The sequence below is a fragment of the Momordica charantia genome, assembly GCF_013281855.1.
Source record: "Momordica charantia cultivar OHB3-1 chromosome 11 unlocalized genomic scaffold, Mcharantia_2.0 BLBB01000011.1, whole genome shotgun sequence".
Lineage (NCBI taxonomy): Eukaryota > Viridiplantae > Streptophyta > Magnoliopsida > Cucurbitales > Cucurbitaceae > Momordica > Momordica charantia.
In genome coordinates, this window is record NW_028275159.1 from 4,135,607 (window position 1) to 4,413,281 (window position 277,675).

The following is a 277,675-nucleotide window of genomic DNA, read 5'->3' on the forward strand; positions in this document are numbered from 1 at the left end:
GAAACTTATAGCATAAGTCTAAAGATACAATGAAGAAGCTTGACCATCTCCTGCCTTAGCTGACAAATACATTAGATGGTTGTGTGTGCCTTCGCAAAGGTTGAGCCAACATTTCAATGTCTGAACTTGGTAAAGGACGAGCCGATGATCATGATGTCGCGTCTTATTGCTCTTAACCGTTTTTTCGACAACACACTGCGAACTCTATAACAACTTGTAGGGTTGCAAGTTGGAGTCGCGAACTAATGCCTATAAATAGAGAGATTCGCTCCATATTTTAGGAACATGATACTATTCCTCTCTGAGTAATAGATTGGACTTAGACTCACTTGATCGTCGAATCATCTTCCTCTCAGCACAAGTTTTAAGCTTTTGTCAGCCTCTTTAGTATGAGCCTTGCGAGACGATCCATTTTTGCAATCAAACACACTGATTTGGTGTTCTGCCACGTACGTTTTGAAACTTAAGCTAGTACCGAGCCGAGCTTAGTAAGATTGCGTAGAGAATGCGTCTTTTGTAAGGAGGGGACTCCACCTTCTATAAGGAAGCCTGGGGAACATTGACCTCGCTTTGTACCAGTCGGAATCGAGAAATCGTCTTTCGACAGTATTAACAAATTCGAGTTGAGTCTCGAACACGTGTTTAGAGAGCCACATCCTATGCGTATTATCCCTCCTCAACCAAAAAAAAAGTTATTTATTATAAGAAGAGAGGGAATAAAAACAAGAGAGCTAGCATCCAATATTCTAAAATCCACTAACCAATTATCCAAGTTTCAACACAAACTTCAAAAGGTGCATCTTTTCCTCTAATTACGAAAATTTTTAAACATAACAATGTTTTTGCTTCATTGTGCATTCCAATACTCTTATGTAACCTAACATAATATATTTCTCACCGAACTCGTTAAATTACAAAAGTAATCTCGTGTCTAATACATCTCTAAAATTAAAATTAAAAGTTCAAAAATATATTAGACAAATTTTTAAACTTCAACATTGAAAGTTTAATGAATGGGTAAATATTTTTAAAATTTGTAGAAGTTGTTAGACATTCCAATGATCAAATTTATAAATTAACCAAAAGTAAAATATTACGGGGATTTGGTAGTTTTTATTTAAACCTTCCTGCTTGAATAATTTGTGTTTTGCAAGGCATTTATGGGTAAATAATTAATAATTTAGGGCGGGGGCTAAAATCGGCCTAGTCAATAGAGGTACGCACGTGACTAGCACGTGCTTTTGGGGGGGGGGCGAAATGAAGTCGGCCGTCGTTCCCAACACGACCACATGAATCCCATACACATGTTTGGCCCCAAAATTAGTGTTTTTTTTTTTTGGGCATTTGTAAAAGATATTTGGCTCCAAATATATTGGAATATAGAAGACTGATAACTACTAATTATGCTATGAATTTCATATACACAAAATTTTGAGTTAGTAGGTGGTATTTGAACCCTTCATTTTCTAGTTTAATATTTAAGGTTGTAACAAATAACTACTGAATAGCACATGTTGTAGCGATAACTACTAAATTATGCTATGATGAAATTTTTAAAATGTTTTAATGATGTATACGAACTTGCTAGTTCATACTTTAATTTAAATGTTGATATAACATAATGATAAAATTGTCGAGTGATATTTTGATATGGTGTAGTAGAACAATCATATAAAACAATTAAGATGTCAACATAAGCATAGTTTAGCAATAATTTATACATTATCCTTTTATTGATATTGAATATTCAAACTCCCATATCTCCAATTTATTATATTAAAAAAATAATACAATAACAAAAATGGATAAAAAAATTTTAATAGAACATACGTGCAATATACATTTTACACTGATTTTTCTAGCCCTCGCGCCTTCCCTTGTTGTCGAAAGTTCAAACTCTGTATGCTCAATTTGGTGTACTAAAAAAAATTTCATCAACTTTATATTATCCACCCTCATCTCATCTCTGGGGTATTAAAAGAAAAATCAAAATAAACATTAAAAAGATTATATTTTTCTTTTTAAATTCAAATAAGGGAGTAGATATGTCCAATACCTATTTGATTCAGGAAAAAGGTTAAAATACACAGCAGAACAGAGAATGGAGTGGAAAATTGTTACCATCTGATTCTTGCCTTGGAGTGAACAAAAATGGTGAGGAATTGGAAAGCCTTTTTCCCATAAGACTGTCCCGAGGGAACTTTACAAAGCTCAATATAGAAATCTTGAAAGAGTCCAATGGCAATGGGCTTGGAATCTCAGTAGACAGGCATTCACTTTGGGCATTGAAAGTGAACTTGGAGGTTTCTTCCAAACTATTCTTCTGTCGGCTACATGATCTATTTGTACTTGTGAAGATCTTCACACTGCCTTTTTTGAAATCTGCGATACATCAAAATCAACATTCCATATTTGAAACAGCATTTAATAGACATTTGACGTCGACGTTCGTCTTCGCAAAACAAATGTCGGTACAAATGTTGTTTATGAGAAGTAAGAGAAGTATGATTTGACAATAAAAGCTCTAGAGAAACTGAGATGATTAACATTTTAGACCAAAATGTCACATTCGCATCATATCTCTCTAACATTTTCGTAAATTTAGCTATGAACCTAAGAAATATGTGACAAGGAACAATTGCAAGGCTTTGCTTATGTAGTTCTTTGGGCGGGGATTTTCTCTACCCACGGTTGTTTGCTTCTTTTTTGGGTTTAGTACACTTCTCGTTTCTTAAAAAAAGAAAAAATGGAAATTTATGAACAGATACAAATGTGTGAGAGTGAAGGTAAGGTAAGGAAATGTTACTTTGAATTTGCTTTTGCCAAATAAGACATCCTTGTGAGTTCCATGAAGTACCCAAAAGAAATATGCTGCAAGGAGAAATTTCCATATAATTGAGTCAGTAAAATGTTGTATAACATTTGGGCACAAGACGAAATTCACTATTCAATGAACCAAAGAAATCAGTCAAAAAAAGCAAGCCTCATTTCATAGTGTTTATCCGCCTGGAAAGTGATTCTTAAGATTAGAACTAAATATACAATTCAACTGAGCAAGTTCAGTGCTAATGACCTAAAAATGGTCAAATTTCTCGAAATCCAGCAAAACTTAGAAGTAAACAGAAAAAGGCTGGTATGTTACATGTTCCAAACTATGGTCACTCCTAGTAATGAGTTCAACGGTTCTTTTTTCACTTTGTTGTTGCCCTAACACTCATAGAGGAATGGTAAGTGGAATCTCTTTGCTTCCTATAAGAAGTATAAACATCATCATATTGACTATTCCCATTTGGATTGAGTGTTGCTCCAAGTCTTAACCTTCCCGATTTACACTCCCGTCAGCGTAAGCACCAGTCTCTGGATCAACCAGAAGGTTGGGAGGAGGAACTCAAGCTCCACCCTTGCATACTGGCGGTTCTCTCTCATGCTCATAATTGTAAATTTGAGTAAATTTGGTATCAGAACTCATGGGTCCTTACGAGGGATTAACCTCTCCAATCTCTTTAAAGAACTTAGACTCTCTCTCAAGAACTTCTGAGGGAGATATATTGGATGGAGGAATTATAGTTGGAATATCCAGAGGGCTCATGGGAGAGTATGGGACCCCACTTCCAATATGCATCTTCCTCACCATTCCAGGAATAATACCAGGAGGGAACAAAGGATATGGTGGCAAATTTTCACCCACAGCAGCAAGCTGTGGTGGCGTTAATGAACAGAAATTGGCAAAGGCATGGAGTTTACAAAAGCAGGCAGCAGCGGGTATTGTATTTGGTAAAAATTGCTGTGGTGTAATGGATCTTGACAGTGCTTGGCCCAGGGTGATAGGCTTATCGAGGTGTTCTGGATCGGGAAAACTTGGAACGGCACTTTAGCCTGTCAGGTTGCCACTGGTGCACGGTATGGCTATTTGAATGTTGTGTCAATCCTGCACGCCAAAAAGAAGTTTAACAAAGATCATTTCCCATTTTACTAGAAAATATCATTTCTCAGCATAATAACCTGCAATGAGAACAGAAGCGAATGCATAAAAAGCTGTAAAACAGGAGAGAGTGGCCTAGCAGGAGCCGAATCTATTGAAGCGGGCAGCTCTTTTGGAAGCCCTGGCAAAGTCCTAGCTGGTACCCCATTAATTATTTCATCCTCAAGTGCACCAATAGTATCCTGATCATAGATCTCCTTGAACGCCCAGAACTGTACCAAACTTTTGTAATTTCAACTGACTTTCCTCCTTCATTTGAGGGGTTGTGAACCTAAAACTGGTCTAAGTGCTAGAGCTTCATTGTCGTGGTCAATTATGTCGATTCTTTGCATCATGCTGCAAAATTTGGAAGACAGATTAATGGGGGAAAATTTTCATATATCTCACATAATTATATTGTGGTACTGCTATCAGATTAGTTAGTCGACACAATTCATATTGAGTAGAACTTCTATCAGAACAAACAAAAAAAACTCGACAACTAAATGTGAGCAGGAAACGAAGTTCCCTGAAGATTATCAATGCATTTCACAATCCTGAACTCTGCAGCATGCTAGTTGCATTAAACCGAGCAATCATAAATTTGAAAAAACAGTAATAGAAGCAGTCATACGATGGTGTGTACCTCTAAAAAAATGTCACTGAAAAAGTATATTATATGAAGTTGCTTCTCAGAATCATCTATGCAAAATATCATGGGAGCAAAAGAAGACCGAGGCATGAACCAAGTTTTAACACCACTAATTGATTCTTAATTAGCACCTGTGGGATTACTAAGGACATTGTTTAACTCCGTAGCAACATCAGAAGGAAGAGGTCCAGAAAGCCCTTTAAAAGATTTCGAAGATTGATTATAATCCGACCGATCAGGCACACCAAAAGCTTGTTGATGGTGAAGCAAAAGGAGTTTGATGCATTCTCTCGGTCATAAAAATCTCAGCAACAAATCGGAAGTTCTTCCATACCGGTAAAATTAAAAATTGTCAAGTGCTATAACATACAGACACTCACCAGCGTAGTCTTTCAGACCTGAATCCGAGCTGCTTCACACACTTTCTCGGTGCTACCTTCCTTGACTCTCTTCCTTCTCGCAATTCCACCGCCGCTCCGGCGAGCTCGGCCATCGCTTGCTGCTGAGATTTACGCGTCCGAAATTTACGTCCATTCTAATTTGAACAACTCGAATTAAAAAATAAAAAAATCATTCCAGATTACAATGGTAAAAGTATTTTTTTTTTCGAACTATTATGCCTTTTCTCATTTTTTTTATTTATTGTTACTCTTTTTTTCGATTTTCTTTCTCTTCTTCTATTTTTCTTATTCAATAACTGTAAAATTATAATAATTCCTCTTCCATTTTCCCTTCCCTCCCCCATTTATTCTCTTCTATTTCCAAAATTCTTTTTATATCGTCGCTCTTGTTGGGTCATATAACTAAATTGAAAACTTTCTTTTAGGTGGTTTGTATCATTTTCCGAACCTGCGGTAAACGCATTTGTAATATTTTCTCTTTATTTTTTTTTTCCTATTTTGATATTTAATTAAACTTCACATATTTACTGATAAAACCTCGATGTTTTATTTATAGCATTGTTTCTTGTAAGTCTATATTTTATTGCCAATAGCATAGTTAAAAAAAATATATAAATCTATACATTTTAATTACAAATGGTAAATATGCTAAATTTATGAAACTTTTTATGTCGAGAAAATACATAGATATAAAATAAGGTTTTATATTGAATTCAATGTCTTAAATTGGATACACCCTACCCACATATTTATAATAGGATCACGACAATTAAATAAAGTAATATATAAATCAAATAAATTTAGATACATAGATCAATGAATTTAAAACCTATATCAAAGTCATAATTGGATACCAACACTACCAATACTAAAATAATTCAAAACATATCAAATCATATCACCTTCATATCCTAAATCATATCACCCTCGTATTAAAAGATAAGCGTCTTATTTTGATAATAATAATTTATAACTATCAAATCACAACTTAAATATCAACAATTGTCAGTATCATACCACAATGAATTTTGATAAAAGAGTCACAACCTTTTTGTTTCAATATAAATGCAGTTTCAAAAGATGTTTTATATTATACTTGGATAATGCTATTTTTGTAAAATTTAAAATTTTATTACAATAATTAGAAATATATTTTACGCTATTTATATAAATGCTTACAAAATACATTACGAAGACTTTTAAGTATAAATGTCTTTTAGTTTTTCACCTTTATTTTATCATACTAATCTACTTTTGCAGGTAAGTTATTAATTTTTGTTCTTTATAAAATAATACAGACCGCTTGGTTGGCTAGATTATGTTTGTTGTTTTCAGAGTCACTTAATAAGTTAATATTAATATATATCTGTAGAGTTTGGTAGATTTGTTTTTAAAAACTGGTTTCATATTATGCGATCATTTTTAGTGTTTTCATATTTAGAATTTGAAATTTTAAGATACATAATTACATTAAAAATATAAATATATTATTTCAGGTTAAAAACTTTTATTGTGTTGGTTAAAAATAAAACATGCAAAATATAATATATTATAAAATTAATAAAAAATATAAATAAATAATTTTATTATTTTAGATTAAACTAAATATTTGATTGATAGCTACTAATTTACAAATATATTGACATATTAAACTCAATTATCAAAAAGGGTACCAAACATATTTCTAAAAACACTAAAATCAAATAATATAAATTGGATAACTTATTTTCAAATTTTTATTTTCTAATCACAAACTAAACGCAGCTTAAATTATTTATAATAGTTCAATTAGCGCGGGGTATCAAATATCTAAGCAGTTGCATTATTAGCATAAACTTGAAAAAAAAAAAATCAAACTTGCAATTTTCAAATTTTAATATATTATGTGTACATGTTCAAAAATTATGAAACATATTTTTTATACTCATTTGAATGTTCGAATGATATCAACCAAGTCCATGGACTAAGACATCTTATTTGAGATTTTTGACCGAGTAATTTCTCGCTATTTTCTATTTTGTATGCTGACGTTTGCAGGCCCAAAAATGTATTAAATGAACTATATCGGGGAGCCTCGAGCGCAATCGGATGGGTTCATTGTGAAAATTAGTAAAATAAAAAATCTGCAGAGAAAATAAAAGAAAAAAGAAAAAAAAAATGACATAGCCCTAACGTTGTGGCGCGAGAGTGGCTTTGCTTAATCTCAAAACCTCTCAACCAAAACCTATGTCTCTCTTTTTACTTCAAAGTGAAAGTTCGGTCGGAGAAGAAGCTCGGAAGTGAAGATGCTCGTCAATTGATATTGTTGAGGCAATGAGCCAGCTTCAGAGGAGCTTGTTCTTGGCAACTACTTCCAGTAACGCCATATCTTCATCTCTACTTTCAACAACTCCGTCTTGTCCATCCTCGCGGTTTGGTCCTTTCATGGCTAAGGTTCTCATGTTCTTTCAATTACTCGCTGCAGTTTTGTCTGTTCTTTTTATTTTTTGCATTTATTCTCTTGCGTTTCTGTTTAGAGGATTGGCTGGCAGCAAGAAAATTGTAAAAACTTATCGGTAATGATCAATGAAATCTTCCTTAGGAAACGATGCTCGAGGAGTGGAATTTCCATACATGCTTGAGTGTTGTGGTGTTTGACATTTTGGTTACTTCCGCTAAATTGTTATTTTTCTCAATGTTTTGGAATGGCCTATTGAATTCATGTTTCTATTGCGTTAATGTGTTTTCTTCCAATCTGTCTTTGTAGTTTCGCCTGTTGCTTTTGCATTCCTGTTTAGAGATTTGTCTCGCAGCAAATATCAGAGAGGAGCTAACTTAAGTTATGATGATAAATAAAATCTTCGCGAGGAAAAACGATCATAGAATTGCAAGTTCACATATGCTCGATGATCTTTTTTTTTTTTTTTTTGACGCCATGCGGACTTCTGGTAGTTTACATTTTCGGTTACTTGCGCTCACTTGTTCCTTATCCAAATTTGTTTTGGAGTGGCCTAGTGAATTATATTTTTGTGGCGGTAATAATGTGTTTTCTACCGATCTCTCTTTGCAGTTTCGTCATGTTTTTTCTTTTTTACTTTTTCTTTTTTTCTTTGGAGTTTATAACATTCACTCTCATACACTCCTGTCTTGCAGTAAAATATTAGAAGTGAACTGTATTAACATTTATAAAAAGTAACTGGTAATGACTAATGATCAATAATGTCTCCCTTGGAAAAACGCATGAAGTGTTGCAAGTCCATGTATGCTTGAATTTTTGTCAACAACAAGCAAACTTTTGGCATTTGACGATTTTGATTACTTCTGATTCTTTGTTATTTGTCTAAATATTTTGGAGTGACCCAGTGAATTTTATATTTTTATTGTGGTGATAATGTGTTATTTTACTTGGTGTTTGTGTTGCAGTTGCAGAGCAGGACTCTTCAAAATTATACTAGCAAATGCATACCTGTTTTACCTTTTACTACTTGTAATTACGCTAGAGGTTCTCAGGTTACTTTTAGAAAAGGCGGAGCAACATTTTCTATCAAGACTGAACGTGCAAAGGCTGGGCAATATCTTTCATGTGATGGGCCAAATTGTGCTTTTACTCTATATTCCCGCTTAACATTGGGATTTCCTCATTCTGTTGCATTTTCAAATGCTTCTAACCAACGGCTGTTAGATGGCAGTTTTTCATCCAAACTTCTTAATTATAGAGCTTTTGGGAAAAAGTTATTTTCTCATTCAACGGAAGCACGGAATGAGAGCGACAATAAAAATGTTCCATATGTTACTAATGGAATAAGCTCATTACCATTTAAAGGATTGAATAAAAAATGGAAGGGTGCAAAGCCAGTTGCTACATCCAGGACAAAGAGAACTAGTGCTTCAGGCACCTCAGGCTCCACTAGTGTTGATGAAACAAATTCGAGTGAACAGTTGGTTGGGGTTATGAAAGAGGCAGATGTAGTTTCATCTAATTCTTCTTCATCCATTGGCAAATCATCTAAGGGTTTGAAAGAAAAGAAGTCTCGAAGCAATAAGAAGAAGGAAGCCATCTCTTCAACCAATGCTGCAGATGTTGGAGTCGTAAGCAAGGATGGTCCATCGAAGAGCTTAGATAGTAGCACCAATGACCAGAATCTTGTACAAGATCCAAAGGTTAGCAAGTAGTAATTGATGAATGTTCTCAATCCCCTTTTCCCCTCCCGTTGCATTATTTTAACTAACAGTGCAGTTTTTCAGAAAAAGTCATCTGGGGATACTTCCAAAGGTTCTCCTTCAACAAAACAACAATCCACTAAGAAAAGCGGTAACTCTACCAGAAAAGGAGAAGCTCAAAAAGATACTAATAAGTTGCCACATAAGCAAAACTTTGTGGTGGATGGAAAGGGAAAACCTCAGGGACAAATGACTCTGAAGCAGCTATATCCCCCAATGGGAAAGTCTGTTATGGTGGTGGAATCTGTTACAAAGGCAAAGGTTATTCAGAATTATCTTGGAGATATGTTCGAGGTGATACCTAGCCATGGCCATGTTAGAGACTTGGCGGCAAGGTCAGGATCTGTAAGACCCGATGATGACTTCAGTATGGTGTGGGAGGTTCCATCTGCTGCCTGGACTCATCTCAAGAGCATAAAAGTTTCCTTAAATGGGTATGCACCTGGATTTTGTTGTTAGCTTGGCCTGCACTGCATGCAACCGTATTTTTGGTCAGCTTAATAATGATAGTTAAGTTTTATTTGCTTCTTGTATATGGTTGAAATTGTCATCCATCTCTATGACTTATTTTGTGATGTTTAATGTGCCTTCTTTTCTTTTACCTCCAATTCCTTCGGGTTTAATTTTTATTTTCTCTTGATTTGTATTTATTCATCAGAGCAGAGAACCTTATTCTTGCATCTGATCCTGATCGTGAAGGCGAGGCTATTTCTTGGCATATAATTGAGATGTTGCAGCAGCAGGATGCTCTACACGAAGGTATTAGCATAGCAAGGGTTGTTTTTCATGAAATAACTGAGGCTTCTATCAAGAGTGCTCTGCAATCTCCTAGAGGAATTGATGTAAACTTGGTTCAGGCTTACCTTGCACGGCGTGCCTTAGATTATTTGATTGGATTTAATATTTCACCATTATTATGGAGGAAATTACCAGGTTGCCAATCAGCTGGGCGAGTTCAATCTGCTGCGCTGGCCCTAATATGTGACAGAGAAATGGAAATTGATGAATTCCAGCCACAAGAGTATTGGACTGTCGACATTGATTTGAACCAAAAAGATCCCCGTTCTTCAGTGGAAGAATTTCCAATCCCTGCACATTTGACCCATTTTGACTCTAAGAAGTTAAATCAGTTTTCAATTAGCTCCAACACAGAGGCAACGAATATAGAAACAGCCCTGAAATCAGTAACTTTTCAAGTACTCAGCACTAAAAAGAATAAAGTGCGTAGAAACCCTCCTATGCCATATATAACATCAACGCTTCAGCAAGATGCAGCTAATAAATATAATTTTCCTGCAACTTATACAATGAAGGTACATGGTAATTTTGATTCCCCTCATCATGCAGTTCCCCATAACATAAGATAATTACTTTTCTTCAAACATTTTATTCTGATTTATATCTAAAGCCCATTCTTGCTCAGTAAACACTGCCTATTAGATTTAACACTTCCTATGGGGTTCGGTCTTTAAGATCTTTTGTAATTATCAGTTAGGTCTCATTCTTTTGGATTGGAGCCCGTTTCTTTAGGGGTTCCCTTTTGTGGGGATGTTTTTGTACGCCCTCCGTTTTTTGTATCTATTTTTCATTTTCTATCAAATAAAAAGAAAACACTGCCTATTATGGCAGGTTAAATTTCCATTTTATTTTACCTTTTCCCACTACAATTTTATATCATAAAAAATAGTTTGACCTTAAATCACGTTCTGAATCATTGACTGGTAGATTCCTTTTGCTTTCAATTTTTTTGTGCGAATTTGTGTGTAGAAGGTTAGGATCTACTCAAATGCAGTATGAATATAAGTGGTTTCATATGTGATTTAAGACTTTGAGCCCCAGTTTTCTTTTCTTTCCTTTATTGCTTGCAACTTAGAACGTTAGGGGTGTAGTTTTTTGTATGCTCCTACAACTTATATAACTTTCTATGCAGCTTGCACAGAAACTTTATGAGGGAATTCAGTTGGCTGATGGCAAGGCAGCTGGCTTAATAACTTATCCAAGAACAGATGGGCTACATGTAAAACCTTTTTTGCCTTGAACTACACCTCCCTGCTATCTCTGTTACTCTATCTTGTTAACAGTAGTCTGTTTTGGCCTATTAGTTGCTCTGGCTCATAGTTGTGTCAGGCTTCCCTAGAACGTTCTTAAGGATGATGTTCTGCATCAACTTTTTTGTCCCTATTCTTTTATTTTCGAAAATTATTGGTGCATCTTGTGTAACCTTTGTAACTTGAACCATTTTCTATTTCAGATATCTGATGAAGCTGTTAAGGACATTCGCTCCTTGATTATACAGAGGTGAAAGTTCAAAATTCCACTTTGACGACTTTTTGGGATGCTTGGGCTCCCCAATGCCTAAAAAGTCTTGTCTTTAATCCCTCTTTCGTGAAACTCACTAAGCACTTTCTTGTGACAAGCTTTTAAGGCAAATGATTTACTTAAAGCTGTAGTAGCCCTTCACTTAGGAAAATGTTTTTGTTTCAATTTTTCTAGGTGCAACCTTTTTTACTTCACCCTAAAAGGGTTTTAGTGCTTCAATTTTCTTATTCTTCAAAAACTTGCTGTTTGCAGATATGGGCAGAATTTTGTATCAGAAAGTGCACGCAAATATTTTAAGAAGGTCAAGAATGCTCAAGAGGCTCATGAAGCAATCAGACCCACTGATGTGCAACAATTACCATGTAAAAACACAATTTTCTGAGCCTGGTTAAATGATGCTTGATTAGTGAATATATTTGAGTTGTTTTCTCCTAGTAATCCACTCCAACTTAGTTCACTTCTAAGATTATTTCTTCCAGCCTTTCCATTTCAGTGAAAAACTTTATAACCAATTTTTGTTCTTATTTCTTTGTATTCACTTCCAGCAATGCTAGTAGGGACACTTGATGAAGATTCACACAAACTATACTCTCTTATTTGGCTCCGAACTATGGCATGCCAAATGGAACCTTCAATCACTGAACAGGTCAGAATGCATGTTCCACTTTTTTAATTCTATTATCTTATTCAACATTTCTCTTTGTCAATTTCAAATGATAAATTTTATCACAGGAACATGAGGACTGTTTAGTAAAACTAATATTCTTTATTCCAATTGGTTTGTATTTTTTTTTTTTTTGGATAAGAGGTTCTTAGTTTTTCTTATAAAGAAGATACTAACATGGGCGCCTTTTAAAAAAGAATATATATATGACAAACAAGTTATCTACTGGTTCTGAAAGCTATGATACAGAAGAGGCAAATGAGCTGATAAAAAGTATCAAACCATATCCCAAGTGAAAGGGCTAGCAAAAATATGAGGCATTTTTAACAAGTGCAAAAATGTCTGGTAGAGATACTGAGGTCAAGAGTTACCCTGACCTAAAACTGACGTTATTGTGGCTTAGAGTGGGATCAAGACAGGTTCTATAACTTTTCAAATAACAACGAAAAATATATTTCATCATATCAATGAAATATTTACTGTATCTTATCAAAAAGAAAATATGAATGAAAAGTTCTTTTTTTTTTTGTTAAAAAAAGCATTAATTTCTGGGTGTCTTTTCCAGGTGAATATGACTACAAAATTTCTTTTTCTAAAGGAATTCCAATAACTAGATCCGCATTTCTTTCCTTCTCTTTTATTTTTAAATTGAAGTTACCTTCAATTTCAGTTGTGAATTTACCAAAATTCTTTGTTGTGTTACCAGATTCAAATCGACAGTGGACTTGCAAATGAGTCCATCATTTTCCGATCTACATGCTCAAGAGTTCAATTTCGTGGATTCCAAGAAGTTTTTGAGGTATGATAGTGTCATGCTAAGTGTTCTTTTGGAGAGAGGTTGACTATTTTGTTTACTTGCACATAAAGAATGCTTCGAATTTTTCTCATTGATTTCTGTTTTGAGTTCTAACTGTCTAAACCTTGTGTTGTAGCTTCCCTTGGAGTTTGCTTTCTAAATATTTTTAAAATTATTTACCAACTATTCATGCCAATTGATCCTACTTTTTGTAAGTTCCAAGGGGCTTTTGCTCTGGGAGGACATCTTTTCTGTCCTCATGTTTGCTCATCATTTCTCCTTAAATACATGTTTCTTACCTTAATATTTGACCTTTATGGGGTCGGGTAGTTTTGAAATGTAAAGATCTAATGTTCTTTTTCTTTTGCTACTCGGGCTTGGAACTACGTAGCTTTTCTCTCCTAGACTTTGCTCTTTGTTTACCTAAGAAAGTGGATGATTTCATTGCTGAAAGCTTTGGTGGCTCCGCGCTCAAAGGAAAAGCCTATATCCTTTAGAATTGTGCTGCAAGGGCTCTTCTTTGGCTTCTTTGGAAGGAAAGGAACAATAGACTTTTTGAGAACAAAGAGACCCATTTTGAGTCTTTTTGTGTGAATATTAAGCATACAGCTTCTTGGTGGGCATCTACCCACAAGAAAATTTTTTGTAACTACGGTTTCTTTTCGATCCTTCAGAGTTGGAATTCAGTGATTGCATAGTTCTCTAGGGGAGGGTTCCCTCTACCCTCTGCCTCTTGTCTCTGTCTTTTTGTCGGCTCTCATTGATTTTGAATACAATCTTTTTGTTTCTTATAAAAAAAATGTAAAGATCTAATAATTTGTCAGGACCCAGAAGCTGATGCTGTCAGACAAAAAGACCATGAAGAGAATGGGCGTGAGGAACTGTTTAGAATTCTTAATGCATTACAGGTAAAAGGTTTTATATTATTGATTTTGGTTGGCTATTTGGTTATTTGTTAATATCTACAACAGCAACCTATTTTTATTTCGTTGAAAAAATTTATGTTGTAAGGCTTATGTATGTATCTTTTGCTGAAACATAAAAGTTCTTTGCATTAGATTCTTTTCCTACTGCTGGTTGGCATGTAATTTCCATAAAAATTGAGTAAAGTTTCTTCTTATTTAATCCCTCTCATTTTTTTCATTCTCACAATTTGTCCTTGAATATCATTTTTCCATGGTGACTGTAGTAGTACAGATGGTGCGGATATTTATTTTTATTAACCAGTTAGTTTTAGCCAGGGGATCAATTGTCTCTGTCTGCAGTTGAACTCAAGCAACATTTTACCCAGCCCCCACCTCGCTATTCTGAGGGAACATTGGTGAGTCTAAACTGCTGCTAGCTATTAGACCCAAATTTTTGAGCCTATAAATAGCTGAACACTTGGAAAATATTATTAGTGTCACCATTTCTCATTGAGATTCAAGAGCTTACACATTTTCTTAAAAAAATCTATCCTTCATGGAAAAAATATTGGTTTCTGTAAAATGCAGGAGAATAGTGTATAGTCCATGTTTCATTTTCAATCTGTCATTTTCTTATAATGGCTCTATAACATTTCTTTATCTAAATGCGTGCATTTTTCTCATGCTTACATATACTTCATTTTCCTTGTCCTAAAACTATAATATTTGACTGAAGATGAGTTCAAGAGCCTTAAATTATTCATAACTGGCCCAAATATTAGTATAGAGACAACCTGGGAGCAGCAAATTCCCTTTTTCCAGTCTGTTTACTAAATGAAACCTATGTATAGAAAATTTTTGCGCCTCATCAATATATGGAAATTTAATTTGGAAAGAGATTAGTTGGGTGATGTAACACAAAAAATTAAGTACTTTTAATTGTTCTTAAATACGTAGATTTTTTCTCTTCTGCTCTACCAGATATATGAGAGAATTTGTGGGCTATTTGGTAGGTTATAACCTGATTAGACTTAATATCTATTGGGTCCCTCAAGTCATGTGCATATGCGCCCCATAATGTAAAGTGAAAGGGACATTTTTGCGTCAGTCTTTTCTAGTTTTTTTTGGAAGTTCTCTTATTTCACTGGAACCGGATACTGCAGGTTAAGAGGATGGAGGAGCTAGGGATTGGGAGACCTTCCACATATGCAACCACATTAAAAGTTTTACAGGTTACTTGTGATCATTGCAGAGGATGAATTCGAAATTTGTGTCTTTATTTATTGTTCTGTAGTATGAAGCTTCATAAATATGATGGACGATTGCATCCTATCATGTTGAGTAATAGCTCAAAACTTGAAGTGTTGTGAATGTCATAATCGGGTTCTGAGTAGATAACCAGTTTCGTGCTGTTAAATATCTTTTGTTACTTCTATGGGGATCATATAATATAATTTTTGCTAATGTATCTTTAAGACTGAATGTATACTCTTTTCCAGTCTTGTACAAAAAAAAGGACTTGTTTCCACGTTGAAGTGAATGTAAAGCTGTATTAAGATTAACTTGTTTTGGCTTTGAACTATGTGTTGGGTTCATGATTTTAGCTATATTTGAAAGACATTCAAACATACAGCCTCTAGATCCTCATAGCCCCTACCTTCCTATTGAATAAAACTAGTCTAGAACTGCAGGTAGGATCAGGATTTTTCATCTAAATGCCTAAACTTTTCGCAATTATTCCTAAAAACTTGGCACTACAAACCAATCCATAACACATGTTCAATTTCCCAAACAAAGGACTTGGTAGTTGGTACATTGGTTGTCTTGACACTCTAGCGGGTCACTTTTTTGAAAAGGGAAAAAAGATTCTTTGGATGAGGGAAAAAAGATTCTTTGGGTGATTTTGGTTTGAGGGTTGTTTTGGTCCATTTGAATGGAAAGGGATCATAGGATCTTCCATGTCAAGGAACTCCCCTTTGAACGAGTTTTCGAGTCACTAACTTTCATGGTTGTCTCATGGTATAAATGTACCACTTTTTCATAACTATAGCATCTCCACATCGTTATCCAATTGGAGAGCTTTTTTGTAACACCCTAGAATGGGTTGTTTTGCACCTTTTGTACTTAATTTCATATCATTTCTCAAATATATTTTTTTTTTTTTACCTTGCATGATAAACCTTATATGCACTCATTCTAGAAGTGGAATTGGAATGAAATTTTTCTTTTTCCATCTCTCCCTCTCTTTTTTTTAAACACTAAGCATGATACTTGTAATGTACGACACGAATTGATTCTGACATACCTTTTGAAGTTATTTATCATTTTGTCTACACTTACAAAATGATATCATTTACTTGCATTTAATTATTTGATTTATTTTACTATCAGGACAGAAACTATGTGTCAGTGAAAAGTCGTGTTCTACATCCAGAGTTTCGTGGGCGTATGGTATGCTTGTAACTTTTAATCACCTTGAATTTTCCATTCTCCAAAAGTTCAAAATTTTATTTCTTGTCTTACAAATTTCTTGCAATTTGCTTACAATGTGATATTCTGACCATCTTATTTTCCTTTGTTTTGTGGGCTTATGCTGTGCTTGTAACTCTTTTTTTTTTTTTTTTTTTTCCTGTTATCAATTTCTTTCTTTATGTTTATCATTGTATGATGTATCTTTCTCTTTAATTTTAAGGTATACCTTGTATCTATTTCTTTCTTTATAATTTATTTTATCAATAAAAAGTATGTTTCCTTAAAAAAGAAATGGTGTGTGTGTATATTATGAGAAATTGAGTTGTCATTGAAAAAAATGAAAGAATATGACAAGGACATATAGAAAACCACCCAGCAAAAGGAGAAAAAGGAAATATAGATCTATCTCTAGACTCCAATTAATTTTCAAATTATTTCTTTAAAGTTAAGCAAAATCCACTTAATCTCTTTATAGTTTTTTTTTTTTTTTGAGGAAATCTATTTATAGTTTAGTACAAAAATTTATAGTACTTTTATTCCTTTATACAAAGTTTTTGTTGTGTATATATCTGTTCTTGAAATACTAATAAACATCAAAATACTTGTATCTATATTTGTAAATTCAAATCATTGATTTAAACATATACATGGGTATTTTCTTCATTAATACTATTATTCAATCTCTCTTTCTGAGTCTTCCTCTCAAGTATGTTATTTTTATTGGTTCCCCTAGTTATAGTGTTATTTATTTAGATTATGTCCCTATACTGTAATGTGTCATTTTATCTCAAACTGATTTTGTAATGTGCAAATTTCAATGAGCCTATTTTAATTCTTACTCTTCTCTTTTATTATTGTGATTTAAGGTGTCGGCATTTCTTTGTCACCATTTTTCTGAGGTCACAGATTATAGTTTTACTGCTGACATGGAAACTGAGGTGAGTTGAATTGTTATTGAAGGCTTTTTATCTACTACAACCACATACGGAATCATGATCACACACATTCTGCGTTGTGCATAAAATGTAGTAGTTTGCCGTTTGTATATTGGTATCCTTGACATGTTTACAAAGGTAACCCAATATTCAAGTAACGGAATATCTCATTACCATTATGGGAAATCTAAAAAATTAACAAATATACTATTATAAGTTTTAGAACGATATGCTAAATAAACCACCCCTTTCTCCTGTTCTTTTGGTAATAGTGATTTTTTACATGATCGTACTCTCTTGCTTCAGCTTGATAACGTCTCTGCTGGTTTAACTGAATGGAAAGGCCTCCTAAGAGATTATTGGACTCGATTCAGCTCATATTGTGAACTTGCTAACAGTGTTCATATTCATCAGGTAAAAAGTGTTTTTTGTATAAGAGGTGGTACCGTACCATAGGGTTCAAAAGGCCCCCACCAAAAAAAAAAGTAATAATAATAAGAAGAAAACAGTTGTTATACATTGGCTGTCTAATATTTCAGGTGGAAAAGATGTTGGAGAAGAAATTTGGGGATTTCTTATTTTCTTTTCTTCCTGATAATTGCAGAACATGTCCAAGGTATGCGTTTTGGCTATTTTTCATCCATTTGATCACCAAGTTTTTATGTCTTTGAAAACAACACATTAGTTACATTCAAACGTCACATGAATGTAATGAAAATTGTCCATTTTGTTGAAGTAAAAAGTTTCTCTTCATTCAGCTCATGTAACTTACGAATGGGAAACCAGGAAGTTTTTAAAACAGGAGAAATACATTACTTCATTCCACTGTAAAGAATTGGAACGTAAGACCTTGATGCACATATAAAGCAAAATATTTTGCTTGCTTTCTTCATAGGAATCAATGTCTTGTATTGAAAAATATAAAAGCAAGCTAAACAGCCACTCAAATCATCAGAGAATTTCGGGCTACCAGAGTATTGAACTTTTCTTGAGAATCGTTTGGTCAATGTGGGCTGATTATAATTCGAGATGATTGCCACTTGCCAGACATTGAACAACAGAAAGTCTCGAACAAGTTCAACTGAAGTTAGCATATCATAACCTAAATTAACATCTATTCTTCTATGATTTTTTTATTTATTAGAGCTTTTTTTTTAGAAAAAAGAATGGAAACATAACTTTTCATGGGCGAAGTGATAAGTTTACTGGGAAAATAGTTCAACAAAGGAAGGAAGGAGATAAGGAAGAAAAAAAAAACCCTACCCAAACGCTTTCCCATTACACCCCCCAACTGTATTGTAAAATCATGATGAACAGAACTTACTTTTTAAGAATATTTTTGAGATCCTAGCTATTGGAGGGCCTTTTTAACCAAACTTCGTTGAGGGGTTGGCTTCCCTCTCCATTTCTTAGGTGTATTTCTTTGATCTAGTGAAATCTCTGTTTCCTACAAAAATGGGAAGAAAACAGTTTAGCTAAGAATGCAAAAAGTGTTTTTGGAGAGATAAAAAATGAAACAAAGCAATTGTGAGTGGACTAAACTACTTTTTTAGAAAACAGAAAATTATAATTATAATCATTATAAAATAGGGACTTAGTTAAATGTCAAATTCTGCCACTTGGAGAGCTTTCATGAAACTCTATTTCTCTGTAAGTTTAATAGGATTCTCTTGTAAAGCATTCTGCTAACTTCTAGTTATTTTGCTTTCAGTTGTCTGGAGGGCACTCTGATTTTCAAAGTTAGTCGGTTTGGTGCGGGCTATTTCATAGGTTGTGATCAACACCCAAAATGCAAGTGAGTATGAAACAGAATAACGTAGTTGTAACTTCCCTCTACCATTCAGGCATCAAGTTGAAAATTAGTTCCTTGCCCCTGTCCTTCAACCAAGTCATGTATTTATTCTCAACAAACGGAATAGTACTTAACTTTCTTGTTTCGGTCAGGTACATTGCAAAAACATTATATGGTGAGGATGAAGAAGTTACTCCTCAAAATAACAACAGTGTAGAGGAGCCAAAATTGCTCGGTCTTCATCCAGTTTCCAATGAAAAGGTTGCCTCTACTGCTTAAAGTTTTATAAGCATATGAAGCTGACTCCTTTACGACAATTTTGTTGCATTTTATATGATTTTGTTAATGATAATAAATAATGTTTCCTTTCAGATTCTTTTGAAGAGTGGTCCATATGGGTTTTACGTACAACTTGGTGAGGACAGGAAAGGGTACTTGCCCAAAAGAGCCTCTGTATCTCAGGTACGGTTTTATTTTCTCTTGACGCAGATATATAAAAGACTTTACACTGATATATGTAAAACATGCAATCTGATGTACTCGTGTTTGATCATGGTTTAACTTCATGCAATTTTTATTGACTTGAGGAAATTTATTTTAAAATTCATTTTTTTCTCCGTTAATTATCTTTGTTTTAAAATAGAAACTGAATTTACCATTTCTTTTAAAAATTTTAATTTTAAAGACCTCTGTTGTTATATCCACGAATGTATCATAATCTTACCTTTTCTAATCTTTTTACTTATATGTTTAAGTTTTTAGATTTAGACACGTCAGATACAGAATGAAATTCTATCAAATATGTCTAGAATGAAGAATTGTGGTTTAAGGAGGACAAAAAGTCAGAGAAAAACAATTTATACAAGATTATTGTATTCCTATAGAATCCCTAAGGCATAGCTGACATACCTCTAAAGATATTTCTACACAAGAATTCGTTGCTATTGCATTGGCCTAGTTCCTTCAAATTCATATGAGAATCACAAAAAAAGGGCTATTTTATCTTTCCCGCCTGTTTTAATGGCAGAGTTTATCAATTCTTGGAAGCAGTGATTTTGTCAACATCATAAAAGTCTCTGCCGTTAACTCTTTGAATTCCTATGAATTTTGATTTATGTGTGGCCCTTTGCTTTTTAGATAAAGCACGTGGACTCTATTACTCTCGAGGATGCCCTTGAACTATTACGCTACCCGATTACTTTGGTATATTCACTTTCTTTGGAAGATGGTTTCTGTTATATATTTTTATTCGATAAACTTTTCATTTTTGTTTAAATATTATCTTCTTGACAGGGAAACCATCCAAAGGATGGTCAACCAGTGATAATAAAGATAGCAAAAGCTGGATTCTCAGTTAGACATCGGCGCACGATAGCTACTATTCCGAAGGTCTTTTTTCTTTTCCTTCCCATTTTCTACTTTGTTATCGATCTGCTTGGCCATTTTTGCTTGCAAATAACTATGTTTCCTCTTAATAACAAAATAATGGTCAACTGGAAAATGAGGATTTCACGATGTGGGTCGGGTTAGGTTGATGCCTGATGGTATGTTGAACCCGACTTGGGTTGAGTCACTGGGCCTTTATTTATATACGGGGGAGAGAGATTTGAGTTGTAGAGAGGGACCGATGAGGGGGAGATTTTTTCTTTTATTTTTTGAGTATAAAAGATGTGAGGAGGAATAATTGAACCTTTGAACCCTAGGGAAAGAGCAAGATGCCTTGACCGTTGAGCTATGCTCAACATGAGAGAGAGATTAAAGCAAGGTTTTCGATGCCTATGTCTCAATTTTATAGAAATGTTGATGGAAATATCGATAAAATATCAATATTGGTGGATATTTCCAAAAGAATTATATTAAAAGAAAATCCGTACAAAATATTTAAATTAACAAATAACCATCTCACAAGTTTTTGTATTTTGTCGCTTTTTTTATGTCAATGTCAATGTCGAACTCATGGACATAAAAATACCGACATGTCAATAGAAATTTAATATCCTAGATTAGAGACTAGCGATTAGATGAGATTGACATTCTTTGAGAAAGGCGATAATATATGGAATAACGTGGAAATTGAACGTTGTTACTGTTCTAACAACCAGAGGCTTGCTGTTTATTACACGCCAAAATAATAATTCCAATTATTTGAAAAGTTGTATTATTGTGACAGAATTTGAAGCCGAATGGTATAACCTTAGAGAAAGCGTTGGAGCTTCTATCAAGTAATGATGTTAGAAGGTGCGGGCGGCCTAAAAGCAAGCCTAAGGTGGAGGAACCAAGCTGTTGAGGCCTAAGGTTTGGCTTATTATTTCTTCATTTTTGTTACCAATATTAATTATTAGGAAGGATTTTTATACAAATCATAACTTTATTGTAAATTAATTTATTAGCTTTTCTTTAGGTTTGTTTTCCCCCATTTTATTTATTTTATATTTGGTCTGTATCCTATTCATGTAAGAAGATCCATTCGACCATACATCAACTTGATCCTTGTTAAGTTATTAATAATCTTTCAATGATTATATAGAAAAGTGAGGATAATCTAGCATTTTTCAACCTCATCAACTTAAAATTTTTTATCAAAGAACAGAGAAAATGTGAACAAATGGATTTACAAACACCACTAGCCCCTATGATACATAATCAAATGAGTTACAAAAGAATGGCAAAAATAAAATAAAAAAAAATAAAGAAGAGAATTTGTACATCACTGAAGCAAAAGATGAACAAATAAATATCGTCAATTTTCTGCCCTTCAGCACAGCCAACATCCTACAAATCAATGGCGATCATCGTCTGAGGATAAGCTGAGGCAAAACTTTTACATTCCTCTTCTGAAAAAGTGATTCATTATTATTCTCCTAACCATTACATATTCTTGTTTGAATCAAATAAGATCTTCTTGGGCTACCAAATACTTTTTTTGAATCAAACATGCCAGTCGAGATGAATAATTTACGTGCTCAAACAACTCTTGTTTCTCAGAATTTTTCCATCGATCAAGTAACAGAATGATTTTTCGAGCTATAGAATGATTGATGGGACGAAGTCATTGACCCCTGCAATAAAACGATCGATGTGTTAAAAATAGTTATTATCCAATACGTGCTCAGGATTAAAGAGTAGAAATGGTTTCTTTTGACTGATTAGAACCTAAAATTTTGGTCATTTTTGAACTTACCAACTGTAGAGAAACTTGGCTGTGGCTACGGGAGGGACTTGTGTCTCCTCCCATCAGTGTTGGATGCATTGTGTCTTCTGCAATGGTTCTCAACCTGTTAAGCTCTGGCAGGATGGCCTTCCCGAGATCGGGCCTATCTTTACGTCTTAACTCAGCACACTTGAGTGACATCTTGGCGAAAGACAGAGCTTCTTCGACAGGCCAATCGGAGACGGTTGGATCGAGAATACTCGCGAACGTCCCCTTCTCAATAGCTCTTTCGACATGGTGAGTCAAACCCATTGGGGGCCTGGAAGTTATCAGTTGGAGAAACATGATACCTAGGGAGTATATGTCAGATTTCACACCGAGCATACCCGTCTGTTGATACTCGGGGTCGATGTAGCAAAATGTTCCAGCAGTTGATGTCATTCGATATTGCGTTACGTTATCGGCAACTGATGGAGGTACAAGCCTGGCCAAGCCAACATCACTGATCTTGCTCACGAAGTTACGGTCAAGCAAGATGTTGGCGGGTTTGAGATCGCGGTGCACAAGAGGCTCTGGCTTTGTCTGGTGTAGGAACAACAATGCCGTTCCAATTTCAGCTGCAATTTTAAACCTCAGCTGCCATGAAAGAGGAGGCGTGTTTCCTCGTCGCGCAAGTCGGTCCTCTAAGCTACCATTCGCCATGAACTCATACACCAAGCAGCCATACTCAGGGCAAGCTCCAAGGAGGAGAACCATGTTCGGATGCCGAATGCAGCTAAGAACTTCTACCTGTGATTGTTCAATGGTTTTCTTTAAGTTAGAACAAATTAATTCATTAATTGAAGGCTTCTCTTCTCTTCTTTAAACTGCTCGATCGCTTACCTCTTGTTTAAACTGTGACCGTCCTTGAGTTGCATCAGGACGTAGAACCTTAATCGCAACAGGAGTATGATCGAGATCACACTTATATACAGGCCCATAACCTCCTTCTCCGATCTTGCGGGATTCGGAAAAGAACTCCGTTGCCGCTTCGATCTCCTCGATCGTATACTTTCTATACCTGATATCATTTTGTGACAATGCATCAACTGCCTTTTTCTTCTCTTCAGCTTCTTTTAGTGCTCTCATTTCAGCCTTCATTCTCTTCTGTGCTTCCAATTCCGCAATCCTCCTAGCTGCTTCAGCAGCTTCGATGGCTGCTTTCGACTTCGCCTTCTCCTGTTCTGCTAGTGCCAATGCAGCTTCCCCGGCTAATCTCGCCTCTTCTAATCTCCGCTCTTCTTCTAATTTCCAGCGCTGTAGCTCAACTGCCTGCATTGGAAAGGAAACCATATTATATATTGTGCTGCAGCCATCGAAGACAATCAACATACCACGTTAACCAATCGATTAGTTACCTTTTGTTTTGCTGTAAGCGCTTCCTTGCAGGCTGTACTGTACATTTCCATGGTCTGCTTCAGTTCAAGCTTCAGCCGCCGCATCTCGGCCTCAACATCTTCCTGCATCATTAGAAAAAGAGATACAATACTGAATGGAGAGTTCACTACAAAACAATTACAAAAGTGACTAAAAAACTTACCATAGCCTGTGATGAGATTGAGAGTCTGTCACTATCTTGCGAGATGGAAGAGAACTCGGAGGGACAGCTCATATCGAGCGACATCCGTCCCATATGCAGCGACTCGAAGCTGTGAGTCAAGTCAAGATCTGTACTGCTCGACATCCGTGGGGTAACTCTCCCTACATCTTGATTGTCATAAAGTGAAGGAAATATGCGATCAATACTCGGCCTTCCCGAGCTAACAAACGATATATCCGAATCATGCATCGACAAGTCTCCATACGATGCCTTGTAATTGTATCCTTTCCTGGTGAATGGCGACCTGCTTCCATTCCAACAACATTTTGCTCATCAATCTAGCCAAGTTTACCAAACTAACAAACAGAAACATGTACAAGAAGAACAATGCTTCCAACAACATTTTTTGCTCATCAATCTACCCTAGCCTACCAAACTAAAGAGAACAACACCACTATTTTCTGCTTCTTCAACAATATTTTTGTTCCTCTTTTGGGTAAACTAGCAGTTTCGCAACAACAAACTGAAACTTGTACAACATCATAATCCATATCTGAAGAATTACGTAAAGTTAAAGAGGGAATACTGACTTCATGAAATCGAGCTCGTCCTGCGGTGGTTTAGAGGGAAAATCAAGGCCAACGGGTGGCTTTTCGATGGAAACTGGAGAGAAAATTGAAGATCAGAGAAACAGAGAAATTTGGTTTGAAATAGAAATAGAAATAGAAATAGAAATTACCTCTTGCAGCAGTTCCAGTTGCAGAATGGAATTCGGTTGCATCAGATTTGGCGCTGCATTGTTGCGCTAATTGACCTCTGAGAGGACTTATCGTCGGAGCAGGCCGAGACGCCGAACGCATGGATTGGATTTTCCCTTTAGAAATGACGAACACATTGCAAAAATCTGGTGCCCCTTTTACTACATTCCCTGGAACATCAGTTGCCTTGAACCTGCCCCCCCCCATTAATTCAAATCATTCCAAATTAATAAAATTTTGATTTAAATACTATTATTCATTTCCGTTGTAGTTCAAATCAATCCATCATTTCATTTCCTAATCCTAATCAATATAGGACTTTATTTGCACTCTCCTTGCAAACCCAACAATTATGATGGAAATAAATGAGATGAAAATGAATTAAAATAAATCAAAATAGACGCCTTTTTAAAATACATGAATGGAAATATACTTTTTGAAAATACGTAGGTTAAAATTAATAAAAATTGGAACTTTTCGAACTCAACTCAACCGTGGATTGGATTGGATAGATTTTCTTTTGAATTTGTTGACCTTAAAGAAATGCATATGGATATGAATAAAGAGAGAGGGAGAACATGCCTTAGGAAGCCAGTTTTTGCTGAAGCACCAACAACAATATTCTCTATGGTTGTATTAGCCACATATTCGATTAAGGCCTTGGCTACATCTACATCTTCCAACACAATATCTTTGCATTGTATCTAACAAAAAACACACACATAATTTAATTTATATCAAAACCAAAAATTTGGAGGGAAAAAAAAAACTTACATCCTTTCGGGTACAAAAGCAACGAAAAGGGAGGAATAGTTCTTTGATGTTAGCATCAGCGTCAGATTTATAATTCGGCTCTGCACCCAAAAAGTAAAAAATAAAAGAAATTATTTAAGTAAAAAAATATATTCATATCCATGTCATATCAAAGGTAGAAGATGATCAAATAATGTTTTCTTTCCCTAAATAGAAACTCATAACTTGTTGTTTTAAATGAAAACTAGATAACAATTTCAGAATGTTGATATCTTTTAAAAGATTAGAAACAAGAAACGAATGAGAACTAGAAATAAAAACTCAAATTTTATTGTTTTAGATAAGTACTCAATAACAGTTTCAGAACCAAAAATACTTAGCTCCTCAACAATGAGAAGGAACATTGTCTCTTTACATTTAATAAAAGTTTATGTTTTTGTCTTGTTGGCTCCAAGAACCCTATTATCTTTTAAAAGATTAGAAACCAGAAACAGAAAACATGAATGTCACCAAATTGCTTTAGATTGAATTCCGACCTCGGGTTCATTTAATAATAAAAAAATAAATTTGGAGAGAGAGAGAGGGGTACTTTGGGAAGAGTTAGAAGAGGATCTTGGTTTGACATGGATGAGGAAAAGAGTCTGTCCTTTTTGAAGCAAATGATCAATTGCCCATTTGAGAGCGCCTTGGCTTCCTTTGTCTTTGTCAATTGCCACTGCCACCAATCCATTCACATTCAATTTCTCCTTTCTTTCTAGGCTCGATTTTGGTAACCACATTCTTCTTCTTCTTCTTCTTTTTCTTTTCTTTTCTTTTCTTTTCTCACCTTCCAAACAGAACCCAACCAAAGAACCCAAATTTTGATTTTGAGTTCTCTGTTTTTCTTTCTTTTTGTTTTTCAGGTGCGAAAGAAGAAATGGAAAAAAGGTACTGTTTTTATTATTATCTTTTTTTTTTCTTTTTTTTTTTTTGGTTTCTGTGTCCAAAACCAGACGTTGAATCACGGCCTTGTCACTTTCTCTCTCATCGTCTCGTCGTCCATTTTGCAGCTTCATATTTATGGTTAATTTCGCTTATTTGATTTTTTCAAACTGTAACTGATTCTCCTCGTATTTCGATCTTTGACTATTTTTGACACTTTTTCTTGTTAGGGATAGAGAGAGAGAGAACAAAAAATGCCCATAAAAATAAATAAATAAAATAAAATAAAGTAAAGGATAAAAGATTCCTTAGAAGCTTCGTTGGGTCTCCATTCTCTTCTCCTCTGAATTTTTGGTCTTCGCTACCATCTGCACCATCCAAACCCAAGTCCCCTTGTATGTTTGTTTGTTTTTTTAGATAAAAGTTAAAATCTTTTTGTTTTTTTTTTGGATAGAACTTTGTAACTTTTAATCACGTGGCATTTTTTGACCTTCAAAATTCTACTTGGAAAAATATAAGTATAAATTTTAATTTGACTTAGATTGTGTTACTTCCCAAAAAAAAAGTCTATGTTTGACTTTCAAATAATCTATTTTATCATTTCGATATGGTACCTAATATTCGCTTCATTCAATATCCGCAATTTTTACCATATAGGAACATCCGTTAAAATTTCTTCCCATCGTTTTCTAAGTAGGTTTTTAAGTACATTTTCACATTAAGGTTAATATGCATATCTTAAAAAATGTACTGTCAATTAATTAATGACAAAACAAAGATTACCATCAATATAGATGTATTTTCTACAAATAGAGACCTCTAAAGTTTATCACAAATCATAATAAAATAAATACTAAAAAATAAAATCTTAAAATTTACATTTCAAAAGTCCAAGTACCCAAAAGAAAACAAATTCAGAAATCAGACGCAAGTATTTAAACATTTTATTTAAAAAAAGAAAAAAAAAAGTACATCTCATTTATTCTTTATCCGAAGATCGCAATTCCATTTCGCTGCCATAAGAGGAATAGAACTCATCATCGGTAGAATTTTCAATGTCCTTCAACTCCTCAATCTTCTCCGCCGCCTCCGTCAGCCGCCACCGCTTCTCCTCCGCCGCTTCGCTGCAGGCCATTCCGATCCACAGCAGCCGCACCATTTCCCCGTCTTCGCTCTTCGTCCCCTTCATCATCTCCCCGTCGAACACCTCCGCCGTCCACTCCTCCTTCACCGCCGACTTCACCCACGCCGCCAGGTCCCCGCCCCGCCCCTGCCGGAGATAGTTCGCCGGTAACTTCCCGGTCAGCAGCTCCAGGATCAGAATCCCCAGGCTCCACACGTCGGTCTTCCGGGAGACGCTACCGTGCCGGATGTACTCCGGCGACTTGTACGCCGCCATGAATTGCTGGGCTTGCTCCTTGCACACCAGAGGATCGAGGCCGTAGTCCGTTAATAGCGGCTCGAAATTGGAGGTTAGAAGGACGTTTGAGGATTTGAGATGGCCGTGGGGTAGGGCCTGGCCCGGTAGCTCCATGTGAAGATGGGCCAGGCCTCGGGCCACTCCTTTGATGATCCGTAGCCTAGTGGGCCAGTCCAGCCCAATGTTTCCAGGAGTGCGCTGGGCTGGAATATTTCAAAGAGGCCCTCTTAGTTAGAAAAAGAAAAATGATAAATTACAGAAAATACTCCTAAATTTTGACATTTATGAATTCCGTCATTTTTAAAGTTTCAATACTAGACCTGAACTTTCATAAATGTCTAAAAAAAATCCTCAAAGTAAACATCCTTAATATTTTGAATGAAAATTTGAAGCGGTCAAATCTAGAACAAGAAAACTAATGAAAGCTGACATGAAATGGTCAATTGGTTCTACTACAAATTTGACCTTGAATGTGATCAAAAAAATCCTCAAAGTAAACATCCTTAATATTTTGAATGAAAATTTGAAGCGGTCAAATCTAGAACAAGAAAACTAATGAAAGCTGACATGAAATGGTCAATTGGTTCTACTACAAATTTGACCTTGAACGTGATCAATTGTGGACCCATCATTATTTTTAATATAGCTTTCAGCACGTTGTTGGTATAAGTAGTGACATCAATTCTTTTAAACATTCTTAACTATATTTCTATAATCTCATGATCCCTCTCGAATGTGGTATCAATTACCTCTCCTCTCTATTCAGACGTCTCCCCTAAATTATCAATTACAATAATCAAACAATTCATATAATTTGATAACTCCTAATTCCCAATAATAAAAAATTAGCCAATATTTAATACTTAAAAAAAAAAAAGTAAAGATAGATATAAAAAAGGAATTTGAATATTAGATGGGTGGAAGTTGAGAATCATACCATGACCATGAAGATGATCAGCCAAGTTACCGTTCCCCATGAACTCAGAAATCAGAAGCTTATCTTCATTCCTATAATAGAAAGCCACCGGCGGAAGCAAATTGGGATGCGATATTCTGCCCAGCCTTCCCATGTGCTCGTGAAACTCTTCGAACCCAACGCATTTCATGGGCCGGAGCCTCTTCACAACCACTGGGGGCCCATTTGAAAGCAGGGCCTTATAAGACGACCCAAAGCTCCCGCCGCCCAGAACTTCGGCTGGGGCCTTCAGCAGCTCCTCCAAGTCAAATATGGGCCTGTCGGTCCTCACGAACTGAAGCTTTGCATTTTCTTCTGTTTTCTCAGGATATTGGGCCTTTACAAAGCCCAATTTATCGTGGGCTTTTGAATCTTCGGCCTGCTCTTCCGCCAATAATGATAGAGCTCTGCGGCGGCGGTAGCGGTGGTAAATGACGATGATCGCTAAGACGGCGATTCCGACGGTGACGCCGGCGAGGATGTACCACTTCTTTGGGGACTTGCATCGGCTTAGAGGTTGTCCACATAAATCTTTATTCCCTGTGAGAGAAATTAAAATTTTATTTTAGGTTCTAAAATTTTAAAATTCAATATAAAATCAATTATATTTATTCATGGAAATGCATTATACATGTATTAATTAATTAAAAGAACAATACACATGTGTTACTGTTATTTATTTTGGTTCTTAATGTAAAATTTAGATTCTTGAATGTTCAAATTTTTTAAACTATTATGAAATAGGCATAAAAATAAAGAATTTAAACAACTTTTTGAAAGTATTTCTAAACTTAGAATTAAATTTTAACGAGGTCACATGAATTAAATTTTAATGAGGTCACATTACTATATATTATCTTTTTCTTAGTAAATGATTTTAAAAAAGGCAACACAACTTTCCCCCAAAAAAAAACAGAACATGGATGTTGTTGTGGACATAATAGGTCGGTAATAACAATGCAAAAACTAAACTTCAAAAAGAAAAAAAAAACTTTAATTATAACCTTATAACTTAACAGATATTTTAATTAAAAGATTAAGAAGCAAACATATCATTTCTCTTAAAAATTTTAAATTACAAAATATCACAACAGTGTTTAAACAATCTTTAAATTAAAGTTGATATGATTAAATTCTTTTTACCCAAAATTTAATCAAATCTCTATTTTCTTGCACAAAATTATAATTATGTCACCCCATGAGACAACTAAAATGAGAGTCAAACAAGATAACTTAAGAGATAAATATATTTAAAGGATGATTATTTTTCACAATAAAACAATTATACTACCGAAGTGCTCTTTGTAGGTAAGTTGATGAAGAAAAAAAGGGACAAAAGTTTTATATACATAATCTTTAATCCTATAAACTTAAGGATCAAATTAAAGGAAAAACTTTGAAGTCTTAATTTATCTTTTAGTATAAGAAAATCTTAATTTTTCTCTTTTAACACAAGTTACGTTTACAAATTGATTTTTCCCAAGAGAATTATTTGATTATATGTTAATATTGAATGAAAATATTATGCTCAAGGGGATATTACCATATAGCTTTTACCTGCAAATGCGTTGGAGTCGATATTGGCCAAGCCAGAAGGAATTGAACCCTCCAATTGGTTATTGGACAAATCGAACAACAACCAATCCCTTGGAATAAAATCTGGGATTTGGCCTTCAAATTTATTCCCTTCAAGGCTCAGCTCCACCAGCGCTGGCAAACTCGAAAGAGAACCAGGAATCCGCCCCTTAAACTCATTCTCCTCTAAACGCACCGTTTTTAACGATCTCATGTTTTGGAAAGCATCATCAGATATCGCCCCAGAGAACTTGTTGTATGCAAGATACAAAGCTTTTAACGGGCCCAGTTTCTTCACCGGAGGCATTGGACCATGAAAGCTATTGTTCATGAAGCCCAAGCTCCTCAGAGACGACAAGTTCGCAAGCGTGTCTATGTCGATGACACCGGACAAACTCATGTTCTCTAGCCGTATCCCGAACAGAGCTCCATTCTTGCAGGTCAAGCCAGTCCAGTATTTGCCTCTCGTACTTGCATCGTCGCTGCAGATGTCGATCGACGCGTCCCAGTTGTCCAACGCTGTGTTGTTCGACAGAGAGCTCTTGAACTTGATGAGGATTTCGGCCTCGGGGCTGGTACTAGAGCAAGTGTTGCAGCACACTACAAATAAGATCAGAAAAAACAGGTCTGCTTTACGAGCCATTCGCTTTCCAAAGCGTATTTGGAAGGGGAAATGGAGGAAGATGAAGATGGAGAAGTACTATAGAGAAGTTTCTTGTTCTGATGAGCTGTTAAAAGGCTGGTCCTTTTATGTTATATTTGCTTAGTTTCTTCCCCCTATCTCCCTCCCTCTAAGGGGGCATAGCATAGTTTATTGTTTCTTGTTATTGATGAATGAATTCATTGGTCTTAATAAAGACAAAAATGAAACATCAGAATGTGATAAATAAAAAATAAGAACAATAAGAGAGATAGAAGACAGAAAAAGGATCCATTAATAAACACTCGATTCGATTTCTGTAACCTGGAAAATGTCAGCAACGTTTTGCTGTTGCTCGCACGGCGAACTTGACATTCTGTCTGTAGGAAGAGAAATGGGAAAGATTCAAAGCTGTAAGACGAGCTAAACATGAGTTTATCTAACATGGCCTTTTAACAAAAAAATTTACACAGAGTTGAGGAGACCATTGGAGAACAGCTCTTACTTGGCGGGTTAATGAACAAAATGAGAATCACTCGCGGTCTTCAAACAGGCCATGGAGATCATTGATGGCATTGAGAATATCTCCAAGACATCTGATAAGCGTGTTCCCCTGGCGCCTCACCGAATCAATTCGGTGGTTGGTGTTCTTTTCATCCGAAGTTGCATATTCTGCATTCTCAGACACGATTGCTTGAATTTGTTCTACATTTTCGAGCAATTTCTTTGTCATCATTTGCTCTTCTTCCAGTTCAAGGCTATCTATCTGTTTTTCTCCATTGCTTTTGATGAAACATTCACGTGGCTCTGCTTCTGGAGAGTTTAATGGAGGCTTTTCTTCATCTTCTTCTTCACATTCTAGGGATTTTTCAAGAGCTTGGCTTCTCTTGGAAATTGAACGACGCCGTTGCCTTTTGGGGCCTAACATGACAAACCAGAAATTAAGTAATATGAAGACAGAAATGCAATTGATGCAGTATGATATTTTTGTCAACCGGCCTTTCTGGTTTAAAAAAATTCGCAACTAAACCTTATGAAATGCAGTTAGAAATATCTTTCATCTCCATGAGCAAATTAGGATATCCGACGAAGTTCAAATTTAGCAGAATACTAAGTTCAAACTGCACCTGACAGAATAGGATTATAAGGGGAAAAAAACCAAACAATCTAGATCCTAAAATGGCTACAATATGGACCACAACTTCTATATCTCCGAAGCCACCTCAATCTCAGATATGGGAAGCCCAAATCAAACGAAATGTTGAAAGAACACCCTCACTCAATCCTAAGCATTAAATTGGAGAATAGGAGTGGTGAAGCATTACGATAAAGACGTGTGATATAGAAATGATTTCGAGATACAATCGTTTATATTCTTTAAATGTTTGAAGCATGTGCAGTATCTGAGATTCTGAAGTAGTTAAAATACTTTTTCCTTCCAATGTTTTGCTTTTATGTGCTGTTTAATACAGTCATCTACACAATTGCCAGATAACAAGGTTCCTCCAAAGCCAAAACCTCCATAACTTTGGGGAGCTCATAAAAAGTTAAACAAAAATGGTATTTATCATAGAAATCATCATCTGGCTCAAGATTTAATACCAAGAACAAGAAATACAGGGATTTCAAGCAGGTTATATTTGTGTACAGCATTAAGAACATGAAGAAAACAATAAACCTTTTGAAAATTTCCTCTGAACAAACTATTTTGTTTCATAACCAAGCTATCGGGGCTGTCCTTGCACTATCCTTATGGCCCTTCTAAACTTATAAAGTGAAGTGAAAAATGATTATTATCAATTGTATTAAAATAAAGTGTGGAGTAAGCAAATTCACATAAAAACTTGGTACTATAGATATGGAATCCATAAGCGTTTCAGGAAATAAAGTGTCATACCAGGTTCTGAAATTTCGTCAAGCATCTCGACCCCAGCCTCGGGATCGCTATCCGGCTCCGTATCCGACTGATTTGCTCTCATCGTAGCGACATTGTCGATTGCTTTAAACAGCTCCTTGTCAAAGTTCTCAGGAAGTCCCAATTCTTTTCTCCTTCCACTCTCCAAAGACCAGTACGAATCATCATCCGGCATCTCTAACTCCCATTGCTTGATAACATCATGTTCAATCAGCAAACAGTCCCACTTCCTTCGGCACTGATTCGAAGTCCTTGCCACATCCAAAGACGTGCAGTTCTCTGCAACAATCTTCCATTTCTGATAGCTAGATAAAGCTTTTAAACAATCCGCCTCCACAGCCGCAATCACATTAACGAGAACGAGGCACTCCGCGGCGGTCCAATCCGGTGCTATCTGAGACCGCGTCCGACGAGAACCAGAAACGCCCGCTCCACGGTTGCCGTCCTCCTGCTTCATTTCTCACTTAAAACGCTCTTCGTTTCGGATTTCTTCTCTTTTCTATTTCAATCCAAAGGCGTTGTCTACGATGCAACATTGACGATGAAAATCAAACGCCATTCCATAGTAGAAACCACAAATTACGAGTTGAAACAGTATCGATTTCGCTAACAATAAATAGAAAATCAAACAATAACAGTGCGATTAAACGCTTGTAATCTCGATTTTTTTCGTCTATCCGAGGAATTTACAAGTGAACAGAACAGAAAACAGTGTAAATAATCGAGAATTGCAAAATAAATAAGGGAGATATTGCAGCGCGGAAGCTTTTTCAGTTGAGAGAGAGTCGTGAACTTTACCAATTTCAGATGAACTGAGGCCATAGCCATCTGCATTGCCCATTCGCTCCGATTCCCAATCTTCGCGGTGGAAATAGAACAGCCCTGAGGGATTCTAACGCGCACTTTCCCACTACACGAACCAGATTTTAAATTTTAAATTCTTTTATGTTTATTTCTCAACTTTATTTAAAAATAAATTTTAAATGTCAAATTACGTTTGTAGCCTCTACATTTGCAACTCACATTTCATTTCGTCTCCCGATTGTGGTGCGAGAGATTGAATTATGGTAGTTTAAGATAGTAATATAGTATCTTATTCACTTACCTATGATGAATGAGTTTTTAATTTGTTGTTGATATATGAGCTTATTCTATTTTAGTCCTTTTTAAAAATATATATATTTTCTCTCTAAATTTTTATGCTTTGTTTGATTTCGAAAGATTTCAAAATCAAAACGGATTTCAAATGAATTGCGCTTTTTGATGTCCTATGATTTTGAATGAAGATTTCACATACAAAAGTTTTCGAATCGAAATGGTTATATACCTATTCAACATTGTCATATTTTAATCTCAAATTAATAAATTTAGATTAAAAGTTCAAATCACTAAAAATTTTATTTTCTTTTCATTTCCAGCTAACATTCAAACCAATAAATTTAATTTAATCAATTTCAAAACATTATCATTCCAAAAAAGATAAAGAATTTCAAATCATTTATTGAACTTTATTGACTCTAAATAGAAAGTTAGAGCGAGCCTCTATTTCTTTTCCACCTAATGGAAGTTAACCTCAAGGCTCCAACTAAGGGTAAGAACTATTTTAAAGATTTACTAAAAGTATAATAATTAAAATATAACAAGTCTGCACCAAAATAGTATTTTAACACAAGCTTCTTATTATTGACTTTATTTTTTGTTAAATTTTATTCATGTCATCAATGAATAATAGTAGATAAATTCAATCTCGCAAGTTATTCATATAATTTAAGTGAGAGTTTTTAGTACAACAAATTGGAGGTATTGGAGTTTGAATCTCCCACTTCAAAATGATGAGTATATGTCAATTATCACTGAGTTATGTTTCATGTCGAGGATATTTAAATAGCTTAATGAACTTAATGATGTGAAATTCTTTAGCGTGACAAGTATTTCTTTTATGAAAAAAAATATTAATCAAAACTAACTTTTAAGTCAATATTTTGGCAGAAAACAAAGATAAATATGGAATGTTATTTAGAGTATAACAGTTCAACTCATTAAATTGATGTAATTTACTTTGAAGTACAACTACATATAATTAAATTTTTTGTTATTCTTTTATCAATACCAAGAATATTTTGTAATCTCAATCAAACCTACAAACAGACGTGAAAACTCTAAGTACTCAAAAAAAAAAAGTGAAAACTCTAAAAGAAAAGAGGCAGTGACTAATTAATTTCAACCCAAAAAATACATAGATTAAAAACATAGTGTAACTTTAACTTTACGATATTTGAAAGATTTCATTTGAACCATGATATAAGACTGGTATAAATATTTGTTAACTATTACATAACTCAAATTATAAAATATTAACACCTCTTTACATAAATGACAGACCCAAACTTTTCATATCTAAAACAAATGTAATTGTACTAAAAAAATACAAAAGAAATGTAAATGCATGATATCCACAATCATACTTGCAAATTTATTTACATCTTAATATCTCTTTATAGAATAAGTAGATTAATTTTAATCACTTAATTACATTAAGTTGGCCCATTCCTCTCTTTTTCTTTTATGATATTTATATATTTTTTATCTTCAATGTTCAATATATACAATATTTTTTTTTTCAATTATTCTGAAGGTTTTTTTTTTAACTTGTTTCTTCTTCTATCACCATTAAAAAATGTCTCAATTCGATATTTTTATTAATTTTCACTAGAGTAGTGTATACGCTATTAAACATAGGTAGACGTTAATTAACAATAAAACAGATTATGTAATTAGTTCACTAATTTCTAATTAATATTTTAATAAATACAAATTTAATCCATAACTTATTAAATCTGGAGAGATTAGAATAAAAATTTTATAGACCAAATTAAAATTGAGAATAAATTTTATAGACTATACTATATTTTGAGATTAAATTAATATTATTTGTTGATGTAAGAATCTGGACGAGGTACCACGCTAACAAACGAGTCGAAGTGAGTTTACAGATGAGATGTGCAGGTAGCCTGCACAATCTTGCATCGATGTGATAATTGGTCACGTATACTCCAAAACTTAAATTATAACTTGTTTTGAGCTGGTGTTATGTCGAGTTTAGTGAGGTTGTGTACATACCTTCAGTGAGGTAGAACACTCCATCTTTTATAACGGAGCTTTGGAAACTAAAGTCGTGTCACTCTAATCCTTTAGGGGGCGTTTGGCCCACGGGTTTGGAATCAGTGGCGTGAGTTTGTAAAGTTGGAGATTTGATGTTGGGGTGTTGTGTAGCCTGGGTTTGGGTAGTGTGTTTGGGGTGCAGGATTGGGTAGCATGTGTTTCGGGTGCAGGGTTTGGTAACCTGAGTTTTAGCAGATTTTTTTATTTATTTTTGTTTTGACAAAAAGTTAAGTACGTGATATAATCTAATTAAATTTATAAACAATTTTTTAAAAGACAATTAATATATTTATATTGAAATTTACATTTCTCAACCTACGTAATTTTCAACCATAATTTGAATTTCTGCATTCTGGACCAATGTGGGATTAGACTCAATTGACTCTCTTCTCTCTCCCTCAACATTTTCATTATTATTTTTTTAATTTCTCGATATTACTTTTTACATTATTTGTGTTGTTTTAAAAATAATAATTTTAACAAATTCTTTCAAATTTTTATATTCTTTTTTCAAATTAATATATTAGATATTCAAATATTTTAACTCATATATTTATACTAAAATTATTTCTCGTAGAAAAATATTAAAATTATTTCTATCATGTAGTAAAATTATAGAATTATTCAATTTTTTTAATAATTTAAAAAATATCAACATTACTAAAATTTACAAATTTTGAGATTGAAATGGTTGAATTTTAATCTAATTAAGCTACCATTAAAATTTTATTTATTAACTAAACCATTTCTATAAGTTTTCGTGATTTCCACAAATGTTCTCAAAATTTTTGCCAACATCAATATGTACTTGGTAAAATTGGAAGTTCAAACTCTCAATTGCAAATTAAAACAATTTTATATTTCAAATCTTGGATTAAATACGTTTTATTATAACTTAATTAATAACATAATTAAGCACGATTAAACTCTCAATTGCAAATTAAAACAATTTTCACCAATTTTCACATGTCTCTAGGGTTATTTATAAAATTTTTATTGACATTGATATTTAAATATAAATATTACTTATCTGTTTAGATGTGATGATTAAAAATTGTCAATTATAACCTAATTATACAATTAAACTCTCATTTACTAATTTATATTAATTTCCATAATTTACAAATTTCTTTTTGAAATATCTATCGATATTTTCATTTATGAACCTTTTTAATCTTGGTAAGACATTTAAAAAGAAAAAAATAATAAAAACAGAAAAAATATTAAGAAAAAGAAAGAAATGGTATTTTTATAAAATAAAAAAATTAAAAAAAAAGGGAAAAGAAAAAAAACGGTGCAACCCATGGGGTTACTATTCAACCCCATGGGGTTGAAGAGAGAAAGCCCATGGGCCAAACAAGGGGTTGCCTTAGGATGCCAAACCCATCCTAAGCCAACCCTTTGGGCCAAACAGCCCATTAGTGTCTGCAGATTTTCCATAGCGCCATCTGTTTCTCTAAAGTAGAGCCAGAAAAATTTTCAGCTAAAGTATCTCATTCACATCAGAGTGAGTTGGGCTACCTTTCAAGTCGGTCACTAGTCCTAAGCGAGTGGTCCACGTAATATGCTATAAGGTACTTATAGCACCATGGAGATACAAAGGGACATCCTCTTTGGACGGCGACCAAAAAAAAAAAAAAAAAGCATTATTTGAGAGTGGTCGCGACTTGCGAGGTATATTCCCTTCCACGGGATGCATCATCATCAAGTAAGAGTTTTCTTTTTGTACTCAAAGGGGGGCAAAAAGAAGTAAAAGTTTTTTTTCTCTCTTTTACCATTACGAGACAAATAAATTTTAGGTATTAGGTATTATAGAGATTTGAATATAATTATATTTTTCTTTACGAAATTGGCTTTTATTACCTCATAAATACGAAAGACCCTTAATAGAGGTGGAGATGTTTCATTTTTTTTTCTTTTTTTAGATAAGGTGAAGATGTTCTATTCAACCATTAAATTGTGCTTATTGCGTAATTTGACAATGATATTAGATTAAACCAAAATGTAAGAGAAATAAGAAAGTACAGGGTAAGGTTCACAATGTCGATGTCGATGAAAATGTTGAGGTACCAATTTTACGGACATGTCGATGTGAACGGATATTTCGAAAAAAATAATGGAAATTTTTTGAATTAGCAGATAAAACTTGAATGTTAGCTTAATTATACTATGTAAGAATATGATCATTTTACTCGACGTCGATGGAAATATCCAAAAATATTTTTTTTAATGTACATTGATGGAAATTATTTGGATATGTAAAGTAAAGTTTAATGGTAATCTTTTGACTATTTCTTTAGAATCTTTTATAATAGGATTCATTTGAAAATATACTATTTTATACAAACTCATTTTATTTTTATTAAAATTACAGCATGTAAAAATATAATATTATAAAAATAGTTCTATACAATATGTAACATATATGTTAATAAATTAATTAATTTGTAATAATTTACATCGTGGACAAAACACACCCAAAGCAAGCAACCGTCATTTTTGTATGTCTATTTAAGCTGGAATCAGAATATATTGATTTGCACCCTAATTAATGGACGGATATGATTGGATCCACTTGGATCGTTAAAAATATTGGATAAATGCCACGTCATCTAAGAATTTATCCATTCCAATTCACTTTTCGGAGAATATTAAACCTATACCACATACTGATACGGCCGAGAGGCGATGGAGATAGGCCAAAGCGGAGAGACCAATGACGGTGATTCCCCAAAATCGCGTCAAATAACTATCCAGATTCAATGAACATTTTTAATAACAAATATTACGACATTCAAGTCAGTTGAAATTTTGAATTTCTAAATCGATTCGAGATAGAATTGAATATTTGAGTGAGTGAAGCGATGATATATTTATAGTAGTAGGTAAAATCTTTCTGTTACGATCAATAAACTGTCAAAAAGTTGTTGAACTGTTCTCACCTGTATAAAGAAGCTGTTGGATTCTTAGCTCATATGAGATGAGCTAATGATCATTTACTTTGTGTGAGGTTCCAAGGAGGCATGATACCGAGCTTTATAGGTTGACATTGTAAGGTCACTCACGACTAGCTATTCTCGATTCACGTGAGATTTTGTGATTGTTCTTCCCAACACTTATTTTCGAAATGTCTATTTTGATTCTTATACTTTTAATTTTAGTTCTTATTCTTTCCAAAAGTTCGTTTTATTCTTTATATTTTTTAAATGACCTTTTTAGTGCCCTCACAACACTTATTTTTGAAATGTCTATTTTGATCAAAATTTTAACATGACAGTTCACTCAATATATTTATACTTTGTATTAAAAGATTTTTGTTGTATATGAAACTTGTGTTTAAATTTTATAAATAGAACTCGAATTAGTTATATATATATATATATATATATAGCTGTTGCTTGTGTGATTTGCATAGTGTTACATGATTTGAGTAGGCATTATTATAGTCAAAGTTAAGTTAAATTCAAGTGGCAAGCACGTTATAGCAATTAGTTTTATACGGTCTAAGTGAAATTTGTAATTTGACATCTCCTTGGAAATAAAATTTAATTTTTAATTTTTAAAAAATCTGTTTAATTTTTAATGGCACTATATATATATATATATTTTAAAATAGTTAGTTTTATACTGTCTATGTTAAATTTGTAATTTGACATCTCTTTGGAAATAGTTTTTTATTTTTTACTTTTTAAAAAATTGTTTAATTTTTCATCACACTATAATTTTTTTTAATATAGTTTATATAATAGAATATAGTAATACTACATAAACACAAATAAAGTAAAATGGTACCACATGAGCAAATACAAAATTTTTACTCCACAAATATATGACTCATATAAATCAATGATGATTCCTTCTTTCCTCTTCAGCAGCAAGGACAACAAAACAGTGAGAGAGAATTTTTGTGGAGATAAAGATTCAGTGATCAGTCCACCAAAAATGACCACTAGGCATTTGGGAGTTATTGCTAATTTATTGAGAGATCGAAAATTAATTTATTTAAAATAGATCTTATTTTTTTGTTCGGAGCTAAAATTTGAGGGGAGATAAGTAATTAAAAATATAATAAGAATATTACATTTGTCATCTTATTAGAATCGAGACTAATAACAATCGAAGGAATTAAAAACATAGTACAAAAAATTTACGTAATATATAACACTGGTTTTGAAATTTTTGAAAAATAACATAATTTATAAATTTATACAATCACATTAAACCAATCAAAAGTCACTTTTGTGATATTTTTTAAAAGAATGGAAAGTAACGATATTTTTATAAATACAATGACACAATATAATTTTCTATGATTTTTTTTATTTAAATTACTTGCGATTCTTGAATTTTTAATTCAAAACTTTCGACATCATAGAAGAAGCAAATATTTGGATTCATAATCCATACCTTTACCTTATTGCTCGTATCGTGATCCATTTTCTCCAATTTGATTCCAGCCAAGTACCAATTTTTATATTTTAAATATATTGTATTTTTGGAGGATAGCTAAATTAAACACCACTTGGAAATTAAAAAAAAAAATTAAAAAGACAAATTCCAACGAGTCATGCGTAAAACGGATAAATTATACACTCTAATACATCGTGCCATCATGGTACGGACTACGGGCTGCTTACGTGGCACACAAGTGGTCTCGAATCCGCGGGCGAGGCTTCTTCAGTTCCTTCATCTTCGTATGGTACTATAAATAATCCCACTGGTCATCCATTTTCTCTCTCTCGATAACCATTGCCTGGAAGGGAAAGGAGAGAGAGAGAGAGAGAGAGAGAGAGAGAGAGAGAGAGAGAGAGAGAGAGAGAGGGAGAAGAGAGAGAGACTCTAGAGGGAGGAAGAACAGAGCCACTCTGAAAACTCGATTCCGAAGCTAAACCCTAGAATCGTGTAGCTTGCAGTCCTCCCCATTTCTCTCCTACATTTTCTTTTTCCTCAGTGATTCGCATTGTCATTAGATCGGAGGAAAAAGAAATCTCGCAATCTTCCTCTTTCTCTCTCATTTTCCGGGAAAAGTTTTCGGATCTTCGCGTAAGAACTGAATCATCTGCCTCTCTTTACACCATGTTTTTCTTACTTTAATTTTGATTTTCTTTTTTGGTTAATGACTCGTTTTATCATGTCGTGTACTGTCTGATCGGGGAATTTGTGCAGTTCTTTTCGTGTTTGGAATTTCTCGACTAATCTGCGATGCAATGCGGGGTTTATTTATAGCACTCTAGTGTTTTATATTCTCTGCTTGAATTCGCTGTTCATGTTTTTATTTTGCTGTTTTAAGTTTCTGAATTAGAACGAGTGCGTAATTGGACTGATCATAGACCAGTGATCGGCGATTTCAGAAATGTTGTCCTGTAAATTGTTCTCTAATCGATGGAAACATTATAGTAATTGTTATTTTCGTCTAGCTCTTTAAGTCTGCATTTTGATTTCTGATTGGGGAAAATATATAAGCATTTCAACGCTTTCTACTGACGGGGCTCTGAGAAGAGAGGATTGGGTCCACCCCATGTAATAGCGAAGTCAATCATTTAGATTGATCTTTTATTTGTTTCATGGGTGAAACTTTTGTTGCATTTCATTAGATTTTTTTGGCTCGGAATTTGGCAAATGATGGCTGAACGCTGAAGGTGAGGCAAATAATACTATGACGAAGTCCTTGATTGGTTCTGACCAAAACTAAAAAAACTGAGTTTAAAATGTGAATGCTGCTTTGTAGTATTATGTGGTGGAGAAAAGAACAAAAAGGTGTTGCAGGTGGGGGATGGGGGATGGATATGATAACTAGCACTTTTTATATATTGTTTTTTCACTCATTCAGCTTTTGCACTATATAAATATCTTAATATTTGGAAACTATACGATTGAATCTTTTAAAAAAATCGTTGGACAAACCATTGATCTTAATGATTTTTTCCCCTTCTCCAGGAAGCAGCTCAATAATCATGGTGTTTTGGGTATTTGGGTATGGTTCACTGGTGTGGAACCCAGGATTTGAATTTGATGAGAAAATTATAGGCTATATCAAGGATTATAAACGTGTATTCGACCTTGGTAAGTTTAGTATTTCCAGCAAAAATTATTGTAGATGTTATTTACAATAGTCAATTGTAGACGTCCATGTTAATTTGTTTGCTCATAACAATCTCATATTTGGACCAGCATGCATAGATCATAGAGGTACACCGGAAAATCCTGCTAGAACTCTCACGTTAGAACACGAAGACGGAGCTATTTGTGTAAGATCACTGATCTAAATAAGTTTGATATTTTCTGAGTGGATAGGAGGTCATATTGAGCTTGATGATTCTCATTTCTCTACTTCATTTTCCTCTTCATGCATTTCATTTTTATTCCAAAACTGAATCTCGAACTTCTTGTCAGTGGGGAGCAGCTTACTGTGTGCGGGGAAGTCTTGAAAGGGAAAGAGTAGCAATGGAAGTAAGTAAATGTCTTTTCAAATTTATTTTATTGAAATTTAAATGTTCAAGTAATATGATTTTGTGACTGCATTTTTCTTTTTCTTTATTCCCAAATCAGTTGAAAATTAATAACCATTTGTTCAATCTTTTTTGTCAATTGCAGTATTTGGAGCATAGAGAATGTGAATATGATCAAAAGACACTAGTTAATTTCTACAAGGTGAGATTATGAATTGGTCTTAGTGTCCTTTTCAATTATTACTCCTACATTTTCAAGAAGCTGATTCTATATATTGGCTTTACTCAGGAAGAGAACTGTCTTGAGCCTGCCCTCACAGGAGTAATTGTGTAAGTGCCAGCATTTGCTTTACTCGTTTCTTATCTAAAGTATAAGCAAAAGGATAACGAAAGAGAATTATAGTTTTAATGTCTATCTGCGCTTTGTTAAAAATTTCTGACCCATTCGCATACGGTATGCAGTTTCACATCCACTCCTGACAAAGAACTTAACAAATACTACCTTGGTCCCGCCCCATTAGACGATATGGCTAGGTAAGAAGTTATCTGTCATTTTAAACACTATTTTTTCTTTGTACAATTACTAGTTCTTCCTGATCTTTGGTTCACTTGTAACAGACAAATCGCAACTGCCGTTGGACCTTGTGGAAACAACAGAGATTATATTTTCATGTTAGAGAAGGCACTGTTTGACATAGGTGAGCTTCCCACACTCCCAAATGGGAACAAATTCAGATTGCTGGTTTCTTTCTAGCAACATTCCTTTGGTTTTGTTCACCACCATTTTTTTTAGGCAGATGAACGTTGAACATTGAACATTTTTTTATAGGTCATGAGGAGGAAATGGTGATCGAGCTTGCTAATGAGGTGAGGAAAGTCTGCGAGATTCTCGAAAACGAAATCTCGAGGGAGAACAAACTGCTCGGAGCAGCACCCCACATTGCACTCAAGTCGCATATCCCAGCCTTAGAACTGCAACCCCTTCCTGAAGCCATAGCCACAGATTCCTAACTTCGATATCTCATCGCAAAGGAAACGAAGCAAACCAGAGACTTCCAAAGATGGCTAACGACAGTTACTACCACGCTTAGATCTGTTAGTACTCGACCTTACTACTAGGACTTAGCTTTACAAATCGTTAGCACTCTCGGTTATTTACAATAGTAGTAGTTCTGTTCGTTTTGCAATCATGAACTTTGGACATTATAATCCTGTTCTAATGTTTATTTGGATGAACCATAATTTGCTGCGAAAATGTGGTTAAGGAGAAGAATGACTACCGTCGCTTGTTTCAGTATGATATATTCTCGTAGTTGTGTTTTTTCAAGAATCATCGATCCATTTTTTGGAACAAAATAATAAAATTCCTTTGAAAATTCACGAATTTATGTCCACTAGTTTTAAGGTAACTAGTAAAATCAATCTTTATTTGTCGTTCAATCATGGAAGCCGGTTTTTTTTTTTGGAGCCATCATGGAAACTGTTAACAGTTCTGAAAACAGAAATAGAAAATTATCTGGAAATTGGCTTTTTAAAATAAAATGAAAATGAAAATAGATCCTATTAAGAAAAGAAATCTGAGTTTATATAACTTTATAAACTAGAGATTTATATAACTTTTTTTTTAGTACAGAGATTTATATAACTTAGAGTCTAGTAGATTATGTTTGGTTTCTAAATTTCAAATACATAGGTCTGTTCAACAATGTTTTTCGTTTTTTTTCATTACTAATTTTTTAGAAATATAAGCGTTTGGTAATTGTTCTAATCAAGTTTTTTTTTTGTTTTTGTTTATAATTCTTTTCTAAAACAAAGATTTAAGCATTATTAGCATTATTGATCACTCTACTTATAGAATGCATAATAAATATAATATAAAAAATTTGAAAACTTTAATTTCTATATAAAAATTTTACTTTTTTAATTTAAATTTAAGAGAATAAAAGCAAAAAATCACCAAACTGAATTTTATTTTTCTTCATTGAAACATAACCCAGAGAAGGAAAAAAAAAACAAGAATGGTCTAATATAAACCTAATTTGTGAAATAATACAAAAAAAAAAAAAAGAAAAAGCGAAATCGTGAGTTCCAATCTTCGAATTGCAATGTACTCAAAACATAATATAATAATAATAAGATAATAAAATAATAAAAAAATGAAAAAATAAGGGCCAGCTGGTTTGAAATATCACTTAAATAATTTGTTTCGGTTCGTTACTTCTAGTTTAATAAATGCCTTTCGTTTTGCTGGTTTGAGACTCATCCCCCGGAGAAGGGATTTCAGCGGGAAAATGAATTCGGCGTCTCTGGCTGCTTGTCCGCAGCAGAATCTCCATAGAGTCTTCGTCTACGGTACTCTCTTAGCTGATGAAGTCATTCATATACTCTTGAAGCGTATTCCGAAATCCTCCGCTGCTGTCCTCAATCACTAGTTCGTTCTTTCATCTTCTACGCTCTTCGCTATTTGATTTGCAAATCGTTGCTCTTATTTTCTTCTTCTTTTGATGAAATTCGAAGTAAAATTTGCATCCACGATACGCTACTTTGTGCTGCTTTATTGAAGGAGGATTTGATTCACTCTATCAATCTTATGATTTACTCGGACTTTTGCTGTTTCTTTGTTTAATTCGTACTTACAGAAGTTTGTCGGTGTTGATCTTCTATTAAGTATTGTTAACGAACTGTTATAATTCTTGTAATTTTCTATGTTTTGTTTCTTAGTTAATATTAGCATTATGATAAGAAAGGAACAGACAAGAAATATTCTACTCTTAGCTCGTTGATTTGCAAATCGTTGCTGTTATTTTCTTGTATTTTCATAAATTCGAAGTAAGATTAGCGTCGATCGTATGTTAACTCGTGCTGGTTCCTCAAAGGAGGATTCAATTCACTCTATCAATCTTATGATTTACTAGGATTTATGCTGCTTATTTGTTTAATTCATATTTAAAGAAGTTAATGGATGTTGATCTTCTATTAACTAACTGTTATGCTCCTTACATTTCCTTGGTTTTGTTTCTTAGTTAATTTTAGCACAAAACTTGCATCGATGATAATTGTGTAAAGGAGAATTTGGTTCACTGCATTGATCTTATGATTTACTTGGATCTATGTTGTTTCTTTGTTTAATTATTCTCTGTGGAAGTTTACGGATGATGATCTCCTAACATTTATTAGCAAACTGTTATTGCATAAGATCTATTTGCTTGTTCTAGTATTCAAGGTTTTGATTCGTAGTTAATACTATTAGCACTATGATAAGGAAGGATTACATTAAAAATATTCTTCGTTTGCTAGCTTTTATTCATGAATTTACGATTTAACTCTGTGTATCTGGTTGAGAATTTGCAGTCAAAGATTAAGCATTAAAGGACGAGTTTATCCAGCGATCATACCTGTTGATAGCAAGAAAGTATCTGGCAAGGTCTGTAATACCATCCTGTGTTGAATTTAGCCGTGGTCAACTAGTCGAGTGAACTGCAATTTTTTTATACATGTCCGTTTTACCGTTTTCCGATGGAACTATCCTGTACTCTTACCAACTATCTCCTACATTGCAGATTCTTTTTGATATCACGGACACTGAAATGCATATTTTAGACACATTTGAAGATGTTGAATACAAGAGGAGCACAGTTGAGGTCTCGTTAATGGTAAGTATTTAACTCATTCAGTCATTAGTGTTCGACTATGTTTGACGATCAAGTACTTCGTACTAGGCCTATTCATTGAAACGGAAAAACATAGATCCTTTTCAATCAAGTGCACACTAGTATAAAATACAACCTTCTGGTATCCTTTTTCAACTTGCAATACATGTATAAATATCGTTAGTTCTTCATTACTACTATCCTTCAGTAGTTGCATGGAAATGAAACGCTTAATGAACATTGAGATCACATTGCAGTTCTACTGCACTTGCAATATTCTTGTGAAGAGATTGTATAACTTCATAACTTATGCTGTTGAAGATAGTTATAAGCAAACATTGCCTTTTATTTTCTCTACGATTGTGCTTTCAGAAAATGGTTTGAGGCCATTGATGACTTTTTTGCAGGACAGTTTTGAGAAATTATTAGTGTATGCCTATGTTTGGTGCAACGAAAAAGATCCAGACTTATACGGAGATTGGGATTTCGAGGTAGAAACGTAATAATTTGTTGCTCTACTCGTGCATCTGACTCTATAAAATAACATAATTGTGCACCACACCACGGAGTAACTTTTTGTTTTTGACCTCTCATTTTACAACACATTCTATCCTTCGTTTTTGTTTTTGCTCTTCTTAATATTCATAGTTTTCGTTCGGTGTAACATAATTGGATCAAGTCTCGCTCTCTCTCTCTCTCTCTCTTTTTTTTTTCACGTTTTTGTTTCCCTGTCTCCAATTCTATCCGTGAAATTAGGATAGCTGCTCAAATTTAGTTTCGACTCACTTTCCTGTTTGCATCATGAATCCAATCCATAGATGGAGACTTTTTAAAGTTTGATTTTAATTTCCCTAATATGTTTCTGGTTAGTTCTACTTCTCTCCACTAAGCATACGCTTCCAAGAATAAACAGATTTCTGATAAGATTATGAGGAGAAAAAATGTAGATGAGTCTTGTTTTTCTCATCTAGCATTGCTGCTGTGTGAAAATCTTGTCAGAGGTGATTTTGCATTTTTTATTTGATCGGAAATTGGAAGTATACGAAAACGCAATATTTGTAATGCTATTCTTCGTTTGACCATCGTTTTCTATATGAACAATTTTCTTTATTGCAAATCGCTAGGAGTGGAAGCGAGTTCATCTGGATGCTTACATCGAGATGGTCAATGACTTTATGGAAGAGTTTGAGCCGCAGCCCGCATCGGAACAATGAGTGGCCGCTGATGGAGGTGGATAGCTCTTCGACGAACAACCCTCCACTCTTCAGGTAGTACAACTTCCACGCATTTTCCCGTTCATATAATCCTTCTATTTGCTCAGTCGAAATTAATTTTTACTTTTTTTATTCTAAAATAAAAAAAAAATCCTTCCATATGCTAGGAGAAATTTGGATTATTTAAAACTTTTTAAATGGCCTGGGTGGAAAAGATACTCTGCCAGAAGTGGATTTTTATGCAAGATTCAAGAATAAGAAAATAAATACCTGAAAGTATTTGGATGACACAGAATATTGAAAATATGGGGATCAAACGAATTTGTTGAATTGAAACAGTATAAAAATACAGAGGTCAAAATAAGGTCTGAATCTTAAAATAAAAATTATTTGTTCCAATGGAACCCACTGCAGCAGGGAGAAAATTTGTTAGAACATGCCTTACTAGGTTAAAGTTTCATACACGATTTTAGTTTTTGTTTTATTCTAAAATATTTTGGAATGAATCTGACTTTTAAAATAATAAAAGTAGTTTTAGTTAATCAAACACTTTTAACTTTTTATAGTATTTTATATGTTTATATAGTTATCTTAAAAATTTTAGTGTGATAAAACACACCAGTTTCAAACTATGTCTTCATTTTCATTTGAATTCCGAAGTAACTTCGTTTCCTGGCAAAACAATTTATTAATTGTACACGTTTCTATTTTGGTTAATTTATTTTCAAAATGTAAAGAGTGATAATTTTGATTCCTTAATTTTTATTTTTATCTCATCTATTTTTACCCTAATTTTAGTTATGACTCTTCACTCCCTAAATTCTTTGAAACATAGACGTAAATTTGTATTAAAGTCAAATGATTCATATTGTGTATAAAATGTGTTGAAATTTATAAAATAGAGGTTAAATTGATCGGTCCAAAATAAATGTTTTGAAATTACATAGATCATAATAAACCAAATTTAAAAGTTCAAAGACGAAAATAATATTTAAACGAAAATTTAAAAAACTAAAAAAAAGTTACAATTCTATTCTGTAACACGTTAGATCGTCTCTAGTCTAAATAAGACAGCCTAATTCTTTTGGAGAAGCTAGAGAGGATATAGATATCAGAGACTTGGGGGAACTAGAAAATTAATTAGATTCATTAGAGCTATAGTATTCTTAGCGCATTTCATCCAAAAGTTTAGCACAAGGAATAGAGAAAAAAAGACAATTTATTAACAATGATAATAAAATCAAACATAAAGCATGACTTTTTGACTGTGCCAATGCGACAATTTTGGACATAATTAGGAACAGATCAATTTAATGTGGAGGCATCCGTCTTCTAATTCTCAAATGCCCAAACCTTCCAGCGCCAGGAGAAGAACCTTCGAAAATAAACGGCAAGTAACCCGTTGCAGCTTTGTACCTCTGCTGAATCTGGGACCGACCAAAACCCATATGGTAAGATTACGATTCATCAAAAAACTGTATCATGTGATAACTTACTCGTACCCTCAAACTAAAATCTCGTTCGATAACTATTTTGTTTTTAATTTTCTATTTTTAAAAATTAGGTGTGTCCACTCATAATTGCCTTAATATGTTTTTACTTTTCTTAAAAGTACATTTGCATTAGCTAAGATTTTGAAAACCGTACTTTTTAAAGCTTTTCCAAAATTTGGCTAAGATTTTGAAAACATTTTTAAATAGTAGATAGCAAAACAAAGAAAAACTTGTTATCAAAATAGAGGCTAAATAATCTAGCTCTAAACACCACTCCTCTTTTGGTCCCTACATTTTTTTTTCATTGCAGTCATATCATTCTTTTCAAAATATATATTTTTTTTCTTTTTCATTTTTTATTTACAAAATCATCAATCATCATTTAAATATAACGCTTTAAAATGAAGCAGTCTGCTTGGAAATCACGTTAAAACAATTTTTTTTAAATTTGTTTGATTAGAAAAATTTTTGGAACAGTTTTAAGAACAAAACAATGTACGACAGTTTTAGATATTTTTCTTGTTAAATTTACTGATTATACAATCATCAAATACTTTTATGATGTTCTATATTTTAAGATTTCAAATTAATTGACAATGAAAACAAGAAAAAAAAAATCTGTCAAAACAATTTTTTAAAATTAAAAGATAATAGTGAACAATTTTAAAAGTTTTTTGGTACAGCTTGATTAAAAATTTAAAATGCCATATATTTTAAAATTATTACAGGAAAAAAATGGAAACACAAGAGCAGACATTTCTCTAAACGGTTTATAAAATCATAAATAATAGCAAATAGTATAGAAGATTAAAAGACGGTTTATAAAATAATAGAAGATTATAGTAGTTTACTAAAATTGAAGTAAAAAATATTTAAAATATGTATTAAATTAATTAAAACTTCAAAATGGTGGGAATGAAATTTTTTCGAGGGAGAATAATTACGTGCAACAAAAATCTCACATAAAACCCTCGCACCACAATCACTTTCAATTAAATTAGCTCGTTTGTAGAAACTTTTATATGAAATTTTATTCGGTTTTATTTACTTCTTTACAAATATTGTAGCTGTAATAATTTTCAAAATAAATACTTAAAAAACTTCTTTAAAATAATAATACCCATTCAAAATTTACATTTTTTAAGAATTTAGCTTCTTAGAATTTGGTGTTTTGAGAATTTTAGATGTGAATTGATTACCTTTTTAACTTTATTTGATGAAGTAGTCTTTTTTAAAGACTATTCTTACCCAATTTTATTTTAGTTTTGTACTTTTTAAAAACTCTTTTGAAATCATATCCAAATATAAAAATAAAAACAGGTTTTTGACAATCAATTTTCAAATTTTGGTTATGAAATAAACATACATTTATAAAAACAGAAAATTGAAAATGTAGCCATTTTCTATCTTTAAGTATTGTATTTTAAAAATGCGTCTGATAATCCATTCAATTTTTTCGTTTTTAAATTTGAAAAACACGTTTAAATTGTTCGTGACTTTCAAAAATCTAAAACAACAAATTATGTTTTTATTATTTATTTATGTTTTGTTTTGTGTTTTTTTATCTCAACACTATGTAGCCCCATCTACCCGACACTCCATCTCTCTTTCTACCAACTTATCCAGTTTTCCATGATAATGTGCGGGAACTATATAAAATAAAATAATATTTGGTTTGAGTAATTAAAAAAAATCATAATACTATAATTATTATATAGTAGACCAAAAAAATCATTATTATACAAATTTTTATTTCCTTCTTTTCGGAAAGTAGAAAATAGAAAACTCAAATGTTTTTTTTTTAAATAAACGCTATCAAACACATATTAGGTGCCATTTGATTAATAACTTTATTTTTAATTTTCTGTTCTTAAAAATTTTTTGTACAATTTCGTGAGTAAGTATTTGACCTCTCTTGAAAACATATTTAGATTCTTAACCAAGTTACAAAAAGTAATATTTCTAAATTTAATTTTTTAAAACAAAAAAACAAAATGATTATCAAATAGAGTTTTAATCGCCTGTTTCTAAAAAGCAGTCTGGTTTTTTTTTTAAGTATAAATAATAATTAAAAAGAAATGTTAGAAAGTTTGGTGGGTTACCTCAATGATCTGCTGGCTGCTGCGTAAGGTGTTTTTGCCAATAACACCAACAGTTCCGCCACAGCCCCCACCAGTAATCTTTGCTCCATATAAGGTCCCATCCTCAGTTCTAGACGACTTTGAGTGCTGGGCTTCCTGCACCAACTGCACAAGCCTATCTGTCCCATCTGCCCCCAGTCCACACGCACTGTAACTGTAATGGCACTGCATCCATTATCATCATAATAACACCATCAATTTTGTTTTTGTTTTGGCTAAGAAAATGATAAAAGATTACGAAAGAGCTCTCCAATTAGCTACTACAAGGTCATTAAGACTATATGTTCTTCATGTAAAACAAAATCTCTTTTGCAAGAAGTGTTTTCAAAATTCACTTTTGATTATTTAACCAAATGTTATAAAAAAAATGTGAAAAGAAATCAGAGTAAGCTTGTAAAGAATTCCAGCAATTAGTAGTTATTTTAAACAAACAAACAAATAAACCTGATATAACAACTCTCCAAGAGATGTAAGTTGCTCATCAGAAGCTGCGGAAGTAAGCAGTGCTTTGAAGGCCTGTACAAAGAGAGGTTAAGTAATTATTTCTCGACGAGTTAATATATCGCAACTAGTGTGCTACAATGATTTTATAATTCCAAACCTTGACACGGAAGTTCTCATATACAGGGTGTCTTGCAGAAGCTCTAACTTCATAAATACGCTTCTCATCGATCACTGTAACTGGATCGTGGTGATCAACAAATTTCTCCACAAAACTCTCCCCAGTAATGGATTCAGGAAGCACCTTAGCATAAACAGCTTCATACCTAAAATATCAGTTAGAAAACACAGCATAAAGGTTAAATATGATTCATCATATTTGATTCAGTGAGTACCAATTTAATTTTCTTTTATCAGTTACAAGGACAAGGGAAGAGGTTATGAGGGGCCATCTACTAACCTGTGAGGTGGTAGGTTACACAAGTAATCCAATGAAGATTCGGCTTGAAGTAACTCAACGCCATCGTCCTCCGAGTCATCATTGTTTACACCATTAGCGACTGAAGATGAGACTGGTAACATAGAAGATGCTGTAGACTTGATGATCTCTCTACCCATAAATGCTCCTATCCTTACAGAACCATAGTCTGCACCGCCAACACTGCCCAAGAAACAATGTAGGATTAAGAGTCTAGCTTCAGGTAAGTCTTATTGGGGTTTATATAGATGAAGCTCCTGTTGATGATAAATTTAAGATTTTGCCACTGCTCGAAATCAATTCGTTTACTTTAACTAGTTTTTCGAACTTTCAATAGGAATAGTTTAACTTTGACATTTTAGGATGTGAGGAGCATTTAGGTGAAGAATGATCTACTAACAATGGACATGAATATTCTTGCCTAATATGTAAGGTTTTTACAAAGGTCTTAAGCTTTCCCTAGCGCATTGCGTGCACTTTAACTTCAATAATTCAACATTAGAAGTCTAAAACACAGATGAGATAAGATAGTTATGAACCGACACCAATGGCTTTGATTTGATTCTATGTAGAAACACTGTAAAATTAGCAACTTGACAATTTTGTTCCTTTCCTGTGAAAAAGAGTTATGAAACGAAAGAATCCAAATCGAAGCCCTTTCTGAAAAGGGCAAAAAACAGTGATTATGCAAACCACTTATGGTCCAAGTTCTAATAACTAAAGCAAACAACGAACGACATCCCCTGTTGAACAGAAAAGGCAAAGTTAGAACGATACCTGTGACGTATTCCTGAATCAAGGCCCCAAAAACGAATATGGCTTGGTATTTCAACAAGTCCGAGAACCTCAGCTGGCTGAAAAATAACAAGAAAACTTTTGTGATTCTAACTGAAGAGGATAACTGCGTCATAGTAAGCAGGCCTAAAATGATTATATGTACCTGGCACACCATTGCTAGTAGTTTGTTGGCTTCTCCACATGCTGAAGTCATCTGGTCCATAACGCCACATGGAGCTCCCACAATGCAGTTCTCCACCTAGTACAATAATTTTAGAGGTTAGGTAAAAAGTTGCTCTGAAGGCTTTGGTAAAGATAGGTCATTGGGTTCAAACCTTTTGGCATAGTAGAGCTACATCTCTTGGACTGATGCTCAATCCTGCAAGACATCAATGACGTTCATTCAATTGACTTCTCTGATCAGAGAAGCTCAATAACTTGAGTTATACAGGAATTCAATCAAAATTTGTTACATAGATGCGAAATAAAATTGTGAAGCAACTTCATCAATAAGTTCCAGCATAAACCAATAGTAAGGCCATGCCTAAAGTGCACAGGGCTCATTTAAGTCACATGAGAGAGAGTTCAAGAATTAGAAGTCAATTCGATCTCCACTCCACCATTACGTAAGAAACTAGATTGGACATTAAGTGATTTTACTTGCAGCTAATGATTAATCTGACACAAAAGCGCATCCACCCTTCTGCAAAATGATCTCACACCTAAGTCTAATCCAAAAGCAGATCGTAACTTTAAACCTAAGAAGCACAGACATTTAAGTTTGGGTAACGGGTCGTGGACACTCCAACACTTGGACAGTCGGACACCTGTTAGCTAGCTCAATAGATGTATGTCACATACTAGTGGTACAAAATGAATATGAATTCAACACTTGTTAGACATATATTGAACACTTGTTAAGCATAAGAAATAGACATATATTATATAGGACAAAGTAGTCAATTTTGAGAGAAAATACATCAAACTCATTTTTTAAGCATAAAAATACATAAACTTATGGACTTTAAGTTTCCTTCCTCACATAAAAATGATATATACTTTTAAAAAATGCTATATTTTAATAAACTTATCCTTGTTGTGTTTGTGTCCTAGATTTTCATAAAATGATTTCACTGGTCTTGTGTCTTGTGTCTGTATTTGTACTTCTTAGCTTTAAACTCATGACATTACATTTCCTAAAAGCCAAGCACTAAATTAAAATTTTAAAAATAAACATACAATTTTTTTTTAAAAAAAAAGGTGACGTTTTTCTTGATTACATTTACGTTAATTAGCATCTTTGCCATGGGATGCAGATAAGCCTTAGTTAAATTACCATGAGCTGCAGCTACAGCAGATAATGTGGCAACTTCCACGGAGGCAGATGAAGATACACCTTTTCCTTCCGGCACTGCTGAGGAAACCTGTTGTGTATGCAATGTGAAGGGTTTGTATGCGGAAATTATAGATCAACAAGATATTACACTTTCACATTTTCACATGCTCAATATGAAAGGTAGCCAAATTTGAAAAGCAATTACTAATTCCATTTAAGCTTGGAAAAAATAGCACATGCATATCTTCCATGACACAACATAATCTCACATTGTATCTTGTTGGGCAGACATAACCCTAAGAATCATATTAGTATTAATGAAATGTATTATCTAAGCGCAGGCTCATCACCCTAAGAATCATAGAAGCTGTATGTGTATTGGCATATTGCTGGATGAACCAAATAATAAAGATCCACACACACACACCAAAAAAAAAAAATAATGATCATGAGGTCCTTTTGGGGGATTTTATGTACATAAGATTCCTGAAAGGAAAATTAGTTCAATAGACCATCACTTGGTGATCTTAATGATAGCTTGCCTCTACAACATGCAACGTTATGACCGTCAAACAGAGTTCAGGATAAGACATGTTGATAAGAGTCCGCACATGGTTAAAGACTTGGACAATCAGATCGTTTTAACTAGGTACTTTCATGTAATGATGATTGCTAGCATTTGAAGACTTGGGACCTATATATTTGCACTTAATAACTTGCTGGAAACATAATAGGGCGAAAGATATACCAGCAAACTGATACTGTCTTCAAATCGTACACCCAACTCTGTCATTAAAACCAAAATTGTCCCAGCAACATACGCTGCCCACTTTTGTGCTGGATCTTTGGCAAAGTATTTTCTTGCATTCTCATACGAAATTGGATTCCCTCCATCCATGAAATCAGATAGATTCATATCAAAGGTTGGGGCACGATTGCTCAATTCAGAACCATATGATACCTGATTTTGAAAACATACAAAGAGGAAACCTCAAACAATCAGCATTTCGTTCAGAAATATTTTTAAGCACTCAAGTCCTTTTACTCACCAACGGGACTACCAAGAAAGTAAACTCAATCATTCTATTGGACACTTCTATAAAAGTGCAATCACTATATGACTCGTAAAGAAAAGAAAATAACCAACTTTCTCATCGTAGGGAAATTGATAAACGTATAAAATAGTGCAAATACATTGATAAGCAAGGAAAAAGAAGAAAGTTTCTTTGAAGTGTGCTTTGCAAAGAGAGGCCTCCCAGAAGATGATACATACTATTTGAAGAACAGGTCCTTGTACTCCGGAATCCTGTCGAGCTTGTGCATGCTTCCAAAGCTTATGTTTACTAGGATGGTTTCTTTGCACCGCAACGTGACAGGCTTCTCTTATAGGCATCTGGAGAGGGGCAAAGGGAGAGCAAAAATGCCAAAAAGGACGGAAAAACATGTCATTGACAATAAGGTACAAAAGCAACTTCAGAAAAGATAAAGGAAAGACGCACAACAGTATTGAGTCCTCTGTTGGAGCCAGAAACTTTTGAATTCGATACAAGTAAAGAAAAAGTAAATTGGAATGTGAAAAAGAAAAACATGTTACAATGACACTCATCATCTCCGCAGCCCATGAAGGAACAACCATACTTGTGTAGAGACCACTTATTAGATGAGAACATAAGATTAAAGAATTACTCTGTAAAGTTGCGTTTCCCTAAGTGCTCATAGATATTTAGTATAGCATAAATGCACGAGGAAGGATGACAAACTTTTAGTCACTGAACACAACTTTTCTTCTCTAGCAACAAAAACTACTTGAAACCTTAACTTCCCGTGTAGAAAAATGAGATAGACATACAACACTAAGATGATGTGTAAATGTGTGCTCGAATTGCATGGGATTGGAAGAGAAACACTAGCAGGGATCATCCAGAAATTTGAGTGAACATTTGACGAAAAAGGAATGCTGATAAAAATAAAACAAAGTTAAATATTGTATGAAAATGAAAAAAAATAGAAATAGTAAAGTCCAAAAAAGATCTATTCTATACTAGTTATGTCAGGAAGGGAGCTCGCAACTTTGATAAAGAATCAATTTAGCATCCTACTCAACTGCTAACCCAAAATTCTGCATATTATTCAAAGGACTACAAGATAAAAGATTGATGGTACCTGCAAGACAAGGCTTCCAGAGTAATCTGCGATGCCTCCCATGACATCCAACCTTCCAGGTGCTCTTGCTACAAAAATCTCTTCCTGTAATGTACAACCACCCCCCCACGCCCCCAACAAAGAAAAGGAAGTGTTATTTTTGGCAATCCTAAGTATTAAATCATTGCCTTCACAGGCTATTTCTATTAAAGCTATTATATCCATATATTGAACCACATTCCTGAATCCTGAATAAGAATAAGATGAAAATGCAGCAAAACGTCCAGTAGAGAAGAACCAACTAAATTAATACCCATTTTGACAATCAGCAGCTTATTATACAATGTTGAGCTTACCTAAAGACAATGTATTTAAATAAGACCTTCTCCAAATCCATTAACACGTATATAATTATTGACTGTGATGGTTGAGAACCATGAAAAAGAAGGGAGATGAAGTTATAAGAATATTTTAGTTCTTGTGGACAACCTTCCAATTAAAGAGTCCAGCAGCAGCCTTCTGTTCTCGCCGTATCTCAATGTTTCCACTGTCATTCAAGGTATCTAATTCTACCAAGCTCTTTAAGAAATTCACTGTGTCGGGAAAACCATGAACATCTCCATGAAGCACCTCAAAATCATCAATAGAACTAAAAGAACAAACGGAGAGACATCAAATTATATATATAAACATTGTTCTTCAAAGTTATAAAAACTCTTTAAATATAACAAGATTCTCACTAGTCTATTTGTGAGCTTCTGTCATCCGCTTGCAAAATTGGTGATCCTTTTGAAAGGCCAAGTTCATTCTCAGCATTCGCATACCAGTCTGGAATGAAAAGGTCTCTACCACGAACCCTTTGGAGTTGATATCCAAGAACTATGGCGTCTTGCAATCTTCTCGCCCCACTTAACTACATTTTCAAAAAGCTATAATGAATTTTCTAATTTGATTAAAAACAAAGCCCAAAACAGATTGTAACTATGTGGAACCACAAATGCTAAACTTCAATAACTAAATTGGATGATAAAACTCACGTTGAAGTTGGTGTCTTGGTGATGCCAAATAAACGAAAATGCTTAATTCTGTTATAACAAAAGGATAGGCTAGCAAATCCAAAAACTAACAATGAACAACGTCATTTTGAGGCTTTGAGCCATATGGCACAGTGAGATGAAAAGGGTATTGACCTTGTCCGAAGTATATTTTTTCCCGCTAGCTGTCTCTTGCAAAATATGGGCTGCAACCTACAGATTGTTAAAAAATAAGAACTGTTAAACAGTAAAGACATAAGAGGTGCAAAGGCGAAACACCAATTTCAATAATAATAATGGAATCTCAAAGATCACTTTGAGAACCAAAAAACTCATATAGTAGGGAAATTGATAGGACAAAGACAGTACGGGTTCCAATTTTAAAATGACATTCAAAGTAGTAAATTGTAAAACTAGATTAAGTCCAGCATAGCTCTGATATTATAAGCTTTCAGAATTATATATATAGCGGCATATTAGCTGCCTCAGTCAAGGATCTTCAGGATTCTCATAAGAGCATTTTTGGGATATTCCTTTTGGAAGAAATTTTTTTAATGAGAGTTTCAACTGTGGCTCAACCTTATGAATCTCATCTACACCTCCACTCCTAAAAATATAGAGGCCGATGGCTCTGAAACTGTGGATTTGTTAGGAGGTGGCTCGTTTGTCTCACCAATTCATTAAATATTTCTAATGTGATAGTGGCAGAATACAAGACCTCAAGAACCTTAACATCGCCATGTCCTACAGTAGAAATCCAAGGTATCCTCATATTTAAGTAACACCAAAATGGGAATAAGTTAAGTGCACATTAACACTAGTTGAGGAAAACTGATCCGAAGTCAACGAACCTATTAAAAGTAAGATAATGCATATGATAAATTGAGTGATCATATCGAGAAACTTTCTAATTCTCTAGCATGTGACATCGTGTCTCTCAAACCATACAGAGTTAAGTAAAATGATTGTGTCTGTGACCATTAAAAGAAATCATAGAACTCAATAGTGCCAGCAGTGTACCTCACCACCATTGATGCCTCCCTCATAGCAAGGTTTCAAACTAATAGCACGTTCAAGATAAGGCTTCCAATGACCAGTTAGTAAATCCCTCCTTATCATCTCAACTCCACTTTGATAATACTGTTAAAGAAACGGTGACCAATAAGAATATTAACCAAATGTAGAGAAAGAGAGAAAACTACTAGAGAAAATCATTGAAGACAAACTAAATAATAGCACCTCAAGCATATTCCTTAAAAATGGTTCTTCATTAAAATAATCTCTCCGTACAAAGGCAAAGGGTAATTTGTATGCCAATGCTTCACTAACGGTCCCATAACCAATTTTTCCTGAAAAAAATTGGAACATTTGTGAATGTGTTTCTATTTATCTGATCAAACTCAGCCACTTACAAAATTATATTTTACACACCAAGCATGCAGTCAGAAGCAGCTATCAGATCTGGTGTATATGCATCTTTTGCGAGCTTAATGAAATTTGGCGGAACCTCTTCACTATCTGAAGCACCACAAACCTGAACCACCAGGAAAAAAAAGAAAAAAAAAGGTTCAGGTCACAGTATAATAGCAACTTATGCTTGCCTTGAACAATAAATGCTATTAAGATACCAGGCACAGCCAACCAGGGGGTAGACAATCCTCTTTCAACTTCCAGCCTGCAGGCTGACAAAAGGACAATGGCACAGACGTAAATTTTAAGTGAGAATATATACTAGTACAAAAATTTATTTAAAATCAGGAAACCAAAGAGAAATACAGTTTTAAAAGTACAACTTGGTGAAATTAAAAACTCAAGTACATGTGCCTCCGAAAAAAAAAAAGAAGAGGAACTCAAGTATCAGTAGGCTAGTTCAAGTATCCAAGCAATTCACAGTGTGGCTGATGTCTGAAGCATCCACATTCCAAGGGGCAAACAAATGAAAGGATCAAACTTTTGACATGGAGAGTTCAATAAATATTTCACAGGCCATACAACAAACAGAACCATTCAATTAAACCTACCTGGCCACCAAAATTGAGGATAACTAACTTGACATCATCTCCAATCCCCAGCTCCTTCCTCACCTAGAATAAGGACTCAAGTAAGAGAACCACACATGAAATAAAAATGATCAAGTGAAGGAACTCAGTAGAATGCAACACCTCTTTGCGGGTTCTGTGCAGCCTCCTGACAACTAGAGGGATATCAACAACATCACGGAAAGCAGGCACTGCAAAAGCAAGATGCATTCGGGCAAGGGAATGAAAATATTGGGACAGAAAGAAGAAAAAATAATGAATACAAAACTAAATATCATAAATTACAAAAATTAGTAACAGGAAGGAAAAAAAACAACTGTCTTGAACATATACTTGGGCTGTATCCTGGGAGGCGGATCAGGAACTGGCAATGTGAATAATCTTCTGCAATCTACATTAAACCGGCATAACAGGTCAAATGTCTATGCCAAGAACAATAAGAGTTGTAGCATCATAAACAAAGTTCCAGTAATAAAAAGAAACGAAAGATAGACTTCATTAAGACTTTCAAATTTCATATTCAAATTTTCTTCGGAATAACATGCAAAAAGTCTCTTCAATACAAAATTGTCTGATAAGCGACGATAATAACAATCACCGTGATGGTGAAAGAAATTAAATGCCAATAATTTCTAGGTGTCATTAAAATTAGTTTCTATAAAAATATAACCCTCCCAATCCCACCAAGGAAAGAAGATGAACCATTTAAAGATACTCAAATTTCAAATATAAAAAATTCACCTGCCAGACTATTGAACGGTGGTGATGCCCAGCATCCATTATATAGTCCGCATAGATGAAATCCCAACTGCAAAAATTAAGTTAATGACTGCTGGCCTTAAAATATTTTGTCTAATAACAGGAAGACATTGTGGCAAATAAGTAGTGATACCATAAGTGGGGAGTAAAAACACTATGTCAATGAGTTACCTGAAGTTGGTAACACAAACAGAGCGAATCCCAGCATCAGCTGCAGCACGGCAAGCAACTGGTACAACATCAGAAACCTGTTCACGTTTAGTAGAAGCAAAACTATCAAGATTTTGAAAATATGATTTAAAAGAAATTATTCTCATTGTGAGTCAATAAATCCACATTCATGAAAGTTGTCTTGTAAATTATTACACTATTTTGCTCCAGAGCCAGAATATTTTCCGCCTCATGATATTTTCACATAATAAAATAGTCAAAGTGGCATTGATTTGAGCATGCATATAATAAGAGGTATTTACCACTAAATCAGCTTTGATAGACTTAAGCCACTCTGCTTCTGTTTTCAAAATGGTATCCCGAGGCACCACAGCAGTCTCGTGATACTAACATTACCAAAGGAGTAGATTTAGTAATCAATAAGAAAAGAAAAGAAAAGAAAAAACCAGTGACCTGATAAGAACAAGGTAGTAGTGATACGCTGGCAAATTAATACAAAAGGATGATAACAGCATGGTATATTTTGTAAAATCTGTATTTCATATTTCGAAGAATCATGATAGTTATACAGTTCAGTGCAGATACAAGGAATAAATTGGAAAGAAATTTAAAAAAAGAATGATGACAGTAACTCTAACTCCTCACCTTCTCTAAGGATGCCAAGCGATCCACTGTCAACGCATCTGCCTGGACAGCCCCACAGTCCAACAACACCTAAAATTGATTCAAGAAAATATAAATCTAACAGATACCTACAGGTTTATTTGCAACTAACTATACCACAATATTCTACGTGAATGCAATTGGAATTCAACTGAAACCTCATTTGGAAAAGGGAAAAGAAACTAAAAGATCAGGCACTTAGTTTTAAATTCTATGAGTTCATGGAAACATATTATATTATATAAAATTATCAATTTTCAGTTCAAATATAAAAGCTATATCTAAATTTTAATCATATATTAATTGATCAAGTACATTACAAATGTTGACCGTCAGTTCATTAGCAGATTACAAAAAAAGGAAGAAATGTATTGACAAAAATATTTAAAATGTCTTTTAAAAAATTGCCAAAGAAAATGAATATGAAAAAATATTACCAAAATAATTAATAAATTTAATAAGATTAACTGGTGCTGTTGCGACAGCATAAATACAGTCACATATTTCTGGATGCCCTTGACATGGAAATGAATCAGGATTATGGTAATCCAAGATTATCATATCCATCCAATCTTTTTTAGAGCATGAGGTGCGCAAAAGCTCTCTTCAGTGCGAGACCAAAAAAAATAAATAAATAAATAAAATGTGAACCTCGATGATAGGAGGTGCACGATGTACAAAAAAATGATACATTAATCAACAATGTTATTATGAACTGCAAACGGTACACATAGAAAATAAGAGAGACACAATATCTAGTGATTTTTGCATCATATCCACAAGCAAAATACCTTCCGAGAAGCATTAAAACTAAAAGTTTAAATCAAACGAATAGGCTTGATGAATAGCTTAGCAGGCGAGCATTAGCAGCCAGGCATGAGAATCAATAAAATTACCTTCCGAATGAATAGACTAGAGGACTGAATTGCGGAAGTAAAAACAAACTCAGGAGCGGCAGAGACCACGTGTACCTCGTGGCCAGCAAGGATTAGGTGCCGAGCAACCTTTCGGCATAAAACAATGTATCACTTCTCAGGAAGAAGAAGAAGAATATCAACAATGTAGTTAAGCGATGCATACAAAAATTTACACAACGAAAATCAGAAGAAATTTCAGTAAGATTTTGATGAAGTTCTTCTCCAGGAGACTGTCAGCAGGATAAGCAACATTACAGAAAATTCAGATCAAAATAAATCAGCACTTCAAGCGGGAGGAGAAAGCGTGATCAAGCACGGAGGAAATCTCTCGACATTCCACAACTAATAAAACTTGACGCGAGGACTGACCTTACGGAATTTCTAAACGACAAATCCGAGAACAGAAGAATTCAAGCTCATAAAAGAGCGAAATCCAAACTGCACTGCATCATCGAGCGAGAAAAACAAATTCAATCTAAACCGAAGAAAATTCAGTAAGATTTTCATGAAGTTTTTCTCCAGAAGACTGTCAATAAGTAACATTACAAGACATGAAGATCAAAATAACAGAACGAAATCCAACTCCATTCCTCTCGCCATTCCAAAACTAATTAAATTTGACGCGAGGACTCATCTTACAGAATTTCTAAACAAACAAAAAGAAAAATCCGAGAACAGACAAATTCAAGCTCAAAACAGAACGAAATCCAACTGCATTCCATTATCCAGCGAGAAAAACACATTCAATAAACCGAAATGAAATCAACACTCCATGGTAATGGAGGATCTGACCTCGATAACGCGAGTGGCGTGGCCGAAGCCATGGCCGGTGATGTAGTAAGCAAAGACCAAACGATTCCTCGCGGCTGAAACTGCCTCCGTCTCCGGTTGAATCCCCATTCTCTTCTCAGGCTCTGCGTAGTCGCGACTCTTGATCGACTTCAATTGATGAACTTCAAATTTCGCTCTCTTTGATTTCTGAAACTATTATACACTACAGAATTGGAGTTGAAACAAATAAGGATAAGAGCATTGGGCGTTCGCTCCTTCGAATAGGTCAGGAGAGGGCGTTACGCCTCATCATTTAGCGTTTATCCAGTCCCGCAATTCCCGCCAAAAAAAAGAAAGAAAATATACGAATCATCTCTCCCTCTCGAGTGAACTCTGAAGATCCAACCGATTCCTCTTACAAGAAGTCCCCCGGTTACGTTTATTCCACCAAAAATAAATGGAAAATAAAATAAATGTTTAAATAGTCTCAGTTTATTTTCGTTCTCTTACTCTCCATTTCCATTTTAATTCTGGTATTTTTAACTTTTATTAACAACCTCGTTACAAAGTCATAAGTTCGAATCTCTCCGACGTACTAACTGTATCTCAATGAAAAAGAAAAAAAATTATTATTTTAATCTAACTTCCATATTCGTCCACTTTAAAAAATTTAACTATTATAGTCTAAAACTTTAACCCATGATTATGGATAATGAAAATTCTTTAAAACAGATTTATTATTAAGAAATTTAGTGAGTGAAGTATCTCGTTAAAATTTTGATTGAAATAGATGTGAGAGAAAATAAAACTTAAAAATTAAAATTGTCATATTTTTAAAGTACAAGCTCCAAAACAAACGTTTCAAAAATACAATGACTAAAAATAAATAAAAGGTAGAAAATATAGAGATCAGAATAGATATTTTGAAAGTTAAACGCATGTGAAGTAAAATTATTTTTTTATTTTTTAATACAATAAATTCGAAGCATGAGATTTTAAACTCCAATTTTAAGGAAATGAGTAGATATACGAAAAGAATATTAAAACCTAAAAAAAAAAAAAGTGAGCCTCTCATCATTTAGGCCCCATTTTTAGTTTCGAAAATCAGGTTCGTTTCATAAAAAAATTTTAACATATTCTTTCACCTCCAACAAAAACACATTCTAATTAGTACTAAAATGTCAATAATAAAACAAAGTTTTTTAGAAACTTTTTTTTTATTTTAAAAAGTAACTTATAAATTTGATTTTCAAAATTAAAAATAAAATAGTTATTAAAGGGACATAATTTTTTTGGATGATTGAGAGTACAATTGTAAAAGTGGTTGGAATATCTGCCGTTCATATATCTATCCGTATTATTCAATTGTCCAAAAGTGGGATGTTGACGTTATCTATTGTACGAAAGAATAGCATTAATTCTTTAATTTAGTCCCCTCAAATGTTATTTTCTATTTTGCCTTTTTAAGAAAAATGTATTATCTTTTTTCCTTGAAATTTGAAAAGTTATTTTAAAATGTGTTTTAAATGATCTCACAGGACAACCATTGCAAGGTTTTTAAAATCATTTCGGATTATTCTAACTTTATCTTTATTATTTTCGTATATACATAATATGGAGCATATCACTTAATCTTATGTATATCAATTATATAACTAATATATAAATATGAAATGTATTAATCATGCTGAATATATTAATGATATAATTTATGTTAGATATGACATTGATAAATATCCGTCTAGTTAAAAATTTTAATTTAAGTAATATTAGAGGTTTTTTTTATTAATACATCAAGTGATCGATGTAATTTTCAAAAATAAAATGATTATCAAACAAAGTCTTAATTTTTTAAAATATCCTTTAATTTCCTTCTCTGCCGATGAGATTATATTTATGCAAAATTTTCCCAAGTAAATTTTTCACTCGGCCACTTAGAAACATGACCGGTAAATTCTTGTAAAATCGACTGTAGGCCCATCCCAATAGGTAAACACGCGTACTTCAATTTTTATTTTTTTCTTAATACAACTTATGAGGGTAGAGTTTCGAACTCACTACCTTAACCAGTTGAGCTACATCAAATTGAAAATGTGCATAGGTCAATTTCCATTATATATATTATTTTTTAGTAAATTTCCATTATTTAAACATTATATGCCCAAATATATGATCTGTAGTGACAACATTGACAACATGAAAATGGTGGTAGTCTGTATTAGGGAATCTAAGAAACTCATGACATAGTTTGAGTTTTATGGTGTGTTTGGGAGTCGCCAAAATTACTTTTGTCATTGTCAAAATCACTTCTCTCAATAATATTTGACAAATTAAAATTTTGATTTTAACAAAAATTTAAAATCTCTTTAAATTAATTTTTAAGGTATCAAAAAATCAATTATACTTAAATTTATTTTTTTTAAATCATTCATTCTACCACGCGACGATGATCATATGGAGTTTTCTACACAATTTCATTGTAACTTTCTTTGTTGGTTCTTTTGATTCTTCATTCATAAAAATGGGGTGGGTCATACTAAAATGGTGGTTCCAATCAACTAGGATTTGTAATCACTGCCATGTAATCATATGATTTCTTTGAGAACTGAAATAGGAGCGGAAATTTGAATATGAGAACTACTTACAAACAAAATGAGAAAGAACAAGACTGGCCCCATATTATCATTTAAGATAATTTTCCTTGCATCATATATAGAATGATGTACTGGTCAGATATGGAGCCAATAAAAAACAAAAATTTATGTTAGATTCGGAGTTAAATATACTACTATATTTAATTTATGACGGAACTCCATCCTACCATATTCGATATGAATACTTAAACTAACATAAAATTTGTGGTGGTTAGTAGAATACGATTCTATCTCCTGGAGACTTAATTTGATCGTCATAGATTTATATATACATTATTTTACGAACTTTTGTTACAGCATCTGTGACATCATTGGATTTAAGTGAGAACAACCCAACAAAAACACAACAAAGGACTTAACTAATCGACTCTACTACGGACAATCGCATCATCAATTTGAAAAACTCTCCAAGTTCATAGTTATCATTAAGAACGTGAATTTCAAAACTGGCAAGAAAAACAAATATATTAAGATCTTTAATACATCAGAAATTAAATTACGTGAATTACGTGATCACGTAATGTAAAGGGAGAAAAGAGCAAAACCAGTTAGTTGTGTCATTTCACTAAATATCACTTCAGAATATAAATTATTATCCTAACACAAACTACGGTCAATTAAATCACCTAAAAATAGGAATCCTATGAAATGTAATCCAATCAAATCGGAATCCAATGCCTGAGTCATATTACAGACAAGAATTGAATCCACCAAAATAGAAATATAGATGAATTTTTAGGGGAAAATGAAAAAACAAACCAAAACTTACACAAGTAGAGCCACAGAAGGGGAAAACCGAGAAAATTCGGAAATACTAAAAGAACACGCGAGGTTTCTGAAAATTCAGACATAGACATTTGAAACAGATTGTGGACGCTGTCTACTGATACAAGAAAAATCCAGTTAAGTTTTCAGGTTAAATGTTGGTTCATTCATCTTTGACCTAATATCAACCAAAAATTCTAACCAACATCTTATCTAAAAATGAGATTCGACAACAAAAATTGTGAACCCAAAAGAGGTACCATTTGGAAAGGATAAGTTAAAAAGATGGATGAACTATTAATAAAAAGTTAATGGGGTTATTAAATATTCATTGAGGTGAAAAAATGATTTTAAGAGAAATAACAGATGAGGAAACTAAAATTACAGTAATCAGAAATAAAGGAGTCGCAGTTATCAAAAATCAATCATAATCTAGCTAGAACAAAAGCTTAGAAATGCTGGAGAATGTGTACCAGTTTCCTGGATTTAAGTGGAAGAAGCTGAAAGATATATGGAAGAGAAATAATTGTAGGCATCTTCCAATTGTTTCCTTTTCGTTTTGCACGCAATTGCCGCTATTTATTGGGCTCCATTGCCGAATTTTGGCCCAATTTCTCTCCTCTTTCGTTTCCGTTAAATTGAAGCATCAATTTGGTAAAATTCAAATTTGAAGGTAAAAGTTGAACATTGAAAAATAATTGTAACGTATAATGTGATAAAAAAAAAGTTATATACTCTAAATATATATGTACAATAATTAATTTATTTTCAGATATTTTGATCACAGGGGACCAATTTCCCTCCTTTTCTACATAGACCTTGCTCGCCAACTGAATTAACGAACTTTCCGTAACTATACCGTAACGGCATCCTCCCCAACAGTCTATGAAACTCCGTTATGCACCGTCCCCTTCTCTTCCTATGCTGCCCTTTCCTATTACTCAGCCCCACCTCAGTCAATCCCAGCCGTTCGTGGCCATCATCATTCCGTGGATCCCCCCAATCCCTGATCCTCTGCGCCGCAACCAGTATAGGCCCGGCGTTCGACATGTCGGCCACCACGAAATTCATCAAGATATCCTCGCAATTACGCGCCCGATCGACAACTCTCCTCATGTCGGCCATCGCCTCTCCGCCGCCGCAGCTGTACTCGAACAGATACTCTGTTTTCAGGATCATGAGCTTGGTGAGCACGATCGAGTACTTGTCTGGATGAACGGTGTAGATCCATTCCCTCTTCGAGAGGTCTATATCGTGCGACCGGACGAAGAAGCCGACAAGTCGTTCGGGGTTTCTCCCCCAAATTCTGAACGCGAATTCGAGCGATTTCGTGTCGATTTCGACATCGTCGTCGCAGATCAAAACGGCGCCGGTTTCGATGGACCTGCGGGGGAGAAATCGAGCGTTGAGACTGTTTGAAGATTGGCGAATTAGGGAAATTGGTCCGGCGGTGAGGTTTCGAGCCAATTGAGTCAGGGTTTCTCTTGGGGTTGAGGGATTTCCCCAAAGAACGAGCACGGCGCGTACGAATGGGGATGCGGCGTACGTGGAGGCTATTGATTGGAGGAGGGGGATGCGGGACTCGTAATAGCCGTTGATGAGGACCGTGATTTGATCGGATCTTAAATTCCGTCGGTCCGGCCGGAATTCGGCGGCGCACCGGTCGGCGGTTGAGGACACGGCGGCGGAAAAAGAGAGAAGGAAGAAGAAGATCGTCGGTGACTTGAATTTCATCTCCAGTTTCTTACTTCTGCTTCACATGGGAGCGAGATGCAGAAATATGAAAAATATCATAAAATATTGTTCCAAAAATATTATCACATTCGCACTTCAGTTTTTTTTCTTTTTTTTAAATACCTTTTCCCTTTTTCTTCTTCTCTTTTTTTTTCAGTTAGCTTTTTTCACTAAACGACATCGTGAGGAGCTGAGCTGATGTGTGAATTTGCTGTTTTATGGTTCATTAAGAAAATGGGAAGAACGTGAACAGCAACAGTGGGAACAGAGAAATTTAATTAGAACATATCTTGGTATGTGAACTTAACTTATTATAATTTATAGGATTATAATGACACTTTTTTAGTTTGGCTTGTAATTTACGTCCGCAATATATAACTCTTTTTATAATTACATTTGACATATTAAAATTGAATTCAATAAAAAGAATTTGTTTGTCGCTAATATCAATTTTCTTCTAACCCAATCGTAATTCTCAAAATTATCTTTTGAAATGAATATAATATGCTTATAATTTTTTATTATAGTTTGTATTATGCTTATTTTTCTTTTTAATATTACACAAAGGAGTAAGAATATTCAAATTTATATATAACTCAGGAAAAAAAATATATAATTTAAATTGTTCAACATTATTGAATATTTAGAGATATTGACCATGTGATACACCTCATTGTTGAAAGCTTAGGAAGATGGAACAATGAGGTAGAGTTTGAGGGGAAAAAATTCTTTAGTTGAGTTAGGGTGTGCGGATAGTTAATCAGAGGTTCTTATAGTTCAATTTTGACACTTAGCTACAAATTTTGTAGAAAACCGACAATGTAAAAATGACATAGATGGAAGTTGTGATCGAAGGAATTGAAAACTTAAATATCTGTGGAAAATTATAATTTTTATCAACTTAAAAGTAAACGGAAGATTTTTCGATCTTCCCCACATGGTGCAAAGTTATCAAAGTTGGCTACATTCAAGAATTTTCTAGTAGCCTAAAGCCACGTTTTCTTCGAGTTGAAAAGTACATGTAATGCTAGATTCAATTTCACAAATTAAACTCTAAAAAAACCAATGTTATTAATTTAGTTTGACATAAAAAATAAACCAATGTAATGCAAAAGAGACATGGTTTTTCTCGCTATGGACAGTCCAAGTTGGTCAAAATGCCATAACCGAAGTTAAAAGAGAATGCATGTGAAGTGATTATTTTATTTATTTATTTATTATTATTTTTTGACAGTGCCAAGTGATTAATTAAAAATTATGCACTTTAAATCTCTACTTACGCTAACCAACTGTTTCTGATTACTGATTACTTACAGCTGAAGCTCTTATAAATGGCTGTGCTGATTAGAAGTTCAAAATGCATTGGACTTTGTACGTGATTTCCATTTTTAACGATGAATGCAAAATTTTCTATTCGGGCATCGAAACGGAAACCAATTCCCTTTGACCGTTGACTATTGGAAAAATTATTTTTTGTTTTATTATATTAAGATTTAAAATTTTTAATTTAGAAAATATACCGGTGGCACTTAGATTTGTTAAAATAAAATTCAAATTAATAATATTTTAAGTAAAGATTAACAGAAAATCTTATTTGATTTTTCTTTTAAGTCAGATGCATTGTTTTTTTTTAATAAACTCTGGGAAAAAGAGATTTAATATTTTTTATTCATTATGGGAATTCAAATTTTCGATCCATGAAGCTACCTATCCTATTTATATTGAGCTATGACCAAAGTAAAAAAAAAAAAAAAAAGTAAAAAAAGTCATATCCTCTATAAATTTATCTATCAAGAATTAATAACACAGATTTTTAGAGAGTTTTTTGAGTATTACAATTCAAACATTAAATATATAAAAATCACTGTTTTTTTTTCAAGAGAGGTATATTTAGTTTGAAGGAACCTTTTTAAAAATATAAAATGAAGCATTTTTTAGCGTATCTCTATCTATTTTCAATTAAGGGTGTGTTGGAGTGATTTTAGAAAAAGAAATAAGAATAATAGATTTTAATTCCAAAATCTCCAAGTGATTTTTAATTTCGTATTTATTTTCTAGTGCATTTGGAAAAATAAAATATCGTTGGTGTATTCTTGAAAATTTTTATTTTTATTTTTCAAAATTTAGGCAATTTTTAAAAAACTACAAATTAAGTCAATTGTCTTAAAAAAAACGTCCATTATTATTTACAACTCTATCTTGACAAATCTTATTTGAACATACAACTCAACTCCTAATTAGCTCAAACTTTCTTCCTTATTTTGGTTCAAGATATTAAATTTACATATATTCTGTCAATCTCAATATTTATACATTGACTTGTTACCATCTATTTCCCTCTTTTGTATCATTGACAGACACAATAATATTAATTTGAATAAAAAAAGGAAGAAAAATAAGATTATCTTATTTTTAATATGCTTTTTGTTAGAGATCAATAAAGCTAATTGAGTGCACCTCTATTAAGAATAATAATTTATACATGGATAGGTAAAATACACAATATCAACAATTAACAACGTAAATCAAAACAAATCTCTATACAAACACTTGCACGAAAATTCAGGTTTAGAGATCAAAATATCAAAAATAATAATAACAACAAGGAAAAAAGAAAGATCAGACATTATTAATTTATACAACCAAATCACTTCCAAATCAGAAATTAATATGCTAAACATGAAATCCCCAATTTTTTTCAACCAAAAAGAAGTAAATCGGAGAAAGATAGAGCAGAGCAGATCCAAAGTTGAAAACTAAAAGCTACAAATTCCCAAAAATTATTCATATATTTCCTCTTTCTTCATACATTTGCTGATTTGATTTGCCTCATCCAAAAAAAAAAAAACAAAGGAGGAATTCAAGTAGAGAAAAAGAAAGAGATTTCTTTTCTTTTCTTTTCTTTTTTTTTTTTCCCTAAATTCTATCTATCATCTGCACATTGGGCTCTGCGGGCGGTGCGACGGCGTAAGCTGCAGGCTTTCCAACGAACAATAGCTCAAAAAATCGTCTCCGCCAAACAAATCGCCATTCTTCTTCTCCACAACTTTCAGAACATTCTCGAAAATCGAAACCTCACACGGCAGCCTCAATACGCCCGTCTGCTGAAATCCGAACTCCTCCTCCGCCTCCCGCAGCAGAATCTCAAACGCCGGATGCCCTAAATACTGAGTCGGAATCACGAATCGCTTCTGCTCCTCGCCGACGCTCACCGCCAAATAGCCTTTCGGCACGGCGGCGCCGGATCCCTCCCGCCCGGCGGAGACCGTTCGTTTCAGAAACTTCATGCTCTTCCCGGCGGAGGCGGAGGCCGGAGCCGTGCCGGAGATTTTGCTTGCCGATTTCGAGGAGTTTGCCATTTTTCGCCATTTCTTGATGATCTGTTGAAGCCTAACGATTTCTCTGATTTTGTTGGACTTTTTTGAATCCATGGCGATCTTTTTTTTTCCCTCTGGAGAGAAAGTGAGATGAAAGATGAAGAGGTTTTTGGTTCTGTTCTGGACGCGCTGGCTTTATAGCCAATTTGGGATTCGGATTTGAAAAAACGTTAAATTTTTAATTAATTGAGTAATTTTTCCGTGTTTTCTGTTAAGATTACCATAATCGTCTATAATTATATTTCAAATATTAATGATAATTCATTATGTCCATTATTATCCCAAAACTTTTATCTTATAACTTTTTTTTTTCTGTTTTTGTTTTGGAAACTTTTATATATCTTTATTCTAGTTTCATTCTTATATATGGTTTTTTTTCTAAAACAATGTTATCTTCTACTTTTTAAATTTTGTCCAACATCTAATCCGATCTAGTTACATCTTATCTGATGCCAAAATTTGAAAACAAATAATCTAAAATTTTGATTACATATAATAAATTTTATATATTATTTAGCCACATAATCAATAGATATATTGTATTGCTTTATTATCTGACCCTAATATTTCATTTATTTTAGACTAATGGAGTATTTGCTGAGTATGTAAAATTCTTTATATATTGTTAACCCACCAACATAAGCATAATTAGACTAGTTAAGAAATTAATAACATATTTAATAAATTAGAAATCTCACCTCACCTTACAAGCATTAGCATATAGGTTAGTAGATAATAGTCTCGCCTCATACTTATAATGTAATCTCAAAATAATGAATCCGAACTTCATAATGACTACCTACCCGAACACTCATAGATATTTCATATTTATATAATTTCATAATTTATGTCATTTTAAAAATTTTAAAACTAATATTTTATATAAAAATACATTTTGTGCTATTTTTTAATTCTCTCTATAAAAGTATATTATTTTTAGTACAACAAGTATAGGAATAATTCCGACCTGTAGAAAAATAACAAGATGAGTTGAACTATGTTGTTTTTTTATATATATATATATATATATATATATATATTTAAATTTTAGGTAGTACATATTAGTATAGTTAAAGAAAGAAAGAAAAAGTTGATAAGGTTTATTATTGTTTGGGGTGCGTAACCCAAGGCTTAAAAAATTGGACTGAAATGTGGCGCTTTTGACAGTTATGGCATTAATCTCTCTCTCGGCTCCTATTTTCGGTAAAGATAACCCATGTGGGGTTAGCAATTAGCATATTTAAATAATTAATATCTTATTAATAACGACCCGAAAGTCGAAGCTCATCGGCCGTTGCTTAAGGGCCAGCGGCCATTTTATATTGACCGTACACCTGTAACGTTTTATTATATTAATCTCAAATCAATCCTAATTTATTATGTATATGAAATTTTATAATTTTTATTTTACATAAGTCAATTTCCATCTTATACAGACAAAATAAATAAACAAACAATTTATTGTTCACATTTTTTTTCGTTATTCTATAATATAATATATCTAGTTGTTGGCACTGCATCTATATTTTTATGTTATTAAAAATAGTAAATATAAATATAAATATGCCTTTTAATTACTTAATGATGTGTTAATCAACTTCTTATATGTTGGAGTATAAAATAGAGACAGACAAAACAAATAAAAAAAAAAGGAAAACACTTCTTAACGGTATATTTTCAGAAATAAAAATATAAATATAAATAAAATTGTTGTTAACTCAAGTTTAATTGTTGAAGCAACAATAAACTTCTAACAAACATGAAGAGTTCAAATGCCACTAGTTTTTCTTACATATCAAATGTCCAAATTTCCATCTCGATTATCACTGAAATTTTCTCCAATATTTGAATAGTAATTTAAGAAAAATCAACTTTTATCCATATGCCGATCTTATATTCAATAAATACATAAGTTCATGGAAAGAAAAAAGAGAACGAAAATCGTGGAAAGGAAATTTGAAATTTTCAAATGAAGAAACATAAAATAATATCCATGGGTTGCTTACGTGAAAGTTTTAAAGTATGATTTATAGATCAATATTTTAAAACGTTTTTAATTTTAGGAATCATTAAGAAGTTTTTATTTTGGTCTATCGTACTTTTAACTTTGTTTCATTCTAGTTTATGTACTTTCCATATGTTCGTTTGGTCCATATTTTCAATCCTTTTATACAAATTCTAAACATAGTATAAACTACTTAATATAAAGTCATGGTTACATTTTTAATAAATAAATAAAGTGTAGCGTCATATTGAAATTGCGATAGAAAAATTGAAATTAAAAATAAAATTAAGGAGCAAAATGGTAATTTTATTAAAGTACAAAACCAAAACAAATATTTTAAAAGTATAGTAATTAAAATAATGTTTAAAGTTCAAAAGCCAAACTAACGTTTTAAAAATACATGAAACAAAATAAATTAGAGCAAAAAAGACTTTAACTGAAAGTTAAATTAATTAAAAAGGTAAAAAGTAAATGGAAAAGAGAAACTTTAAAATATAATTTTCACCTTTGTAAATAATAAAGGACTTAAAGGAAATAAGTTCAAATCATGTGACCACCTACCTAGGATTTAATATCCTACGAGATACCTTGTCAACCAAATGTAGTAGGATCAGACGGTTGATCCGTGATTAGTCGAGGTGTATGCAAGCTGGTCGGGACACACGAATTCAGAAAAAAAAATTATATATAATTTTCACAAAGATTCTATTTCTAAGCAAGGGCGTAGTGGTTTCCGAAACAGAGAGTCAAAGGCAAAGGAGCCTCGTACCGTTCGATTGTACTATCATTATTCTAATATTTTAACTGCCCTAACTCCTTTGGCTCTGATTTCTATGGAACCCCATGTGAAATCCTCTCTTTTTTTTTGTTCTCCTAATAAATTTAATTTGCTTTATTGATTTACAATTTCCAATGCCTCCGTCTCAAATCTCCCCCGTTCACAGTGTATATTAAAATAACGTGTAATTTATTAATGTTGAATTTGTAAAGATAAACAAATTGTGTAAATAAAGAGCGGGTACTTTTGTAGTACTATAATATATATTTTTTCCTTAATTTAAAACACGTACTTTATAGAGTAAAATGTATACTATTTTCATTCATTGCTTATCGTGTTAGTGTTATATTAAAATAATATGTAATTTATCAATATTAAGAAATTATTTATAAAGGTAAACAATTCGTGTAAATAAAGAGTAGGTATTTTTATAGTACTGTAACTTTTTTTTTTTTGGATTTTTTAGATTTGAAAGTTGTCAAAAATAATATCATTGCTCAATATTAATGTTTTAATATGATTTTGATGCATGAATTTTTAAAATGTATATAAGTATATAAACTTTTGTGAAATAACTATTTTATCTTTGAATCATTTTTTTTTTTGTTAATTATGGATATTGTGGTTTGAATATGTGTATTAATGTTTTGGTATGAGTTTAAATTGGAGTCACCTTGGTTAAGATGAGGCATGAATTGGATGAGTGAATCTATATGGTAGAATAATAGTAATTAGCATTAAAATTGTTGTTTTTTTAATTTATAGGCTGAAATATATAATTTGAAAAATTCAGGAAATAAAAATAGTTATTTTTAAGAGTATATACTTGGAGAGACATTTTGAAAGTTAAATGAAATTCAAATCTAGATATTTGCCCTCACAAGTTTTTCTCTCTTATTTTCAAAATTTATATTTTCAAATTCCAACTATTCATTTAAATTTTAAAAATATGAATTTTAATCATTTTTTTATCACTATTGTTTTTTTAATTCGTAAATTAAAGTATGATAGTTTAAAATTCCAGGGACTTAAAAATAGTTATTTTTTTTAAAAGTTAGTTATAAGATTTAGATATGGAAAGTTTAGTGATAAAAATGAAATTTAAATCTATCAATAAATATGATATTTGCCCCATGAGTTTTTATCTCTTACATTTAAATTTTATTTTGAATTTCAAAAGTCATCTAAATTTTACAACTTGTATTTTTAGTTTTTTTTAACTGTTTTAAAATTTTTAAGTTTAGTTTACACTAAACAAAAATTTGTTCTAAATCATTGAAAATGTGGTGTAACTTTATTTATAAACAATCTCTAATATTTAATTCATTTTAACCGTATCAACTAAAATGTGGAGTTTAAAGTTTAGAGTATTAAAAGTGAAGTTGTAAAAAGTGGGTTTAAGAGTTAAAACTAAAATCTATAATTTAAAACTTTATAGATCAATATATAAAAATTATTAAAAATAAACATAACCGTGTATTTAAAAAAAATATATATCGAAATTATTTCAATATTTTGCACTTGACTAAATTATCATTTTACCAATGTGGTATATATTTAGTGTTATGTAAATTGTAATTATTGTTTTTTTTTACTTCGTAAATTGTATTTTTAAAGTTTATAAATGGAACTGTTGTTGTTGAACGGTGCCTATGCCATCTTTAAAGTACACTTGATCAAAATACAAAATATTCATAGTATAATAATTTAATTTTAAATTTTTGTAGCCCCACCTAATTTTAAAGAACTTTTTTCTTTTTTTTTTTTCTAACGCATTTGGAGATGAGAGATCCAAATTCACTGTCTTTTGGCCGGTTGGAGATAGGTGTCTTAATATGTTAATATGTTAGGTTGACAATTTTAAAGAACAATTATATGATGTCAACTAAAGTTTAATATTTGTTTACGTTTCAAATATTGACGAAAAGTTTTAGAAATCAAAATCATCGACATTATTATAGAAGGAGCCATGAGACATGTTGGATTAATGGAGTGGACTCATACAACAATTAAAATTAAAATAATATTTAGAATAAAAATGACAAAATACAGGAAATAAAATAGTAATTTTAGTATATGTACTCTCAAAACATTTATTTGAATCATTGTACTTTAAAAAAGTGACCAATATTTGATCATATTTTCAAAATTTTATATCCATAGAAATTTTTGATACAATTTATGGCTACAATTCAATAAATTTAGAAAATGAAGTATCGTATTAAAATTATAATCGAACAAAATGAGAAAACAATAGAGGGAGACAAAATGAACAAAATTGAAATATAAAATTAACCAAGTCTAAAATAGAAGACAAAAATAAAATAGTGTTTAAACTAAATTTTAATTATTAACTTCGTCACAAGTTTGAATGTACACATTTAAATGGTAACAAGCTTTTTTGAAATCACAATATGCTGACATGAATCATGAATTTATTGGTTGCGGATGAATATTATAAAGAGAAAAAACGGGCAGCTTTGACTTTGACCTAAAGAATAAGGGGCAGCAACGTGATCCGCACCTCACTGAAGGAATCAAGAGACCCATTAATGCGATTCCATCCCAATTAATTTATACCCTCAAACACCTAAAATCATTACACCACTCATTGCCCATCATCAATCCACATTCTTTTTGTATATTAAGCAACCTAATTATATACTTAACAAAGTAAATTCAAGAGATTATTTAAAATAAAAAAAAAGTAAATTCAAGAGTTGGAATTTTGGTACGTCTATAAAAAATTTTTTTAGGCTTAAAAAAAAATCGTAAAACTTAATATGCATTTCCAACTAAGAGGTTGTGAATTCGATTTCCTGCCTCTAGATGTTATACTAAAAAAAAAAGAAAAAAGAGAAGAGCGCCTTCAACAAAGTAAAGAACTCAAAGTAAAATATATCAGCGGAAGATCAAATTAAAGTAGATCTTGAGCGACTGACTTGATTTTTTACTAACGAATTTGCAACGATGTTCAACATAAACAAGTTGAAAATGTCAAGAATATATTTGTGATCGAGTTGTTTTCAGCATTTAAAGTGTCAATTGTGCCACTGAAGAAGCGAACTGCAAGAAGATATCCAGATTCAACTGCAATCTTGAAATAGTTGAGGGACTATAATCTATTTATTTTACTTGATTGATTGACATATCTTTTTTCTTGTTTTTCTAAATCAAATTTAATAAAATTTACTTGATTTAAAAATTTTATCAAGGATATTGCTCCCTGATCCTACTTAAACAGATCAATTTTGCTTGAATTAGATTAGAATGACCTAAGGACACACGTGCATTCATCGTTTATTGGCTGAAGGTGAATAATCTCAAGATGAGACGAGTCTTCCACCATGCTTAGACATGTATCGATATGGGCTCTCTTGTATTATTAAGCTCGATATGCTCATGCTACCTTGTTTTGTTGGACAAGTTAAATTATGCCTACCTAATTATCCTACATTAATTGTCAAGCAAGATATTCAATTAGTCTATTTTTTGCTAATATGAGTAAAAGCTCAACGATAATTAGTACTTAGTCTTGAGATCAGAGGCTCTATATTCTAATTTGTTGTATAAAAAGAATAAATAAATTTAAAAAAAATAGTCTATTTTGTGAAAATTTTCATTACCAATATATAAAAGGTACTCCTTCCATTGATATTCATCCATTAATATTCAACAATGTAACTGGTAAATATATGTATTTTTGGTGTGATCCATTATTTCGTTTATATCTTAGTTGAAGGATAACCTACTATTAGTACCAGAAGATTTTCCAATTTTTCACTCTCGCCTTATAGATTTGTGCCACGTGGGTCTATTTCTTAAATAGAAAAAAAACTAATATATTATGAAATGATACAATTTCTTAAAGATCATTGACCTTTTACTAATTTCTTCCCTTTAATATTTATTTAAATAAAGAAGTCTCTTATTTAGTGACCGAATTAAACATTAGAATACCACGCATGTGTCATCATCATCAGTCGGTATCAAGTGAGGAGGAGAGAGACACGACCGGCAGTGGACGGTGATAAAATTAATGGGTGGAATAAGTAATTCTTTGAAAAACATAATTACGTTTAATTTATATATGTCTGATTAAAAAGTTGTGAGTTTGCTTCCCACCTCTATATATTAAATATATATATTTATTAATTAAAAGGAACTGTAATTTGTTTTCTCAATCATAAATGTCATATTTTAACTTAGTTTATATATGAAATATAGTTCAAATTGGTTGAGGAGGTTCGAATTCCCAAGATTGATAATTATGTACTGAAAAAACATAGTTCATACATATATCATCAATCAAAATGTTAGAAGTTTGAATTTCGACTCTCGTATGTTATATCAAAGTACAATTTATATACTCACAGCACTAAATTAATTTTGAACTATTGTCCCTATTGTAGCTATTTTAGATTGGTGTCTAAATCTTCAAATGTCAGATTCTGCCTAATCCGAACCCCACAATTACATTGTTTTATTTTATTTTTTGACATAACTCCCTTACAAATTGTTAGAGCTTACCATAAAATTTTCATTATCATTACTTATCTAATAGAAACCTAAGTTTTATATTAAATATGACTTGAGACACTGGTCAATATAGATAGAAATGAAAAGAAAATGCCAAAACGAACATAGCTCAGCGGTAATTAATATATAGCACCAATATAATTACGGGTTCATAACTAAAATAGAATACTTTAAAAATTTATAAATCAAAATAATTTGACATCTAATATTAAAAAACTTGAATATTAGCTCAACGGGTAAAAACATAAGTTATGAAATTAAATTTTTACTTTGCGAGGAACCAAAAATTAATGTTAAAAATGTAACATTAAGAGAATGGTGCATTAAAATTTAAATAATATTAGTGAATACTCACTTGATAAATATTGCAATTTGTTTGTGAATGCTCAGTTCTAGAAGTATTCATTGACAGTGATGCCAAAACAAAGTTTTTTCTCCAAGAAATCTTATTTAAAAAAAGCGGTCGTCAGTCACGTGCTTCTAGTTAAGATGATGCTGAGCACGTGATTCGTTGTTACTCTGGCTCCCCTGCAAAGAAGATGCCTAGGGTCTAATACAAGGAAACCCTAATTTTCTAACTCTTCCACTCTCCATCTTTTTGCTTAATTTAGAAGCGAAATTCCCAAAATATCTGTTAGTTTTGATATATTTAGTAAAATTTCCACCACTATATTTGTGATATATTAATATGATTTTTAGTACAATATATATGGGGTATATATACGAGGATTTGAACTTTCGAAAAAAAAATAGATGTTATTTAATACGGAACAATATTGAGATCCGCAAGAATCTGGTATCTTTTCAAATATAATTTTGAAAATTTTAAAAACTAAACGGAGTAGTTATGAAAAATTTTCATTTTATATTTTTGAAATTCAACCGAAATATCAAAAAATTGTTTAGAAGCAAAAATAAACAGAAAAAAAAAAAGATATTAGACTAGTTTTCATAAGTTTAATTTTTTAAAATATAAAATAAAAGCAAAATTGTCATTTTGGCATCTTTGTTTTAACATACCAATTCATTACTTTTATAAGAGGGGCTCAAATTATGTGTTCAAAATCAAATATCAATTAAAAAAAACATCTTAAATTTTAGTTCATGATCTTCAATGTATTTGGAGATTCATGAATGGGGTTAGATTCATTCTTCTCAACCCTTTGTTCTTTGTTCTACATTTATTTTATTTTATATATAACCAGTTATTGGATTCAGCAAATAAAAATGAACTAATGTGAAAAGAATGTATATAGTCCATACAGTCTTAAATGTTTTTTCTAAACATTTTTACTTTTTGTTTAATTTTTAGGCCAATGTACTGTTTTAATCTTCTAGCTTTGATTTATTTTAGTACCTAAATTTTTAAAATGTTTATTTTGGTACATGTATTGGTTCACTTTAGTCTTTGTAATTTTAAAATGTCTGTTTGAGCCCATATACTTTTAAAAGGTCACTATTTTGTTTTTAATATCATTTTTCCGATCACAATTTCAACACGACAACAATATATTTCTTAAAATATTATAATAATTTTATATTAAAGAGATTATGTGTATAATTTATAAATAAAAAAAATAGTCAGTTTTTAAAAATACAGGGCCCAAAATGAATACTTTGAAAGTACATGGACTAAAATAAAAAAAAATTAACCAAGGTTAAAACTACAGAGTCCAAATATTTTAAAAGTATAGAGACCGAAATGAACTAAAATTAGAAGTACCGAGACCAAAATAGTATTCTAACCTAATTTTTAAATTGTGCTTATTCTTTAACGTACATCTTCGTAATTTACTTTTAAAACATTTAAAGTGATTTTCAAGTAGGACAGAGATTTCAATTATACCTACCAACAAAATATAACCGTTTGGAAAATAAAAATGTGGTTAAAAAAAAAATCCCCTTTTTATTTGTTTCTTTAGCACAGAATATGGTAATTCGAACTTTGGGTTGGAGATAAATTCTTTTTATTAAAATTTGGCTAGATCGGTTAATAAATAAATTTTTAATTTCTAAAAATAATAATTAGAAAAACAAATCGTTGATCAATGTTATGATATATTTTTCTCTGTCATTTGAGTCAATAACTAGCCAATACATTATCATAATGATAAAAATAATAAAAAAAGTATGTTGATTATAATGAAGTATTAATTTTTAACTCATTTAGCCAACGTTATTGTTTTTAGTTTCATACTTCAAAAGACAAGCTAACTTTAAACATAAGATTTATTTCAACAACTTTTTTTTTTCATTTTAAAATTGAACTAATATTGAAAGAATATTTACGTACCAATAAATTATTAATAAACTGCTTTATTTTTATAACAGATAACTTAATTGATGATTAGCAAACCAACCAGTGGTTAGTAGTTGTGAAATAAATATTAATTGACATAATATTGAAATAAATAAGTTATATTTTCTCCTCAAAATAAATACATAAATAAATAAATAAATTATATCTCATTCTTATACCAACTAATAATTTAAGGTCAATTTATAGGATATGATTTTATCAATTAAGTTAGCTCGAGTTTTTTTTTTATTATTAATTTTTAAGAATAATGTTGGCTCCATTTGATTAACAAAAACATGGCTGTCACTAAATTAATAAGGGATAGTTATTAATAATTGATTGTACCAAAGAAAAAGTTATTGATAATTGATTTATATAAACTATCATGATTATATTCAGTTTTTTTTAATATATAAAAATTCATTTTCTTTCTAAAAATTTGTTATTCAATAAATCGGATTATCCCAAATTATAATGGAATCTCGTAATGGGTGGAAAGAATTATTGAATTTTTATAATACTATATTTTTATAGTATTTTTTTAGTAATTTTTGCAATATTTAAAATTACGATTATTATGCCAAAACCATAATAATTCTGTGGTAATTGACATTTATATATAACCAAGTTGTGAGTTCGATCTCCCACTCCACATATTGTACTGAAAACAATTCTTTTATATTCATTTATTTTTGTTATATATAAAAGAATTAAGTACAAAAATAGTTTCAAACATGTCAAACATACCTGAAACGATCAAATAAAGAACAACCAATTAGATACTTTACCGCCTTAAAATATAGAATATTAAATACTAATCAAACCTACAATTAATTAAACTTGGGTATTTTCTATTAAGAATATCATTTAGTAGTTTATTTAAAATATCTAACAATAAACACTAATGTCGCCTTAATATCAGCGGGCTTAATTCTAGACAAAATTATGTATATTTTTTTTTACTTTTAAACATCAATTTAACTGGGATCCCAAAATGCCAAACCGAGAGTATAGCTATTAAAGCATATATCTCTAATCAAAAGGTTATGAGTTGAAATCCCCTCCTTACGTACTCAAAAAGAAAAAAAATAAATAATAATTGGGATCTCAAAATATGCTGTAGTTTTTTTTTAATACAAAAAAAGCCGTTAATATTTCTGCTCAAAAGGAGAATTTTCTGGTATTGTGGACCTTTCCAAAGATCGGCATCGTGCAAGGCCCATAAAAGGCCCAATAGTATCAAATGGAAGCCCACGGCTGCCGAGCCTGAGTTTAGGAAGATCGGGCCCTCAACGGCAATGAATGAATTTTTGTTATAATTAATTTTGATTCAGAAATATTTTGTAAAAGTTTCTTAATTCCAAAAAGTTTGACATCAGACCATTTGTTCTCCTAATAAACTTACGTTTATTTGTAGTTTCTATAGGTTTAAATAGGCTCCAAGAATTTTCAAAGCGTCTGTGTGGTCTCTATTATAAATTTTTATTCATTTTAGTTCTTCTATTTGAAATGTACAGTGTATTTGATAATGACGATAGAATAGATGATTTTGAAAAAAAAATTAAATATAATTGATTTTCCAAAGTCACAATCTAAATGATACCTTAAAAATCAATTAAAAATGATTGCCAAACGTAATTAATGGGAATGAAAGTGATTTTGGCAAACACAAAATTGATTTTGGTCATCCAAAATCACTCGCAAACACACTATTAGTCTCTATAATTTAAAAAGTGATTATTTTGGTGATTTCACTTTTAGTTTTATCTTATTTATTCCCTCCAAAATCTTAGTCATACTTCATTTGCTAAATTTTACTGAGATGTGGCCATAATTTTTTTTATTAAAGTAATTGGGGATAAATGTGTAAAACTATGTAAATAGAAACTAAAATAGTCGATTTTTAAAAGTACAATAACCAAAACGAACCTTTTGAAAGTCCGAATACTAGAATAAACAAATCATCAAAGTCAAAGACCAAAATAGACATTTTAAAAGTGTAAAAATCAAAATAATTAAAGTACATAGACTAAAATAGTATTTAAATCTTTTACCTATCACTCATTTGAAGGATTTTTTTAAAGTTAAAATATGCTATAGTTTTTCAAACATTTTATTTAATCAAGTCTCTAATTAAATAAGATTAACTATTAAAAAATAAAAACTTCTCAAAAGAACTTTTACATCACTCCTTTTTCTCCTCCCTTCACAAACCTAAATTAAATTATAAATTATAAACTACAAAATAATTCCACAAGGAAGATAAAGAAAATGAACTTCAGACGTATTATGTGCACATGGTTTGGTTTTCTCCACATGCCCCACTTCTGTTTGTCTATCTATAATCATTAAACACTTTGCCTCAAAGGGCCTTTTTATTTATTTATTTTTAACTTTTTTTTTTCTTGGGCAAATTAATGAAGATCGTCAAGATTTTTGTTGGTCACTTTGAGATTAATTAAAATTAATAAAATTTGACTTGAATATAGTTAATTGATTAATACATGTATCGATTAAAAAAATCAAAAGTTCTAATCTACCCTACACGTGTAGTTGAATTAAAAAAAAAATTAAGAATTAAAAACCAACCAAAAATATTTCGATTTGCTGAGCTTCTTTATCACAAAAAGGTTTTTAGTAATACGGTACTATGAAATTTAGAGTTGAAATTCTGTCACTAACTTTTATACATATTCCACATATATTGCTCACCTATCATATTTAATCATGTTAGTTGTTTTTAAAATAAAGATAATTTTTTTAATTAATTACTTTTTCTTTTTAATTCAACAACACGTCCAACCTCTTGATAAATAATATATATTAACTAGTTACCTATGCTCAAGTTTAGAATAAATTAACCTCTAAATTTCAATAAATGGTGTAATTGTACCATCAATTATTTAATTTCCTAATTTTCTTAAAAGAGATGTACCCAAGTATAGACATTACTATAATTCTGCGTATACTATGTTTTTAGTACTACTACTTTTTGGTGGGTTGGACTTGAACATCTAAGACTCGTTCGATAATATTTATGTTTCTTGTTTCTGTCTCTTCATTTTTAATAAAGAAAAATGAATTGCATGACCCCACCATCCATGCATTCAACTTTCTATTTATGTTTTGGAATAAATGGAAAACGAGAACAAAAACAATTTCTAAAATTTCTATACAATTTTGAGAATGTTCCAAAAATTGAGAAACAAAAAACATAATTACTGGCAAAATACTTAAGTTTCTTAATAGAATTGTAAATGAGAAACAAGAAACGGAAACATTTTCAAACATGTCAATTTTTTTAGTACAAGTGGGAGCGAGACATTAAAACTTATGATTTAATCAAGTACAGATGTCAATAACTGTTGAAATCAAACCATTTTTATTTGCAGAAATTTGATAATTTTTTTTTACAAATATTTTCTTTATGGTCGAATTAAACATAGGTAAAATGATCAGAAATTGGAACTCGGATTTAAACTTTAAAGAGATAAGTCGCATTCGGTAGAGGCAATAATATTGGCCTTATGTGGAAATCACAAACCATCAACTGTCGGCCACACAATGCCCCAAATTCTACAACTTCCCCTCTACTCACCACATCTTATATTCGTTTTCTGTCACATTTAAATGCCAAATTTTCCCGGACACTTTCATTTTTTTCTTCCCTAAAAAAGTTATGTTTTTTGATTTATTTTTATTTCTTTTTCAGATGTTTTGGAAATCTTAAACAGAATAATGAATTATAAATATGAATTTTTAAATTAAGTTGTTTATGGTTTTCTCTGAGAAATTACATTTAAATTATACGAGAGAATTTGATTTATTGTTTATTGTTTCCGACATAAATAAAAGAATTTTAAAATTTTTTTTACTTATAAGATAGATAATAGATATTTTTTTTAAGTGGGGATTTTATAATATTATTAATTTGACTAAAATTAGTCACCCAAATTTTTTTTTTCATTTTTCAACGAAAAAGAGTGAAACAAGAACAATTAATATGTTTTTAGTTGAATGATCGCTCAAAAAATTTTATAATGATAAACTAAGTCGGGACTTGTAAAAATCAGAGTCGCACTCCCACGCACAAGTTAGTAGAGACCCAAACTAATTTTTGTCTCAAATATGCAACCAAATTTGAGCATACGTGAAGATAGAATTACCTCTAGTATTTATAGGTGTAGAACAGTTAGAACGGTTGATGAACCACGACACACGTTTCACAAAGGATGGCGTGAATACAGTGTTAGTGGAAAGTGGGGAGTTGAGAAACGATTCTTCTTAGTTCGATTGATTGGTCTTTCTCCTTCACTAATAGCCAATCCATGCCAAAAGCGAGCATAACTCAGCGGTAATTGGAGTAGACTTCCAACCACAAGGTTGTGAGTTCGAATCCCCTCCCGACATGTTATACTGAAAAAAGACACTTGTGTTTCGACCTATATGTTTGAATTACTCACAATATCTTTTATGACACATGGCATGTCATTATTCCTCCTCCAACATAACAAAAATATTTTTATACTTTTGCTAAGAAAAATTTAAAATAAAAAGAATGAGAGAAGACTAAACAAGAAATAGAAAAAAATCCCAAACTAACCTTAATCTTTTTAGTTTACAAATTTTTGTTATAAATTTAATAATGTTCGTAGAAAGTAAATTGATGATTTTTTTTTTTGAAACAAAAAGTAGATTCATGATTAAAAATTAGTTTTAATTTTATATTAAAAAATTAAATCAAAATTGTTAATAATCAAGTCCATAATATATAGTTTAATTCCAAGCTAATCATCTCTCTTTTGAAGACCCCTTCCCATTTGCTTCTTTAAGATGAAACTTTTGGCATTTCTTTTTTTTTTTTTCAATTTTCTTCAACCAATTAATGCATCAACAACCCACCATTATTTTATACTTAGTGTGGCCATGAAAATGACCATCAAATATAGTCTAAATTAAAATACCATTTAATTTAAAATAAATGAAGGCGACTCTAATATCTTCTAATTCATAATTATCATCACTATCTCACTTTATGTATCCATAAATGTTGATTTTGTTTATCTTTTAAAATTAGCTTATGAGGCATTTTTTGGTAGAGAGTTTCAAATTTTGATTTTTTAACTTATAAACTTTCTGTCCAAAAAAAAAAGAAAAAAGAAAAAAACCTTAGGATTGGGAAAACAATACTTTGGGGAAATTTATGTTCATAGTATAATGACTAGAGGACGTGTCTGTCAACAAGAACGAGAAAAGCTTTCTCACTATTGCATCTCTCAAAATTTCTCGTTAGGGTGAGAACTACCCAAAAAAAATTATGGGGTGGGTTCACTACCGGAAAAAAATTTCCCTTTTACAAATTTGAACAAGCTCTAGTTAAAAGGTTAAATTCTATTTTTGTTGATCATCAAACTTCAAACTTCTACGTTTAACTTAATATTTTTTAGGCTTATACTTTAAAATACCCTAATTTGGATTAGGATCAATTTAATATAAAAACCTTCGTCATGAAGCAACATTTTGCATAAAAAAACGTTTCTTAATTAGTTTTATTTTTGTTTTTGAAAAGTATCATACAATAATTGAGTTAGGAGATTCCTCTTGCAATTTATTATAATTATTTTTTTTGGAAAAGGATTCTTCTTGCATTTAATAATCAGAATAAAAAAATAAATGTATAAGTTTCTTTATACTTACGCTCTACTTTGTAATTAAATTATTGTTACGAAAAGAGGTTCCAAGATTAAAAGAGAATACTTTCACAGATTCCATTCCATGATATATTTTTTAAAAAAATAATAAACTAATAACAGACAATAAAACTGATGAAAAAGGAAAAAATAATCATTAAAGTCGGACCAACTGATTAAGTTTTTAAATGCCCTAAAAAATTAGAAATTTAAATTTCGCCTTTCGAAAATTAGAAGTTTTAATTCCATCCCGTTGAGGGGAAAAAAAATCATTAAAGCTGGAATGATGGGAATTATAGTGATGAACTGAGTAAGAAGCAGAGTATGAGTTATTTTATTTGGTGCTACGTGGACGAGGAAACATACCAGTGAGAGTCTGACAAGGCAGCACGAGAGAGGATTGATTATAGGAGAATATTCTTTAAGAAAATCTCGGAATCCACAAAAACAAGTCACGGTCGGAGATCAATCACGAACGAAAAAATTTCACGATTCACCATCTGAATTCTTCAAGTGGTGAAGAATTTTGAGACCAAGAACTCTAAGTTCTTTCTCTATGTTTCTTTTGATTTTAGGAATCTCTTACTCTCCATGTTTTCGGAAGAAAACTCCACACACCGTATTATTCACACACACGGTGAAGAGGGAGTTGAGAGATATTAGGGCAACTGCTCCCTCATTTTCAAATTCAAAATGAATTTGAATTTCTGGATTTTAATTAAATCCTACCATTCATTAGTAGATAATTAATAGACATTTGGTTGTCAAAATAATGATTAGACCATGTTGGGAGGCAAGTTCGCAGGCCATGTGGACCGAACTCAGTGGTCAAGATTTACAATGAGCTCCTAGATCGATATAGTGGAATTTACTCCCCTAAAGACAAACCGTATCTGAGCTCATTGGAAGCAAGCTCGGATGTCATAGGGTACCATTAACAATAAAGAGTAGTTTAGTACTTACCCGGAAAACAATTGATAAGATGAGTAATGCCCACTTATCCCCTATAAATACACCTTCACTCTACTTAGTGAAGTATGCAATTTTGTCTGTCAATTGTCCAGTTCGAACTAGAACTAACTTGAGCTTCGGAGTGCTCTTCTTGTTTTCGCACCTCCAACTCGCTTTGCGATATAGTTCGCTAGAGAGGAGCTCTCGTCAATCTTTAACATTTGGCAGAAATCAACATCAACAAATAGTGTCACGAGCACAAAACCCAAGGTAATTATGGCTAAAAAAAGGGGAAAAAAAAGGCTCTTCTAGTTGGTATTTGACTTGGTATTAAAAAATAACTCAATGTCAAATATTACCATCTCTAACTCTGACAATTCCAACATAATAAAACACTTATTATTATTTCAAAGATCAATAGTTGAGGAAGCATAAAATATAAATAAATTGCATTTAATTTAAATTGAGGAAGCATAATAAATAATGATAATTTAATTTTTTGGATTCAATCTTTAGTTTGAATAGATATTTAATATCAATATGACCTTAGATCAATTAGTTAAAATATATGTCATGGATGAAAAGGACTTCTCACCCCATTGAATTAAAAGGAAAAAATACCAACTAATTAGTTTTAAAACTTTCAAAATAAAAGAGTAGAAACAAACTGAATAATTTTAATGAATTCTTTTTCCTGTCCTGTCAACTTCATTGTTCACATATGATTTATTTTTCTTTTAATATATAACCCAAACATGTTATACTTTAAAATTTATTGAAAAAAAATTACAGTACAAGAATGAAAGATGCCTCTCTGGACAATCTTTTAAATTAAAAAAGATAGTCAAAGTCTTCAAATGTAAACAAAAAAAAAAACGATCTCAGTGTCTTATTTCACTGAACTATGTTCCTATCCGAAAAAATAAGACCCAAATAATTTTGTTAATTGTTGAATTATATATACAATATTTAGGATAAATAAGACAATATTTAATTAAATTTATGTGCATGGATTTTGCACAAAATTAAAGAGCAGGAACCAATGAATTAGGCTCTGTAGTGGATCTCCTTTTTTCAACCGGGATAAGAATTTTGCTTCATTAATTGGTGCCAATTTGCTTTTATTCATTTCTTATTATTGGGTTGCTGTCAAGGTGGACACATATATATCAACTGAATAAATAAATAAATAAATAAACAAATATGGTATTAATTTTTTTAAATAGGATAAATTGGGACGGGAAGATTTGAACCTCTGACTTCAAGAGAAATAATAGATGTCAATTATGATTGAGTTATGTTCATATTGGTCGGCGTTGATTATTAAACCTTTGAATCTCCTTCGATTATTTACGTGATTTTGTCTTTTTATGGTATTTAACATTTTTTTTTCTTTTGAGGTACTTGAGTCTACCCAGGATTGATTTCCTATCCGTTTTTTTTTCTGCCTTTTTTTATAGAGATTGTGTAAACTTTTGTTAGAGTTGAGTGTATTGTAGCGAGAATCTGTAACTGGTTAAATCGTAAGTTATTTATTTTCTCTTATAAACAATAAAAATATGTTTGTATCTCTGCAAAGAGTATGTTTCCCTCCTCTACTTGTTTTACTAAAAACAAATAAATAAATAAAACTTTCAGAAAAGTATTTATCAAACAAAATTTAACCTAACAACTTCTAAATAGCTAGCTCTTAATATATAGTTTTCCAAAAGGAAAAAAAAAACAATTAACCGACAATTAACCATACGTACTCAAAGACTTGAAGTATAAGGATTTGAATATGAGGCGATCAAATTAAACCTCTCAATCAAGCAAATCTAATGAAAACCACTTAGCTTGTTGAGCTAGGAACAATTTTCGTAGGCGAAGAAATAGATGTAGTTTAGATGGATTATTGAGTGTGTGGTCCATGACAAATAGCAAAGAGAAGGCGATAGAAGATGAAAGATACAATAACAGAAGAATGAAGTTCTCACACCCCTAACTGATTGGAAACTCCCGTCGTTTAAAGTGAATTTGTGATGAGTTGATTTGTAATCTTTACTTTCTAATATATATATTACAATTTATTTTAATTCGTTTCGGAAAGTCATGATTGAATCCAAAACAACAAGTCATGCATTACATACGACATACTTAAATCACAACTAACTAACTACACATGAAAAAAATAAAACAAACAAATATATTGCTATACGTTTTCCTAACAATTCCCCAATATAATGTTTTTTGCACGACTCATCAAAGAAGATATTGTAACTACTTAACACTTACGTCTATACTTCAAAAATTTAGGCCATACTTTTTTGGCTATTGAGAGAGAGGCAAAATTAAATTAGTTTCACGTTCCCCAACAAACTTTGAGAATCTAATAATTTGGTGTTTATTCTTTGATTATATTTTGATTATTATTTGTTTAATTTTGAGGTATAAATATCTTTCCATTGTTTGCTCACCCAATTTCACCGCATGATATTGCATGTGATCATCCTCTTAAATTGATGATAGTAACTTTAACCCTCTTTTGTTTTAATTAATTAGGCCAAACAATTGCTCATATAGCGAATTTGTATTGAACGAATGAAAGACAAAGTTTGTTTTATCAAAGATCGTGATATAACAGTGCGCTCTCCATGAAGCTGATCATAAAGAATTAGTATATTATGATTTACTTGAATCCAATCATTGAATTCCTCCAAAGTTATCTCTATTATTTTAGAGTCGTGGTCATAAATTCAACCTGACATATATCATTAACTTAAATTTTCAAGTTTCAAACATTGGTTACTGAAGAAGTTATAATTAGATTAGTAATAACCAAGCAACATCTTGGCCTAGTACTTAATAAAATGGTAATTAATATTAGTCACCATATTCTTTTCCTTAATCAAAAACTTCAATAAATAATTAAAACATAAGCTTTGATTCCAATATTTTTTTTTTTACCAGAACTCAATATATCTTGCTCAATACTTATCTCCTAAACCATAAATCCTGGATCAAATCAACATCCCAAGTTTCTTTCATTAGTTACCAATTTTTTTTAAAACTATTTCTCACCCTCGTTAGGCAAATAATTAAATTGTACAGGAGCCCGCCAATGAGTAACAATGACGTGTCTCTTAAAAGTTGATTTGAACATTTTTTTTTCTTTTATATATATGTCATGATATGCATGGTTCGTTCAAATCCTCCTACTCCCACTAGAACGCACGATTAATTCATCGCACTAAACAACATTATATATATATAATAATTTCAAAATATGTATTATAAGCCAATGTAGCTAGAGAGAATTAAAAGTAGCATAAAGGACAAAAGAAAACCCCCACAAAGGCGTGAAATTTGGTGATAAAGGAGGAGATGGGGAGAAAAAGAAGTGCTTGCTCTTTCTGTGGTGTAACTTTGATTTGTGATTTAGTGATATGACGAAGTTTCAGCACACAAACATATATATATAATTTTTTAACCATTGATGACTCATTGGTCTAAAATGGTCGAAGTAAATCAAAAGAATTTAAAGAAAATGGATTCAAATCTCATAATGACAACCAAAATATAGTAGAGTGGTGTCAAGCGGTTGTCTCATGAGATTAGTCGTATAAGCTGGCCCGAACACATATAAAAAAGAGATGTATGCTTTAAAATAAAAAAAAAAGGAAATTGAAAAAGGGGTTTTGATTGCTTGACCAAGTGAACCACGTCTTCAATTAAGTCCAAATGCATTCATTGCCTTCTCTCAATTTATAATTTCTATATATAGGCATGGGCAGCAAGAGAGAGAGAAACACCAAAGTTTGATATATGTAGAGAGAGAGAATTAGAAAATATCGTTGAGAGTTATTATTATTATTATTATTATTATGGAATGGAGGAGGTGTTATTTGGACATAATTTTGGTTCCTTTGGCGTTCTTGATAAGCATTGGGTATCATGCATGGCTTTGGCGCAGAGTTCGGACTCAGCCCTTCACCACTCTCATTGGCATTAATACTAATGCCAGACGTTTTTGGATCTCTACCATTTTACAGGTCTGTTTCCTCTCTCTGATCACCTCTACTTTAAATTTTTGGATCTCCTAATTACCATTAAACATCTCTTAGTTTTATCTAATTTTTATATGACAAAATAAAGCATTGGATTTATGTTATTAATTTTTCAACTGCTAGAATCATTCTTCTTATTAACCTACTTCATCACTAATAATCTTTAGGTTTATATGTTTGAATCATTTTTAGATAGCTATCAGAATTTTTGAATGTGAATTTGCCTATAGCTCGATGACTATGCTCAAATTCTCACCTCCACGACCCTGAAAAAAGGAGGTGCTTTTGGGCCGACTCTCATTTTCCCTAATTGATACTAATATGTGAAAATTTAATCTTGAAAAAATAAATTAAAAAAATGATGTATTTTTATTTATTTGGATTGTGTGGTGTGGGACAGGACAATGAGAAGAAGAACATCCTGGCCGTCCAATCGCTGAGGAACACGATAATGGGATGCACCCTAATGGCCACAACCTCGATTCTGCTGTGCACGGGGCTAGCGGCAGTGCTGAGCAGCACGTACAGCATAAAGAAGCCTCTAAACGACGCCGTATACGGGGCCCACGGGGATTTCATGGTGGCCCTTAAATACGTGACCCTACTAACGCTGTTCCTCTTCTCCTTCTTCTGCCACTCCCTCTCCATCCGATTCATAAACCAGGTCAACATTCTGATCAACATTCCGCCCGGCGCCGCCGCCGTCACCTCCGACTACATCTCCGATCTCCTCGACAAAGGCTTCATCCTCAACACCGTCGGCAACCGCCTCTTCTACGCCGCCCTTCCGATGCTCCTCTGGATCTTCGGCCCCGTCCTCGTCTTCGTTTGCTCCCTCTCAATGCTTCCCGTCCTCTATAATCTCGACGTCGTCTGCTGCTCCGACGCCGCCGCCGCCGGAAAACGCCCCAATCGAGAAATCAATAATGTCTAATTAGGGTTTCCAAAACAATTTATCCCTCTCCCTCTCCCTGTTATCTGATATATATCTGTGTGTAAATTAAATTGATCGATGCACTTGATTTTGGGGCTGTTTCCATTCGAACGAACAAACTTTTGACTGCGAATAATAACTGAAAATTTCAAATGCAATTCTCTCTCGTATTTCACCTTCAATCTCTTCTAAGAATTAATTTCACTTTCTAGTTTGCGTCAATTTGACTTCTCACGTCAGAAATATTTTTCTTTGACCATTCGATATTTTATATATTTATATTTTATATTTCTCTATCTTTAATTGTCAGATATTTAATGATGGTAAAGAACAAAATTTTCCGGAGTCAAGTATTTTCGGTCAATTTTAAGGACATAATTTGCAAAAAAAATAACGGGCAGTTTTGGAAAATATATATATAAAAATAGGTGGTGAGCATCAAATTTTGCACAAATAATTAAGAAGGATACATGCAAATATAGACCATTCTTTTTAAATAATAATGAAATTAGAAAAAATGCAAATATGGACAATTTTGCACCTGCCATTAAATGTTGGACAAATAAAATAGAGAAATGAAGGTAGATATTTTTTTAAATATTGAACTATCAATTTTTTTATGGTTAGGATAGAGATAAATGTTCAAACACCAATGTTACTATGCAAGTATTTTCCAATTATTTTTCTTTTTTTTTCTGTATTTCTCTCTCCAACTTATCAAAATTTTAATGGATAGGATAAACACCTCTATTGCAATACTTTTTATTTTGTTAGATTATAAATTTAGTCCTTAGATATTTAGAGTTGTGTTTAATAGATGGATCTAAATTTTAGAAGAGCTTAATACGTATTCAACTTTTAATGATGTGTATGATAAAACTATAAAATTTAAAAATTGTAAATACGAACTTTCAATTTTGTGTATCTCAACTAGTATTTATTAAATTCTTTTTAGAATTTAGATATCTATTAAATTGAAAATTGATCCTACTAAATACTTTTAAAGTTAAGAATTTATTGAAAAATTCATTAAAATTTTAGAATCATATCAGGTACTTTTTTAAAGTTTAATGGCCAATTAAACCTTGTTTAGAAGTTTATATGTCAAATTCGTTTCTTAACTCGGATTATTTGCAGATAAACGTTAAAATTTAATTTTAAAAGAAAATTAACAAAATTTGGCTACAAGTAAAAAATAAATTAAGATTAAATTTTAAAGAGAGATACAAGTGACAGTGTATAAGGCTTTTTTAGAATAAGATTTTTCCTAATTATATCAAATCCATTCTAAAATGGAAGAGTGATTAGACATGCACAATTGTATATGAGAGATGATGATGCCGATAAACAAGTGAAAATGACAATGATATGATTGTGAAAAATAGAGAGAATTAATCAAATTAAAGGATTATATTAATAAATTAAATCTTGAATTTTTAGATATTAAATTAAACATAAATCAAAAATTATAATTTAATATGTGAAAAAGGAAAACTTATGGGCTCGTCTACTAATGTTGTCATTTTTTGTTTTTTTTTCTCCGTTTCCAATTTTTGAGTAACATAACGGTTTGATAACCATTTCTTTTTTCATTTCTCAATTTTAAGAAAATTTTTCAATATTGCTTGGACATTTAAAAAAAATTACAAATTTTTCTAAACATAAATAAAATCATCATTATTAAATTTTAAGAAAATAAACATAACATAAAAGAATTTACTTTCTTAACTTAAAAATTTAGAGAAAAAAATAGTTATTAGTTTTTACCCAAGAAAAAAATAGTTATCAAATATGTCTACTTTTTCTAATAAAAAAGAAATAATTATCAAATTCGAGAAAAATAAAAATAAAAATATTACGAACCCCGCCTAAAATGCGATATCGATTATGCAACAACTTAAATGCAGTGTGTACAAAAAAAAAAAAATATATATATATATATATATATATATATAAAGGAAAAAGAAAACCTTAAATGCAGTGTTTTTGTCCGACACGCCAACCTATCACACCAAATATATCTCTTTTTAATTAATTTTCCGGGTCGTTAAAGGGAGTTTTTTACTTTTATTTTTAATTAGGCAATGTTCTATTTTTTTTACAGCACTTACAAATTTTTAGTAAGAGATATATGTCAATTATTATTGAGCTATCCCCGTTTTGACTTAATTAGGCAATGCCAAAATTTTTTATTCATTTTTTAATTATTATTTTGTTAACATATTTGAATACGTAAACATGTTATTTGAATATGTTATTGGACACAAATTCAACTTATTTATCTTCAATATTCTTTTTTTTTATGTAGATTTATTTTCAAAATTATAGTCACCGATCAATAAAATTTTTCTCAAGTCGCATGTCCATATCTTCCAAATAAGTTAATTAAATAATAATTTAATGAAATATAAGTTTTTTTTTAACAAATCTTAAGAGAATTTTTAACCCATTAAATAAAATTGAGAGATGTATATATTAAAAAAATGAGAATTTTAAAAGAATACAAATTACATTTATCATTTTCTAAAAAATTAGAGACCATTTGATGCATTTAACCCAAAAATTAAGAAGGGTATTTTACAAATTGTGGGTAGTTTATTTTCAATTTTATGAAAATAATTCAATGTAAAATAAAAACAACAATCTGGCTTTTACATTTAACGTGTTGGATTTAAGAATTGCATAATATGTTTTTATTTTAGATATAGAAATTTCCTTTGCATTTAAAATATATTGTTATCTTTTAAAATTCTTTTCCGTTACAAATAAAGTACTTTTTGCTTTTTTAGTCAACCACGTTAAAATATAAAATTTATTTGGATTGAACCAGTGGGAACGGTTGCATGAGTAGACATTAAAATAATATATAAATTTATAGTCATCTAAATATCAACTAATCAGAGTGGCGCAGCGGAAGCGTGGTGGGCCCATAACCCACAGGTCCCAGGATCGAAACCTGGCTCTGATAGAGTGGCTTTCGTAAATTTTTTTTCCTTTTTTGTCAATTTTCATTTCTCCTTTTTATTATTTCTTTTCATTTTCATTTTTTTTACTTTAAATTTATTTTTTCTTTTCATTTTTCATTCCGTTTTTTTCCTTATTTCTTTTCTTTTCTTTTTTCATTTTTCCATTTTCCATTTCTTTTTTTTCCTTTTCTGTTTATTTTCGTCGTTCATTTCTTTATTTTTTATTTTTATTTTTCATTTATTTTTCTTCTATTTTTCCATTTCTTTTTTCTCTTTCCTTTTTCATTTCCATTTCTTCCTTTCTTGTTATTCTCATTTTTTTTCTTTTTTCTTTTCTATTTTACATTTTTGCATTTCTCTTTTTTCCTTTTTTTTTCATTTTTTCATTTTTCATTTCTCCTGTTTTTAGTTTTTCTTTTTTAATATATTTTCATTTTGTTTTAAAAAGAAAGAAAACGCAAGTATACGTAATTTCCAAGTACTGTTATGCATGCTCTTTCAAGCGAAAAAGAAAGGCCATTGGGTTTTCTTGGCTCAGTCACCACCAAATTTTCTGGGCATCATTTTCTTCCCTTTTCATCAGCATAAGATTACATCCAACTTTTAAGATTAAAGAAAGAGTTCTTTATTTTTCCAAAGCCAAACAAAATGACTCTCTCTTCAATTTTGCAACCCCTTTTACTAAAGTTCAACGTGGATATTGGATAGAGCATCTTAATACAATTTTAAATATCCTCCGCTCTTCGATTGTTGAACTAAAAAAACATCAATCAAAGTGAAATCATATGGATGCAGGTGCTATAGATACAGATATGCCTTATCACAAAACAGTCTTTTTCTTTCTTTTTAACCAGAAAGCATTTCAACTATCGGCTGACTGAATTTCCATTTGTGTCTGACAGAAAAAAAAAAGAAAACCAAACCAAAACACAACAAAATAATTCAAAGAAAGGTGTGAGATCCCACCATCTTTTTTGATCTCAATCTTTGACCACCAACCCGGATATTATCAGCACCTTTTTTTTGTTTGTTTTTTTCATGGTTTATTGTCTGGTGTTGTGATTTAGATGGGCAAAAGGGAAGCCCAAGAATGACTTTTGCAGAAAGTAATAATCAAAGTTACCAGTATATCAGTAATAGAATTCCAGAATTTCATCCAAATCATATTCACTATAATGATTATTATTACACTGAATTTATCATATATAATTGTTTGATATTGAAAGAGTTTGCTATAAGAACTTGCAGATTCCTCTGAGCAAAAGGAACCGTTACATATATCAAAGATTATGAATTGTGTATTGTATGACTATGGGAAATTTTGTTCTTTCGTCCTCAGTTAAACAGAGGAGTCTCCACTCTACTATGCTGTCCATCAGAGATCCCGAGCGTCGAAAATTCTGCTGGTAATGGGATATTCAACTCGGAACAAACAAGCTGAACTATGCTGCGAGTCGTGCCCCCAAGAGACATTTTGTTCAGGGTCACAGATATGGCAAACCTGTGATCCATATTGCAGAAACCTGTGGATCCACCCATTCCTGAATGGCCAAACCCAATAAAAGAACCTTCCTCTGATCTCAACCTTGAGAACCCTAATCCAAACTTCCCATTTGGAATGGTAAAATTCTCATATTTTCCTATACCCAAAAAGGCATCATGAATTCTTGGGTCTTTGTACATCTTGCCTACAAAACTTTTTCCAGCATCTCCATGCCTTAAGCCATCTCTTGTGCAGGCATCATTGCTATTGCTACAGCTGCTGCTGCTATTATTAAGGAGCCTGGTGTAACCAGTATTGCTGGGACTCCTGCACATACTATTAGTCTCGTCGGAAGAACTCGAATTCTTTTCATGCACGTCCTTACTTCTGGCAGCTTTCTGCTTCTTAGTGACGTTCTCGGAGGAAAATTTAGGGATGTGAGGGTGGCTTCCGAGAGCTGGTTGGGATGATGAGGAATGTGGTGGAGGTATCACACCGCCATCGGCCAAGGCTGCATAATAACGTGCCAGTGCACGGGCCGAGCAATGTCCATTAGCAGCTGGTATAATGGCACGTCGAGTATTGAGCATATTAAATAGAGGGGTCAAGGTAGTGGCAAGCTGGGCAATCATGGCTGGCTGGAAGGTGGAGGGCAGTTCAGGACGATTGATCCCAGCGAGCTTTTGAAGATCTTCGTGATCTGGTGTTAGTGTTGCAAGACGAGATTCAACTCCTGGAGGCAAGTAAAGAATGTTAACAAAGCTCAGCAGAAGTTTTCCTGTTAAAGCGACGAAAACAATTGTATCGCTCCTAACACAAGTTGTTGTAATCATGAACTTGGTTGAGATTATGCTTAAGAATGCAAAAGATGGGACAAAAACGGTAAATGTATACCGGGAGGGATTCCGATGTATAGCTCGCCTTCTACGTGGAGTGGGTAAACTAATGCTTCTTCAAGAATCTCTTGGAATTTCTTCCCCGCAGCGTGCTGTTTAGATTTAGCAAATTAAAACCAATGAGGCATAAAATAAGCCATCTTAGGCTATATGCAAGCATCCAGGCCCATTGTTAGGTCCGATCTGATCATTGATTTTTTTATCAATAGATTTGAGTCAACAACAAAGAAAATAAGGTCACATGAGATACATATGCAGGTACTTTTTTATAATGCCACAACCAAAATTATTGTGGGTCCAGATTACAAATATGCCATTGCTCAGGCTCGTGTTCGACCTCTACCATACAAAAGTCAGGAAAGTAAATACAAATGGTTAATATGTTGAGGGATTAAGTAATAACCAAGCACGACAAACTTCTCCTGGCTGACCGTATTTTGTACTTTTTTTACCAAACAATTAATTAATGTGAATAAAGCTAAATTGTGGAGTGTAATTTATCCCAAAAATAGAAAAAGACTAGAAATTAAACATGAATTAATATATGACGAGAGAATTAGTGAAAACCAGCTCAACTTAACTGACCATATGCAGAAATTTCCTTTTTCTTTTAAATAAATAGGCAAACGTGAAAGAAATAATTAATGTTACCACTTATTCAAATTTAACATTTAATTTGACGAAGTTAAAAGTTTTAAGTTAAAATTGATTTGGGGACTAGCCCGCTTCCAATTACTCGACCCTGGATCAATCAATAAGCTTTTTGATTTGATTTCAAGCCTGGTTGCATGAGATTGAGTCCAATAATTTAAATGAATGGACGAAACGTTTTACCTCTATGATTCCACCGCATAGCCAGCCAAAAGATAGATAGTGATACAACTGCTCCTGGCCAGGTTCAGTCTCTGGAATTGACATTGCCATGCAATTCAAACATTCCTCCCAATCACAAATTAGCAAAGGATTTTCCCTAGCATCTACCGTGGCATTATGCAGACCTGAAGTATGGTTAAGCACATGATAGATCTAGAAAGGAAAACCAAGAATATAAAAATGTCAGCACAACCACAAATATTTCATAAATGATACTACAAAATAACATAGCAAGAAACTCTTTAGGGAGACTCCGTACCTTTATTATATCTTTACCATTTGATCCAAATTCTGGCCAAATATTAGCAACATTTTCATCGAGCTTCAGTTTCCTTTGAGACAATTCATAAGAGGAAAGAAGTGGTTAATAAAGGAAGGCACCGCACTGCACCGTGCACCATGACAGAAGGATATAAATATAAAACATACTGATAAGATAATGCTACAGATCGAAGAATATAGTCTATTTTAACTTAGATGGCACAACACAGACTTGAAATTGAAACCCTCATTTTACTTCCTAATAAATTATATTCTTACCCATTATCAACTAGCCAATGCAACATTCCAGCTGTGATGCCCTTTGTCACAGAAAACACTGGAAAAAGACTATCAGGTTGAACTGGACGAGGATCATATCTACCAAGAACTCCGGCAGCAGTATCAATAATGACCTCTCCATCTTTGTAGGCACATACCTAACAGAAAATTGTATCACAAGTCAATAAAAAAGAGACTAATATTAATTTAGCAAGTGTGAGGGACAGGTTTTAATTGCCATGGACGAGAGAATATTAGTACGCCAACCTCGTAATCAACTGTTACTTGGCCATAAAATGCTAACTAACTAAACAAAAAGGAAATTATGGAAAACATAACCAATTTATCTAGCAAAAGCAATAGGTAAATCAGCTCAAGCAGGAAATCAAACCTGATTTGATCACCTAACCTATTTTACGTCTCAAGGTTCAAATATAATCAAAATAACTCAAATCTCTTCTAATATACTTTTGATGCCAAAATTTTTGAATGGCTTGTACTATATATATACACACAGAAACAGAAAATAAGACTGATGGCCTAATTTTGAGAGAAATAAATAACATACTACTGAATGATACTTTGGATAAATTTTTAGGATCCATATTGCTATTTGCAGTTTGAACAATTTTCAACTCAAGCACAAAGCTGAATGGCATAATCTGAGCTACATGATATATCTTCTTTCGCATGTAATGGATGTTATAGATCACATGAAAAATGTTGTAAATTATATACAAGAATTTAGCAAAGCCGAAGGCAAATACAGAACAACATTTTAGGGCATTAAACCACAGTTTGACATGATATTAGCAAATGGCTTAGTTGTGCAGTAGTGTATATATCAACGTGTGGTACATGCCTGAATTCCAAGTATTTTATTATCATTCCCCAGCTTGATCAAAAGTTGTCTCAGCTTAGCTTCCACATCAGAACGGACAGGTGTTTTCCAGATCCATTGATCATTTACGTTTGGCTCCTTGCTAATGTTCCTGAAACATAACTGAATGTAAGACAAAGCTCATTAATCACACAGAGGTCCAGAAAGAACTCACCCTTGCAGAACATATTCAGCAAATGGTCTCATGATATCTAGATATACTATGCGAACATCCATCAAGGAAGAAAGACCTGCATCCAAGTCACTCAAAGTTGAGAAAACACAAATCAAAAACTCTGTTATAAGTTAAAACCGGTTAATGTTTTAATGAATACCTCTAAGAAGATTAAGGACCCGTGCAAATATTATAATATCACCAGGAAATGCATCAACCTGGATAAAAGATGGGATCTTACCATATCCAAAAACTGAGACAATCACGCCAGAGAAATAACTAGAAGCTGTATCAACTTACAGGATTGAAACGTTTAGCCTCCTTTTGATTCATTTTCATTCTTTCTTGTATTTGCTTCAGGTTCTTTGATCTTTGCTCCGTCATAGCTTTCAAGGTTTCCTGCAAAATAACTGAAGAAGTAAAAACATGAACCTAATTTATTTATAGGACTCATATGTGTAAAAGAATGAAACTTGAAATATATCAGAGAATGAAAATTAGGAAGTAACATTGGAGATAATCATGACTCTCAAGAGCTTTCCATGCACTTACATGCGATTCTTTTGCAGCAGTTGTAGCTCGAAAGAATACATTTGTCACCTCCATTGCTTGCTCTGGAATATCAAGACGCAACTTAAGTCCCATTTCAGCAAAGGAAGATAGAAGAGCAACATGGTCACCCTATCACAGAAGATGTTAACAAATCATTTCCGCATTCAGGGAAAATGATGTGAATCAGAGAGTCCAAGAAGAACTACAAACCAACTTACTGTCTTACAATAGCAATAATAAACTGATACCATAACAAACTGCATCAAGTGGTAATTTAATTATAAGGTTCTTTAACAAATAATCAAGGACAAGATAAGGAGTCTGAGCACATAAACAAATATGGATGTGCTTTGAGGTGTCTTAGATGCTCTTTTGGAGATAACTAGATAAATACAATAAATTGTGTATTCATATTATCAACATTAGTAGGTCTTCAGTCTTGCAATGTTGCACTTAGAGAGCGACATGCATCAAATTTTAAAATTGACAATTGTACTTCTACTTGAAGATTGATGAAAGCTAAACCAAAGGATCAAATTTCAAAAGATCAGCAGAAAGGAAACTATAGATAGAAGGATTTTCAAATAGCAGAAACTACATGAGACTAATATATTTTACCTAAATAATAAAGTCATACATACGGCATACCTCGGCAGCTGCCAAAAACATCTTTGCCAGTGCTAGTTTCATGTTGTTTGGTAGTTTCTTTGTAAGCCCAAAGTCAAGCAAAATCGGACAATGAGGAGGCTCCTTACTGATGAGAAAATTCCCTGCACAAAGTACCAAAGAAGGCACTAAAACAACTATGGTACTGGACTGTTACATCCTAACACTTTCGTCCAGTATTATAATTCTTCTTAGATTTATCATTTATATATATCCACTTTCTTAATGTCTGAGACTCAGTTCAAATATCATGATTACAAACAGTTTTTTATTTAAAAAGAACTTATAAAACGATAAAGTTTTTAAATTAAATTTCAAAACAGAAAATAATCATAAAACTAAAATTTGTATTTTTATATTTTCATGCATTTTATTTCTTGTTGTTTTCAAATTTACTATTCATGAATAATCATTAATTATTTTGTAAATATAACTTGGTTAAATGTATTATATTTTATAAATAGTGTAGAGAAGAAATAAATGAAAACAAAGAACAAAAGATAAGTTTCTAAACAGTTTTAAAAGGTTAATCTACAAAATTGTTTTTAAAAATACTTCCCAACAACCCCCAGTGTTCATCTTAAAAAAAAACAAATTTTGTAGATTAACCTAATTTCTGCATTAAATAAATTATCTATCAGTAATAAAACTTCTACTGCAAAATTTTTTTGATTAATCTACAATTATTTACGTCAAAAAGACCACAGATAAATGATAATGTACCAGGATGAGGGTCGCCATTGAAAAATCCATCAACATAAATTTGGTGTGCATATGCTCGTGTGATTTCTTCAACAATTTTTTGTTTGTCTATACCACAAGCTTCCAGACTAGCAGAGTCATTTAAACGAATACCGTCCATATACTCTAAAATTAGAACTTTCTCTGTTGACTGCCATAAAAACCCACAGATGATAGAACAACCGTTGAGTAAATAAGCAACATAATCTTTTGCATACTTAGAGCTATGTAAGCAATAAATTCTCCATTCCAAATGCCAAGATAATACGTTAAACTCCAAACATGTTATTAAGTTATGAGCAAAGATCAATCCTTAAGATCATGACTTGAACTTGTAGACTTGCCTAGCAAATATGTATATCAGTATATGTATTCTTTGAAAATTTTTCATATAAGTTAAGAAAGCAATAAAATTTATGTTTCAAATTTTATAAAATCTCCATCTCAAACGTGTTGTTATTTGAAAAGTTCTGTTCTATATGGTAGGTATAGATAACAACTACTAAACAATTGAATTAAAACATAGAACTGTTTCAAATAAGTTCATAAAACCAAAACACTGTCTACATTTAACTTAAACAACATAATCTTTTGCATACTTAGAGCTACGTAAGCAATAAATTCTCCATTCCAAATGCCAAGATAATACGTTAAACTCCAAACATGTTATTAAGTTATGAGCAAAGATCAATCCTTAAGATCATGACTTGAACTTGTAGACTTGCCTAGCAAATATGTATATCAGTATATGTATTCTTTGAAAATTTTTCATATAAGTTAAGAAAGCAATAAAATTTATGTTTCAAATTTTATAAAATCTCCATCTCAAACGTGTTGTTATTTGAAAAGTTCTGTTCTATATGGTAGGTATAGATAACAACTACTAAACAATTGAATTAAAACATAGAACTGTTTCAAATAAGTTCATAAAACCGAAACACTGTCTACATTTAACTTAAACAACATAATCTTTTGCATACTTAGAGCTACGTAAGCAATAAATTCTCCATTCCAAATGCCAAGATAATACGTTAAACTCCAAACATGTTATTAAGTTATGAGCAAAGATCAATCCTTAAGATCATGACTTGAACTTGTAGACTTGCCTAGCAAATATGTATATCAGTATATGTATTCTTTGAAAATTTTTCATATAAGTTAAGAAAGCAATAAAATTTATGTTTCAAATTTTATAAAATCTCCATCTCAAACGTGTTGTTATTTGAAAAGTTCTGTTCTATATGGTAGGTATAGATAACAACTACTAAACAATTGAATTAAAACATAGAACTGTTTCAAATAAGTTCATAAAACCGAAACACTGTCTACATTTAACTTAAACAACATAACTTTTGCATACTTAGAGCTACGTAAGCAATAAATTCTCCATTCCAAATGCAAAGATAATACGTTAAACTCCAAACATGTTATTAAGTTATGAGCAAAGATCAATCCTTAAGATCATGACTTGAACTTGTAGACTTGCCTAGCAAATATGTATATCAGTATATGTATTCTTTGAAAATTTTTCATATAAGTTAAGAAAGCAATAAAATTTATGTTTCAAATTTTATAAAATCTCCATCTCAAACGTGTTGTTATTTGAAAAGTTCTGTTCTATATGGTAGGTATAGATAACAACTACTAAACAATTGAATTAAAACATAGAACTGTTTCAAATAAGTTCATAAAACCAAAACACTGTCTACATTTAACTTAAACAACATAATCTTTTGCATACTTAGAGCTACGTAAGCAATAAATTCTCCATTCCAAATGCCAAGATAATACGTTAAACTCCAAACATGTTATTAAGTTATGAGCAAAGATCAATCCTTAAGATCATGACTTGAACTTGTAGACTTGCCTAGCAAATATGTATATCAGTATATGTATTCTTTGAAAATTTTTCATATAAGTTAAGAAAGCAATAAAATTTATGTTTCAAATTTTATAAAATCTCCATCTCAAACGTGTTGTTATTTGAAAAGTTCTGTTCTATATGGTAGGTATAGATAACAACTACTAAACAATTGAATTAAAACATAGAACTGTTTCAAATAAGTTCATAAAACCGAAACACTGTCTACATTTAACTTAAACAACATAATCTTTTGCATACTTAGAGCTACGTAAGCAATAAATTCTCCATTCCAAATGCCAAGATAATACGTTAAACTCCAAACATGTTATTAAGTTATGAGCAAAGATCAATCCTTAAGATCATGACTTGAACTTGTAGACTTGCCTAGCAAATATGTATATCAGTATATGTATTCTTTGAAAATTTTTCATATAAGTTAAGAAAGCAATAAAATTTATGTTTCAAATTTTATAAAATCTCCATCTCAAACGTGTTGTTATTTGAAAAGTTCTGTTCTATATGGTAGGTATAGATAACAACTACTAAACAATTGAATTAAAACATAGAACTGTTTCAAATAAGTTCATAAAACCGAAACACTGTCTACATTTAACTTAAACAACATAACTTTTGCATACTTAGAGCTACGTAAGCAATAAATTCTCCATTCCAAATGCAAAGATAATACGTTAAACTCCAAACATGTTATTAAGTTATGAGCAAAGATCAATCCTTAAGATCATGACTTGAACTTGTAGACTTGCCTAGCAAATATGTATATCAGTATATGTATTCTTTGAAAATTTTTCATATAAGTTAAGAAAGCAATAAAATTTATGTTTCAAATTTTATAAAATCTCCATCTCAAACGTGTTGTTATTTGAAAAGTTCTGTTCTATATGGTAGGTATAGATAACAACTACTAAACAATTGAATTAAAACATAGAACTGTTTCAAATAAGTTCATAAAACCAAAACACTGTCTACATTTAACTTAAACAACATAATCTTTTGCATACTTAGAGCTACGTAAGCAATAAATTCTCCATTCCAAATGCCAAGATAATACGTTAAACTCCAAACATGTTATTAAGTTATGAGCAAAGATCAATCCTTAAGATCATGACTTGAACTTGTAGACTTGCCTAGCAAATATGTATATCAGTATATGTATTCTTTGAAAATTTTTCATATAAGTTAAGAAAGCAATAAAATTTATGTTTCAAATTTTATAAAATCTCCATCTCAAACGTGTTGTTATTTGAAAAGTTCTGTTCTATATGGTAGGTATAGATAACAACTACTAAACAATTGAATTAAAACATAGAACTGTTTCAAATAAGTTCATAAAACCGAAACACTGTCTACATTTAACTTAAACAACATAATCTTTTGCATACTTAGAGCTACGTAAGCAATAAATTCTCCATTCCAAATGCCAAGATAATACGTTAAACTCCAAACATGTTATTAAGTTATGAGCAAAGATCAATCCTTAAGATCATGACTTGAACTTGTAGACTTGCCTAGCAAATATGTATATCAGTATATGTATTCTTTGAAAATTTTTCATATAAGTTAAGAAAGCAATAAAATTTATGTTTCAAATTTTATAAAATCTCCATCTCAAACGTGTTGTTATTTGAAAAGTTCTGTTCTATATGGTAGGTATAGATAACAACTACTAAACAATTGAATTAAAACATAGAACTGTTTCAAATAAGTTCATAAAACCGAAACACTGTCTACATTTAACTTAAACAACATAACTTTTGCATACTTAGAGCTACGTAAGCAATAAATTCTCCATTCCAAATGCAAAGATAATACGTTAAACTCCAAACATGTTATTAAGTTATGAGCAAAGATCAATCCTTAAGATCATGACTTGAACTTGTAGACTTGCCTAGCAAATATGTATATCAGTATATGTATTCTTTGAAAATTTTTCATATAAGTTAAGAAAGCAATAAAATTTATGTTTCAAATTTTATAAAATCTCCATCTCAAACGTGTTGTTATTTGAAAAGTTCTGTTCTATATGGTAGGTATAGATAACAACTACTAAACAATTGAATTAAAACATAGAACTGTTTCCTTGTCGACTAAAAAAAATTATTCATGCAAACCAGATCCAGCCACATTACACCTTTTGCTGTCTTAGACAAATTAAAAATTTTCATTTGCTATATTTCAGGCTCAAAATGTTATCATAAATAAGATTTTGTTTCAAAGTACCATCTAAATAGTACTACTGCATTCTTATTATAACCATGACAATATGTTGATTCCATGGTATCTAGACATTCTAGAAAATATCATATAAGGTAGGAAAATTGCCTGAACAACTTCTGGAATAGAAACATTCACAGACCCAGTGCTTCTATTGTTGTCCGATCCATTTTTGCAGCCAAGATTTCTAGATACTGTCCTGGTGTTCTCTACAAAATGAAACAAGAAACAAGGAAAAATAAAAGGCACATTACGTGGCTTCAATATTTTAATAGGTTTCCTTTGAGCCCCACCTCAAGGCCGGGCCTCAAGACAAAGCTCCAATTATTTGCCTCAAGACTTATGCCAGACTACAAGAGGCTTACGCCACTTACAAAGCGCTGAGGTTTAATGTCTTCACGCCTGGTGTAATGATTACAAAAATACTATTAATTTTTCCAATTCTTAAAACTTTAAAAATATTGAAGCCAAATTTATAGAATAAGTCAAATCCTATTAGTGATAATAGTAGTAATGTTAAGGATATTTTTCTAGAATTTTTTTAAGTGACAAGAAACAGGTGAATCTTTTCATAATTTTATACAACTATTATGTTTAGTAATACTCGATTACACAAATTTAGGATTTGTATAATTTTTTAATTAAAATTGAGGCTTACACCTCATACCGCCTCGAGACTTACACCTTTTTCTTCAGGAGGAAAAGCCTTGAGGATGCCCTTAGCCTTTTAAAACATGTGTGGCTTAAATTTTAAATAGAATTGTAGACATGCGCAGAAGTAAACTAAGATAATGAGTTTGGCCAATTAGGCTGCAGTGCAATATAGTAGACAACAGAAGAAGTATTCCATCAGTCTTTTGACTCTAAGTTCAGACAAGAACATACCAGCTTCAAGATTGAAATCAAGTTCTTTTGGAGCTTCTCGGCACCATTCATCTATCATAGGATTAAAGTTATACTGCGGCTCTGCCCAGGCTATCCAATCAACAATCGCCTTTGCATTCTTCAAGTCCTGAAAATAGTCATCATACGCTTACCAATCAGGCAGAATGTTCATCAAATGTCTTTATCGAACATCTTAAAATCTATAAAGCATGGTAAACCTCCAATATAACTGTCTTTATGCCCTCATGTTGCACTTTGATAACCACCTCCCTTCCGTCAAGCAGAGTTGCTCGGTGCACTTGGGCTATCTGAAAAAATAAAAAGAAACAAAATAAGGGAATTTTCAAACATGCTTAAATCCCTACACTAGAAATAAAATATCGATGGATGGTGAACCTATTCTAGTGACAGGTTTGTATCCTACAACTGTCTACGGAAAGATGATCTTACAGAAGCAGTTGCTAAGGGCGTTTCAACAAAGTTTGCAAATATATCGGTGATTGATTTCCCCAACTCTTTTTGTATAGTTTGGAGAACCTGTAATGAAACTCAACTATCAAAAATATGTCAATTAGAAATATAAGAAATAATGCTACGAGCTTATGAAGTAAGTAGTAAAAAGAACCAAAAAAAGAGTTTCCAACTTTCAATTGTGACCATCTCATGATAAGAAACTATGTACTTGCACAAGGATTTGAAATGTAGAAGAGTTTTTGTTGGAAATTTCCACTTCGAAGTATGCAGTCGTTAAGTGATTGAAAAGATTATTTAATTTAGTTTAAATCTCATTTTGGTCAATTCTCAAACATAAACTTCCATAATATATATATATTAGTCCCTAAACAGTCTCTAAAATTTTCTATCTATTGTAGTTCCTAAACTGTAAAAAATATAACCATTTTGGTTCTCACTATTATTTTGTTGTTAATTGCATAACACTGCTTCAAATATACATACTAATCAACGTGCTAAATTGACATGTATTGGAGCCACGGGCTGGTTGAGGTAGGTATTCGGTGGGTGGGTTTTGAGAGTTCGAACAATAGCGAGGACCAAAATGACTATTTTTACAACAATTTTCCAACATACCCTTTCAAATAGTATCGACTTTTTATGGAAGTTTGTTGATAGTTGAGGTACATCAAACCTCTATAAAATAGTCACGATCCATCAAGTTCCTATTTAATAAACAGGACTCATAATGCTTTTAAGCACAATAACATTCATGATGATGCACATTTCTAGAGGTTTTCTATTATGAATCCATCCACTAATCCAACTCCTTATTCAATGATCCATACAACAGATTCCATCAAATAATTTTGTGACTTTCAAACAATCAATTCTTTTATAACAAAACTTTTTCAAGCCATAATTGACTTCAGAGATAAGAAAAAGCAACAGTAACATATTTCAATTTCAAAATAATGAAGTCATTGGCTTTATGCAAACTGGCACCATCCAAATGATAATGACTGAGGAACCACTACCATAATGAAAGAATAAACATCTTGTGACTATAAGAACTATTAATTAGATGGTTTTATTTTTTTTAGAAACATATTTATAAGACAGGCATATCTATATCACTAACAAACCACAAGAGAGTTTTGTAGGAAAAAAAACACACACACACAGTAACCATAAGAGAAATGAAACATGTTTAATTTCATAAATGGTGATTCGAATGAGCAAGATATCTACCAAAGATCTGTCTCATTTATGTTCCACTAATTGGTTTCCTTTCCCAAAAAATAAAAAGCAAAAAAGATAACCTCTTGGAAAGGACGAGGAGGGAGAGAGTCTTGTAACTGTTTGAGGAGCCGTATGTATGCCTCGGGAACAACATCTGCTCGAGTAGATAAATACTGTCCAAATTTCACCCACAAACCTTCCAACTCTATAATCAAACTCAAAGCACGCTTCGCATTACGTTCATGTGCCTTTTCCCATAGAGCTGATCTTTTAGACTTGCTAGTCCACTTCTCTCTTTGTTCTAATGCCTTCATAAACCCCCAAAAGAAAATAATTAATTTAATTTTTTATTTTTCATTCTAAAAAGGGCAGCCGGATTCTTGCTTGTGGAAACAGTCAAGAGGTAAACGGGGATGAGGGATCAGGAAACTTTACCTTATAATCCAGGTATATCACTAAAGTCAGGGTGAAGACTTTCATTCTTCTTCTGTATATGTTTCCCCATGCCATCTGATAAAATAAGATCGAGAAGAAAACAAAAGAGATCTTTCTTAGAAAAATGATTAGAGAATTTATGAGGAAATCCTATGATGAGTTTAACAACTATCCGGAGTTGCAGCCTACAGGCTACTAGTAAAATATCCTTGCAATTTAAAATTGATGACCCAGAAAAGCATCTCGACTGAAATTCTGCGTGTAACTATTAAGAAATGGAAGCCGGATAAATTGATAAACTGAAAGCTAAACCCGGAAACAGCAACGGATAAATTGAAGCTAAACAGCAACCAAAAGATATCCTTAGTTTCTCATCCAACGGCCTCAAAGCCAATAACAGAAGCTAAACCCAGAAACAGCAACGGATAAATTGAGAAACTGGAAGGGGTGGTAGCCCTGTACCATCCATTGCGTGATAAGTTAAGCTTAAGCCACCTTGTTTTTTCCAATTTCAACTAAGTTAAGCATCGGGTCATCACATTTTACGTAGTGACTTTACACATAACATTTTAAATAGCTATGAACTACCTAGAAAGCATCAAATTCAACAAATAGATGAAAATTGAAGAATATTTACTACATAATCACTTCACGGACAACAGAGATTTCGGGAATCAGAATATAACAGCCTAAATAAACGTAAGATTCAACAATGCAATTGATGAAAAAACGATGATCCATACCGTGCCAGATTAATTATGCGCACGCCAAAAGCTTATGCCTAAAATCAACAAAAAGCAGCGGCAAGATTCTATCACTAACCTCGTCGGAGGAGGAAACAAAATCAAAGAAACCGGGGGAAAGCTGAAAGTACCGAAACACAAGTCCTCGAAAGTAAGAATTATTACAGAATCAATCGATATAGAGATCGAAATTTCCCTATTCGATCAGAGTTTTGTCGCTTTCAGTTATTTTTTCCCTGAATTGGAATTTGCTTCGCCTTTCTTTTCTTCGGTGATGTGGTTTGCAATCCGATCACCTAACTCTTTATGCGACAACGACTTTCACAAATTTATGGCAATATTTTGCCTCAGATAAAACCAATCAGAAATGGCCACGTCGACGATCGGGCTATGATGTGGCTGCTTATGTGGAATGTTAATGCCCCGTTCGGAACCTTGAGTGTGAAACAAACTGAAATGAGGACGTGGAACGTCTCTTTGCCGTACGATTAGAACAGTTGTTGTCTTTACTTTTGGTGGGAATAAACTATTTTGTTTTAACAAGTTAAAAATTCTATTTTAAATTTTAATTTTATTGTTTTATAGTACAACCTATCTGGTGGAGAATTCAAACTCAAAATGTAAATTACGGTTGATTTATCTGCTTTGACAATTTTTAATTTTATTTTGATTGTTATAACTTTTTGTTTCATTTTAGTTCCAATATTTACATATTGAATTTTCTCAATTAAGTTTTCACAATTATTTGATACTAACACAATGATTGAGCTCTATACTCTTTTTATTCTCAATTGTCGAAATTAATAATATACTAGTGTTTTAATCGATCAAATTTGATAGATTATTATGGAATTTAAATCTTCCATCAATATTTTGACATTTGTAGATACATTTAGTATTTATATTGTATCATACAAAACATTATTATTGATTATCTTTTACTAAAAAAAAATAAGTGTGGAATGTTTATTCCAACAATTTTTATTTCACGTTCCTAATTTTTCATTGTTTTTTATTCAATGATAGCATTAATATTTTAAGTTTTCTTTGTCATATAGGATTGTATTCAAATTCCTAACCTTTTAATTATGAGTACGTATTTTAATCTGGGTTGACATGATCCAAATAATATTTTAATTGTCGTATGCAGTTGTATAATTGTTTTAATTTCTTAATTTTTAAATACAATTCTGTATTTGTTATTTAAGTAGTCTGCGAATATAGAGCTGCCTTTCCTTTTTTTAGTACAGATATAAAGTTGCATTGTTTATTATAATTTGGGTTGCCATTAAATACATAATTCCATTTTAGCTCTTGTATTAGTGTAATAAAGCTGTATTTCCCTTTTTAGTATAAATATAAAGCTGCCTTATTTATAGTAATTTGGGTTAACATTAAATACACAATTGCAATCTCTCTCTTTCTAATAAAACACAATCAGCCCTTGTATCAATGTAATAATTCCTAAAAAGAAAAAATCAGTGTAATACGACGTATATATTTACTTATTTATTATGATTTTTTTCCTATTTACTTTTGTTTTTTACAAATTTAATATCTTAGAGATTGAACTTTCAAGTCTATAAAATATAATAGATAGCTTAGTTGTTGGAGTAATGTTTCAAGTCATATTAATTATTAAGTAATTAGTAGAATATTGGTTGTAGTCATGTTTCAAGTAATATTAATTTTCAAGTAATTAGTATAATGAATTATGTTATTAAAAGAAAAAAAAAAGTCACACTTATCTTGTGAACAAAATTACTTCAATATTTTAAAAACAATTTGTGTGGAAAATAAGAAAAGGACAAAAAGGGCAAAACAAAAAATTGTTGAAACATTGAATCTTATCAGTATCGTTAATATCCACAAATTCAATCAGTGGCCAGTTACTCTCACACATCCACACTCCACAGCATAGTGATTTTTGTAATTTTGTTTTATTTTGTATTTTTTGTGTTTTTTAATGGGCATCCATCGTCGTAGAGTCGTTGTCAATCAGCCACGTATCTAAATACTTTGTTGTGATTTGCTAACATAACATATTGCACTATCCAAAATTTTAAAAATATTAATTTCTTCGTTTTTTCATGGCATATATATTTTTAAAAAACGAAACAGATATTAAATATCTGTTGTAAATTTGTACACGTTTTTTTCCCCCGAGAAGTACACTTATTTACGTTGAAATTAAAAATTTAAGATATTTTTATTTGGACTGGTAATTTCCCATAAAAGTTTATTATAATCATTTTGTACGTTATACTAAAAAAAAATTATAAACAATATATTATCAATTTGGTTTCTAAAATTTTAATACCGTGTCTCTTTTATATGGTCTATAATTTTTTTAAAATATTTAATTTGATTAAATACGTAAGTTAACCAGCTTTTTATTTTAATAAAAACTAATTTTAAACTATTTATTTTTAAATTAAAGAATATATATATTTGGGACAAACAATATATAGTTATCTGACGGTAACTGGTAAGTAAGATTTCAATTAATTAAATAGTAAACTCGACCGATCTTTATGGAAAAATATTAAAAACTTTTAAGAATTAAAGCAGAATATACGTGAGGGTGCAGAAAAGGAAAAAGGACGCAAAACATAGTAAAATAATTAAAAGCCATTGACAAATGTCCAATGGAGTGGAGCCGACGACGACAAAATAAATACAAGTCGATCGCCATGGCCAAATTTCAACTTTGAACTTCGAAGAATTTGTTCGTCATCTGTCCCTTGCTCTGGAGTTGCTGTGCCGAGATTGGAGCCCATGGCGATCTCAAAGCTCGCCATTTTGTCGATTTTTCTAGCCCTAGTTGTCACGTACGTTCGTGCTGATGTATCGGTTGATGGAGAAGGGGAACATGTAGTTGAAGGCGTTGGATCGGATGTTTCCGAGTTATCTGATTTGAAGGTCGAATTGGATGAGCTTAAGTTCAAGATCCAAAAGCTTGGTTAGATATCAATTATCCTTAACTTTAGCTGTCATTTATTCTAAGTTGTACTGTTGTTTTGATTTTTGAGGAAGCATAAGCAGAAAAGGAAAAAACTGGAGGAAAAGTCTAATTGCATGGAGAATACAGACCAGTTCCTACGAGTTTAATTTTAGTATTCATTGGATTAATAATTTGATGCTATCTTGGAAATGGCCAGATTTAAAACGTCATCACGCTTTGATAATCTGTATCTGCTAGACAGATCTATTGTGAAGTTGTTTCTCAAGTTGTAGACAGTAAGGTATAAGAATTTTAAGAAATTAACGGTTTCTAGACTTGCCAGTGTTCTATCTTACCTGGAAAAGCTGGTTCCATTTCGTTTTAATTAATAATTATCATCACATTGAGAGTCGACTAACTGTTTGTTGTATTGTTAATTAATTAGGAATAACTATATAACATCAATTGTAAGTTACTTTTCACACTTGGAAGTGTCAATCAATGTACTGCGTGGTGGTTGAATATTGACGTAGAGTAAAATGAGCGATGATTGGGCACTTCATACTTCTGTCTGAATGTTTTTGACTGACTTCGCAATTTCTAATTGGTGTCCTGTTGTTTCTTTGTTGTTGTTGCCAACGCTCGACTTTACCCAATGCTGAAGAATCCCACCATGATGAAAAAAACCAAGAATTGAAGAGGAAGGATGAGGTAATAGCTCAGAAGGAAAAGATCATTAGCGCCAAGATAGATAGCATTTTGTCGCTTGAAAGTGAGATTGCTTCTCTTCAGGTTTGTGGCATTAGCAGTTAGGCATTTACTATGTCTTTCAGGATGGTGAAACTTTCATCCAAATATACGTGCTTTAAGGCTTACAGTGTTATTCTTCTCCCTATTATTTTTCAACCTGAAATCCCCACACCCTCCCCCCACTTTCTCTTGTATTCATCATTAGTTTTTATGGTTGTTCTTGTTGCTATATTTATCTTTAAAAACCCATATCCGATGCTTCACTCAAATGCTGAACTTGTTCAATCTATTATCGGGCAAAGAAAAAAGGGAAATTAGATGCTGAGGAGCAGGTTGGGAAGGCATATGCACGTGCTGATGAATTAGAAAGACAGGCAAGAAATGAGAAGCAATATTTTTTATTTCCAAAAAAACCACTTTCTACTTTTTGCTGATGTACCGCCCTTCTGCAGGTTGATGCTCTCAAAAGAGAATTTGAGACACTGAATAGGGAGAAAGAATCCTGGGAAACTCAAACAAATGAAGCTGAGAAGAAAATACACGAAGTCAGTTTAAGATTAGAGAATGTAAGATATTATTGCTTTAGTTTTTCCTTCTATAGTTCTAGTTTTTAGGTTGATGGCTTTTTATTGCTTGATAATAACTTTGTGTAGTAGCACGTAATAACTTCCATGCATGAAATATGGGAAATGTTATCATTTTTTTTTCTGCTACACCATCAACGAGCCGGATGTTTTTGCTGTAAAACTCAAGGAAAGGCTAAGGATGTCTAATCCGATGTACTTTCTACTTTTAAGTTATAATTCACAGTTATGAGTCCATGGATGAGGGTTTTAGATTTCGTGGGGGTTTAAAGAATATATTATTATTATTATTTTAATCTTAATCTCACTTGATTTGACAATTTCCTTAATTCTCTGCAGTTCATACTACTTCTGATAAATCTTGTGTTTCTTTTCTAGCAGTCCAACTCCAGATATCAATTATGTTGTCTTTATATTGTTTTCATTATAACAGATAGTCTCGCATTTATTCCTTCTGACACTAACTTCGTACGTGTTATGGACATACCTGATATTGGAAGATGTTTTGACTTTTCAGTTCCAGAAGATTCATGAAGAACAGAAGACTAGAATCCGTGTAACTGAACGGGCTCTTGAAGTGTCTAAGGTACTTCATAATGATTCTAAACAATATTAATTCTAGACTCTTGACGGTAACGTTTTGTTGCATATTCTTATTTTTAAAATTTTAGGAAGAGATGAGGAAGGCAAAGTTTGAGGCAGCTTCTAAAATCAAAGAGTTAACAGAGGTGATGTTGAATAATCTAGTGTGATGGATGTTTTTTTTTTATTGAAGCTCTGAGGGTAATGCTAAATTTATTCCGTCATCAGGTTCATGGTGCGTGGCTCCCGCCTTGGCTTGCTTCACATTATGACAATCTTCAGGTACTGCTCTAGTATTTTGTTTTTTTCTTTCCTCTCCCCATCTTTTATTCCTTTGAATCTGAAGGTTTACCTCTTTGCAGTCTTTGGTTACAGCACACTGGAATGAGCATGCAAAACCTGCAATTGATGTAGTAGTTCAGAAGGTATCATTATATTACCATCACTTTCTCTGAACTATTTTGACAATAAGAAAATGTTACTGATGGCATCTTTCTTCCCTTTTCTCCTTTTTGTTCTTTGAATTTTCTGGTTTTGGGTCACGTTTTATTAAGGTAGAATTAGATTAGGTCTTCTGTGATCTGTACGGGTTGAGTTAGTTTAGTTATGTTATATTATATAACTCTTAGTTGATATCCGTTGTAGACTTGAAGTAAATTGAACTGATTGGTTGGTTATTCACTTTATTGTTATTGTTATGAATAAGCCTGTATTCACTTTTTGGCTAGTGTGTGATCCGTTAAATTTATCAACTAACTCCTGTTCCAAATTTGCTGCAGGCTTTGGATAAGAAGGCACAAGCTTCAAAATGGGCTGAACCCCATATCGAGACAATGAAAGTAGTAAGCTTTTAGTTTGTATTTACTTTTTGTGCTTTGATCTCTTAGAAATTTATGTGGTACCACAAGTAATGACGCTCTGTATTTCAATTATCTAGTATCTTCATTGAATAGTTCAGTTAAACACCTTAAAGTGCTTATATTATATGATACAGGATCTTGTTATGCAAATTTGGGCTTCTCATTCTTATTATCTTCGAGGTTTTTTCTGAGAATTCTTTATGTATAATCAGAATGCACTGATCTTCTCATTCAGTTGATTAGCTCGTGTTCTTGATTACTTTAGACCTATTAGTATTAGTTCAGCCACAAGTCTGTACATATTCTTCCATGAATGAAACCTACATTTATCTTCCTCTGAAGAAGGTAAATACTAATAAAAAATTAAACCTATTTACCTATTAGTTTAGTCACACAAATCTGTACAAGATTGTTGCTAAAATTTTGGCCAAGAGGCGTACTTTTTAAAAAATAAGAAATCAATCAATTTCACAGATTATCTGAAATCACACAAAGGAGAGGAAAGCCAAGCCTCAAACTAAGGAAGATTACAAAAAGCTCCTCCTGGCCACAAAAACATTTCAACTATGGAAACGTATGTCTCTCCTCCTTTCAGCCTTTGGGATGTGAGAAAGGAAGAAAGGCGTACACTTTTTAAGTTGATTGCAATAATGTGGATTGGGGAGTTTCTTGATAAAGTCTTGTTGAAGAGATGTTTTGGTTTTAAATGGGATAGGAAATTGTCTTCCTTTGAATTTCTCTGTTGGGTAATGGAAAATCCAAGGAAAAGACTCTCTCCACCAGAGAGTTAAGACAGGTGACATGTTGTCTTCTGTTCTTTCCATTATTGGCAGCGGATGGGATAAGTGAACCTATCTTTAGTGAATATAGTGGGGCTTTATTTAAGGGCATTTTGTTGGAGAACCGTAGGGATATGTGTATCTTGCTCACCTCAATTCCCTCCCTGCATCGTACAACCATTATCTTTCCTGATCCATTTTCTTTCAGTCCTTTCTTCGTCATTTCATAAAACTCAGAATAATTGTGTTATGAGTTCATCGATCTCATAAATTTTGGCGGTGTTGATTTCATCATTCCCCCCCTATTTCTTCTTTCCTTGCCTTGGTTTTTGACAAATTTGAACTTATTTTGATTGTCTCAGCTTCTCTTGAAGCTCATTTGTGGTGTTGTGGGTGCCTCATTGGGATTGTAAAGGATGACAGAAGTTCTCTTGGATCCCTTTTTTGAGTTCAACTTGGGTGGAGATTCAAACCTCCAATTTTTTGGTATATATGCCTTAATCAATTAAGCTAGGTTTAAGTTTCGCTTTGGATCTTCTTTTTAGAGAAGGGGAGGTTGTTATTGCAACCCAGTTTTTTTGTTCTTTTGAGAGTAGGAATTACAGGGTTTTGTAGGGGTAGAGGAGACTTGGGACGAGTTCTGTAGACCTGTAGTGTTGCTCACTTCAGTACCTCCCTATAGCTGTCTGTGAATAGAAAGTTTTGTGATTGTCCTTGATTTCTATTCATTAATCATTGGAGTTGCTTTGTATAACCGGGATCCTGTTGGTTTCTCATTATTTGTTATTTAAACGTATTATCTTTTTTAAAAAGAGAACAATACATATAGAACTCAGAAAAACCAATGAAAAATTGATTTCATAAGTATTCTGTAAACTAATGAATACATGCTGTGCTGGATACCTATAACTGACTAGCTCTAGCAAGTAGAATGAGAGCATCAACAAGGTTTATTTTTCTACTCTTTTTTATTTTTATTTTTTGCTGTATGAAGTTTCTTCAGATGACATTCCTATAGTAGTAAAAAGTGGGTTGCTCTCTCTTATCTGTCCAATGACATTGCTTGCAGAAATATATTCCCGCTGTGAAGGAAAGATGGTTGGTAGTAAAAACGAATGTCAAACCACATGTACAGACATTAACTACAAAAACTGTAGAATTTTATGAGACGTCGAAGAGTGCAATAACTCCTTACGTCACTAGATCTAAAGAAGCTATCGGTCCGTACTATGTGGTACGTTGTCTGAATGTCTTCATTTTTTCCTCTCTAAATTTTAAATAGCTATTCACGAGAAAGGGATATTTTCTTTTTTTCTCGATGACAGGAAGTCAAGAAAATCAGCAAGCCTTATATTGATCAGGTTGCTACTGTTACGAAACCCCATGTAGAAAAGGTCAGGGTGGCCTTGAAACCCTATACAAAGAAGTTAGTTCATGCATATGGAAAATTTCTAAAATCTGCGGCCATATATCATCATAAGGTACACTCCATACATTCTTCCCTACTTATTTACTAACTGTGAAGGATCTATAGACTCTGGTAACTGATTTGCTGGTTTATGTACTTTGAAATAAGTGGCTGTGTTATTGTTCTGCAGAAACTAACACACAAATTTAAAATTCTTCCCTTTTTTTCCAACCCAAATACCCCGAGTCTCTGAGCTGGGTTTACACTTCCAATCCACCCTGTCCATGTTTTTTTTGGGACATATTCAATTTGTCTTAGAAAGTGAAAAAATTTGAACTGCATTCGTAGCTATGCCCAAACAATAGCTAAGATTTTTTTGGTCGGTGGAGAAACTTTAGAACGAAGCTGATATAGAATAAAAGATTTGCTCATATTTTATGGACATTTACCTGTCCTTCCATTTAATCACCTTGGACTAACTGTTAGCTATGATATAATTCATTTCTTTTTTTCTTTGACATACAGTATTTCCTCTCTCAAACAAGATGACTGTATTGAGGAAATAATATGGTAATTGGCTCTAATTTTAAACGAATGAAATTGCAATTGGTTAGCCAGGTTGCTTAGAGGAGATATTTCTTTTTGATCATATGAAGGTGCTTAAAAGCGAGCAAGGGTAATTGTAGAATTATCATTTCGTTGAGTTCTTAAATTGCTCAAAATTTTCGACTGGAAATGTAGAATTTCCTTCTTTAACAATATAGACTGTCGATAGTGATTTATTTAAATGAGATTGTGCAGCTTCTCAGCTGTAGCTGTAATCATATGCATTTTTTAAATTCCTATAAGGAATCTGAATACACTAAACGAACTAAGTAACTATATTACAATATCCAACGAGATAGTCACAATATCAATAGGCTTTCGAGAGGGCTATCTCTCTCCCAAGAACACTCTCAAATCCTCACCGTAAACTATTCTCCAAGATATCATTCTCCTCTCCCTACTACCCTATTTATAACAACTCTCCCCTAACTAATTACCTTAATACCCTCCCACTAATATACTACTAATATTCCCAAACAATCCTTACCAGGACTCTTACAATTTCCCAGAACTATGTTTATCCTTTTCTTGACAGAAAATAACCATATTTTATTATTTGCTTGTCAAGGTTCAAGGTGCTGTTAAAGATACTCTTAATAGACACGAATTGACCAGGCCCCTCGCAACTAGAGAGTTGGAGTGGTTTGCGGTATGCATATTTTACGATGCTCAACTTTTTTTCTTTTTCTTTTTCTGCCATACTCTTTCATCTTTTCTAAAATTGAATTACAATTAAAACACTGCAGGCTTCTGCTTTATTGGCTCTTCCAATACTTCTGCTGTTCAATATGTGCTCTGCCATTTTCTGGTCAGTATTATATGTGCAGTGCTATGCCCTTTTTTTCCTTTCTTTTTTCAAAAAAGAGAGATGCAGTTCTATGTTAATACAACTGAAACTGCTCTTCTTTCATATATTGGATTGGGAAACACAACCTTAATAAAATGTGTTCACTAAGTCGTACTACTGTGTCCTTGAGTTTTAATATTTCGAAATGGTAAATAGATCTTTCTCATTTATGGATATTAACTCGAGGTTCCTGATCACTCCAGGAAAAAAACCAAGAAACCTATTCGAAACAGCAACGCCCACCATGCACGTCGTAAGGGTAAAAGGGGGCATCCAGACAAGTAGAAGGCTATCATTTTGCACGTCAAGCTGTAGTGGGAGGATACTTTGGAGGTTTGATTTGATGATTTTGAAATCTAAAAGAAAGTATTATATTCAATTGGTAGAACTTCGTCATCTGAATCTGTTTACTTGGTACTTCAATTGTTTGCAGATGAGGTTCATACTTACGGGCTTTCGTGATTATCGAGTGCCTTCATGGCTGTAAGCCGATAATTATTTTTTGTATTTCGTTATTAGGTCCTGCTGCATATTCTTTCATCGTCTGCAATAGCATTTTAGGTCCTTGTTCGATTATCATTTAGTTATCAGGAAGGAGACGGCCAGAGCCTATAGAAGTTAATGTATAATAAATAGTACGTTGCTTAATTTTATTTTCGAGGAGTTTTAACATTTTTCTTCCCAATATAATTAAGACATGTATTTTACCCCTTAGGTTACGGCGCAGGGATAATTTCTCTCTAATTTGGTCCCAATAGTTTCAGTTCAGTTTCAAACTAGTCCCTCCGATTTGGGCTTCGTTTCAATCTTATCCGTGCCTTGAAAACCTTCAATTTGGTCGGGTCAAACTTCACAAATTGTTACCGATGTTGCGAGTTTTCTAGTTACAATGGTAATGAGCTGGTGTGTCTATTAGGCTAAAAGCTTAGGCCGTGTAAAAAAGGGAAAATGTGGTGAATTTTGGTGGGTAAAAATTGGTTTGAAGACCATTTAGGTAGTATAACCAAGCAATACGACTTAGGTTAAAATTTTTAAAATCATAAGAATTAAATTGAAACTAACCTCAAAGAATAAGTACTAAATTAAAATTATAAAAGATCACATTGATAATGGTTCTATGTGTTTTTTGGCACTTGACGATGTAGGATTAGGCGGTTGTCCGGTGAGATTAGTCGAGGTGTGTGTAACACTCACGGATAAAAAAAAAATATATATATATATATATATATATATTTTTTCTTTTAAAATACTAAGACAGATTTGACCTTCTAATTTTTTTTATTTTTATTTATTTATTTATGGGGTTCAAGAAGCATGCATATATTGTTGTATCGGGAACAAGGCTGTCTTCAGGTTTCTTTGATATTTAATAATCCAGAAATCATTATCTTTTGAAAAGCATTTCCATTTTTAAGATTATAAAATTCTTTAGAATTTATAAATCCTCTAGCCCAATAGAACTAACATGACTGGAAATTTTCAAAATCTAAAAATTTGGTTCATTCTTGAAATAATGGAAATTTCTGAATAGATTCTATACATGCAAAATAAAACTTAGAATAATGTAAAGCCCATTAGATTCGAGAGAAATTTTAACTTGGACAAAGTATGAAAGCTCAAATGGTTAAAAAAAAGTAGGGCTTTGACCTTAACATATATGAAATTAAGGGTAATTTTGTAATTTTCCCAAAAACTTTCACATTTTTTTTGCATCAAGGTCTCCAATTGAGGCTGTGGTTGATGGTCAAAGATTGCTAGCATTTATCAAATTAAAATATTCTGTTTTTGTGCCAATGCCGACATCACATCTCTAATTTTGATTCTAATTTCTAGATATATGAGATTGTTAGTTACTTTATTTTGCATCACGATTTCAAATATTCGTTTTTATAAAGTTGTAAAATTATTGTTTATAAATCTTTTTTTTTTTTCCTTTTGAATGATCTAAACGCATTTCCAATAATATTTAATTTTAAAATTAAAAAAAAACTACGTTTTGAAACTCCTCTCTTTGGACAGACTGAGGGTGAGTAATAGCACTTCCACTAAAGTGTTTTTTTTTTTTTTTTCTCTTTTGAAACATCAACTAAAGCATTTTTGGAAGAATAACTGATTAAGCGTTTCTCCAATTAAAGTATTTTTTTAATTTTCAAAATTGCTTTTAGTTATTTAATTAAATGCTTACCTGTGAATACCATCTTTGAGCTAACCAAGAATAAACATTTAACAGCTTTGAAAAATATAATAAATATCTTTCTTTTTTTTTTTTTCCTGCATCTCTTTTACCAGTAAAAAACTTAACAGATTTGAAAAATTATAACAGTTTTAATATTGTTGAATGTTGGAGGGCAAAAATTAATATATTAATTTGCCATGCTTCAAAAGATATGTTAAGATCTTTCCTCAAAATCTCTTAGGTCTGACAGCTTAATCAAACTCCACTTGCTCTGATCTTAGAAACACGATTGAACAAACTTCCTCAAAATCTTTGAGGTCTGAAAGCTTAATCAAATTCCACTTGACCGTAATGTCATGCTCCGATCTTAGAAACGCATGAAACAATCTTGGGCTACTGATTTTCCGACAGTACAATTGAACGGTCAGACGTCGTCGAAACTTCATTATGACCTTAGGTATGGGAACGAATCTCGACTTGACACCATAGATTGATCTTAGCGATTTTGCTTTTTTTGTGAAGTTCTTCTTCACCAAGCTGGCTCTCGAACTCAGCCAGACCGATCTTAGCACTTCTTGAACCAGATTAAAAATTACCGTAAAAATGGAACTTAATGAAAGATAGGTAAATATTATTCTTATTATTTTATTTTATCAGAGTTTCCCAGAATTTGAATGGAAAAAGTAAAAGAAAACAGAAAGCAGATAGATTTGACGAGGCATTCCTACAGAGAATCTTTCCTTTGCTTGCAGTTGCAGCTAAAGCAATGAAACTAATTTGGAAAACTTTCAACGTTGTCTAATTAATTTAAATTCTTCTTCCTTTGAAATAAAAATTATACCAACTGATTCAAAAACAGTCCTATAACGATACCAACACATAATCACAGTACTCCGAACCACGATCTCAGAGTCAAATTCAAACCTATCACTTCCTTTGAAGATTCAAAAAAAAAAAAAAAAAAAAAAAAAAAAAAAAAAAAAATCAATCCAACAATCTCAAGTTTCTGGAGACGATGGAGGGATCAGCAAATCGAGCAGAGAAGGATCTGCAGACATTATCAGGTTCGAAGCATCCGATGTCATGATCAAAATTCATCTGGTAAGCGTTCGAATTATAAGAAGAATTCAATTCCATAACAGAAGAAGAACCGAAGAATTTCTTCTTCTCCTTGACGATTTTCTGCCACAAAATCTGCCATCCGGGCCGTTTGCTATCTCGTTCGATTGAAACGGAGGACCGCCCCAGCCTGATGCTTTGGCTGCCGTTGCGCCATTTGATCCCCATTTTAATTTGCGGATTCGAGCCTCAATATGTATGAACTAGAAGCAGCAGAAGCAAAAATTGGAAGAATGGATTCACAAATTATAATGTAGAGTTTGAGAGAGAAGTAGAGGATGGAGGAGATGATTTGGAAAGGAAAATGAGAATATAAGTAAAGAGCCGCCGAAAGAGTCTTCTTTTTCAAACTCCTACAAGTCAGAGAGTGACAGCTTCTCTAGTTATATAAATTATCATTTTATAATTCAATTTCAATAAATATATATATATATATATATATATATATATATATATATGTAAAATGAGATAAAATACTTTGGTCTTTGACCTTGAGTGTCTATTTAGTAATTGTAGTTCCAAAATAAACACTTTTATAACTGAAAATTTGTAAAAGGTTCTAAATTGTAAGATGTTTTAACTAGACGTTACCATGCTTTAAGTTGTTTATATATTATTTATTTAAAAAATATATATTAATTTAATATTATTTTTATTGTGATGGGATCTCTGCATCTTCTTCTTCATTTTTTTTTTGGATAAAGAATTAAAAATAATTATAGGAGTTTGGCAATTAGGATTAGAATATAAACGTGACAGAATGAATTATTATTTGACTTTTAAGCCATCAATATAATTTTTGAAGATGATACGAAATCGATTGTTGGCAACTCCATCATTTTAATAATCAATAGACTAAAATAATTAAATCGAGAATATGGTAGATGGCAAATTTAACCCGTAATTTTGATCGGATGAATATGGTTTTTTTTCAAACTGAAAATAAATGGGCATAGATTAGATATTAATAACTGTTTTCTTCATAAAAAAAAAGATAAATATTAATCTTATTTTTTAAGAAATAATAAATATTAATGAAAAATAACTTTAGTCCTTAGTATCAAAACATCTCCAAATTTACACCTGCACAAGTGTAAATTTACCTCTCCAAACATCTCTAAAAAAATTATACATCAAAACATCAATGACATTTTTAATGAACTCTTGCTATTATAAAAGAAAAGAACTCCTTTGAACAATATTCCAATCCAAAACTATTATTATTGTTATTTTGTTATTTGAATTCAACGTATTTGTGTAGGAATTCAAACCTTTAGGTCGGAGATATAGACCTTAATTGAATATATTTGTTTCAAGTACCCCAAGATAACCCATTTTCAAACACTTAAATTTCCAAGCACAAAATAATAATAATAATAATATTTTATTTGATTACACATTCGCATTCTCACTCAAATTCCAAAAACAACTACTAATTCTTAATTATTAAAATTTGACTTATATTTTAAAATATATTTTTAAAAGTAGGTAACAAAGAAATATATTAATTAATTTTCAAAAACAAAATAGTTATCAATTATCGAACGTTTTTCAAAATTGCAAGCTCTAAGGGTTTGGTGCTGGTTACCATCAAAACTTAAACTAAGAACTGATTATACCAAAGGCAGAGAAGTCCATGAATAAATAAATAATTGACCTCTCAAACACTGGCTGGCTGCTTCAAATTTATCTGTTACACTTGGGAAAGAAGCAAAATGAAAATTTATCTACACTCACCCATGAAGTATAGATAATCAACCATGCCTCCAGTGATGCAGCAGCTATAATCAGACTCGTGTTTTGATTCCGAAATCAAAATTTCTTCCTATTGAACTCCGCTGTAAGTTTCACCCAGCTTGGACCTCATCTAACTGATCTCCCACCCATCTCTATCTCTGCCAGAAGATCATATTAATTCACACATCCATTGAATGAAAAAAATAACACATTTGAGGCAGAATCTATATATATATATATGTTTGACATCAGAATAAGATCGAGAGGTTTACCAATGTACACATTGCCGACTAATCCACTTTGATAACTTGCAAGAGCAACAAAACTAAGACTCATCACCTCTGGGTACTTGCAAGAGTGGAGGTATACACATGGTTCAAAATGCTAGATCAAAACGATTTATAGCACGGTCAAAAGTACTTGCCAAATATAGCATCTTTCGGGGCTGATGAAGCTCATCTAGATATCAGCTTGCTCTTGAGTTTTCTTAACTCCTCTTCTTGTTGCTAGAAATAAATAAATAAAACAAGTACAAGTTCAGAAAAATAGAAAACTCAATTATAACACTGCATGGTTTAAGTTCAATGGAATGAAATTTAGACCTTAAACAATTTTTTGCAGGCAAGCTCTGATCTTTCTTCTAGTAAACACCATTCCATGGCCATGTCATATTCTACCGTGTTCGGCTGAGAACAATGCGAGGTTGACACAGCATCTTTCTGGGAATTAACCAAAAATAAATGAATAATGAATAAATGGGGGATTGAATAGACAGGAGCGCAATCTGTGTATTTAAGAAAGATAGGCAGGCGTTACCATCTCACGTTGCATCTGATGTCTAAGCTTATCGATACTGTGATGCCCAAAAAAAGTTTGTTTCTTTGCCGGGAAATGGGGAGTTGCAAAGCTACCAACAAGAGCCCTGGAAAATTTTAAGGAAAAAAATTAGCTGGGAATAGTTATTCAACGTGCATAAACCTCAAGTCAGTAGGGATTAAATTGGGTTGGGTTGGGGTCGGGTGGGAGGTGAAAACTATCTTTAAACCTCTTTGATCTGCCAAAGCAAACACGTACAACTTCAAAGGGTGTTTACCAATATAAAGGAATAAAACAGTAGATCTCAGAGAACCAATGGAATATAATATGTGGTCTGAAGGTAACCGCATATTCTTCCCAGAGGACCAGTGGAATATAATATATGGTCTGAAGGTAACAGCATACTATATGGAACGCAAGCTTACCTCCCATTTGAGAGTACTAAGCAACCTTCATCTAGTTTTCTAACCACTTTCTCTGCTGCTTCCTTGGTTTTGAATACAACATAAGCTTGACCTACAAAAAATATGGGTAACAAAATTCTCAAGGAACTCGAACACTAACAATTGAAAAGAAACATGCTCAATCATTTCATGATTATATGGAAGGGGAGTTCGGAGAATGCCCTAAGCTCATACCTATGTGAGGCATAGAATATGCAGTACGCTGAACCATCTTTGCTGTGCAACTCTCACTGAAGGCATGCCACACGATATCCTGGAACGTTGTACAGGAAGTGAGGGATATTGGACTAAGATGTATAATTAAAGTGATTTTTTAATGGTAGTTGATTATTATTAATTTTTTTGTTTATATTCGTGAGTGTCTGGGCCAGCTTGCCCGCACCTCGACTAATCTCACGAGACAGCCGCCTGACCCTACAACATTTGGTGCCGGAAAGCACATAAGAATTAATTTCTAAGGTAGGTAGCCATCATGGGTTTGAACTCATTCTCTCTCAATTTTTGCTAGGCCCTTTGAACCCATGAGCCACCAAATGGTAGTTGAAATAGTCAAGAAAATAAAATAATAATGCAATACAGTAGAGCATATCACATCAAATAATCAAGGCGAAAATTTTATTATTACCTCCACTTCACCTGAAGTGTAAGCTGGATCCAAGTTTTGAATCAGAACAAGTGTTCCTTGCTCATGTGCAGTTTTCATTCTTTCTTCCCAAGGCTAGCATAGAGATAATCAGCTAAATTGGTTAGAATAATTATCAATAAACCTTAGAAAGAGCAAGATAAGTGTCTCAAGAAATGACCACGTGATGGATCTTTTTAGGTAAGAAATCAAAAACATTTTCATCAAAATAATGAAAATAGAGATACAAAAAGGAGAACAAAGCCTCAAGCAAACCATTGGAAGATTACAAAAGCTGTTTTAATTGGCACATACATTCAAACAATTGTAATTACAAAAAGTGGATATAGTTTGCACCAGCCACCGAGTAAGGGCTAGAAAAACCTATCTCAGACAATTTCCTCTTTGGAAGATTCTTCTATTTCTCTCAAGTAATAAAGACAAAATGTAGGCTATCATGATATTGCACCACATAATTTTTCTTTCTTTTCTCAATTAATGGGAGAGTATAATGCTTTGCATATCTTTTCAGCAAAAACAACTCTAAATGGCAGGGAAGGTGGAATAATCTAAACACTGCTCAGGAACCTTTAAATACAAGTTGAAGGATCGGTACTTGAGCTCACAACTTGATTTGAACTGATGTGGTTGATTTTTAGAGGCGATATTAGGATGGGAAGGAGGTCCAGCCTTTTCTATCAACACGTACCGTAAAGGGACCTCGTTTCTTCTTCCCTTCGTGAATATTCAAAGATTTTACTAGAAAACCCCTTTCTTGTTTGAAGATTTTGCCACCCAAAACACATGGTCATTACTTTTCAACTCTTGAGAGAACGTATGGTTAAGGAAAATGTTGAAGATGGTGACGAAGCAACTATCTAACCAAACAACCCCAATGAAGTGAAAAGAAGAAGGTAATATCCCTACCTCAATCTAAGCTCCTAGTTCTAATTCCTCCAAAACTCGTATCTACTTCTATGGAGAGAATCTTACTTTCAATTTGCACGGATATCCTCTTATAGTTCTAATTGCCTTTTCACTCAATCTTTAAATCACCCGTCTTCTCAACCCTCCTTACTTTTCTGAAATCTTTTCTGTGCTCCACATCAAAAAGAAAAGGGAGTAGATGTCTAGAATCAAGACTATCTAAATCTTAGACTTGGAAATAAATAGAATGACTAAATGAATGTGTTGAAACAGCAGAGAGGACAAATGAGTCCCTGGGAAGAATTGCAGTTAAAACAAAGATTTAGATAATTTAAAAGGATTTGACATTAAAAAAAATCAATAATAAAATGATGAGCTGCTAGAGCTTTTCTGTGGGCATTTGGAAAGAAAAAGAATAAAATAAAATAAAATTCAACAACACTTCGACTCTGCATGCTGTCTTTTGGCCCCTTACGTTGATAATGAATCATATTATCGTTTCTTATCCAAACAAATAAATAAAAGATGATGAGTAACAGAAGTGAGAGATTGACTTACAAGTCCCTTGAACCATCTGCTTCTATCCTGTCCAAACGTTGAAAATCATAACAATCAGAACCCTTAAAAACTCATCTCAAATAGAATTATTGTACCAAAATAAATAAGAGGAGATATCAGGCCATGGTAAAAAGATCCATATTCCACTAATGTTTGCCATAATAATCCATATTCAACCTAATAAACATGGAACTTTCGAGAATATTGAATTGTATCATGTAAGCCTTAAAATTTGGCTGAACAAGGGAGAAAAAGATAGGGCCAAAGTCAAGAGAGATAATTCCAGTAATAACCAACCACTAACATGACCCAAATGCAGTGCTACAGTGCATGTACAAAATTCAATTTATGCAGGCTAATGCAAAAAGATCCATATTTCACTACTGTTTTCCAAAGTATATAGGCCGTTAAATTAACATGGAACTTTCAAGGGAAAAAAAATGCATCATGAAAACCTTAATATTAGTTTAACACGGAAGAAAAAGATACTGACAAAGACATGAGAAATAATTCTAGCAATAACCAACCACCAGTGCTGCAGTGCATGAACAAGATGCAATTTGTGCAAATAAGCAACAACAAACTGAATGAGATAAACGTCAAGTGTCCCATAATATGAAATATTTCATATCTGCTACTTCTGAAGGTCAAATGACTGCAAGGATTATGCTATTTTATGTTTCCCACTTAAGAGTCAATTAGATTATAAGACCATAGTAGTAAAAAGTGAAACAAAAATACTAGAAAATTAGAAATACAACTTACAGCATCTGGCCTTCTGGTAACCTCCACAGTTTGACCATCTATTTTGGCACTCTTGTCTGAAGATATTTGGGAAGGGGATTTTATATTCGTGCCATTAAAAACCTTTGGTGGCTTCTCATCAAGCTTAGGCTTCTTTATAAGGCCGTCTTTTGTTCCATGATAATCTTTTACATTTTTGGTTTTGGAAGCATCTTCAGAAACAATACTCTTAGGTGCGGAAGCCTGTGTATCACTATTATTGCGATTAAGACCGAACTTTTGAACGTTGTTCTTGGCCTTGCCAGGAGATGACTGAATAGAAGTATCTAGCTTTGCCCTCTTAGCTGGCCTATGTTCAACTTCGGCAGAGCCCTTGGGACTTCTAACTCTATCTTCAAACTCAACATCCTTAGCTAGCGCTTTGACATCTTTACCAGCTATCTCGTTAGGATCGATTTTAAGCCTTGGAGAGACCTTATCACCTAAGATGTTTTCTTCTTTGCTACTAGTGTTAGCCATTCCATGTCCTCCATCACTTGCACAAGCAGTAGACTTCTCTTCATTGGAGGATTTCTGTGTAGGCAGAGAAACCTTCAAATCAACATTTTCCTCTGTGGACTTCTCGACAGAGCTTTCATGCTTCTCTAAAGTTAATTCTCCATTTGGAGTGTTCTGTTGAGAGGGATCATCAAATTCAGTATTTACAATTGTACCGCCACTTGCATCTTTCCCATCCTTATCAGTCCTGTTAACATCCTTTGAACTATCTACTCTATTAAGTAAAAATTTAACTGCGACAGAAAAAGAAACAATCAGTTTTGAGATCAGATCATAACAAGCCAACCAAGAGTTAAATTATTGAGATTTTTTTTTCCTTTTTTGGGAAACTGAAATCAAACCTTCTATTCCAGCAATTTTTCCACACATGTCATTGCAGACCTCTTGTTTTCCAACATCAAATGTACGAGAAAAGACAAAATCAGCCTTTTTGAGAACTTCATCTGAAGGTCGTGGATTTCTGCTGTCATTGGAAATGCAGAGAACGTTGCACTTTCCAGCAATCACTTCCTAGTTTGAGACAAGAAATATCCTCAAATAAGCTATTTTGAAACAAAAGAACAAAGAAATGAACATAGCCCATTCCTTCACTAATATTTTTTTTTAAATAAACCAACTTTCATTGAGATAAAATGAAAGAAAGCCAAGGACAAGAGGACCCAGGACCCAAAAAAATAAAAATTTCATGAAGTACACAATTGCAAAAACAGACTCCAGTTCAAAAGGAGGGAAAAAGGACAATCACAAAATTCCTTAGTACCAATACCAAAACCCAAAAAAAGGCACTTAACCTAGCCAACACCCAAACCTCTTCCGAAGAGCTCTCCACATTTCCAAAGACCTCCTACTTCTCTCAAGTCAAATGTTCCATAAGACTGGAAAGAAAGCAATGTATCAAAGAGTCATTCCTCCATCTTGAAAGGAAGGATGGTACAATACTCCTGCCATTATAGCCCAACACGATATTTTAGTAGCCATATGAACTCATAAAGCCTCCATAAAGTTGTCTCAAACCACCAACAAACTGACAATCCCGCAAAATATGCTCCAAACTTCTCAAGGCCTTCTTATGCACATTGCACACTGGGCCCACAAAAGAATAGAAGACAATCTCTAAATATGGTCAATGGATTTAGACCAAGAGAAGAATTTGACTTACTTGGGAATTTAAACCTCTAGAGCATGGAAACAAAGAAGAAGGTCCCACACAAAAGGGAGAAAAACGAGCCACACGAAGACTTCCTAGAAGGGCTATGGGACCATAAAATTACATCCTTGGCACCCGGGCAAGGGAAAATATCGGCCAGCAGAGAAAGCAATAAATAATCATCTAAGGATTTGTAACCCCTAAAATTTAATAATGATAGAAGCCACGGGACAAACTTAGGCGAGGACAAATGAAAGAGACGAGGGAAAAGATAATGGATGGGGCTACCACTCAAGGATAAAATTAAGAAGTGATACACAAAGCTACCAGAGATGAAGGTTGAGCACAATCCTAACATAAGCTCATTACCATCGTTTCGATAAGACTGTAATTTTATCTGAACTTACTCGTTTGATAATTTTTACCAATGACCTGTAATAACAAATTAAACACGTTCGGCAAAAAAGGTAACAAATCAAGAGAAATAGAATGTCTCAAAATAATAGTAAAGATAAAAGCTAAGAATTACCAAAGGATTAACATTGGCAAGGCCAACACCTTCACCAGATGCCAAAAATAATTCGTTATCCGGTGTGTCTTCAGCTCCAAGATAATTAAGAATCTCACAAGGTCGAAAAAACCAAAGGATTTTTACTTTCTTTGTCTTATCAGGATTCTGCCACATTTTAAGAATTTTTCCAATATAAGGCTCTGGTTCACCTTCCTTATATAGGTAGACAGAGTCGTAAAGAAAATATTCTACGCCGTCATAAGTACAAGATTCATAAAAGGTCACATCCTTCTTCTTCCCACCAATTGCTTTCCTTTTGCCCCATCGAAATTCAATGTTCTCCACTTGCTCTGGTTCTACCATAATACCAAAGCAGACCTCCCACAAGAAAAACTGCAGCTGGAACCAAATAAAAATACTATTTAGTTTAGCACTTTGAAAATTAAAACAGAAATGCCAACATGAATATTGATTAACTAGTTTTTGAGATAATTTCGTAAACAGTACTAGGATATAAAGCATACAAGCACAAATAGGCTCCATATTGATTAGTTGAATAAAACATGTACATTGAACCTAACTAGGTTGCACAAGAAGAGAGAGATTACAACCCAACGGAAAATAATAACCCTACAAATTAGAAAGTTGCGAAAGAAACAGAGCGAGCAATTCAATTTCAATTTTGTTTCAAGCATACCCCGAGACCTACCAAGAGAACTAATTTAACTTGAAGAAACAGAAATTCCAAGTCCCGGCCACGGATGAACTGATATTAAAGTATTCGACCAATAATTAAAAATAAAAGTAAAAGAATTCCGAATAAAGAATTTTGAACTCAAGACTCCAAGGCCGAGTGTTTCTTCCAGCATCCGAAATACATAAACCAGCCCGACATTCATCAATCATTCCAAAACTAGTCTAGCCCTAACTTCAAAATCCGTAAAAAAAAAAAAAAAGATATTGTCACCACGATGATGAACAAAACTTTTACAATAAGAAACAGATAGAATCGTCTCGATACCTGAAAGTGATCATGAAAGGCTAATGAGTGTCCGAAGAACAATGGGGAAGGCTGGGAACTCGGGAAAACCGAAATTTGGAGGGAAACTTGCTCAAGAAGTAGAACCCAGCATAAAACCCTAATCACAAATTCGCAAGTGCCCGCTGAGGCTCGTTTCCGCTAATCTGCGTCGTGGCGCGTGAGGCGCGTGCAGCACTGGTGCCTTTAAAATTCTTTCGATATGGAACCAAAGAATATTTGGGCATATTTTCTTACTGTAATCAAAATATAAGGAATCTGTAATAAAATCAATCCAACTGAGATTTTTTTTCTAATTTATTTGTTATTTGCTATAAATTTTCTGAGATAATAAAAATAGGAATCCGTTTATAACTATTAATGAAATACTCTTTCTCATTTTTAGTTAATTACAATTATAAATATATTAATTAAAAATATGCTAATATTTTTTTATTAAAATAATAATTAGTTTTAATTTATTTTATTTTACTAATCACAATGATTCCTATTTTAAAAATTTTATTGATATTAGTTAATAATATTAAAGTGAAATTAAATAATTGGTAAACTAAACAGAAAATCCGTGATACTCCATAACAACATCAAACCCAATAATAGAGGTTATATACTTTTTTATTTAAACAAAAATTATTTGCAAATTAAATAAATAAATAAACCGTAAAATTGAAAAAAAAATATTAATGAATGAGAATATAATTTTGAGATTTTTTTTTAATATTAATGACATTATTAATTTTTCAAGAGTCTAAGACGAGTGATTCATGTATCGCACCGATTAATAACATTCTTACGTTTTAGTAAATACGAAATGAATTTTCATTCTCATTCACATGAAAGTTTAGTAACATATCGAAGATGGCATAACGTTTACTATTAAATTATTATTTTTAGTACTTTGCTCTGTATCCACGTCTTTTTGCTCAACAAGCGTGTGCTTCTCGATATATAATACAACATTCATATTCAAACAACTCATTTAAGGTACATTGTGTTTGGGTATTTTCTTACCAAATCGTCCTTGCATTCATCCCTTTCTCCTTTTTATTTTTATTTTTGAACATATAAGCAATACTTATGTACCAACCATTTGACATGCAGGAGATATAAATTCACAAAAATAAATATTTATCATATATTTTAAAAAATGAAACAAATTTATAACTAGTAGCAAAATAAGTGCTTCGTCTAACTATTTTGTTTAATATATTATACATTCAATATTTAATATTTTGTTTAAAATCTCACTTAAACGTAAAAGCAGTTTAAGAATTATACTCAATTTAACTACGTTTGATAAATATTTTATTTTTTTCTTCGTTTTTAAAAATTAAACTTATAAACACTATTTTCATCTATGTATTTCTATGTTTCGTTATATACTTTTTAAAAATGTTTTCAAAAGTCTAAACTAAATTTAAAAAACTAAAAAAAAAATTCAATAGGTTAAGAATTTAAATGTGTTTTTAAGAAAGGTTAAAATATAATTAAAAAAATGTGAAGAAAGTACGTATCGTTTTTAAAAACATAAAATTAAGAATGAAATAATTATCAAATAGACCGTAATCAAGTACATACCAACTTTGAAGGCAAATGTGAGTAAAAATCGAGGTTCCATTTGAAAGAGATGAATAAAGGCTTAAAATAGGAAGGAAAATGATGCTTTGTGTTTTCAAGAAAATGAGTTCAAAACTTCATGACGACAACCTACTTTAGAAATTAATTTTTATGTGTTTTTCGATACCAAATGTTGTAAAAACTATATATTTTCACTTTTCTATTCACTTGTTTGGTTCCTCGCGTGCGAGATGCTCGTTAGTTCTACGGTTGCTCGTGACTGGTAAATCTTCCAACCCTGTTAAGGATCCACATTGAAAAGAAAATAGACTACTCCTCTAAAGGGTAATATGGTATTAAAATCCAAAACGCTCAAACAAGCAATTGGTCAAAAAATGGGATCCGACCAAGATCGACGAGCCAAAAGAGCCACGACCTTGAGAGGATATGTTAAGGAACCCACATTGAAAATAAAATGAACTACTCTTCTCATTACCAATTGGTTTTGAGATTGAATCCATGAATATTAATAGACTCTCAAGTATCCGTAGCCCAACTATAACTCTAAAGGGTAAAACGAGAGTCCGCGAGCCTCATATATCGGTCAGTGAGGTACCCCGATGGAGATACGAGACTCAATTTAACTGCTACCTACTCACTAACAATGAAATGAGTAGATGGCTTTTTCATTAGTAACTCATGGAGCTGCACACAAGCTAATTGGAACACTCACAAATATTAAAAAAAGATGAAATTGTGCGTGTACTAAAAGACGTGGAAAATGGGTTATAAGATGTATAAAGAGAGGAAAAACAAATGGGAGAAGAGGGAAAGCAATACATACTAGTATAGTAATTCCCAACTGTCTCCACCCAACCAACTTAAATGGGCTATTTATGTCGCATGGGACAGTATTCAGAAATGTTCATACATCCTACTTTTCGTTTAAATACTATTTTTTTTATTAGTACAATAATCCGACAATTTTAAATACTATTTTAATTCTTTTTTTTATTTCGATTTCTTTTTGTCTATATATTTTTAAAATATTCATTTAGGTCTCTATTTTGATCATTCATTTTCATTTTCGTCTCATTTGCTAAATTAAAATTGTAATATGATATTGCATTCACTAAATCTCTTGAAATATAGTCAAAGTGAATCCCTTGAAATATAGTCATAAATTTATATTATAGGATCTCATTGTATATAAAGTTTATGTTAAAATTTTGTAAATAGAGACTAAAATGATCATTTTTAAAAATATAGGAACCAAAATGGATGTTTTTGAAATTGTAGAGATTAAAATGAATAAAAGTCTAAAGTATAAAAACTAAAATGAATCAAACTTGAAATTAGAGGAATCAAAGTAGTATCTAAATCTAAGTGGTTGTAGCAAGTTTTATCATTTCAAACATTTTTTTAACCTTCTAGTCTCATTTTCTTTTTCTAAAAAAATAATAAAAAACCACAAACTAAATAAATAATAAAAAATCACAAACTAAATAAATAAATATATATATATATATGGATAAAGAATTAAACCATCCATCAGATGTCAACAACATGATATGATAAAGACGTATAATTCATTTCTTTAAAGTCTTTAAGTTCAAATTCTAATACACACCTTTATTGTACTAAAAAAACATCAATTTGAGAGATGATAATAATTTATTTTATTAATTTGAACTATATCTTTGATTGACAATTATTTTCATTCGTATAAGAAATGAATGAGAAATAAATTTCGACTTTATATAAAATAATAATAATAATAATAATAAAATAAAATTTGACAAGTAGATGCAAAATTTCCTTTTATTTATATAATCTTTCAATTCTAAAATAGAAGGGAGGGCATTGGAAGGAAAGCTTTAAAATCTTTATTTTCCACATAAAATTTTAAATTAAGACCAACGAGGAGGTAATTGTCCCTCCTTCCTTAACTTTACCCCTTGTTAGATTTTGTTGTATCTATCAGTATCAGGTGGAAAAGATAAACAGTAATTTAATTAATAGAAATTATTTACCAATAAAACGAAAATTGTGACAAGTAACATATTTTAATATTAATAATTACATTAATACCAGAAATCAATATAAAATAAGAGTTAATATAGAATAGTTTAGCAATAACTGACATCTACGATCCTTTCCTTAAAGTTCGAGGTTCAAACTTTCATACCCCAGTTATTTAATGTACCAAAAGAAATACAAAATAAGAGAAAGAGAAGATATGTATTATTACATGTAACTCACAAGTATTACAACCTTATAAAAGTACTGTAAAATACTACTATCACAGGAAAACCAACATTTAAAATTACATCAAAGTCACCTGATAAAATAGTGTCATTTATGATAATAGTATTTAAAGAAAAGTATTTTGTTTACTTGTAACCCATATAGCATGTGGACAAGTGCTATAGTTTTTTCTTTTATTCCTATATTTTGAAGAACAATAATACTAAGTGTTGATTTGGTCAACCCATGTTTTCGATATTGACCACCGTTAAAAATTGGACAGGTTTGTGTCGACCATCAACACTTAAATATTATTTAATTCTAATTTGAGACCCACACGACATGGTCTTGTGGGAGGAAGTGGCAAACAGGGACGGTTCCGGGCTTCACCTTCAGAACTTGGAAGGCCAAATGCTTCGGGTTCCAAGCCGACGTGTCGGTGTGACAAACTGCCACGGCATCAACTCTCGTCCCGTCAGCACCGACCAAACTAACCTTGTAAGCTCGCGTGTGCTGTGTGGCGTGGCAGTAAAATACAGCGTATGGGTAGCTTTGCTTGTGGCAGACAACAGCTTTGTCGTGCACCGATTTCTTCGCCACACCCGAAACCGTAAACTCTTGCAAATTCGTGTCTTTCTCGACTTGTGTCGAGATCGCCGTCACCTTATTTCCCAGCTTAGAAATACTAAAGTCGACCATAGACTCCAACGATGTAGCGCAATACTTGTCTTCTCCGACCATATTGGGTGCTTCGCATTCCTTGATCGTCCTCTCGATCAACTCGGCTTCTAAAGTCGTGGGTTTGACTGAGAATTGGTCGAAGATTTGGGGAAGTTTATGAGACGAGAAGGGTAAATTTTTGGCGACCTGATGGGGTAAAAAAGTGGATTCTGGCAGTGAAGTTTTGGGGAAATGGAGGGTGAGTTTTGTGGCCGGGCGTAGATTTTTTTCCAAGAAGAAGAGAGCTACGTTGGGGTCGTCATGAAGTTGGTCTTCTGTTGCTGCATAAATATAATCGAAGGGATTAGAGCCTGGCTTAACTCCAACGTACACTGGTTTCCCCTTGTGACCGGTGTGGACGTTGACACCTCCCTTGCCGACGCCGACGGAGGTGCCGCCGGGCTTTCCTTTTGGGGCATGCACGTTAACCCCGCCTTTTCCGACATTCACTGAAGTACTTTTATCTTCTAGAAAGTCTGCAAAATAATGTTTCTAAACTTTACTTGAAAGAACAAATTAAAACTCCTTGAGACGACAAGCTTTACATATCATATATAACACTCAGAAAAATAGTAACACTTATCTTCTTGCCCGACCACACTTAAAAACTCGACCAACTCTTTGTTTTTTTAAACATACCAAATATATCTCTTTTTGCATTTCTTTCTCCTCGTATCAAAACTTTAATGGTGCGATGAGCGAAAACTAACTATGTTGTTGATAATAATCTCTTGTATATATATTTACCGGAACTAAGGAGATCTTTGATGGATTTCGGCATCGGAGTGTTTGGTAGCATAGAACTCCAATATTGTTCGGCCGAGAGAGTGGCATGACTAACCACGGACGCAACCTACAACATATAAATGAAAACCACCACGATTCACCATTATAGAAAAAAAGAACCAACTTGTTGTAGTGTAGGTTACTTATAATTAACTCGAATCAAGTACATGAAAAAACTTACGGAGATGAAGGCAAATGTGAGCAGAAAACGAGGTTCCATTGAAAGAGATGAAAAAGAGGCTCAAAATGGTGAAGGAAAATGAAGCTTTGATTTGTTCCAAAAGATATGGAAAATGGGTGGCGAATGTGAGATTTATAAGGAGAGAAAAAACAAATGACAGAAGAGGGGAAAGCAACGTTTGTGAAAATGGGGATATTTCATAATACTAGTAACTTCCAACTGCCTGCGCCTCACCCACTTAAATGGGCTATTATTGTCCTATGGGACAGGGGGATTGAACACGAATCAGAAACCGTCCACTCACGTTATTAGATTCTATTGCGAATTCCGAAGCTCCAAAGCTCAAAACATCCAAGCTATGGCCTGCCTTAATAGAATTCATATCTCCTCCGTCTTGGAACTCCCAACCAAATTCCGGATGAATGGAAATAGAAAATGATCAAACATCACAAGTAGGGTAGATCCTGAGAGCACATATTCGTGCAATGTAATGATAATTGGCCTTCTATCATCTTTGAGAGCATAAAATCCCGTTTGATAATTTTTTTTAAAATACTATTTTGATTATTGTAGTTTGAAATTTGGTTCGTTTTATGTCCATGTACTTTTAAAATATCCATTTTTGTTTCTATACTTTTACAAAAATCGTACTTTATACTCGAAACTTACTGTATATTGTAAGTTTCATCATAGATCTATTCTAAAATTACAAATGGTGTCAATTAGCGTTGAGTTAGACTCGCTTTGACAAAATAAAATTATATGTATTTATCTATTTAAAATAAAATTCTAAACTATAATGGACACGTTACCGTACAATAATAAAAGTGTGAAAATATAATCCACACGTCACCATACATCAATAAAGTGTGAATATCTTCTCCGGAATTTACAGTACTGGCCCTACAAAAATTTAATCCAACCAGTTTGTGCCGCGTTTTCTGTTCCTAACCAAGATTTATAATGCACCAAAAACTCTGAACTCCAAACTCCAATCAGCTTCTGCCACGTGCTATATTCACAAACTTCCCGGATAGCAAATGTCAGAGTTTATAGGCTACGCCCGTCTGCACTCTGCCACCAATGTACCAATGGCAATACCGATACCTTGTGCAACATTTAAATAGGTTGATCTAAGTTCAAACATAGCCGAAAAATCGAGTAGACTGATTTCGGTTGAACCGAAGTTGATTGGTCAGTTTATAGAATTTATGATTGGTCGGTTCTGAATTTTTAGAACAAACAGCTGGTTGATCGATTCCCATGAACCATCAAGAGCCCGATCGATTTTGGTTTATATACACGTACATACATGTATACGGCTTGATTCGTACTATAAATTTTGTTTATTTTAGATCCTATACTTTCAAAATTTTTGTTTTGGTCCATCTACTTTTGAAAAGTGATCATTTTGATATGTATTTATAAAATTCTAACATAAATTTTATACTTAATTGAAACTCTTTAATACAAATTTATTGCTACATTCCAATAAATTTTAGGAATAAAATATCATGTTAAAATTGTGACTAAAATGAATTAGATAAGAGTTAAAATAAATGAATCAAACAAATCAAATTTTAAAAGTACAACAACCAAAACGAAAATTTCAAAAGTAGAATATTTAAACCTAAACACGTCAAATGTTTTATAATTTAAGTTTTTAATTTGAATATGTATATAATATTAAAATATTTTTATGTATTTTAAAATATGTCATCTATTTTTAAAATTTTCAAATATAACATATTCAGATAACTAGTATATCAATAGTATATCAAACACTCATAACAGTATATTAGATATATATCACATATATATTACACAGACACTCATAACGATAGTATATCAAATGTACATCACATATATATTGCAAGTATATCAGATATATTACACATGTATTACATATGTGTATCATTTGAATAAAGTTGTCTTTTAAAATTTGACATTTTTTTTTAAATGCTATATTTAAAAAACTAAGGGTGATTGCTATTTTGCTAATTTTACTAAATGTGTTTGCTATAAATTGCTATTTCAATTAACTGGGTTAATAAATATTTAATTATCTGAGTTTTTTGTTTTAAAAAACAAAAACCTATAAAATAATTATCAATTGTTTTTTTTAATACTTTATCCAAAAAAACAAAAAAAGAAAGAAAAAGGAAAAAGAATAGTAAAGAGGAGTGCATAATTATTAATTATTTAACCATGAATTCAAAAGCGATCGTGGAGCAATTAATTGCATTTGTTTGAAATTTAATTATGTAACAAACAACTGCCATATTATCACTGATAAGGCAGGCGCAGGATGGGTCTTTTCCGACTTCTCTATATCCAGCTTGCCTTTACTATTTCTAGTTGCTGGCCCATTCCCAATTTTAATTATCCAAATATTTCCACCCTCCTTCCAAATTCTAAACTTATAATTTACTCTATTGTACCACCACTAAAATTTTTACATATATTTATTGTTTTTTAACAAATAAAAAATATCTCTTATTCTCTCTCTTTCGTTGATTTCTCCCCCACGTCAACAATAGTATCCAACTAAATACGGAAAATACTCAATTCTTTATAAAGACATATATAGTTATGACCACTACTAAAAAATTTACAACTTCTATTCATGACCTTTTGGTATAGATGTCTTAACCATTTGAGCTATGCTCGGTTTGACACAAATTTTCAACTTTTATTGTCTTAAATGTCCTAATAATTTATAGTCTAAAGTGATGTCAACTCTCTAAGTATCATTTATCATTAACTAATTTTAAATTATTTTTAGAATGATATAACTAAAAACGGTTAAAATAAAAAGAACTAATTAAATCTTTTTAAAACACTATGAACTAAATTGAAAAGAAAGAAACCAAAAAAACTAGAGACTAAAACATGTCAAGTATTGAATCATGAAGGTCAATTTAGGAATTTAGTATTTTGAATTTTTAGATTTCGTTGCAATTTTAATATTTTGTTTTTTGTTTTAGATTATTACAATTTATAATTGTAATTTTTATAAAATGCGAGAATTTGATTATTTAGGAGGCTACTAATGATCCTCAAGAGGATGTGACTTCGATTTGGTAGAAAGACTCCAAGTTTGTACTAAGAAAAATCAGTTGATTGGGCAAAGATCTCCAAACAACCTCACTATACACGACATATTACAAACAAGGCTCAATTTCTTGTAAAGAAGCCAAAGGTTTTGGACGGGAATAACGTAATCCCCAACTGGAATAAATGGGACCCACTTGCTCCAACAGCGAGTAGCGAATAGACATCTCCAAACAGCAAACTGAGAAGACTTTCCACCAATCTTCCATTCTATTTCCTGTTTTTGAAGTTATGGCGGAGACATGATGCAGATGGTGCAACTAAAAAGCCATTCTTTCCACCATTGTTGACTTTGTAAGCTCTTCAAAATTCACGTCTTCTGTCAAAACAGCTTAGCCTCTTGAATATAATACAAGATAGAATACTCAAAAAACCAAATTCGGGTCGAGAACAAGCATTTCGATTTGTGTCGGGAAACATCTGCAAGCTGTAACATTCGAAAAGAAAATCAGAAGTTGTTGCTAATTTTCAAAAACTCGAACTTAAGAGGACCTTTATTTAGATATCATGTTGCTAATTTATGTATTGTAAACAGGAAGGTAATCGATACCACGTCTACCTGGTTGATTCGGGCAGGTGAAGCTGTAAAGTATTTGTTCAATGCTTGAGCCAGTAGTTCCTCAGCTGAGAAATATGCAGAAGAATTTCGTCCCGACCTTGATGGGTGACACTGCTAGTCATGATCCATGGCGGAGTGGTTCGGAAGAAACCGCTGATCAATTCCTGAAAGTCGCTCACATTTTCTTCTGGTCTTTTTCCACCGTTCTTTTTCTTCTTCCGTTTGTCGCATTTCGTGAATATTATCGTCATTGGAATCTGAAAGAAGCCATTCCATGTCAAATTTTCTTGAAAACCAAGGCATGTGAATTCAATGAAACGCTACAATTCTACTGTACATTATTGACAGGAGATGAGCCTTCAAAAGGTCTTTCTTCCGTTAAAAATACCCCTACGAAAGACACCTTGAGCGAAATAGCCCGGAGGAGGAGTGTATTTGGCATGTTGTTATTTTATTATTATTACTATTATTTTGTTTGTAAGAAACCGAACTTTCATTGAAAAAATGAAAAAGCATATAAAGACAAGCGACTCCGGTCCAAAAAAATAACACCCAGTTGATAATTAAAAAACTCTGACTCCAAACATAATAAACTCCCAAACATACTCCCTGAATCTCCCCTTCCTAAATTTTTTTCTCTTTGTTTCTCCGGCCAAATTCCTCACAAGCTAATTTGGCACGCTGTTATTAAAAGCAAGGGGAACGGGTTTGTTTCGGGTGGTTCACAAATGATACCGAGCGCTATTGTGCAAGTCCTTGGAAAGTGATCTCCAAATGTCTCACTCTCGACTTCTAAAACTTGATAAAGGGATTATGAAGAGAACAAGTGATATACAATCAGATGTTTCATTTTTATCATTATTCCAACAAACAAAGAGAATATTACCTGATTCTGACCCAACCAACTAGCATAGTCTAAATCAATTTGTTTGGCAGGAATGCTTGCATCTATAAGAAGGAAAACGGAAACCAACGTGGACCGCTTTAGAAAATAGTCCTTGGTAAACTTGTTCCAGTCGGTTCGGAGGTCCTGTGGTGCAGCTGCATAACTACAAAAGAAAGGAACAAACTAGTGCCATTGACATTTATGCATATGAAAGTATCACGTATGAATGAATAAAGGCAGAGGAAGAACTCGAATTCCCACCACAGAGCAAATCACTTAGCTGCAAGTTAAAAGGTTAAGAAAGAATTTGACATCGACCCAACTTGGAGATAAGACTTACCCATATCCAGGCAAATCGACCAAGTACCAACTATCGTTAATTCGAAAATGATTTATGCACTGTGTCTTTCCTGCAAAGAAAGCCAAAAATGTTTATACCCACATCCAGCATTCTAATAGAAAAGTTGGGAGAGACTATAAGATTGCACTGATTAAAACTTTAAAAAACATTGACAGTAAGAGGGAGTTCTGACATTCGAGAGGTCTGAAGCTCTCGAAGACACCATTTCCGTGCCTAGACCCTCAGTCTCTATTCCTTACTACATAATACATATATATCCCTCTGGTATCCTAAGGTCTTGGCACAGTGGCAAGAGTTTAGGATATTGTCAACCACAATAAAAGTTCGAATCTTTATGTGTGTCATGGTTCCGTTAACCATCATGAGATGACTCAACTGGTCAATGAGAGCCAATGTAAATAGCAAAGGACTTAGAGGGAATGAGTTCAAACTATGGTGGTCACCTACCTAGGATTTAATATCCTACGAGATACTTGTCAACCAAATGTAGTAGGGTCAGGCAGTTGGCCCGTGATTAGTCGAGGTGCACGCAAGCTGGCCCGGACACACGGATTCCCAAAAAGAAAAAAATAAAAAAGATCCCTCACAATGGGGCCAGTAGCTGACATACACTTGTAATACAAATATAACCTTGACGCCTAACTAACTCGCTCGTTCCTTTTCCTGCCCTTTTTCTTCTGCCTCTCCTTACAAATTCTCATGGGAAAGAATGATCATTTATAACTACAGAGCCTTGATAAATTAAGAAAATAATGGACAGAGCTAAGTAATCAAACAAATATTTTATAAGGTAAAATAAATTGCATTACAGCACCATAGGATGTAAAACAATCATACATATAGAATCTTCAAGTAATGACTTATAAAGCTTTTACTAATGAAGCTAATTGGCCAGAAAGAATGAAACACATAAAGGGTCATTTAGTACCAATTTCGTTTTTAGTTTTCTGGATTTAAAACTTTTACCTGCTTCTTCACAATTTTCTTTCATATGTTTATCATGTCTCATAAAAACACATTAGAGAAAATAGTGTTTACAAACTTAATTTTCAAAATCAGAAGCAAAATGGTTATCAAGCTGGGCTAAGATTGTTCTTCTGTTCAGGCAATGTTGAAAGATTACCTTATATTTCCTTGTATAATCCTCTGGTTCTTTTATGCACATATTCATCTTGAACACAACACGAGAGTACATTAAAAACATCGCGAGAAAGAGAACTCTCGTGGATCACAAAACTAAACTGATGAAGGCTGGAATTGACCAGCGCGCACACGTCATCATTGAGTCAACAATTCATTTCTGCAGGTGGCCCCCATGAAGGAAGTTTGGAAACGATGAGTGTCAAACTATCGAACTTGAACAACTCTAAAGCAAGGTTACCGAACTAATTGCTAACGTTCGAATGGTAACTGCTTAACTGCATCCTCGCCTCATAGCATATTTTACGCCTCGAATCTCGAAGATACTCGCTATGTTGACACGAAGGAGGTATGCAAACATTTTGATTTAAGATTTTACTCTCTAGAATCCTATTGACAAAAGCTTTCGAGTTCTAACTCCTTATTTTGCAGGATTATTCACTATATTCGAGTGTGATTTTAATGTTTTGATCAATTTTTGGTTAGAACATAAACCATTATTTTCAGTGAATCTAACTGCTCACCTGGTTTCTTGGAGGTGAGAGCGAGCCGCTTTCGCCGAACGAGCGAGTTCAGAAGCGACGATTTCCCCACATTCGAGCGGCCAATAAGAGCAAATTCAGGAAGCCCATCAGAGGGGCAGTCCTCAGTTCTCACACTACTCTTCACAAAATCCGCCTCAGAAATCTGAGCATCCCTCGCGTACCGACCCAACACAATGTTCGACCCCTTCAAGATTCTCGGCCCCAAGGCGGCGCCGCCGCCGGAGATATCCGTATCCGGCGGCACAAATAGCTTCTCAGGGGAGATGGGCAGGTGGGTCTCTTCGGGATATTCAGAGAAATCGGTGATGGGAATTGGTTCGGAGGCCGTGAGAGTGGATTTGGGGGCGGGGAATGAAGTGGAGCTGAGAATGGGGGCTGCTGTTGCGGCGATAATGGGTTTAATGGGTTTTGTGAAGACGCTGAAATTGCGGTGGATTGGTGAGGAAAGAAGGGAAGGACTGATTTTAGAGAGATTAAAGAGAGCCATTTGTGAGCGCTTGCTCGTCTCTCTGTGGATTCTTTGAAGCTGGAAACGCCGTAGGTTCTGGTCGTGGCCATTTGCCACTGTCTGTGAACGAGTCGATAACGATTACGACTTGTCGTCCGAACGATAGTGAGACTACGACTTGTCGCTCTTGGTAAACAATATTTTTTCTCGTAAAAATTATATACTTTCAAAATCGTTTGCTAATCATTTTTGTTTTTTGTTTTTTATTTTTCTTGTTTTAGTTTCTTGTTTTTTATTTTTTTTATTTTTATTTTTTGTTTTTGGTTTTCTGTTTTTAAAAAACAAAAATCATATATATTTGATAATCCTTTTTCGTTTTTTGTTTTTAAAAAACAACACACCAAAACATGTTTGGTAATCATTTTTAGTTTTATGTTTTTAAAAAGTTAGAAAATTGAAAATACATACAGGACATTTTATGTAGGGTAGAGATGGTGTGGGTGCGAGTGAGGATGCTCTCCCTCATTATCGGGCTCCTGAAAATTGTTAGTATCCGTCTCCACCTTGTTCTTGATTCCGAGAGATGTTCTCCGATAAAAATTATCGGTTTTATAAATGTTTTTAATTATTTTTAGAATTTAAATACAAAAAAAGTGTAATATATATTAATTATTTAAATGGAATTGGGGACAGGTCGGGATGTGCATTTTCTATTTTTAGGACACGACCCTACGAAAATGTTTGTCTTCCCTAATGTAGAGACATGAAAATAGGGAGGTAAATAAACTTTTGGAAGATAAATTTTAGAGAGATAAATAAAAATATTTAGAAAAAAATAGTGAAAGAAAAAGTAAAGACAAAAAGAGAAAAATTTTAGAGAAAAAAATAAAGTCGAGAGGAAAATATATGTTAAAGAAAAAAAAAATTATAAAGAAAGAGAAAAATTAGAGTGGAAACAAATTTAGAGAGAAAAATAATATTCAAAATATAATTTTTATATAAAATAAATAAATACAAAGATAAATAAAAGTTACAGTAAAAGAAAATTGAACGAGAAAATAAAATATAATTTTTTGAAGAAAAAACAGATTATGGAGAGACATGAAAGTTATAAAATATGAAATTTTTTAGAGAAAAAAGTTAAGAAAAATATTAAATTTTTAGAGAGAGAAATGAAACTAGTTTGTTAGAAAAAAAATAAAAATATAGAAAAATTATGGAGTGAGACAAATAACGATAAATATTTAAAATATTAAATTTTTAAAGAGAGAAATTAAACTGATTTGTTAGAAAAAAATAAAATATAGAAAAATAATGGAGAGAAAATAAATATTCGAAATATGAAAATTTTACGGAAATAAAAATAAAATTTGGAGAGAGAAATTTAGAAATAAAAAAATTTTAGAATGAAAAATAAATTTTTTAAAGATAAATATGAGAAAAAAAAAAGTTAAGTATTAGGAGGAGAGAGATTTCGAAAAACAAAAACCTGTTAACGATTTTTTTTTTAAATTTACATAAAATTTCAAAATGATTTTTGAAAAAAAAAATAGAAAATTAGATGGGTTATTAAACCTCCCTATCTTTTAAAAATTAAAAACAAAAAACAAAAAATGAAATGATTATCACGAGCTTAACATTTTGGTTTCTTATTATTTCTAATAAACAAAAATATAGTTACATCTTATTTTTTATAATTCAACAGTGATAAATTTTTTTTTTATTCATATTCAAAGCAAAATTAAACACGGAAAGCAAAAAAAAAATTGATTGCGTTGTTTTTAAGTTTTATAAAAGTAAAATAAGACGTAAAGTATATGCTAATTATCGTCAAACTATGCTCGTTTTGGCATATGAATGGAATCTATTCGATTAAGTAAACTTGAAACAATAAATCGAAACAATAAATCGAAGACGAATTGCATATTCATGTGGTCTGTTTTCCGATTTTGCTTATAAATCCGAGGAAAAAAATCCGGGTTAAGTCCGAAAGAAATGAGATATTTTGTGGGATGGCAAACTTTCTTTGGGCTTAGTGCCCATCAACCAAACCACCTATGGGCCGAAAGCCCATCTTCATAATGGATCGGAAGGCCCAACAAGTTTCACCGGAAGTCGACGAGAAAAGAGAGAAGAAGTATTCTCTGCAGGCGCGTCTAGCATGCAATTGCATCTGCAAGTTCCGTCTTAGATTCACGAACTCCATAGCTAAGCCGGAATTGCGATCGTCCCGAGCCCCTCGTCGTTGAGATATTTCTCTCTGTATTGGACGGAACTGTACGTCAGCATAATTCTGGTCCGCCATGGCTCCGCCTGCTCAGTCTCACCGGACTCCGTCGCCGTCTCAACCATCGGGGTAGGTGGCAAATTATATCTCTCCCTCCAAATTTATGAACATTGTCAGTTTTTTGGATGATTTCGGATCATATATGTGCAATTCATTTCTGCTGATAACTTAGCTTAGGAGCTGTTTCATGATTGATATTTGAATGGTTTTACCATTTTCACTCTGGATTTGGAAGTTGTGGATCTGCTTAAGTTCGAAGTATGTTTCCCCCCCATTCCCTCATTCCTTCAGTTTTTTTCTTGACCACCGCATGCGGCCGATCGTTGAGCTTTTGTTGTATGCACGGCAGTATACGCATCATGTGTTCTATTGTAAAAGTTATAGCATCCGATGGGTAAATTCCTGATCAAATTGTTCGTATTGAAGTAATTCGCTATCCGCATGAAATTCTGTAGTTATACTGTTTTTGGTTCATCATCTTGGTATAATTTATTTGAACTTTTTAGTGGGTCGCTATGAAATTTGATTGAACGAGTCTCTTCTATCCTTGCTCACTAAAATGAAAATTCTGAAGGACCCCACTTTAAATTCGTTGAAGGTCTCATCAATAGATGTAGTAGTCCGGTGGATTTTCAATTTTGTAATTCACTGAATTCACTTTTATATTTGCTGCTATTTATCGCATTCAACCTAATTGTAATTTTATTGTCTTAACCAGAAAAAGCGAAGTAACTGATCTGAAATCACAGCTCCGGCAGCTTGCTGGAAGTAGAGCACCAGGTGTTGAAGATTCTAAGAGGGAGCTTTTCAAGAAAGTGATATCTTACATGACTATTGGGATCGATGTATCGTCTCTCTTTGGAGAGATGGTGATGTGCTCTGCTACATCCGACATTGTCCTCAAGAAAATGTGCTATCTATATGTTGGCAATTATGCCAAGGTCAATCCTGATCTTGCCCTGCTAACGATTAATTTCCTTCAGAGAGATTGCAAGGACGAGGACCCAATGATTAGAGGGCTTGCATTGAGGAGCTTATGTTCACTCCGTGTTGCAAATCTAGTCGAGTATCTAGTGGGGCCATTGGGGTCTGGCTTGAAGGATAGCAATAGTTACGTGAGAATGGTGGCAGTTACAGGGGTTTTAAAACTATATCATATATCTGCTTCAACATGCATAGATGCTGATTTTCCATCAACATTGAAGCATTTGATGCTTAATGATCGAGATACTCAGGTGATTTATTTGAATTATTTTAGCCAAGATTTTATTCTGCACTATTATGCACCGGTACCTCTATGTGGGTGTCGGTTTCTAATACTTTTTGTAATTACTCGTTAGGTGTAATTCTTTTGGATTAGATCTCTTGTTATAGGTGGATCCCTTTTTAGTGGGCTTGTTTTTTGTATGCCTCTTGTATATTCTTTCATTTTTCTCAATGAAATAGCAGTTTCTTGTAAATTTATTGTACTTCTAGTGTCAATGTTGATATTGATCGTTGACAATGTGTCTCTCTTCATTAAATACAAGTTGATTTCATTCAACTGTTTTCTACCTCTCTTATCAAAAAGAAAAAAAAAATCTTTTGAACTCTCTTTAATTCGATTAATTATGACGTTTCCAATGAGATCTCTAGTACCTCCAGAATCTATCGTTTGTATATAATTACAGCAAGAATGCTAAGTAGCACATCTGTAGATGTAGATGTACTTGTCCACGTGTTCCTTTTATTTCCTAAGCAACCGTGACTTTTTTTGTATTCAATATTCCCTAAAGGAGCCAATTTTACCTGAATTTTTGTGGCTTCAATTTTAATTTTGCTTTTGTTTTTTGACCTGACGAGGTTATTTCTTAATGTATTATTACAACTATCCAGGTAGTTGCAAATTGTTTATCTGCTCTACAAGAGATTTTGACCTCAGAGGCCAGCTCCTTGGAAGAAGCATCTAGGGAAAGAGAGGCTTTGCTTAGTAAGCCAGTTGTGTATTATCTTCTGAACCGGTATGTTGTATATACTATGGAATCAGGAGCCCATTCTTGAACCTTGGCCGATAGCTTTAGCTTTAGGTCTAGAAGAAGTAATAATTTTACTTTGTTTATATTTTTAGGAATATTTTCACCGTAATCATTGGAAGCCACAGTTGTCTAGTTAATATGTATGTTTTAAACTTGAAAAAAGCTATGAGGTCTAAACAGTATTGGGGTTGGATTTTGATATTATATTTAACCATTGGAGATTATATTCTTTTTCAGGTGTGTTTGAAAAATTTTTTCCTCAAAAGTTTTGATCTTGGTCATGATGTGGATAGTCAAAACTTGGGATATACTAGGTTTAAGTATCTTTGGGTATAGGTGACCAAAGAGTTTTGTATTTTTCCTTTGTTTCTTATTCTTAATAGTTGGAGTTCTTGCATTTAGTTTAGGTTAGTTTTGTTTTGGCTCCTTATGGCTTGAGTTGGTTTTTTGTATGTCATTTTGTTATTTAAAAAAAAAAAAAACCAGGATGTTCTTTTATCTTCTCCTTATTGCTCTCTTATCGAGGTATTGCTTTAGCTGTTAATTTGTTGTTGCAAAAAGTCATAGTTTCAGAAGAAGTTCGGTAGTATGTGAAAGGGACAATAACTTTAGGAGTTACATTTATCTTTTTGTTTTAGAGTCTCTTAGCTATTCTTTATTGAATGGTCTTATGTACGCATTGTATAGTATGTAAATGCCGAGAAGTTCACAGATAGAATATCTGAGTATCATACTTGGTTTAAACAAAATGCTTCTGCTTGCAGGATCAAGGAATTTAATGAATGGGCACAGTGTCTCCTACTTGAATTGGTTGCCAAATATGTACCGTCAGATAGCAATGAGATTTTTGACATCATGAATCTCCTTGAGGATAGACTTCAGCATGCTAATGGTGCTGTTGTATTGGCAACCACCAAAGTTTTTCTACATTTGACTTTATCCATGACTGATGTTCATCAGCAGGTGACCATCAAGAATTTTTATCCATTTACAACATTTTATTTGTCTACTTAACTTTATATAACAGTTTTACCTTTGATCTCTCGTGCATAAGTTATATGGCTTTACCTAGTTGCAATGCTATCTTTAAGCATGTGGAGTCCAGGATTTCCCCTACCTCTAACTAGGCAGTCTAAGATTTCGTAGAGGGAAATAAATCCAATCGTTATGCAATGAATACTTCTCCTGGTAGTGAAATTCTATGTCCCAGTCCTAGAACAATAAATTATTTCTAGTGGTCTGGTCTATTTATTCGAGATTACCACTATTATCCTATTTGTTGGCTTTCAGCTCTCATAGCGGAATGACCATAATCTTCTTACATTTTTTTTCCTTTTGAAAACATAAATTTGATGGAGCTCTATATATTGGCTAGGTCTATGAACGGATTAAAGCCCCTCTCTTAACCTTGGTGAGCTCAGGAAGCCCAGAACAATCTTATGCAGTTCTCAGCCACCTCCATCTCCTGGTGATGCGTGCTCCATATATATTTTCCTCAGACTATAAATACTTCTATTGTCAGTACAACGAGCCATCTTATGTCAAAAAATTGAAGCTCGAAATGTTGACTGCAGTGGCAAATGAGAGCAACACTTATGAAATTGGTGAGTGAACTTCATCGGTTCATTTTTGTGTCTAGTTTTAAATTTGAGGATTCATTGAATATACGTACCGTACCTTCTTTTTTGACTTGGTCTATTGATATTTGAAACATCGTATATCTATTTTTATTCTCACGTGTTTTGCCAAATGACCTTTGGATTACCTTTTTCAGTGACGGAATTATGTGAATATGTTGCAAACGTTGATATTCCCATAGCAAGAGAGTCAATACGTGCTGTTGGGAAAATAGCACTGCAGCAGTATGATGTGAATGCAATTGTGGATCGACTTCTGCAGTTTTTGGAGATGGAAAAGGACTATGTGACTGCTGAAGCTCTGGTAATTAGATTTTTCTATGCTTGTTAGCTTTAGTTTTTCAAAGAATTCTGCCCTAAGGTATTACATTTACTTTTCAAAGGATTTTGTATCATGAAAGCAGCAGTAGTGGTGAAACAAAGTAATTCTTTTTCTTTACATGCTCGGTAATTTAAGAACAATTTGGAATTCTTTTGGCAGGTGCTTGTTAAAGATCTTTTGAGAAAATATCCACAATGGAGTCAGGATTGCATTGCTGTTGTCGGCAGCATCAGCAGTAAAAATATTCAAGAACCAAAGGCCAAAGCAGCTCTTATCTGGATGTTGGGGGAGTATTCGCAGGACATGCATGATGCCCCATATATTCTAGAGAGTTTAATTGAGAACTGGGACGACGAGCCTTCTGCTGAGGTTAAACCTTTTTCTTTTCTAAAATTAATTTTGGCGATCTTTGATGTTCTTTTCAATTGCTTTAACTAAAACGGCTGGAATCTTCTCGCTCTGTCTCTCTCTCTCCATCTGTTTCTTTAATTATTTATTGATTTTGTTACTAAAAGTGGCTAACATTTGGGAGTGTGGGGAGAGCAGAATACTGCCACTGGAATGAAGAGGGGGTGTTATACACTTGTATAATACTTTATTATTATTTTCCATCTGTTTCTTTAATTATTTCTTGGTTTCGTTGCTATTTTGTATGTTCAATTTCAAATTTAATGCTCTGGAAAGTTGACATTTGTTCCCAAATATGCTGAATGAATGGGCCGTATCATTATGCAGGTTCGCCTACATCTTCTCACTGCAGTGATGAAGTGTTTCTTCAAAAGGCCTCCTGAAACTCAAAAGGCCTTGGGAGCTGCACTGGCAGCAGGTCTTGCTGACTTTCACCAGGTAGGAGATTATTCTATTGTTTCTGTACTTGTAGCAATATAGATCATTTTGAGTTGTAATATTTTCTTTTGATTATAGGACGTGCATGATCGAGCGCTTTTCTACTACAGGCTTTTGCAATATAATGTTTCTGTAGCTGAACGTATCGTCAATCCTCCAAAGCAAGGGGTTTCTGTCTTTGCCGATACACAAAGCAGTGAAGTCAAGGATCGAATATTTGACGAATTTAATAGTTTGTCTGTTATTTACCAGAAGGTAACAGCACTTAATCATTGTGGATATCCAATATTTACCTTTTGGCTTCCTTATTGTAAGGATTAATTTGACATTATTTCTGTAAATTTAAGAATATAGAGATTAGGGAGAGATGGAATTGCCATGAAGAGCAAAATTGGACCATTTTTCTCGCTACCCATTTTGACTTGTCCTCAATGCATTCGAATTTGTTGTACAATTCATATCATTGTGCATGTTGTTGCAGCCATCTTACATGTTCACCGACAAGGAACACCGAGGTCCATTTGATTTCTCAGACGAACTTGGGAATTTATCTATTGGTTCGGAGTCCGCTGATACTGTCGTTCCAGCTCAGCGAGTTGAGGCAAATGATAAGGATCTACTTCTAAGCACCTCAGAGGAAGAGGAAACTAGAGTTGTTGCTAACAATGGTTCTGCATACAGTGCTCCTTCATATGAAGGTTGTGCTGGATCTCTCGTTCCTCAAGCGCCATTAGAGTTTGCAGTCTCGAATCCTTCCATGCCAGGGCATGCACCTCAGTCGAGCTCTCCAATGGATGATCTACTCGGTCTAGGTCTACCAACAGTTTCCGCACCCGCGCCTTCTCCGCCTCCTTTGAAGCTAAACTCAAAAGCTGTTTTAGATCCGGGGACTTTTCAGCAGAAATGGCGCCAGCTGCCTATATCTATATCACAGGTTTTTTTTTTCAAATTTCAGTCAATAGTTTGTTCTCCCTACTGAACTTAGGACACTTGCTCCATATGGACCTATGCATCGTGATGCACTTTTTGCTGCAGGAATATGGTGTATGCCCCCGAGGAGTTGCGGCTCTAACATCGCCTCAAGTCCTCCTCCGACATATGCTAAGCCATTCCATTCATTGCATTGCATCGGGTGGCCAGGCACCAAACTTCAAGTTTTTCTTCTTCGGACAAAAACAAGAACAACCATCCAACTTTCTGGTTGAGTGTATAATCAACACAGCATCTGCTAAAGCGCAGATAAAGGTCAAAGCCGATGATCAAAGCGCATCGCAAGCTTTCTCATCTTTGTTCCAATCAGCTCTGGCCAACTTCGGTACGCCATGAGTCTTCAGTATTAAGTTTCGCACGTTAAAAGTCCCTCGATCGAGTCACCTGCATCAGCACGGGAACGGAAGGATGAAGATAAAAGAAAGAGCATTGGTTGTATGTAGTATAGGTGAGTGTAAAATGGGATTGAAGACGCTCTCATTTCTGTTCCCTACTCGGGGCTTGCCAGTTGCTTAGGATTTTGCTCGAATCCCGTTGTGTTATAGAAACTGCGCCACTGTAAAAACTTCTGTGAATTTTCTTCCAGTCTTGTAGTTAGTTTCCTGTTCTTCCCATCTCTGTCTGCTTGTTAATTTTGTTTAAGAAATTCTATGGTCTTTTATGTGAGACTGTTTATCGGCTTATGCAGAGAAATAATATCCACGTTCCTGGGCCATTCTTGTACTATACCCTTATTTTATTTATTTATATTTTTTATTTTGTTCTATAAATTTTAAGAAATAAATTGCCATGTCGAGTAAGTTAGTAAGAGATTCGTGCATGGGGTGCTTGTTCCATTCAGATTATTTTATATGTTCTGTGTTGTTTATCTCGCCAACATTTATTCTCCTGATCAGACGAAAAGGTCCATTAAAATTTGTTTAAATACAATTTTTTTAGGTCCATTAAAATTTGTTTAAATTCAATTTTTTTCAACATGTGAGAATTCAAAAATTCAACTTTGAAGTTTAGAAAATCAAACTATATTTTAATCTAATTTAAATTTGCCAATTGTTATTTTCACAAAAGTAAAGAACAAAATCATATATAAGAGGAAAATCCGAAATAGAATTAGATGACAATACCTTGTTCCGGCGAATGTTCATTCATGCTGAGCAGAGCACCGCGATCCCGAACTCCGGTGGAGACTATGGCGTTAATTTGGAGCAGGGTTTTGACATTAGCAAAAATCGGTTCCTCCAGGATTTCGCTTCAGTTACATGAAGCTCGTTATCGATTTAGTTCGCGGGGATTCGCATCTACTGATCACTCGAATTCGAATCCTCTGCTTCTCAGGTTGCTTCAGGAGCCAAGTTCGTCTGTCAAATCCGTGCTCGATTCGCCGGAAAGTGCGTTTCTATGTAGCTCCGAAGTTTCCTGCAAATCCCTCGTTAGGTCTCTTGTATCTTCTTCGTCGCCTAAGAAGGCTCAACTGGTAACTTCACCCCCTCTTTTTCCTCCATTTTTGTTTCTGTATGGTTGTCGAATGAACCTAGGGAATGATCTTGCATAATCCTCTAATGTTGGCGAGAATTAGGAGTGAAATTCATCGATTTCTAGAAATTGGTTTCATTTTTCTACCGTTTTTTTCTTTCAATAGCTTAAATTATTGGAAAGTTTGTTTTAGGGATCAGGAGAGAACGAACGATCATGATTAACCATTTCTGGCTTGGTCAGGTTTTGGAATGGAGATTGGAGAGAATGAGCAAAGAAAATGAGGCGGATCCTGATTGCTACATCGACCTGATACGTCTTTGCGGTGAGCTTCAAAATTTCCCTCTTGCAATGCGTGTTTTTGCTGCTATGGAATTCCAAGGAGTTAAACCAACGGCGATTGTTTTCAATTCACTTATGGAGGCTTGTTTATCTTCACATAATATGATTACTGCCTTCAGTATATTCGAAGTAATGAAAAACTCTGAAAGTTATAAACCCAATGCCGACACTTTCACTTCTTTCATTTCGGCATTTGCCAGATTGTGTGATGTTGATTCCATGCAAGCATGGTACTCAGCCAAAAGAGCTTTTGGATTCTCTCCTGACCTTCAAACCTATGAATCTCTTATATATGGTAGTGTGAGATCGAAATGCTTTGACTTTGCTGTTAGATGTTTTGAGGAAATGATGATATCTGGCATTGTGCCCAACAAAATCATATTGGAGAATATGATTGAAGGGCTCTGCAAGAGGAAAAATTTTGAGGAAGTGAAGAAGTTCTTAAATATTGTGTTTGACAATGGGTGGGAGATCGATTGTACTGTGGCCAAGAAGTTCATTCGAAGAAGTTTCGATTTGGGGGCGGTGGACGGGATGGAGGAGCTGCTTACCAAGCTAAGTAAGTCGAATCTGGCTCCGGATGGCATGTCGTCGTAAATATACTGTAGAATGATAACAATGTAGGCACCATGTCCAACAGATTGGATGAAGTACAATATCCTGTTGAAAGAACCCTTAAACATGGCTTCCGGTCAAGGTAATTTGTGCTCATTTTTATAGGTGAAGCTTATGAAAGACTAGACTTGTTTATTGACTGCATGAAATGAAGTTATTTTCTTACAAAACCAACGTTTCATTTGTCAGCTGATGGCCACCGGAAAGCTGTTTTAACCGAAAGGGATTGGATTTGGTGATAGAGAACACGAAAATAGCTGCAGTTTCATATGCATCATGTTTGGCAGAGCAAGCAAGTTGTGCTTCCTTTGACATGCCTTTCAGATTAAGGATAGTCTCCTCTGGGACGGGTTAGCGTGTCTCGAACCTTTAACCAAAAGTACAATCGTTCGGGTCGAGAATGAAGCCTACATACTAGTTGTTAAAGGTGTATCTATCACCATTGTTTGGTTTGGAGTGAAAGGGCATATGGAAGGTTCAAGGGGCTATCTAGTTTTGCACTGAGCCATCCCTTTTTTACTGTGGTAAGAAATGGTTCTCCTACAAATATATATACATCTTTAGGTCAGTTGGATTTGTGTATGCTTAGCACAAATAAGAAGGGCCCTTTTTTCTTCCATAAACTGAACAACAAGCGGTAAGAAGTCGGGGGATTTAACCTTCGACCTTTATCGTTGAATTATGATCGTGTTGGTAGGTTTATGTTAATCGTGTTAATTGGCTATTTTGAATGACCGTATTATTATCTGGATTGATGATATTGAATTTCATCACCCCGTTTGATCTTCTTTTTACCCGATCCTGCGATATGGGTATTCATGTCAAACCTGAGAACAAATTTAATATTAAATTTGTGAACCAAAACAAAATATTTTGAAGTTGAAGACTAGAATAACATAAATTATAAATTATAGTTCAATTCTAGCTCTGAGTGTAAATTTTTATGTTTTGAAATTATTTGACTGACTTCTGAATTAAAAATAAAATGAGGCTGCTGAAGTTGTGTTTTTTGTACGTTGTTTGTTCCTTTCTAAGATTTATTATGTTTTAAATTCTTTTATTCAATAAACTTTTATCGTTAGTTAATTACTATTCCTAAAAAGAAATCAACTTTATTTTTTGGTTCCTCAAATATTTTGATGCTTGACAAAGGCAATGCTAAAGTAATGAGCCCGTTTAGTTCTTCTTCTTTCGGCTAAATATACAAGTTTACATATAACAATTTTCGGTTTAATCCACAAATTTTTAAAATTCTAAATATATGTTAGTAAGTTATGTATTTATTTTTTTTTTCAATTAAACATTTGTTATTTATAATTATTTAAAAAAGGATGACATGGAAATTTAAAATTGATATTTTTTTAAAATTAAATATATATTTTCAAAAAATGTTTGTTTTGGTCTCTATGAAGAATCGATAATTTTAGTTCTTTAATTTTATTTTATTTTATCACAAATTTCAACACAATAATGAATTTATATTAAAGGATTTCTGTGATACATAAGATTTTTATTAAAATTTTATAAATAAATACTAAAATGGTAATATTTTAAAAATATAATTACTCAAAATGAATATTTTAAAAATAAAATGATTAAAATAATCGATGTTAGAATACAGGAATCAAAATGAATATTGAAAAAATGAATATTGTGAAATTACACGAGAATTGTGAATTACAGTAGACGAAATAGTATTTTAACTTTTTTTTTTCTTTTAATGAAAATAGATGGTTAATATTTTGGCATACTGCCCATTGGTCTGAAAATGAAAGGAAATGGAACCCAAGATTTTAGAGCCTCATTTTCATATTCCTCTTATCTACTTTTCCGTTCCTTCTGAATTCTGACGAAGGAAGGATTTGAACGATTTCTTCTTCCTGCAACTCTGCAACGCAAGCCGAAGCAGGTAAAATTCTCAACCTCATGGACGCTCGCCCTTCTCCTTATCTTTAATCTCTTCGCTCCGCTCATTTTACTTCGTTCTTGAAGTTCCTTTTCTTCGATATGAAGTTAGATTTTTTTCCTCATATTTTAGTCCTCGGTTCGATGAGCAGGTGAAGTATCGAGTACTTGTTGGAGTTTTCTTGCGGTTCTTATATTTGTTTTTCTGGAATTTGGCTAGCCTAGATTGCGATGTATGCATTTAGTTCTTGATCACTTATTTGTGCTGCGTGAGCTGCGATATTAGCAATTGCTCGTATTTTGATCAGTTGGAAGTCTTTTAGTTCGTCGGAACTGGAAAGCTTACTTGTTTGTTTCCATGAACTGAACGGCTGGTGTTTGTTAGTTGATAATAATTTCTGTTACTAGCTCAAATCTTTGGTTACTGTTGCTATTAGTTTTATTTTTCTTTTAGTTCAGCTCATAGGGTTTTTTTTTTGTTTTTTTTTTGTTTATATTTTCTGTTAATGTACCAACCTTTTATTTTTGGCCGCGTCCAAGGTCTGTTGGACATTTTTCCTTCGATATAATGAGTAGTGCTCAGGCGTATACATCACGCTAAGCTAATATTCTTCTTATATTTTCAGAGCTTCTTCTGTGTGTTTAATATTTGGTGTTTTGGATGGGAAATAAATTTAATGCATTTGTTTAATGCTGAAATCTGCAGGCGCTGTGATGATAGGCTTTGAGGTTGGCCAATTAATGTAGATAGCAGCAAATGGGGGAGTCAGGTGAAGACGAGGCTCTTTCTAGAACCATAAACAAACATCAAACGACCACTGCTACTGTCAACAAAAGAGGGGCTCCTCGATCAGTTCCTATCAAGGTACTTGTGCTCCAGTTTCTGTCAATTTACTGATGAATATTCCAATTGGTAGTTCAAATCCAAGATTTGGTGTTTTCTGGCGTGGTTTTACTCGCAGTTTTATAGTTAAGTTTAGGCAACTGACAAGCTGTTAAAAGATCACTTTTATTTTGCCAATGCTGCAAAGCCAATATCTTATTTTATTTCTTGTGTGAACTTTGGTAACATACTTCACCAACGATTACATTCTTTACGTTTTGACACCTGTTGAGATGGACAGTAGTTGGATAGATGATAGCTTTAGACGTAAAATCAAAGATGTTTCTGCATTGTGTATTGAAGGCATTAAACACAGAAGTGAGAACCAATACAAGTTGAGGTTTCTTTGGAGAATTAGTATGTGGAAGCATATTGATAGTCGTTGTATTGACAAAGTAGATTAAACATGTCGTGACTAAAAAGAAGGTCGGGTTCTTTTTCCACCATGGAGGTTGAGCTTTGAGGCACAGAATTATTGGAGCAATGAAAACTAGGTAAATTTTATTTGTAAAGTATAATGAGCACGGATGAAGATGTACTCTTAGCCGTCAAATGCATGCATTAAAATATGTGGCTCTTGGCATGGTATTTCCAATTTTGATTTTAGCTATATCTTAGGTTCATTCCGGACTTACTGAGAGTCTTAACAGTTGTAGGATGGCTTCTGCATTGTGAAGATTCAAGAAGAAAAAACAATGTGCTTTTACTTGAATGATAGAAGAAATGATTTCTCTTTTTCATTTAATTGCAGAATCATTCTTTTTTTTTTTTTCCTTCTCTCATTCTGCTCTTTAGCCCCCTACATTTTCTCACGCAGGATGTTTCTCCATATAACAAAAAGAAAACACATTCAACTGTAAGTTTGGAAGATGTCCAAAGTGGATCCTGCTGTTTAGGTTGCACATCCAGTGAAAGTTGCGGAATGGTGCGCTCTAAAACAAAATTAATGAACATTCTGATAGAAAGAGGGAAACCTCAGGAAGCCCAGAATGTTTTTGACAATTTGATCGCGGATGGGCATAGACCCTCCCTAGTAACATATACGACCCTTCTGTCTGCATTGACTGTCCAGAAGCGCTTCAAGTTCATACAGTCAGTTATATTGATGGTGGAAGAAAATGGAATGGAACCAGACTCGATATTTTTTAATGCTGTTATCAATGCTTTCTCTGAAGCTGGTAATGTAGAAGAAGCCATGATAGCTTTTCAAAAAATGAAGGCTAGTGGTCTAAGGCCCAGTACAAGCACTTTTAACACTCTGATAAAAGGATATGGCATTGCCGGTAAGCCTGAAGAAACTATTGAACTGCTGGACTTGATGTACAGAGAGGAAACTTTAAAACCCAATCTGAGAACTTGTAATGTACTTGTCAGAGCATGGTGTAAGAAGAAGAAAATCCCAGAGGCGTGGAATGTGGTGGAAAATATGATAGCCCTGGGAATCAAACCAGATGCTGTTACTTACAACACCATCGCAACTGCTCATGCCCAGAGTGGAGAAACAGATCAGGCTGAAAAGATGATTCTACAGATGCAAGATAACGGCATTCGACCTAATCAGCGGACTTGCAGCATCATAGCTTGTGGATATTGCAAAGAAGGTAGACTAAAGGAGGCCATGAGGTTTATATACAGGATGAAGGATCTTGGCGTTCGTCCTAATCTGGTTCTTTTTAACTCACTGATCAAGGGATTTGTAGAGTCGATGGACAGAGATGGGGTTGACAAGGTGCGTTTTGGCCCATCGTATATTTTGCTTAATTTCTGATTGTGGTTCTCACTTCTCATTGATTCATTCTATAAGGTAGTGAGATGAAAGCCCTTAATATCTAACATGTAGCACTAGAAAGTTTTGAGGAATTGTTTTGGTTTTCTTAAGAATGAACAAACCACCTCTCAACCCAAAAGCTTAAGCTGATGGGTTGGGTAAATTTAATTCATTTATATGGATTCTAACACTCCCCCTCATTTGTGGGTTTGGAAAACAACATCAATACCCAACAAGTGTAAATTATAATAAATGGGGAGGAGCAACAACGCAGGGATTCGAACACAGGACCTTCCGCTCTGATACCATCTTAAAAGTAAACAAACCACCACTCAACCCAAAAGTTTAAGCTAAGGGTTGGGTAAATTTAATTCATTTACTATATGGATTCTAACAAAAGAAAAAAAATCATTACTATTGATTGGCTCATGTGGAATTGATGCTTCTTGCAGAACCAACATATTCAATGTAACGTTGATAAGAGTTTATAGATAGCTTTTCAGGTATGGGATCAAGTCCCATATTGGTCATCTACCTAAGATAAAATCTTATCCCATGAGTTTCTTGGCAATCAAATATTACATGGTCAGATGGTTGTCGTGTGAGATTAGTATGAGGTGCATGTAAGCTAACCTTAATAGTAAAAATATGTACATTTTATGGTTAGCTTTTGTGACTTAGTGGTGTCAGACTCCATCTAAGTAACAAGGTCACACGGACAGCTTAAGGGGGATGGTAATGTTACAAAGGCCCTTGGTCATTATCATTGGAGGCAACTCGTTAATTGACTGAAGATTATCATCCATTGCCCTTTACCCTCAACCATGCATATCTATTTTTATGTTTATTATTTGTCTGCTAGAAGGTGAAATTGATCTGATTAACATTTTCATCATAGACTATCATTTTAACCTAAGATTAGGTGTATTGGTAGATACCGATTGTTATTTCTAAAAAATCAAATATTGAAAAACAAAATGTGCAGGTTCTGACGTTGATGGAAGAATTTGGTGTTAAACCAGACGTGATTACTTTTAGCACCATCATGAATGCATGGAGCACGGCTGGATTCATGGTGAAGTGCAGAGAAGTTTTTGATGAGATGGTGAAGGCCGGTATCGAACCAGACACACATGCATACAGCATTCTAGCCAAAGGGTACGTGCGTTCACAGGAACCAGAAAAGGCTGAAGAACTATTAAATACTATGACCAGATATGGAAAACGTCCAAACGTAGTTATTTTTACAACCATCATTAGCGGATGGTGCAGTTCCGGCAGAATGGATAATGCGATAAAGATCTTAAACAAGATGTGTGAATATAGAGTTTCTCCTAATTTGAAGACATTTGAGACTATAATATGGGGTTATAGTGAGACAAAGCAGCCATGGAAAGCAGAAGAAATGCTCCAAATAATGCAGGAATTTGAAGTTCAGCCTGAGAAATCTACCATCTTATTAGTTGCAGAGGCCTGGCGCACCATTGGATTGACAAAAGAAGCAAACAGGATTAAGAGTATCATGAAATGCATGGACACCACTGATCAGATGGAGGTGAAGGACGATGAGATGCGAACAGAGAACTCGAACAGGTTCTATCAGAAGCAACAGCTTTCTGGTTCCTCTCATACAAATATATTGCAGATACCAAGTGCTACCGCAGTCAATCAAAAGGGATCAACTGCTGGAACTAAAAGAAATCGTGTCTCGAAGCGAGACGTGGATTTTTGTTTGGAGAGTTCATGGCTTGCTACAAAATCTGTTTATCAGTCTCGCACTTGCAAGTTTGGGGGAAGGTTGCCTATCATCTCTCGCAAGCAGTCGCAGTCGCAAGCGCAACTCGGTATGTACAGTCATTTCTCACATTCATGTACAGTCGCGACATTGATGTAAAGCGCTGACATAGATGATCTACACTGTTTGTGTTTCTTCTCACTTCGATTACTTCCAGAAGAAAATTCTATTGACATGGATTGTAGGAAGAGCTTCATAGTTTTTGTACATTCAAATTTGTTACTGGACCTCACAATGTCAAAGTAAATACCGTTTCTCCTGTTTGTTTGGAATTGATTTTGATACGATCAAAATTACTTTTTGACTGTAGTGAAGAAGTGAGTTCACAATCGCTTTAAAGTAATTTCCGGCCTGGAAAGTGAGTTTTGATCAAGTGATTGACCAAAATTACTTCAAAAAATTGCTTAGTAATTTGATAATTCTAAAATCATTTTTTAAATCCAGCATTAATCATTAAAAGTCACTCTCATTTTTTTGAAGTGGATTGTGAGATTACTTTATGTGTGAATTTTAGAGAGCTTGAAAATTTGGTCTTTAAATGAATGTCATTAGTACAATTATAAATAGTATCCCATTTATAACCTAAAAGATATGGCGCCCAATGGTTCCACCTTATTGCGATGGCTCAACGTCAGTTCAATTGCCAATTCTTGATCGTTGAGATTTATGGGCAATTTGGATGTTTTTTAGGTCTGAAACTCTCTTTTTTTCCCTATCAAAAAAACAAATCTCTAGGTCTAGTTCCTATATCTTGTCTCCAACTAATCACTTGAGATGTAGTTGTCCTTTTGTATCGGTAGTACTTGGCAGAGAGGATAATGTCTTTCATTAACAATATTCGAAAGGTTTTTCTTGTGGTTCTTTTTTCCACGTCCTGAACTCCTCGTCATCCTCTTCTTCTTCTCCACCCCCGTTGACCCTTTGGTTCACCTTGCTTTGGAAGATTAAAATTCCTAAGAAGATTAAGTTCTTTGGGTGGCAAGTCTTACTTGGAAAAGTTAATACTTTGGATCGGATCCAGAGGATGTCCTCCCTTTGTTTGGGCACGCAGTGGTGTGTTCTGTGTAGGAATGCTTCGGAGGATCTTTAGCATTTGTTGTGGTCTTGTTAGTTCGCGCAGGAGATATGGCTTTGTTTCTTTAGATGTTTTGGAATTGTTTGGGCCATTTTCAGAGATTGTAGGGCGATGATGGAGGAAGTGTTGTTATTCACCCCGTTTCGTGACAAAGGGCGTTTTCTTTGGCAAGCGGGTTTTCTGGCTACTCTTTGGGGTATTTATTTGGCAAGAGAAATAATAGAATTTTTAAGGGGTGCAGAGATCTGTGAATTATGTGTGGGACCTCATTAGATTTAACACTTCTCTATGGGGATCGGTTGTCATTATTTTTTATTCTTTTTGTAGTTTTTTTTCATTTATCTCAATTAAAGTGCAGTTTCTTAAAATTAAAAAAAAATGTCTTTCATATTTCCAACTTTTTTTTACCTAAGAACATTTTTTTACCTAAGAATAAGCGAATTGAAAATTTCACTTCGAATTCAAGTTAGATATCTATTATGTAAATATATATAAATGTGAACTGTCGGTATGTCTACTAATCTTCAATTTCTCTTTCTGAGTTGTATTTTCCAGGTCAATGGAATAAATCGGTCTGGTTTTCCGTTCTCAAACATCACATTATATTCCTTGGTTCCAAAGTTCTTTTCCGTAAAAAAATTTACTGTTCCTAGGTGAACTATTTTAAACAAGAGACATAAAAATACATATTATACAGCAACACATTGTTCAATTTCAAACTGGAATTGCCTTCTGCAATTCTATCTTCCTTTCCTATTCAAAGGCGATACGTCTTGATCAGGAGGAGACGGAATTCTACTCAGCAGCCATACTAGAACGACCCCGACAAGCGCCCCGGAGAGATGGGCAACATGGTTGACATTCTGCAAGGAATATCCTCCACGAAAGCTTCCTGATAGGGCAGTCGATGCTTGGGCAGCTTCCATGACCTATTATGACCAAAAAAGATTTATGGATAAGTGCATGCCCTTCACGGTTTCACCATTCCTTTCACTCGAACGAATTCGGACATTGAAAAAATTGTTTCTTTCAATTTCTAGGATAATATCAATTCAGTTACTTGTGGTATTCTTATGGTTGATAGAGCAAAAGACTAAAGAGAATCTTGAATATGATATAACGTGCCAAAGACCCGATTCGGGAAGGATGTTTATCGGTTAGAAGCATTTAAAATCATGCACATGGGGATAAAAAGAGAACTTATTACCTTCTCTATAACGAATTGACCAAGTATAAGGACTTCGAGGATCTTCCTCCAATCCCATGACATCTGCCATGAAGGACATTACTTAGCAAAAATACATTAAAATCCTGATGACATGTTGAATCATTGTTTTAGATGGATACCTTTACGAGGACACTTATGGTAAACAACCCAAAAACAGCACCAGAAGCTCCAACCGAAACAGCATTTCTTGGTAAAATTAGCCATGACACAATGTTTGCACCTACACCGGTAAGAATATAGGAGAGCCACAAAGCAAAGTTTCCTTCCTCTTCCTCAACAAGTTTTCCTGTTCATCACAAATAATGGAGCTATTAAATGTCAAAACATTCTGGTTACTTTATGGTTTCCACCTTCTAGAAAGAAAAGTAGAAACCTTAGATATTTGGGAGAAAAATAATATAATATTATTTTCTTTGGTCAGGGGGAAGAAAGCGGCTCTCACCAAATATATACAGGAAAAAAAGATTGCTAGAGAGATGGTTCCTGCAAACATTCATAGAAATAGCAAGTACTGCATCAAACCATATGCTCGTAGAACCAGCAAACGGCATTCTCGTGAGAAGATAAGCAAGCTTCTATATATGTATTTATGTAAACTCCAGTGATCCTTTTAAGTATACGAGAAATCTGAAGTTTGCATGATCTTTGAAAGAGCACAAAAAACTCACCAATTAGCATGACAAAATGTTGCTGTAAAAAACTGATACCAAGCAGGACGATTGTGGTACAGGTACAGGGCTCCTATACCACGAACCTATGGAAAAGATAACTCAGTCATTGTCCTCATTCTTTTCAATCTTACAAGTTAAAATTGATGATGAAACACAATGAATGATGGAAATTGTTTCTTGGGGTCTTTTTAATTTTAAAGTGAATTGGTTCCTTTTTTTGTCATTTAGTTAGATGGTCACTGGTTACTCTTCCATCGGATAGTGGTCGTTTGGTATAGACAACTTGGTATTTAGGAACAAAGCTCTGGTGTGCAAGACATGTGGGATGAGGTGAAGAGATTGGAATCCGACTCTTAGAATGAATCTACAGGAAAATTGAATCTTTGGCTATTTTGTTGGCTAAGTCGACTGCTACAGATCTTGATTCTAGGGACCACAAGAGGATTTGGTCTTCGGAAGTTTCAAGAGAGATCTCTAGAACATCCCACTTTGTTCACCTTGTGAGGGCTCAAAAAATTCTTCTCAACCAGTTAACGACCTGTATTTGGAGGAAAGAATCCCAAGGAAGGTGAGTATTTTCATGTACTTCGTTGGTGGAGAAACTCGACTCCCTTGGTGTGCTGCAGAAAAAAATTTCGAACTCTTTTCTTCTTCCAACTGGTGCATTTTGTGCAAGAATAGTGAGGTAGCCAAAGCCATCTTTTTTGTTCACTGTACTTATGCTTCAAAATCATGGCAGACTCTTTCAGAAGTTTAGTTTTAGTTGGAGTAAGCCATAGACCATCTAAGTATTTATTCAGGATTTTCTGTGTGGCGACGTTTCAGAGAAAAGCTAAGGTATGGTGGGAAAACTGCCGGGATTGGCCTTTGGGAGCTGTGGACGGTGTGCAATTGGAGAACTCTCAATGGCTCTCATTGAGATTTGGAAGACTTCTTTGATTTAGTTTCTTACAATATTTTACTTTAAGATGGTATACTCTCTAGAAAACCCTTTGTAATTACACCCTTTTTTTGTTTATACCAATTGAACCTCCTTTTTGCAATCCTCCTTTTGGTTTCTGGTTTAATGCTTTTTGGATAAAATCTTTTCATATTCTGAAAAGTTTCACTGATCATAATCCGCTTAACAGTGGATTATCCCCTTAAAACCCTATAAACAAACCGCTTTGGCAGATAGCTAATTCACTCACACGGGTGAATGCTGAATAGAACAGAAATCTTTGACCTAAAAAAATATCATCAAACTTCTCAGCAACCAGCCAACTTTCTACCCGAAGACAACAACGAGAGACTTAAACAGTATAAGGGAACACAAAACCCTACCTGAAAAATGTGATCAGCCACATATATTCCAATGTTGAGAAGAATAATCCAGAATATACCGTTCACACGCTTCTCCGGCTTCCGACTCTGCACTGGTTTCCCCAGCTCCAACTGTGATATCAAATCTAACAAACATTTAAAAACAAAATTCTTCTTTATTTTCATTCAATCGCACACATCATCATCACTGAACAAATATATTGCATTGCAAGGTGCAAATAATCGGCAAATACCGCAGAAAAACAACCTGAATCGTTCATTTTGCACATGGAGACGGGTTTCGCGGCTACGGAACGAGCGCGGAGGCGAAGAACATAGGGAAGCCGAGCAACGGAGTGAGACAATGAGAGCGGATGAAATAATAGAGAGGGGAATCTGAGCGAGCTTGAGCTGAAACTGGAGAGACGAGAAATTGAAGCCATGGGAATTCGCTTGCTTAATCCACAAGGTTTCGATAATCGGAATCCATGAAGCTGCGACTGCAATTGCTTCATTCAGTCGGATTCGGAACTTGGTAGTGCGAGAGCAGCTCTGCAAATTCCAGAGAATCCGATAAGCTAGTTCTAGTTCTAGTTGACAAAATTTGGAAGGTTAAAAGGATTCATTTCTGTTTTGGTCCTAAATTTTCAACATTATTACATTTTTGATCTTCAAATATTCATTTTGATTTTTTAAATTGTGAAGTTTGTTCCATTTCGGTCGTTTCTCAAGCATAACAATGCGACGTGGAATATACACTATAAAATTTATGACAGTTTTTTCAGTAGAAATACTTTAATAAGTTGACGTGTGTTTATATTTTCTACTTTTATAGTTAGTGACCGAATAAATAGTTTAGAAAATCCAATTATCAAAATTGAACAAAATTTGTCGAAACGAACATTGATTTACATATATCTTCAACTAAACGGTTGTGAGTTCAATTTTCCACCCCGATATGTTGTGTTCAAAAAAAGAAAAATTGAATAAATTTTAAAGTACACAACAACTCGTACAAACATAACACATATTTTTTTTAAATAAAATTTTTTTCGAGAATTATTCAAAAAAATATATCATTAGCCAAACTATTTATAAGAATAATGGTTAGAAAATGGATATACAACCTATAAAGTGGTATCCAACTAGGATTACTTAAAAGAAAAAATAAAACTATTACATTGTTTTATCTAAATTAGGGTGTTTATATAACAAGTCTAAATATTTGCGTGATTCGTCTAAACTTTTAATTTAATTTAGTTTGAGTGGTTTAGTTTTAATAATATTATTATATTTACATATTAAAATAATAATAATAAGTACTCTATTTATTATTATTGTTTTATTTTTAAATGAATAATATGATAACACTAATAATATTAAGTATATTGATAAGGTTTATAATTTTCGATTATATATAAAATAAATTATATTTTAAATGAACAAAAAAGTTATAGTTAATAATAATTATTATTATTAGTAGAAAGATGATTATTTTTAATTTATATCTCTAATGAATTATATTTATAAATGAAGTCAAAGCGATAGTTCAATAGTAATAGGTATAAATCTACAACAAAGACGTTGACGTTGTGAGTGCTACTTTCAATATTAATAAATACTTTATTCTTTAAAGAAAGGATTGATAGACATTATTTTAAATATTTTGTCGCTGATTATCAGATTTTGTGGCACAAAACAAAACTATATGAGAGGGAAATAACGGTTTACTGTGACATCACGCTTCCGAAATGACGTGTCAGGCGGGAGGGAAACGTATCCGACGTGGCGAAACGTGAATGGACAGAAATCAGCAAAAGACGTGGCTGCGTACCCTACCCATAACACGGTGTATTTTAATTATTTAATTTTCTCGATAAATTTACAAATTTATTTTTCACTAACATAACATCGTCGTTGCCTATAGACCCAATCACAGACAACCGTTCGCATCATTGACAAATATAATCCAATAAGAAATCGACACGTGTCGAAAGAGGCGATCGTCCGTCATGTTCCGATAAAAATTCCAGTCGTCATTGGAGGTCAGACGATATAAAGTAACAGTCCGGTGGATCGTCGTCATTTTTAATTCCTACTTTTACCCTCTCAATCAATTCCACACATTTTTCATTCGTCTAGTTAAACCCTAAATCTGAAAATTTGTGAAAAATCCCTTCTCATTCTTCGGCGAGCTCTCCGATCTGCGTGGTCCAATCCACTCGAAGTCTTCGAGCCGCCGATGATTGGTACGGCCCTCCAATTCAACGGTTTTCTTTGTGCTGTTGAATGAATGTTGATTCCGTTTATAATTTTCTGATTTATTGATGTGATTTGATTCATGCATTTAGTCGAAATTGCGCTGCAAAATGGCGCCATTTTCAGAATTTATGTCGATGTTTAATTTGGCTCAGTATAATTGATGTTTTTACCCCACCAGTTTCTTTTGTGAACCCTCCCATTTTTCCAGCTGCAAGCATCCCTTCTTTTTTCTCCCAAGCTTAGCCACGCGCGATCTTTCTTAACCCTATCTCTCTCTGCCGCAATCACGCCGGCACGCCCCCATCTATCTCCTTCTCTGCACGTCGGCACACCACACTTGTGTTCGTAGCACCCCTCCATCGCTAGCACACAGATCAAAGGTTCTTTTTTTTTTGGGTTCATTTTGGTTTCTTCAATTCGGCAAATCCCACATCAGGGTAAAATTGGGATGAGGGAACTTGATTTTAAAATCCTACCTATTTTGATGAAAATTTTTCTGGGACAAAATGGGATTTCAAATCCTTGCAAATCTGGGATTTCAAACAGAGTAATAGTCGAAAGGGCACGCAACATCGCTCCATTTTCAGAATAAGTTGATGTTGAATTCTGGCTCGGTATAATTGATGTTTTTCATTTTTTGTTCTTAATTTATTTGTGTACGAGTTTGATTGCAGAGGGAGCAATTGCGAGACAATTATCTTAGTTTTCCGGATTGGCAGTGTAGGTGAAAGGTGTTTAATTGAGAATCGCCCAACATGAAGAACGCTGAGCGCATTGCGAATTTTGCTTTAGCGGGTAATTCATTTCTTTCACTGATTTAGAATACAAATAATTTAGGTCGCTGTGCGTTAATCTCGAGATATTTATCCTTCTTTTGCGTTTTGTTGTATATAAACACAACTTAAATTCTTTTAGTGTAGTATGGGGAATTTTAGACAATTCTTAAATTGTTAGATGTCTAGGCACTGGGTACGTTAATCAGATAGCTTATATGTGAATGACCAATTTTCCTTTTTCTCATTGGTCTGTTAAGCACTACCTTGAATCTCCCACAAGTTTCTTAGCTTGGCTTGTTACCTTGCTCTTCATCATATTCTTTTCCACAGTTTCTGTTTGCATGTCACACTATAAAATGATAATTTGGTTCATGGGTTAAATTTGTTGTTCATTAAGTATTTCAGGTAACCTGTCAGTTGATGCTGATCGTAATCTTGGTAGTTATGTGGTGTGATCATAGATTATGATATTGGCTGATTTCCATCTGTAGTTTCTTTGACTCCTTTGCAAGAACTGTATCACTAGATTAATCATGTTCATAAGCTGTTTGTGGTTTTCTTACTGATCAGTTGGTATGATAATTGATGTCTGAAAATTGCATAATTTTTTTATTTTTATTTTTTTATAGGAATCAGCAGCTTGTATTAGAATAACAAAATGTACAAAACGAGGAGATGAAATATCCTTGAGAAGCCAAGGGGATTACAAAAAAGGATCCCAATTGGCATAAATTTGAGAGAATAACAAAATCTGGAAATTGCATAAAATTAAAATCTACAAATGAGAATGTCCAGTATTCTGAATCATAAGACATTTATTGTCCTTAAAAATAATTAGATGTGGGTGTGTGTTTCTTCGGGGAGACTTGAGTAACTCGCTCTGGAAGCATCGCTAAGAATAATACAAACCTTCATTGATCTCGATGTTGATGGGTCTAAATGAATTTGGACTTATTTCTTTCTAATGGAGTTAATGCAAAGATACCTAGTAGAAAGATAAATTTGTGAGAATAATATTTCCATCTTGGTGTCTTCAAAATTTAATTGTTATATATGTCAGTAGTGACAATCCAATATGATATCTTAAGTTCTAGCATGTGGTTAAGCCTAACCCCCTCCAACTTTGATGGTGCAGGGTTGACATTAGCTCCACTTGTTATGAAGGTTGATCCTAATTTGAACGTTGTTTTGACTGCTTGTCTAACTGTTTACGTGGGTTGTTATCGATCTGTGAAACCCACTCCACCTTCAGTAAGTTCAACAGCAAAAAATGCATCAAGAAAATTATGCCAAGTCGTTTACTGCTTCCACTTTCTTCATTCCTTGCACAATTATAATCCAGTTGCTTACAATGTCTTATTATCAAACATGCAGGAGACAATGTCCAGTGAACATGCCATGCGTTTTCCCTTTGTTGGGAGTGCAATGCTTTTATCTCTTTTCTTGCTTTTCAAGTTTCTATCAAAGGACTTGGTTAATGCAGTCTTGACGTGCTACTTTTTTGTGCTTGGGATCCTTGCCCTTTCGTATGTATTGAAATGTGTTTGGTCACAAGCACTTCTTATTATTGCTGATATATTGAATTAGCTGCTCTTAATCCAAAATTTTATTTATGTTTATCCTCTTTCCATTTTGTCTAGAGCCACTCTGTTGCCTGCTATTAAGCGATATCTGCCAGACCATTGGAACCAAGATGCTATTGTATGGCGTTTTCCATATTTCCGTGGTACGTGATTTTCTTTTAGCTTGATGACATTTCCTGGAAAATGAGCTAACTTCCACGTGTTTGGATTTATGAGCGATGATCGTGCTTGTTCTCTGCATAATGTACTTTTTTGGGAATGACCTAGGATCTTTTGTCCACCTTGTTTTTGTTTAAGATTATGATGCAAAGTCTTCCTTGAAGTCTGAATCACCATATTTTTCCTTTAAATTTTCAACTCTAATCTATTTTGAAATGAACCTTGGTCATTAGGTGGTCTGGAGCTCTTTGTTGGCTTTGAAGAACTTAGCATGCCACTTTTCCTAATGAAGAAATTTAAGTTTAATGGTTTTGATAATAGTTTCCCCTATTAATATATCTGTTTGCCAGGGTTTGATAAGGAATCCTCTGTTTTGGAAGTTCATAGGTTGAAACGCCAAATTCTTTTGAAACATGGAATTTGGTTTTTGTTGTTTTGAGATCCATATGATTTTGATTTTCAATCTTGTATGTTTATACCTTTGTTTTCATATTGGAGTCTTCTGCGTCTCTCAAGGTTTCAGATGATTTTAACTGGTTGACATTATTTACTTTTATCATGCAGAATGATATTTTTCCTTTCATTTCTTACACAGCTCTGGAGATCGATTTCACCAGGTCTCAGATTGTTGCAGCAATTCCTGGAACCTTCTTTTGTGCATGGTATGCTATGAAGAAACACTGGCTGGCTAACAATATCTTGGGCCTTGCTTTTTGTATTCAGGTACGATCGTAACTTTTGAAAATAAACCACACTTTTTCTGATGGTCTGAGCAAACTTTTGTTCTTTAATTCCTTATGATATGTGACTGGGAGTTCTTTGTTGACTGAAAAAAATTCGTTGGGTTTAATTTGAGACTTAACCAATCAATTTAATTATAGATAAAACTAACCGTCAGATTCTTGTATGGCTTTCTTTATATCAAATAACATATTTCTGATATTAATTTATATAATGCACATGTTTATATGGTTGAGCACACAAGGAAGCAATTAACTCTATTTTTTCATTTGCAGGGAATTGAAATGCTTTCTCTTGGTTCCTTCAAGACTGGTGCCATACTTTTGGTAAGAATTGGAATATAAGGATTTTATAATGAAAATTAATGATATTACAAAATTAATTGGTTACTGTTGTTGGATATTAGAGCCATTTTTATCACAAGAGGGATTCTTTGACTCTGTAAACCAAGCCTACATTAGTTATTACTTTCCTTAGTCTTTTATCCTTTATTTCAGTAAAAAGCCCTCATGCTGCTTATTTTTTCCTTTGTTTGGTACTCGGGGGCACAACTTGATTACGAGTCCTAACTTCTAAGTAGTGCAAATGTTATTGCCTTTAACCTGTCCAAGTATGAACAAAGACTGATGGTGAACTTGTATGGAGTACTTGAGGTGTTTGATAAAACATGGTACTTGGTATTTGTCCTGCTCTTGACATAGCGAACTTGTATGGGGCTCGGGATTGGATTAGGATTTTACTATGCTGGGATATCTAAATCGTTCCTATGCAATTTCCATGTTTCTTATTTCAATGATGAAAAATTGCTTCACACATAAGTTGCAATTTTCCCCCTAATTAATTTTCCTATTTTTCTAATTTCTCCATAGGCTGGACTGTTTGTATACGATATTTTCTGGGTTTTCTTTACTCCAGTGATGGTTAGTGTTGCGAAATCTTTTGACGCACCTATAAAGGTCTGTACTCTTGCTTAACTTTGAATACTTGTAGTTCCTTCGTATTTTTCTTTCCCATGACATTTGTTGATATTGTCACAGTAAAATGTGATTTGGCCGACTGTCTGAATGTGGTTTTTAAAATTTCTTTGCAGCTTTTGTTCCCCACCGCGGATGCTGCTCGACCATTTTCCATGCTTGGACTTGGTGATATTGTCATTCCTGGTGAGTTTAAATGCAAATTTACACGTTGGATTTGTGGCAGGAAAATTAAATAGAATGTTGTAGTGTGATTAGTGGTGGTGTGCACTGTGCAAAACTGAACCTCTCCCTTCTCCTAGCCAACGGTTCTTTCTTGAAACTACAACCTTTTCACATCGCCTGCTAACTATGCTTTTCATCTTTGTGCCACACTGATTCGAATTTGGATCTACATATGCTGTTTTGTTTATATCACTTGCCATCTGTTCTTTAATGTTAATGTCTCAATATCTAACCTGTTTTGGTTATTGACTCGCATTGACATGACTTTATCAGAGTACACAAAATAGACATAGACACACCAGATTATTATAGTTGGAAAAAGTTACCCTTGCAATAGTGGTCAAGAAAAGAAGAAAAATGTACGATTGATAGTTGGAAAAAGAAAAATATAAAATAAAACCTAAACCTCAGCTTTGTTTATTTTTTTAAGTGCAAGTCACTGTGGCCATGATGCATCTAATGTCGGTGATGGTGGTGCCTTTTTGGAGATCCTTAATGGATGTTCTTATATTGGATGTAATTTTTTGCACACTTCCCTGTTTTGAGCACTAGACCCTGTCTTCCATCGACAAGTGTTACCTCCTATATTTGGTATCTGAAAATGAATCTTGAAGCTGCTTATAGTTAGCATAATTGGATCCTTCTCCTTTTTTTTTTCCCTCCTGCATGACCATCACATAATCATTAGCAGGTTGATGTTTACCACTTATATTTAGATTTCGTGTCTTAATTTTGTAAGCATTTTTATTTATGTACATTGCAATCGTTGGCAAAATTTTATATAATGCTCCCTTTGTTTCTTAATGAAGTATTGATATCGTTTTTCTTCCTCTAGGCATCTTTGTAGCACTGGCTCTTCGATTTGATGCATTGAGGGGAAGAGATGGTCAATATTTTAAGAGTGCTTTTCTGGGATACACAGTTGGTTTGGTCCTCACAATTATAGTCATGAATTGGTTTCAAGCTGCTCAGGTGACGTTGGAATTCTCTCATTCCACTCTTCTGGTTAAATAACACCTTTGATTATAATGATCTCATTAATGTTGCAACTTTACTTTTCTTATAAACATTAACATTTTAGTGGTTGGCTCAAGTCTCGACTACGTATCAAGATGTTGACGACTTTAGTGAAAAAGTGTGGCCTGACCTTTTGCCTGCTTTCTTATTTTTCAGCCTGCACTTTTGTACATTGTGCCTGCTGTTATTGGATTTTTGGCTGCTCATGTCATATGGAATGGGGAAGTGAAACCGGTTTGTTCTAGACTTCTCCATTTTCTATTTTTTACGTTATTGATGCGTTTATTCTCTCCTTTTTACCCAAAAACTCACATTCTTATTATACCTACCCATTTTTTTGCTATCACTTTGGAAGTATTTAGACTAGCTCGTTCGATTACGATTACGATTTTGTTTTTGTTTTTCTGTTTTCTTTTCTTAAGTTAACTTATAAACACTATTTTCACTAAACATTATAGACTAAAGTTGAAATCTTATAGGCTTCTAAGTTGGGTGGTATATTGGTTTTTTTGTTATATTTGCAGTTGTTAGAGTTTGACGAGTCGAAGAGTGGCGTTTCATGTGAAGAAGGAGGAGATGATGACAAAGGAGGGAAGAAGGAATAAATATAAATAATTATGATGTGATGAGCAAACAATGAGAGAGATCATCCCATCCATCCCCACCCCATCATGTAAGCTAAGCCTTTTCTTTTAACATTGGGCTCTAATTTTATATCCTAAACTTCGCCTACAGTTGTAGTGTATCAAACTCAAACACACACAGATTTTGAAATATGAGGTTTAGCTCTCTCCTTTTAGTTTTCCACCTTTTATTGCAACTCTGCCCCCCCACCCATTTTCTTGGGGTTTCTATAGCAAATTTTCAATATTTTATAAAAGCCCCCCTTCTCTTTCCCCTTTCCCGCTTGCCCTTTATCTTGTTTCGACATTTTCTTTAGTATATAACTGACTCGGGATAGATTGCTAATGCTTTTTAATCAGTTGATTTAAGCTTAGATTCATAAGAGTTTGTTACCTTAATTGAATTGAAATGCATATTCTACTTTCGCCTTGATTTGTGATGAATTCTGTTATTTTAAGTTTCATAATTGTTATTTGATAGATGAATAAATATTCTTGATAGGGTTGATTAAATGATTATGTTCGGTTTTCATTAATTCTAATCAACTAAATTATTTTACACAGTTTTAATTGATTAACTAATTTAGTAGCAGCAATCTTTAAAATGATTAATTACTCTTATTGTTTTGACTTTTCTTAAACTTATTTGAAAAAAAAGAAGCACTTTTTAAAAACTCAATTGTGCATGCTCTTTTAGTTTCTCCTTTTTGAAAATTTTAAATGAGAATAAAGATGTGCAATTACTTTTTAGTTCATGCTATTACTCACTTTTGTCTTAAATAACCATCAAATCAAATATGGATATCTCGCATCTATTAAATTATGAAATAAAGTCTCCTTTGTGTGGAAGGGGTTTCTTGAGAAAATGGCAAACATGACATGTGTTTCTCTCGTGAGAAATGCGAGATGAAAAAGGAACTCATATTTTCAATTGGAAAATACAAGTTTGTTTTGTAAATGTAATAATATATTTTAAAGTAGTTATATGTACGGCTATCATTAATGAACTCTATGTCATCGGCCTTTAAATAACTGTGACCATTGCCATCAATTATGATCTATTATTCATTTTGGTGGTCCCTTTTGATAAGGGGAAAGGAAGTCCTTTCAATTTTCACCTTCGTTTTGGATTTGAGAAAACTATCACACATTTATTATTTTTTTCCTTAAAAAAACCCTTGTTTTCTAGTCATTTTTTATCCTCATTTGAAAATGGATCTTATATCGGTTTATAATAGACATAGACCACTTATCTCACTAATAATTTGTTTTAAGATTGAACACATGAATATTTATATTTATATTTTTCTCTCTCCTTCAAGTTACAAAGACAAGTTTAGTAATTTGCCTAAGGTTTTTTTCCCTCCTCTTTTTGCATGTGAGCCTCCAAGAAATTCCAAATTTATTGTTTGCTATCGAAAATAAAAAGCCAAAGTAGAATGATAGCCACACGGATTTTATTTAATAAGCACGTTAAATGTCTGAATCAACCTATTCTATTTTATTCTTTTTTTTCCCCTCCCGACAAGATCCAATAACTTTATTTTGAAACCACTATTAACTATTAAGAGATATTTTTTTAATTGTTTTGTTATTTCTTTAATATGATGTTTAATGGATTCATAAAGTAATCTAAAACTTTTAAGGGTGTTTAGCAGTATTTAAGGGAGATAAGGGACCATTTAAAAGTATCCTTTTTTTAAAAGAAAAATGGAATTGACTAATTTATAATTCTTGAAATTATTAGAAGAGGAATGTTTCCGTGTTTGCATCCCTTCGAGTTATAATCTATTGTCCATTATGGTGGTCCATTTTGGTAAATGTAAACGAAGTTTTCCTCTATTCTAACTCCATATTTACATGACTTTTCTATGGTCTCCTTGGTCTGGGATAAACCTCTCTTTTGATGGGGTTTTTTAGTCATTTTTTACTCTCACTCTTCGAATATAGTTATCGTCTAGTCCGAGGAAACGTGGCCTTTTAGGATACCTGTGCTGATGGTTCGAGCTTTCCGAAAAGGGGCCTTCTTTGCCCTCCACCTAAGCTGTGCAGGAAAGGTCCAAAGCCAATCTTAGGGAATAGTGAAGCTTCATAAGCTCTTTTTGTCCTGGTGCAAGTAGTCTGCATCTTCACAAACATGTCTATTTCACCGAGCCTCTCTCCCAAACAGTGCCCATACCATTATGCCTTTCGTGTAGGTTGAAACTTATCCGATAAAGAATTTTGTTACCTTAGGACCGTTATAGTTACGACTGCCATTTACCATGGCTTTGATTTTGCCGACTCCTCCGTCATCAGGTCACCAACTTCCTTGATTTTCCGGCACTAGGTAGGCATCAGCCGCCCAATATGGTCTTACGACTTTGTGAAGATCCGAGTTTTTGGTAAACATTCACCCGAGCTTGGTCACTGCGACCCCTTTTGCAAGGAGGCACAGATTGTAATGCTCTTAACTTCCTTTTGCTTGGAGTTTATCCTCAAGTGGCATTCAAGAAGCAACTAGTCCCTCGTAGATTTCTATAAGGCCAACTACTACATAATAAGAAAATCCAGAGTCATGAGTAATAGTGAAGCCTAGAGAGGCAGAAACTGTGCTTCGTGGATGAAGCCGAGCCACTAATGGAGTGGGTGGAGCCGTGGAGGAGGCATACTATATGTATAGTAATCGCTGAAATACCAAAAGAAAAGGAACGGAAAAATTCAGTGAACTATTTAAGGTATCAATGTGATTGATCCGATAAGTACAAAGAGCTTTCGGTAGAGTTCTTTAATTCTCGAAATAGCTTGCGGCAACTCCTAACATTAGTATGAGTTCGTTGACTACATGAGTATAATCCTTCTTGACGATGATTTCCACGATAATAAGAAATCGAAATGAATCGTTCTCCCTCTCTTTTTGTACGTGAGCGTGAAATAAATTCGAAATTCATTGTTTCCTGCCCAAAATAAAAGAGTAATAGCCACACGAATTAATTGCTTTGTAAGAATTTTAAAATTAAGTCGTACGTTTTCTGAACAAACTTCTCTACTTTTTTTATTTTTTATTTTTTTATTTTCTTCCTTCCTGCCAAGATCCAACAACTTTCGAGCTCTTCTGTTTGTATGACTACTTTTTTGAATATTTAATGGATTCATAAAATAATCTTAAAACTTTTAATTTAGAGATGGGGCCATTTTAAAAGTATCCTTCTGTCCTTTTTTTTAAACAATTATTATTATTATTATGCCTTTTCTCTTTAATGGATTCATAAAGTAATCTAAAAATAATAAAAATTAAATAGAGAAATTACCACTTTAAAGTATTCTTTATAGAATTGACTAACTCGAGAGGAAAGTTCCCATTTTTGCCTTCATTAATCGCAACCCTACTTGAATCATTTGTTCGAGAATTATTTACATATGTAGTAGGGTCACATCATTGTCTTGTAAAATTAATCGAAATGTAGCGTGAATCGGCCAAAATACTCACGGACTAAAAAAAATCAAATATAGTGGTTATTTTTTTAATACAACCAAATATAGTCAAGAATACAAATAACAACAAACAATCATTATTATTTAGTAATAAATAATTTCGATAAAAAGAATGGACAGAGGGATTGCTTAATATTTCATTCTACACGTTTTGCCGGTCTACGCCAGCTCAGCTGGAAGCTTCCGCTTTTCCAGTGGGTTGGGTATTATGAATTTAGGACCACAGCCTCGTGGACTCTGGTGGGACACTCTTTTTTTAATTATTATTTTAAATATATATATATATATATATATATATATATATATAACTTTTTAGAACCTGACCTCATATATGCTCAATAAATTATAAAATACATGTGTGATACGAAATTGATAAGATTTTAGAGAAAATGACATTATTGGTGGTTTCTTTCTTTTTCTTTTCTTTTTTTTTTTTTTGAGTTGACTGTCATAGGTCTAGTGGCCGTTTTTGTGCATTGTTCAAGCAAATTTTTTCCATCCTTTCAATTTTGTAAATTAGTAGATAATTTTTTTAGTACAATATGTAGGGTGGAAGATCAAACTCACAAACTCTTGGTTGGAGATATATGTCAATCATCCTAAACTACGTTCATTTGACGGATAATTTTTTTTCTTTGGATAGAAATTAATTAATGAATAATTGACACAAAGAGAACATCAAATAAATACTACTATCAAATATTTATAAAAAATAGGAATAAAAAACAGAAACACTAACGGATGGTCATTTATTGTTAAACCAACATTGGTCTTTTCAATTTGACAGTTTTATACCTATTATTATTTTATCTTATTTCTGCATATGGATGCGTGCTATTTTTTGAATCTTTATTCTTTATAGTTACGATATTAGAATATTGAAATTTATTTTCTGATCAAATTGTCTTTTATATACTTTATTCCAAACATTCCCTGGACGATGAAAGTTTTTTCTTTCTAATTTTTTTTTCCTTTTTGAAAAACATGATATTCATTTATCTGCCACTTGATCCACGTATTTGAATAAAACGTCAATTAGGAATATTATAAATTTGTAAAAAAAATTGTTCGCAAATCATCGACTTCAGCTGCTAGGCCTTAGAAATAGAATTTGATTTTCCGTTGACGTGTACAATGGATGCAGTAGAGAAGAGGGAAACAAGTTGTTAGATATCTCGAGGACAAGTTTTATCCTCGTTTAAAGTTTAAATTTCACGTCATACAAATGTAACACGAAAAGGCAAGAGTGATATTAAGATCAATTTCGCCATTACTGTAATTAATCACCCTCCCTCATCTCGGTACACAATTCATTATTATGTTCTAGAATTTACATTTATCACGCTAAGTTAAATGTGCTATTAAAATATTAATGAAAATTTTTAAAAAATTATGTATTGTTTTTCAAATTGGTTAAAGTTTTAAAATAAAACATAAAATTGTTATCCAATAAAGTCTTAGAATATAAAAACACATGCTAGAATAAGTTATACTATAATCCATCTTTAAATCCAAGCAGACATTCTATTAAACAAATGATTTTATTAAAAGAAATATAATTTTAAAATGTTTTTAAAAGTGCCATATATGATGTATACATATATATTAAAAAAAAAGTGCCATATATTTTTTTTTAATATATACAAACACTTTTTTTTTTAGTATACTTCACACAAAAGTACCATCATAATTTTGGACTGAAGCTTGGGTGGGGACCACATCCCCATTAAATTGGAGTTTCCCATTTGCACTAATTGCTTTAACCAATAATTGAACTCCTTGGCCCTGTCTATCTTTTTATTGGCTCTTCCACTTTCTGGCAATAAAAAAAAAAAAAAAAGGAAATAACAGTAAATAATATGAACCTTTTTTTTAAACAAGTAAATAATATGAACTTAACCCTTAAAATAAAATCATTACTCAAATAGTTTTAAAAAGTTAAAATATCTGTATACTTTTTAATTTTGGTCCATGTAATTAATGTTATTTTTATTCTAGTACTTTTAATTTTATCTATTTTAAATTTTTGGTACTTGTACTTATTAAAAAAGTAATCATTTTTATCTATTCTATTTTATTTTTTACCTCGTTGTTTTCCATCATATTTCAACACGACATTATACGTAAGTTTTTCTTGAAATGTAGTCATAACTTTATATTAAAAAATTTTTGTTTTGTATAAAATTTGTGTTAAAATTTTGTAAATAGGTGTTCGAGACGAATTATCACATGTGATGCGTCGAAATCAGAGATCCTCAACGACCGTGATGATAAGAGGAACTAAATTAAATTTTTAGTTTGAACCAGTTACAAGCAGCTCGACAATAGAAGCCAAGCCGAGCTATATCTCACCTTCTGATCAACTTTTGTTAAGTACGAGCGGACCTTAAAGAGCACCTGCATGCGCAAGGGTAACATATATGTTTTTCAACAAGGCACCGCAATTTCTAGTTAGTCAGAGAGCCATTGGAGCGGAAACCATATTGGAAGCTCATCTCTATAAATAGAGATCCCCGCCTCTCACCTAGAGCATGCGAAACAATATTCTCTATCGGGTATTGATCAGACTGTATACTGACTTGAACGTCGGAGTGTTAACTTTATTTTGTAGATCTGATCTCGTACGTCGGTAACTGAATTCTAAACTTCGTGATCAAACATTAAAAAATAAATAACCAATAACCACTTTTAAGAAATACAGAAATAAAAAGAAGGTTTATATGGAAAAAAAATGAAAACTACATCAATCAAAATGAATATTTAAAAAAGAGAGGGATCACTGCTTTGACATTCAAAGAAAATTAAATAATTTGAAAATGAATCCGATGTTTTTCTCGTTTTCAAAATTAAAAAAAAAAAAATCAATTATTGGAGGCGGCATGTTCTTTTAATTTTTTAACTTGTTTTGGATTGATTATTGGAAGCGTGTCGGATGAAAAATTTGATCGACAAAATTTTCTTCAACCACCAAGTCACTGACGTACACGGATGAGTCAGATTTTCGTAATGTCTTATCGCAATTTATATTTCCTGCCGATAAGAATCGAAATTCATCTTATCAAATCGAAAGAATACAACGATTTTAGGTTTTACTGATTTTTCATCGCTCGTATCAGAAAAGTATATTCTGTTTGATCGAAATCTTCATGGAATCCAATAATTAGAGAGAGAACCATTTTAGAATTAAGATTCTACAGCGACAACAACCCTCTGCCATTATCACTGAGCCGAATTCACTTCTCATTGATTAGGGCGTTTTTCTTTTTCTATGTTCAAATTTTCTTTGAAATATAGGCCATATCCTTTCTCTGAATTTAGTCCGCACGTTTGTAGCGTACGCTCGGCTTCTTGATTATCATTTATAGAAAGTTCAAAAACAGTTAACCATTTCGTGTTTGCTGGGCGGCGATTTGGCCTCAGCTTCGGAGATCCTGTTGTTTTTATCCCCAAAACAGAGGGCAAAAGTTTCAGAATCCAATGGCTGGTGATTTTGGAGGAAAATGGGCGGGTTTCCGATCAATGGCGTTGATGATGTTCAACTTTGCTATAGCGTTGGCTCTGTCTTCCGGCGAGAGAAAAATGAAGCTCGATTCGTCGCGATTGGAGGAAGAAGGAAGCTTGGGAGATATGAATCTGCTCCAAGTAGCTTTGGATTTCTTGTGGAAGGCGGAGAAAACGGGGTATCATCATGTGTGGCCTGTAAGTATGACGATAAACTTTCAGACCTCTCTTTTCTTTTTGTCGATGAAAACATAAATCAAATGCAATCAAATTTGTTTTAGAACCGCATACTTGCAAATAATCTAATCATTTGAAATATTCTCGAAATGAAACGTGAAAGAAAATATTGTTTAGATGTTCAAACTATACTTCCTTGTGTTCATGGACTAATTTTCTTTTTCTTTTTTCGAAAATGCTTTTGAATCTTCATGCTAGGCCTTGTCTGGGTTCAGATCTAACAAATTATGCATATCATTTTGGTTATTTATGGCTTCGATGTGAAAAATGGAACTCTGTATATTAAATTTATCTCGACTTGTGAATCTCAATCTTCGGTACTTTCAACGAAGATTATGCTTTGGATTCTCAAATCAGATTTTTATTATTTTTTCTAAAATTCATATTCAATGTTCTAAAAGGTTTTTCAGCTTTAGTCTTAATTATTCAGGTTCACATCCTTATAGAAGACACTTATGCTTCCATGAACAACAAAAAAAAAAAAACTAAGTTTAGATTATGTTATAATAATCATTTAACTTTATGATACACGATTTTACATTTTCATCATTATATTTCTATTTAAAACAAGGTTGACCTCATCATATCTTCTCAGCACTTTCACCTCACTTGTTCAAGGAAAAAGCTTCTAGATTACGTTTATTATTATTATTATTACACTACCATTAATTTAGGAGGATGTTCGTCTTCATAAATACATTGTTCTTGGATCATTTTTTTTTTTTTTTTGTGAAGATTTTAGATAAGGGCTAAATAATTCTAAATAGAAGTATGAGTAAAGTAGATGGACTAACCATGTATTTTAAATGTTGTTTACAGGAAATGGAATTCGGGTGGCAGATTGTAGTCGGTTCTTTTATTGGATTTTTGGGAGCTGCATTTGGGAGTGTAGGAGGCGTTGGTGGTGGGGGGATTTATGTTCCTATGCTTAGTCTAATCATTGGGTTTGATCCAAAGTCATCTACAGCTATATCAAAATGTATGGGAACTGATCTTACTAAATAACTCCAAATCTGCTGTGAATTTGTTCTTAATTTGTCAAACTTTAATCCCTGTTCTTTTGCTTGCTAAAGGTATGATAATGGGTGCGGCAGCATCAACTGTTTATTATAATCTTAAGTTAAGGCATCCAACGCTTGATCTTCCTATCATTGACTATGACTTGGTTCTTCTCATCATGCCTATGCTCATGCTCGGCATCAGCATTGGGGTAGTTTTTAACGTCATATTTGCAGACTGGATGGTTACTATTCTTCTCATCGTTCTCTTCATAGGTAATGGAGAGATGAAAACTCATTTCACCTCATACCGGACGGTTTTATTCTCCATTTTTCTCCTTTGGCTTATCTTTGTGGTGTTTTGTGCAGCTACGTCAACGAAATCGTTTTTGAAGGGGGTTGAAACTTGGAAGAAGGAAACCATAATGAAAACGGTTATCTCTCAAACTTGAAACTTCACAGGTTTCTGTTGCACATAGTTTCAATGTCGTGGTTAATATGAACATTCGTTTTTCTGATAATTGGATGCCACTTCTTTTCAACTACAGGAGGCTGCTAAGCGTGCTGAATCAAATGGTGAGCCAATTTACTGTTTTACTGTATCAAGATGGAGCTAATCCTTGTTCTTATTTTATATTACATCTTTTGTAACAGATCTTCAATCCGATAACGTGGCATATGCTCCACTTCCCAGCGGCCCAAACGATCGCCCTGAAACTGACACCCGTGATCAAGAGGTAAGTTCATTCTTAGCCATAACTGATACCAGAAATGGGAGTGCTGAATTGTGATCCAAATTGCAGGTTCCAATCCTCAAGAATGTGTACTGGAAAGAAATGGGACTTCTTATGTTAGTTTGGGTTGCATTCCTTGCAATACAGATTGCTAAGGTTTTTGGCCTCTTATTTTCATTTTCCTTTCTCATCAACTCCTGATTTTTGTGATCACACTAAACTGAAATGAAATTCCTCTTGTTGAAAAACAGAAAGAATCACCCACTTGTTCGGTGGAATATTGGGTACTAAACTTACTGCAGGCACGTTTTCTGGGCCCCCCCTTCAAATGCCTTGTGATTTTCTGGTTGATTTCCGTTAAGAGTTTGATTGAACTTTCTGTGTACCCAAAATTTCTGTGCAGATTCCAATTGCTTTTGCTGTATCTGTTTATGAGGCAGTTTGCCTGTATAAAGGACGGAGAAAAATTGCATCTCTGGGAGATCAGAAGACCAATTTTCGAGTTCACCAGCTTGTTCTGTATTGCTTCTTGGGTATAGTGGCTGGAGTGGTTGGTGGGCTGCTTGGACTTGGCGGAGGATTTATTATGGGTCCTCTGTTCTTGGAGCTGGGCATTCCCCCTCAGGTATATATATTATATATTATCTCTAACCTTAGGGAGGAGAGGGTCATGCCATTAGAATATTTCAAGGTCGTGGCCCCTTTGGTAAGAGTTCGACGTATCTTGGTCATACTATTTTAGAGATCTCAAGTTCGAAGCTTCGAGTGAGCTTAATACCAAAAATGTTTGATGTCTCCTAAGTTCAAGATTTGGGCTAACACGGGTGTCTTAGGCATAGAGAGATCGAACCTTCAACTTTCTAAACAAATTAATACCAAATAATGATTTGTTATCAACATGAGCATAGCTCAGTGGTAAAGAGACGTAACTTTTTCTTTTGAGGTTGAAGGTTAAAATCTTCGAATCTTCGAATCCTTCAATTTGTTGTTTGAAAAAAAAAAACATAATAATTTATTCTATTGTGATCATAATATTTTGTGATTTGAACGTTATATCTTATATATCATTCACATCAACACATTTAAAGTTCATGGGACCACTGCTACTCCCAATGGTTTGAAGTCCGTGATCTCAAAGGTTTCTGATCTTTTGTCCATTTTAAGTAGAGAGACATCATGTGGACCACCCATGATGTTACATTGATTAGAATAGAATTTTGTAGTTACATTGATTTCTCGTTTTTATTAGATGACATCAATGATTTAAATTTGAGTTTTTCCACCGGTCATGTTAGAAATCAAATCATATCAAACTTAACTTTTTTATACCTTTGCTCTCACAGGTATCGAGTGCTTCAGCAACCTTTGGAATGACATTCTCCTCATCAATGTCTGTTATACAATACTATCTTCTACACCGTTTTCCTGTTCCTTACGGTAACTTAATCTTACCTTCAAACATGATCCATTCTACGACTACTATATTATAATTCAAGAATCTGAGTCAAGAACTTTCAAAGGGAGGAGTAAAATTTTATATTTTACGTATAATATAATCTTAACGGGGCAAATTAGAGAGAACAAAACTTTCAAATCTCAACTTTCATGCGTAGTTTTTTATAATCCAAACGAAACAAAAGAGAAGCAATTGCATCCTTCCTTCCTTTGCACTCCGTCATGTTACAATCCATCCAAAAAATTGTCATTTTTCTTTCCTCAAAAGTTTTTAAACTATTTGACTGATTGAGCAAGTTTTAATATTTGCAGCTCTTTACTTCACTATTGTGGCCATGGCAGCTGCATTTATTGGACAGCACGTAATCAGAAAGCTGATTAACTTGATTGGAAGAGCATCTCTAATTATCTTCATTTTGTCCTTCACAATATTTGTCAGTGCAGTCTCTCTAGGTGAAAACTACATACAAGCGAACTGTTTCAGCCATTTCCTCTGCAAATAATATATAAAATCTGAAATGGATTCTGGTTTGGTTTGAATTTTCACAGGTGGAGTTGGAATCTCGAAGATGATTGGTCAGATCCACCGACATGAATACATGGGATTCGAGAATCTGTGCAAATACAATGTATAAGGTTTTTTGTCCTTCTCAAAGAAATGTGATTTTGTTATTGTTTTCCATTCAGATTCCTATGATTTTTTTGGATTTTGCATTGGAAATTTAATTTCTCTTAAGTTTGATGGATAAGATGTTAGATTTTATCTATATTTTTTGAGTTCTTTCAGGGTTTTTGTGGTGCGTGCTTAGAAAGTCTAGAAATGTATAGTATCTATAGTATGGGAAGTACGTAATCTTGAATATCTATGCATAGCATGATTAGATTTTTAGATATTGTTTTCCTATGCACTATGCATTTTCAAATTAGATTTGAAAAGGTAACGTGAAGTGTTGTACAACTTTATGTATCATATTCTTTGCCCAAATTCGAATAAAAAATGCTACCTCAATGGAGTAGTTCCATGGTTTTTTTTAATGTTTTATTTTATCTCATAATAAAATTAAAATTTTAAAATATGTTGGGTCTAGAATCAAATGGTTGTGAAATGGTGTTTAAAAAGTTAAAAGAATGTGATAAGTTTTTATTTTTAAAGGGAATTGAAATAAAGCAATTGAAAATTGTACATCGAAACCGAAATGAAGTATGTATGAAAGTTTAAAAATCAAAATAAAATGTTAAATATCAAATTATTTTGACTATGTAATCAATCATAAAAAAAAATATATCATTTAACAATTGTGGGATGGGATAATAGAATTAAGAATAATTGAGATCATCAATGAGATACTAATCAATGAGATACTAATAAATATTAGAGAAATTATAGTGGGTAACAAAAATCTTTTATGTATTTAAAAATATGTCATACGTTTTTTAAATTTTCAAATTTGGCAAAAAAATTTCACTTATATCAGTAGTATATCAGATACTCATATCAGTAATATATTAGACACTCGTATGGATAGTATATTAGATGTACATCACAAACATATTGCACAAACACTCATATTAGTAGTATTTATTACAAGTATATTAGACATTTATATCAATAATATATCAGATGTACATCGCATACATATATCAATAGTCATACATATTACAAATGTATATCATTTACGTAAAATTGTCATTTTAAAATTAGATCTTCCTTTCTTTTTCTAAATATCATATTTAAAAAATTTAAATATAGTTGCTATTTAGCTTATATTTGCCACTACCCGATATGATTGTTTTCAAAAAAGAAAAAAGAGTCCATTAACCAAATAATTGTACAACCAAACTAACTTGAAGAATTATCAGGAGCAGTGGGACCAAAAGCTAAAAATATCCCGAGTTGTCTCATCAAGAATTTGCACTATTTATTATTTTTATTATTATTTGAGAAGCACATGTTTATATTTATTGCTGGTAGGCCAACCAACTTTCCACTTTCCACACATCTTTTGTCGCTGCCGTAAAGTTTCTGCAATTTTCATCTGAATTATTTATTTAATTTTTTACTGTGGACGTGGCTGATATCACTGTACCGTTTGTCTTTTAAGAAAAATAAATAAATTACAATTCAAATATAAAGTAGACATTCAAATTCACTATATTTTTCCTTCAAAAAAGAAAAAGACAATTTACTATATTTTGGAGGAGGCGATTACTCTCATTTACCGTATATTTGACTAAATTACATTTTCGGTCCAATAATTTTTTGGGTTCAATCTAACAAGTATTTCACGTCTGATATGTGAATTACCGCTGAGCTATACTCGTTTTGGCTACAAAAGTGTCTATTGTATCATATATTTATTAGACATCATATTTAAAATTCAAATACCTATTAAATATAGAATTAAAAGTTATATCAGACATAGTCATGAACATAGGTTATTGATATGAATAACAATTTTTTACTGTTTTTTTTAAATAGTCGAGGATTAATTAAACAATTTCTCATGAAGTTGGATAAGGTATAAGTGTTTAATAGGTTAGAGATTTATTAGACGTATAATTTAAAGTTTGAAAACTAATTATATACAAAACTAACAATTTAAGATAAATTGAAATTTTAAGGACGTATTGGACCATCGTTAAAATTTAATGTGACCTATTAAATTTCATTACCAAACTTAAACTTAAAAAAAAAATCACATTCCTGTTATACTCACAATTACTTACATCTGGATTCTAGCCATGGAAGCTTTTGTTTTTGTCAATCATTAATAATAATGATAACGACATTTTTGTAAAAAAATTAGTATTATTTAGTTAAATTTTTAAAAAGTAATTTTGAATAATTAAAAGCGCTTTTTAAGTTTTTTGTAGTAAAAAATGATTTGAAAATTTAAAAAACAAATAAAACACTGAGGTTTTAGAAAAAGCATTAATTAGTTTTCTTTCAAAATTATTTGTAATAATAATTAATATGTCTTTTTCAAATCACATCTCAAAATTAAAAAGATAGAGTAGAAAGTTTGTGTTGCAATTTGCGGCGGCGCGTGTAAATTGCTCGCTTCAACGGCGGAGAGCGGCGGTGGAGCGAACGGTGGCTGTTGATCGCAACAGTCAACTTTCTGGTACCTGTGGCCTGAAGATGCCGGAAATATCGAGGTCGGATTCCGACGAAACACGGAGAAGTTTTCCAGTGACCGGCGACGTTTCAAAAATCTTCTTACAGACACGAAGACTTTTCCTCTGGCGATCGGACGGCTCCGATTTGTCAACTCGTCTGGCCAGTGAGTCATCCCCTCCCCTAAGCGTGTGCTTTATTTAAAAATAAATGTCAATTAATTTTTTGTTGTAATCATATGATTTAAAATGTTATAAATCTAATTTTCAAAAAATAAAAGTATTTTTTTTAATATAATTCTGTTTTGAAATCTGACTTCCAAACTTGCATTTATATTAGTATAATAAAAAGTCTAATTTGTATAAATTTATATTTATTATTAAAAAAGTTTAAATCACACCTCCACTACTAATACTATTGGCCATGTTATATTCTAATACATAATTTATTGAGAAAAAAATCTATTAACTCAAGTCAATTGATTTATCTAATTCGGTGGAGGTATTACCTTTCTATAATTCAAAAGTTTAATTAACGTCTTAATTGACATATATATCCAACAAGAGATTGTAAATTCGATCTCATCAATTAAGTAATAATAGTTTTAGAAAACGAATCTAAAAACAAAAAGGTGTAGATAAAGCCAAAAGAAAAGGTATTTGAACACCAGTTCTTTGTCATTTCTCTAATTAAATATTGAAAAACTCATAATTTAAAAAAAAAAAAAAGAAACTGTTTATTTTTACATTTATCTTTTTTTAGTTGTGACATATTTAAAGGCAGTAAGATAAAATGTACTTGCAATAATTCATACTTTTAAAAATAATAATATATTTCCTTAAAAAAAAATCCTTTATATTCAGGTTCTCGCCTTCTGTGTCAGTGGTACAGAAAGATCAGAAAATATTTTGATTGCAATCGGTCGGCAAATAGAAGCTTCAGGCGCGCTATCTTAGCAAATCGCTTGCTGCAATGGCGGATTCCGGCGGAGGCAAGTGGAGGAGCAAACGGCCGCTGTTGATCGCGACGGTCAATTTTCTGTTAGCTCTGGCTGTAGTTTCTGCAGAAAGAAGCTTGAAGATGCCGGAAATGTCATCGTCGGACGAAACACGGAGAAGTTCCGCCGATGATCGGCGAGATTTCAAAAGTCTCCTCGCCGCCGCGAAGACCTTTCTCCGGCGAGCGGACGGTGCCGATAATCAACTCGTATGGCCAGTAAGTGATCTTCCCCCAAAAGAATCCAGGTAAAAAGAAACTAATTAAAAGAATGAAAAAAAAATCTCTAAAATTCGATTATATTTTCCGGCGTATCAGGATATGGAGTTTGGGTGGCGCATTGTGGCCGGCACGGCGGTTGGATTTATGGGAGGGGCTTTCGGCAGCGTCGGCGGTCTTGGCGGCGGCGCCTTTTTCCTTCCGATGCTTAATCTCATTATTGGGTTCGATCCCAAATCCTCCACCGCCATTTCCAAATGTAAGTAAACTAATTATTTTTTCCTTTTAATTTTGCGGAATTATGCTCGTTTCTTCTCAATTTCTCTCAAAAATAAAAATAAAATATAAAAAATTATTTTATTAATTTTTCAATATATAGTTTAGATTTTAAAAACGTTTAAAAAATTAAATAGTAAAGTAAAAATAGAAAATGAGAAACAAAATACTTACCTAACAGGAGTTAAACAATTTTAATTATGTGCATAATAAGTTATAATTTTTAAAATCCATGAACCTATTAGATACAAATTCTAAAAATCTAGATTCTGTTACCTACAAAATTTGAAAGTTTATAGATTTATTAGAAACAATTTGGAGTTAAATTATGTTCATATCGACCAGGTATGATAATGGGTGCAGCGGTATCGACGGTGTATTATAATCTTAAACTAAGGCATCCGGCTCTCGACATGCCCATTATTGACTATGATTTGGTGCTTCTTGTCCAGCCCATGCTCATGCTTGGAATTAGCATTGGAGTTATTTTTAATGTCATTTTAGCCGATTGGATGGTCACAATTCTCCTCCTCATCCTCTTTTTATGTAATTATATAAATTTAAAATTATTCAACTCAAAATTTTATTATTCTTCTTTGAAAAAAAAAATATTGTGTTTGTTATTTAAAATTTGGTGTGGTGTTGTTGTTCTCTGCATTGGAAGTCATATCTACAAAAGCATTTCTGAAGGGAGTTGCAGCTTGGAAGAAGGAAACGCTTCTTCTCAAAATGGTTTAATTTTGTATCTCTCATGATTAATTATTCTTTAATTACTTAATTTCAATCTCACATCCATCTTTTGTAATTTGATTCCGGTATCGCTTGGTTGTTTTTTATTTAGGAGGCTGACAAGCTCTTCGGTGAGTCACATGGTAAGTCAAAGCTAAATGTTTTTTAATTTATTGAGCTATTCACATGTTGACATCCAACGCGGATTTACGAGGTTTTGATCAGAGTGATTAATTAGTATTTGATTAGCCTCTGAAAGTGAAGGGATCGAGTACAGGGCTCTTCCTGGTGGACCTGGACAGGAGACAAAGGAAATAGAGGCAGAAGTAGAAGTAAGGGCAGAATGGGGTTTTACAAAATCTTATGAAACTCTATAAATGTTGCAACTAATGCTAAATTATTGATTTTATTTATTGGTTTGCAGATGTCAATTCTTCAGAATGTGTGTTGGAAGGAATTGGGTCTTCTCTTCTTCGTTTGGGTTGCCTTCCTTGTCCTCCAGATTCTCAAGGTTCTCTTAATTTCTTCTCTTCTTCATTATCTCTCTTCCAAGTTCCGACATATTTATTTCTGCCCAACTTGATTGAAGCATTTATTTTTTACTAACAAGTCGTGAGTTTAAAATTTCACCTTACATGTTATTGTACTAAAAAAAATCGTTTGAAAAGTTTAAATTTTGATTGAAAAAAAAAGAAATCGTTTGATTGGGGAAATTTTGAGTTTTAGAAGCCAAAATTTAGTTTGTGAACCATGAAAGATAGATTAAAAGATTAAATTTATGTAGATATGGAAATAATTTTTCTTTTTTTAAAAATTATATTTTAGCCAAGTAGGGTCAGTTTTTGTCGTTATTATCATTTTTCTTTTTAGGAAAAGTTATTAAAATGGTAAAATGTGCCAAATAAAGTCTGTGTCTTGAGAGAGAGTCTTCTCTGAGAGGACAATTAAAGCGGTGAGAGAGATGTTTAAATTCCCTTTGAAAAAAAAAGGTTATGTTTAAATTGGATAATATTACCGACATTATCTTTTTAAAAAGATATTATTTTGGTTTATTTGTTTTCTTTTTTTATTTAATTTATTTCGATTGTTATTTCAACCTAATACTCTATATTTTGATCCTTAAAATATTGTTATAACCTTATATTTAAGAAGTTACTTGTGCATAAAATCTGTGAAAATATGAGACAAAAGTTACAACTACAAGACTAAAATATGATTTAAAAATTTTTGTTGAAAAAATAAGACAATATTTTTTTGTTGAACGAAGAACAAGATGAAGCAAATGCAAATATTAAATAAAGATTTTTTTTTTTGTGGTATGTGCTAGTATTTGCATACTTTAATGGGACTTCTTGTTTTTTTTTTTTTCTTCTTTTCTTTAATTTAACAGGAGAAAACAATGTCTTGCTCGTGGAAATATTGGCTACTAAACTTACTGCAGGTCCACCCACACAAATTAAGAAACTACTAATTTTCTTTATTTATAATTTCTGTTTGGTTTCCGGGAAAATCTTCAACAAGTTTTCTGTTTGTTTCCCTAGAAAGTACTTATGAATGGGGTTTCTTGCAGATCCCAGTATCTGTGGGGGTGTGTTCGTACGAGGCAATTAACCTGTACAAGGGTAGGAGAGTAATTTCATCCTTGGGAGATCGTCGGACCGAATTCCGCGTCGGGCAGCTTCTGGCGTACGGCACCCTTGGCGTGGCGGCCGGCACCGTCGCCGGATTGCTCGGCGTCGGCGGAGGATCCATCATGGGACCATTGTTTTTGGAGCTCGGAGTTCCTCCTCAGGTGGATTACACACTTTACACTTTTTCTTTTTATTCTAAGATTCTTTTACAAGAATACATAATACTTTGTCAATCAATTGTCGATTTTTTTGATGTGGTATATTTATAGCCGCATGAAATTTTAGTGAATCCCATGTTGAGTTATCCTCTCAATGTTAAAATATACCATGTTAAAACTATACCATGTTGAGTTATCCTCTCAATGTGAAAATACGACATATTAATTAATTTAAAAGTTAGTAAGAACAGTTTATATTGATCGTTGTGTAAGGAAAGATTTTTCTTTTTAAGCAGGTGGCAAGTGCCTCGGCAACCTTCGCGATGATGTTTTCATCATCAATGTCAGTTGTGGAATACTACCTTCTCGATCAATTTCCAGTGTCATATGGTAATAAAGTTAAATTACAAAGATGAACTTTTCTAGATTGTGTCTAGTAATTAGTCCATAAATTTTTAAATTGTGTTTAGTAAGTCCTCAACTTTTTATTTTATGTTGAATGGACGTATTAAAATACAATCCTAAAATATTCCAGAACCAGAGTTAGACTAGATTATATAGGACCCATTTGTGTTTCTAACGTTTTTTTTTATTAATCTAAGAACATCACGCCACTAAATATATGGTGGTTGAAATTCGAAATTATTTTTTTAGAAAAATAAAAATATTTTAACTATTTATAATTAAAATAAAATTTAGGACTAAAATAAAAAAACGATAGAGATATATAAGGTAGGTTGTGAGATTTTAATTTTGAGCAAAGTAGTGGATAAATGGGTAATTTGCATGCAGCTGTTTATTTTGCGGCGGTGGCGACGGTTGCGGCCTATTGTGGACAGCATGTTGTGAGGGAAATTATTGCTTTGCTTGGAAGGGCTTCAATTATTATCTTCGTTCTCTCCTTCACACTCTTCTTTTTTTCCCTCACACAAGGTAAATTTACCATTTTAAAGAAATTGAAAAAAAGAAAAGATTATTTACCGGAATAATTACATGACGACTATTTGTTAAGTAGATTTTTTTTACTAGGTAAATTTATAAATGGATGGTTGTAAATATGATAAAAATATTTAGTAAAATTAACAAAATAACAACATGTTTAGTTTTTTCAAATATAACACTTAATAAAAACAGAGATCCAATTTTAAAATGACAACTTTACCAAAATGATATGATATATTTGACTACTATATATGTATATGATATACTACTAATATGAGTGTCTGATATACTTACGTATGTGATATTATATCTGATATACTATTGATATGAGTATATGTGCAATATGTATGTGATATACATTTGATATACTACTAATATGAGAGTATAATATATTAATGATATGAGTATCTTATATACTACTAATATGAGTGAAAAAGTGTGTTATATATGAAAATTTAATAAGTAGGTGACATATTTTGATATACATAAAAGATTTTTGCTATCCACTGCAATTTCTCTTTATTAATATTATATTTAATTTCTTTTTGGTGATTAGGCATCGTCTTCTTTTTTTTCTTTCTCCTCGTCTTCCTTCATTCTCTTTTATTCCTCCCTCGACCTTTCAAGATGTCGGCCACCTCTCAAAGCTCCTCCCTCCTTCTTTCTTCTTTTTTTTTTCATTCACGCTTTTTCTCCGATGACAAACTTTACCAACATTGCTGACTTTCTAAAAGAACAAATCTAGAAAGAATTAGAGAAGAGCACCCTCATCCCAGATTATAGAGATTCGAATCCAAAAAAACCTGAACAAAGGGAGAGAACCTCTCCCTCCATCCAAAAGGAGAGAGATCCCTCATTTCACATGTAGAATAAGGGGGAGAGGACGACCTAAAGTACTCAAACTATATATTTTAAAACTTAGCATGACCATTGACATATTTATTAATATTCATGTGGTTCCATCTCAAAACCAATTGGCAATGAGAGGAGTAGCCTATGTCTATTATAAACCATTGTAGGTCCCTTCTTTTATCAATGTGGGATCCTTAACAATATTCAATAAAACTAACGAAAAAAAGAACAATAACGACATTTATTTATTTAAAGTGAATAATGATTATATATTTTCTTAAGAGACATGTAAATTTTTTATTTTAATTATTATTATTCTAACTTTTGCAAGGTGGAGTGGGTATATCAGATGCGATCCAACGGATTCAGCGAAATGAATACATGGGATTTCAGAATTTGTGTCGAAGCAGTGGTTAGACAGCGAAATTTAATTTGCAATTACTTTTTCTTTTTCATTTTTTTTAGTTTAATACCGGGTGGCGATTTGAACTATGATATTTTAGTAATATATATATTGATGAAATAAATTATATTTAGATTGGCTTATTTATTCATATATTATGTTTTATATTTCACTTTGATGTTTGAATTTATTTTGAGTTAAAACTTGAAATATTATGTATCTTCAAATTTTGATTAAACTATTTTATTAGTAATAAATGTGAAGCTGTGAACTTAAAAAAAGAGTAAATGTCTTTATTGCTAAACTGTGCTCTTTTTTTAATAGATGAATTATAAATTTTATAAATAATTACTAAATTAATCTCAAATTTAATTTAAACAAGTAATTAGAATATGCAACCAGTTAATATAAAGTTGACAATCAATACAAGGCTAATGTTTTTTAAAACCTCGAATGGGTGGTAAAATTTACAAAAGACGTTATTATTAGGTAAAACTAGTTAACATGAATTATTATAATATATAACTGTTCTAAAGGATTGAATATTCACTCACATCATTGAACTAAAAAAAAGTTAAATTAGTTAATAAGAGTGTAACTATAATTAGTTAGATTTTCTGATCGGGCATTTGCCTTGATTAGTCGAAGTGTACCCAAATTGTCTTGACACATAGATATAAAAAAAATAAAAGTTAAGCTTTCTACACCCAACCAAATTTAACTTAAACACTTCTAAAAGAAATTAAATTAAACACTTTATTAAAAATATAACAAAGATAGTCCAATGTGTCTGAGAATAATTGATGTGTGAAAGTTGGCTCGAATATCCTATTTTTTTTATCATTATTTTTAATTTTAACAAAGATATCAATAGAATTATCGATGAAATAAAGTAAAAAATATATTAAAAAAATATATAAATTAATGAATAAGAATTTCACCATTTTAAAATAAAATTTGAAATCGACATTTATATTAAAAAAATATATAAATTAATGAATAAGAATTTCACCATTTTAAAATAAAATTTGAAATAGACATGCAAATGTCGATTAAATTTTAATAGACGCTCCCAAGCAATTGCGTAAAGAATTTTTTCTTCCAATCAAATATATAAATTTGGGGTCGCCGGATTAAAATGATTATTCCACGCTATCTGAGAATATCAGGGTCCGATCAAAATCGCACGCAACATAACACAGAAGGCTTAATCTCTCTCATTTTCCCCCAAATTGAAAACCCTAATTCTTTCTGTTCTCTCCAATTTCGTTTTCGCGAGGAGGGTTGTGTAAACGCAATCGAAGCACAATGGTTTTCTATTTCAAAGCCCGCCCCGACGTTGGCGATTACACCATTTTCATGGGTCTCGACAAGTACGAGAACGAGGAGCTCATCAAATACGGCTTCCCCGAGGATATTTGGTAATCTCCCGTCTAGGGTTTCTTTATTTATTTCTCTTTTTTTTGGTTTGTTATTTGACGTCGATTTTGCTGAGATATGGATGGAATTGATTTCTTATAATCAAGTTGGGTTGAATTGAAGTACTGATGTTTACGTTCTTGTTTGATGCATCTGGAAATGACAACGGAATATTGCGTGTTTGCTATTGGCTTTAATTTTAATAGCAATAGTGGCTACGGCTATTCTTGGTTTTCTTGACGGAGCTTGATTGTGTATTTCTTGGGAACAACGATGACACTGAAAATTAACACAGAAGCATTTGAGTGGTGGATTATGAAGGAAGCTAGTTTCTTATCTTTATTGATTGCTTGAATTCTATTTGCCCAATCCTTATCCAGCGATGCAGGACTCAGGCGTATCACTTTCTTGATTGTTTCGTTGCATTAAAGAACTCTACATTTCAAAACCCTAAAAAGCATATCTACACTTTATCATTAATTAATTTATCATTTCGTAAGAAATTCATAATTTGTTACTCATTCTACACTTTTATAAGCATATCTTTGCGGGAATTTTGTTTCAAGGGTCAGTTTTTGTTCTTATTTCTGGGGTTCCTTCCTTTTGTATCTGATTTGCATGTTAGGAGGACTTGGCTTAAAATCAAATTCTAAACAAAGGTCGTTTTGTGTAGGTTCCACGTGGACAAAATGTCGTCTGCCCATGTTTATGTGAGACTGCAAAAAGGTCAGACCATTGATGATATAAGTGAAGGGTTGCTGGAGGATTGTGCTCAGCTTGTCAAAGCAAATTCCATTCAAGGTAAAATTTGAGCGGTCTATTTGCAGAAGATAGAAAAATGCTCGACTGTGGTTAAACTTTAGCGAACTAGGCTTGTGACGCTCGTCTGTATGTTTGATCATAAATCGAACATTTAAAGTACATGTGTGTGTTTCTGCCAATGATTGTTGAATTGTTCTTCTTATCTGATAGGAAACAAGGTAAACAACATTGATGTTGTTTATACGCCTTGGTCCAATTTGAAGAAAACTGCTTCCATGGATGTTGGTCAAGTTGGTTTTCATAACCCCAAGATGGTAAGTTTCATTGTTTTAGTATGGCAAGTGGATAAAGACTTTTCTGTCTTCCCTTAATTTTTTAAGAAAGTTCGTGTTCTTTATGGATGGGAATATTCAAGGTTATTTTACAAGTCTTTGTCTTTATACATAATTCAGGTCCGAACTGTAAGGGTTGAAAAACGGATCAATGACATTGTCAATAGATTGAACAGGACTAAAGTGGAAAGAAAGCCTGATTTGAAAGGTAAATTGGAAATTTCATTCATGCTGCAAGGATAAAATATGAAATTACATTTCTTGTACCAATGCTTATTGCTTCCCACATGATGTCTTATTTTTTCTGTAGAATTGAAGTGTGTTTGGGCTTCACATTTTGCATCTGCATTATTTTTCCCTAAACAAAAATATGCAGTTTCTACTCCTAGAGCATTTATGCACACCTAACTCCTAAGTATGCACCTCAAGAATTATGTTATGTTTTGCTCTTTTGGCAATGAAGCGTATGAAGTAGTTTCCCAATGGCTTACATTAAATATATTATAGTCTTCCCATCTTCACATCCATTTGTATTTGAAAACAAAAAAATTCTTAAATTTTGTCATGAACAGATAATATGAGCACTTTGTTTTCCATTATACAGCCGAACGTGAAGCAGTGAATGCAGCTGAAAGAGCTGAGAGAAAGCAACACCTGAGAGAAAAGGTTGGTGACAAATTTCGTAACTGCTCTTTTTAGGTCTACATCTTGGGCTTCATTATTTGATTTTCAGATAGCTGGTCTGCCTATAACCATCATGGGATGGCTCAAGTGGTCAATGAGGGCCTTTGTAAATAGTCAAGGACTTAGAGGGAATGAGTTCAAACCATGGTGGCCAACTACCTAGGATTTAATATCCTATGAGTTATCTTGTCAACCAAATGTAGTAGGGTCAGGCGGTTGACCCGTGATTAGTCGAGGTGCGCGCGAGCTGACCCGGACACACGGATTTCAAAAAAAAAAAAAGATAGCTGGTCTGCCTATGGCTTTACATGGGAGAAACTTTCCTTTTAACCTATTAGGTTCCCCCTAATTGATGTGTATGGCACAGACCCTAGACATGCATGTCATTTTTGTTTTGCCTGTTAACTCTCAAGGTCTCAACTTTATATACGTTGCTAAATGACAAGTTGAAACATTTTTGTTTGTGATTGTAAAATATACAAAAGAATAAGAAAAAGAAGAAGAAGAAGAAGAAGGTAAAAACCTAATCTGCTTATTGAGATAGTGTGAACTTTGGAGTTCTTAGAATAGATTTGTGACACATTTTAGGGACCTATGATTGATGGTGGCAGCGTCTATGAATAGAAGTAGTGTCCGTTCTATATTGTTTTATACTTTTGACTTCAGAGACAACCTTGAAAAATGCCCTTTACTCTTGTATTGGAAACAAAATTAAAAAGCTTTATAGCCTTTTGCTTGTTAAATGAGATAGAATCAAATTCTTGATGATGAAGCAGGTAACTTGCAGCTTAATAAAAAATCGTTGATAAATCTGTTGTTTTCACTGTGGTTTTAGCTTTTCCTTAAAGAAGCTGGTTGCTGAAGAAACCCATATTCTGTGTAGACATTCGAGCTTAAGCATCATATTTCAGTTTATTATTGTCTTTCTTCACAAGGGTAGAAGTGTTTACATCAGCATTAAGTGCAAAATTTGTTTGGATATTGTGCTAGTGGCTACGATCATCTTGATAGTTGTCTATTAAAAAATCTGTACATCAGACCTGGCTTTGCTAGGTATTTTTCTTGAAGTCTTGGAATTCAGTTCGATTTCATTTCTTTGCAGAAGCGGCGCGAGGAACTGGATAGGTTAGAAAAAGAGAGGCAAGCGGAGCTAAGGAGCTACAAGGGTTTGATGGTGTCGGAGAAGATGACATCTAACAAACAGATTGCAGCAACAAGCAAATCACTACAAGAGCTGGAGGACGATTTCATGTGATCGAACATTTAATCAGTACAAATGCTGCTAAAAAAGAGCCAGCTAAAACTTGCTCTTCTGTAGAGAAGGCCATCATCTGCCATTCAAGTTAGTGGTTCTTGGCCCAAAAGTTGTCCTCTCGTGAGTGATTAAATTGTCTTAGTCTGAATATTCAACTTGTTTATGTCTACTTGTTGATGACTATACAAAAAGGAAATTGCTGTGCCTTTTCAAGAGAGCGGAGAAATGGTGTTCTCTAACTTGTAATTACTTGTTAAATGATGATAAGTTAGCTCATTTTGGCCTACAGTGTGAGAGAAAGCTGCTTTTTTCTTTTGGGTATGAATTAATTTTTTTTTTCTGGTTTTATAATGGGTTGTTTTCTTTTTGGTCTTTTGGTTGTTGTTTGGACCCTAGTACCCAATTTCTTCAAAGGCAGGTGAAAAGCTATCATTGAAAGTGTGGCGTGTTTGCCTTTCCCAAAAGTAAACTGTGCTCATGCTGTAAGAAAAACCACTTGTTTTCCATTTTTTTTTCAAATGAGAAGATTTTCGATTTGAATGCTTTGGTTGACTCTGTTTCTCTCGTGTTTGGTCTATTATTTTCTGGTTTTGGCTCGATTATCATGGTTATCGATTTATTAGGCATCATTTTTTGAACGCCTATCCTTTTTCTTAGATAGGGAACAGAAGTAAGGTTCTCAATTTGGTTCGACTTTGGTTTTATAACTATAAATTGAATTAGATCTATCTATTTGGTTCAACTATAAGTTTTGTCGTTAAACTTTTGAAAAGTGTTTTACTAGTCTTTCAACGTTGTGTCTAAATAGTTTGAACTTTAAAAACTATTTAACAAGTCTCTAAAATTTTAATTTTATGTTCATTAGGTGACCTATTAGACCCAATATGAAAAATTCAGAAGCTTCTTAGTTATCTTCGTAGACTTAAAAAAATTCAATAGTCAAATATTAATTTTAGAAGTCGACGACCAAAAATATATATATATATATATATATATATATATATTATTTTGATAAATAGGTTCATTTTATTTTAAAATCATGTTTGAAAATAAAGATCGACGGATAATACAAATTATTGTTTCCATTTTTATTTTATTTTTTAGTTTAATAATAATAAATGGGATAGAGATTTGTACCTCTTACATAATGCGGAAGATTAATTTATGATTTAACTCAGGTTGAAATTTATCATTCCTGTTAAAGACTAATAAATAAGTGTAACTAGTTAACAACCATACACGTAAATATTGTCGGTAGCGACAGCACTGGTTCACACCTGTCTGAATCCTCACCGTCCAATTTTCAAATGTGCCGTCATCTTAGCCGCTGGTTTTGAATCTCTCTAGTCCGCCCCTTTTTGTTTGAATAGAGCTCCGGACCGTTTAAATTAACGCTCTCTAAGCCATTTCGCTTTCTCTACTAGTTCCTCATCTCTCTTTCTCTCTCTTTGCTTCGGTGCATTCCAAACAATTTCTTCTCCTCGACTTGTCCATCAAGATCCGCTAATGCGTCCGGTTTCGATTGCTGCTTCCAGTTTCTGTCTTCGATTTATCTGCACCTTGCCGCTTGACGCAGAGTCCGGTGAGTTTGTTTAGGGTTTCTTTGGTTAATTTTTTTTAACTTCTATTGATTTTGCGATCTTCTTGTCGGTTTTTGTTTTCTTCGCTGCGGTTCGAAGTTCTTTAGGTATCTCAATCTATGTTTGTGAACTCTGCGACTTTTTTCCGTTCTATTTTGAGTAATTTATCTTCTGAAGTATGAAATGCTCTCTATTTAATCATCGTTGTTGTTCTAGTTTATGAGGACATAAGAGAATGTAGCGTTTTCCTTTTCTGGAGTTGGAACGTGTAACTAATTACTTATCTGATATTTTTCGCACTTCTTACGGTGGTAGAAATTGAATTTTTGTTTAGTCGTTCATCTGATCCTCGTTTCGTACATTTTCAATTGGCTCTTGGAAGTCATTTAGCTTTGAACCTGACAACGTTAAGGTTTCTTTTGAGTTCATTTTCGTCATTTTGAGGTTTGGAGTATGATAGGTTTTGATGCAAGTATTGAACCTGACATTTAGCTTTGAACCTGACAACGTTAATGCATTGCGAGTTTTAATTAACGGATTGATAGGTTATTCCACTTCCTTGAAGTTGGATTCAATTGCCGTTTCCTCTAAAAAAACGAAGTTGTATTCAATTGTTATATCTTTCGGTTTCTTTACTTGATATGGATTTAGACTTGATTTTAGTGATTAAATTTGCATGATGAGGCATTTTTCTCACTTAGCGTGAATTTTGGGAATGCGGATATCCATTCATTTTGTCCCTGGAGGAATATCTAATTCATATGTTTCAGTTATTGTATACAGACTAACTACCGAAACTGTGACTGAATTTACATCCACAATCTGTCTGCACTGATGATTTACAACCATCATTGATCCAAAGACCACGTCGAGATTAGATTTTATACTGCTTTGAAATGCTATAAGTTAATCTTTTGGAACTATCATTTTTTGGTTTGTTTCTCGCCTTTAAATAATGACTATCCACGTTTATATATTGTAGCGACAGCCCCATGTTTTATTTTCTCGTACCACTACCATTTTTTTGCTCAGCTGCCTCAAAATTTTGACTTATTGTATTTATTGTGCAGAAATCTTCAGATGAAATGGTAGATTTTTCCACATAGGAATAATATAATGGTTTGGCTCACATTCCTTGGAACGAGCCATTGTCGAGTAGGAATTGGCATATTATGCATTTTTCCCTATTTGTTAAGGAGTTATGGAAGGTGATAAGACCATCTCCAGTCCTTCAGACAATCCTGGGGTTCGGGACCAGAAGATACGTGCTCTCCATGGGTAATTTCAGTAATCCATTGGCATCCAATGCTTGGCTCCTTATTTCTTCTTGTACTACATGATTTATAGTCTCTCCATTTGCACTTTACTGGTGCCTTGTTGGTTTTGCAAGTCTTCCAAACCAAACTTGCCACCATAACTCAAATAAGCACTATTTTAGTTGCAATAGCTTTCAGTCCTGCACAACAGATTATCTTCCTTCAAAGTTTTCCCACAGACTTCCTTTGACTGGCAAGGAATATCTGTAACTAGCTTGTTTCCTGTCATTCTTTTCATTTTCCCCGATAAATGGTTGTAATTTAATTTCCCTAGGTAGGAATCAGATTCAACAAGAATTTTTCTTTTTTAATTGCTGTGGTTTTATCATTTATGTTCAAATTGACTTTTACATTGTACCACATATATGTTCATATACTGTTGCTTGACACTCGTATTTGCTGCCCTATTAGTTTGTTGGAAGACAAACTAAATTCTTCTGTGTGTTCTTTTGGGGGACATTTAGGAGAACTACTGGCCCTACAAGACGTTCAACAAAAGGACAGTGGACACCTGAAGAGGTAAGCCTATCGTTTATCATAGTGGAGATCTCGTGCTGCAGCCTATAAGATAGTATTTTTCATGGTGGTTGAAAGAGAAATTGGTGCTGTTTTTTTTTTTGAAGGTCAAAGGCTAAGTTGAGCAACAGGGCTGGATTTTAAGATGTTCTGATATTAAAGAATATGATCTCTTTTCTTAAAAAAAAGTTATATCTCCGTTTGCATTCTTTTTTGTTTTTTTTTTTTTTGGTCATGGATCAAAGAATTTTGGTTGTCAATATTTTTCTCATGATGATGCACTTTATTTTGAGTTAATTTTGTTGTTCCAGAAGTTATATGCTCATCTGTTGAATAATCTATTTTTACTCACTTCTAGGATGAAATTCTGCGGCAAGCAGTTGATCATTTCCAAGGCAAGAACTGGAAGAAAATAGGTAACTGAATATATTATCCTGTGCCTTAGTGTATTGACCTATTATAGAGGCCAAGGATAGATTTTATTATACTGAAGATGTTCCCGTTCATTACTTCTTGTAGGCTGGGCTTTATTTTTGATCTAGGAACATATCCATGTTAACCTATTTTAAATGTAAAGTACATTATGTTGTAACTAATTAATTCTGTTCTGGATGATTATATGACCAATAACCTGATTAATTGTGCCTTATCTAAGGAGGCCTTTTTCCAAGATGAATAGTTTTTTGCATGAACCAATATGTTCTTTTATTGCATCACTGGTTCATTTGTCGTGGTGGTTGTTTGTAGCTGGATGTTTCAAGGATCGGACTGACGTACAATGTCTGCATAGGTGGCAAAAGGTTTTAAATCCTGAACTTGTCAAAGGTCCATGGTCTAAAGAGGTGATCCACTTGTGAAAGTTAGTTCTTTATTTTATTCCATGTCATGATAATTTAATCAGCATATCCTTTCAATTAAATATACTCTTTTTATGGAATCCTACTTGAACTTACCAGTTTGCTTTATGAGTTCTATACAGGAGGACGAAATCATTATTGAACTGGTGAACAAATATGGACCAAAAAAGTGGTCCACAATTGCAAAACATCTATCTGGACGCATTGGTAAGCAATGCCGAGAAAGGTATGACAATGGAGTTATTTTCTTGTTGATTTATTGAATTTTGATTTTTCTGCTCTACTTTAATCATCTCTTTTGTAAATTCTTTCAGATGAAAGTTGTTTCTATTCTGGAAGGCATTGTGATTTTTATTCTTGCCATCAATTTGAACATTTCCTGCATCCGTACTTGAACTTCTATTAAATTTTCGTCTGTAATTTCCATATTTCTTTTCTTTTACATAAAATATATCCTTTTGTCAGGTGGCACAATCACCTTAATCCTAATATAAACAAAGAAGCATGGACCCAAGAAGAGGAGTTGGCTCTAATTCGTGCTCATCAAATTTATGGGAACAGATGGGCAGAGCTAACAAAGTTCTTACCAGGAAGGTATGTCCCTATTTGTTGCTTAAAGTTTAGGCATTATGCGGGATTGTTCTTCATGTGCATTTTCAATTGTATTTCTGTAAACCAACCTTCTCAGATTAAAGTTGTTTACATGTGAACTTTTTTGGATTCTTTAAACTGCAGCTGTGTTCCCTAGAACTGAATTTCTTTTCAGTTTTTAATTGGAAAATTTTTAACTCATGATGAAAGGTTTTATATTTGTGCTTTTATAATCAACAGGACAGACAATGCTATAAAAAATCATTGGAACAGTTCTGTCAAAAAGAAACTGGATTCTTACTTGGTCTCTGGCTTGCTCACACAATTTCAAGATCCAATTTCTGTCGGACAACCAAATCAACTCCCAGTTTCTGTTGGCAGTGGAAATGACAGTGGCTTGAATGGAATGGAAACAGAGGAGATTTCAGAGTGCAGTCAAGATGCAACAGTTGCTGATAGCTTTATGAGTGATTTAGCATGTGGAACTCTGCAGATGAGAAAGGAATATCAGTTAATTGAGAATTCGGGGTTGGGCAAGGAGCAAAGTTCCAGCCCGGTATCCAGTTCTGCACCTTACTACCATTCCGTGGATGAAATTACTGAGTTTGCTCAAGAAATGGGTCACTCTTTGTCGCCTTCAGAGCAAAATCACTTGCATGGTTGTAGAATAACTTCGGATAGGGATTACCAATGTGATTTGAACGAGTTTCCTAACATCTCTTCATTAGAATTGGGTAAAGAAACCTCACAGTTTGAAGCAATTTGCACTAGGATGGGTGAGAGTCATGGAGCTGGCGATTCTGCTCAAAATTCTTCGATGGAAAAAGGAGCTACAGCTTGCGTTCAAGCAGAGCGTATGTTTATATCTGATGATGAGTGTTGCAGGGTCCTATTCTCAGATGCAAAAAGTGACAGATGTGATCGGACTACTAATCTTAGAAAAGGCTCTTATGTATCTGAATTGAACGATTACGAAGTTCCAGTTGAATCCTTGGGCACACAAAAAGCGGATAATAGCCATACTTCAACTTCACAAATACATCCTTCAGGATCTGATGTGCAGGAGAAAAATCTGGTGTCTCAGTCATACGTGGTCGTTCCATTGGTGACTAGTCAACAGGATGGGCTTGTCTATAACGGTGGACCATCCAAGCCTTCCTGCTTTCATCTGACAGATAACTCAGAAATGCAAGAACATCCAGGTGTGTCAGAAGACCCGGCAAAATTAATTTGTGTGAATACAATTGCAACAGCTGCAGATAGCACGGGGACTTGTACTCATTCGGATGAAAGAGCAAAACAACATAATGAACATGAAGACTCGGGAGCTCTTTGTTATGAGCCTCCTCGTTTTCCAAGTTTAGATGTTCCTTTTTTCAGCTGTGATCTCATACAGTCTGGAAGTGAAATGCAGGAGTACAGCCCACTTGGCATACGCCAGTTGATGATGTCCTCTCTAAACTGTGTTACTCCATTCAGATTATGGGATTCGCCATCTTGCGATGCTAGTCCAGATGCTGTGCTGAAAAGCGCTGCCAAAACTTTCACCAGCACACCATCCATTTTGAAGAAACGCCACCGCGAGTTAATGTCTCCTCTTTCGGAGAGAAGAATTGACAAGAAGCTTGAAACTGCTGTGACATCCAGTTTGTCAGAAACCTTTTCACGTTTGGATGTTGTGTTCAATGATGGGCCTGACAAAGCTTCTACATTATCTCTATCTGACCAAAAAGGGACCACAGAAGATTTTGCTGAAGATAAAGAAAATATATATTGTACCATTGAAAAAAGAGAAAACAAGAGAGATGATGGTGATGAATCTCTAAATGTCACAATTTCAGAGAATGGTGTCCCGAAAAGCCATTCCCAGGACTACACAAAACAAGGGAATGCCGATATCGAGATGATCTGGGTTCAATCTGCAGCTGAAATTGTGAGTTATTTTTCGACAAGTCTTTTTGGGAGATTTTCTTGTTTGATGAACACAATCTGATTCTTAATTTTACTTCTGGCAGGTGCCTCCTGGAGTCCTGACTGAACACGACGCCAACGACCTGCAGCTCCATTCTGTTGATCAAGCTGATTCTCACAGAGCTTTGAGTTCAAGTAAAGGAATTAAGAAAAGACACTGTTTAAGTAGATTGGATGATCCCTCAAATGCAGAAGACAATACTTCTAAAGTGTCTTCTGGGAATTCACATGGAAGGACTAGCAGCAGCCCTCCCGAACATCATTCGGTCGCAACGACACGAGAACTGCCTGTGACTTCATCTGCTTCCCTCGAGAAGATAGAAGATAATCGCCCCCAAATTACCATAACTGGAATTGCTGCTTCATTGTAAGACTCATCACCCTCTGTCTCTTCCAATTCATTATTATTCTTCACATTTTTGGCCTTACTCTTTGAAGTTGGTTAAGTTTTGAAGTTTGAGATATGTCTTAGGCCTGGAGAATCTCCATTTTTTAAGAGAAGTATTGAATCCCCATCAGCATGGATGTCTCCATGGTTTCTCAATTCGTTCCTACCGGGGCCGAGGATCGATACAGAAATAACGATCGAGGTTGGTAGTTTAGATTATTTGGGTTTGTTCTGAGGGAGAAATATATGTAACTTTGTAATTTCTGGATTTGTTTGATCAGGACATTGGGTATTACTCGAGCCCGAAGGAAAGAAGCGTTGATGCAATTGGGTTGATGAAACAAGTAAGCGAGCGAACGGCAGCTGCATGCGCCAATGCTCATGAGGTGTTGGGAAACGAAACTCCAGAGACTCTGCTGAAGGGAACGCGCATGAAGCATCATTCCCATTGTGATGAAACTGTTCTGGTACGTATCATAAGTTTCTTACCATTCTGCTCCAAGTCCTTCCTTTCTAACGTTGTGTTGGAGAATTTTTTCTTTTTTTTTTCGATTCTAAAAATTAGAGTGGCAAATTTTTTATGAAATGTTTTTTTGATTTTCTATTTTTCGAAATTGAACTTATGGACGCGTTTCAAAATATATACCCAATCTTGAAAACTAAAATAGTAGTTTTTAGAAAATTTTGTTTTTGTTTTTGAAAGAATTCGAATATATTACAAATGAAATTGTGAGAAAGTAAGTAATTATGTGTGGCTTAAATTTTTATTGTTTCTTTAATTTAAGATAGACCAAAGGTGAATTATATTTTTTCACAGTCCAATTTTAAAATTATAAACTTCACAAAAATATCATAACTTTAAAAAATGTTTTCCAAAACCTACAACTTTGCATTTCCTTGTTTAAATATAGCAAAAAGAAGAGAGATTTCATTCCATACTTTAGAAAATGTCACAACTTTTTCTTCTTGAATATATTTGGACTTTTCTAAGTATATTATACATCATATTAAGTTTGACTTCGATTTAAATTATGTTCATACTTTTTACTATATTTGAAAATACATAAAATATCATGGGTAGTTTATTACACCATTTACGTAGATACCTCTTTAAGAAAATGTATTGTCTTATCTAAGACAAGTGGGTAAATTGGCAAAATGAGATGGTGAACATTTTATGAATACATTTTCAGGCAGATTGTCGCGTGTTGGACTTCAGCGAATGCGGGTCTCCAGGGAAGGTGGGGTCGGGACCGATTGTGGGATAACTACAGCCGCCAGCCAGCCCCGCTTCTTATCCACTAAGGCTGCAGATGGCAATCCATTGGTACCCAAAACTCAGCCTTCTTTTATCTCCTACTGTAACATCGTAATCATGTCTACCTTTCCCCCCCTTTTTCTTACTTCTGTGTCACAATTTCACTGATTTGAGATATCTTGATTATCGATGTTACTTGTAGTTTGAACCAACGGCGTCATCAATTTAGAAAGCTTTAGGACATGAGAAATAATAACTCAAGATTGCAAAACTGCAAAGTATGTTTTTAGGTGTCTCAAATACAACAATTTACCACTGACCGGAGTGGGGCGGGCAAATGAATTTTATTTAATTGTGAATTGCAAAACTGAAATTATTGTGGAGGGAATGAAAATGATGTACTCCCCCCCGCAGGCTGGCGACGAAATTAGAGGGCGCGTGTAACGGCTGCGTGGATTGCATCCGCAAGGTGTGGGACGGTCCTGGAGCTCAAACCTGCCATACTGATTCTCCTGCACGGTGTCAAATTTAAAATTTTTTTAAATGTTTTCTTTTTGAAAACTTGGTTCAACTTTTTAGGACAGAGACTCTGAGAGTTGCTTTCTATGGGTTAAAAACGCAAACAAATGTATTGTTTCACTTCTTTTTTTTTCGCATTCAAAATTTGAAAGAAAAACATCAGGACTTAAACTAGAGTTAAATTACAAGGAATTTTTCAAATTATGATTAATAACTTATGGAACTTTAAAAAGTGACTTGATTCAACTTTTGTACCTAATAAATTCACGATCAACTACAGTTTCCTAAAATTCAAACGCCTTATGTTTAACACTGAAAGTTTAGGGACTTGTTATGCTTTTTAAAGATCAAAGACATTGGACACACCTCGAAAATGGTGGACCAAACATGTAATTTAACCTAAAAACACAATTATTAAACCTGCCTTTTTTTCTCTTCTTAAAAAAACAAACAGAAATAAATATAGAGAGAGGGAAAAAAAACGCCAACCACCAAAAAATAAAATAAGATTCCCGTCTCATCTATAGATATATATGTAAATGATTGGAATATTAAAGAGATAATATTTTAAAATAAGGTGGTAGAGGTTACCCATCAGATGTCATGTAAATGTGATATTCTTTGGTCATGAAGCTAACTTGTTGGGAGTTGAGTCCTGTGAATGTAAACATTCCAATCTGCTTTATGATGTGACTCCAGTCACCAGGTGTACCTGCCACTCACCAACATCATAATCCTCCTCCACACATCTCCACCACAAAAATATTAAATTAATAATAATAAATAAACCCCACTCCTCCCAATCTCCCATCTCCGCCGTTGATTCAATTCAATTTGTGATTGTGACTCGAATCACAACAGAAAATTTTTCGATTCTTTTACTTATTAAGTAAATAAACGTCGACCTGAAAGCATTTTAAATTAGTTTAGTTATATTGCTATGTGCAAACTGCCAACAAAACCTATCTTGACAGTAAAAACATCTGTTCTTTCTTTTCATCGAATGTTCAAATTCCTTCCCTTCACATTTGTTGAATTCAAAACAAAATTTAAGTAAAAAAGTTATACTGCTATGTTTAATTAGGATAGAGGTAGGTTAAATGGGATCTTATTAAGATTCTCCATCCATAAATATAAAACTTGATTTATTGCCTTTCATGTTCAGTTTTTCTGATAAAAATAAGATTTCATCTCCTTTTCTTTCTCCTCCTTATTGTGTTTAATCTGCGTCATTCATTTGACCCATCCCGATGGAGGTAATTTTTTTCACATCCTACTCCTTATTGTGTTTAATCTGCGTCATTCATTTGACCCATCTCGATGGAGGTAATTTTTTTCACATCCTACTCCTTATTGTGTTTAATCTGCGTCTTCATTTGACCCATCTCGATGGAGGTAATTTTTTTCACATCCACTAGACTTTTCTAAAATATTTTACTTTTTTAGTATGACATGTATGATGGAAAATCGAACACACGACCTCTTAGTTAGAAGGTATGCCAATTACCGCGCTATACTCACTTTGAACATAGTTTTCTAGAATATCAAATTCACAAAAAAGAATCTATTCGTTTTCTGGACATTACACCATTCTCTCACCAAACCCTAAACATACACTAGATTCTAAAACCAGCATCACGAGAAAGCTGTCAAATAAATTCCTAACAAGTCTAAAACGAAGCTTCCTAAATTTAACCTGGACTTAATTAATAACCATTCAAGACCAAATGGACCAAACTGGTAAAACTAATTCAAGTACCGGCTTTTCTTCGAATTAATCATGATGAAGGAACAATAAAAATCTACCATACCAAGATTACAAATTAGTCAAACACGATGGTTCATCGAATAAACAAAATTCAGAGATCGGGATTTTTAGCCTTAATTACCAGTTAGTTGATTATCCAGGGAATTTTCGCAAAAAAAATATATATAGAGAGAGATCGAGATAGTTAGCCTTGACAAATATGAAATTTGAATAAACAATCTTCAGTTTTGGATGAGTAGCAGCAATTCATCACTTTGGCTCCTAATTCATTACAAAATTGGAGGATGAATTTTCTCCTACCAGTGTGGAACGATAGGGAACAAATTTAAATTATTCTATAATTTTGAAAACTTCTTTTTGAGTATTTTAATTTATTTGAAAATTATATCATTACAAGGTAAATTTTAATAATAATGATGATAATTTCCTTTCCATATAAGTTTAAGTTGCTAAAATTTTTCATTATAAATTTTATGATGAATTGAGATTCAGCCTCTGTTGAAATTTTGTGCCTCTTTTAACTGATGGTTCTTTTCATCCCTCACTCAAATGTTCCATACCCTTTCTCCTCATAGACTACACTATCATCCTCATTATCCTCTTATCAAGGCTATTAAATCTCCAAAGAAACTGATACAATAAGGCTAGTAAACACTCAAAACGAGAATACTAAAACACCAGTACGCAGTAATATCATGAGAATCAAGTACTAAGAACAAGGATACCAACCTCTAGCGCGCAAGGCATCAAAAAGTTCCTGACGCATGCTAATAATACGGTCTGCCATGGCTTTCAACTCAATAGTCCATTCATTGAACAAATCCCTAACGTTAAAGCCAAGAAATAAAGGTGATATAAGAGCTTCAGAATGCAAGTACTTATTATAAATATAACTGAAATGACTATACTATGAGGTTGCAGTACATAGAGTGTCAATTAATTAATAATAGCAGCTATTAAATTGGTTTTACGATGCATGAAGAGTCGGGATCGGTTCCATTCAAATTGTAAGGAAAGAAAAGATCTGATAGTTTTAAATACACGAGCATCTCGTATTTATGTTCATCTCAACAATCTCGGTTCGGTTCATATGGCATGTTTTTATTATTACCTGTCCTTCAGGACTGTGGCAACAATAGATGCACCATGAATGGGTGGGTTTGAATACATAGGCCTTATCACTAGTTTTAGCTGGCTCTCTACCCTGCTCGCAACGTCAGCATTCTTGCAGACCTGTCCAACAGTTACAAAACGTAACATAAATAACGGCAGTAAAGTTGGAATACCAGCTCAGTTCCCCCATCCATCTTGATGCTTAAAAAATCTTTAGTATATGAAAGAGTGAAAAAATGCTCTTCTTGTTGTGGAATAAGAAGCTTTTGTATTTTAATGCATGTATTTAAACTATTCTAGAGCTATCAGTATACCTCAGTCCTCAATGAATAGATTACAAATAATACCCTTCCATATTACCCTGCATATAAATGCTAATCATACATTAATTTTTAAAACTATAAGCCCTTTCAATTTTTAGAAAATTGTTAATAATGCATGCAAAGGATGACTGTATAGGGGTTATTATATCTGCACTCGGGTTAAAGGAAAGGGTAGTTTTCGTAATTTTCCCTAGATTCCTTAGAATTAACTTGAAAAAAAAAATTAATTCCATGGATTATGATACAATTTTTGAGTTCATTATTTCAGAATAATAATGCAGTGGACAATCATGCACGTGACTTTAGGTGGAAGGGTAACTTTTATAATTTTTTCTCATCTCAATTAATAATAGAACCTTTATTAGCCATTAATACCACACAAACTCCATTAACCAATGAAGATATGATGTTACATGGCATCCCAATGAATCACAAGCAAGAACATTCTTATAAAAAATCTTACAATGCTTAGAGCGCCAACACGTTCGCCATAGAGCCCCAAATTCTTTGCATAACTCTGGGCTACAAACAATTCACCTCCATCAGCAACAAACATGCGTACAGGTTGTGCATCTGCATCCAAACTTCCACTGGCAAAACCCTGGATCATCAAAAGCAAAAACATTAAACATCAGAAACTTAAACGGGTAGATTGTATTATTTAGTTCTTGACTTGCAACAAATTTTATATTTTATACTATGGATAACTCTACCTGATAAGCACTGTCAAAGAAAGGTAAAAGCTGTTTTGATCTCATCAACTTCCTGATCTGATCCCATTGTTCAAGGGTTGGATCGACACCAGTTGGGTTATGAGCACATGCATGAAGCAGAATTATAGCTCCAGATGGAGCAGAGCCAAGATCTTCCAAGAGGCCTATGACAGATCAAAGTTGTCCGATCAAATTCTAACGAACTGTGATGCTCAATGTCAGAAGTTTCAGAAACAAATCATCTTAAATCACTCCCATTTGGGATGCCAGAGAGCATTGTAGCATTGAAGACTGTTACAAGTTTAGAATAATTTAATTGCACCAAAAATTCCAGCGCAGACAAAACATTTGGAATTCAATATGGAGGTAGAACATAAAATTTTAAAAAAAATGTTAGACAGTTATAGCAGAGCCTCAGTTGGAACCTTTAAAATCCAACCCCCGTGTTGCGGGATCATAATATCGGTAAGTTTTTACAGACAGCCCGGCCAGAGTAAAAACTTTGGGGTGGTTTCCCCAAGTTGGCTGGGGAATGTATATTAGCCGCTGGAAAACAAGAAAAAAGGAATGTTAAGGTAGCTTTCTACCAGATACATGTAAAGCATAGTAAGTACAACAACGCAAAAACTAAGCACTCCGCACCTCATGATAATGTCTTGCCAAAAATTCACCACCAACCCTCAATGAGCCAGTACCAGACAAGCATTGAACAGTTGTGACACGGTTCTCAAGAATAGCAGGGCTACATAAAAGTAAGAATTAGAGATAAGATCCAAAAGGAAACGATTGAATCAGGGATTAAGCCGATTTCTGAGAAAGAGCAACAAAATAAAAAAGGAAACAATTAACCAAGTGTAAATAAAGTTATCTCCAAAAGGAAACCATTGAATCAGGGATTAAGCCGATTTCGGAGAAAGAGCAACAAAATAAAAAAGGAAACAATTAACCAACTGTAAATAAAGTTCGACGCATCATACCTGTCAGCGCCAAAAATAAGCTTAGCGCTCTGTTTATTAAACTCTGCCAAGCCCACAATCGGAAGATACTCCTTAACTCGTGAACTGTAGATCATCAAAATCAAAACCTCAACGTAAATCTACGTCAAGTAAGATTTACAAGAAAAGAATCAAGAGAATTACCTATCATTAACAAGCTGACGCTCAGCTTTTCTGACGACGTTCAAGACAAGAGGTTTTCCTTCCTATCACATCAAAATACCACAATTTTAAAAGATTTCTAACTAGACATACTAACTGCTTGGACATCTGAATCGCGAATAAGACGGTATAATTATAACATAACTTTCCACTTCTTTTGTCTCCATAGTAGGATCACGATGTAAAAATGACAGAAATATACCTCCGTTCTGTAAGCACCAACGCCCAAATTCAACTTGTTTGGGCTCTGATCTTTGTTATACGCAACAGTCACCTATCCATTCAAAGTTCCAACACAAAATCATACATGTTAGTAAAACTTGCAAAACATCGGATAAATAGATGCAAGGTGCGCAAATATGCACAGTAACCAAAAATAACTGCGCAGATTTTTGTCTGGTAGTCTTTATATTCCCAGATCCTTCAGCTGATAACCAGAACGTATTCCAAAAAAACTACCATATGACATCAGAAACAACATCCAATGAGATTAAAATGTAAAACACAAAGTTAACGATCACGATCCCCTCACAGCTGACAAAAAATTCTCGATCACGAGAATCCAATAGCCCGGACATAATTCATCTCTATAATATACCGAATAATAGAAACAGACAAGTCGGAATCAAACGTAGAAAACACTAGAAAAATCGACAACCGCAGAAAAATAACAGCACAAGAAGAAAACGAATCGAGGAAAACGACCTCCGAACCTGTCCACAACCAAACAAAGCAATAAAACTCGAAAGCAGATTGATGAGTACAGCAACGAAAGAAAGAGCTACAGCGATCGAAGGAGAGAGAAAGAGAGAGAGAGAATACCCCGAGGATAGGATCTTCAGGAGCGCGAACAACATGAGCGAAAACAGAATCGGCGTTCGCGGAGGAGGTGACGGAAGCAGAGAGAGAATCGGCCATGGCTTCGGATGAAGAAGAATCGACGAGATGCCTGACGAGAGCGTTGATTCTCCGATCAGTTGGATCGCTATAAGAACTCGAACTATTGGAAATGGCAGTTTGCCCAAGGCTAAACGAGGGGCGCATCTTGTGTGCTCAGAATTTCCTTTTTCTTTTTTCTTTTTTCCTTTTTTTTTTTTTCCTTTCCTTTTTTCTTGATTTACTCTTTCCCTTTTTTCAACTTTGGCGCTGTTTTTTTGACAGTTCAATCCCGCCTTTTATACGAAGTCGAAGACGAAGTTTTCGCTCCACAGCCAGCCATCGCACCGATATATTTTCAGATCATTAATATAAATTAAAATATTAGAAATCGATTAAATATATATAATATATAATATAAGCGGAATTACTGGAGAAGACACGTGGCATGATCATGATGCATAAGGCGGTAAGGTTGGTGATGATGGCACGAAGCACGAGGGAAAAGGGGGGCCATAGACATACGGGTTCGGCCCATGGTTTCGCACGTGACTTTCATGTGCGAAGCGGATATTAGATTAGGATAATTTCTTCCATTGGCACGTTTCTCGAGCTCTCTCCCACGTGGCTGGACACGTGGGCGCTTGCCATGGCTCTGGCTCGGGGACAGAGTTGATGTCTGCCAAGATAAGAAGCCTCATGTATTATTTTGGTTTTTTTTTTGTCTCTGGTTTACGAAGGGTACAAATCATACAATAAGAAGCCTAATAATTTTACCTGTAAATGCATTGTTAATATTATATATATAGGAGAAAAAAGAGTTTTCTTTTTATTTTTCTTTTTTCTTTTTCAATGTGAAGGCACTTTCATTGGGAAAAAGAAATGCAACTTTAACTCTGATTTCCATGGGTTCTTTAAGCGAGGAAACCATTTATCCCAAATAATATATAGAATATAGTTGTTGAGATCCTACTTAAATTTTTAAATACTTTTAATAGGTATTTGATATTTCGATTTTGTGTCAAATCCATTTAATTAGGTTTGGATGAGCTCGCATTTCAGCTTTATGAATTTAACATTTGCAATTTGCATCCTACTAAAATCAATTCTTTTTTTCTTTTTAAGAAGTTTCAATTCATTTGTTAAGGAATTTATTTGAAGAAAGAACAATCCACAGCCTTTCCGTCTATGCTAAGGAATTCTTAAATTTTCTGCCGCAAAATTCTGAATACACACGTAACCTCTACAGAGTCTTATCTATCCATCCTACACACAAATAACTTTGTGAGCAACCCCTTCACACCCCTCTTTCTTCACATTATTTAATCATCCCATTCATTATCTCTGACAAAAAAATATTATTATATATCATCCTAAATGTAATATATTAATTTTTAGTTCAACAATATATATGGGATCAAGTTTACATCAAGTTTACATGCTCGGATTTTTTTGTCCTTAAATTATGTCTGGGTTGGTACAAAAAGCTCCTACAGTTTTTGGATATGTTGGAGGTCATTGATCGACTGTCATGTGTTGACATTAGTAATCATTTCAGTAGTCATAATGGTTAAAGGGGATAAAATGAGGAGATTTGACAAAGGAAAATTATCTCAACTCGGTACACATATGCCGAGCTACGTCATATTCTCCATATCGCCGACCTATACAAAGTACGAGTCGAGGTTAATCTTGTTAAGCAAATTTCACTAACAAAAGAAACGACTCTCTGATAAAATTGACAACATAACTGTCACTTAGAGTTTGACAATCGAGACACACAAGGACAGGTCAAGTTAGCGGTACACGTTACACATTTTCTTTATAGACAACATTTAAACATATCTGAAATCTATAATATATAAGCTATAATTATCTCCCAATTAGTTTATTTTATTATTCTTTTATTAAATTAATTATTTTATTGATTATTTAAAAATTTCCTTTCCAAATAAATATTTCCACAATAGACCATAAACCCATCATTCACTTATATATCACACCCTAATAGATTTTCATTTTCACAGTAAACTAATTGTACGCTTTTATTTTTAGCTAATATATAAAAATAGTGATGTTTTCTATAAGTTAAATAATAATAATAATAATAATACTTTCATTTATTTACAAATATGATAATATATTCGATTCTCTGTTTGCAAAAAAACAAATAATATATATATATATATATATATATATATATATATATTCGATTCTTTAAATTAACAAATATTAAGTTTCAAAATTGTGAAACCAAACAAATTAACATGATATCTCCAAGAGTAATCATTTATTCTCAAACATATCGAATAATGCAATTAATAGAACGCGAAACTGACAAGGGCGTTCTTAAGATTTTGTTCATCCAAGTATCCTCTGAAGTATAATCTAATAATGCAATTATAATAATCCTCGAGAAGGACAAAATAATTACAAGAAATAAAAAATACATATTTAATAAAAAAAAACGATGATTAGAATATATACTACAAACAACTAATACAAGTTTTGATTTATTTACTAGGTTTTTCATGTGACATAAATCAATACCAAAATCACAAAGATTTATTTTACTGAAGAGAAAAAAGGAAAAAGAAAAAGAAAATTATCTGTAGGAATAGCAACTAGCCAACTGCAGAAGGGAAGTGGATTAGCTGGAAATGAATTTCCACCATTTGTACAGAGCAAAACTGTAAACTATGGTGTAAACAATCAGTCTGATTGGATAAATCCTAAACCTGCAGAAACCAAATTCCAAAAAATCCAAATAAAAACTGCGAAAACAAAACAATTACCAAATCAATTTCGCAAGGCTGCAAATAATCGAAATCAAATTTCTCTCCTCGTCCAATTTTTTCCTTTCGCATCAATCAAACAAGAGAAGAATCAGGAAGGGAAGAAATTAAAGGTAACCGACCTCCGTAACTGAGATCCGGTCGAGATCCGATCTGATTCCCTCTCCTCTGCGGTGACCGGAGAAGTCCACCGGGAGAAATCGCGGTCAAAGAAACACCAGTCCGGCAAGAGAACGCCGGCGATCGCGAAAACGCCGACCAGATAAGTTACGGCCATGTTCGTGAAAGAATGCGTGGCGATTCCGACGACAACGACGACCGCCGCCAAGAAAACGAGGGAGGATTTGAGAGCCGCGTCTTCCGCCATGGATGCAGAGCCAGAAAGGAAGAGAAATTACGAGAATAATTGGAAGTGGCAGCCATTGCAGAGAGCGTGTGGGCCGGGGTTTAGGGTTTGCCGATTGGAGATTGCTTTTAGTCATTGCATTTATTTGACAGCTCCTTTGAATAGCCTCCGCTCGGTTTCAACTGTAATCTGCATCTTTAAATGCTTTGCCATCCAATATTTAATGACTTTTTTTTTCCCTCATTTTCTTCTGGGAACTTAGTTTAATATTCAATCGTTACATTTTTTTTTTCTTTTTATGGGTTACCTTCCCCACCATTCCGGCCGAGTAAAGACGATCCCTTCTTAAATTGCAGTACCAGACTCTTCCGTGCTCGAAATATATTATATTACTAGCACGAACATGGTTGAATAGATACTATAAAATAGGTATGATATAAATTACAATATAAATGGTTTAATTAGCCAAACAACTTAGCCGTAATTGACATATATCTGCAACGGAGAGGTTGTGAGTTTGAATCCCAACCTGTTTTACTCAAAAAAGAAAAATATGTGTATATATATATAAATGGTTTGATTAAAGTCAGTTTATATTATATCATGGTGTGAGAAACAAAATATTAAATAAAATTAAATTAGGGTCTATAACAATTATTGAAAATTTTAGTCTAACTCAACTAGTTAAACGTATGTATTATTGTTGAAAGTTGTGTATTTAAATTTTACTGTGTTGTTTTAAAAAACAATTATTGAAAATTATGAAAGAAAATAGAAGTAATAGAACATTTTGAAACGAAAATTTAAACTAAGAAAACTTTGAAACAAAATAATAATATAACTTTAAACTATAACCAATTGAATAAACTTCTTTTTGGATCAGTAGTAACAAGATTAGTTTCTATAAGAAACTTTGAACTGTTAATTGTTTTTGGGATTCACTCTAATATTTTTTTTTAAACATTTTTTGGATTATATGAGTGAAAAAAAAGTGAAAAACAACCTATTTAGTATTTTTAGGTTTTGAATTTAGAACTTTTAAATGTTGAATTAGATGAAAACTTTGATAAATGTACTATTTTACGGACTCTATTTTTCATTGAATATTTATTTTTAGGTTATACCGTAATTTACTTTAAACCACCATTAATTTCTACAAAATTGTTTTGGTTTTATTTTATATTTTTTAACTTAAAACCTTGACTTCAAAGCACGATGACAGAAACAGAGCGATGGGAGCGAAGGCATATGGTGAAGGAATGGGCGTCGGCTCCCCAACAAGGCAATGGAGATTGTGTGTGTATTCTCTGGACGACATGTCGTACCCCCCCACAAGATATGGCTTTATTTCGCAGCATCCGACGACAGTGTAGTTATGGAGTCACACCAATCAACTTTTTGTCTCCCAAGAATAAAAGATGGCTTTTGGAATTTTGAATTCCCACTTCCACTTCGACCATTGTTATTATTATTATTATTATTATTATTTTATATTCGTGAGTGTTTAAGTGAGCCTACACGTACCTCGACTAAGGTTACAGGACAACTGTCTAACTCTACAACATTTGGTACCGAAAAACATATAGAAATTACTAATTTCTAAGATAGGTGGCGACAACCGTCTGACTCTACAACCATTATTATTATTATTTTTACAATATTTCAATTTGATGACTTTTGTGTGTTGGAAGAGAACGATTTTGTGGAGTGGAGGTGTCCTTTTTCACTTCTTAATTTGTTTTTTTTTTATTTTAACCAAATTCGCGACCTTATAATATCTTAACAAATTTAACTAATAGTGAGTCTATAGTTTAACAGCAATTGAGATAGGCAAATTTCAATTGAAATTGTTTTTATTTCAATTTCAGGTTTAAATCATTGTTTTTGGTTTGTGAATTTTAAGGTTTGTTTAGACTCTATTTTAAATCTTAAATTTTTTAAAAATTAATTAATCTGATTCACGAGTGTTCGTAACATCTATCATAGTTGTTTATTATTATTATTAGTGTACTTTCAAATTTTATTCGTTTTAGTCATTATACTTTCAAAACGTTCGTCTTTGTCTATATACTTTTAAAAATGGACTAGTTTGGTTTTTATTTACAAAATTTTTGCACGGACTTTATAGTCTTTGATATGAATTTATGACTACATTTAAGTAAATTTAGTAAGTAAAGTGTAATTGAAAGCCATGAGATGGGAATGAAGATGAATGGACCAAAATAGTCATTTTATATAAAGATACCAAAATTGACATTTCAAACATACAATGACTGCAATTAACAAAAGTTGAAAGTATAGATACCAAAATAGTATTTAAACCATTAAAAAAATAACCATTTTTGCTATTGTTATATTATTTTACCACTTGAACTTTGCCTACCCAATAATTTACTCAACCTATGTAATTTAAATACACACTCATATTAATATGTTAATATACACAATAAGTCGTGTAATCAATACTTCTTATAAAGATGTTGGATTGAGACAAGAAGTACATGATTGAACCGACACCATATCCGAACAAGATGCAAGAATGGTTGAGAAAGACTTAACATAATTGATAGTAAGTACTTATACTAACAAAATGTGCATCTTCTTTTCGTGGCTCAATTATAAGAACTTCCTAATAGACTTTTTTTTTTATTCATGTGAGTGAGGACAAAGCATCCTGAAATGATCCGTATTAGTTTGAAGGACAACCTTCACTCTTTCAAGCAGTCAAGTTGCAAGGCATGCATGTGAAATGTAGATGTCATTATGTGTCGGATCCGAATTCAATTTTTTTTTTACTTTTTTTTTTTATTTTTAGTTCTAATACAAGAAATAAACACGTCAAAAGTTTACAGTGAAACGATATGATAGGAGATAACGATTATTTCTCACTTACATGTACTAAACAATAACAAGCGTAAAATACGAGACAGTACAAATGTTTTTCTTTAAAAAGTAACTTTAAAATACATATTCATATAAAATTTAGGTTATTGAAAACAAATATAATAATTGTTATGACTTATAAATGTGTTACTCCGAAAATTATTTACCTACCTAAATATTTTTAATCAATAACAGAGGAATTTATTATATGGTAAAGTGTAGTGTTTTTTTTTTTTTTACATTTATGTATTCTATTTATTATACACACTATATATATTATTTTGAATTGTTTTTCTAGTCAATGATTATTTTCATATTAGTTATTACGTGTAAAATTTGTATTTTGATAACCTCTTGAATCGTTATCCATAATCTCATAGTGTTGGAAAAATACAAAATTGACTCTTCAAGTTGATGGGTCTATATATTAAAGAAGGAAAAAAATTTAAAAAAAATCTAATTATTGTTTTATCTAATTTTTATTTCTCGGTAAAGTATGCAGAAAAATGTTTCAAAAATAGTTCCCTTAAAGCTAAATATAAAAAAGGAGACATGGCAAGGCCATTTAATAATGTTGTTAGTGATATTTATTGTTTCTTTTTCTTAATGCCATAAAAAAAATTCCAAAAAGATATTTAGTGGTCATTATTAATATTTCATCCCATGTTCAATTTATAAGAAGATAATTTAATTTTTTTTTATTAAAAACTAAATAAAACTAATTCGTCTATGTCAAATTTAAATAAATCAATGGTAAAAACTAATATACTTTTCGTTCTTCATGCGCGATTCTAGACAAGGTGACACGTAAGTAGGTTGTCTGACGTGGATTCTAATGTGGGTTTTGATATCACCTACAAATAGAACATCATACTAATGTCCACCCATGTACACTCCAATGTCTAAGTTAGAACTAATGTCGAGCCGAAATTTGGTTTAAATGCAAGTGATCGTGTACTAAGGGGAACATGAAAAATTGCAACTGTTGTACATGTCTTTCAACGAATATTTCATCGAAAATTAGAAGATCTTTAGACAACAAAATCGTCATTCTGTTGAATGTTAGTAGATTTCCTATCTAACAAAATCTTTCAAGGTCGGAGTCGAGCTAACGTCCAAGACATGCAGGACCTTCCTCCCTCTTCGTCATAAGCGTCCTAACTAAGACCCAAATACACTTGCCATCACTGGAGAAGCCACATGGTTGTGTTAGTTTACACCTACAACACTATTTAATACAAACTTCTCATGAACTAAAACATAATATATTTATCAACCTAAACTAATTAGTTAATGACATCAAATATGTTAAATGTTTACATTTCAATCTATCTCTACAATGTCAGTTTTGTTTTTTTTTTTTCCATTCATTCGGATCTCTTTCGTTTCATCGATTTTGTTTGAATCCTCATTTTCTAATAGGATGAGAGTTAACAAAACAATGTTACCACTCACTGCCACTAAATCACCACTCCCAAGTTAAATTGGTGTTTATGTTTCATAAGAGTGTTGAAACTACACCCAAATTATGAAGACGAACCGCCCCTAATTTGCTTCGAAACAAAGCTAGCAACCGAAGCTCCGGTGAACAACAACCGTAACTATAAAAGTCTTAAGGTATTGAAATTTCTTGTTTACACGTTTTCCTCTCTCCCATATCATACAGTAATCAATAGTTACGATTTATAAATAAAAAAAATAGATAAATTCCAAGAAAACAAAATCAAAATGTAGTACACAAATATAATAAGCATGAAAATTTAGAGATCCACCTACAATTTAAACCTAAACTTCAAATTTTTGGTAGAGAGTGGATATGAATGATTGGTTTTGCGGAAGGGAAGAGCCAATTCTTCAATCTTCATCAACCGAGTTTGAATAGTGACTACGAGACATAAATGGAATCTAAGTCTACGAATAGCCCCAAAGTCCAAATACATGCAGCCTGAGGCCCACCTCCAACACGAGGCCGACGAAAACCAAGCTTTTGCCCATCTTTTCTGCTTGGGGCATCACAATTTTCTCGGTGGGTCCCACCATCTGAAATTACCGTTTTATCCGTGTGAATTCTTTTTATTATTTTTTTAATTTTAAATTAAACTAGAGTGAAAATTCGAGTTTATATACTTTTATTAGATTAGATTGACCTCATTTCTGACCTTTTTAATGATAGGCGTGAAGAGTAAGTGACAATACTTTATTGTTATCTTAGAGATTGATGATTCAATCTCTTGCAATAGTTGCAATCGAAGAAATAAAAATCCATATGTACGTGTGTGAAGAAAACGAATCGAAAGCATGTTTTTTTTAAGTTAAAACTGAAATTAGACTTGTAATATACCATTCGAACTGAATATGTATTTTTAAGTTAACTCAACCTCGCATATCACGATCCTTTAATCTCTAGCATGTGATCCCTCAAGATATAAGGAGTACGACGACTTGACGTCGTTTTCACCTTTCACTTATTTATCTTTGCAAGTTGTTTAAGGTTCCAATAATCGAAGTTGGAATCCATTCGAGGGCACTAATTTAACATGTTTTCCGACCAAAAGCTCAACCAAATTGACCAAAAAAAAAAAAGAGAAAACCCATAAAACTAAACATCAAGTTGATTGAAATCTGGCAAATCTATTAAAATCCATCCACACGACTATTTTCCAAATTTTTGGTGGGATAATGTCCTTTCAATTGTTGACTCATAATAAAAAAGAAAAGTGAACATTCATGCTTATCATCAATATTTAATAACTTGGCAACATTGGCAACATGATCACCAATTAATATATTTGGCCCATTTCTTACAGCCTCTACATTTTTTTTTTTACTGAAAACATCAATATTTAACCAATCATTTTTATGGAAAATTAATAAATTATTAAAACAAATCATTTTAAAATTTAAATATATCTCTAGTATGTATATATTAGTTCATGTATTTTCTGAAAATACATATTTTTGTCCATGTACCTTCAACTTATATAAATTGTAGTTCATACATTTTCAAACGAGTTTTATATGTCTGGAAAATAAATAAATAAGAGTTATACTTAAAAAAAAGAATTGAAAGAACAGCTATACCGACCAAGAAGAAAAACCAAAATTCCTAAAATTATAAATGGATGTATTAAAAATCATACAAGTAAGCACATGTTTTTTAAAACAAAACTATAGATTATGTTTTATAATGATTTTATTTATTTCTGAAAACAAGGACGATGGCCTTTTTTTTTAATAATTAAAAAAAAGGACGATAGTTTTTTCTTTAAATGCTGAAAAAGATGCATTTGAAAATTGAAATCTTAACTATTTTCAAAATAGAAAACATGGTAATGCAAACCATTGGTTTTAAGTATTGAAATTTAACTAATGTCTATTTAGAATAATGGGGAAAAAAAGACCATCACGGAAATAACATATTTCGGAAGCCAAATAATGAGTTAAATTGCAAATGTTGTCCTTCAATGTTGATGGTTGTTTCAGTTTGGTCCTAGATTCTACGGGACTTCGCGGGGGAGCTTTCGGACGCGTTGTCATGCCATTTGACGCTTTTTCAACAATTTTTTGTTAGTGGTTTGCAAATCCCCAATAATAGCGTATCGCATTTCCAAGTCGGAAGTTGAGACTTTGGCATCGGGGTTGAGGCGAGCTGTCCAGACCCTCCTCATCATAGGCATGATCGAGCTGGGTTTGACCACATGTTCCTTGATGAGAGGGCCACGTGGCACGCGGTACAAAGGGCCACATGGTGCGCATTGATCTCACCCCTAGCACTATTAAATTATTTTGGCTCATTTACTCATATTTTATATCCCACGAATATATTATCCTTCGTACCATTGGTCCAATCAACATTTAATTTATAAGGTCAATAAAAGTTGTCTTACCATCATCAAAATCAAGAGTTAAGGTATCAAATAATCCCAACGAGGAAGCAATTTAACCGTTAAAAATAAACAATATAAAATGATTTCCAATATCCAATTTAATAAGTATACAAGCTAGGAAAAAATCCAACGACAACTTAGTGTTCAATTTTGCTAATTAAACGAAAGACAACACAAAGGTTAAATACTCAGATAAATGCTTAATTTTTGGAAGGGTTTTGTGATATTCCACCCTGTCAAGGAGAGACAAGCAGAGAAGGAACTAGATAGGTGGGTGGGATCTTGTTTTTTCCGCAGAGGATAAGAGGAAATAAGAAAAATAAAATAAAACCAAAAATCAAGAACAGAAAAAGAAAAAAAGAAAAAAAAAGTTTGTGGCTACAATTTGCGCATCAATTTGGTCGTCCCCACTCCATTAACCAATCCTCTTCACCCCTCTCCCTCTTTCTCTCTCCTTTTCACATGCTTTTCCTTCCCAACTTGTTTGAGCAAATATTGAGATTCATGAAACCCAACAGGATTCTCTCACTCCTCCAAAAGGGAGAAAAAAAAAAGAAAAACCCTTTTCTTTTTTAGCAATATATATATATATATATATATATAAATAAAAGATAGAAAAGTAAAATATTTTAAAGAAAATACTTACTTTTAAAGATGATTAAATTTTATCGACAACTCATTAATTTTATTAGAAAATATATATTTTTACATTTTGTATTATGCTAAGGACAAAATTCTGCCTCTAAAAAACTAAGTATTTTCCATATTTTAAGGAAAATATTTGACTCTTAACCGTGAGGACTAAATATTATCTAACTTTTTTTTTTATTGGCGATGACAAAGTTGTTGGAAAATATTTTTCCTATATATAAAAAGAATATATATAAAAAGAAGATAGAAAGTGAAATATTTTAATCGATTCTCTCTCATTCCCCTATGTTAATGCCCAAAAGCTGAAATGGGGAAAAAATATAAGTATTAATTAAAAAACTTTTGAGTGTATGTGGAGAGAAGAGAGAGAGAGAGAGAGAGAGAGAGAGAGAGAGAGAGAGAGAGAGAGAGAGAGAGAGAGAGAGAGAGAGAGAGAGAGAGAGAAGAGGGATGGATATGGTTGATTGGTGAGTGAGTGAGAGAAAAAGGGTACGTGATTTCTGGGGTTTGGTTTGGTTTTAATCTGGGCGATGTCAGGTGGCGGTTGCAGCATAGTCTGGTTCAGAAGGGATCTCAGGGTAGAGGATAACCCAGCTCTGGCCGCCGGCGTCAGGGCCGGCGCCGTCGTTGCCGTCTTCATCTGGGCGCCGGAGGAGGAGGGCCACTACTATCCCGGCCGGGTCTCCCGATGGTGGCTCAAGCAGAGCCTCGCCCATCTCGATTCCTCTCTCAGAAGCCTCGGCACCTTCCTCGTCACCAAGAGATCCACCAACACCATTTCTACTCTTATCGATGTCGTTAAAGCCACTGGTGCTTCTCAGCTCTTCTTCAATCACTTATATGGTCTGTTTCTTCTTCTTCTTTGATTTCGTGTTTTCTGTTCGTCTGGAATTAGTGATTATGATCTGATTCTTTTTAGTTTTTGGGAGCTGCTCTGATGATGGAGGGGTTTTGTTGATGTGTGTGTGTGGCGTTATGTTGGGGTTTTTGTTCATCTGTTTGTCAATTTTCATGAAAACAAGTGGGCACATAATTGTCTTCTCAGACTACTTTCTTTTTCTTGAGTGTTTGAGATTTCATAGAATTGGAAAGAGGAAAGGGTGTCTAGATGCTTGTGAAGAGATTATTCCTGCAAAATTGGTGTCTTATGAAGTTTGAGTTGATGCCTGGTTTATGGCTTTTTGGAAAAAGTGTATATGTATATGTATATAGATATATATGTCTTATGGTTTGTTTCTTGATGAAAACTTGTGTTTCAGATCCTTTATCGCTCATTCGGGATCACCGAGCTAAGGAGGTTTTGACTGCCCAAGGCATAGGCGTGAGGTCGTACAATGCGGATTTACTGTACGAACCGTGGGATGTTAATGATGCAAATGGCCACCCATTTACCACCTTTGCTGGATTCTGGGAAAGATGTCTCAGCATGCCTTTCGACCCGGAGGCGCCACTTCTCCCTCCTAAGAGGATAATTTCAGGTTTTTTTATCTGTAGTTTAGTTGAAGTCGATCGACTCGTAACTCGCTAGTTGTTGTGTTCGACTCTACATGTCGGATTTCCTGAGAGAAAATTAAGAGTACTGTGTCTGATTGTGATTTTGAGATATTTGTTCATCCATTTTGATTTCAGTTAATGCATGGAACTGATTACTTTCATAAGTTAAAGTTGCATAGTTGGTTTCATAATCTAAGTCTAAGCTTTATCTCCTTTATCTCCAACCTAATTTTACATTCCCATATGAGAGAATTGGATGCTAAAACTTAGATATCTAATTGCGAAAACAAGTAATTGACATCAGCCAATAGAGAGGGGCGTTTCGTCTATGCGATTCTATTGCCAAGAGATTGTAAATATAGTCCCTGGGGCCCGAACTACTTATTCGCTTATGCAGTACTTCTTCTCAAAGAGATGGTTACTTGCAATTTATTAGATCATGAGGTGGTTTTCTTCTGATGTAGATGGTCAAGAAACACCAATTCTCTTAAGAACAAAAGCTCTTTTGATATGGTTGGGCATGCAGTGGAGCTTAGTTAGTTCATATTTTCACAATCGAACTATGTGCTTGCTATTCATTCATTGTTTTTCTCTTCTTTCATTAATTTATTTAAGTGGGAAGTATGGCACTTTTTAACTCTTTTTTTCTGATATATTACGTCATCTCTATTTCTTCTCTCTCGTGCATATATACTTGACCGATTCGTGAACTGTTGAAGCTTTCCTCAAAATATTGTCCTTGCTTCTTCAGGTGATGTATCTAGGTGTCCATATGACACATTGGTGTTTGAAGATGAATTGGAGAAGGGAAGCAATGCGCTTCTTGCTCGAGCATGGTCTCCAGGATGGAGCAATGCAGATAAGGCTTTGACCACATTCATCAATGGACCGTTAATCGAGTACTCGAAAAATCGCAGGAAGGCAGATAGCGCAACCACCTCATTTCTGTCTCCCCACTTGCATTTTGGAGAGGTAAGCGTGAGAAAAGTGTTTCATCTTGTTCGAATCAAGCAGGTTTTATGGGCCAATGAAGGAAACAAGGCTGGCGAAGAGAGTGTCAACTTGTTTCTTAAGTCTATTGGCCTCAGAGAATACTCCAGATACATGAGTTTCAACCATCCATACAGTCATGAGAGGCCTCTTCTTGGGCACCTTAAATTCTTTCCATGGGTTGTGGATGAAGGCTATTTCAAGGCATGGAGGCAAGGTAGGACCGGTTATCCGTTAGTCGATGCCGGTATGAGGGAATTGTGGGCTACTGGCTGGCTGCACGATCGGATCCGAGTTGTAGTTTCGAGCTTCTTTGTGAAGGTTCTGCAGCTTCCTTGGAGATGGGGAATGAAGTATTTCTGGGATACTCTCTTGGATGCTGATCTTGAGAGTGATGCTCTTGGTTGGCAGTACATATCTGGCACGCTTCCGGATGGCCGTGAATTTGATCGCATCGACAATCCACAGGTTCGCACGCCTTCAAAGTTCTTTACCAAATAAATTTACTTGTATTTAGGCTTCATATCCATATGCATCTATCTGAATTCATCTTGTTATCCTCATCTGTTGGCTAAGCTTAAGTCCTTATTTGCTTGCTCTTGGATTATATGTGTTTCTGGATGTAATTATCTGTACTATAATTGGTTTTCTGCAGCTTGAGGGCTATAAATTCGACCCGAACGGAGAATATGTTCGGAGATGGCTTCCTGAACTCTCTAGATTACCCACTGAATGGATTCATCACCCATGGAATGCACCAGAGTCAGTTCTCCAAGCTGCTGGGATCGAGCTCGGATCGAACTACCCTCTTCCGATCGTAGGACTGGATGCAGCTAAAGCTAGGCTGCAAGAAGCACTGTCAGAGATGTGGCAACAAGAAGCAGCTTCAAGGGCTGCAATGGAGAATGGAACTGAAGAGGGACTCGGGGATTCTTCAGAGTCGATCCCAATTGCATTTCCTCGAGACATACAAATGGAGGAGGATGACCATGAGCCTGCAAGGGCGAACCCTCATATAGCTCGATGCTACGAGGATCAGATGGTCCCGAGCATGACAACTTCGGTGAGATTAGAAGATGAACCTTCTTTGAATACTCAAAGTACAGCAGAAGCTAGAGCAGAAGTACCAACAAATGTAAATTTAAACCAAGAGCCTACCAGAGGAGATGCATTAAGCCCAAGAGTTCAGCCAACTGCTCCAACACGTGCTCAACTTCCCTATACCGTGGGCATAGGCCTCAGAAGTGCTGCTGAAGACTCCACTGCAGAGTCGTCTTCGAGTAGCGACATTAGAAGAGAGAGGGACGGAGGTGTGGTTCCGGTTTGGTCTCCGCCAAGTTCGAGTTACACCGAGCAATTTGTGGTTGACGAAAATGGCATGGGAACCAGCCCTTCATTCTTGCAGGGGCATCAACAGACTCATCAAATAATCAATTGGAGGCGGCTATCTCAAACTGGGTAACAACTTGTGAAATCAAAATGTAGTTGGTAGCTTGGACTTCTTTTCGTATCTCAAAAAGTCACAAATATGATTGAGCTGCATATCATCATCATTAAAAAGCTAAAATTCAAATGTTTTCATCTGTATGGATAGAGAAAATTTTATGTCTATTTTCAGTGCTGTGCTTCTCTCTCACTGACATGATTCAATGGGCTTTCTTAAACAGGTGAGGCAAAAAATGAAAGAACTAGCAGAAAGAGGAGCACAAAGCAACAGCCAGATGGTGAAACAGAAACACACTAACAAGTTCTTCAACTTCTTCCACCAATCTGACTTGGCATTGGTCACTATCATGTGTATGAAATTTCTAACTGATAGATGCAGTTCATCTGCTGATCATGTTCTCCCTCTCCCGTTCCCATTCTTGCTCTCGCTCTCTTTCCGTTATTACGGTTGTATCATAAGTCTTGCTATGCTGTATAGTGAAAGTTGTAATTTGTGTAGCTGTAACAGAAGCGTAGAGAATCGAAATAGTGATTGTCGTCGTTGTCATCGTCTTCGAATAAACTCAAGTTTGCGATTAGCCCGGATTCTTCTTGTAAGCCCATGCTTAAGCTATGGAAATATTTCTCTATCTTGCTTGCCTTTAGATGCATAACTCTTTTTTTTTTTTGTTGGAAAAAAAGTTGTGAGATTCTTCTTAGTTTTTTTCTGCTCAACTCCAGGGATATATTTTCAGATGCCATAGCTTTGTTCGACTGTGTTTTATGCTCTGTCCGAGGAATGAGTTTTTTTTTCTTGCAAAAAAATAAATAAAATTGCCCCTTTTTTATAGGCCAAAAAGATTCACTCAACCATTAGTTGTATAATTTTATATTGTTTGGCTGTTTAATTATTTTTTATTTTTATTTTTGGTTAACCTTTGAAAGAAGCATCAAATTAACTGCACAATCTGAGGAGAGGGTAGGCATCAGATTCCATCTGGGGACCACTGCTGAAAGTCAACACTTAAATTACCTCAAAATGGAAGATGTGAAATTGTTTTCTATATTTTATTAAGTTTCCATTTTTTTAAAAATCTTTTTCGGTATTAATGCCGTGTGGCTTATGCCTTACGTCAACGAATTTGAGATTTCAAGATAGGTGGTATCTCAAAGCCTCAAGTATTTGTCACTGCGCCATCTCAACAGACTTGATATTTTTTTTAAAATGTATATTAAAGGCAGAGAGTAGTATTGAAATTTTTAAAGCATTAATTATTTCTTAAACCAAGAGGAAAGTTCGTATGTATTTTTGTAATTTAGGTTTTTATTTTATTTTATTTCTATTTTCTTGCTTTATTACCTTAATTTCCTCCCCACAAACTTTAATCATAATGGTTGCATTATATTCTTTCCTTAAACTATTCATTTGACTTTCAAATTATTAAATATTTTTTCTCATCTCCCTCTCGTTCTTCCTACCGAATAGGCCAGGATTGGAATGAGTTACTTTTTCTTTTTTTAGTATAAATACCTATTATTAGAGTCCTGAGGAATTGGATTCAAAGGTTGACATGTAAGAATATGAGAGAAATTTGTATAATTTTCGCTAGAATGAGAGGGCTTAGAATAAGATTTGATTAGGTTGCTTTTAATTAGATTGTGAAACCCAATTTCATAGACTAATATTTGTGTACCAAACGTCCACTAATTAGTCCTTTAGCAATGTTTGGTTTCCAATATTAAAATAAACAAATAATTAAATAATGTTTTTATGTATGCTTTGAAAATAACTTAAAACAGAAATAGGAAAAAAAAAACGAATTTTGTTAGTTTCTAAAATTTTTTAACCTTAGCATGAGAATTCAGACCTAAGTCCTATAACAAAAAAGTATTACATATGTTTTAACCATTTTAGCTACAATCAAAGTTTTATCATGTGTGTTGATGGTCAAAATCAGAATCGATATGTGTGACTCAGTTCAGAGTTGTCAAGAGGTAGAGAACAAGTCAACCGTATCCTCGTACCTGAACCATGCCGAACTGAGGTCATGAACAGTTGTACACGCCGACCTGAGGTATGTCCGACCACTAATTTGGGGTCCGACAATCGTAACCGCTAGTCGTAATAGTACCAATGACCTTGTCTTCCCCTGCATATAAAAGGGACACTCCGCCCCGTTGATCAAGTACGCTATTTCTTCTGAGAACGACCTAAACAAATTGAGCTCGCAACTAACTTGAATGTCAGAGTGTTTATTTCTTGTATAGGTTCCAAAAAGTGATCCAGGTTGCGGAAATCGAAATCTGAGTGAGACAAGCACCTCGACAGCTCGTTCTCATTAGCACGTGACCGACCTGTGAGTTCGACGAAAAACAACATCAACAATGTGAATATTAAAGAGAATGCATGGGACCCTTTTTTTTTTTTCAACGCGTAGGTGTAATAAAGCTGAAAAAGGATAAGTAAAAGCAGGAGAATCATCCGAGAGGATATATAGCAAATAATGGAAATTGGAAAATAGAAAGAAGAAGGCCATTCACACTCTGTTACGTATATGCAAAAGTGAAATTCTAATATATAAATATATATTTTTTCTCTCTTTAAAAAGAAAAAAAAAACTTTTTGAAAGTTGGAAAAGAACATTCATTCGACCCAAAAGTTAGAGAGATAAAATAAATAAAAAAGTGGTAAATCTTAAAAAGAAAAATAAGAAAAAAAAAACCATAAGAATAATATGAAAGACTTTAGTTTTCAAATTTTGAATCCACGGAAGATTGTGGCTCAAGCTGTTGACCCGCACAGCCACAATCCACCGTCTAGTCAATTCGCCCTTCCCACACGCTTTCATCATTAATTACCCAATTGTTTCCTTAATTTATTAGTTTGATTAGTTAAAAGTGATAATTAACACATATTTTTTTATCCATTTCGATTAGTTTCTTTTAATTTGACCAACGAGATTTAATCTTCATTTTAGTTAATTTTAATTTTTAAAATTGAGTCACGTCTCCTCAATTATTATTTTTTAAATAGAAAAAATAACTTTACATAGGTGTTGTTTTCGTCAATTACTTTTTTAGTACAACACGTAAGGGTGGAAGATCGAGCTCACAATCTCTTGATTGAGGGTATATGTCAATTATTGCTGAGCTATGTTCGCTTTGGCCAATTGTTATTACTATTGCAAGTCGTTATTGTATGAAATACAATATAGAAACATCCTCTTCATTGTAGTACTCTTAAAATCAATATCATTTCGTCGGAATACATGTCTTTTCACCTCAGTAGTCCTATGCATATATAGTCACTACTATAATCCCAATCATAGCTACTAATAAAATCAAACTAGAAACCAAAAGCCAGATGGAATAGTAGGCAGAAAGTAAATTACCCCATGTTTCCAAATTAGTCCAACTTCGTACCTTTCCGGCATAAACCTTATATCTAAGAGAGGTCGTATTGAGTTGGTAGTAATGGAATGGTTTCATTATCTAAAATGAATTCAGTCCGATAATACCACTCACTGGTAAATAGCGCAATGCTTCTTCTCGTGAATCCCCTCTTTGGGGCCTGCGTCCTGACGTTTTTGTGCAATAAACCCCTCTGATCGAAGACTAGTGGTAGGTGCACATACCTTTACCAACTCCACAGCTCCTTCAATGGACTGCTATGCAGGGCGGAGGAAATTCATAAGGACCCAATTCAAATCCGCAATTCAAACATTATGTATTCGTTTTTAGCCTATGGTTTAATCATAATTTATTTTTGAGCGAGGTTTTTGCTTAAGCGCAATAATCATACCTTTACCAACTCCACAGCTCCTTCAATGGACTGCTATGCAGGGCGGAGGAAATTCATAAGGACCCAATTCAAATCCGCAATTCAAACATTATGTCTTCGTTTTTAGCCTATGGTTTAATCATAATTTATTTTTGAGCGAGGTTTTTGCTTAAGCGCAATAACTTTTTTTTAACCACTTTCACACTATTAATATTTTTCTCTCTCAAATATATTATATCCTCGATTGTACGTGTCATTCTCCTTTTTTATCTTTACAAGTCTTAGTCTATATTCAGCTCTCTTCTGATAACAATGATTTTTCTCTCAAATCATAAGGATACCTTTCATAAATTTGACTATTTATTCTATGAATAATGGTTCGCATCATCCATCTTAAATATTTATGAATACTATTTTTTTTCCTTTCAATTATGCTATCAACCGTCGACTATGAATATAATTATCGGAGTTGTTTAGGTAAACACTAATTTAATAATTAGTTTGACCCTTTGAAACATCACAAGTATTTGGTGGCCAAAGGGATGTGTTCATTTATATTTTTTTCCTTTTGAGAATAATTGATGATTGAAAAGTTGACCAAAGGGTAATAATGGATTAATACATGTTTAATTAAACAAATTCAATTTAGACAATTATAATAAATGGCTTGATTTATCTTTGATAAATTAAATTTAAATTAAAATAGAAAGAAAGTGAAAGAGGAAGTTTCTTGTTGCCTTCGTCCTTGGCCTGCCAAATTTCTGGTGGTCGGTGACCCTGCTGCAATGGCAGTGGCACGTGTCAAAATCCTGTAATTTATCAGGCATGTGGATGTATTACACTATTACCTTTGTTTTTCTTCATAATTAATTTTTATTAAAAATACACTAAAATTTTATATAAAAAACTTATTAATCCGTATACTTCGTTTATTTATTATATTTTGTTAGTACAACAATTTGGGAATATAGAAAATCAAATCTTTAAAAAAGTAATTAATTATATGCTAACTACCATTGAAGACTCGTATAATTGAATTTTAACAAACATGTATCTTGAGCACATTCATTTATTTGATCAAAATTATCGTATATAATTATAAAGTTGAGTATAACTCAATAATTAACCACTCAATAAACCTTTCTTTGGAGCATAGCTAATGGGTTAATATGTCTATATCCGATCAGTAAGTCATAAGTTTAATTCTCCAATCCTATACATTGTACTTAAAGAAACTTTTTGAAATAGTAGATTTTTCACTCTCATGTTACATAAGAAATGTTCGGTTTTCAAATAATGTAATTGTTGTTATAAGATTAATTAACAATAAAAATCATATTTTATGCAAAATTTATGAACTAAAATAAACTAATAAATAATTTAAAAGACTAAAATTTAATGTTTTTAACCTTGAGGAATACAAGCTACAAAATTTGTCAGGAGTATAACTCCAATCACATTTCTATGGTTTTAAAAGTTTCAACTTAATTATTATATTTTGTCGAATTTTATATCTACAAACTAGAGATAGATACTTTAAACCATTTAAATTAATTGTAAAAATATAACAAAATAAGTAAATTTTTTAACTAGTTAAATCGATTTAAAAGGTTTAACCAAATCATGTAAAAAAAATATTTAAAACTAATTCCAATTCATAGGTACTGATGCTACGAATAAAACCTAGTTAAAATCTGTAATTAAAAAAAAAAGAAATAAATTTAAGAGTTTGGGACATAAATTAAAAATAATATATATAAAATAAGGACAGGTGGGCTGATGGAGGAGAGAGGAGAGAGAAGGAAAAACAAAGTAAACAGTAGAAAACAAGAAAGTCAACAGAGAAGAAAGTCACAGTCCCACTTTGTGGGCACCCTTTTCTTTATACCATTTAATTTAACACTTTTTTTTTAATTTATAATTTTTTTCTTTTTTGTTGGAATTCTTAATTAAAAAAATAAAAATATTATTCATTGCTTAGACTTCCAAAACGGTTGCAAATCATGGTAGTGGAACAAAGGCATCCCCCGATTCCTTCCACTCTCAAACTTTCTCTTTATTAAATCTCAAATTTCCATTTTTATTTTCCTTCCTTTTTTTTTTTCTTTTGCAGAGGAAAAGTTTGCAAATGTTCGCTGCTCTCCTTTTCTTCTCTCTCCCTCTCTCATCATTCATTTATTCAATTGCGACACCAAATTAAGAAGAAGCCACTGGAAGAAGAAGAAGAAGAAGAAGAAGAAGAAGAAGAAGAAGAAGCAACGCCGCCACAGAAGGAGCTGGCGCAACCGGTTTTCTTTGATCATTTAGGTGGAATTTCAGATACTCAGGTACCAGTTCTTATCATCTTTTTGACTTTTGTTTTTTTTTGTTTTTGGCGTTTGGCTTTTTCCAGGGTTTTAGGGTTGTGTTTTGAGGGTTTCTGATGGTGCAGTCGGTGAATTTTTGGGGCGGTTTTGGTTCGAATTTTTTGGGGGTTGGATTGGAGGTGCCTCTCCACAAGAGATAGATGTTGAGAAGAAATTAGCAGAAGGACTTGGAACTGTTTTGGAATTTAAATTATGGAGAAGCTGTGCTGTTTTAATGCTTCCTACTCTCGGGTAAGGACTGGTTCTCTAGCTTTTTTTTTTTTGTGATTCTTCAATTTGTAATCGTAGCCTTGGTGCCAAAAGTTGACCAAAAGCACGCAGAAATTTAGTGTTCAGCCTTGTTTTTTTCGCTGCTCTGTTTTTGGGTTGGGGATTAATTATTTTTTAAATTATGTAGTGGAACTTCTTACAGTTTTTGATGGATTTTTAAAACTCTGTATGTATGAACGAGGTAAATTTGTTGATGAACTCTTGTGGTGGGTGGGGGGAGTGGTTGGGACTTAGGAGCTGTGGACTATACTCAATTTAGGTGACAAAATTATGCATAGTGCATAGCATTTGTTTTCTGTGTGTAGAGGGCATTGGGCAATTTCTTTGCTACTGTACTGTTAAACGATGATCATAATGTACTAAAGAAGTCTAACTGAATCCCCCAACCAAAAGAAAAATAAATAATTGAAGAAAAGACGTAAACTAGAGGGCAAAATAATTGTGGTGGTGGTGGAGGGTCTTACCTTGAGTTGATTGAATATATATTTTCTTTTTAAAACTGGAATTCAAATTGATCTTTTTGGATTCTTTTACTTCATTCTGGATGATGCAAATGATTCACAAATATATTGTTTTTGTGACAATTTGGTCATGTAGATTAGATCCGCATCAAACTACGGTAAAGGAAGAAGCCACGAGGGGATAATCAAGTATGGATTCTGCCTGGTAAAAGGGAAAGCCAATCATCCCATGGAAGATTACCATGTTGCTAAGTTTGTTCAGATTCAGAGACATGAGTTGGGGCTCTTTGCTATTTATGATGGGCATTTAGGAGAAAATGTGCCTGCCTACTTACAAAAACATTTGTTTACTAATATCCTGAATGAGGTGGGATGCTAGCTTGAAAAACTTGTAAATTAAGCTTACAAATCTGAGTATTAATATGGCTACTCTTGGTCTTGTTTGTATTGATATTTCGCACTTGTCATTATAGGAAGAGTTTTGGGTTGACCCCAACAGCTCCATCTCAAAAGCCTACGAGAAGACAGACCAGGCAATTCTATCCCACAGCTCTGACTTGGGTCGTGGTGGATCAACTGCTGTTACTGCTATCTTGATTAATGGTCGACGATTATGGGTGGCTAATGTTGGAGATTCGCGTGCGGTTATTTCGAGAGGGGGCGAAGCTGTACAGATGACCATAGATCATGAGCCGAATACAGAACGTGGCATCATTGAGAATAAAGGTGGCTTTGTTTCAAACATGCCAGGTAACTTATAATCAATCATTGTCTAGAAAATCTACTGCAGAATCTCCTATGCATAATATCTGGTTAGAAGTCGTCGTTGATATCTAGAATTGAGTGTTGTGTCAATTTTCCACCACTTATATTTTGTACTGGTGACACAGTATCCAATTGCTTGTTTTCCTTGGTCATTCTTTTACCCGACAAATCTGTTTAGCTTGGGTTCCTCTCCAGATTCTTATCTGTTAACTGCTTCCTCCTTGATGAACTTCTAATTGTGATTGAGATAATTAGAGATTTTAGAACAGGCGGCCAATTTAAGTAAATGATTTTTCTTAAAGTTCTTTAGAGTGTCTTTTAAGTGTTTTTAGAATTAAAAAAAAAACACACAATTAAACAACATGAAAATTTTGATAAGTTCTTTTAGTTACTTTTCACTATGGCAAAAGTCATGCTAAACTGATCTCAACAACTCCTCCAAGAGATAGCAAAGTGCCACAAATACTAGAGCATGTCTTTCTTGTCCTCAAAACACTAACCTCACAGCAGCTCATAAATTAGATCCTTGATGTTCTCGGGCCGTTCATAGTTGAAATTAAAGAGTCAAAGTAGTTTTCGCCATTTCCATTTGTTAGATTATGGTCCACGGACAAGTGCAGGGCTGATTCCTCTTCCTTTATAGATAGCATAAACCAGTTGGGTTATATGTAAAGGAAAAATTTTCTTTATTTGCAAAGACACCATTCCTATGATTACCTTAAAGTGAACGTGGACACCACCTAGGGAAATTTTGGCTTCCAAATTCTTTTGTATATTCTGTGAATTATAAACCTCTCAAGTGATCTTCAAGAGAAAAAGTGGGCTCAGTCGCTTAGTTCTAAGAACTGGGAAGATAGAGAAACCTACGAGCTTTCGTGGACTGAGAAGGCACAGATGGAAGCTCAGAAAGGCTGGGCTTGCAGTATATGGCCAAGATTTTAGTCTTGTTGATGGGAGAGCAAAATTAGGTGTTATCTAATGTAGCTTTCAAACTTAGAAAATTTTATTTTGATATCTTATGGAAAGCTAGTGGTCCAATCCAAGAAACTAAGTTGTTTGGTTTAACAACCCTTTGCGTTATATTTCACTGTTAAATCATTTTTGTCTGAGCGAAGTAAAGAGGACAGATTGGAAGGGAATACATATGGAAGAAAGACGAAAAAGGAGTGGGAGTAAATTACTAGCAGGACAGTTCTGGTGGAAATTGGAACTTGACCCATCGTTTGTTTTTGCATATGGAACATCTTGTTGGGCTTCTTTAGAAATATCTGGGGACCACTGATAAGTAGCGCTTTGTCTTTTGAAACTTTTGAAGTACTCAAAACTGAAAAAGCGAGTTGCTGTAATCAAGGTTGTTTATCAAACGTTTGAATCATGCATGTTCCCGTTCCTTTTCTAAAATCAGGAGATGTACCTCGAGTGAATGGCCAGCTAGCAGTGTCACGAGCATTTGGAGACAAGAGTCTCAAATCTCACTTGCGATCGGATCCCGACATTCGCGATATCGATATAGACGCCAACATGGACATATTGATTCTCGCAAGCGACGGTCTTTGGAAGGTGCTATTATCAGCTTTCATTCTCTTTTGCCTGTTGCATTAACACCTAATACATCTAAATGCAGAATCATCCATTTATCTCTCTACCTCATGAATGTGAATGAAACAGGTCATGGCCAATCAAGAAGCTGTTGATATTGCTAGGAAAATCAAAGACCCATTGAAGGCTGCTAAGCAGTTAATAACTGAGGCTTTGCAGAAAGAGAGTAAAGATGATATATCATGCATTGTGGTTAGATTTAGGTGATTTTAGCCTTTAAATATATATTTTTTCCCCTCCAGATTCAGTATATACCCACCCCTAATAAGGTTTTCTTTTTATGCAATGGCAATTTACGGATTAGGCCAAGAAAGTAAATATACGTATTACGGGTAATCCTTGCAAAGACTCTGATTTTTATCGGGCGAAAAAAAGAGCGGGAAGGAGACTGTCTCTGTAAATTTAATTAGGCTGATTATGTTCATATTGTTTGATTTGTTTCTGAAGTTGAATTTGGAGTTTTGATGTATAATATTATTATTGTGTCTTATTATCAAATGGAAGGACTACCAAACCCTGTAGTCCAAGGATATTTCTTTAGCTTCAAGTTTGAATTCTATCCAAAAAAAAGGTGCGCAACGCCAGCACTATAATGGGATGCCGTTAAATTACAGAGAAAATAGCCTCTCTCTATCTCAATGAAGTTCATGAATAATATATTTTATAAACTTTAATTTTAATTGTCATGATGTTACAAAATATTAGAGTCCAGACCGCTCAGTTGATAACGGCTTGGTGTCTCTTGATCATATTAGAGAGCAACGTAGGGATGTACATGGGTGGGTTGAAATTGACATCGACGACCTTTGCTTTTGGTCAGGCGTAATCATTTTGTTTTATTATTTTTATATTTTTGTATTTTTTTCTTTTTTTAGTTATGCACAAACTAACCGGTGTCATAAGGTCTCATGTTCTTTAAAAAATGGAAAAAGTAGAATGCAACTATATTTTCATTAAATCGTTTCCAAAATCTTGTTTTGGATCGCTACTATTACTAAGATGTGCATAACTAGCTATTCAAAATATTAGTAACCTCTTTTTCGAGCTAGAGACTCGAACTTCTACCATATTCATATTTAAAACTTAGAAAAAGGGACACGTAATAGAAAATATGCTTTTAAATTAAATTATGTGGCCCCCTTTTTCTTCAATTATATGAGCCCTAGCCTAGTGGACCTAAAGAGCCCGAGCCCAAGCCCAAGCCCACATAGTATCGCTATTGTGAGTCGGTAATTGCCAAAGAAAGTTTACTACAATTACCAAATTACCCCTCCGAAAATTTAGTCTAGGGTTTCCTTAGCTCTATATATTCGTCACCAGCCTGCGGATGATCCCGTACAGTTCAAATCGAGCAGCTCATTTCTCCGCCTAGGGTTTTCCTTTCGATTAGGGTTTCGTTCTCGTATTGCATTATTTTAGGGATTCGTCGCCTCTCCTTTCAGCTGCAAGAGTTTAGATCTCTTGATCGATTTCTTGATGGCTTTGTTCTGGAGGCGTATATCGATTCTATATCCAAGATTTTGGGGCTCTTCTGTTGTCCAGATTCAGTGATCTCACTTCTCTGGCTCCCCTGCTTTGGTACATTCTCGTCCAAACTTCTCATTCAACCTTCTACAGTAATAGCAACTCGGATTCATCTCTCGTTTTCGTTTTTTAAATGGTTTTTTTTCTTTTTGGTTAAATGAATTTCTGCTGAAACTACTTTGCGTATTTGTGAACGTGTTTTCTTTTTTCAATAGATTCTAACAGGTTGGGGCCAGTTTGTTGGATTTCTTAGTGTATTGGGAAAGTTTTTGAGATGTTCTTCAACTTATTTTTTGTGTAGTAATCTAAAAAATTACTCGAAATTAAAATCTTTAGAAGAAAGGAATTTACTGTTATTATTTACATAGATATGAAAAATTTTAGTTTAGAGGACAATCATAAGGTGGATATTCGAACTTGGACTGGTCTCAGATTGGTAATTGTAAATAATTATTAACAATTTACAAACTATATGAAAATCTGTGCTGTTTTAATTTTTTTTAACAAAGTCAATATAAGACTGATGGCATATCATGTTTTCAATTGTTCATGCAATCACTATTTTCTTTATCTACTCTTTTCCAATTTTAAATAGTTAATCACTTGTATTTGATATGTTTTATTAATATTTTGAAATCATTTCTTTCAATAATATATGATATGAAGGTTCTATGAAGGAATATTGTCAAATTGGCAATTTTTTCGGTAGTAAGGGTTTGTTTCGCAGTTCTGTCCGTGGATCATTTTTGGTAAATTAAAGAATTGATTTTAGACAAACATAAAATCATTTAAAATTAATTTTTGAGTGATTTTACCAATATGTTTTATTTTTCATTTTTATTTACTGCTTTTAACATGAATTCATTTTTATTTACTGCTTTAACATGAATTTTGCCTCGTTGCTGCAATATTATAACCGGGATACAAAACTGAAAGAAACAACTCAACTTCTCTCATGGACAGCTTAAAACTATTATCTAAAGATTTGGAATTGGGAAGCTAATTTACCCAGTGAAGAAATCTTTTTTTAACCGAAGTTTGGCTTTCTTGGACAGTTTAAAACTATTATCCAAGGATTTGGATTAGATTATTACTTCTTGAAATTTAGGGATTTAACAGAAATTTATTTAGAATCAAAATTATATTTTACAAATGATTTATTAAAAGTTTATTCGCCTTCGAAGATCAGGAAGCGATGATGCCAGAGGCTGCTGTAGGACGAGACTTGCTTGTAAATTTGCAAGATTTTGGGATCTTTCAAATTTTAAAAATTGATTTAATACGTTTTTACTAAAAAAAATTATTCTATTTGAAAATTTGAAAATATTCAGTAATTTCTTCTCCCATTCAGTAGAAATTTGTGAGAATTTGGGGTCTTTTTTAATACTGTTTTATTTTTAGATATTCCATTTTAATCTTTAAAGATTCAGGTAGTAGTGGGGTAGTAGAGAGAGAAGAAGCAGTCCGGGGAAGAAGAAGGAAAAACCGACTTCGGCCGAACCTGCACCCGAACCGACACAAAACGGTTTGGTTTTTTAGCGGAGACTGACCCATCCCGCCTTATTTACACCCCTTGTTGTATATATAATATAATATATTTATTTATATATTTATATATTGATAAAATATGTATACTGTATATATTTCGGAGGACCAAAGGACTAAATGTGCTACTGTACCAAACTTTTTTACGCATTTTTTTAGAATAAACTTTTCGTTCAAGAAATTCTCAAACTTTTCACGTAATTGATAGAATGTCTCCGACAAGGACCAAATTATCACAATTTCATGTTAGATTGGTAATGATGAGTATTAATTGTAAAGTAGCTTTTCAATAAAAATTAACTAAAATTTTTTAGAACCGATTCCGTTTTGCATATGCAGCCATTTGAACAGAACCATCTAATACTTTTAGCACTAAGATTTGGCCCAATCCTTGTGGAATCCGATTCCTTATAACATGGTGGATAATGCAAAATTTGCACCCATTTTTGGCCTTCCGTTCCATTCTTCCTCTCCTACTGCTCATTTTTTTGTCCCCAAAAGTATGAAATTCCATAAGCCATATCGACATGAGTAGTCACAAAACTGGACAATAAATAGCCCATCCCCGTTAACAAACTTGGACTCCAATAAATTCCAAGCTCTTCTCTTTGTTTCTGTGACAAAAAATGGTAAGCTGTTCTTGTTGCAGCATCACCCAGTCCAGAAACCGATGTCTGCGTTCAAAGTTCATGAAACATGGGCTTAAATCCAGCACCACAGACCTTAAAGACGGCTCCATCATACACTGCTGGGTTCCCAAAACTCAGAACCATCACAGACCCAACCTCCTCCTCATCCATGGCTTTGGAAGCAATGCATTGTGGCAATGGGGGAACACCATTCCCCTCCTCACCCCTCACTTCAATGTCTTCGTCCCCGACCTCATCTTCTTCGGGGACTCATCCACGACTCGCCCTGACCGATCCGACTCGTTCCAAGCTGAGTGCATTATGCAAGTAATGGCTGCTAACTCGGTGAGGAAGCTGAGCCTGATCGGGCTGAGCTACGGCGGGTTCGTTGCCTATTGCTTGGCTGCAAGACATGAGGAGGTGGTGGAGAGGGTGGTGATTTGTAGTGCAGCAGTTTGTATGGAGGAGAAGGACCTGAGGGAAGGGTTGTTTACAATCTCAGACTTGGAGGAGGCAGCCAACATTTTGGTGCCCCAACATCCTATGAAATTGAAGCAATTGGTCAACTATGCCCTCTTTAAGCCTCCTCCTATTGGATTGGTGCCCTCATGTTTACTCTCTGATTTCATACTTGTATGCACTCCCTAGTTAGTCTCTACCACTTCCTTAATAAGCACTTTCGAGATCGCACATACGAAGTGCTTCCCCGAGTGCTTTTAATTGGCTAAAAACATTTTTCACCTTCTTCCGAATTTGGCAGGTCATGTGCCCTGAATATGTGGAAGAAAGGAAGGAGTTGATCAGAGCTATTCCAAAAGACAGGAAACTATCAGAGATCCCCAAGATTCAGCAGGCTGGTTTCTTCCCATCACTTACACAGTACATTTCATTTTCCTAAACAATTTTCTTTTCTTCTAACTGATGAATGGAATGACTTGTGGGGGCAGCCTACTTTGGTAATTTGGGGAGAAGGTGATAAGATATTCCCATTAGAAATGGGTCACAGACTACAAAGGTGGGTTTTCACAGCTTGAATCTTTCTTGGAATAAAGGGTCTGTTTTGTTTTGTTTTGGTTCCTATTTCTGAATTCTGAGTCTGAAATGTGAAGGCATTTGGGGGAGAGGGCTCAACTGGTAGTCATCAAGAATGCAGGGCATGCTTTTGATGTGGAAAAGCCTAAGGAGTTTCATGAACACTTGAAGTCCTTCCTTGGCATCAAATGAGTTGCCCAAGGTTGGTCAAGAGCCCTTCTTTACCATTAGATTTGTCAATGATTTGGTGAGGTTGAACCCAACTATTTCTCCTTAGCCATTTATTGTGTGCCACATCAGGATCATTGGGAATAATGTGACGTCACCAATATAAAGAATTATTTATGAAGGAAAAATTATAATGTGAACAAAGGGAGTAGAAGTAATAGAAAATTTTTCTAAGTGGGAGGTACTTGTCAAAAATGCATGAGACAAGTTACTTTACAGTAATTAATTTGATGAGTTTTACCTTTTTCGTTTGATTCTAATATTTCAAAGTTTGTTTTTGATCTAATTGAAACTTTCTCAAGATCAGTATTTATTTGGAATTCCTTTTTTCATACTTTTTTTAATACAACAAATTATATGCATTTAAAACAGACAAAATATATTACCATTATGAAAATGTGATGGGTCCGTCAAATGGCATTGCTCCTTGGAGGCCATTAATGCATATATAATATATTCCTTCCAACCCCTAAATCATAAACTTCAATTTCAATTTCCTAGTCAAATAAAAAATTAAATCACCCATGAATATAAAAATTTTAATTATTAAATGGCAGGCGATACAACAAGGCTCAATCCTTGAAGGTTTTCATGAGTTCTACAGAGGATTAACATGGCAGAGAAGCTTAAGAAAAATCTCCCCCATTGGACTCTTTCTCCCTCTGTTTTTATTATGTGTTGAAGCGGTAGATCACCTATTTCTGCACTGTTTGACAGCTTACAAGGTGTCGTTTCATATAGCTTCTCGTTCAATTCCAGCCTTTGGTGGTGGTGCCCTTAAGGATAAAGCTTTTATTCTATGAAATTGTGCGGGTCTGCCTTCTCTAGAAAGAAAGAAATAGTAGATTTTTTGAAGATAAAAAGTCATTGGTGGATTCTTTTTGTGCGAATATATCTTGATCCATAAGAAGGTTCTGTGTAATTACAGTCTATGAATATGTATTACAAGATTGGAAGGCGGTGATTGTATAGTTTTTTGAAAAAACCTGCCCACTGGGTTAAAATTTAGAAATAATATTAGGTTGGCACGTGAACCTAGAGGCAATTGTCCACCATTTCGTACCTCTAAAAAAGGTCAAGATATTATGCCATCATTGTTATCACTACTAACTTTTTGTAGATAAATCTCAAAAAGATCAATACAAGTCATTACCAAATAAATAAATCTGTCAGGTCATTACTAATAAACAAATTCATCTTTCTAGGAGCCGTAGTTTACACACTTTTGTATTACCTCTTCTTAGTGTTGTATTTATGTTAATGCACTTCAAGAATATTAAACAAGTTGGCAAGACAAGAATACAACAAATATGAGAAACAAATCAATAAAAAACATATAGGTGCACATTCGTAAGCAGATTCACTTGTGTTGTGTCCAAAACAGAAAGTAGAATACAGAGCTAGCAATTGTCAGTGAGCACTATTCTCCAATTAGCACGCCCAAATAACAGTTAATAATAATAAGCTAATAATTACTGCACGTACCATCGTTCAGCCACCGGAAGCAAGTGTCGTGTTGATTAAATCTGAGCATACAGAATGTTTGTTAGTGATGATCGACGTGTTTAAGTATAAACCAAACATAAAATACAGAATATACTACTATACCTAGTAGAAACATGTATAAAAATGTCACAAAATTATCTTACCTCTACCTAAACTTCATCAGCATTGGACTGCTCTCCTGTTAATTGAACAAAAAATACCAAGTCACCCATTGCTGAGTTAAAAGCCTTAGTTTTCAGTTGAAAGTTAACTCCTACTACCAAACATTATTCAAGTGACAATTGGTATGATTTTGAATAACTTGTAAGACAACTCTAGAAGAAACCAGGAGACACTATGTATATTTACAATCTGATCACGCCACATTCTATAATCATCCTTAATTCAGAACATGAATCCACTATATATATGTGTGCATTTGATTTTCATAAACTACAGAAGAGAACATGAATCCACTATATATATGTGTGGATTTGATTTTCATAAACTACAGAAGATCAAAGGTAAAAAAGCCATACCTAATCACTGTCGAGTAAATAGATAACATGAAACCGAAAGACGAAAGACACAGAATTTAATTTATCGTACCTCCTTCATCAGGCAGATCTGAAGTCCACAGAGTGAGATTGTCCCTAAGAAGCTGCATGATAAGGGTACTGTCCTTGTAGGAGTCTTCATTGAGACTGTCAAGTTCGGCAATGGCCTCATCAAAGGCATGCTTAGCAAGGTGGCAAGCCCTGAAAGGATACGACACAATTGTTTAAAAGAAGATAATTAAAGAAGGCAAAACAGAGAAGTTGAGAATTGTAAATGCATCCCCTCCTTTGTGAAGGTAGGTCCACCAAAAATTCAAAACACAAATCAATAGTAAATTCATTTGTAAAGACCAAACAAGTATACTAGCATAAGCCTCTAGAGCTTTCCCATTCCTTTTGTAAACTTTCATAATACAAGTATCAAAGTGACACCCACTCCCAGCTAAAAGAAATAATTTTTTGCAATAGAAATTACCATGGTTAGAAATATAATAAAAAGGCAGGCAATTGCTTCTTCTCTTTTTACTTAATTTATCCTTTTTGTTCCTTTTGGTGGGGGGAAGGACTAGGGGATGATGGTAGAAAGGGTGAGAGAGAGATGTTAACCTTTCAGGGGAATTCAAAATCTCATAGTAGAAAACAGAGAAGTTCAGAGCCAAGCCAAGTCTTATAGGATGAGTTGGAGGCAAATCAGAGGTAGCAATAGCAGAAGCAGCCTACACAACACAGAAATCATAGGTAGATATCATGTCTGGAATTTTAGAAAATAAAAATAGATAGAGGAAAAGAAATAGAAAAGGTGGAACAATGACAAATTCTACACCAAGAATACAAGAAATGAACTCACCTCATAAGCCTTCAATGACTGATCTGCAATTTTTTTACGCTCATCATCATCAGATTTAAACTCGGCCAAATAGCGACAATAATCTCCTTTCCTACAGCAGAAGAACATGAAAAAAATGGTAACAACCATATGTGAAAGTAAACATATAAATTGCACAAAAATAAATTAAAAAAAAAAGAAAAAGAAAAAAAGAAATTGCATCATGGAATCTCTTTTCTATGGAGAGAGAATCAAATATCACAATTTACTAACTTCATAGAAGCAATCAATTATTTTAAAAAATAAAAACACTAATTCAGTGATAGCATAAAACCAAGGAGGCAGAGCGAAATCTCCTTAATAAAATCAAACGATGATTAGAAGTCTAATCTAATAGTTATGCACAAACATATTGCTTGATCAATGATCACAATTTGCCATATATATTTTTTTATTACTTATTCCGCATTGTCCTATTACTTCTACAACATATATCCAACTGTCCAAAGCTGCATGTTTTAAAAATTTTCATCTCGATATTTCAGTTAAAAGAGAAACATTACGATTCTCACATCTTATGGTAGAATACAGTGGACTCTCCGGCAGAGGAGTGTGGAAGGAGATGCTCATCAATAATTGATAATATGTCACTGCATATTTTAGAGAGTTCATCCTCAACCCTACGCCTGTACCCAATTATCCGTTCCACATTCTTCTCATTATGTTTGGCACCCTCCTTCTGTTCAATTGAAGACAAAATACGCCATGAAGCTCGTCTAGCTCCTATTACATTCTTATAGCCAATAGACAGCAGATTCCTCTCTTCCACTGTCAATTCCACATTTAACTTGGCAACTTTCTTCATTTCCTCAACCATATCTGAAGCATGGAAAAGGTGGCGATTCAAACCATTAGATTAAATATATACAAAAAAGATGAAGCCTCAAAATAGTAGTATACAATACAACAAAGGGAGGTAGAGGCCTCAGTCAAGATGTTAAAACCATGAGCACAAACAATTCTCAATCTTTATTGCCAAAAGACAATAAGAACATTACACACGACTGCTGAGAACATTTCATAGAGAGGAAATGAAAGTACCTCATCGAAACCAGTGATTTTTGCATTTTCCGGACTAAATAACGAACATTCCTTACAAGATTTAGGCTCCAAAAGCCCTAACCTACAACTAATAAATCCTGGTTGTTCTTCTTCAATTGATATTATTAATTAATTAAACGCACCAGTAACCGATTCCAAAACCATACAATGGCCAGAAAATAGCCCTAGATCAATTTGCAAATTAGCGATTAAACACCACATATTTCGGATCAACAATCCATCACTCAAAACAACAGCAATCCCTAAGTTCATTTCAGCCATCGAATCGTAGCAAATAATACTACAGATAAACAGTACCTTCGTATCTCTCGGCTTGTTCTGCTAGTCTTGCAGAGTAAACAAGTAGCTCTCTCTCCTTCGCCATGGCTTCTCCCCTCTCTGGTGCTCTGCCCTGTACGTCGCGAACACTGGGAATTGAACTGAGTTCTTTTTTTTTTTTTTTTGTTATTTGAATTATTTTGAACGATTACGGTAGCCAGGGAATGGATCTTAAGGTTGGAGAGCTCTTTGGTTGACACGTGGATATTGGCGCGCATCCTTTGTGAATCAAGCCGTCGGATCAGATCGAAGTTTCTGAGGCGGCGTTGACCGTAAGATCGGTGACGGCTGGGTGAGGTAAGAACTGATGGGGATGTTTTGTGGGGTCCGTTGAAATTGTGTCACAGTCGTAGCCGTGCTGTTCTTTTGTTTGATACGGTTTACAGTTGTAAACTTCCCTTCCACCGTAACTCCCCACAAACAAACCTAATATTTTTTTTTTAAATTATATCCAAACCTAAAAACAAACCTTTTTTCTTGCAAACGAGGAAGGATTTTAATTTTCAATTTTTAAAAACATAAGCAATGCTTGAATGAGTAAAATTAAGTAATACTCTAAATGAGTTGAATTATATTGCAATGATATACAGCTGTAGGCATCATTTTAGTGTGTTAAAAAAAAATCACGACTTTCTATTTTCTTTTAAATATTTGCTCCATATCGTGATAGATTTCATGATAGGCGTTTAATTAACATGAATACCCAATATGAAATGAGTTCTTCGCAAATCATTTTTCTTTCGTTCTTAAACGTTGAGATGTTTTGTTCGATTTTGGGGCTTTCATCTTCATGCTCAAAAGGCCATAACACTCACTGTTGATTGGGAAAAAGAGCAAAAGTGAAAAAGATGGAAATCAATAGGAATTCTTTAAGATTGTCTACCTTATAGTTCTAATGGATGATGACCTGTCTTGAGTGATCCTTTTAAAGTATATTTTTTATTTGAGTTTAAGTTTAATTTGGATTATTTTGTTTTTTTAAATGATTAGATTGTTGAACACAATTATGAATTTACTGGAAAGATTTATATATTTAAATTCTCTTCGCCTATTTTAAAATTTAGAAAATTTGAATAAAGTTTAAAAACTCAAAAACCAAAATCAACGTTGATATAACCATATTTAAATATTTAATAATTAACAATCATTTAACAAACTTTATTAAAATTCAACGGATGGTATCATCTCACTTTTATTTTTAATTTTTTTAAGAAAAAAACCCTGATGAGAATGGATATTGGGCTGGACTTTTTGGGCCAGCGGACAAAGAACACATCTCCCTTTATGTGCTTTTTGGGCCAGGCCCAATGAGGGCAATCTCAATTCGCTCATCCCAGTATATCTACTAATCTACATACACGCATGAACTAATATTGATTAATTAATAAATAAACTATATTTTTTTTAGTACAATATGTAATAAATAAGCTATTAACAATAACATTATTCATCATTGAAGTGTTAATTTCATTGTTCTAATGGCCACAATTTTTGTTCTTAATTCTCTTTATGGGATTTTAAAGGAAAATTTCCAAATAACGAGCATTTAAATCTTACGTTTCAAACCATCTAAATATCTAGATATTTTAAAACAATATAATATCCTATATTATTGAAAAATTAATATCAATTCGAAATCAATTAAGAATACAGCGAGAGTTGAATATATATATGATAAGTTATTTTCGTCCTTTCTACTTAGGAAGAAAAATCATAGGTTTGAAATAATAAAATAGTGAATAGTTATGACATTTTGATGTTAGATTTAAAAAAAAATCAATTCCTCCAATATCATATTATATATATATATATATATATATATATATTTTTTTTTTTTTTTTAATTTTTAGACTTGTATCCGTCCTTAGCCAATTTCAAGGTCAAACACGAATATCAAATGGATAAATGTAATTCTCAAGCAAGTTACTCAATAATGATATTTTTTTTATATTAAAAAATTATATGTTTATGGTTTACTCACGTTGGTAGAGGTTAATAATATACCTAAGAAATAATAGGTCTTATTTAGGAGTGTAATAATTAAAAAAAAAAAGAAAAGAAAAAGAAAGGTCCAGTCAATTATATATAATTTCGTCTTATATCTTATTCTTTATCAAATACGTTCTTAAAAAGTCAAGCAAATTCATCTGTAAAATCACCTTTTTCTTCTTCAATTCAAACACAAAAAACTTAGAGCAAAAAATATTGACAAAGGCAGCGACTTGTCATGGCTCTTCACTGACTATGTAAATGCAGAAATTGAAGTCGATGAGATATAATTTTTAATTTTTAGTATTAAAAAAATGTGTTGAGAAAGGGGAAAAAACGGCTACTTGGAATTATTTAGGTTCAGGAGTTGGTAGAAATTATAATAAAGCAAAACAACCAGCTGATTTTGAATCTTGAATTTCAGCATTTTTTCTTTTAATTTTACATTCCACTATCTTTAATTGGATTTTATGTGTATTTATTCTAATTGTCCCAAAGTCCCATACCTAGTATAAGTCTATAGGAAGGAATCAAATTTTTTTCCCTAATTTTTATATTACAATCCAAATATGGACCATGAGGATTTACCAAACTTTACTTAATGTCTTAATAAGTTCAAAACATTTACTTAGGACTCATGACTCGTTTGGTAACGTTCTTATTTCTTTATTTTTAATTAAGAAAAATGTAGTTCATGGTTCCAACCTCAAAGAATTCAAATATGATAAACTAATTTTGAACAAATTGGAAAGGAAAAATTTGTTTTAGTTGTTCTCAAAATTTCTATATAAATGTGAGAATGTTCCCAAAAGTGAGAAACGAGAAATAAAATTATCGTAAAATGTTTAGATTTCTTAAGAAAATTGACGGTAACGTTACCAAATGAGTCCTTAATTTCTTAACCGGTTAAATTATATTTCGGCTTATTAATTAATTATATATATATATATATTAATTCGATTGTTTGTCTAATTCGAACATAGCTCAATCGATAATGTACATGTTACCATACCATTCCAAAGGTCGATGGTTGGATCTCTCACCCCACAGTTAAAAAGAAAAAGAAACTTAAATGATTTGGAGAATAACTTTTTAAATAAATAATATGTTTTCCATCCTGATGTTACACTAGACTTGTATATTATGTTCTTAAAAAAATATTTAGGTACAATTATTTTAACGTGAAAATAATAAACTTTCTTTTTAAGAAAAAATTCAGTTCGTGGTTGAAGATTTTGAAGGTAGAAATGGAACATTAAGTCAATTCAACTTGATCGTTTGAATTATTATCTATATGCTAATCACCCCTTTTCTTAACACTACTACCAAGATTGAACTTCAACCGCACATTTCTATAATTAAATCACCATATTTTGTGGGCCCAATTTAAGGTTATATCACCCACAAAAAAAAAAATATATATATATAATTAATACTTTTCCCTCTCTTCGACAAAAACCAAAGTAAATAATAGGTTTAAAAATATAATTAAGTTAAACAAAGTAATTTTTCAAAGTGTCGCATTTGCTTGATGTAGTTTCAATTTTGTTCAATTTTGTCTATTTAATTTTGAAATATCTAATTTTTGGTCAATGTATTTTTAAAAGTTTTAATTTACTCATATTCATTCCATATCATTTTTGACATTTTGTTCACTAAATTTTTTAAATTTTGATCATAAATTTAAATTAAAGGATTTTTATTTGGTATAAAATTTGTATTAAAATAGTCTAAATGGATCACTTTTAAAAAAGAAGTATAAAATTAAAAGAATGAAAATGGAAAATATTCGTAGAATAATAATATTTAAAGCTAATTATTATTATCCACTCATCGTTACTTTTCATCCATGCCAAGTTGGAAATCAATTTGTTGGAAAGTTCCTTCCGAGTTCCAACTACTTGGTCTAATTACTGTTATACCCTAGTTCTAAATAAATAAATAAATAAAATGTATGGGGAAGGGTGAAATTGTCAATCAGCCATGTTCCTCTTAACCAATGTCCACAAAAGGTAGCAACGAAATCGCACCCCAAATAATTTTGGTACTTTTTTAACCTCAATTTTCTTAGACATTATAATGGCCTAGTCTTTTCAATGGTGGACAAACCTCTCATATCCTTCGTCCATTTTCTCCCTAAATTATGAACGTTTACTCATGGCTTTAAATCATCATAAATTTGAAGAAATCATAAAGAGAGATAACAACGATTGTTAATATATAAAACTCAAATTAAAAGACAGGTTTCATCCCGACAAACATATATTGTCTTTCTAACATAATTTTAATTTTGGTGTTGAGTTTAATGAATGATCTCTTGTCATAAAATTTACTTTCTTAGAGATACAACACCTCGTTCTACTTGACAAAATTAACTTGGTAGAAACTTCAATAAAATTTGATAGAAAAGAAAAGTTCAAAACTTCATATCAAAGTTTTGTAATAAATTTATGAGTTTGGAAGAGAAAGGCATATTAGTGGTAAGTATAATAGTTACAAGATAGCTACATCTCAATTTAAAATTAAAAGACACAAACTATAGGTTCATACCACATGAATACGAAACGTTACGATTGATTACCATTTATTTTTAACAATATGTGTTTGAGAGTGAAAATCGAATTGCTACGGGGAGGACAAAGAGAGATCCAAATAAATCAAGCCACCTTGGGACCATCTGAGGTACCATACTTAGCCGCGGGCGCATTAGAGAAGCTAACCTACAGTGCGACCAGCATCCAAATCCGACCTACAACTTGGGACATGTTCGACCTTCAGGACGACATCCATAGCTGCATGTCGAAAGATTTGTCGGATCCTAAACCTATAAATAGAGATCATCACTCCTATAGACAAGTATCACATTCCATCTCGGACTTCTTATTGAGTCCAAGCTAATACTAACTTAAACAGTGTTTGTCTATCTTATGCAGGTCATTTCGAGATGAAATCAGTCAGTTATCCCACGTATTCGACCTTAACCAGATGTGACCTCTTTCACTTTTATGCATAAATAATATCTAACCTAACATTTATTAAATATTTAGTAAAGACATTACATTATAGAACATTTGAATCTAGGAGGTATGTGTCTAATTATTCTACCTAATTAAATTTGTCATTATCTTTTTTCTTTTTTCAAATTATTTTGCAGTTGTTTTGTGTATTGAGTAAGTTGAACTAACTATTTTGATTCATCATTAATGTCTGGTCTCGTCTCTTCTAATGATGTATGATGATTTGTATTACTTTTATAATTAATATTTTATATTTTAGATTAATTAAATTATTACATATTGTCAACATGAATATAACTTGATTAAGATATTTTACTATCTTTTGAGAGATAATTCATCTCTATCTTTATTATATTATATATATATTGAAAAATGATGTAAAATACATGAGTTAAAAAAAAACAAAAAAGCATGTCACATCTTCTATATATTAGAATAGCTAACAGAAAATCAATCGCACAATTGATTTAAAAATATTTCAAAAAACTTAGATTAAATCTAAAACAATTTTGAAAATTTTGATAGAGTTTAGTTGGTAGACTTTCAAAATTGTGTATAATAAAATTTTAATTTATTCAAAATTTTATAAATTCACATAAATATATTAGACATAACATTAAAGGTTAAGAAACATGTTAAATTCAAAATTGAAAGTATAGAGATCTATTAAATAACTTTTAATATTCAGTAACTTATTCCTGCCATTTTCAATTTCGGATTAAACTTGTAATTTAAATTAAATTGTACGGCTCAATATCTAGATTTTTATTTTTTTTTAGAAAAACAAAGCACATCATTTCCCTTCCAATCTAGCTTTGCAGGGCTTACATAGAAAGACCAAGTGGACGGCTAGATTACGATCATGTTTGTGTGTGGCTGATTGGCCCCCACGTGTATCTCGTAACGGTCGCTCCAATTGAACCTTTCAAAATGGCCGTGTCTCATAAAAACAAACGTTTCTTTTACTTTTTAGTCGACAGAAATGTAACAATGTTTTAAATAGGGTTAATATCGTATAATGTCGACAGATATATCTGTAAAAATTAGAGAAATTAAAAAATTATAACAAATATTTAAATTCACAAACAAACATTTTTCTAATTCTAAAGATCTTAAAATAATTAATAATTAATATTAATATTATGTATATAGTAGTAATATTTTGTTGATTTTTTTAATATTTTGTCGATTTTTCAAAAGTATGATGAAAATGTCGATTTACGTTTTATGTCGATGTTGAATTCATTGATACAGAAACATATCGATGAAAATATCAAACGATATTTAATATCCTGGTACATTATAAGTACCATCTAGGAGATTGACTATCATTAAAATTGCATCAAATTTTATATATTGAATTGGCAGCAGAGACATCTTTGATTTGATTTTTATTTTTTTAATTTTTTTCTGTTTAACAATATCGACTTTTAATCAATAAAAGATTGAATTGATAAGAGATACTTTATCCCTCATATAATTGAATGTATTCTTTGTTCGTATTCAATCCATTATTAAAGAATAATGCTGGAATTTCATTAATAAAGAAATGGTTATTTCATAGATATTAGTGAAAAATAATTCCCCCTCCCCCATTTTTTCTTCTAGTTATTCTTTCCATTTCATCTACAACCAATTGTTTTTTATTCGTTTTTGGTGATTGAAATATTTCCTTTTAATTTTTTAACTTTCAACTATTCTATCTTTCATCATACACTTCGTTTATGATTTTAATTATTATCATTAACATTTTTTTATCAATAATTTTTTAAATACAATTGCATCTTTTGGATGTAAATAATTTAAATCTTCAATGGTATATTCCTCCTCCCTGTTTTGTTAAGTTTTACATGACTTTTGGCCTCTATACCGATTTGTTCATTCTTATTTATGAAACTTTTGTTTATTGGATTAGTCTAAACGGTTCCCAAATTCAGTTAATATATTTTCCCTCCAAATACTCATCCTCAATTATAGAACATCAACCATATACTTGGGTCGAAATCTAACTTGATGAGAAGACAGATTATTTAACCGAAATTTGATCGGGAGAACAGAATGAACGACTATCTTGTCTAACCCCGAGATAGCGGAAGGCAAGACAAATCAAAAGGTGTGGAAGGGTTGGGGGATGACCTGTGGCGAATAGCGATAGAGATGTCAATTTTTGACCATTCAAAACGCACAACTTTATGCATGTGAATGTGATCTCACACTTGGCCTATTTGCCAAAATCCCCATTTTTCAACATGCATGCTCCCTCACTCACTCCATAGTTATTATCTACTTTGTTTTTTTATAAAAAAAAATTTATGGATCTATGTAGACACTCTTTAAATTAATTGACCTATTAAACAAAAGTTTTAGTCAATCCTCTATGTTTTAACTGGTTTGTGAAATTATAGATTGTAAATTTTCGAAAAGAAAATTAATCATATTGGTTTTCATTTTGTTTGTTTTTAACATATAGAAGAGGCAATATATAAGTTTTAAATATGTATATTAAAATATTGATGTGGACATGTATTAGATGTATAAATATTAAGTGGTTTAATTAAAATAATAACGATAGTTAAAAAGAACTAACTTTTCAAAAGCTTAGGACTAAAATTGACTTTCTAAAATTTGTGACCAAAATATGGTTATTTAAAACCATAAATATATTAGTTCACATTTCGCCTCTTTTTTTTTTCAATTTAGTTATAGATAGAAGATGATAAATATCCTAATTAGTTGCTTTTTGTAGTTAGGTAGTATTATATTTGTTCATTGGTTTGTTTGTAATTCTTTTTCGTGTAATTCATTTTGTTATTATAAAATAATAAGTTTGTTAGATTTTTTATTCACTCAAAATAGTTGGTAATTGATAAATTTTCTATAAACAAGTGATATTGGACAGTTTGGTATGCAACTTGTTTCTTCTGAATTTAAATTTTAAGATTTATTTTTTAAAATTATTTTTGAATTCTCTAAAATGGTGGAAATTTTAAATTTGTTTTCCATTTGAAACTTTAAAATGTAAAATTACATTAAAAAATATAAAATATTTAGATAAATATAATATTACATGTTAAAGTTAGAATATATAAAATATAATATATTATAATTCATATAATATTATAAAATAATAATTATACAAAATTTATAATATATATGTTAATAAATAAATTATTAGTGCTTTAGATAGAACTCAATATATTATTTAGTTACTTTTCAAATATATTACTACATGCGTTAAAAAAAATTTAAAATTAAAATTTAATTTTAAATTGGCTATCCAACACATATTTAAAAATATTTAAAATATAGAATACAACTCCAATTTTACTTAATTTGTTTCAAATCATATCACCTATGTTATTCATAATATTATAATAATTAAGAGGAAATTGACTAAAAAATTAAAAGGAAAGGAAACCAGAGAAATAAAACAAAAAGAAACGACAGAAATCGCCGTACGTCTTTATTTGTACGACAGACGCTGACGTCGTTTTGGTCGATTCTTGATTTCTCTATTTCTCTCTCCCACTCACGGGAGGCCAGAGCATGATATGGTTCTTACACGTGGACATAAACGGATGCAGACTGATCGGACGGCGCTGGACGAAAGTTCGAGATCATGTGATGCGTGGACCCCACAGATTTCTCCGCTGGAACATGTGGGCCGAGACTGAAAGACGGGCCATGTGGAATCTTGACCGTAGAAAATAGATATTCCACGTCATATTGGCTGGCAGGTACAAACAAAAAAAAAAGAAAAAGAAAAAGAAAACGGACAATTTCCAATCGGGTTGTTATTAATTAATTATTTATTGTTATTATTATATTTTGAGAAAGTGGTGGTTAAGTTCAGCACAACAACCTTGATGGGTAAGCTTTCTAAATAGCCAATCAAATATGAAACTTTTCTTTTCCCTCCTCTGATGGGTAAATATGGTATTATAAATGTGGCGATCAATGAACCATTTTTTATGCAATAAAATTACAAAAAAGGGCCATCATTAGTTTATCCCAAAGGGTCAATGTCAGAAAGCTGTCGTGGGGTTTTATGGAAAATCAAATGAATTATAATTTCATATATAAAAAAATAATTGAACCATACACTCTTACCTTTGTTGTAATTTTTACCTTATTTATATTCACCTACTAATTTTAACAAATATGAAAAAAAAACTCTCACAATTTAGTAATTTAAAGTTTCGAGAAGAACAGGAAACTTAACCAGAAATATAAAATGAGCATCTATTGATTTATTTTTACTTTTTTTTTATATTAAATTGGATTTAATATTATAAAGATCAAAACTTGCAAAAGTAGAAGGTAGAAGAAGAAGGATGTTAGAGAAAGGCGCGTTCCATGCGCGTCTTTGTTTCTCTCTCTACTGTTATTTTTTTCTTACTGCAACTCGGTGGTCTATTTATCTGCACCAGCGGGTCTTCATCTTCCTGAATTTTCACAATCACGCATCTCTCTTTTTTTCTCTCGTTACTCTGTTGGGCTACTGCTGGAACGAAAGCGATTGTTCAGTTTGTGGCTCAATTGAGGCAATCTGGAGGATCTCATCGCCAAAAGGTGATTTCCTTTCTAATTTCATTTTCTTTCTCGCCTTCCATTTCCCAATCATGCTCAATTTCATTGGATTTCCCTTTTTCATTTCAAACTGCGGATTAAGCTTCTTTTCCCCGATGTAGCAATGTTTCAAATACGGAACCAATGATTTCCTGGATTTGGAATTGGGATTTGTTTTCTTTTTTGTGTTAGGGTTTCGGAGTTCGCTCATACGGTTCTGGTTTGTTTGTGATAAGGTTTTGTTGTTATCTTGGAGAATTTTGTTGTGGAGCTTCCGAGGAGGAGCTGCCTCGTTTACAACTCTGGCCGACACCGCAGTGATTTCGTCTCGATCTTCCTGCACAGTTGCCCTTTTCCGGGAATTTTCTGGTCCATGGGCGTCGTCCGATTGCACTTTTTTGTTGGTTCGGCGTCTTCCGATCGACTACGGCTAATGTCAATCCGATCCATCTTTTGAAAAAAAAAATATTATATTGATCTATCGAAAGCATTAGCGATGTGAGCATTTGAAGCATAAATTCAAGGAGAAGTGTAAGAAGGCTAGGTGGAGGGAATAGTTCTAAGAACAGAGACGTCTTAAGAGGATTTTTCTTTTTTGTTTCCATAAATTTTACGATGGCAAAATTCAATTGCTTCTCTGTTCGGGCTGGGAAGAAGAAGAAAACCAAGGTATTTCTTGTCTTCTTTAATTATTCACATCTTAGTTGCTTGTTAAGTTTTAGGGGTCTGCTCATGGACTCCTCTTATTTACTATTGCAGGGGGATTTGGAATCAAAAACACCTGCTGAAACCAATAATAATTTGTCACAGACTTTGCAAGTCAGCATCCATCACCCTGAGGAGCCCTTTCAAGTTGAAGAAGCGAAGTCGTCAACTCTGGACGTTTCGATTCATTACCCATCTGAGAATGATTCTAGGCTGGATGTCAAGATAACCAACCATGAGATTCCTATAAGACGAGGAGCTGTAGAAGCAGCATATGAAGGTGAAGATGAGCGCGACGACAACTCCATCAAGCGGAACCTTTCTGATTATGATCTCCCTGCCCAAGCCACCTGCGGAGAAGAATTTGAGTTTAGGTTGTCTAATGCGTCGGGGAAACAATTTGATAAGATCACCATTGAAGGTGGTGGAGGCGCTGATATGACGATCCAAAGTGGACATGTTAGTGATCCTGGAATTGGTAGGGCCGTATCCTGGGCATCACCTAAACTTAAACGCTCCTGCTCGAATTTGGAAACCAGGGATGTGCTTAGAAATTTAACTCATCAGTTGCCTCCAACAAAGTCCCAGTCCTATGAAGAATTGCAAGGACTGGCAGACAAAATGAGGAACTATGTGGATCCTGGCAGTCCGGGTTCGGTTATGACGCATCACAGTGCTGATAAAGTGATGTTGAAGAAGCGTTCTTCGAGCCAGATCCTTCCTTCCAGAAGTAGAAGGTTGTGGTGGAAGTTGTTCCTGTGGAGCCATAGAAACCTACAAAATCCGTGGAGTACCAAGGCCCCTCCCACCAGCTTTGCTTTCAACCAGCAAGGTGGGTATTGTTCGGATAGTCTCGAGCCGAACAGAGCAGCGGGAAAAGGTATGATGGAATCACCTGGATCATTTGCTGAGGAAACCTGGGCAGGCCCGAGTAACATCAAAAGTGAAGATCAGAATCAGGAGAGTTTGTGTAATGGAGTCTCTGGTCTATGGCCACAGAACCAGTGGGTTGCATTCTCAGCAGAATCATCTTCACTAAGAAGAGTGGATGAGTGGGTGAAAGATCTTCAAATCCAACCCCGTCTTGAGGTTGGGGATGATGGTGATGATGATGCAGATACTTTCTTCCCACCATCTCCCGAGAGAAGTTCAACTCACATAACTCGACGCGGAGAACCCAATCTGACAGAAGAGATTTTGTATGCCAATAGCGTCATACAGTCCCTGAATTCTTCCTCAACCGTAGCTCACATCTCTGGTATAGGCTTAAAAGCCATACCCACAATCTCACACCTATCCGGTCTTAGATCTGTAAACTTGTCCGGAAATCTCATAGGTAATAGTTCCTTTTTACACAAGTTATGTCGACAAATATTTTTGCTGGTTACTTGGTTTTTAGTTATCATTCTTGCCACTAACGTGGGTGCTTGGTTTCCAGTTCACATAAATCCTGGATCACTCCCCAAGGGATTGCACACTCTTAACTTGTCCAGGAACAAGATAAGTGCCATTGAAGGACTCAAGGAATTAACGCGACTTCGGATTCTTGATCTGAGTTACAATCGCATATCTCGCATAGGACATGGTGCGGTTTGAAAGATTTTATAGTGTTAAATCCTCTATTTGGATTTGGTTTGATAGGAGGAGGCAGGTGTAAAAATTTATCCATTTCTGATTATCATTCAAACTGAGCAATTTGTTTAACTGCATCAGGATTGTCAAACTGTGCAATTATCAAGGAACTCTATCTTGCTGGCAACAAGATTAGCGATGTTGAGGGACTGCACCGACTCTTGAAGCTCACAGTTCTCGACCTAAGCTTCAACAAGATCTCAACAACCAAAGCTCTGGGCCAACTTGTTGCCAACTATAACTCGCTTCAAGCTCTTAATCTGTTGGGGAATCCAATTCAAAGCAACGTGAGCGATGAGCAGCTACGCAAGGCAGTCGTTGGCCTTCTTCCAAACCTTGTCTACCTTAACAAGCAGGCCATCAAAGCACAGAGAGCACGAGAAGTAGCAACCGATAGCATCGCTAAAGCTGCACTAGGGAATAGCAGTTGGAGCTCACGTCGAAGAACATCAAGAAAAACGAGCCATGTTGCATCATCTCCCATTAGTGGGCACAGAAGCACTGCAAGTGTTGCACACAAAGGAGGCAGGCACAGATCAAAAGCCGCCCCAACCTTACGCCATTCTTCGTTGGGGATGCCGTCATCTGCTCTTGCCTCTTCATCTCGTTAGAGACCAAAAAGACATTCATTGGGAAGCATTTTCTGTTTTGATTTGTTTTTCGTTTCGTTTTTTTCCCCTCATTTGCCGTCCTGTTTTTCCCGTCCATAGAACTACGTTTGCCTTTGTGAGTTAAGAATATTGTTTTTCCTCTGGCATGATAATAATCTATTTATTTCGTATTTTCTATTGCATCTTAGCAAAATTTCCATCACAATGATTTTGCAGATAACAACTTCAGCTTCGTTCGTACTCTGTCAAATCCCACATTAATCAAAACTTTAAACAGGCAAAGAATCGGCAAAACAAAGTCTGCCAAAGGAGATATACATACTTAACTCATTGGAGTAATAGATTTTTTTGCTGAGCAATTTGAACAGTTCATTTCTGAATGGAATTTGATTCCATTTTCTGCATCTGAGCATATCTACGCAGCTTCTCATTGAAAACAACTTGAGGGTCCTTCTCAATCAAGTCGCCATTTTCTTCATTGTATGCATCTTTCAAGAAAACAACCCAATTCATTTCTGTTCCTGCGAGATAGAAGGTTCTCGGTTGCTTCAGAAGCATTTGATAAGTATGCTTTGTCAAGCTAAACTCCTCCTTAAACTCCACAATATGGTGAATAGAAGCCTTCTTCTCCAGTGTCAAGCTCAAGAACTCGTGTAAAACTCCAACTCTGTACTTCTGTGCTTCCAATGTCCAAAGTTCCAGCTTCGATCCGTCTGAATATGGCGATACCAATGGAAGCGTGTTCAACAAATTCAGCTTCCTCGTGTCATCCTCGTCCAAATCCAAATCCTTCCCATGTTTCACTGGAAATTTGAATGCCCTTTTCGCCTTCTCCTCGTTCACCACAAACTCTCTCTCGATCTGACTTACAGCCAACAATGGATCCCAATTCACCAATTCGAGAATCCTCTTCCCATCATCTTCAACCACAACTCTGAAGTAATTCGGATACTTCGCTACTCGATCTCTGAAATCCTCTGGAATCCCAAACAGCGACCTACAGTGGTAGATTTTGCTCAATGGAATCCGCTTATTCGCCGACATCATCAGCAATTTCCGCACAGTTCTAACTCGGTCCATCTCCATGGAGTCCATAATCCGTCTCTCTTCCTCGATCAACCCCTCCATGAACTCCGTAAATCCGAACCACATTTTCCCGTCGGCGTGACGGTAGGGTTCAAAAAGGAGCGGGTGGCGCTCGATGGATCGAGCCACTTTGCGACCTCTCGGAAAGCCGAGTTCGCGGTAGAGCTTGCCGGCATCGTCGAGGCGAACAACGTGCTCCGGCTGCTTCAAGAGGAAATCCTTGGACCTGAAAAGAAACCTGAAGAAGGAATCCGCTTCGACGATTCGCTCGAAGTGGGAGACGCGACTGGATTCCGATTGCACGAGCTTGATCCTAGGGCTTTCGCGTTTCTTGCGTTTCTTCTTGAACTTCTTCGGTAGCTTGGTCACGAGGAAGGAGGTGGAGAATGGGGAGGTGAAGAGTAACTGATGAGGTTCAGGAAGACGAAGATTCTGGTTCTCCTTAAGGAAGGAAGCAGAAAAATGGCGGACGATTTGGGGCAGGGTTAGGGTTTGAGTGGATTTGAGATTCGTGAAGAGAAGGCGCCAAGCCATTAGAGTTTTCATTTGCTTGCTGATTCTAAAAAGGAAGTCCGAAGTATTTTAATTGCTTAGAAAAATTATTTTGAATTTTTTGAAATTTAAATCAACTCTGTGGCAGAATTTTATTAATTAATTTATAGAAGAAAAATGCATAGAAAAAATCTACATCATATTTAGATTAACAACAAAAATACTATAATTGCCAACTTGAACATAATTAACTGTGTTGTACATTTAAATTTGAGTTGAAATACTTTAAATACATAGATTTATATTCTGAAGAACATGCATTTTTCAGCCAAGAGGGGAGGAAAAAAAAAGTGAAATTTCTATGTGCATAATTATTTAAAATGCAAGTCTAATAAAATGCTTGAATTCCCACTTCAATTCAATTCAATTCACTTGTGTGCTCATTTTGCATAATTACATGGATCCTATTTTTCAAGCCTTACGGCTTTCTATAGCTGCTATTTTGGTGTGGTCAGTTCCCACCGGTATCAATCAAATCTGTGTCCTCTCTTCTTTTTTCTGTTTCAGAAATTTAAGATCTTTGCCTCTCCCAAAGATGGCTTTGATGATTATTCCATCATCCAGAGAATGAATTTAAATACTTTTCACCTTCAAAAATTTATGATCACTTCAGTTTGCTTGTCTCTTCAAGAATGGTTTTTGGCAGATAAGGACTCTCTCGTCGTTGTTGTCTTCGGTTTCTATAACTCGTGCATCCCACTTAAGCTGTGTAGTTATAGTTCGAGCTGATTCGATGAGAGTGGCTATGTCCCGGATTATCACCCAACCCTGAAAAAACCAGCAACGTCGATAAATATCTGAAATGATACCACCTAACAACATCTTACCAAATAGCTTCTAAGTTCTAACCAATTCGAAGCACGTTCGATTTTGGGTGGGGAGTGTTTGTAGCCATAACTAGAGTACTTTTGACCCAAACATAGCCCTTATGTAGTTAACTAAAGTAATTTTTAACTCCATCATACTTTACTGGTTTGGAAAAGGGAAAAAAATGTTTATATAGTACCTCTGGACGAAGTAACCGATCAATCTCGCTGAATAAATCAAGCATGGAGCACCTCGGCTTTTTACTTCCTTCAAGGGACAGAAGCCCTGCTGCATGCACCAAATCATATGTTCTGGGGTATGTTGGAAAAGACTCACACCTGAATTGGAGAAAGGCAACTCTAGGGTAAGAATACAAGAAACTGAAATTCTCAACCATAGGGTGATGATAATGGTCTGCAGCAAATGTCAGATGAGATGCAACAGGATTTATCTTTTATCATAAAGAGTTCTTTATCTCTTAGCCAGCAAGAGTTACAAGATTTTTAGGTATGGAAAGCGAAAATATCGAGCGATTGAGAAAAAAAGAAGAAAAAAGTTCAGAAGAAAAGCATTACCAATCGTGCAATACCCCAATGAAACCTCTATCCATTATCAATGGGAGATAGTTAGGTCCATCTGTTGGCACCACGTTCATGACCCATACAGACTTCCCAGCTTCCAATAATGCAGAATTGAGACCTCCAAAATGGGCATTCATATCGAGCACATTCCGGAGCATGTTGTATGGGGGTAAAGGATCCTCATCACCAGGTCTTTTTGGATGATCCGAGAAAATTAATGGTGACAGAAGAGACCAGTAGTTTTTTACGGCCATTCTCCAGTTTACAGAATCCTCGGTGAAATCATCTAAAGTCAATCCTGACACAATATGTCAACTCAAACTGTCAGTGGTCGTAATAGAATATCGAATCCAACAAAATGGTTCTAACATGAATGTTGGAAAAAGTGAATATAATGATAAAGAACAATGATACTGTCCTCAGACCCACTTCAAAAGGCTTCATTTCATCTTATTTCAAGAAATGTAAACAATATAATAGTTACCATGTATAGCCAGTTCACTCTTGTTCAGGGTAGCTCTAGAAGGCCAAGTTCTTCTTTCATTAATTGGAACCCAACGACGACTTTTTCTTCCCCCAATGCAGGCTTGGAGTGGTCTATAATACGGAGATTCGATATCATGACCTTTACCACATATTGGAGGAGATGAATCTGGCTTCCTAGATATAAAAGCAGGAAAAGACAAAATTAGAACTGCAATGTATTTCCGTTGACCACTATTCAAGCAAGACAGATGAATAAGGTTTTACGTTAAACAATTATATAATGTGAAATGAATTCTGTCTAGGATGCCATACCGTGAGCTATAACAATTACTTTTACTAGTTTTCTTCCAGACAACGGTTTCATCTTGTTGTGGCAACATCTCCCAACACAGATATTCTACGAATTCCTGAATGAAGTTCCACCTTTTCTGATTCTCTTTTTTGTGAAGAACACCCTGAGTATTTGTAAGTGGCGATGTCCACACAAAATACCCACCTGGCTTCAAAACTCTATCAACCTCAATCAAGTATTTACCATCTGTTTGGAAAAGGAAAAAGAATGAAAAAGTCTCCATATAAGAAGATAAACTCCGACACAATGATGGACATAATTAACCATGCAATGCCACACAATATACAACACTTCTTTCAAAACCCGAGTTTGTTCTTGTAGTATGAACCAACTTCTCCTTTTGTTTTGTGTTAGCATACAAGGCTCGTACTAGTTGTCTATGAAATAGATAAAATAACTATCCAGAAGAGCAAATAAAACATGATAATGCTAATTTTCATTTACAACCCTGGCACTGTTTCACCGAACTTGATGACAATTGACTTCCAACCATTAGTACCGGAACAAGGGGCATTGTATTTTATGCTATTGAAGGTCTATGTTCATTATTTTGTTAAGAAAGCAATACTCCGTAGCTTTGAGAAATTGGAAGTCATTTCAAATTCACAAGATCCCAACTTCAAGTATCAGCCATTAGTTCATAGATAATAATATCATAGTACATCCAAACCCAACGTTAACTCCCTGAATGCTAGTTTATGCCATGCAAGAATATAAATATTGATTCAACTGTTGCAAGACTCTGTTCATGTTCCTCCTAAATTTATACTACAAAATAAAAGAAGTCAGGTTTGCCTCAAGCTAGTCAATTAAGCAAACTACTACGCAAACATGTGCAATATATTATCCAATACGTCATCGCTCTATTTGAACATCACAAACATTGAGGTAATATATAAAGTAAATGAATTTGATAAAATAAATTGATATCTACAGATAAGATATTCACTGTTAACATCAAAGAATAACACCCTGATATCATACAACAAGGCTTAGGTAATACCTTTAGTATCCCAGTCAACACCACATCGTGCACAATGAACCATATCATAGGAAAGAGATGGATATGGCAACTGTTTTGAAGTAAAGGAACCAAGCATTGCAGGAAGACCCCTCTCAAGAGTTAGTTGAACCTGACTGCCTGAAGCCTCATAATTTGCTATGCACATGGTTAAGAGATGTTTGGAGAAAAGATGTGCTCCAAAACTTCCGTAACCACACCCAATATCCAGAATGGTTCTTACCTGCAAAATTTTAGGAAAGTGCAACTCCTTGTCAGGTATTCAGAATTCAACATCATGTATCTATTAAAATGGCATTATGAAATTCTACAATAAATATGTTTGTCAACAACGTAATTTTACATGACTCCCTACCAAGTATCATCCTAGTAGTCAGTTCAAAACAAAAGAAAACACAAAAAATTTAAGGGTCCCCAATAAAAGTTTCCATTTAAGGTAATTATGACGTTGAGGGAGGACTAGAAGTGAAGAAATTTGGACGATTATTCTTGAATGAAACAAGAAGTTGCATCTGCAATCCGTAAAGGTGTATCAAATTTTGTTTTCAACACTCTGTTTATTGTGAGTGAAATAACCAGAACAAGTATGACAACCATAACACTTGAGCTGTAGTGTAGTGGATAACAAGTTGAAAATCATTTATACACATCAGCAGTATATATTATGAAGAGATAATGAAAGAAGGTACTAGTGAAGATAGAGTGGTTGGTAAGTGCATGCGAAACGTATTTTAGCAAGGAGGCATAGAAGACTATGACTGATGAATTGGCTTCAAAAAGCAATGACATACATACCCCAACTTCTCTGAAATTAGATTCATTTCTCAGCCCAATCATTTCTGCAATTTGGTGAGAATAATCTTCAACACCGTCAAACATTGGAGAAGCAGAACGAAAGGATATTTGTTCTTCCTCTAGCATCATCATTCTGTGAGTTCAGAAAACAATAGTCAGAGGAAGATAAAACGAGTTCAATTATGAGAATTTTTTTTTTTTTTTGGGTAATAAAATTCTTCGCAAACCTTTTGGTCAAGCTTCCTGAGGAAAGGACCTCCTGTGCTGTAATTTTCACATTCGCTACCCAGATAACATCCCTTCCGGTGGGCCATCTAAGTGGAATCTTGTATTTCAAGGGAGGATGTACCAAACAATTTTCCCACGAGCTACGCTCACAATGTCGATCATAATCATCATCTTGAGTATTGCTCAAATTGAAGCAGGGAACATAATTCTCAAACTCGGGTGAACAGAATTCAAGCTCTTTCAACCTTGAAGGACCAAGAGAAATCTCCCCTATATCCCAAAGGTCAGAAACAAGCTGCTCTTGGAGACGCCGATAACCATGGAATATTTGAACTTGGGATGAACCGGAAATGGAAAGTGTCCACCAAAAGGATCCAGTAATAGCAAGAATTATAATCAATACTAAACTTAATCTCAACATTTGCAATATAAATTGCTGCCGACTTCGTGAATTTCCAACTATAAATGCATCAGAAGCAAAGCCATTCTTAGCGCCGCCATATTTAGAAGGGGAATTCTCTGGAAGAAGTACCCGAAAGGGTAGCCTCGGAGCCAAATTTCCTCCGTGATCTGAAAAACCTCTTCTGTCCACCTCTTCCTTTTCAGTTTTATCTTTCATTTGGGAGTCCCATTTATCATCGCTATGAACATGTACCTTAACGCCGGATGCACCTCGATGTAAGGGCCTGGACATTGTCTACCGTGGTAACGTCAAAATACACTGGAAGATACCAAAATTAGAAGAAGTGAATGAACAAAAGTTACAATCCAAATATGAAAACAGGAACGCAGCAGAACGTTGCAGAGCAAGTTATTATCCACCTCGATGGAGTTAAAATTATTAACACGGAGAAATCGATTACTTTAGAATCTCGCAACAAGATTCAAATCCGAAGAGATGCGAAGAATCAGATTACATCTTCACCGAAAGCAACGCACACTCACCAGCATAAAAAACAGAACAAAATAACCAGTTCGTCTTTTAAGATCCGCATCTCCAATTCAAAACATTAGATCAAGAAAACCACTACTAATATCAGTCGTTAACGATTTCAAAACCGATCGAGCAATAAAGTGGAGGAAAAAGAAAAACATCCTTCATCTATTGAAGAGACTAAACCTTCCAATTCAGCAACGAAAGTGAAAATTCACATTGTAAACAAACAGGAAAACACCACATCATTAGTTAAAAACATTAGAGGTCATTGAAGACAGACTAGACAGCTCCAAAACCCCAGGCAGAGTCATATTCAACTGCAAGAAAATTCACTAGTGACCCGTGACATGATTCTTTTTCATTATTACCACTACAATAATAAAAAGCCAAAAACGATGAATCCGAGCTACTTCGGTAAGAGTAGATTAGAAGCAGTAGCAAAAGAAGAAGCAAGAAGAAACAAAGAATCCAACAAAAAGAAAAAACAATACCTCCTGTGGAAAGAGCGAAGAGTTGGCTCGAATGGAAGAACAGAAAAGGAGAAATAGCAGTGGCTGAAGATGAGGTTGAATTTAAGAGAGGAAGAACCGACACCCTAGGCCGCCATTGTCGTCTTCTTTGACCTCGCGAATTGATTTCCGTCTCTCTCTAACCCTTCATTGCCGAATGGATGCGCAGAGAGAGAGAGAGAGAGAGAGAGAGAGAGAGAGAAGAGAGAGTGTGGGTGTGGGAAGTGGGAGAAGGAAGGCGAGATTTTGTACAGATCCAATCACGACAATGTTGAAAGCTCTCGTGAAAAAAAAAACACATTAAAAAAAAAAGAAAAAAAAAACTGATTCCGATTTCCTATTTCCACTCTATTTTATTCAGATATACAGTAATTAAAAAAATTATTTCCATGCATTATTAAATATTAATTACCTTAACCAGCTTCCTTAATTGAGATTTCGGATATTGATTAAACTTAAACACTTTCAACTTGCAGCTCCGCGTCTGTGACGAGACTGTAATTAATTAACTAAGCGCCCCAGCAGTCAAATCAATATCAATTTACGATTTCAGGACATTTTTTAAAATACTGATTTTATACAATTTAATAATGAGCTTCAATAATTAATTATATTAGTACTCTCTAATTTTTTGGCTCACTTTCAATAATTAATGGTCTGATTTAGACAATTTTTAGCTGATTTATTGTTTTTTTTATTGTCAAATTTCTATATTGTTTTGAAGAATGATATTTATTAATTTTCTCATATATTCATGTAAAATTAAAACTTTAAATGTGATTTATTCACTTAGATATAAGAGTGTGAAAACAAGTAACATTTTCTTTTTATTAATGATAATTGTTTCTTTTATTTAATTTGATTTTGATTTTGATTAAGGATGTCAATTGAATTGACAGGACACGTACTACCAAATTTCTCCTACGCCCACTAAAGATTATTGTAAATAAATAAAAAGGAGAGAGGGGGAGTGGGAGTTGTATCATGTATGGTTTTGTGGGAAATGATTATAAAGTGAAGATTTTCTTTTACGTGCTAATGCTAGTAATTTTGAATTTTAAATTTAATTAATCAAATATTTTTATTCATTAAAACATATAATGTAATGTCGTAATTTTCACGTTGACTAAATAATATATACATAAATCTATTTAATATATAAATTAGAGTATTGATAATTACGCATTATTAATATATATAACTTCATAAATTATGTAGGAGATGGAAGATAAGTTTTTTCTTTTATCACTTTTTTCAACACAAAAAAAAACCTCTACTATTACACAGTTTAGCATGAAACATCTTCTGTCAAAGTTTCTTTCCGAAGATTATTACGGTTAATCAAAGTATAACTCAACTAGTTAAAAGTTATTAGTAATTTCTTTTAAAAGTCGAAGGTTGTAATCATAATTCATCTTGAAATTATTACACCAAAAAAATTATTATAGGTCACTATAACTATAAAAAATTTAGATGTACTAGAACATTAAACACCGAGTATAATTTAGGACAATTGCGCAACAGTAGTATAGTATAAGTCATGCCAAAGAGTAAAAGTAGAAGTAGTATAGTTTATACGAGCTCTTAGTTTCGATGATCATATTTTTTTTTTCTTTTGGAGTTCAACAACCGTAAGGGTTAATATTAAAGATCGAACCATCAACATTTTAGATGATAATAGATGTCTATTGAACTATTTATAATTTGTAAGTTTAGACACAAGAACGTAACATAACTCAGGTGGTTTAAGTATCAATAATATTAGTCAAAGCGAACAGTAATTGGTATATACCTCCAACCATGAAGTTTGTACTAAAGATGGTAGGAACGTGATTTAGTAATATTTAAAAATTGAAAGGGATTTAAAATTTAAAATGGTATTTACGAAAATGGGTTTCCAGTTCAACTTTGTTTGAATAATTAAGGCGAGCCCAAGATCCAAAAATTTTGACCCGTCTCCCGGAGTTGGTGGGAAAAAACACCAACAAGAACAATCTCTCCTTTTTTCTTTATATTATTTTGCACAAATTTAATTACGACTTTAATTCCTTTCTACTTTCTCTCTCCCTCTCCATTTCTTAATAATTCACAATTGACGTAGGATTATTCATGCACTTTTTACCCTCATTAACTATTTCATTAAATAGTAACAAAAAAGTTTCCATGACTTATTATATTCATGTAATAAATAAATAAACTTTGAGACATTATTATCACTCACCACGTGTCAACATCAGATGTTATAGTGTAAGATGATCTGAAGATTCAAATGATAAGATTCATGGACAACAAGTTTACTCCAATCTACGTTTTGGCTACTAGTTGACCTATATGCTAAGTATGTCTTGAACTTAAAGTATTCGCAGGAGCAGAGATGACAAACATGTTCTCGAACACGACAATTCAGTCCTAGGTTGTCCGAAGTATTGTTGGGAGCTCACCTCTATCAATAGAGAATCCCGCTTCTCACGTAGGCACATAAATCTATAATCTCTCTCGAGTATAGATTAGATTGTGTAATGACTTAAGCGACGCAGTGTTAATTCTATTTTGCAAGTCCTTCGTACGTCGATTACCAAGTTCGAACCTGATCATTCTGATCAAATAGACTTGATTACGTGTCCACAATTAAAAAATATTGCTTTTCTTTTTATTTGTATGGTTTTACTATTTGATTCTACCTATCAATGAAGACATTAATTTGATCTAAAATATTTGAGAGATTTATCTTTTCCAATGAAAGATCATGTTTGCATCTTCAATACGAAATAGGGAGACCGGTAATTAACTTCTTCTTTTTTTTTTTACATAAAGTTAATAAATAGTATAAGGATAAGTGCCTAATTTTATCTTTCTACTAATTTTGTAGCAATTGAATTGGAAATAATTTTAGAAATGGGACGAATATATGATAGATATGAACATTACTGAAAAGGTAGTGTCATATTTGTGAGTAGAATAATGGAGAGAAGGATCTAGCATCGATTTTTTGTTCAAGAGGCGCGGCTATTAAATGGGAAACGTAGCTACCCCCACCCTACCTAATTTTACCCTAATTATCCGCCATAATTGTCTCTAAAAAAAGTCCTTTTTTTTTTTCATTTGTATACTCTTTAAATATTATTTTTGATTTTGGTACTTCTATGTTTATTTTATTATGGTCCATATACTTACGTAATTATAACTTTTATTCATCTTAGTCTACTTTCAATACTCGTTTTGGTTCATGTAACTTTAAAAATTGACAAAATTTTAACACAAATTTTATACACAATTAAAACAAATTTATGACTACCTTTTGAAGTGTCATGCTAAAATATGATTGAAAGTGATATTGAAAAAATGAAGAGATTGAAATAATAACTTTTTAGAAGTATGCAGATTAACCAAGGTTTTAAATGTCGATGTCGATGGAAATGTCGATGACCCAAGGTCTCAATTTCGTGGAAATATCGACAAAATGTCAATAATCGATGGTTGTGACACTCAAGTAGAGAGGAGGGGTACATGAGTGAACCGATATCACATCCAAAGGAGAGGGATCCTGAGATCATGGAAGAATGATCAAGAAGGTTTAAAAGAAATAATAGTCAATCTATACTAACAAGGTTTACTCAATCGTAAGAACTCTAAAGTTAAGGACAAAACATTCTGAAAAGACACGTCAGGCTAGGCTTGGGGCGCATTTTCCTATTTCTAAATTAGTTAAAAATAATTAATCTTAATATTATCTATATATTAGTGACATTTTGTTGATATTTTTCATATTTTATCGATTTTCTTGTACTACGATGGAAATGTCGATTTACTCCTCATGTTGATGTCGAACCGATGAAAATATGGATATGTCGATGGAAATGTCGACGTGTCGATGTATATTTAAAATCATGCGATTAACACATAAATTTTGAAAGTACATGAACTAAAATCAACACAAACCAAGATATTTTGAATCAACGATCACTAAAATGAAGGGAAAAAAAAAAACTTTTCCCCATATCCATTAACTTTTTTTAATTGTTAAAAATGGTTATAAATTAAATTAAACTCGACTTGGTTTGAAATCTGATCTGACACTTGACACAAACCGTGTTTTTCTCTGTCCATTATTATAAAACTAAAATTAAAAAATTAAAAAAGAAAATACCTGCACGAAAAGAAACAAAAAGAATAAGGGAAAAGAAAATTGGCATGTTGTTTGTTAATTAATGCCTAATGCAAATGCTGTTAAAAATTTTCAAAAGGGCGTTGAATTTTATAACAAATCTGAATCCCCTTCACTCGTCTTTGACTCTTGAGATACGCTGCGAGTCAACTGCAGATTGAGAATGAATTTTGGTTCATTATTTATAAAATCCAAAACAAGCATAATGTACAGCTTTCAAATGTTAAAAAAATTAAAAATATACTGTTTATTTTATTTTTAATTTTCTGGTGGAATTATTAATATCAAAATCCTTCCATTTGTGTGAAATAAGTTCATCAATTTTTAATTTTATGTTTAATAACTTGTCATGTTTGAAAATTTCTTAAAATTTTATTAGACAGGTAATTGTTTTATAAGATAGGGATGTTTTAAGATTTTAAATATGGTGTTGATTTATTAGACATATAATTAAGAGTTTACGGAGATATGGTAGACATTTTTAAATTTTAAGATTTATTCGACATAAAACTAAACAGTAGATACTTTTTTAAAATTCAATGACTTATTAAACAGAAATTTGATTGTTCAAGCTCTGTTTGATAATCATTTCTTGTTTTTGTTTAAAAATAAACCTTGAAACACTGCTTCCACCTTATATTTCATTGTTTGATTATCTACTTCTTAAAACATTTTTAAAATATATAAACCAAATTTGAAAAAAAAAATAGTTTCGAAAAACTTGTTTTTGTTTTTTGAATTTGGCCAATAATTCAAATGTGTTTCTAAAGTTGGTGAACGAGATCTTAAGGATGAATAAACCACCATTCAACTCAAAAGTTTAAATTGACTTGTGGGCTTGAAAAATTGCTATAAGATCGGATGAATAAACTACCACTCAATCCAAAAACTTAAACGGATGAGTTGGATAAATTTTATACTAAACAACATCAAATAAATATGTATTTACAAAAAATATCATTATTTTTTTCCTCAAATATGTCACAAAAGTGGTTTTTTGTGGTCTTATAATTTATGTAGTTTTTGTAAAATTTCAAACCTAATGTTATATATAAAAATACACCTTCTTTTGTGCTATTTTTATAATTTCTTCAAATCTTATTTTAAGAGCTAAATTATATTTAAGTTGGCTAAAATTTTATTTGTGGATTGGTTTGGAATTTCACAGTTGAAAACAAAAACTCTTATAAGGTAAGGTTCCCATTCCATGCTTTTCAAAAAAAGTGCCTTTCTCCGACAGAATTAACGAATACATTTGTTTCTTTTTTCTTTTTTTTTTTTGCTTTTTTTCCTCTCTCTCTCTTCGTAGGTGATCACATGCGACGTGAGGATTCTTTTTCAATTTAATTTTTACTTTTTTTTTTGGGGTTTGTTAGAAACAGAATAAAGAAAGTTAGAAAGAGAGAGAGCTGACGTTTAAAGGGAGTGGGGTCCACAGAGCCGCGTTTTGGGTGTCGGTGGGATGACGTGGCGACGTCGGCTGTGGCTGGTCCTTCCCTCCACACCGCCGTGGTTACGAATGTGAGCTGGCAGTTTCCGCTTTGGTGGACGAAACGCGGGGATCGGATTCTGCAAATTTTATTTCACCTCCAAATAAACACACTTGCCTTTGCCTCCACCTTAGTAACAATTCCTATCAACTTTCTGACACGACTTATTTTTATTTGTTTCTATAGTAAATTTAGACATAAGAGAAAATTTTCAACTCTTATTAATTGTGAGTTAGGTTAAAATATGATTTGATCAGGTTGGGTGAATCGAGTGATCTTAATTAAACCAAACGAGTTGAGAATAAAAGAGAGACGAATTCTTTGCTTTAATAACTAGGTCAAAAATGACTTTCTAATGCCGATGTGGTGCTAGCATAACATTTTTCGAAGCTTAAGAGAGTATGAGACCTGATTGGAAATTGGATAAATTGTAAGTTTTCTAAGGAAGGAAAAGAACTTACCATTTCTTGCTTGGGACCCCGTATCTTGTGTCATCCCAAGTAAACTTGGGAGCACGTCTTTCTGTCACGTCATGGTGAGGCACCGATCGTGGATAGGCAACGACTGCGATACTGTAACGGTGCAAATTCGAACCCATGATGAAGGCACGATTGCCACGACTGTGCCTATTATGTGTGAGCTACTATGAGCTGCACGCAGACCCCCTCCTTTAAGGAGGGAGGCGCGTTGCAATTGTGTCCACTGTATGGATCGTACATAGATGCAGTCCTTTGAGGAGGGTAGCCGCGTCCAAACCCTTCAAGAAGATGGGACGTGGTCATGGTAGCCCACCCACGGAGCATACACCCAAAAAGTCACATTACTCTAGTTTAAAATGGTGTGGACATGTCAATTTGAACCTAGCTACCATAGTTAACGCGTATAAAGGTATATAAAAAGAAAAAGTTTTGATTTATATTATGAATAAAGTTCGGAGGACTTTAACATAGTCCCAAAAATAGACTATCATTGGTCAGCTCCCTGGTTTGAAATGGAAGTGTTTCTAGAACAAATATTATTATAGTAAAAAACTATTTAATAACACGTTACTCTAATGTTCTACTTACTTTAAAATTTTATTTTTCAAAATATTTTTATATTACTCTCTTATATAATAATTTAAAAATAAATAAAAATTTTAGAATATATCTATAAATTTTATATTTTAATAAATATTTGTTGTTAAATCTATCAATGTTGATAGTTTTGTTGATGGTATCTTTCTTAATACAATAAATATGTGATATGATGATCTGAACCATGTTACTATCGTATACTATTGTTGATGACGAATGGTGAAAAAATTGAAAATTTTAGAGACAAAAAATCAATAGAGAGGTAAGTTACCTCTGTATATAATTATATATATTATATGGCGCTGCCACATTCAGACAAATTTACATATATCATTCACATTAATAATTTTGTTGTCAAAATTTTAAGCACAACATCGTTGCCTCAACATACTTTTAATATATGGCTAATCATATATTAACTATTTAAACTGATGATTACTTCCATTTCAAAAGTCCTAAAATTGTGTTTTAAACCTCAATTCACCTAATTCTCTTTGAAAAATATTAATCGTTCTAAATCTCATCAGTACAGCTTGACTACTGTTCTTTTCCCATTTACAGATTTTTAAAATCTACATTATTAATTCTTATTCTTTTCTTCTCATTTTTTTTTAGGAAAATTGTGGGGTCCATCATTTTTCTTTTTTAATAACGATGATTGAGGTCCAAAAAGTTTTGACCTTCGACATTAGGTTAGTACAGACCAAAAATTATATTAAATATATTACAAGATTCAAGGCAATACGTCGATATTGGAGGTAGACATCGAATCAGCCAAGTCGAGTACTTATACCTGCGTTATGATGTTCGTTCACACTGAAACTTAAGTTAGAACTTAATCCAAATTGGTGCAGACCAAACTTAGTTAGGTTGCATAGAAAAAAACGGAGTACTTTTGAGAAGGTGACTCCCTCTATTGGAGAGCTTTTGGAAGCGTAGCCCTATCACTCAAATGTCTCGTATCTAGTATTAACATATTTTCTATCTATGGCATCCGCTTTCTCTATATTAATATCGAGTAAAGCTTTCGGTAGATCATGGTCTAGGCAATTTTATCTCTCCTACACCTCGTCTTCGACCTACCAAATTAGGACTCGAACACGTGTCTTTTCGAGTGAGTATTTCATCTGGCAAGCTTTGAACCATAAACCTACGATATATTATATATGGAATATGGACTGTAATTTAAAATTTCCACTTTCTTATTTATGAGGTGAGATTAAAAAAATAAAAAATGATTTGACTGTAGTTTGAAACTTGAACTATATGGAATTATTTTATATAATTAAGTAAAGCATGTGGGATGTTGATTTTTGGTTTGACTTTAGATCACTGTTTCTTTTGTCCGTTTTGTTAGAATCCATGTGCCAGGTCAAACGACGTCGTACAGGTCAAATTAAGTGGATTAAACGGTAAGACTAAACGTCGTCGTTTAAAGAATTAATAATATCGGGGCTAAAATTGGCAAAAGAAGCTGTCCTCGTGGGCTGTTTTACACATGAAATGAATTTTGGAAATCTATAGGTAGAAGCAGAAAGATAGCTATATAAAAATTATAAAAAGAAAATTTGAATGGTTGACAAATAATATATATTTTTAATTCTGAAATGTGACAACCCAAAAGATTATTATTAAATCTATTAATAAATATATTTCTTTTCTTATTATCCTTTCAAATAGGAGAAGTTGTGTTTTGATAAGGAATCCTCCTTTATATGATTGACAAACATTGTTTATGAATGGGGACATATATTTTCAATTTTATTTATTATTTTTTTCGTTTGATTGTAGAGAAAAAGGACAAGGAAATACATTTTCTAAACCGGTCTTATCTCCAAACCATCTCTAACTTCAAAATCTTATAATTTTTAAATATTAAAACTTTGTTGATTTTAATTTATGTATTTCAAAATATTTGTTTTGGTCTCTGACTCTTAAAAAATGACCATTTTAGTCCATGTTTGAAAATTTTCGAACACTAACTATCACTACATTAAAAATAAAAAAATATATATATTGTGGTGTCGTATTGAAGTTATGGTCGAAAAAATGAGATAAAAATTAAAATGAAGGGATCAAAATGATCAATTTTTAAAAGTACAAGGATAAGAAATAACATTTCAAAATTACAAAGACTAAAATAAACAAAAGTTAAATATATAGGATCGAAATAGACATTTTAAAAGTGCATAATCAAGATGAACAAAAGTTGAAATTAGAGTGTTTGATCATAAAGTTGATCAAACTTGGATCCACGAAACTCGAACTGATTGCACCGAAGTACTCAAAGACCTGCAAAAATAGAGTTAACACTCCGACACTTTAGTTAGTACACAATTCGATATATATTCGAATATATTTCACATACATTTTATTAGAGGGTGAAGCACTCTATTTATAGAGGCGAGCTCCCAGGACTTCCGACAACCTAGGAACGAGCCGTCTTGTCGAGAAACATGTCTATCATCTATGCTTCCTCTATTACTATCTAATCTCAGCTCGTGCCTGTTGTAGGTCGGTCAACATGTAGAAGATATAACAGCTCAAAAGTGAGACACAGAATCGAGGAAACTCAATTTTACCGAATCTTCTTCAATAAGTCATTTTTGTATCTTGTTGATTATTGATTCCAAATGTTGACATGTCGGTTGATAAATAGCTTTGAATATAGAGAAACTAAAAATAGTATTTTAATTCTTTTAAAAGCAGAATTGTTTACCATAAAAGTATACATCTAAATTCCCATATTAATTACGGTGGGTAAAAATTAGAGAAGGGAAGATCTTTTGTAAGTGGAAAAGATAAGATGAGGGTAATAATGAGGGGCAGAAAGTGGCCTTTTATTTGAATAGAAAGCGCAACACATTTTTCCATTGAATGATGATTATTGAAATTGTGCTTTTAAAAAAGAAAAAAGAAATTTGAGAATTTATTGTCATATAGAAAATGGAGATGATTGGGAATTGGAATGAGATGGGAAAGGGACTTGTTCTGAGGCTTAGGACCACATGCCCATAGTTGCTTTCAATTTTATTATTTTCTTCACCTTCCTCGTAAGTTTGCCTGTTTGTTTGTTCACAAATCACATGAAATAATAATAATAACAACAAACGAACGAACGAAGATAATGAGTTTGTAGTTTCTTATGATTTGAGTTTGGTTTCATTTTCGTTCTCATAGTTGATCTGGCCAAACGTCACAAATTGTTCATGTCGGCACATAGTATGTGACATATTATCTATTTAGTACATGACAAAGAACTAGCGTTTCTATTTTACTCCTTGATTTGGCTGATTCATATTAGAATTTAGAGCTAATGGAAAATAGAAGAAAGTGGATGGATTTTTAGGAGGCATATTAAGTTAGGATTTTTAAATTATATAGAAGCTAAATCCAAACCGTCTTAATTTTAGGTTGAGATGCCATGTTAGAGTTTTTGAAACTATAGAAACAAAATTGAAAATTAAGTATATTTAATGATATAAGTTTGCAAGTCTATATATCTTTCATTAATAAGTGTAGTTTGCTCTGTAAATATTGGCTCGTTGAACTTTTAATAAAGATGACGAGAAATATAGAGTCAATGTTATAAACATAGGTCGTGGTCCCCAAACTATGTATTTTATATTTTTCAAAAAAAAAAATTATGTATTTTATGGACCTCTAATTTTCCATCAAGTAATAAGTTCAATCCCCATTCTAAATCATTTGAGGCATCATAGTCGAGAAAGATTTATCATCTTTTTTGTTAACAGATGTTTAGAGGTGGAGAGAAAATAGAGAGAATACGTCTAAGATTTTCCTGAATAAAATTGAGATACCAATATAATAAACTATTTATACTAATAAAATATAATTAAAATATTTATTTACCTATTATAAAATCAAAATTCAAATAATATAATTTAATTTATGTCAGAAATTTTCTTTTTCCATAAAATTTATGTCGAATTAAAATAACATAATCAGTCCTTTTATTTGTAGAAAACAATTTTTTGAAAGAAAAAAAGGTCTAAAAAGACTTCGACTTTTTAGAAAACAAAGTTTCAAAAAAGTTAGATCCAATGAAAAAGCATAGATTACAACCACGACAATTAGGCGGATATGTGAGTACATCCTAAATCCAAACCATAGCAAATGACACTTTTAGCCCTTGACATCTAAACTGGTTTCCATTAATCTTTAAATTGAGGCGATAATTAATTAATTTAACAAAAATACGATGTCACAGTTAATATGCATGTTGAGATGGATTCTTAACTCATGTCACTAGCATAAGGTCTTCCATTCCTCTCGATCCAATTGAAGACGTCTTAGAAATCAGTGGCAAGACTAATATCGAAGAATCTCTCATCATTCTCCTTATCTAAATTTTTCTTTAAACATGTTAAATTGTCATACCATCTTTTCTATTAAGTCAATTAACGGTCAACTCAACTCAGAAACTAAATCTAAACTTCAATGACCCAAAAAACATCACATTGAGAACTTCAGAGATCAAATAAAAAACAAAATCCAAACCTCAAGGACCCAGAGTTGACACTTTAAAACTGTAAGAGAACTAAATAGAAACAAAATTCAAATCTCAATGACAAAAAATACCGACTTAGAAATCTCAAAACCCAATCAGAAATCAAGTCCAAACCTTAAGACCAAAAGCGTAATGGGAAAACAAAAGTTGAACATATATATACATACATATGCGGCTTGAGTTAGTGAATTGTGGTAGTTAAAAAGCAAAACCAAGCAAGGAAGGAAACACATTATAATAATGCATAAGAGAAAGTTGGATGTGAAATGAGGGCATCCCCACACACGTTATAGTGAAGAGAACACAAGAGGGGCAGCTGCCAAGCACAACTTCAACAACAACACAAACTCAACTCCTCAACCATGTTGCCTTTCATTTCAAGCCCCACACAAATGCTTCTTCCCTTTATTAAATAATCACACTTGGCACCCTTTGATTCGTCTCGTTTTTTAATCATTCTTTTTAGAAATTATTATTATAGATACATCCTATCGTCTTTCAGAGGTGTGAGATATGCTAATTGCTCATTTTATAGGATGAAATTCATCTAATTAACGCTTTTGAAAACGGCATATAAGGAGAGAGAACAATATCTCCGTTGGTACCAGTTATTTTCAATCAACTGAACTATTTCCAAAATTGCTTTACTATGCTAACTCTAATTTTCTTTTTGGGTATAATTATTGATTTCTAAATTTGAATAGAAATGGTAGGTGTGATGTCACACTAATTAAACTTCATATTTGTGTACTTTGATTTCCTGGCAAGGCAGTATGTCATTGTCGTTTTCAGTTTTCAGAT

At 33.3% G+C, this 277,675-nt stretch overlaps 33 protein-coding genes, 1 non-coding gene and 1 pseudogene across 61 annotated transcripts; 18 read left to right on the plus strand and 17 right to left on the minus strand.

The window, feature by feature from the left end:
- Positions 1-1,917: 1,917 nt before the first annotated feature.
- Positions 1,918-5,106, minus strand: LOC111011187 (SUPPRESSOR-OF-WHITE-APRICOT/SURP RNA-binding domain containing protein 1-like; annotated as a pseudogene). The gene is made up of 6 exons (XR_015788824.1): positions 4,994-5,106; positions 4,596-4,905; positions 3,976-4,264; positions 3,143-3,871; positions 2,807-2,871; positions 1,918-2,382 (listed from the first exon to the last, which is right to left on the minus strand). The product of XR_015788824.1 is annotated as an SUPPRESSOR-OF-WHITE-APRICOT/SURP RNA-binding domain containing protein 1-like (transcript).
- Positions 5,107-7,158: 2,052 nt separating this feature from the next.
- On the plus strand, positions 7,159-21,645 carry LOC111013976 (DNA topoisomerase, type IA, core). The gene is made up of 22 exons (XM_022288594.2): positions 7,159-7,447; positions 8,417-9,154; positions 9,239-9,648; positions 9,873-10,527; positions 11,145-11,231; positions 11,466-11,512; positions 11,786-11,895; positions 12,079-12,179; positions 12,904-12,996; positions 13,818-13,901; positions 14,231-14,314; positions 15,062-15,130; positions 16,290-16,349; positions 17,237-17,308; positions 17,612-17,719; positions 17,845-17,921; positions 19,017-19,100; positions 19,250-19,358; positions 19,470-19,559; positions 20,235-20,300; positions 20,391-20,486; positions 21,268-21,645. The coding sequence occupies exons 1-22, from the start codon at positions 7,328-7,330 to the stop codon at positions 21,382-21,384; spliced, it is 3,477 nt and encodes a 1,158-aa protein (XP_022144286.2). The 5' UTR covers positions 7,159-7,327; the 3' UTR covers positions 21,385-21,645.
- A 62-nt stretch (positions 21,646-21,707) lies between these two features.
- LOC111014066 (U-box domain-containing protein 51) lies at positions 21,708-26,291 on the minus strand. The gene is made up of 10 exons (XM_022288709.2): positions 25,928-26,291; positions 25,360-25,439; positions 25,168-25,289; positions 24,567-24,778; positions 24,418-24,490; positions 23,828-24,131; positions 23,646-23,747; positions 23,131-23,559; positions 22,279-23,037; positions 21,708-22,156 (listed from the first exon to the last, which is right to left on the minus strand). The coding sequence occupies exons 1-10, from the start codon at positions 26,115-26,117 to the stop codon at positions 22,097-22,099; spliced, it is 2,331 nt and encodes a 776-aa protein (XP_022144401.1). The 5' UTR covers positions 26,118-26,291; the 3' UTR covers positions 21,708-22,096.
- Positions 26,292-27,024: 733 nt separating this feature from the next.
- Positions 27,025-30,989, minus strand: LOC111007953 (putative LRR receptor-like serine/threonine-protein kinase At4g31250). Its single transcript, XM_022280510.2, has 3 exons — positions 30,192-30,989; positions 28,617-29,174; positions 27,025-27,882 (listed from the first exon to the last, which is right to left on the minus strand). Exons 1-3 carry the CDS (start codon positions 30,850-30,852, stop codon positions 27,239-27,241), a joined length of 1,863 nt encoding a protein of 620 aa, XP_022136202.2. The 5' UTR covers positions 30,853-30,989; the 3' UTR covers positions 27,025-27,238.
- On the minus strand, positions 30,685-33,685 carry LOC111010559 (sequence-specific DNA binding transcription factor). Of its 3 annotated transcripts, XR_015788673.1 has the most exons (5): positions 33,563-33,685; positions 32,747-33,286; positions 31,355-31,770; positions 31,174-31,229; positions 30,685-30,809 (listed from the first exon to the last, which is right to left on the minus strand). XR_015788673.1 is itself a non-coding variant. In XM_022284135.2 (4 exons), the coding sequence occupies exons 2-3, from the start codon at positions 33,219-33,221 to the stop codon at positions 31,382-31,384; spliced, it is 864 nt and encodes a 287-aa protein (XP_022139827.1). In that variant the 5' UTR covers positions 33,222-33,286; positions 33,563-33,685; the 3' UTR covers positions 31,144-31,229; positions 31,355-31,381. The 3 variants fall into 3 exon arrangements, 2 of the variants coding, with proteins under 2 accessions (XP_022139827.1, XP_022139752.1); XM_022284135.2 differs by lacking the exon at positions 30,685-30,809 and having other exon boundaries at positions 31,144-31,229; XM_022284060.2 differs by lacking the exon at positions 30,685-30,809 and having other exon boundaries at positions 31,144-31,770.
- A 6,982-nt stretch (positions 33,686-40,667) lies between these two features.
- LOC111011188 (gamma-glutamylcyclotransferase 2-1) lies at positions 40,668-43,672 on the plus strand. The gene is made up of 9 exons (XM_022284910.2): positions 40,668-40,969; positions 41,864-41,989; positions 42,098-42,174; positions 42,320-42,376; positions 42,521-42,577; positions 42,665-42,705; positions 42,838-42,909; positions 42,994-43,073; positions 43,205-43,672. Exons 2-9 carry the CDS (start codon positions 41,881-41,883, stop codon positions 43,384-43,386), a joined length of 675 nt encoding a protein of 224 aa, XP_022140602.1. The 5' UTR covers positions 40,668-40,969; positions 41,864-41,880; the 3' UTR covers positions 43,387-43,672.
- Positions 43,673-44,584: 912 nt separating this feature from the next.
- Positions 44,585-48,819, plus strand: LOC111007144 (AIG2-like (avirulence induced gene) family protein). 5 transcript variants are annotated; one of them, XM_088119548.1, is made up of 6 exons: positions 44,585-44,806; positions 45,727-45,799; positions 45,936-46,028; positions 46,433-46,524; positions 47,150-47,293; positions 48,544-48,819. In XM_088119548.1, the coding sequence occupies exons 1-6, from the start codon at positions 44,667-44,669 to the stop codon at positions 48,551-48,553; spliced, it is 552 nt and encodes a 183-aa protein (XP_087975674.1). In that variant the 5' UTR covers positions 44,585-44,666; the 3' UTR covers positions 48,554-48,819. The 5 variants fall into 5 exon arrangements, 2 of the variants coding, with proteins under 2 accessions (XP_087975674.1, XP_022135068.1); XM_022279376.2 differs by having other exon boundaries at positions 44,586-44,806; positions 48,538-48,819; XR_015788757.1 differs by having other exon boundaries at positions 44,588-44,806; positions 46,433-46,516.
- LOC111007137 (L-arabinokinase) lies at positions 48,359-62,843 on the minus strand. Its single transcript, XM_022279363.2, has 28 exons — positions 62,423-62,843; positions 61,610-61,717; positions 60,696-60,764; positions 60,353-60,436; positions 60,051-60,127; positions 59,862-59,928; positions 59,454-59,511; positions 59,244-59,311; positions 59,103-59,165; positions 58,710-58,763; positions 58,513-58,615; positions 58,321-58,430; positions 58,102-58,221; positions 57,238-57,294; positions 56,788-56,960; positions 56,537-56,696; positions 56,069-56,152; positions 55,179-55,298; positions 54,654-54,866; positions 53,906-53,993; positions 52,905-52,948; positions 52,733-52,828; positions 52,570-52,646; positions 51,775-51,975; positions 51,475-51,640; positions 51,318-51,389; positions 50,835-51,038; positions 48,359-48,666 (listed from the first exon to the last, which is right to left on the minus strand). Exons 1-28 carry the CDS (start codon positions 62,528-62,530, stop codon positions 48,550-48,552), a joined length of 2,961 nt encoding a protein of 986 aa, XP_022135055.1. The 5' UTR covers positions 62,531-62,843; the 3' UTR covers positions 48,359-48,549.
- Positions 62,844-66,533: 3,690 nt separating this feature from the next.
- LOC111009080 (Nucleotide-diphospho-sugar transferases superfamily protein) lies at positions 66,534-67,837 on the minus strand. Its single transcript, XM_022282021.2, has one exon. It carries the CDS (start codon positions 67,552-67,554, stop codon positions 66,589-66,591), a length of 966 nt encoding a protein of 321 aa, XP_022137713.1. The 5' UTR covers positions 67,555-67,837; the 3' UTR covers positions 66,534-66,588.
- A 2,481-nt stretch (positions 67,838-70,318) lies between these two features.
- LOC111010196 (SAUR-like auxin-responsive protein family) lies at positions 70,319-71,028 on the minus strand. The gene has a single exon (XM_022283545.2). The coding sequence runs from the start codon at positions 70,983-70,985 to the stop codon at positions 70,485-70,487; it is 501 nt and encodes a 166-aa protein (XP_022139237.1). The 5' UTR covers positions 70,986-71,028; the 3' UTR covers positions 70,319-70,484.
- A 19,940-nt stretch (positions 71,029-90,968) lies between these two features.
- LOC111019769 (uncharacterized) lies at positions 90,969-92,331 on the plus strand. Its single transcript, XM_022296263.2, has 2 exons — positions 90,969-91,224; positions 91,640-92,331. Exons 1-2 carry the CDS (start codon positions 91,057-91,059, stop codon positions 92,171-92,173), a joined length of 702 nt encoding a protein of 233 aa, XP_022151955.1. The 5' UTR covers positions 90,969-91,056; the 3' UTR covers positions 92,174-92,331.
- Positions 92,332-95,069: 2,738 nt separating this feature from the next.
- TRNAM-CAU (transfer RNA methionine (anticodon CAU)) lies at positions 95,070-95,141 on the plus strand. Its single transcript has one exon. It is a non-coding gene; the product is annotated as a tRNA-Met (tRNA).
- A 1,148-nt stretch (positions 95,142-96,289) lies between these two features.
- On the minus strand, positions 96,290-110,090 carry LOC111026026 (ABC1 family protein). 3 transcript variants are annotated; one of them, XM_088119578.1, is made up of 20 exons: positions 109,931-110,089; positions 109,800-109,837; positions 109,057-109,131; positions 108,702-108,929; positions 107,377-107,463; positions 107,145-107,234; positions 106,927-107,053; positions 106,150-106,250; positions 101,928-102,096; positions 101,187-101,308; positions 100,539-100,667; positions 100,287-100,385; positions 100,147-100,204; positions 99,987-100,062; positions 99,794-99,923; positions 98,932-99,089; positions 98,651-98,723; positions 98,353-98,544; positions 97,517-97,610; positions 96,290-97,355 (listed from the first exon to the last, which is right to left on the minus strand). In XM_088119578.1, the coding sequence occupies exons 3-20, from the start codon at positions 109,129-109,131 to the stop codon at positions 96,475-96,477; spliced, it is 2,889 nt and encodes a 962-aa protein (XP_087975704.1). In that variant the 5' UTR covers positions 109,800-109,837; positions 109,931-110,089; the 3' UTR covers positions 96,290-96,474. The 3 variants fall into 3 exon arrangements, with proteins under 3 accessions (XP_087975704.1, XP_022159693.1, XP_022159686.1); XM_022304001.2 differs by having other exon boundaries at positions 109,965-110,073; XM_022303994.2 differs by lacking the exon at positions 109,800-109,837 and having other exon boundaries at positions 109,879-110,090.
- Positions 110,091-112,418: 2,328 nt separating this feature from the next.
- Positions 112,419-119,873, plus strand: LOC111006770 (uncharacterized). Its single transcript, XM_022278864.2, has 15 exons — positions 112,419-112,761; positions 113,408-113,535; positions 113,796-113,867; positions 113,946-114,059; positions 114,595-114,663; positions 114,749-114,805; positions 114,888-114,941; positions 115,022-115,084; positions 115,439-115,501; positions 117,368-117,532; positions 117,624-117,779; positions 118,881-118,961; positions 119,059-119,120; positions 119,363-119,492; positions 119,593-119,873. Exons 1-14 carry the CDS (start codon positions 112,578-112,580, stop codon positions 119,442-119,444), a joined length of 1,350 nt encoding a protein of 449 aa, XP_022134556.1. The 5' UTR covers positions 112,419-112,577; the 3' UTR covers positions 119,445-119,492; positions 119,593-119,873.
- Positions 119,874-124,067: 4,194 nt separating this feature from the next.
- LOC111007160 (bromo-adjacent homology (BAH) domain-containing protein) lies at positions 124,068-131,766 on the minus strand. 2 transcript variants are annotated; one of them, XM_088120055.1, is made up of 12 exons: positions 131,560-131,766; positions 130,557-130,937; positions 129,222-129,390; positions 128,344-129,113; positions 127,579-127,605; positions 126,097-126,189; positions 125,646-125,724; positions 125,433-125,523; positions 125,008-125,113; positions 124,794-124,910; positions 124,464-124,697; positions 124,068-124,343 (listed from the first exon to the last, which is right to left on the minus strand). In XM_088120055.1, the coding sequence occupies exons 2-11, from the start codon at positions 130,899-130,901 to the stop codon at positions 124,647-124,649; spliced, it is 1,848 nt and encodes a 615-aa protein (XP_087976181.1). In that variant the 5' UTR covers positions 130,902-130,937; positions 131,560-131,766; the 3' UTR covers positions 124,068-124,343; positions 124,464-124,646. The 2 variants fall into 2 exon arrangements, with proteins under 2 accessions (XP_087976181.1, XP_022135099.1); XM_022279407.2 differs by having other exon boundaries at positions 124,068-124,349.
- A 3,590-nt stretch (positions 131,767-135,356) lies between these two features.
- Positions 135,357-137,224, minus strand: RD22 (BURP domain-containing protein). The gene is made up of 3 exons (XM_022294501.2): positions 137,069-137,224; positions 136,849-136,954; positions 135,357-136,577 (listed from the first exon to the last, which is right to left on the minus strand). Exons 1-3 carry the CDS (start codon positions 137,105-137,107, stop codon positions 135,703-135,705), a joined length of 1,020 nt encoding a protein of 339 aa, XP_022150193.1. The 5' UTR covers positions 137,108-137,224; the 3' UTR covers positions 135,357-135,702.
- A 2,897-nt stretch (positions 137,225-140,121) lies between these two features.
- On the minus strand, positions 140,122-144,223 carry LOC111012429 (P-loop containing nucleoside triphosphate hydrolases superfamily protein). Of its 2 annotated transcripts, none has more exons than XM_088120283.1 (5): positions 143,653-144,223; positions 141,968-142,037; positions 141,628-141,790; positions 140,733-140,998; positions 140,122-140,609 (listed from the first exon to the last, which is right to left on the minus strand). In XM_088120283.1, exons 1-4 carry the CDS (start codon positions 144,158-144,160, stop codon positions 140,780-140,782), a joined length of 960 nt encoding a protein of 319 aa, XP_087976409.1. In that variant the 5' UTR covers positions 144,161-144,223; the 3' UTR covers positions 140,122-140,609; positions 140,733-140,779. The 2 variants fall into 2 exon arrangements, with proteins under 2 accessions (XP_087976409.1, XP_022142271.1); XM_022286579.2 differs by having other exon boundaries at positions 140,742-140,998; positions 143,653-144,222.
- Positions 144,224-146,273: 2,050 nt separating this feature from the next.
- LOC111005867 (adaptin family protein) lies at positions 146,274-152,933 on the plus strand. The gene is made up of 11 exons (XM_022277527.2): positions 146,274-146,477; positions 147,127-147,643; positions 148,284-148,408; positions 149,188-149,386; positions 149,799-150,027; positions 150,198-150,364; positions 150,542-150,751; positions 151,118-151,228; positions 151,307-151,483; positions 151,710-152,162; positions 152,264-152,933. The coding sequence occupies exons 1-11, from the start codon at positions 146,425-146,427 to the stop codon at positions 152,552-152,554; spliced, it is 2,532 nt and encodes an 843-aa protein (XP_022133219.1). The 5' UTR covers positions 146,274-146,424; the 3' UTR covers positions 152,555-152,933.
- A 355-nt stretch (positions 152,934-153,288) lies between these two features.
- On the plus strand, positions 153,289-155,442 carry LOC111017344 (small ribosomal subunit protein mL103 (rPPR7)). The gene is made up of 3 exons (XM_022293106.2): positions 153,289-153,692; positions 153,935-154,730; positions 154,838-155,442. Exons 1-2 carry the CDS (start codon positions 153,333-153,335, stop codon positions 154,628-154,630), a joined length of 1,056 nt encoding a protein of 351 aa, XP_022148798.2. The 5' UTR covers positions 153,289-153,332; the 3' UTR covers positions 154,631-154,730; positions 154,838-155,442.
- Positions 155,443-156,398: 956 nt separating this feature from the next.
- Positions 156,399-161,271, plus strand: LOC111011746 (Tetratricopeptide repeat (TPR)-like superfamily protein). 3 transcript variants are annotated; one of them, XM_022285638.2, is made up of 4 exons: positions 156,399-156,557; positions 157,260-157,418; positions 158,254-159,165; positions 160,190-161,271. In XM_022285638.2, the coding sequence occupies exons 2-4, from the start codon at positions 157,311-157,313 to the stop codon at positions 161,096-161,098; spliced, it is 1,929 nt and encodes a 642-aa protein (XP_022141330.1). In that variant the 5' UTR covers positions 156,399-156,557; positions 157,260-157,310; the 3' UTR covers positions 161,099-161,271. The 3 variants fall into 3 exon arrangements, with proteins under 3 accessions (XP_022141330.1, XP_022141338.1, XP_022141342.1); XM_022285646.2 differs by lacking the exon at positions 156,399-156,557 and adding an exon at positions 157,740-157,930 and having other exon boundaries at positions 157,273-157,418; XM_022285650.2 differs by lacking the exon at positions 156,399-156,557 and having other exon boundaries at positions 157,273-157,418; positions 158,232-159,165.
- A 1,321-nt stretch (positions 161,272-162,592) lies between these two features.
- LOC111012689 (Rhomboid-related intramembrane serine protease family protein) lies at positions 162,593-165,920 on the minus strand. The gene is made up of 7 exons (XM_022286926.2): positions 165,544-165,920; positions 165,297-165,421; positions 163,971-164,056; positions 163,745-163,785; positions 163,422-163,588; positions 163,282-163,344; positions 162,593-163,003 (listed from the first exon to the last, which is right to left on the minus strand). Exons 1-7 carry the CDS (start codon positions 165,788-165,790, stop codon positions 162,815-162,817), a joined length of 918 nt encoding a protein of 305 aa, XP_022142618.1. The 5' UTR covers positions 165,791-165,920; the 3' UTR covers positions 162,593-162,814.
- A 1,442-nt stretch (positions 165,921-167,362) lies between these two features.
- LOC111006598 (signal peptide peptidase) lies at positions 167,363-173,819 on the plus strand. Of its 4 annotated transcripts, XM_088120022.1 has the most exons (13): positions 167,364-167,524; positions 167,746-167,917; positions 168,212-168,332; positions 169,449-169,564; positions 169,688-169,839; positions 169,954-170,039; positions 170,651-170,778; positions 171,072-171,122; positions 171,666-171,752; positions 171,887-171,956; positions 172,831-172,967; positions 173,169-173,246; positions 173,537-173,819. In XM_088120022.1, the coding sequence occupies exons 3-13, from the start codon at positions 168,293-168,295 to the stop codon at positions 173,615-173,617; spliced, it is 1,026 nt and encodes a 341-aa protein (XP_087976148.1). In that variant the 5' UTR covers positions 167,364-167,524; positions 167,746-167,917; positions 168,212-168,292; the 3' UTR covers positions 173,618-173,819. The 4 variants fall into 4 exon arrangements, with proteins under 4 accessions (XP_022134323.1, XP_022134331.1, XP_087976148.1 ...); XM_022278631.2 differs by lacking the exon at positions 167,746-167,917 and having other exon boundaries at positions 167,363-167,524; positions 168,257-168,332; XM_022278639.2 differs by lacking the exon at positions 167,746-167,917 and having other exon boundaries at positions 167,363-167,524; positions 168,262-168,332.
- Positions 173,820-180,174: 6,355 nt separating this feature from the next.
- Positions 180,175-184,815, plus strand: LOC111012370 (sulfite exporter TauE/SafE family protein 3). Its single transcript, XM_022286509.2, has 12 exons — positions 180,175-180,808; positions 181,667-181,826; positions 181,921-182,121; positions 182,215-182,279; positions 182,394-182,421; positions 182,500-182,582; positions 182,649-182,735; positions 182,831-182,881; positions 182,983-183,204; positions 183,923-184,016; positions 184,347-184,487; positions 184,584-184,815. The coding sequence occupies exons 1-12, from the start codon at positions 180,587-180,589 to the stop codon at positions 184,667-184,669; spliced, it is 1,440 nt and encodes a 479-aa protein (XP_022142201.1). The 5' UTR covers positions 180,175-180,586; the 3' UTR covers positions 184,670-184,815.
- A 3,201-nt stretch (positions 184,816-188,016) lies between these two features.
- LOC111009005 (sulfite exporter TauE/SafE family protein 3) lies at positions 188,017-193,530 on the plus strand. Of its 3 annotated transcripts, none has more exons than XM_022281947.2 (12): positions 188,018-188,367; positions 188,467-188,626; positions 188,989-189,189; positions 189,308-189,375; positions 189,485-189,515; positions 189,622-189,704; positions 189,797-189,883; positions 190,763-190,813; positions 190,943-191,164; positions 191,458-191,551; positions 191,954-192,094; positions 193,287-193,530. In XM_022281947.2, the coding sequence occupies exons 1-12, from the start codon at positions 188,125-188,127 to the stop codon at positions 193,370-193,372; spliced, it is 1,467 nt and encodes a 488-aa protein (XP_022137639.1). In that variant the 5' UTR covers positions 188,018-188,124; the 3' UTR covers positions 193,373-193,530. The 3 variants fall into 3 exon arrangements, with proteins under 3 accessions (XP_022137794.1, XP_022137639.1, XP_022137722.1); XM_022282030.2 differs by having other exon boundaries at positions 189,637-189,704; XM_022282102.2 differs by lacking the exon at positions 190,763-190,813 and having other exon boundaries at positions 188,017-188,367.
- Positions 193,531-194,453: 923 nt separating this feature from the next.
- On the plus strand, positions 194,454-198,098 carry LOC111010748 (coiled-coil protein). Its single transcript, XM_022284279.2, has 6 exons — positions 194,454-194,779; positions 195,451-195,578; positions 195,750-195,853; positions 195,992-196,079; positions 196,476-196,537; positions 197,658-198,098. Exons 1-6 carry the CDS (start codon positions 194,667-194,669, stop codon positions 197,808-197,810), a joined length of 648 nt encoding a protein of 215 aa, XP_022139971.1. The 5' UTR covers positions 194,454-194,666; the 3' UTR covers positions 197,811-198,098.
- A 945-nt stretch (positions 198,099-199,043) lies between these two features.
- Positions 199,044-206,495, plus strand: MYB3R-4 (myb domain protein 3r-4). The gene is made up of 12 exons (XM_022276565.2): positions 199,044-199,392; positions 200,461-200,668; positions 201,171-201,225; positions 201,581-201,638; positions 201,970-202,064; positions 202,202-202,305; positions 202,545-202,673; positions 202,911-204,603; positions 204,686-205,008; positions 205,114-205,231; positions 205,311-205,496; positions 206,223-206,495. The coding sequence occupies exons 2-12, from the start codon at positions 200,592-200,594 to the stop codon at positions 206,295-206,297; spliced, it is 2,913 nt and encodes a 970-aa protein (XP_022132257.1). The 5' UTR covers positions 199,044-199,392; positions 200,461-200,591; the 3' UTR covers positions 206,298-206,495.
- Positions 206,496-206,530: 35 nt separating this feature from the next.
- On the minus strand, positions 206,531-213,079 carry ASP3 (aspartate aminotransferase 3). The gene is made up of 12 exons (XM_022276577.2): positions 212,703-213,079; positions 212,083-212,154; positions 211,863-211,924; positions 211,701-211,784; positions 211,366-211,465; positions 211,149-211,269; positions 210,724-210,887; positions 210,474-210,611; positions 209,686-209,807; positions 209,304-209,398; positions 207,398-207,518; positions 206,531-206,799 (listed from the first exon to the last, which is right to left on the minus strand). The coding sequence occupies exons 1-12, from the start codon at positions 212,922-212,924 to the stop codon at positions 206,715-206,717; spliced, it is 1,386 nt and encodes a 461-aa protein (XP_022132269.1). The 5' UTR covers positions 212,925-213,079; the 3' UTR covers positions 206,531-206,714.
- Positions 213,080-215,240: 2,161 nt separating this feature from the next.
- Positions 215,241-216,256, minus strand: LOC111020250 (peptidase). The gene is made up of 2 exons (XM_022296897.2): positions 215,674-216,256; positions 215,241-215,494 (listed from the first exon to the last, which is right to left on the minus strand). Exons 1-2 carry the CDS (start codon positions 215,916-215,918, stop codon positions 215,407-215,409), a joined length of 333 nt encoding a protein of 110 aa, XP_022152589.1. The 5' UTR covers positions 215,919-216,256; the 3' UTR covers positions 215,241-215,406.
- Positions 216,257-223,686: 7,430 nt separating this feature from the next.
- CRY1 (cryptochrome 1) lies at positions 223,687-227,877 on the plus strand. 2 transcript variants are annotated; one of them, XM_022281303.2, is made up of 5 exons: positions 223,688-224,161; positions 224,578-224,796; positions 225,564-226,270; positions 226,458-227,260; positions 227,470-227,877. In XM_022281303.2, exons 1-5 carry the CDS (start codon positions 223,849-223,851, stop codon positions 227,471-227,473), a joined length of 2,046 nt encoding a protein of 681 aa, XP_022136995.1. In that variant the 5' UTR covers positions 223,688-223,848; the 3' UTR covers positions 227,474-227,877. The 2 variants fall into 2 exon arrangements, with proteins under 2 accessions (XP_022137003.1, XP_022136995.1); XM_022281311.2 differs by lacking the exon at positions 227,470-227,877 and having other exon boundaries at positions 223,687-224,161; positions 226,458-227,264.
- A 5,128-nt stretch (positions 227,878-233,005) lies between these two features.
- LOC111011232 (putative protein phosphatase 2C 10) lies at positions 233,006-237,009 on the plus strand. 3 transcript variants are annotated; one of them, XM_022284934.2, is made up of 6 exons: positions 233,006-233,335; positions 233,440-233,605; positions 234,242-234,472; positions 234,579-234,855; positions 236,276-236,430; positions 236,539-237,009. In XM_022284934.2, exons 2-6 carry the CDS (start codon positions 233,567-233,569, stop codon positions 236,674-236,676), a joined length of 840 nt encoding a protein of 279 aa, XP_022140626.1. In that variant the 5' UTR covers positions 233,006-233,335; positions 233,440-233,566; the 3' UTR covers positions 236,677-237,009. The 3 variants fall into 3 exon arrangements, with proteins under 3 accessions (XP_022140626.1, XP_022140634.1, XP_087976141.1); XM_022284942.2 differs by having other exon boundaries at positions 233,006-233,315; positions 233,401-233,605; XM_088120015.1 differs by lacking the exon at positions 233,440-233,605.
- A 768-nt stretch (positions 237,010-237,777) lies between these two features.
- On the plus strand, positions 237,778-242,124 carry LOC111005603 (uncharacterized). Of its 3 annotated transcripts, XM_022277169.2 has the most exons (6): positions 237,778-238,047; positions 239,424-240,800; positions 240,928-241,020; positions 241,115-241,182; positions 241,277-241,401; positions 241,985-242,124. In XM_022277169.2, exons 2-5 carry the CDS (start codon positions 240,165-240,167, stop codon positions 241,389-241,391), a joined length of 912 nt encoding a protein of 303 aa, XP_022132861.1. In that variant the 5' UTR covers positions 237,778-238,047; positions 239,424-240,164; the 3' UTR covers positions 241,392-241,401; positions 241,985-242,124. The 3 variants fall into 3 exon arrangements, 1 of the variants encoding a protein (XP_022132861.1); XR_015788679.1 differs by having other exon boundaries at positions 237,781-240,800; positions 241,277-241,446; XR_015788680.1 differs by having other exon boundaries at positions 237,781-240,800; positions 241,277-241,451; positions 241,985-242,114.
- On the minus strand, positions 241,953-245,893 carry LOC111005611 (14-3-3 protein 7). Of its 3 annotated transcripts, none has more exons than XM_022277199.2 (8): positions 245,715-245,893; positions 244,868-245,174; positions 244,317-244,407; positions 244,076-244,185; positions 243,522-243,670; positions 243,077-243,111; positions 242,913-242,953; positions 241,953-242,246 (listed from the first exon to the last, which is right to left on the minus strand). In XM_022277199.2, the coding sequence occupies exons 1-6, from the start codon at positions 245,779-245,781 to the stop codon at positions 243,083-243,085; spliced, it is 753 nt and encodes a 250-aa protein (XP_022132891.1). In that variant the 5' UTR covers positions 245,782-245,893; the 3' UTR covers positions 241,953-242,246; positions 242,913-242,953; positions 243,077-243,082. The 3 variants fall into 3 exon arrangements, with proteins under 3 accessions (XP_022132891.1, XP_022132882.1, XP_022132873.1); XM_022277190.2 differs by having other exon boundaries at positions 241,953-242,251; positions 245,715-245,892; XM_022277181.2 differs by lacking the exon at positions 241,953-242,246 and having other exon boundaries at positions 242,728-242,953; positions 245,715-245,891.
- Positions 245,894-255,157: 9,264 nt separating this feature from the next.
- LOC111004961 (Outer arm dynein light chain 1 protein) lies at positions 255,158-258,440 on the plus strand. 3 transcript variants are annotated; one of them, XM_022276288.2, is made up of 5 exons: positions 255,158-255,313; positions 255,547-255,979; positions 256,070-257,351; positions 257,454-257,600; positions 257,729-258,440. In XM_022276288.2, exons 2-5 carry the CDS (start codon positions 255,926-255,928, stop codon positions 258,256-258,258), a joined length of 2,013 nt encoding a protein of 670 aa, XP_022131980.1. In that variant the 5' UTR covers positions 255,158-255,313; positions 255,547-255,925; the 3' UTR covers positions 258,259-258,440. The 3 variants fall into 3 exon arrangements, with proteins under 3 accessions (XP_022131980.1, XP_022131989.1, XP_022131998.1); XM_022276297.2 differs by having other exon boundaries at positions 255,179-255,313; positions 255,503-255,979; XM_022276306.2 differs by having other exon boundaries at positions 255,179-255,979; positions 256,121-257,351.
- Positions 258,441-258,488: 48 nt separating this feature from the next.
- LOC111004979 (Ubiquitin carboxyl-terminal hydrolase family protein) lies at positions 258,489-260,085 on the minus strand. Its single transcript, XM_022276317.2, has one exon. It carries the CDS (start codon positions 259,888-259,890, stop codon positions 258,628-258,630), a length of 1,263 nt encoding a protein of 420 aa, XP_022132009.1. The 5' UTR covers positions 259,891-260,085; the 3' UTR covers positions 258,489-258,627.
- Positions 260,086-260,225: 140 nt separating this feature from the next.
- On the minus strand, positions 260,226-265,840 carry TSD2 (S-adenosyl-L-methionine-dependent methyltransferases superfamily protein). The gene is made up of 9 exons (XM_022276269.2): positions 265,595-265,840; positions 264,166-264,887; positions 263,939-264,071; positions 263,126-263,366; positions 262,083-262,308; positions 261,769-261,944; positions 261,279-261,582; positions 260,903-261,041; positions 260,226-260,664 (listed from the first exon to the last, which is right to left on the minus strand). Exons 2-9 carry the CDS (start codon positions 264,858-264,860, stop codon positions 260,506-260,508), a joined length of 2,073 nt encoding a protein of 690 aa, XP_022131961.2. The 5' UTR covers positions 264,861-264,887; positions 265,595-265,840; the 3' UTR covers positions 260,226-260,505.
- Positions 265,841-277,675: the final 11,835 nt, after the last annotated feature.

Excerpts from the sequence above, each read along its gene's own strand:
- LOC111010196 (XM_022283545.2), bottom strand. The coding sequence starts at position 70,985 with ATGGATTCAAAAAAGTCCAACAAAATCAGAGAAATCGTTAGGCTTCAA.
- LOC111005603 (XM_022277169.2), top strand. The coding sequence starts at position 240,165 with ATGGTAAGCTGTTCTTGTTGCAGCATCACCCAGTCCAGAAACCGATGT. Across the intron at positions 241,021-241,114 it reads AGATCCCCAAGATTCAGCAG|CCTACTTTGGTAATTTGGGG; the intron begins GCTGGTTTCTTC and ends TTGTGGGGGCAG. Across the intron at positions 241,183-241,276 it reads ATGGGTCACAGACTACAAAG|GCATTTGGGGGAGAGGGCTC; the intron begins GTGGGTTTTCAC and ends TGAAATGTGAAG.
- LOC111006770 (XM_022278864.2), top strand. The coding sequence starts at position 112,578 with ATGGCGATCTCAAAGCTCGCCATTTTGTCGATTTTTCTAGCCCTAGTT. Across the intron at positions 113,868-113,945 it reads CTGATGAATTAGAAAGACAG|GTTGATGCTCTCAAAAGAGA; the intron begins GCAAGAAATGAG and ends GCCCTTCTGCAG. Across the intron at positions 114,060-114,594 it reads TCAGTTTAAGATTAGAGAAT|TTCCAGAAGATTCATGAAGA; the intron begins GTAAGATATTAT and ends TTGACTTTTCAG.
- RD22 (XM_022294501.2), bottom strand. The coding sequence starts at position 137,107 with ATGGAACCTCGTTTTCTGCTCACATTTGCCTTCATCTCC. Across the intron at positions 136,955-137,068 it reads TCACATTTGCCTTCATCTCC|GTTGCGTCCGTGGTTAGTCA; the intron begins GTAAGTTTTTTC and ends TATATGTTGTAG. Across the intron at positions 136,578-136,848 it reads CAAAGATCTCCTTAGTTCCG|ACTTTCTAGAAGATAAAAGT; the intron begins GTAAATATATAT and ends ATTATTTTGCAG.
- LOC111011746 (XM_022285638.2), top strand. The coding sequence starts at position 157,311 with ATGGGGGAGTCAGGTGAAGACGAGGCTCTTTCTAGAACCATAAACAAA. Across the intron at positions 157,419-158,253 it reads CTCGATCAGTTCCTATCAAG|GATGTTTCTCCATATAACAA; the intron begins GTACTTGTGCTC and ends TTTCTCACGCAG. Across the intron at positions 159,166-160,189 it reads ACAGAGATGGGGTTGACAAG|GTTCTGACGTTGATGGAAGA; the intron begins GTGCGTTTTGGC and ends CAAAATGTGCAG.
- LOC111012370 (XM_022286509.2), top strand. The coding sequence starts at position 180,587 with ATGGCTGGTGATTTTGGAGGAAAATGGGCGGGTTTCCGATCAATGGCG. Across the intron at positions 182,280-182,393 it reads AGGAAACCATAATGAAAACG|GAGGCTGCTAAGCGTGCTGA; the intron begins GTTATCTCTCAA and ends TTTCAACTACAG. Across the intron at positions 184,017-184,346 it reads CCGTTTTCCTGTTCCTTACG|CTCTTTACTTCACTATTGTG; the intron begins GTAACTTAATCT and ends TAATATTTGCAG.
- ASP3 (XM_022276577.2), bottom strand. The coding sequence starts at position 212,924 with ATGCGCCCCTCGTTTAGCCTTGGGCAAACTGCCATTTCCAATAGTTCG. Across the intron at positions 212,155-212,702 it reads CTGAAGATCCTATCCTCGGG|GTGACTGTTGCGTATAACAA; the intron begins GTATTCTCTCTC and ends TTGAATGGATAG. Across the intron at positions 211,925-212,082 it reads TTGGTGCTTACAGAACGGAG|GAAGGAAAACCTCTTGTCTT; the intron begins GTATATTTCTGT and ends TTGATGTGATAG.
- LOC111012689 (XM_022286926.2), bottom strand. The coding sequence starts at position 165,790 with ATGAAGCAATTGCAGTCGCAGCTTCATGGATTCCGATTATCGAAACCT. Across the intron at positions 164,057-165,296 it reads TGGCTGATCACATTTTTCAG|GTTCGTGGTATAGGAGCCCT; the intron begins GTAGGGTTTTGT and ends TCTTTTCCATAG. Across the intron at positions 163,345-163,421 it reads CCATAAGTGTCCTCGTAAAG|ATGTCATGGGATTGGAGGAA; the intron begins GTATCCATCTAA and ends CCTTCATGGCAG.
- TSD2 (XM_022276269.2), bottom strand. The coding sequence starts at position 264,860 with ATGTCCAGGCCCTTACATCGAGGTGCATCCGGCGTTAAGGTACATGTT. Across the intron at positions 261,945-262,082 it reads AGTAATTGTTATAGCTCACG|GAAGCCAGATTCATCTCCTC; the intron begins GTATGGCATCCT and ends TTTTATATCTAG. Across the intron at positions 261,042-261,278 it reads ATTGGGGTATTGCACGATTG|GTGTGAGTCTTTTCCAACAT; the intron begins GTAATGCTTTTC and ends TCTCCAATTCAG.
- LOC111007953 (XM_022280510.2), bottom strand. The coding sequence starts at position 30,852 with ATGGCTCGTAAAGCAGACCTGTTTTTTCTGATCTTATTTGTAGTGTGC. Across the intron at positions 29,175-30,191 it reads CGACTCCAACGCATTTGCAG|GGAATAAAGATTTATGTGGA; the intron begins GTAAAAGCTATA and ends TTTCTCTCACAG. Across the intron at positions 27,883-28,616 it reads TGATCATCTTCATGGTCATG|CCCAGCGCACTCCTGGAAAC; the intron begins GTATGATTCTCA and ends GAAATATTCCAG.
- LOC111004979 (XM_022276317.2), bottom strand. The coding sequence starts at position 259,890 with ATGAAAACTCTAATGGCTTGGCGCCTTCTCTTCACGAATCTCAAATCC.
- LOC111011188 (XM_022284910.2), top strand. The coding sequence starts at position 41,881 with ATGGTGTTTTGGGTATTTGGGTATGGTTCACTGGTGTGGAACCCAGGA. Across the intron at positions 41,990-42,097 it reads TAAACGTGTATTCGACCTTG|CATGCATAGATCATAGAGGT; the intron begins GTAAGTTTAGTA and ends TATTTGGACCAG. Across the intron at positions 43,074-43,204 it reads GAAGGCACTGTTTGACATAG|GTCATGAGGAGGAAATGGTG; the intron begins GTGAGCTTCCCA and ends ATTTTTTTATAG.
- CRY1 (XM_022281311.2), top strand. The coding sequence starts at position 223,849 with ATGTCAGGTGGCGGTTGCAGCATAGTCTGGTTCAGAAGGGATCTCAGG. Across the intron at positions 224,797-225,563 it reads TCCTAAGAGGATAATTTCAG|GTGATGTATCTAGGTGTCCA; the intron begins GTTTTTTTATCT and ends TTGCTTCTTCAG. Across the intron at positions 226,271-226,457 it reads ATCGCATCGACAATCCACAG|CTTGAGGGCTATAAATTCGA; the intron begins GTTCGCACGCCT and ends GGTTTTCTGCAG.
- LOC111012429 (XM_088120283.1), bottom strand. The coding sequence starts at position 144,160 with ATGGCTCTCTTTAATCTCTCTAAAATCAGTCCTTCCCTTCTTTCCTCA. Across the intron at positions 141,791-141,967 it reads GTCGATTTGCCTGGATATGG|TTATGCAGCTGCACCACAGG; the intron begins GTAAGTCTTATC and ends TTTCTTTTGTAG. Across the intron at positions 140,999-141,627 it reads GTTGGTTGGGTCAGAATCAG|ATTCCAATGACGATAATATT; the intron begins GTAATATTCTCT and ends GGCTTCTTTCAG.
- LOC111020250 (XM_022296897.2), bottom strand. The coding sequence starts at position 215,918 with ATGGCGGAAGACGCGGCTCTCAAATCCTCCCTCGTTTTCTTGGCGGCG. Across the intron at positions 215,495-215,673 it reads ACCGGATCTCAGTTACGGAG|GTTTAGGATTTATCCAATCA; the intron begins GTCGGTTACCTT and ends TGGTTTCTGCAG.
- LOC111007144 (XM_022279376.2), top strand. The coding sequence starts at position 44,667 with ATGAATTCGGCGTCTCTGGCTGCTTGTCCGCAGCAGAATCTCCATAGA. Across the intron at positions 45,800-45,935 it reads GCAAGAAAGTATCTGGCAAG|ATTCTTTTTGATATCACGGA; the intron begins GTCTGTAATACC and ends CCTACATTGCAG. Across the intron at positions 46,029-46,432 it reads CAGTTGAGGTCTCGTTAATG|GACAGTTTTGAGAAATTATT; the intron begins GTAAGTATTTAA and ends ACTTTTTTGCAG.
- LOC111014066 (XM_022288709.2), bottom strand. The coding sequence starts at position 26,117 with ATGTGGTTACCAAAATCGAGCCTAGAAAGAAAGGAGAAATTGAATGTG. Across the intron at positions 24,132-24,417 it reads GACGAGCTCGATTTCATGAA|GTCGCCATTCACCAGGAAAG; the intron begins GTCAGTATTCCC and ends GAATGGAAGCAG. Across the intron at positions 23,748-23,827 it reads CAATCTCATCACAGGCTATG|GAAGATGTTGAGGCCGAGAT; the intron begins GTAAGTTTTTTA and ends CTAATGATGCAG.
- LOC111011232 (XM_022284934.2), top strand. The coding sequence starts at position 233,567 with ATGGAGAAGCTGTGCTGTTTTAATGCTTCCTACTCTCGG. Across the intron at positions 234,473-234,578 it reads TTACTAATATCCTGAATGAG|GAAGAGTTTTGGGTTGACCC; the intron begins GTGGGATGCTAG and ends TTGTCATTATAG. Across the intron at positions 234,856-236,275 it reads CTTTGTTTCAAACATGCCAG|GAGATGTACCTCGAGTGAAT; the intron begins GTAACTTATAAT and ends TTCTAAAATCAG.
- LOC111004961 (XM_022276288.2), top strand. The coding sequence starts at position 255,926 with ATGGCAAAATTCAATTGCTTCTCTGTTCGGGCTGGGAAGAAGAAGAAA. Across the intron at positions 255,980-256,069 it reads GGAAGAAGAAGAAAACCAAG|GGGGATTTGGAATCAAAAAC; the intron begins GTATTTCTTGTC and ends TTACTATTGCAG. Across the intron at positions 257,601-257,728 it reads CATATCTCGCATAGGACATG|GATTGTCAAACTGTGCAATT; the intron begins GTGCGGTTTGAA and ends TAACTGCATCAG.
- LOC111009080 (XM_022282021.2), bottom strand. The coding sequence starts at position 67,554 with ATGAAATTCAAGTCACCGACGATCTTCTTCTTCCTTCTCTCTTTTTCC.
- LOC111019769 (XM_022296263.2), top strand. The coding sequence starts at position 91,057 with ATGGAATGGAGGAGGTGTTATTTGGACATAATTTTGGTTCCTTTGGCG. Across the intron at positions 91,225-91,639 it reads GGATCTCTACCATTTTACAG|GACAATGAGAAGAAGAACAT; the intron begins GTCTGTTTCCTC and ends GGTGTGGGACAG.
- LOC111005867 (XM_022277527.2), top strand. The coding sequence starts at position 146,425 with ATGGCTCCGCCTGCTCAGTCTCACCGGACTCCGTCGCCGTCTCAACCA. Across the intron at positions 151,229-151,306 it reads GTCTTGCTGACTTTCACCAG|GACGTGCATGATCGAGCGCT; the intron begins GTAGGAGATTAT and ends TTTTGATTATAG. Across the intron at positions 152,163-152,263 it reads TGCCTATATCTATATCACAG|GAATATGGTGTATGCCCCCG; the intron begins GTTTTTTTTTTC and ends TTTTTGCTGCAG.
- MYB3R-4 (XM_022276565.2), top strand. The coding sequence starts at position 200,592 with ATGGAAGGTGATAAGACCATCTCCAGTCCTTCAGACAATCCTGGGGTT. Across the intron at positions 202,306-202,544 it reads GGTAAGCAATGCCGAGAAAG|GTGGCACAATCACCTTAATC; the intron begins GTATGACAATGG and ends TCCTTTTGTCAG. Across the intron at positions 202,674-202,910 it reads ACAAAGTTCTTACCAGGAAG|GACAGACAATGCTATAAAAA; the intron begins GTATGTCCCTAT and ends TATAATCAACAG.
- LOC111007137 (XM_022279363.2), bottom strand. The coding sequence starts at position 62,530 with ATGGGGATTCAACCGGAGACGGAGGCAGTTTCAGCCGCGAGGAATCGT. Across the intron at positions 60,765-61,609 it reads CTAGTCTATTCATTCGGAAG|GTGTTGTTGGACTGTGGGGC; the intron begins GTAATTTTATTG and ends AATCAATTTTAG. Across the intron at positions 56,697-56,787 it reads AGAAGCTCACAAATAGACTA|TTCTATTGATGATTTTGAGG; the intron begins GTGAGAATCTTG and ends TTGTTCTTTTAG.
- LOC111013976 (XM_022288594.2), top strand. The coding sequence starts at position 7,328 with ATGAGCCAGCTTCAGAGGAGCTTGTTCTTGGCAACTACTTCCAGTAAC. Across the intron at positions 17,720-17,844 it reads ACAGTGTTCATATTCATCAG|GTGGAAAAGATGTTGGAGAA; the intron begins GTAAAAAGTGTT and ends CTAATATTTCAG. Across the intron at positions 19,101-19,249 it reads GATCAACACCCAAAATGCAA|GTACATTGCAAAAACATTAT; the intron begins GTGAGTATGAAA and ends TGTTTCGGTCAG.
- LOC111005611 (XM_022277199.2), bottom strand. The coding sequence starts at position 245,781 with ATGGCGAAGGAGAGAGAGCTACTTGTTTACTCTGCAAGACTAGCAGAA. Across the intron at positions 245,175-245,714 it reads ACAAGCCGAGAGATACGAAG|ATATGGTTGAGGAAATGAAG; the intron begins GTACTGTTTATC and ends TCCATGCTTCAG. Across the intron at positions 244,186-244,316 it reads AGTCATTGAAGGCTTATGAG|GCTGCTTCTGCTATTGCTAC; the intron begins GTGAGTTCATTT and ends TGTGTTGTGTAG.
- LOC111006598 (XM_022278631.2), top strand. The coding sequence starts at position 168,293 with ATGAAGAACGCTGAGCGCATTGCGAATTTTGCTTTAGCGG. Across the intron at positions 169,565-169,687 it reads TGAAACCCACTCCACCTTCA|GAGACAATGTCCAGTGAACA; the intron begins GTAAGTTCAACA and ends TCAAACATGCAG. Across the intron at positions 173,247-173,536 it reads GGAATGGGGAAGTGAAACCG|TTGTTAGAGTTTGACGAGTC; the intron begins GTTTGTTCTAGA and ends TTATATTTGCAG.
- LOC111007160 (XM_088120055.1), bottom strand. The coding sequence starts at position 130,901 with ATGGTAGAACCAGAGCAAGTGGAGAACATTGAATTTCGATGGGGCAAA. Across the intron at positions 129,114-129,221 it reads AAAAATTGCTGGAATAGAAG|TTAAATTTTTACTTAATAGA; the intron begins GTTTGATTTCAG and ends TTTCTGTCGCAG. Across the intron at positions 125,725-126,096 it reads ACACTTCAGGTGAAGTGGAG|GATATCGTGTGGCATGCCTT; the intron begins GTAATAATAAAA and ends ACAACGTTCCAG.
- LOC111010748 (XM_022284279.2), top strand. The coding sequence starts at position 194,667 with ATGGTTTTCTATTTCAAAGCCCGCCCCGACGTTGGCGATTACACCATT. Across the intron at positions 194,780-195,450 it reads GGCTTCCCCGAGGATATTTG|GTTCCACGTGGACAAAATGT; the intron begins GTAATCTCCCGT and ends CGTTTTGTGTAG. Across the intron at positions 196,538-197,657 it reads AGCAACACCTGAGAGAAAAG|AAGCGGCGCGAGGAACTGGA; the intron begins GTTGGTGACAAA and ends ATTTCTTTGCAG.
- LOC111010559 (XM_022284135.2), bottom strand. The coding sequence starts at position 33,221 with ATGAAGCAGGAGGACGGCAACCGTGGAGCGGGCGTTTCTGGTTCTCGT. Across the intron at positions 31,771-32,746 it reads TGACGAAATTTCAGAACCTG|GCCCCAAAAGGCAACGGCGT; the intron begins GTATGACACTTT and ends TTGTCATGTTAG.
- LOC111009005 (XM_022281947.2), top strand. The coding sequence starts at position 188,125 with ATGGCGGATTCCGGCGGAGGCAAGTGGAGGAGCAAACGGCCGCTGTTG. Across the intron at positions 191,552-191,953 it reads TCAATTTCCAGTGTCATATG|CTGTTTATTTTGCGGCGGTG; the intron begins GTAATAAAGTTA and ends ATTTGCATGCAG. Across the intron at positions 192,095-193,286 it reads CTTTTTTTCCCTCACACAAG|GTGGAGTGGGTATATCAGAT; the intron begins GTAAATTTACCA and ends AACTTTTGCAAG.
- LOC111026026 (XM_022303994.2), bottom strand. The coding sequence starts at position 109,131 with ATGGCATGGGGAAACATATACAGAAGAAGAATGAAAGTCTTCACCCTG. Across the intron at positions 100,668-101,186 it reads TGTTTTTGGCAGCTGCCGAG|GGTGACCATGTTGCTCTTCT; the intron begins GTATGCCGTATG and ends CTTCTGTGATAG. Across the intron at positions 97,356-97,516 it reads ATACATCGGAATCCCTCCCG|GAGTTGAATCTCGTCTTGCA; the intron begins GTATACATTTAC and ends ACTTGCCTCCAG.
- LOC111017344 (XM_022293106.2), top strand. The coding sequence starts at position 153,333 with ATGACAATACCTTGTTCCGGCGAATGTTCATTCATGCTGAGCAGAGCA. Across the intron at positions 153,693-153,934 it reads CGCCTAAGAAGGCTCAACTG|GTTTTGGAATGGAGATTGGA; the intron begins GTAACTTCACCC and ends TGGCTTGGTCAG.